General features: G+C 41.1%; 1 protein-coding gene across 1 annotated transcript; it reads right to left on the bottom strand.

Annotated features, from left to right (window-relative positions):
* Positions 1 to 51,625: 51,625 nt before the first annotated feature.
* WNK2 (WNK lysine deficient protein kinase 2) lies at positions 51,626 to 182,841 on the bottom strand. Its single transcript, XM_056851596.1, has 28 exons — positions 182,017 to 182,841; positions 137,180 to 137,352; positions 136,042 to 136,262; positions 133,332 to 133,489; positions 128,181 to 128,269; positions 127,536 to 127,755; positions 124,464 to 124,752; positions 118,598 to 118,794; positions 114,265 to 114,417; positions 112,930 to 113,121; positions 101,677 to 102,231; positions 97,458 to 97,751; positions 94,397 to 94,446; positions 93,133 to 93,298; positions 92,939 to 93,055; positions 90,663 to 90,830; positions 90,523 to 90,568; positions 88,639 to 88,755; positions 86,567 to 87,618; positions 83,924 to 83,996; positions 79,331 to 79,386; positions 78,519 to 79,162; positions 76,505 to 76,719; positions 72,647 to 72,862; positions 71,538 to 71,636; positions 64,919 to 64,963; positions 61,180 to 61,439; positions 51,626 to 51,976 (listed from the first exon to the last, which is right to left on the bottom strand). The coding sequence occupies exons 1-28, from the start codon at positions 182,839 to 182,841 to the stop codon at positions 51,626 to 51,628; spliced, it is 7,041 nt and encodes a 2,346-aa protein (XP_056707574.1).
* Between the last annotated feature and the right edge of the window lie 105,517 nt (positions 182,842 to 288,358).

Here is a 288,358-nt window from a genome sequence, read left to right as displayed (position 1 = left end):
CTTGTTCAGTGGGAGGGAAGGCGGTATGGTATAGCCCAGTCTTGTCAGACCTCAGAAGCTAAGCAGGGTCGGTACTTGGAAGGGACACCACCCCGGAAGGCTCTGCAGAGGAAGGCGCTGGCAAACCGCCTCTGCTTTTCACTTGCCTTGAGAGCCCATTGCTGGGGTTGCCATAAGTCGGCTGCGACTTGACAGCAGTTTACACACACATACATACACACACACACACGGTGCTTGCTCAGGCACACTAAAGGGTAGGAGGTCCCATGAAGCTTAATTCCCCTTCTTTTCTTTAAGCTGCTTTCTGCCAAACTCTGTTGTAAAACTAGTGTAACATAGTAGCTAAATGTTTGATCCACGATACTACTAATTCAAGCCTCACCTCAGCCACTAACTTATTAGGTAGCCTTAAGAAAGCCAGGTAACCGTCCTCTCAACTTCACAAGCAGACACAAATACACACACAACAATAGTGATAAAGATAAAATAATACTGGTTTCCCTTACCTAATTGTAATGTAAATAATCGGGAAAACTATAGGTTTCAAGTATGATTGTTACTGCCATATATTGCTTCTAGGATACTTGGACCATTAACACATGGTTGGTTTGTCTTGCACTTCTCACTGGAATGCAACGAATCTCCCTTGGCCGAATGCATGGTCATTTCCCTCTGTGCCGGCGTAGGCCAAGGGCTGGGCGGTGCCTGCAGTCCTCAGACGTGCGGGAGGTATTTAGCCCCTTTCGGAGCAGGCGACAAAGATTATGCTATCTACCAGGGTCAGAAGTCAGAGGCGTCGTCAAAGCAGGCAGGAGTCAATGGCTGGAAAGAGTAATCAGAGGCAGTAGCAGGAACACAGAGAAACTGCACGGTTGCTTCCGCAAAGTGAAAGCATGCCTGCACTGCCTTTATCAGTCAGTGCACTTCCAAGCTAGGCTTCATCCTGAAAAGTCTCAGCACCAGTTCTCTGTCTGTTTAGCCTCTCCAAGCGAGCACTCCTCCTTTTACCCTGCAAAACCACACGCTGCCGAGTCCTGATATGCCTATCAGGTTCAGGTGAGCTTGGAGGGCTGCCATTCTCAGCTTCTGCTGCAGGGGTTGGGGGAAGAGTAGCTTCTGTCTGCCCTTGTTCCATCTCTCTGCCTAGCTGTAGTTCCTGCGGAGTTGTTTCAGGCTCCTGTGCTACTGACTGCAATGGAGGTACTGAAGGCCCAGAGGCAACCTGTTCCTCCACTTCAGCTTCAGAGTCCTCTGAGTCCTCAGCTCCCAAGGCAGGGCCCATGACACCCTCCCGCGGGACCAACCCAGTCCCTTGTGCTACATTACAATGTTTTCCAATTCCTCTATTTTCCCAATTTAAAGTGAAAGTTCTTCTTCAACTCTGAGTGAGCTTGCATGGCTCCCCATTCTCCCTTTCTTCACAAGAGAGGCAGAAGCAGCATACCGGCCTACCAGTTACCGCCGCAGCTGCCGCTGTTGTTGGAGGAGGAGGCGAGGCGGAGGGTAGTGAGAAGCGGTGGCAGTGTACCGGCCTACTGTATGCTGCCGCAGCAGCAGCTGCCGCAGTTGGAGGAGAAGGCGAGGCAGAGGGCAGAGAGAGGCAGCGACAGCGGACCGCCCGCCACCGCAACAACCACCATGCAGTTAAGTCCCTCTCATGCGTCTAGTTTTCTGATTGTGCTTCAGAAAATTGTGAGACATGAGAGGGATAAACCAAGGACTCTGTGGCCATGCGTTAATGGTCTTGGACTCAGTCTCCAGAGAGGAGATATATCCCATAACTGAAAAGCAGTCACTGAGAATATCTCTCTACATGATGATTTGACAAATGGCTGATATGGTCTAAATGGCATTTACTTTATTTTCTATACACCAATAGCTCATAAAATTAAGATAGCCACAATGTATATATTTGACTAGGCTGTTTTTCACAACACTTGCTAACACACCTCATTATGGTTTGCAGTTATTAGAGTAACGTACGTGTGAGCTGATACCGAGGCATACAAACTATTTTTACAATCGCTGCTACTACTTTAGCCACCTTTTGACTAACAGGTTATCCTAGTATTAAAGGCATTTGAATTGCATTTGCCTTCACTTTGTTTTGCATATGTTTAAGGTTGCCAACCTCCAGGTACTGGATGAATTAGACAAAACAGAATAGTAGAAACTCACACACAATTCTATATCAAGGGCCAAGAATTATATCTGACCAAAATTTTTGTAAGAGCTTCTTTCTCTTCCACAAAGCAAGTCCAACCAATACGAGGCTACTTAGTAAACATGATTACATCACTTTGTTATGTAGCCATATTACAGGCCAACACATGATTACGATTGATGCCAGGGCTTCCTGAACTGGTTGTATGGGTGACTATGCCCAACCAGGAATGCGTTGACATAACTAAGAGTAAGCCAAGCTTATTCAAAGCAATGCTTCCTGCATAAGAAATTCCCCTTTTGTGGTGAAGCCTGAAAAATTGCCAGAGAGGAATGTCTTTTGACATTGATGAAAATGTCCACAAAAATGTCCCCCACACATAGCAGAAGATCATTGTTTGGACTAGAATTAAAGATACATTTAACATTCCTCAAAATTCACTCAAAGTCAATGTAGGGTTGCAGATATGTCAGGCTTCAGCAAATACACGGCGTTTCAGGTAATAGAACTCGAATCCAGGCAGAGCAGCGATTCAAAGATTTGTTCCGAAAGTCAATGATTTCAGTAAGGAGGCAAACAAGGCTGGAATACATGACTGGGATGGAGAAGATACATATATAAGACTGATACAATAGGGTTATAGGAACAAAGAGACAATGTAGTCGTTTCCTGCCAGTAACAACTTAAGTAAAACTGAAACAGAAACCATTAAGAGCAATCAGTGGAGGAGATGGCCGAGCTCCCGGCTTTGTGCGCGGGACCCGATATCAGATGGGAGATTTACACGGGCGGGTCCCCAATACAAATGTAAATCCCTGGCCGGAGTTTGTGTGCAAAATGGGGGGGGAGGAGTGCACGGAGAACCCCATCTTGTTTGCGGGGAAACCATCTTGTTTGGGACCGGAGCTGTCAGAAGCCCTATCTGACAAGATAACAGGAATAACAACATATTATTAGAATATCAAAGCAGCTGAAACAGAATAGAACCTGTATCTAATGAAGATCATGTATTAGGGTTGCTAGCTCCAGGTTGGGAAATACCTGGAGATTTTGGAGGTGGAGGGTTTGGAGGGTTTGGAGAGGAGAGGGACTTCAACGCCATAGAGTCCAATTGCCAAAGCAGCCATTTTCTCCAGGGGAACTGATCTCTGTTGCCAGGAGATCAGTTGTAATAGCAGGAATGTCCCGCCACCACTTGGAGGCTGGCAACTCTATGCTGAGCATGGGATCCATGTGGCATAAGGAACCAGTGCACGACACTGACTGAAAGCCCTAGATACTGTAAAATACCTGCCCTGCAATGCACAGATCTTAATTTTCTGCATCTTGGAAAATTACACAGTCTTGATCACCACACCACGAATACCATCTTGTGATGGCTTAAGGACATAACTGAGTACCTGTGTCGTTAGCCTGGTTCCATAAAATGCTTCGCAGTCAGTGAGAAAGAGGAAACAAGAACCTTGTGTTGAATCAAGAAAATTAATTCTGCTTTTCAGGTGAAGATTTAGGCATACGATACTGTACTTACTTGTCTGGCCCATTCAGCATTGACTAAGAGCTCATGACACATCTGGAAGGCAACAAGTGCTCTATCTCATACATGACATATTTAGTTACAATTATCCAAACTCACCCTGAGTAAGCTATGGATATAGATATATGGTGTGACTTATACTCAGAAGATTCCAATGTCAGAGGTTGCTGAATGATTCATCATATACCCTCCAACAAAAAGGTTGCTACAAAGAGGAATTTTCTGTTCTTGAAACTCCACAGTACTGACGAGTTGGGACTAAGAATATGAATCAAAATACAGATTCTTTGAAATAGTGGATTTGTATAGGGAAGCAGGGAACTGGTTTTGTTTTTTGTTTTTTTTGGCAAGATGGTCTTTTTCCCCTTGAAGGAGGTAATGTGTTACGGACAGAATTTGCGTGGAATTTTCGTTGAGTGGACACCTGGTTAACCTTTTGGCAGTCAACTGGTATTTCATGCCAGTCCCTGATGTTATGCCATCTGCCACTGGAACCTAGCATTTCATCCTTCTTCTGCTTAAGCAACATCACCAAATATTATGACTGCTAGCTTTTTAAGCAGGAAATATTATTAATGATGAAAATATTAATAATTATGATAATGTGTGATGATGTGTATGTGAACTGTCATAATTTGTGTGCTAACACAACAAACAGTGGAAGGCAATTCACATTCACACCCTGTAACTCAGGGGTCCCCAGTGTGGTACCTGTGGGAGCCAGGTTGCCCACCAGCACCTTTTCGAAACAAGCGTGTTTAGAAAGTAGGTGGAACTTGGTGCCCCAGTTTTGCCCCCACAAGGCTTCTGATTGGACATTGGAGATTTGATTGGCTGTGCAGGTTTTAAAAACACTGTTTGGCAGCAGCTGCCAACACAACACAAGGTTCTTCATTGTGTGATTGAAGGTGAACTGCAGCAGATATTTTGTGGCTGGCCCTGCCCCCTGCAGCAGCCATTCTGTGGCTGGCCCCGCCCCCTGCAGCAGATATTTTGTGGCAATCACTTTGTGTGGCTGCCCCATCACACTGTGTCAGAATTCCAGAAGTGCCCACAGGCACAAAAAGGTTGTGGACCCCTGCTGTAACTTATCTTGGAAACGATAAACTACTGTGGAGAGCTAATTGCCCATGAGTTAGGCTGACACTTTAAACATATTTATCCAGAAGTAAGTCCAATTGTCCTAAAGTGCAGAGAAGGCTGAAATTCTAGGCAAACTTACTTTGTGGTGCCAATGAAATACATTGGGTCTTGCTGAATATACCAGCAGTTTCTTTACAGCTGTTTTGCAGCCCTGACCTTCAGCAGGAGAAGGACTACTTCCTGTTGTAGCCAGTTCACTGTTTTCATATAAAGGGTTCAAGAGAAAATAGTTTGCTCAAAAAGAAAACAGAAACCTGCCTATCAACACAATCACTGTATGTTACATTTTTCTCTGAGCCCCACCTGGAGGTTGGCAATGAGGGAAACGATAAGTAGGTAATTTAAAAAAATTAGAAATAGCCATTCTCTTTTTCCTAATATAATCCAAAAAACCCTCATCTGGTAACTGGGGTGGTGGGACCTACCACTTGGCAACCTTGTCTCTTCTGTATTATGGCCTTGAGATGAATTAGGAGTCCCTGTGACTGTGATTTACCAATAAAAATGTGCTGGAGATCCATTCGTAGATCTTCCAGCATCTTGTTTGGTTTATCCAAAGTCTTTGAAGGCTTCTGGGAGAGTTCTGTGTCTTTTTGGTTTGGAGCAGTAAAGGAATAAAAGTGTTCAGTGCCAACTCCATCTTTTAAAATAGACTTACATGACAATCCTAAATAGGGTTACACTTTGAAGTCAGTTGAAGGGTGTAACTATGCTTAGGACTGCAGTGTATATCACCAATCAATCAATGATGGATTGAATTTTAATAACGTGGTGTTAGTTGTCATTACCAGCCACTGTGCATCTGGGCTCCAATGCCCACATTATGATAGGCAAACTTTTTACATGTAAAAGATGGTGCCCTCATCAACACCAAGCTGGTCCTGGGAGCCTTAATGCAAAACTCCAAGGAAATGTGAAAGAATGCCCAACAAGCATCTTAATGTCATTTGATATTTAAACAGGTTTAACTGCTGGACCCTATTGAAGTGTCTCCTCCTGCTGTTGGCATCTTCCTCACCTATAGGAGGTTGTTCCCCTGGGAGAGTCGGGAATGTTAGGGGAACTCTTACTTTTAGGGTGCCATTTTAAGCAGTTAAGCTGCTAGTTTTAATTATCTATTAATATGTATACATGTTAAATATATGTTGTTCGCTGCCCTGAGCTAAACTCCATTGGGAAAGGGAGGGATATAAATCGAATAACAATTACAAAAACCCTCTTGACTCCATTGTCTCTTTGAATGTGGTTCTCCACACTCCAAGAAAGCAGGACTAAAATAACTGCTTAGCTGTTACATAAATCTGGAGTTTTATAATGTGATTAAAAATGAAATGTTCTAAGTAATTTACCTTTGAACTGCTTGGTAACACTGCATAATTAACCAGAAAGCATCAGGAAGACACAGTTACTATATATTTACACAGGACTGAACCATGTGGTTATAGCATAATTACAGGGATTATATCAGTGTGGAAGAATGAGGGTACAGAGCCACAGAGTATTTTATTTTGTACTCTGTTACATCACTGGATCCAGCTAAGCATAACACAACACAGAACCCTGCGGCTGAGCACTGCCGTCTGCTGTAGGTAGCTACAAAAATGCTGAGGGATTCAAAGGCAATTCTTTATCAAGGTCCGTGAATCCAGGACTAATCAAGTTGCAAACATTTCTCTTGGAGACAAGGACGTTTCTATTTTGAACAGCAATCCAAGAAGGATATTAATAGCAACAAACAAGGTTTAAAAAGATGGTTGATTGGTGTTCAGTGGAATAGCAATTTCTGGGCCACAATCCTACAGAACACTTGGTTCATTTATGGTTGTTCCATTTCAATGAAGACATTATAGAGGTGTAAACTACCTGTGTGCTGCGGCATTTTCCATATGAGGAAAGGCTAAAGTATATAAGCATGGGGAAGAGAAATTGGATGGAGAGGACTTTTTCTACCTCAGTGCTAGAACTCAGGGGCATCCAAAGAAACTGATGGGCAGTGTACTGATAACAAATATGAAGTTTTTCTTTGCACAGCACATAATGTGTGGATTTCTCTGCAATGGAATGTGTTGATGGCCACTATGGTTTTTAAAGGGGCTAAGCAAACTGATGAAAGATAGGCCTATCGATGGCAATTATCCATAGGGTTGCCAGCTCTGGGTTGGGAAATACCTGGAGATTTTTGGGGGGCGGAGCCTGAGGAGGGCAGGGTTTGGGGAGGGGCTTCAATGCCAGAGAGTCCAATTGCCAAAGCGGCCATTTTCTTCAGGTGAACTGATCTCTATCAGCTGGAGACCAGTTGTAATCCTAGGAGATCTCCAGATGGTACCTGGAGGTCGGCAACCCTAATGATCCAGGATGGCTAAATTAATAATCCATATTCAGGGAAGAATACCTCTGAACAGCAGTTGCTAATCCATAGAGCAGGGAAAGTCAGTTGCCTTCATGTTCTGCATGTTCTGATTGGCCCCCTTGGAAAACAGGATGCTAGGCTAGATGGAGCCCCCTGACCTGGATGGCCCAGGCTAGCCTGATCTCGTCAGATCTCAGAAGCTAAGCAGAGTCAGCCCTGGTTAGTATTTGGATGGGAGACCACCAAGGAATACCGGGGTTGCTGTGCAGAGGAAGGCTCTGGCAAACCACCTCTGTTAGTCTCTTGCCATGAAAACCCCCAAAAGGGGTCACCATAAGTCAGCTGCAACCTGAAGGTACTTTACGCACACACACAGGCTAGATGGAACTTTGGTCTGGTTCAGCAGGGCTCATATTAGGTGTTTATGGATCCTACTTGCAGTCCAGTTCTGGGTAATCCATAAAATATATTATACTTGGGGAAATGACCTTTTGAAAGCCTCCTTCAGCCTCCTTTTTACAATTTTGCTGCTTTCTTTCCTTTTCTACTACAAAAATCAATGTTGCTGTTTGTCACAATTTATGGCTGGTCACCTTGAGGTAGATGTGTGATCAAAGCATGGTATAGTACTGATTATAAAGGTCAGCCACATGTTCAATATACAGTTACAGCATGGATCTGTCTTTGATGATAATACTATTAATTCATACGTACTCTTTCACAAGGCGTTGGTCAAATGCTTAAAAGAGATGCAAAAGTTCGTGCTGTGTATGCCTTCCCACACATTTCCTTTCTTGACAATTATTGGATGATGCTAAAATAAAAACCTTATTAAATTAAGAATCACAAGTCAACGGCTTTATTATTTCACAAAGGGACTTGTGAGCCAAAGATATACATCAGTGAGCTAATACTGAGCATTGTTTTCAAGATGTGAATTACAGAATATGGATCCTTGGGCAGAATCTTTTAGCTGTTGTTGAACTGAAAGTTAGTAAGGATGAACTGAATTCTGAAGGTGCCTCTCTTATGCTCAGTCCAGAATTTATTTTCATTGAGATGGCTGAGTCCTGGCACATTTGAAGAAATAAGTGTAAATAATACAGCGATAATCATTCCTTCTAAAAACTGAACTCCACAGAACGTAAAATCATTCCCTTTGGGGATTAAGGGAACAGAGGGTTTGTTTGTTTGTTTATTAGTTAATAAATAAATGCATATTCCAGCTCAGAAGGATGTTACTGTAATGTGCTCTAGATTAGGCTGTCCTTGAAGACAACCCAGAAACTGCAGCTGATTCAGAATGCAGCAGCCCAATTATTATCAGGGGCATATCTCATTGGCTGCCAGTTTGTTTCCAACCTAGCACCTATTTATAAAGAGCCATCTCCTCCCATAAATCCCTGTATGTACACTACAGTCCTGAGGCTGACATATACTAGCTCACTTAAGGTATCAACCAGAGCCTATTTCATTATAGTTCTCACTTTGTGGAATTTGCTCCCTCAGGAGGTGAAGGGGGTACCATTTTCAGAATTTTTCAGGCGGTGCTGCCAGCCATCTTATTTTACAGGGTTTTTAACTGAGTGTAGACTGCTGGCATATCTGGGGGGTGTCATTTTGGGGGGGGTTGTCATGTTTAAATTATGTGTAATCTGCCTTGAGCCACAAGAGAATATAGTATATAAAAATTCCAGTAGAATAAAATAAAGACTCCACAGATCTCATAGTCAGTTTCAGTTAGGCAACATTTAAATACATATTTTTTTAAATCAAATTAATTTTCCCTCCTGCAATTCATTTTATTTGTAAAATATAGTATGTGTTTCTTCTAAGCAAAAGTCAAGCTGAACGAGACAACATTTTGTGCTTGGCTTTTTCCCTTGCGGTCACCCCTCTGACGACTTTGGGTCTTTGTTTGGATTATGCATTAGGGCTGTTGAAAAAAAATTCGGTAAAATTCGGATTCGGCAAAATTTGGCCCGTTTTTATTCAAGAAATGCCGAAGTTCAAACTCCCCCGATTTGGATCCATGGAATTGGGCATGAAATTCAGAGTTTGCGAATAAATTCGGCCATTTAAAGCCATTAAAACCACATTCGCACCTTTCCGCTGCTCCGGGGGGAGGCATTTTTGGAGGTAGAGGTCCCAAACCTTCAGTGTAGCTTGAGGGGACCCTTCTTGCAAGAACCCCCAAGTTTTGTGAAGATTGGGTCAGGGGGTCCGAAGTTATGGGGCCCGGAAGGAGGTCCCCCTCTTGATCAGCCCATTGGAATTAATAGAATAGACCTTTTGGAGTTTGCAAATCATTGCAATTGCAACACGCGACCTTGAGAGTTTGCAAGCCATGGAAAGGAACAGAGGCACACTAGCTATGCATATGATATTAGCTAAGCAAACAGGAAGAAAGGTGCAGGAGAGTGGGGGAGTGGAATTTCTCCTTATGCAACATTTATTGTAATAAGCAATGAGGCTTGCAAAATGGTTGCAAAAGTAAGGCTGGCTTATTGTATGAATCAGTAGGAGCCGGACGGTTTATGGGAGAAAGGGGGAGAGATAAGCACTGGCTCAGCACGATTTGATGCCTTCCATACAAACAAACAAACCCCAAAGCACAACACATTACTGAGAATGACCAGTAAAAGTTTTGCAGACACAGGTCAAGGAGGTTTTCCAAAGCATGAAGAAGAAGGTGGAGGGAGGCACCCCCCTTTTATGCAACAACCCCCAAACAGAAACAAACCAAGGAGGAGGAGGCGCGCAGGTGCCAAGCGGAGGGAGACTCGCGCCGCACCGCCACACTCAACTCCGGGCGAGGGTGGCAACGGGCAAAAAACAAAAGCAGAACGCACACTCCCACAGAGGCGAGCAGGCACCCCCCCCAGCAGAAAAGGCAAAAGCCCCCCTTTGGCTTCCCCCCACCCACAGAATCTGCTTCCCCCCCCCACACACACAGAGAAGAAAAGGTGTAGAGAAAAAACCCCAAAATCAAACTGTGCAGATGTCTTCCAGCAGGAGCACGGAGAAATAAATCCAATCCTATTTCGGTAAGCAGCAGTAGCTCGGCCCAGTCAGGATCTCTCAGCAGCAGCAGCACCAAAATGGAAGGGAATGAATGCAGTTGGGACGGGAGTTTTTATACTCTTCTCCTGGCCATTTCAAAAGTGAGAATCCCTGCTCTGATTGGCCAGGAGAAGACCCAGCTTGGCCACCATTGGCCGCGGGAGAATGCTGCTAACTAACTGACGGTTATGCTGCTGATTTGGGGCCGCCAAATTTGCCCAAATTTATTTGGCATCTGCCTGAACTCACCAAATTCGGCTGGCCGTTTTCCCGCCTTTTTTGAATTCGGCTCCATCTTACCTAGAAACCGCCGAATCAGGGAAAATTCAGCTGTTTTTCTTATCGGATGGAACTGAATCGACAGCCCTATTATGCATGCTGTTTCTGAGCGTCAGAGGTTGCCTCGCTCTCCGCTGCCTTTTGCTCACGTTTTGCCCGTATTATCAGAGACCTGTTTTATCTTGAATTGGAAAACACTGGCAAAACACCGGGAAAGGCAGAGGGAGAACGAGGCAACCTCTGACAGTCAGAAATGGCATGCATAATCAAAACAAAGACCCAAAGTCGTTGGAGGAGTGACTGTGAGGGAAACAGCCAAGCATAAAAGGCCATTGAGAGTTCTGTGTGTGGAGCACCCAAGCATTTTCTACCAGACCTACCAGCTCTACCTTTGTCCTAATCATAATACCCTGTCTGTTGCTCACTGTTTAGTCAGTGTGTGAATGCTAGCTCACTCTCTTATGCCTTGCAAACAAGAGCAAATCACTCACACTAGTTAGTTACAGTATATAGCAGCTTTACAGTTTTCAAAGCACTAGAATTGCTCGATCTAGGAGAACGAAACTCTCCCAAGAAAAGTAACTGGGGGAAACTGTTGCATAAATGGAATAATGAAAGCCTTCTTCAAACTTGCAATGAATGTTTAAAAAAACCTCTTTAACATCTACATGAAAATGCTGGGTGAAGTTATCTGAAAATTTGGCCATATGCCGATGACACTCAGCTCTATCTCACATGTTCAGCTGACCCCAGGGAGGCTGTAGAACCCCTGAACTGTTGCCTGGAGGCAGTTTTGGAATGGACGCAGGCTAGTAAACAAGCTTAATCTCGACCGGACAGAAATGCTACTGGTGGGTGGAAGAATTAAGGACACTTCAATTGGTACAGAATGCTGCAGCCAGGATATTGACTGGAGTGGGTCATAGGACCATATCTCTCCAGTGTTGGCCCATCTACACTAGCTCTCAATTTGTTTCCAGGCACAATTCAAGGTGCTGGTCTTGACCTTCAGAGCCCTATACGGTTTGGAACCAACATACCTGAAGCACCTCCTACTCCTTTTTGAACCCACCTGATCACTACAGTCACCTGATCACTACAGTCATCTTCAGAGGCCCTGCCTTGGGTGCCCCCACCTTCAGAGGTTAGGCGGGTGGCAACATGGGAGAGGGCTTCTCAGTCATGGTACCAAAGTTCTGGAACTCCTTCCCAGGGAGCTTCATCTGTCCACTTCTTTTGACATGTTCTGCCAACAGAGGAAGATTCCTCCTTCCCGACCAATTGTCGTTTTTTATGTCTTTGTACATTTTCTAATTCACTTTAATTATGTGTGTTTGGGAGGGATGATTTTAACTAATGCCAGTCGTTTTCTTAACCGTTTTCCTTATAAGAACACCAATGTCTTAAATGATAAATAGATACATAATAGAATTCCATTAAAGAAATTGTGTTATCATAAGGAAAACAATTAATGAATGCATATCTCAGCTCAGATGCATCTGCACATAGAGCTCCCCGCTCCCAAGTACAGTATTCCTATGTTAATTTCCATGGGGCAGCTTGTAGCTTGATTTGTACTTACCTGATTTTCCATTGGACAGGGCAGCTGAAATATCTAGCAATTTTACATGATCATCAAAGCACACTGTCAACCTAGATTTGGCCAAATTAATTTTAGGACCATTGAATAGCTGTATCTGATATTTAAACATCCAGTAAAATAAGACTTTATTCATGTAGACTGAGATATCTTCCTCTTATAGTAAAGTTCAGCTCTTTAAAATGTTTTTTTTTTCTTAGAGGGTGAATGCTTAGTTGCACTTGGAAATGGAATAATTGAACTGATGCATTTGCCATCACCAAATATAAAATTGTAACACAGCATAGATTAGAACAGGCAGCAGGTTTCACTGAATAGGAAGGAAAGGCACACAACCTTCCTAGACAGAAGCTATGACTACTCAGCTTCCTAATAATTTTCTTTTTTTAAAAATATTTTTTTATTATTTTCCAAAATTATTCATCAAAATGTTTAACAATAACATATGTAGAATAAAAAATTGGACTTCCCCTGCTTCTCCCTCCATCCTACAATGAATTTGTAATCTCTTTTGCATAAATTTCTAATCCTAATCTCATTGTTAATATTCATTAAACACTTAAATATTGTATTTTCTATAACAGAACCAAAAAGAAAGAAAAAGAAGATAATTTAATTAATAATATCGCATAAAAAAGAGATTTAAAAAGGAAAGAAATATTAAATCTCCCTACTTAAAAATGGATTAGTATAGTAAAAAGCATATAATTATTTCTATTAAAAATTAATTAATTTGTAAATCCTCCATTTCTCCCTAACACTCATTTAATGTATAATATTTCTAGTAGATTAATATTTTATGTAATTCCATTTCCATTATAGCCAATGCTTTTAATCAGTTTCTTGTCAATCTTAACCAGCAGAAAAACCAGATTCTTTTAAATTAGTCCCTTTATCCTGAATTTCCAGTATTTCTTTCTTTTCCACATTAGCAGTAATTGATGGAGGGCATCCTTGGAGATTGTTGGTGAATTTTTTTCTGCAGATGGAGCGTAGTAGAACCATGTTGCATTATCTTCCATCCCAAATCCAAAAAAGGAGATCCTGACCAACCCAGTTTTTCTATTCCTCAAATCCTTCAAACAGCTGTTGTAAAATCCATCAGACATATCCAGGTAGCACAAGTCAAAATCGGTCACTTTGAAAAGATCATCAGAGAAATCCAGATGGTAAAAATCAAAATCAATCCCTTTCCAGTCCATTATTATCCAATGAATTGCTGCAGGTTGTTTTGTAAGATTCCCCGTGTCTTTTGCAGGATCCCTTTGTTCTTTGTCTCTCTTATCAGCCAGAAAGCCTTTTGGTGCCTCCTCTGATCTCATTGAGGTGAACAGGGCTTTTATTTCTTTAGTTTCCTCTAAGACGATGTCCAGTTTCTGAATAAGACCTTGAAATGAAGTGTTCATCAAATCCATGTATTGTTCCATCTGTTTAATCATATTTGCCATGAGTGCCATGATTGCACCTCCAAAGTTTCCTGTTAAAGCTCAGTTAGTGAAATCCAGGCAGATTCGAGAAGAGTAACGAGGAGGTACTGCAGGAATCAAAGTCATAAACCTTCCTTCTTTGTAGTCAGGAGCTTGGGAATCATTTACCGGTTACACACTGATATCAGACTTCCGATTCCGAGTTCTCTGACTTTCTCGCAATGATAAACTGTTTCCAGGAAGGACATGGCAGGAAGGTTTTATTTAATTAAAAAGACTGCACTTGAGTTGGGGGGGATTTCCACTCCTCCCTCCCCTTAGTACGTAATAGTTCCTGATTGGTAGTTGAGGCGTCTTTCAAAAATCTTAGATGTTATGTCTTCCCACTGATCAAATTGATAAGGTTCCTGCCGAGTTATCTGATCCTTTCTTGATTTTAAAGAGTCATTTAAGGATTGAGTGGGGAGATACAGATTCAACAGACAAGCTCAGCAATTTCCTGGGACTTCCAAATCCAGGTAAAACAAAAGAGTTCTTTCAAACTTACTCAGATTTTAGAAGAGCAGGTATATTTACTTGTATAGTTGCCAGATGTAGATAGATAGGGGGGAGTGAAGCCAATTAGTTCCAAAATTCCAAGAAGACGTCTTCGGCGATTTATTACTCCTTAGCGGGCGGAACTGCTACTGGGTCTCCAAGTCGTAAATCTCAGAGATTCCAGGAGTTAACCACACTACGAGGCTGCAGTAGATTTCCTGATACCTGTTCCACTATTTAGGAATCGGGGGTCACGTTAGCCCCCTTATTTACGACGTTCTTGGTTTCCCCTCCCGGAGCCCCGGGGGAGACGACTGCTTCACACCTCTGCCCTAGCGGAAGTCTTTCCTAATAATTTTCTTGTCCAGAGGGAACTGATTTATGTATGTTTTAAAGGGAGAAATAATACTTAATGGGAAAGACTAGTAATAAAACATGATAAACACAAAATTGTTGCACTAATCACCACTTTACATATTACATGTATTTGAGTGCCATAGTTAATTAGTATGGGGCAGTGGTTAGAATGTTGGTCAAAGGTCTTAGATGCTTTGGTTTAAATCCCCCACAAAGCTCACTGAGGTTACGAAATAAATAATAAAAGATTATCTGCACAAAGAACAATTTTAAATTGCAAAGCGTTATGTACAAAGCCATGAATATTGTTATTTTGTCTAATGGCGCAAGCCAGAGATTCCAGACATAGATCTAAAATAGGAAGGGGAATAGTGCAACCCTGTCTAGTACCCTTCTCAGGAGGGAATGGCATAGAAAATATGTCATTAGTACCCTGGATCTGGGAGATACATAAAAAATTTTTAACCCACTTCGAAAATCTGCAAGGAAAATCAAACTTAGTCAGTGTAGCAAAGATAAATTTCCGGTATATTTTGTCAAAAGCTTTTTCAGCAAGTGAGAGAATGGCAACTTGATAAGATCTCTTACTGTTTTAAAGCAATCAGATCAGTGGCCAGCCTAAGCCTATCAGAGCCTTGCCTACCTCGTATAAATCTTACCTGGTCTATGTGTACTGAAGTTCTAACAACCTTTTGAAGTAAGAATAGCAAGAATAGCAGTTAATATCTTAGCATCTACATTCATCAAAGAAATAGGTCAAAAATTTGCACACTGAATGTGGACTTTGCTAGGTTTTGGAAGCACAGTGATATAGGTATCATATAACAACAGCAATGAGCAGACTCAAAACTCTCATTATACAATTGGTCAAGTTTTGGAATTAAGAAATGTGAAAAGGTTTTATACCATTCAGTAGGCAACTCATCTGGTCCTGGAGATTTACCATTATTCATATTCATTATTTATTGCGCCCATGCGCAAAGGTTCCACAAGAATCTGTTGCTTAATAATATGCTTCCAAATCTGTTGCTTAATAATATGTTTCTGAATCTTTTCCTGAAAATTTGTTTACCTTTACTGTACAATTCAGAATACAACTTATAAAACTGAATTTATTTCAGTAGAGGCAGTAAGCATTGTATTCTGATCTTTGATCATAGGAATATAGGTGGGTTTTTTTTTTTTTTTTGCTGTCTTAAATGATATGTTTAATTTTACCTGGTCTCTCACCACTTTCCTAATATGAGTGGCACACACAAGGTAAAGCATATTCTGCTTTCAATGATAATATGTTATTTATTTCATAGTTAACCTTTTGCAGTTCCCAGTAAAGCTCTGGTATGGGAGATATAGCAAATTGACTTAATAGATACATCAATCTATTTCAATCTATCTTTCAAAGTTACTTCTTTCATTTTCCCAAGCTTTTTCTTATGATAAACATATACAATAATTCTCTCTTTAATAAAAGCTTTACAAGCCTCCCATTCAATAGCATGAGTACTACCTGTGCCTTGATTAATATTAAAATACTTTGATAACTCAGCCATCACCTGATTTTTTTAAAGTCTCATCATTAAGAAGAGAAACATTAAAATGCCCTAAACCAGGTGGTATAACCCAGTCTGGAAACCAAAGAACTAATGATATGGTGGTGTGGTGAAAAATAACAGTAATAGCTACATCACAGACAATAAGCAGGGGCATCAGAGAAGCTGAAACAAGAAAATAGTCTAACTGGAAATAATTATGACACACAGAAGCAATAAAAATATAATTTCTGTCCACTGGGTGCAATATATGTCAGGGATCAACCAAACCTAGTTTAGACATATAGGCTTTGAGTGTAGATTTTACCAATGAATAGTCTTTATGTGGGAGGTGCACTTTGATCCAAAGCTCTCTAGTATGTCCTTAAACTCTCCCCCACCAACAGGTAGTCATATGTAAAATTTACCAAGTGGGTGGAATGTTGATGAAACGTGCATGTAGAGTCCACATTTGGACCATACACATTAGTCACTACAATAATAGAATCAGAACTTTCCACTACCCAAAATGATAAAGCATCTATTTGGATCTGTAATCACTTGTTGAACCCGAAAACACACACACACTTGTATATCGATATAGAAACACATTTAGATCAATGAAATGTATCTTTAATGCATACCTTACCACTAATCCTTACACAATTCTTATCCTTTGCCATTATATGAGTTTCTTGTAAAAAAGCTACATAAGCTTTAAAATCTTTCAACTTGGAAATATGCTTGTTTTTATGCTTGTTGTAACCCCTTAGTTCCTTAACATTCCATGATATCACGCTGAACATAACACTTGAAAATAATATCTGATACACAATGCTAAATTTTCTTTAAAAGATCATAACAGAGTGTTTAATTCTTTGCAGGAAAGTCTCAAGGATATGGAGCAGCAGGGCATAGATCTTGTAGTCCAGTAAGAAACGATTCTGCAGTCACTAGCCTTGGTAGCGCACTCAAAAAATGGCAGGATATTTAATATAATAGTGCAGATTCATATATTTTGCTTTTGTAAATTAGTACTGTTGCATTGATACTTCTTTGATGTAATTGGATATAGCATGATCTGATTTTTATTAGCACCCTAACCAAGATCCTGTTTATGTCTTGCAAGGGAGGAGAAAAGTATGTGTGTGTGTAAAGTGCCTTCAAGTCGCAGCCGACTTATGGCGACCCCTTTAGGGGTTTTCATGGCAAGAGACTAACAGAGGTGGTTTGCCAGTGCCTTCCTCTGCACAGCAACCCTGGCATTCCTTGGTGGTCTCCCATCCAAATACTAACCAGGGCTGACCCTGCTTAGCTTCTGAGCTATGACGAGATCAGGCTAGCCTGGGCCATCCAGGTCAGGGAGAAAAGCTTAGGGGACAAGATAGAGCCTTGCCAAACACAAAGGGGTTGACTAGCAGTGTCCCATCGCCATCAGGTAAGCCGTGTACATGCAAGAAAATATATTTTAAAATATTTTAATTTTAAAAGGTATCTTGTTAAGCAGAGCTTCTTTCTGAAATGTTAAGTATTATTATTTGTGTTATGCATAACCTCCCTCCCTGACATTTTGTAATTTATTCCACTTCCCATGGCAGCTATTTTGTGGTTTGCTCTAGATTCTGTGGCAGCCATTTTGTGATTTCACCCACCACCATGTCAGAATTCCACAGGTTCAAAAAGTCTGGAGCCCTCTACTTGAAGAAGAAAAGGAATAGGGACAACGACCACACTGGAACGGTAGAAGGTAACTGGGATAATCCACTGAAGTTGGATGTCTGACTAAGACAGTTAATTTTTTCCTCTTCTGTAAGGAAATATGTTTGGAGCTTCCTGAACCATCAGATCCTGTCCAATCCTATGGAAAAGAATAGTTTGACATACAGTAACAGCCTAAGGTAATCAGCTGTCCCTTGGAACAAAACACTTGCTCATTCGTTCTTTGTAGCTTGCTGGCTGCCAGTGGACATTTGGGAAACTCCCTGCTTCCTTGTGCAGAAAAATGTCCAGGGGTAGAAATACAAAATTTCATTTTGTTTGGATGAGAGCACTGAAGATTGATGGAATCTATGTAATTTTTTTATTTACAGCTGCACAAGCAGATCTTACTAAAAGCAAGAAGACTCCCCAAACCAGAAAGAAAATCTGTTGATCCGGCATCAGCCTCCATTGCAGCTTTCTGTTAATTCCAGCTAAATTCTCTGCCTGTCTCTGTCTCCTCTCAAATACAAACTGCAGAAGTGTTTCTAAAGAGCTTCTCTTCCACCTCTCACTAGCTAGAAACAAAACCAATACAGAGGACACTTTATCTACCATGTGGCAAGTTTTATTTTTTAGCCTGTGGTCATTTAGCTCTCTGTGTATAACATTAAAAACATGGCATCACCTTTGTTCTGCCATATATTTAGGATTGCCAACCTCCAGGTTCTGAAGAAGTGAGCTGTGGCTCACGAAAGCTCATACCCTACCAGAAAATATTTTTGTTAGTCTTTAAGGTGCTCCTGGACTCTTGCTCTTTTCTACTACTGCAGACAGACTAACACGGCGACCCACTGTGAATTATCTTGAATGGGAAAGTATTCATCACAACAGTAGAGTTTCAAGGATAAAGTGTTCTGTTAAAGAGTTTTCCTTCTTGCTTTTGGGCAACTGTTTTCAGATTTCATAATACAAGCTGTTGTTTATGAACTCTGAAAGATTTAAATACCAGTTTTCATGACCCATTACTTTGTTTTGGTACAGTTTTCCTTTATGCATTACTGTTTACAAGTTGTCTTTTGTGATATGGAGAAATCAATCACTAATGTCTTAAGTTGTATTTCTTTGTGCGTTTTATAAACACACACACATTTGATTTTAGTGTGTAATGGAAACTTTTGCGTGAACTTTCTCTCCCTGTTTAATTTTGTAGAAGTACTTATACATGGGCACACAAGCACTGGAAGCATCATAAGAATGCATACAGAGAATATGCATGGATAATTTAAATTATACACAGTGGCTTGCTTTTCTCATCCTACTAAGTACACCTATAGATAAATAACTAACAAACAGTGACAAATTGCTGAAGAAATGTATGGAGGGACAGGCTGAATTCATATCTTAACAAATAGCAACAGAATTAGTTGGTACCTAGGAGTAGAGAAATAGCATCTACAAAATATTGCAGTGTCAGTCTTGGTCATCTGAACTGTGGAACTCATCAAACGGCAGAGAAACGTATCCCACAGGGTATTCAGCCTGATTTATATTCCATTCAAAAGACTAAAGAAAGATTCTTAGCAATCACGAAATATTACAGTTCTTAAGCTAAAACCCCTGGCTGCTCAATTGACCAGTGATAGGCCCGCTCACAGTAATCAAGACAGTCAAACACACACCAATGCAAAGGATGAGCAGTTAGCATACAACCTTTTTGGTTATCTGCCAAACACCATTGTGGAAATATCTGCTTTCAGTGATATGAGAGATGGAAAGCGTTATTGTCTTCATTCCTCAGCTTCTTTTCCCTTAGGCCATGGCCAGGCTTTTAAAGTAAATTCACAATTCTTATTCATGGCTATGTTAAAGAGAGATGAAGTTGATATTTTGTCATGCTAGAGAAAAATTACTTGGCAATTTCATAACTCTCCAACATTCCACAGATGGAAATAGTCCCTTGTATATTTATAATACCTCCTAATTCTCACCAAGGATTATTTACTCTGAAATAGCTTGTCATGCACTGACTTCTGGCAGAGTACATTAGAAAAAGGACCCAAACAGTTTCCTTTCTAAGAATGTTTACTCAAATCTCACAATGGGGATCTGGTAGTTGAAGGGCAACTAGCACATTCTAATAATGCTCCTATGCACACAGTAACATTTTTAAAAAAAGATAACCCCAAAATCTCCCTCAAAGGCAAACTGGACAATAATTTATCAGGGAGAGGTACCTTCCCCATCAATTACATTCTTATGCTCTTGCCCCAAGGAACAACCTGTGAGGTATGCTAGGTGGGGAGAGAAAGAGAAAGAGAGAGATTGGACTAAGGTCACCCATTCAGCATCATAAAGAATCATAGAATCATAGAGTTGGAAGCCTTCTAGTCCATACAAGCCTTCTAGTCCAACCCCCTGCTCAATGCAGAATCAGCTAAAGCATCCCTGGCGAGTGTTTGTCCAACCACCGCTTGAAGACTGCCAGTGAGAGGGAGCTCACCACCTCCCTAGGCAGCTGATTCCATGGCTGAATTACCCTCACTGTAAAAAAAATGTTTCCTAATGTCCAGCCATTACCTTTCTGCCCGTAATTTATACCCATTATTGTGAGTCCTGTCCTCTGCTGCCAACAGGAACAGTTCCCTGCCCTCCTCTAAGTGACAGCCCTTCAAATACTTAAAGAGAGCAATCATGCCCCCCATCAACCTCCTCTTCTCCAAAATGAACATTCCTAAGTCCCTCAGCCTTTTCTCATAGGGCTTGGTCTCCAGGCCTAATCTGTCTAACCACTATGCCACCACACTGGGTCTCTGAAAAAGAGGAACAGTTGTAGTGTAGTGTATGTAATTTCTGTGTTTATAGCACTTTGCAAGAAGTAAAACTAAAACAGATTTTCAAATTCCGCGAGTGGTTTCCTTCTGTGATTTCTCACATTTCAGTTTTCATGTTCTGAGAATCCTTGGAAACTTGGACATTCTTTGAATAGCAGAAGCATGGTAAGGAGGTTCGACACCTAATGTGGAATGTATAAAGTGCACCCAAGGCACTGTGAAAAGATGTGGGTTTGGTATGGCTGGTGCTGGGTACCAACTCGGCACTTATTATTACTGTGTGTGAGTGTGTGTGTGTATGTGATAAGAATGCCGTACTTTCTTCTTGTGTGGCCCCCACAAAGGCAAAAAGGTTGTTACTAAGGATGTAACTACATGATACACCCAACACATGTCAGTTCATAGTCAGATGTACATCAGCAGAACTCACCTTTAAAAAGTGCTCATTTGCTTGGCTCTGTGAAGGAGTTTCTGCTTTCCCACACTTCCTTCCCCACTGCTTTCTGTGGCAGAAAGGGCAGCAGCAGGGGGCGGGGAGCTTTTCATTCCTCTTCTCTAGTGCCATGGAAATCCTTTTTCTCTGGCTCCACATCTGACTCAACTTGTAAGGGCCCATCTACATGATACACCCAACATGGGCTGTGCCACAGGTGTGTAACTGGACAGTTACACACCTGTGGCACAGCCCATGTTGGGTGTATCATGTAGATGGGCCCTTACAAGTTGAGTTCATGCTGCTAGGGGTTTCTGCTCTATGGCTGAAAATACCAGAGTGTTTCCTCTAGGGTTGCCAACCTCCAGGTACTAGCTAGAGATCTCCTGCTATTACAACTGATCTGCAGCCGATAGAGATCAGTTCCCCTGGAGAACATGGCCACTTGGGCAATTGGACTCTATGGCATTGAAGTCCCTCCACTCCCCAAACCCCACCCTCCTCATGCTCCGCCCCCAAAATCTCCCGCCGGTGGCGAAGAGGGACCTGGCAACCCTAGACACACTGGCCTGTTGTAATTTGTACCAGTGCTGTGATGACTGTCTGGCTGCCCACCTGTATGATGGACATTGTGTGGTGGTGACATCATGCATTCCCTTCCTGGCCAACTGGGGGATGTCATTGGTGAATGGCTTCACAGTTGATTGTTGGTGGATTAGGGGTACCACCAAGGCAGATGGAACTTGTTTTGTGGCGGCTACACTAGCACTTACTTATACAACCATGGTTATATTTTTGAGTGTGCTGCTTGTTGGGTACAGAACTGCAGCTTTGTTATTATGTTAGTCCTGTTGTAGCACCTGGCAGTTCCATGGGACCACAGTGTTGCCCTTTTTATATGTTCTACCTTGAAAACTTTTCTGTACTATTTCCCACTCTCTTATTTTGTGCACCTTTGGGGAGCTTTGAAATTATAGTTAATCGAGGGAGACTGAACTTAGGGTCACTAATAGATTCAAGATGTAAACTGTCAGGTTCACAGTGTCTTTACGCTTGGTAAGAATAATATTTTGGCGGGTGATCACTGCTGCGTGAGTGCTTGCATAATTACCGAGAATAGTCACAGAAAGCTTCCATTCATGATGATGATTTCCTTCTGTTATTGAAGAGAAAAACTCTAATTTGAGTGTCTGTAGAGTCCTGTGGCTACAGCTAAGAAACAGGCATGCAACATGATGTGAGTCCACTCAAAATATTTGCAAGCAGCAAAAAATAAATAAAAATAAAGTGATTTATTTGATACTGGCGCAGTCCCCCATCCCCAAATGATATACAGGCTGGGAGTTACTTACCCCAAACTGAAAAATATTTTCAAACAAATCTGTTCAAAGAAACCAATCTGTTCAGTGACATACAGTGGATGGGGAAAGATCACATCATCAGACTGAATATTAAGCAGTGACATTTTCATATTGCTGTATTTTAAAGCCAGGTTTGGGGTGGTGAAAAATAACTAATTTAATAGTCTTGGCTGTAGAAATATTTTCAGTATCAGACATCAAATACCATAATTTGAAGAGCTTATCTAGCAAAATTAACTCAGCAAAGAACCAGTAACCATAGAGTTGCTAAATGCCTTGAGGAGGAAAAAGCCTTAGCCTTTTAATTATGTTTAATGGGATCTTATTTACCTCCATTCCATGAAAACCCTCAGTTGCCAGTTTTGCCACGTTAAGTCTCTGTTAAAGGGAAAGGGCTTTCTTCTTCAGGCCTTTTGGCAATCCTAGGTGACCAGCACTTTGGGGATAAAGTTTGCTTTCCCTTCACCCCTCTGTTGCAGATTCAAATGGTTAACTCAAATCAGTTTAGGAATTTCCTTTCTCCATTTCACCTCTTGTTGGGCCTTTCTCCTTTCTTAATTCAGACCTGGAGAAGATTTCTGTACTTGTCAGGGTTCTATAGAAGCAAAAAGTTACAATTACAGGAGAAGCTTCATCCAGTGGCAGTTTTCCTGTTATACATTTCTTAAATGTCCAGTGGGTTGAAGGCTACTATTAAAAGAATAGGAGCAAGGCTTATTTGCTTGTCCTTACTGCCCTTCATGTTCTGGGACCTTGTATACTGACTCAACTCCTGCATTTTTTAAAACTGCATAATTGATGGGCAGCCATGCTTTTCCTAGGATAGCGGCAATATGATGTGAAAAGATGCATCTGTCAGTTCTGTCTCTTCCAGCCAAGTTCTGCCTTTCATTCCATTGCGACTGATTTCCCCTTACTCCAGTTTATTGTGACCATGGTTTACTCAGCTACTGGTCTTTCCTCAACTCCATGTTTTCCTCAGCTACTGATCTTTCCTTCCACTAAGCTGGACTATCTTAAACATTTTAAGGTTGACAGTTTCCCTCAGCATAAAAATGTTTGTGAATATTCTATAGCGTGACTAACATTCCATGGCATCACATTTACTCAGCAAGTCACTTCAACAGATGAGCTGTTTTAATTATAATATAGTTATGTTATCCCTGAACCTTTTAAGGCTCCTTCCTTGCCCACACAGGCCTTTATTCTGAAGACAACCTTTGTGTGACAGGAAGGTAGCTATATAATCCCTGTTCAATTATTTTTAAATAGTTGCAAGGCCAGTTCAGCACTACTGCCTTATACATTGCTTAAATTCTTTTTACTGTGGGCCCCCTCCTACCTCTGTGAATGCAAGGGTTTTAGTGCCACAAATAAAGGACACACTGTGACAGAATCTTAGAATGAGTTGGCCTTACAGGCCTGTGTCTACCATTTCTGTCATACTGCTTGTTCTTTTTTGGCGATAATCACCTGAACGTAAATCTGGGGACATCTATGGAAAGATTCTGGAAAGGCATTTCATGTAGGGATCTACATTCAGAAATTGTTCATAATCTACAACAAAACACCTCTATTTTTTAGTACAGGTTTTATAACGTCTGATTTTTTTTTTTAAATGAAAGTTGGTAATCTTTGGAGATTTCTGGAAGTGATTATTCTAGAACCTTACACTCTGCTTTTCCCAATTGTGCTGAGGCAAGGGCAAAGGGAATGGTACCAAGGGAAAAATAATCTGACTAGACTGTCTTCCAGCCTGAAGAGAAAAATGTTCCTGTTGAACAGAATTTTACCCACTGGCATTTCTATCCAGAGTTTCCACTGTCCACCAGCCATTGAAGGATTTCTCAGTTCTGTAAGATATAAACAGAAGGGGGTTCCATTTACATACTGTTATGTTTTTGGTCGTGCTCTTGTTTCTGGAGCTGACACTGCTGTGCTTCCTTTCCTATTATGAACCAATGTTTTCTTTGTATTTTCTGTACGTAGATGGTTCAGATAGTGGGAGTGGGGTAGAGGCAGAGGCTACACGGATGCACGCCTGTGATCAGCAATGTGGCTCTAGGACAGAGAGGTTTGCCAGGGTGAGGGGGATAGAATACCCAGGAATTTCAGGCAGAAATATGTTTATCATTCAAAACCTGAACTGTACACATTCCCTCCTCACATCCCTAATGCCGTTAAGTTTGCTTAGAATTGCCCATGCTACTGGTCCCTCCTGCCTCCACCCAGCTGACTACATTTAGGGGAAAGGGCTTCCACGCAATCTTAAATGCCAACTTCTCTTTGATTAGAATTAAGGATTATCCATGTTCCAGAGGCGGGTCAGCCAGTAACCAGCCTATGCCATGTATTGTCACAGTGGAAGAGCTTATTTTAGAGCATCTTTCTTCCTGTGCACCTCTTTTCATGCTTCTGGTGTCTAGTGTAATAGCACAACATATACAGCGTGGAAAGCAGCCGGAGGTCTGCCCTCAGGTGTTTCATTCTGGCAGCCAAAGCAGCAAAACCAGAAGTTGAAACACCTCACTTTCAGGCAGGTCCTCCTGCCCATCTTTATCTGCTGATACTAATATTATATCTTGCATTTTGAAGGAGGGAAGCTTGAGAAGATGTTTCATTCATTGTGAGAGAACTGAGGTTAGGTGAAGAAATGTAAGATTCAAATGTGAAGAACAGAAAGTTTCATTGATGAAAGACACCGTGACCTGTATTTGGTAACCCTAAACCACCCCACGTTGCACATACCTCCTCTTGTACCTCCCATCAGGCTTGCAGGGGACCTGGACCATTCCTCCAGGTGTGTGAACTGGAAAGAGGCTCAACAGTTTGTGAGGCAGGCCACCAGCTCCAACAAGGAGGAGGCAAGAGCACCAGGTCACATGAACACATGAAGCTACTTTATACTGAATCAGATCCTTGGTCCATCAAAGTCAGTATTGTCTACTCAGGCCGGCAGTGGCTCTCCAGGGTCTCAGTTAGAGTTCTTTCACATCACCTGCTTGCCTAGTCCCTTTAACTGGAGATGCCGGGGATTGAACCAGGGACCTTCTGCATGCCAAGCAGATGATCTACCACTGAGCCACAGCCCCTCCCCATATCATTGCTGGTGTGGAGGTGCAGAGCAGAAAAAACAAACACAGAAGAGCTGGGTCCAGGGGTCTTCCTTTTGGCCTGGAGACTGGTTTTATTCATATCAGTTATTAAAGTATTACTACTACTTAGCCTTTCCTCCATCCATTTTACCCAGCGGGTAGTAAAGGAGGGTGACATTTGGTCACTGGGGTGGGGTAGTTAGGGTGAGATATTATTTTTGTTGTTGTTTTGTGTTCTGTTCTGATTAATCTGGTTGTTTTTTATTTTCTGTCTTTTTTGTTAGCTCTGAGGAGTTTGTTTTCTTGGGGGGTTTTTGATTATTTTTTTACCGTAATTCGTTTTTTTGGTTTGTTGGCTGTTCTGGTTGTCTTCACTTAGCAGGTTACATGTTTTGCACCTTTTTGTATAGTATTGATTTTAGATAACATCACATTTTTCATTGCTTAGGTTTGGATAAGTGAGTTCCCAATCAACCAATTGCAATGTGACATGAGCTTGCTTTAGGGCACATTCACACATGCTGAATAATGAACTTTCAATCCACTTTCAATTCACTTTAACAATTGTTTGCAAGTGGGTTTTGCAGTTTTGCACAGTAAAATCCAGCTGCAAAGTGCGTTGAAAGTGGATTGAAAGTGCATTATTCGGCATGTGCGAAAGCGCCCTTATATTTAAAAAATGCCCTTATTTCTCTGCAATGAGATTGGTGCAGCAGGTAGGCACCTCACTAGACAGACACTCTGGAAGGACTACTTTTACTTGTAGTTAATACATTTGGTTATAAAAGCCACTCCAGAAAAACAGCAGCCATTTTCACACCTTTTCCCACTATACAGAGAGGATGGATGAGGTCACCTTATTTAAGGGGATGTAAAATCTAACCCCTTTGTCCAATTCATTTGAAACTTGGAGAGTCTTTAGAAGAGAGGGCGGATTAGATTCCCTGATATTTTGATACCCTTTTGTGGAAAAACAACAACATCTATTCAGGAAAACTTGCCATGTTTCCTGCATGGAAAACAGTGGGCAGACCTCCGAAAACAGAAATGGAACCCAACAAGTTCATGATACAACTATATCATTTCTGAGAATTATTTGCACCTTCTCTTTGCACCACATGGAATTAACATAATATTTTCCCTGTGTTACAGATGCTTTGTCATTATATTTAGTAAGGTTTGGTTTTGGGGGTTGGTTATGTTGTTACTGTTTTCTTAGTACTCTTCTCTGTAAATGAATAAATTTAAATTTTAACAAAATTCCATTGCTCACCTACATTTTAGTTACTGAAGTTGGAGATTCCTAAATTGCACCTGTCTGCAAATCACTCCCTCCAACCTAGAAATTATACCCTAATACCAAGTACATAGATGTGTATGGTTACCATGTAGTGAGGGGAAAGCATTCTGATACTATGTACTGAGCCCTTGTTCAAGGCAGGAAGGGGTTAACTGACTCAACTCCAGCTGTGTTGCAGCTTCCTCTCCCCATTCCTTTCCAGCCAATATGGAAAAAAAATCTGTCTTCAACCTCCATGACAAGGACTATAGTATGGACTCCTCGTCATGAGGTGAAGAGGCCAAAGACTCATAGGAAGAGGCAGCTGGGCTCCTAACACCACTGCAGAAAGAAGCAGTTGAGACACCTCCAGGAACCTCCTTTGACTTGCAAGAGGAGCCCCAAGACTCTGAGTCAGCCTGCTCACCCTGGGATACACCCCAGCCTTCTAATTCAGACTTGGACCCTGCACCCTCCACCCAAGAGCCTACTGCTGGTCTCTCCACAATCAAGCTCTCAAGCCTCTCAAAGCCTGAACTACATCAGCCTTACCACAATACTCTTGACCGGACCTTTAAGTACAGGTAACCTGATCCTGGAGGGTAGGGCCCTGTATCTTCACCTCTTTGAAAGAATATTGAAGGTCTATTTTCTCCTTCAGCTAGAACAACATCGATGATAACACTGCTGGCTCCAACATCTCCCCGACAAAAAGGACTGTCGACTTAACAAGTAAAAACTGGGACTGTATAGGTGGGCCAGTCATAGGGTTGTCAACTTTGAGTTGAGAAATTCCTGGAGATTTGGGGAATGGAGCCTGGAGATGGCAGGATTTAGGGAGGAAGGGGAGCTCAGGGATGTGATGCCATACAATCCACCCTTCAAAGGGGGCATTTTCTCCATGGGAACTGATCGTTGTGACCTGGAGATTGGTTCCAATTCTGGGAGATCTCTAGGCCACACCTTGATTCTGGCAACCCTAGAGTCACCATGTCCCTGCCTAACCAAGTCACAGGGTATTTGTTGTGAGAATAAAATCAAGGTTGCCCACCTGTGCCCACTGACTTTATCTTCTGGGTAGAAAAGCAGGATAAAAACATAACAGAAATATATTAACGTGAACAATAAATCATTATAGTGCTGTAGCTGTAAATCATTTTGGCACAGTGGCAGATTAGGGGGGGAAAGTAGCAACCCTGTTTTAAGTAGCATAACTGCCACTATTGCCAGTCATATCAGACCACCTTCTCCCCACCCCAGTTTTGTAATTCAGACACCTGCCGTTGTCATGCAACTCAATTAAACCTTAGCAAAAACTAGGGATAACAGCAAGGCTGCCACAAAAAACACACAAAAAAAGTAGGACAATTGATTTGTAGTCAAGTTTAAATAATGAAGCCATTTCCCTGAGAAATAAAATGTGGTCTCTCTATCTCATTACGCTGCCAATAGTAGGATATTAAATTGCATTACCAGAGTTTTCATAAACACCCCAAGGCAGGAAAACTTGCTTTCTAATGATCACTTTGTACTCCCAGACATTTCACACGGACAAACGAGTTGTGTTAGGAGGAGACAGTCTCTTGTTGTCATTACTGCTGTCTATGGGCTTTCACGCTGGTATATGTGAGGGGCATTGACGGGGCGAGTCCTTACCCAGTGTATGTAGGAGCATAAAACAACAATACTGCCACTATCGGCACTGCTGATTATAGAGAGTGACTGGAATTTTTTTAGTGTGCACAATCCTTCTCATGCATACTTTCAGCTCTGCTGGCATGTTTGTATTGTACAATGCATACATTGATATAGCAATAAGTGAACATTTCATACTGAAGGTAGTTGATGCAATGGCTAGGATGCTATAACTTGGTGTAGATGAAAAACCAGGCCGAATTTCTTTCCCCTGTGTGTGTGTGTGTGCATTTCTGTGTCGGTCTCACACTGCGGCCTTCATGGGGAAATTTGTGTACAAGGATCTCACTGTTGTAATTGTTGTGACTGTCCGTACAATCTTATGTAGAGTTATGCCATTGATTTCAATGGGATTAGAATGGAGTAATATATAGGAACCTGTGTAGGATCCTACTGTATGGTAGTTAGGAAAAGTGCTGTACCACTGCAGTTGGCAATCTCTGTGTATACCTCTCCTGCTGCATTTATATATCTATAAGATCAACAGTGCCATCCTGAGCAAGGCTATACCCTTCTAGGCTCACTGACTTCAATGGATTTAGAATGGTGTAACTCTGCTTAAAATAGCACAGATCCCACCCCTTTTACAAAAACAGGAATGCTCAAACTGTACAAAAAAACCCCTCCTCTAATAACTAATAAAATTAACGAAGTGATAATTGCTGAATTAAATTGACAGAAAAGCCACAACCACCATAACTACAACCTCACCAGGAACGTAAAACTTAACATACTGGCAACAATAAAACCTTACTATAGTTTAAAAGCACTTACAAACCAAAGGCAACGTACCCATGAAAAAGGCTGTCATAAAGGCAACTAAGGGGGCTGGAGAAGGTATCCATTTTTGAAGTGCCCCCTCCCAAGAAGAGAATAATCTTTATAGACTTTTTAAAAATCCATCAATGAGAAGGCAAAGTGAGAATATGAAGGAGGGGAGTTCCAGCACTATGGGGGCCAGAGCAGTGAAGGTCCTATCCGATACATTCACCAACCTCATACTAAAGAAGACTGGAACGTGGGAAGGCCATCCCTAGAAGATGTTGAACTATGAAGGTTTTGGGTTCTCAGATAGCCTGACCTGATCCATTCTCAAGCACCTGCGTGGCCAAGGATGGGCTGTAGCTGGTCATTATGTGAATGTGACATTCCTGAAAAGAGCCAATCCCATTTTGAGCTTCTTCCTCTGTGAACTCCTTCATCATTGTGAGTCATATACTGCCTTTGTTGAATCATTGTTATTTATACTGAGTTATCTGTGTACTCACTGCTTTCCAGGGAGCAAAAGCAAAAAAGACAGATTGTTTCCAGAGAGAGATTAAAACTATCTCATTCAACCAGGCATTTGGTGTTTTAACTTTTTTTTTCTTGAGTGACTTAACCCAAATTTTAACTGAGGAGAAGAGAGACTGAAGAGGAATGGGAAGTACAATAATACCAAAGAATGAATGCAAACCTTGGTAAGTTTCCTTATAGTAGGGGAGAAATTTTAAGGAAGAGAAAAAGATCCATGTAGGTGCCTAAGGATAGTTCTTCTGACACACAGTGGGATGTGCACATGGAGTGAATGGATAAGTGATTGCCCAAGCTGACTGTAAGGCAAACTAGGTGAAACCCTTCACCACCCAAGTGAACCAAGTAGAGCACCGCATCAGCAAGGGAAGGAGGCAACAGAGATGGCTTGAAATTGCTTCCCAGATCAGGTCCAAGGGGCCAACAAATTAGAATTTTATGGAACCACACTCCATCCAGCCATTCCCAATGAAAGGTAATGCAAAGTGACTGCAGCTATAGAATCTATACAATATGAGCTAAAGAAGGATATTGACAGTGCAACGCTCAACAGAGTCATACTTCTCTAAGCCCTCTAACTTCCGTGGAGTTAGATGGGTGTAACTCTGCTGAGGATTGCTCTTTGACTTTCCAAGGCTGTGGTGCTAATTAAAAAAAAAGAATTATAAATCAAGTTATGATTGAATGACAAAATGGAGTAAATCAGCACAAAAACCGTAGACATCTGTAACATTTGGTATTTCATTGTCAGTCACTAACACTCTCTCAGCTGGTTGCAACAAGCTAAAAATGCCCTTTTCTGCATATCTCTGTGAGGTAAATACATAACAGTGCTGACCCAGAATTTCCACAGTAACTGTAGAAAGGAGCCTGATCAATCTTCTTTGAAATCATTGCTGGGAAAGGTTTTGTCAGTGGCGTGAAGACGGGACCTCATGAAATTACGGTATTTTTCCAGTGAAATTTGCTATATATAGATAAAGAAATGTTAAGATGAAATACATTGCCTGTTGAAACTTCTGATTAGCTAAGTCAAGCCTGGGCCTACTGGACTGTCTAATTAACAAGGCTGCATTGGATCTACTCCCCTCACTTGTTAGAAAATACTGTTTTCTGTTAAAAAGGAGGAAAATTATTCAAGCAAGCAACATACAAATGAATAGAGCTGATATAACTGTGATTTTAGAGTAACACTTCAGAGGCCTATGTATGTACCTAAGTGCTGTCAAGTTGAAACTGATTCATGGTGACCCCAGCAAGGGACTTTCAAAGCAAGTGAGAAGGAGAGGTAGTTTGCCATTGCCTTCCTCTGCAAGAGTCTTCTGTGGTGGTCTCCCATCCAAATACCAACCTAGCTTAGCTTCCAAGATTTGACAAGATCAGGCTATACCAAGCGGCCTTTCCTCCCCCTCAGAGGCATAATCTAGACTAAATGGGAAATGCAACCCATACATTCACAAGAAGCAATTGAGTGTACATAATTCGGGGTGGGGGGAGCAAAATGAGCTTTAGCTCTCCCTTTAAATGCAGATGACTTTGTTTTGGTCTTGATTCATAACTCACAGATTGAAGAACATGATTTCTAGAGAAGGTTGCCATTTGCAGGAACTCTCGGGTGTTTATTTTTGGTTTGAGGCCACTAAACAGAATTATTTACTGGGAATTTCTGAATGGGGTGGAATTTTAAAAAGGAGGCCATGGCATCATTACTGGGCATCCTGTTGCTGAGGCATGTGATGTCAGCATTGATTAGTACTCTGCAGCACCCAGGCATTCATGCACAGCCACATCATGCATTCAGATCACCACCCGCAGAACAACAAAGACCTTTCATGTCTGATTCTCAGTGGGACAGTCCCTGGTTTCCATTCTGAGTCTAGGATCCTGCAGTAATCAGGTGCAGGAGAGAGAGAATGGCTCCTGTTTATATTGCTATTTGTAACTGTGGCATCAAAGTTTTGGCAGTGGAACTAACAACCCCATTTTCATGCTACAGCTGCAGAGGAATCTGCCAAACACACTTACCTTAGCTTGTTAGGGAGAGAAATTAAAGAGGCAGGAAGTGGTTTTCTTTTTCAATTCACAGGCTGTGAGCAGCAGGGTTCCTCAGGGAGATGCAGCAGGCACTCAGCAATGCCTCTGAGGGCAGCTCATCGGATTCAAAAGCAGTTAGTGAGATCTAGACACTGTCAGATCCTTCCATCTCAAACCCTCCCCCCCACAAATCCAACCAGCAGATTCTGCCATCAGCACCGTAACACCCAAGCTGGCTCATGATACTTAGGGCAAGGAGCTCAGAAGAGCACTGTTCCAATTCAGCATTAGAATAAAGAGTAGATTCAAATGGATATCAGGTAGCCAAATCCCATATGATACACCTTTGTGCTTTCATAAAACCACCCATGTCCTTGGTCCAACAAAGGATTTAGCACTCATGCAATAGCTTTCAAAGTGATTCTCATTGCACATGCAAAGGTTTGTCCAAAGGATTATATTCTGCTTCTTCACAGCTAGTGCTTAGAGAGCTGAAGCTGGATTCCTGGTCAGATGGAAGTTATTGCTAGATTGCCTACAAGCAAATTTCATTGAACACCCATTCAGACATGCTTGCAATAAGGGTATTGGTGCCACAGATGTTTTTGTTATGTTTGGTACATCAGAATAACATGGATATTCTTCTGAAATATTAAAATTTGTGACCAATAATCTTTTGAAGTTTATTAAAGAAAGTCTCTCTCTCTCTCTGTGAGTGTGTGTCCTTCTGTACCAATGCAGAAAAATGTCTTCCTGTTTGAAAAGTTTGTCTTCCTGTTTGAAAATGTCTTCCTGTTTGAAGCATTTTGGCAAACCAGGACGTTAAGGATCCTTTCACAGCAACCATGTCTAATTTTCAACTCCACATTTTAATGTGTCATTAGCAAATAAACAAATCAATTTATTGGCTCTGATTGAAGTGATTTCTGAAGAATTTGAATGTTTTTTCCCCACAGTGAAAGAGCAAAAATATAGATTATTGCCAGAGTTATATAATAGAATAACAAGGGACAGGGATTATGGGGAATGACTGCTCATACAGATGTGTTATCGACTGACCACAGCATCAAGTGATGGTGTGATTCTGTAATATTCACAGCATCTGGCTTAAGAAAGAAAATATTCTTCAAAGGAGAGAGCTTACACATTTAGCCGAGTCATCAAGAGATCAAGTGATGAACATGCACACGAGAAACAGTTCTGTGGACTAGAGTGTTGATCCTTAACCTTAAGAAGTACCTCTAGCATTCCTGTTGTATTCTTTCATGTATTTACATTAAACGTCAATTATACTAGCAAATTCTTGATCAACCTGGGTTGCAAGCTCCAGGTTGGGAAATACCTAGAGATTTGGGGGGTGGAGCCTGAGGAGGTAGGGTTTGGGGGGAGGGACTTCAATGGGGTATTATGGCACCTTCCAAAGCGGCCATTTTCTCCAGGTAAATTGATCTCTGTAGCCTGGAGATCAGCTGTACTAGCAGGAGATCTCCAGCTACCACCTGGAGGTTGGCAAGCCTAGGATCGGCCAGCAGGAAGGGGGGTAGAATAATGAGTCTGTGTTCAAACAAATCTGTGACCGGAACAAACTTGCTGGCATTAAGCATGGAGAAATTAGTTGTGATGTTTGACAAGGGACTACAAACAAAGTTTGACCCTAAATGTCCCTACTTATCAGGGATAGTCACAATTTTCAATTGGGAAATTGGCTCCCTGATAAATCACTGTCCCTATTTTTGCCTTTGGGTACTTTCTAAATTTTTTGACAGTGTGAGGCACTAGATTGTTCTTCCCCAAATGAAATCTCAAAGCGTGACGAATATCTGATATTGAACTGTCAGTACATGCAGCTGAACTCTAAGGCACCAGAAATGGGCAGACTGCTGTTTGACAACTGCAGCTGCTGATATGTGCTCTGAACTGTTCATAACCTATTATACATCAATTATGGCATATCTTTAAAGGAAAGAGCAAACATGGACCTATTTACATTGCAGACTGGATCCACAGTTGGATTCAGTACAAGAACACGCAAGGTCTGAACAAGGATCCCTGATCTTTCCAGTTTTCTCCTCCCCAAACAGACATTTCCAACCTCAGGAAAGTTTATTCCAGTGTCACAGGACCAATGTGAACCTCATGGGCTGGGAGACTGCAGTGGGGAGATGGAAAGGGCAAGATGGCTCACTTATTCCTCTTCTGTCAGTGGAGCTGTGCTAATGCAAGAGGAAAGAGGGAGCAATTTCACTCCTCTTCCTCCTCTTCACTGCAGTCCACAAACCCACATGTCTATTACTTCAAATGGATCATGCAAGCCTGGGAATAAATTCTTCCAGGGTCAGAAATGGCTGCTTGGGAGAGGAGAGAGTTGGGAAGATCAGCAGCTGTCAGTTCCTTCCACTGATGGATTGTGGGATCTAACTGGAGTTGCCAGGCATGGACTTACCAGCTTCAGGGGCACTCAACGTTTACATAATGACATTGTTGGCAATGGATTCTTGTCACTCTATATAGACTTTTGCACAAATGCCTGAGTGTCCCTGGTATCCCCCAGCGATGTTCAGATGTCACTTCCTGGTACAAAGGGAATAACATGAGCACATCGGGATGCTTCTAACATTTCCCACCATTATTTCCCTACCGGCCAGCTGAGCAGCAGCAAGGAAATGCTCAATGGGGGCAGGTAGGGTTGCCAACCAATAGATCTCCTGCTAGTACAACTGATCTCCAGCCAATAGAGATCAGTTCCCCTGGAGAAAATGGCTGCTTTGGCAATTGGACTCTATGGCATCGAAGTCCCTCCCCTCCCCAAACTCCGCCCTCCTCAGGCTCCACCCCAAAAACCTCCGGCCAATGGTGAAAAGGGACCTGGCAACCCTAGGGGCAGGGGATTGTCTACCCCAACAGGAATGGCAAGTCTAGACCTATGTATGCAGTAGGCAGAGTAGAATTTTGAGCAGAGTGAAAGAGTGTGGGAAGATCAAGCAGTGATTACCTGGGACCCAAAGGGTAGAAAGCTACATGTCAAAAGACTGCATATTGGGAATGGATTCCCAAACTGGGACACCACTGCAGTGCTGTTGAAAGAAATTTGTTCCTGAAAATACTTAACAACAAAAGGAAAAGTTTAATGGCCTGTCAATATAAGTAAAGAGCTCGTAATCAAGCCACTGGCTCATACTTTTGACATTGTCTTGTCTGTTAACAGATGCTTCAGAAGCTATCTAATGGAGCTGTTGCTTTTAGATACCATATTTTGGGCCTTCTTGGACTTTAATTGCTTGAATTGAAGGTTCCAACATTTGCTTCCCCCCCGTTTTTTTTACTGTGAAATATATCCCAGGGGAGGTTTCTCTGCTGAGATATTCAGTGTAGTCCTAACATGAATTGTTGTTTTGGCCATTTATTTTTGAGGTGATTGGGTGGGGGTGGGGTGGGGAGTATTGGCTTTCTCTTGCTGATCCTCGAACAAGCTTGCAAAATGGTATATTTCATATAATGTGGCTGGCCCCTGTTTTTTCCAAAAGCATGCATGAACTCAGAAACCAAACATTTTGATTGGGTGCCTGCCATCAGCAGCACAGTGATAAGGAATGCAACTTGTCTGAAAAGCATCAGCTTTCTTTCAGCTTGTCAAAAGAGAGTTTTTAGAAGTCTTTGCAATTCCAGGAGTACATTTTGAGGGCAATCAAATGCTTGGCAAAATTTGGCCATGGTTACTAACAGCTAGGGTTATCAAGCAGAAGATGATGATTTGCAGGTTTTGATTTCTTTCCCCTTCCTCCATAAATGCTCATAAAGAATTCAGTATTCTAAAAGAAGGGCCTGAAAATAAACCACTGTTTTTAGTTTATGCACTCTACTCTATGAAAAAGAAAGCTTAGCAAACTCGCTGGCTTCGGATGGAACTCTGCAACCATGACAACAGGAAAGCATTACTGAATCACCATGACAAAGAGCTTCAGACAACTGCTGCTGCTACAAAAAAGCCAGATTTAGTTGATCAAAGTTTGGCACAAGTAGAAAAATAAAAATGGCAAAAATATATATTTTTTACTTTCGTTTTTACATTACAGGATGGTTACACGTTGGTCATGATCAACTAAAATAGCATGAAAATAACACTGTATTCTCATGACAGAATTATTTCCTTTCATAGTGAAAGATACCTATATCTGTATTTAGCTAGGCTCTTGTAAACAACCATATTTCCCAGTAATAGGGGACTGGGAACCTCACTGCAAAACAACTACAGCTTTATTATACACCTATTTATCATTTAAGAGTCTGTATAACTACTGTATATAAGATAAAAACAGACAAGAAAAGAGATTTTCCTCACTTTACAGCACCCACAGAAGCCTTGACAACAAGTCACAGTGAATGTACATACATGTACAGTGTTGTACACTCGATTGTTCTTTGTATTTGCCCTGAGTAATTCTCATATTATATTAAATGCTTGTACAACTCAACATGTGTTTTAAACTCCATGTTTATTCAGGTACTGGTCCCCAGTTTTATCCGTAAATGCACTTTCTCACAAACAGATGTATGCATATACAATCAGGATGTGCATGTATTCAATATAACATGTGAATAGAGCTAAGATCTACTCAGGTTTCTATTGTTTTTCTGCTCTGTGGTCTTGCAGCCCACGTGAATGAAATCAGCGTGAAAATAGGCAGTTCTTTGCAATTTTGTGGTCTTCCACCAGGCTTTGCTCCCTCACACCCACCTCCAGAATCCATCTAGGCAAATCTACTTTTTGTCCAGTGTCAATTGCATCTCTTCCTATAGGCTTTGCACTATGAGCCAAACTACTGACATATAGCAACTCTCACATCTGTCCCAAGAGACATGGTAGACTCTTCGAGGTTCTCTCTCTTCCCAAGCAGGTCCTAGTCAGGCAAAGCATATTGGTTAAAACATGGGGATAGCTATCTACAGTAGACATTTGGCAGAGCAATCACAGCAAATACATAAATCAGCTCAGCAATCACAGCAAATACATAAATCAGCAATCACAGCAAATACATAAATCAAACTATGCACTAAATAACCGGCATAGTGTTGGACACGGACCTAAAAGGTTGAATTTTCTGTCCGAATTCAGCTATGAGATCATTCTGTGGGGTTTTTGTTTGGAAAAATAACCATCTGTCAGCAATGACTGTCAGTCACAGTGAACCTGGTGTTACAGAAGAAGCTGATTTCATAAGGGTGTTGCAATTAGGGCTGTCGATTCGGTTCGGCCCAAAACGAAAAACAGCCGAATTTCCCCCGATTCGGCGGTTTTTAGTTCGGATGGAACCGAACTCAAAAAAGGCCTATGAAATAATTGCTCTTTATGCTAGAAGTTGGCTCTAGCATGACGTTTATTTAGGAGCCCCCTAACATAAATTAAACATATACATTCTGCCCACAATACACAGCCAGGCAGCTGTGGTTGTGTGTGGAAGGATAATGCCTGTAAAGTCCAGCGTACTGGTGGCAATCCCATGGCTACCACAGCATGTCCTGCCTAAACTAGAACTCAGTATAGCTGAGTTTCCCAGTAACAACCACTTGCTGCAGCCAAGACTGTGTAGACTCTGCAGCCTAAGCAGAAAGCAAGAGAGAGCAAAATGCATCAATGCCAGAAGTGTCTGCAGAATGAGTAATAAAAAAGATAACAGCCACCAGCCAGTCTGATGAAAACAAAATAATTTTAAAATACTTTGCAGACACTAATTACATGTTATGAAGAAAGGTATACAGGGAAGTCACAGCATTAGCATAAAAAAAGCATTGAGGATTTCGAGCAGAAAAGAAACAAGGGGGAAAGGCTTAACCCTTTCTGCACCCCACTTATCCATTCAAAAGTATCCCCTTCCCTCAATCTCTCCTGCTTGGGGATTCCAAATGCATGTTCATCTATTGAAGTTTGTGGGGAGATAGAAGAAAGCCAGAGGTGATCTGGGGGGCATCAAAAGAGAGGGGGGAAGAATTAAGCACCCTCCCTCAGCTGTTTTTTTTCACACGAAGTCCCCCAAAAGTTCCTCTTTCTAAACAAAAGAAAACCAAAACCAACAGATCTGGAAATCTGTAAGGGCTACATGATTAGCCTTTCAGTAAGACTGGAATGTGGTACAAGCTCCTCTGTAGTTTTACACAATTCAGTTCAGAAACCAAGTACATTTAAAGCTGCCTTGCTGTTTTGAAAAGTGCATTATTAAGTGTGATGTGTGAATTCAGTTTTACTACTATTCATTTAATTCATACCCTCAACAGTGGCATTTTCATAAAGTATATTACACAGGGAAAACAATGGAAGCAGCCTACTCCTTGCTATGTTCCTAAAGGTTGACCTGTTCTGTCCACAGTGATTCACTTACTCTCTTAGACTGTACTGGGTGATATTTATCTCAAGGGCAAAAAAGGATCACTTACAAAGAACATTTCCCCCCTCAACCTAAGCAAGTAAATAGTCATAAAAATACAGTTGTCATGGGTTACACACTTCTACACTGACCTTTCCCCATTGCTCAGAAGAGAAGTAAAAGATAAAATTAAAGACCATGAACCTTAGCTGGATTTCTTTCTATATCTGACTGATGAATAAAGGTTATGATGATGTCTGTTTTTCATAGACATGTAAATGACTCAACAGAATGGGTGAAAACCTTCTCCTCCAGCTACATGGATGTCTAAAAGTGTCTGACTATGGACAAACTGTGTAGAATTAAGTAAAGTTAATTAAGTATTGTTGTGGGGATTTGAAAGGTTTAGGTTAGATGCCTAAAGACCAGCATGAGAGACAGAAAATACTGCTTGTTGCCCTCCAAAGGATTTAAAAAAGAAGTTAAATTTAATATTTAAAAGTCTTGCTGTTGAAAATGTTGTCTGTCAGCCACAGACAAGACTTTCATTACTGTCAGACCGTGTGCCAGCTGAATCAACAACAGATTGTGAATCAGGTAATTTTATGCCTCTATTGTTTTTTTCCCCTAGTTAGACAATTACCTTCCATTTATCTTAGTCATCCAAGTTGAAAATAACAGGCTAAAAGAGATTCTCATTGAAAAATAGATGCTGTGCACCATTTTCTTGCATAAAGACCTGACAACTTACAGCTCTATTTAAAATGGTACAATAGTTAAAGAAAGCAGTAATGGCAGCCTCTGTGAATGCTGCAGTTGTGTTTTACTCTTCTTGTGTTGTGGATCGACTATATAACTACTCCATATTAACTACTGTTAATATCTGGGAAGAGCAAAGTGGGATCTTTAGTTTAACATCCCTGTTCAGCATTCCAAATTTAGATGCTCAACTGGTAATCAGAGTAACTAGAGAAGTGCTTATCTTTTTGTAATACAGTATCTCATTTGAGAACTGAGACACAGGCATGAAAGTTGGAGTCTAAGGCAGCATCTACACATCATTGGCTGTTGTGCTATTGATGTGCTATAGCAATAACAGAAGACAATCCAGTTTGTTCACACAGAAAAATCCAATTGCCAAGTATTGCTATAATACAACAGTAATGTAGTATCCATGAAAGAGCTAGAAAAGGGCAGCCATTAAAGAGCTAGAAAAGATTCTGAAGTGTAAGGATGTGTCACTGGCCACCAAGATTACGTTAATTCATGCCATTGTATTCCCTATTACTATGTATGGGTGTGAAAGCTGGACAATGGAGAAAGCTGACAGGAAGAAAGTAGACTCCTTTGAAATGTGGTGTTGGAGGAGAGTGTTACGGATACCGTGGACTGCCAAAAAACAACAACAAATCATTTGGTTATAGATCAAATCAAGCCTGAACTGACCCTAGAAGATAAAATGACTAAACTGAGGCTATCGTAGTTTGGTGACTTTATGAGAAGGCAAGAGTCACTAGAAAAGACAGTCATGCTAGGAAAAGCTGAGGGCTGCAGGAAAAGAGGAAGACCCAACAAGAGATGGATTGACTCAATAAAGGAAGTCACAGCCCTCAATTTGCAAGACCTGAGCAAGGCTGTCAAAGATAGGACATTTTGGAGGACATTGATTCATAGGGTCACCATGAGTCGGAAGCGACTTGACAGCACTTAACAAACACAATGTAGTATCCAACAATGTATGCTTGCAGCCTAAGTTCAAAACAACATTCTGCATTTCAAGTATAAACCCCAGGTCAATCCCCAAATCTGTTTTCAGGGTGTGTGTGTGTGTGTGAATAAAGCCATCATGTGAGAGTTTCCTTGAAGGCTGAGCTACTGGAATGACTGTGTATATTCAGGACACAATTTTATGTACATTCAAACACCACCTTGATCTGCAGCCATTTTCATGGAAATCAGAGAAGATCCAAAGTAGGTTGTAATGCAAGATTTGCAATGAGGCCTCTCGGACACTGCGCTTCTCTCATTATTCTGATCACCATTTGACAATCTGATTTTGTCTGATTGAAGTGTCATCATCAGTTATCAAATGGTTAGAAGTCACATATCAAACTTCTTAACCCCTTAGAGACCAGTAAAGTATGAAAACTACACTGGAGAGTGATGACAACTGAGCCTATTGCTACCCAGTTGAGACCTACCCAGTAGATTTTACTAATAAGAAATATTGGGCAAGATTCATCTTATTGAATTAGGAGTGGATGGAGTGGGTCATGCCCTGCCTTTTCCATCTCCAAGTAGCCTGCTTTTTGTCCCAAACATCTTCTCTGAATGTGGGAGAACCTTGCAAGCGAAATGTACCCCAGTACGAGATAGTGCAGTGATAAGGAGGGAATCAAATAAAATGGCAAACTGCTGGTGGCTTGCATTGGTGAAGGGGGAAGGGAGGATAAGGCTGCTCACAACAAAAGAAACTTTAAAAAGAAAAAAAACATGTCACTGGACTATATGAAATTCCAAGCCTGGGGTATATATGCGTATATATAGACCAGAGGTTCCCAAACCTTTTGAGTCATGGAACACTATTCAGGAGAGAAATTCGTTGCGGAGCACTAATTTTCATTTAGTACCTATATACTAAACCGAATGACAGTAGTATTTTTCTTTCCAATCTCTTCATGGAGCACTAGATGTTTCACGGAGCACCAAGTGCTCCGTGGAGCACCGTTTGGGAACCTCTGTCCAAGAGGATTACTGAAAAAGAACAACACTTGGGAATATTTAACAGCAACAAGATTGTGGCTGCCTTCGGGCACCATGGCAAACCTCTGTTCATCTGTAATGGGCATAACACTAGGCTTGTCCTCCTCTTACCTCCCCATTCACACAGAGCATAAAGGAAAGTTTCCTGGTTTGAGGTCTTGAACCAAGCTCCAGTTAGCCATAATACCTAAATGTGAAGGACTTGGGAAAATGGGAGTTTGTTTTGTCCATACAAAATGAGATTCTAATTTGAAATTGAAAGGGAGTTTCAGATCCTTGTTTGTGGGGTGGGAACGCCCATTTGCTTAGGTGAGTGCATGCAGACATCAGCAAAAGAGGCTGATTCAAGGCTTCCCAAACCCAGATGCCTTCTATCACTCTTCCCTTGCTGAGGTGAGATATTTGTTATGACATCTGAATACAGCCTCTCTCTTTCTCTCTCATGGGTAAAACCCACCTGGGGCACCATGTGTTGAAGTGCCCCCAGGAACAGCAGCTCATCCAGAGTAACTATCCCAGTGATGCCGGAATACTGTCAAGGTTCTGTTTATGAAGGCACTTATCTGCATATTGCAATAAAACACCAAACCAGTTAGCATCATTTGCAAAATTTGAAACGTAGGATGGAGAAGAACACTAAGGCATTCTTCTTTCTTTCTTTCTTTCTTTCTTTCTTTCTTTCTTTCTTTCTTTCTTTCTTTCTTTCTTTCTTTCTTTCTTTCTTTCTTTCTTTCTTTCTTTCTTTCTTTCTTTCTTTCTTTCTTATGCAAAGGTCACTTATGGCCCAGAGAGAGCTTTTAGACAATATTTTAAACTTGTTAGTTAAGTATAAAACAGTACTTGTTCCCAAACATTCAGGTGTGCAAATAGGCCTCCATCTCAGATTGGTGAAAAAAGATAAAGGCATTTCTGAGGAATGATTCCAGCTGCTAAATCTTTCATATAATGATGATGAAGTAAATTTAAATCTTAACTCCTAAGCGGGGGGGAAATGGAATCATTTAGGAAGAAAATAATTATAGTTTATTTCTTTTTTGCATAATGTTACAGTTTCCAACTATAAATTTAAAAAAGCTTAGAAAGAAGTTACAAAATTGAGTTGAGTGGACGAGAGGAGTCCAGAATTTCTCAGTCATGACATCATTTCACAGCTTCTTTCTCTTCCTCAGCTGAAGTATGATCTTGTGGTTGTCCCTATATCCGATCTTGGCCACATGTCATTTGGTGCTGCTCTCTTCCTCAAAATCTTAGGAGGGGGAGAAATCAAAATCAAAATCATGTATGATTACAGATCTGAATAGATTAAACGCAATGATTTCTTATCGCAATGCCCTGTTCCACGAGTATTTTATTTCCTTAACAATAGAAAACCAAACTCCACATAACAATCGTATCCATTTTTGCCATGCCTTTTAAAAAGCAAACCAGAGGCTCCCCTGCAAAGCCATTCAATTTGGGCATGACACTCACTATGCAAACAGAATTTTATTTTCTATCTGTCTTAGATAGAATGGATGATAACACCCCCCTCCCAAAAAACACTGATGGATGATAAATGGGCAGACAGTATCCTCAGGTGATATAGATGTATGCACATATGACAGGGTGGAGAAGAAGAGCAGACGGAGCTAGTTTAAAACAAAGAAATAAGTAGAACCCATGTATGAATTGCTCCAAGGGCTGAGAAGATGCATGCTGTATAATCAGGAGGAAGCTCCTGGAAGCCATAGGTTTAGCAATGCTGGTTTCTAACTTTGGACAAATTGGTAGTCTTTTGGTGGTAGGAGTGTTAATATGGGGCCAGAAAGAAATGACATAAATAGACAGATAATAACAATCTCATTTCCCTGACCCTCTTGAGAAAGAAAATATTTAACTGTGACTCTCAAGTAGAGTTAAACCCTTCCGACTTCAATAGACTGCAATAGATTTAGGAGGGTGTAACCCAGATTAGGACTGCATTGACAGATAATTAACTGCCAAGCAAGATACATATTATCCAAATGAGACATGTGAAGCTGCCTTATAATGAATCAGGCCACTGATCCATTGGGACCAGTATTGTCTATTCAAACTGGGAGCAGCTCTCCAGAGTCTCTGGCAGAGGTCTTTTATATCATCTTCTACCTGATTCTTTTAACTGAAGATGCCAAGACTTGAACTGTGGAACGTCTGCATGCCAAGCAGATGCCCTACCACTGACTCACAGCCCCCATTAGTCTTCTTCAATGAAAAACAATTCCATGTATTCCCCTTCATATCTGACGAAGGAAGCTTTGACTCTCTCGCAGACTTATACCCTGAAAATCTTGTTGGTCTTCAAGGTGCTACTGGACCTTTTTGGTCACATATTCCCTTAGCACACTACTTGTACTAACCAAAATACAGCACTGGTAGCACAATATTCTTTCATCAGACGTGGGGTGAGGAAATCACCACAGTTCAGGCAGGTAGCTTTCTTTCATCAGATAGGCACACTTGATATTGCCATATTGGTTGTTGGTTTTAATTTAAGGGAGAAGCATATCTGTAGCCTCTAAAGAGTATAAAACCACCATCATACAAATTTAACAGAGTTGTGTCTCTGCATGAGGAGTCTATTAAGGACATCTTGGTTTGGAGGACCATTGTCTGGCAAACCCTATACAAGCCTTCAGCCTGATAATGGTTATTGAATTGGACTTAATGTACTTCAAGTGCATACAGTGGTGATTTTTCACATGGCTGTGCAGTAACATCTGCACAGTAAGAAATGTGTGGGATCTAGCCCATATGACATTAGATGCAAGTGTCAAAATACTCTCAACATGCACACATAGTCAAAGCACAGATTAGCACAGAAGCAAACTATACTGTTTCCCACTGCCAAACCATGCTATACAACTTACAGGTATAATTATGAATTTCTACGTATCTAAAGAAACATTAATTGATTATTTTCAGTCTGTATCACTAAGACATGCATTTTGGTAATCAGATCTGCAAGCGTGTGCTTTGTGTGTGTGTGCGCATGCATATGCTATGTGCTAAGTAAGCATTTCAGTATATAGCAACAGACAGGACCTTCTACATTGTAAGATCTTCAGAGTGGTGGTCTGGAGAGAACCTAAAACACACTACAACCAAACAAGGTTTTTCTACTAATGTCAGGTATACAAATTGCCATCATGTTTCCCATTAAACGGTGCATGATACACATAAGCCTTCCCCCCTTGCAGCTCTTGAATTTCTTCTTGTGCCTGTGGTAGTATTTCCTAGCAATTGATTCATTTGCCATAAGCACATTAGTTCTATCCCACTGCTCAACCAGTACCAAAGTGGCCTATGGCAGTAAGCAAAATAAATCAGGTGATCAAGAAAAAAGTGTTTTCCTCTAGTATAGCAAACTCTCTGAATTATAAACCAATCTGGTTTGTTTGCTTGTGTGTACAGCATCTGAACGTAGGGTTTGTGCAGGTCTTCTGCTGGGAGGCACACAGGCATCAGCTTCAGCTGTAACACATACATTTTATGGGGCAAGGAGGGGGAGTGATGAACAGTTTTTCTCTTCATATGTTACACTTATGTACCTTTGCAGTCCTCTATAATGTTTAAATCCACACTGAGACATTATTAATTCTCAATGAAGTGGGGCATTATAATCAATATTCTTATTTTGCAGGGCAGGATTTTGTCCCCATGAGAGTCACTTGTACTGTGAATAAAAATAATATCTAGACATAATAAAGAGAGATGGAAGTCTTTTTTTTTAAAGTATAAATATTGAAAAATAAGCATTCACAACATTTTGGGAGGCAGGCAATGCAAGAGCTACAGGCCACTTATAAATCAAAATGCTTTTTATTTTCAATCACAACTTACATTTTAAAGGGTTTTTATGTTTGTTTTTACCTTTCATAGTTGCAGAGATGCATTTAAAAATGTTTGTGTGGGGATCAGGAACCAAGTGAAAAGAAATCCAAACGGAACTATTTTTTAGTTCAGCCTCACCAGTGCCAACTAGAAATCTGCAAGATACTCTGGGAAGAATTTCAGCCAAGGTATGGATAATTGAATGTTTCTGTGCCAAACTAGTGCTGTTGAGGTGTATTTGTGTGCAAAATATCTCTCAAAGTCCATCCCATTGTTTTCCCCCATCGGCTATTCAAATGTTTCTATAGCATATTTAAAATCGCACTATTTTATGATGACAATCAAGGGTCACACAGTGAATGCAATGATGCCATAAAACCTTGTTGCCAACAGATTTGACATGATGATGTGAAGAATCAAAATCAAAATGAGGACAATACGTCCAGCTGTGCTTTCTAAGGATAACATAGAGAATGGGATTGATGACACGATGTAAATGCCACTAGGGGTGTGTATTTGGATATGCTGAACCAAGAAAAAAAATTGGGGGAAACACCTTTGGCTATCCAAATGAAACTGAAAAGCCGAAAAATTTTCAGCATTTTTGGCTTTTCAGCTTTTTTGCAACTCATGTAAGGGCACCGAGGGGGGGGGGGTAGGATTCTAAAAAAAATTAAAGCCCATTCACGAGGCTGGCAACTGGGCTTTAAATTTTAACACTCCCCCTTTAAACTTATTTTGGCTGGTGCTCTGCTCGGCTTCCAGGTGGGTTCTGTGGTGCAGTTTTTTTGTATTTTTAGGGCCATGTGGGTGGGTGGCTCTGCTGGGGTTTTTTCCTGAGCTGTTTTTCTTGGGCCTTTTTTTGGGGGGGGGGCTTCCTTCACCCCTTCTATCTTTTGCTTGGAAACCCTTGTCTTCTTCTGATGTGGGATGGGGGGAAGACAGGCCAAATCCTTGCAAGTTCCAAGGGGCTGGTTGTCTTCTCCTGTTTGGTTATGTGGTTCTTGGTTGTTGTGGTTGTTCTTGCAGTTTAGTCAGTTGCAGAGGCTTTTTGCCATAAATACTGAAGCTAATCAAGATGGGTTTCTGCCTAACTTCCTTCTTTGCAGGGATGGGAAATGGGGAAAGGAGAGTCAGTGATGAAAGGCAGCCATAGCACCAAAGGTTCAACCTCTGATGTTGTGATGGTGTGCAAGACTACAGAGAGAGGAGAATCTGGATGCACACAACACCCCCTCCCTCTCACTTTCTGAGGCCATCCTTCCTTGGGAAAATGAAGGTATCTTTGTTGCCAGTGTGCCTGGGTTTGACTGGGCATCTGCACATTGGATTGGCTTGTGGCTTCATTTGGGCTGCAAAAATGCCCCCACACCATCAGCTACCTGACATTGTGTGGTTGGACATGGGTTCTGTTGGGCTTGCACTACCAGAGTGTGCCTGGGTTTTGCTGGGCACCTGCATGTTGGATTGGCTTGCGGCTTCATCTGGGCTGGCAAAAGTGCCTCCTGTTTTGATTTTCTTGGGTTGTGTTTGGTTTTTTGACATTAGTTCTTAGGCTTTGTGATTCATTGGTTTGTGGTCCTGCTGGATTGGTTTCTGGTTTGGTTCTGTTGCATTTGTGCTGGTTCTCATGGTAGGGCCTGGGAAAATGGTTTGCTCTAATTGCATTTAATGGGAGATCATTGGGCGGCTGGAGAGGCTATTTTTCAAGGTAGAGGCATCAAATTTGCAGCACATTTGCTGGTTACTCTCCTTAGAAGAACCCAAAAGTTTGATGACATTTGAGTCGGGGGTCCAATTCTATGGGGACTCAGTTTTCCTCTATTTGGGTGCCCATAGAATGGGACCCCCTGACCCAAACTTCACCAAACTTGGGGAGTACTTCTGAGGAGAGTAAACAGCAGCTGTGCTGCAAATTTGGTGCTTCTGCCTTGAAAAACAGGTCTCCCCAGAGCCATTGCAGCAAAATATTTTCTCAGCCCCCCTCCAATCGAAGTCAATGGAGGGAACTTTTTCTCCAGATTCTCAGGTGTGACATTGGCCCATTAAAGTCTATGGGAAATTTGTGCAGGGCTCTGGGGGGGCTGTTTTTCTGAAAAATTTCAGGTCCAATAAACCCAAATCTGAAAAATACTGAAATAAATGGTGCACAACCCTAGATGCCACAGAACCAATGACAAACCTCAGGCTATACACACAAAGATCCCAAGACTTGTGGAGACTTCTGTTCAAAAGGTTTCCCATCATTTTTACTTTCCCACTTCCTCCTCATACCTAACTCTTTGTGCAGATCTATTCCATTCCAATCAATCTTCTATTCATTGAACGTCTTGAAAATTAGCACTTAAAATGTAAGGGACTGATTCTGTGTACATAGATTTGCAAAGGAGCAATGGGATTAAGGTATTTTTCTCAATTCTGTATGTTTGTTTTATAATATTTTTGCTGTGAAGAAGAGGCATGTTATCTCTGCAGACATAGATTTTCAGTTTTGAGAACTGCAAAACCAAGCATCTGTGATAATATCTTCTAGATTGAAAAATTGCCCAAAATAATCTTACAGAAACCTCTGGAAGAGCATGACATTATGAATGGATTAATGAAATTCATTTACCAAAAAAATTAAACATTGCATGAATATACAGCCCCATGCTACAGAATTAAAAACTAATCCTTATTTCCTAATGAATAAACTTTGGACTATAATACATCTTAAACAGAAAACCATCTTTAGATAGATTTTTCCTCCAAAAGCATTTTAAAAAATCCAATTTAAATTTAAAATGTTTTTGTTAAAAAATCATTGATTTTATCCATCCTGATTTTTACCCCCCTTTGCAGGTGCTTATAAAATTGGTAGGAGTTCTACTGCCGCACTGAAGCTAAACTGTCAACAGGAAGCTCCTAACCAGCCCCACCTTCAGTTCTTTGGCATGGCAGCACAACTCCAGCTGGAGTTGTGCTGCCACACTGCAGCTAAACTGATGACAGAGGCAGCAGGAGACAGAGTCCAGAGAAGGGGCATCGTCATAGATTTCAGATCCGGACTACCGAAAGAAATCCATGCCACTGGCCTTCTCTGGACTTCGGAGAAGGGGGTGCGGCACGGAACTGAAACAAATCCATGCGGGCCTCCTTCTCCAGACTCTGGAAAAGGCAGGCAGGTGCGGATTTCTTTCAGAACTGTGCCGCCAGCCTTCTCTGGACTTTGGAGAAAAGATGTGGCATGGATCTGAAAGATCCCATGTTTTGGGTTTGGATTTTTTGGGGTTTGGGTTTATTAACCTGCAATTTTGTGGGAAATCTGGGTTTTCAGGATTTTTCAAAATTTTCCGGGTTTAATTAACCCGAAACCAAAAAATACCCCCCCAAAAATTGGTGCACACCCATACTGGAATTTACTCTTCAGGTGACTACCCTTGGTAACTGAGGCTATGTGGTGCTGAATCATGATGTGAAGCTTGGAGCATATCACAGTACCTCTGTTTAACTTATTAAGATTTAACTTAACTGTCTAAATAAGTAAGACACTTTAGAAATGGTTTCTCTCCATATGTTGTCATGATCTCAAAAATTAACCAACTGACAATTAATATTCCAAAGTCTATATGAAAGCTTAGGTCTAGAGATGTGAAAGAGTTGGAAAATACTAGAAAAACTGGAAAGGGGAAAATGTTTTCCACAAAAATTTTTCTTTTTCAATTTTCTAATGGAAAAATTGTGACTCAGGGGAAAAAAATCTTCTTATGAATGAAATGCATTTAAAGGCTGGGTTTTAAAATATTGTTTAACCTGTTGTTTGCGCCCTCAACATTTTTCCTTTCTAGTAACTACATGAGGCAATCTACAGCACTAGCTGGCTATAATTCCCATAAACTGTAGTTATGTACCACTCAATTTCTTTTGCCTGGTTCAGATTTATTTATTTATTGGTTGTGAAAGAAACTTGTCTACATTTGGAAATATATACATCAAGTTTTTTTTTTTTAAAGTTACCATGGAATAGTACAGAATTCTTTTAAATTTTATATTCTTTTAAATTTTTATATTCTCTTAAATTTAAGTTTCAGGATGGGATACGCTATAAAAAAACAAACAAAATCAACAACAACAACCCACCGTCCTTAAACCAAGTGTAGCAGTTGGCTTTTCTGTGAGGAATTCTTTTAGATTGGTTCTTGAGGGTTATCCGGGCTGTGTAACCGTGGTCTTGGTATTTTTCCACACAGCCCGGATAACCTACAAGAACCAATGAACTCTGACCGTGAAAGCCTTCGACAATATTTTAATTCTTTTAGAGTTCCTAAGACCCACAGCTACCAATCAAGCAGTATGGTTTGAATTTCATCTACATGCAAAGGATGATCCTCTGTGGTACCAAACTCACTTAACTAAAATGTAAAACTAAAACTAGTCCTTGGTTTCTTCATTCTTCCCCACCCTCACCCAGTATGACTGATATTCTCGTGACTGGAAATAGTCAGTTAAATATTTTATTGCTGGCCCCATTAAACCACCAAAGTAAAAAGGAAATAGTTCTTGAGTGGAGGTTGTTGTTGGGTGATAGTAAGTCTGTTCAGCGCAATTATTTTCTATTTCAAGTGGAAATGTCTATGCTGTAGCATTTAAAACACTGGTTTAAAATATTGGTGGTAATCAAACACTGTTGTCTGCTCACACGGTCTTTATCACTAGTCCTCTGAGAACCTGTAATCACAGAAATACTTTTCATGTACCTCAGTATTTTTAACTATAGACAGTAATGGCTGTAGTGCCTTTCTTTAGTAAATACTGTCAACAGGGTATTATACCATGTGATATACGTAGTGTTTCTGTAAAAGAAATGTGCACACAGCACCTATTAACTTCACAAATACTTCACACCTCAGCAGCTGAAACCCTGGTAAACTGGGAATCCAAGAAAATACCTGAAATGCATACGAAAATTTTGCCCATCTAATTGGGGACAAATGGTAATGCATCATCTTTAATAATTAGCTGAATTCTGAAACTCTGGGGAAGAGGGGTGGAAGCAAAGTGCTGTATTAATTTGGGTAACCAGACATACATGTAATATCTGAAAATCTTAGCAACACACTGGTTTGTTTGGGGGTTTTTTTTGCAGTTTTTCAAGCACAAAAATGTTTATTTTTCTTCTCTTTAATATATACAATCTCTTAGGGTGAAAGGGATAAGTGCCACTGACTGTCAGTATACAAAGGGATGAACTATACAACGGGCAATAGCAACAACTTGTAGGTTCAGTGCAAGCCAAGGTGGGAGCAGTGAGAACAGATTTTCCATATTTTGCTCATAAAGCATACATACATGAAATCTAAAATAAAGTCTCAAACAAAAGAAAAATGCATGTTACAGAGAACAGAAATCTCTTACTACATTTTGCCCAGGCAGAAGACTCTGCATCATGTTCTACAAAATTCAATTCTAACCGAATTGATGGAATATAAGCAAAATGGTACCAACAAAATATTTCAGACAGTCCTTTATGCTCAAAGTACAACAGAGCTACACAATTCACAGATCAACAGCTCTGCCTCTTTGGAAGACAGATTAAAATTATCATTGACAGAGAGAGAGAAAGCAGCAGCATGCCTTCATTTGTCTGTTGTCATGGTTTTGTCAATTGTGCCATTAAGTTTGTCACTTTTTTCACCAAAGTAAATTGAGACTTACCAGTCTGCAAATCAATCTTAGCAGTTACCTATCACCTTTAGAATTATAGGCGATGATATAATTCCTATGTGCAGTAAGGAAGACATTCCCTCCCCCAAAAGCACAAATCAGACACATTTCTACCTACGGTGAAAACTGAGTTAAAATATAAAAGGAGAGGGATCAAGTGTGGCTAAATGTCAAAACTACCCATTGCTCAGAATGGTCGAAGAGGGATGGTCGAAAAGAGAACTTCACATTTAATTCTGTTTCAGAAGACTGTAAGCACTTCAGTGACAAGTATTGTTCTGGACTAAGACCACTGATGGGATAAAGGCAGAGTACGTGCAAGGAAAGTTCTGTACTTCACACATTTCTTATAAGAACTTTGGGATTGGCTCTCCTATAATCAAGATTCTGATTAGGTTTATATCACATATGAAACATGCATGGAATTGTAATGCAACTTAATCTCACAAATCTATTCAGAATAGAAGAAAACTTACTGCTGAACACAAGGAGGGGAAACATCTGCCTGCCATTTTGCTATTTTACAGCAAAACATAAGTTTTCCCCCCAGAAAGACTGCATGACAAATTGCACTGCCCAAAGCTATTCCCTGCATACATAATATTCAACTTACTTTCAAGCTCCTATAAATACTCCTCTTAAAAAAATCAAGTTACTCATTGCATTACTTTTCATTCAAATGAAAGAAGACTTTTTGACCAGTAACTCTTCCTGTAAACATGGCAACCATCAGTTAGAATAAAAGCACTTACAAGAGAAACTAGAATAAAATTTCTTGAGTCTCAAATGTAAACTTTCAGTTATATATACATATATTTATATATTGCAAATTAAAAATTTAACCTCACACAAGCAGATTGTAAATATACACTTGTCTACTTTTTTTTTTTTTTTTACACCTTTCCAGATAAACTGAAAAGCCTGAATTCAAGGCACTATACTCCTGCCGGATTAATACAGTCATCTAACCATCGATTCAAGTAAATGTACTTTAAAGGTTGCAGTTTCAAACATCAGAACACAAAACAAAGTGTCTTCAGCAATGGCAGCGAAGCAAGTTTTGCCACAACAACAAAACTGTGTGAAATCTTTTCACAGTGATTGCCTGATGCAGCGCATGGCTGGGTGCATTAGTAGGCCTGAAACGGAGAACCAACAGGTAAACAGAAACCCCTTATGGGCTCAAACACTCAACACTCACAATCTGGAAATCATCCTCAGAAATCAGGAAGCAACAAAGCTAGGTTATTCTCAAGTGAGGGCCTGGTGGGCTGACAACAGGTTGCTGCCCTGGCCCTGGCAACAGAGGCAAGCCAGTTTTTTCAGGAGCTGGACAGCAGGCCGTGCTCTGGCCTCCCACAATTCCCGGCTGTGCTGTCAGGCCTGACCCATGCACTCCAAAAACCGGTGTAGGAAAAAGTCCTCCAAATTGACAAAGAGGCATCACAAAAGGTTTTACTGTGCCAGAAAGGGTAGTACCTGGCATAGGCACTGGTATAGATGGTGGAACTCCAGGAGTTAATGCAGCTGGCACTGGGCAAGACACTGGAACAAAGCACTTGTCCCCCATTCCTGTTCTGACTGAATTAACCTACAAAAACAAACATAAAAAGCACAGCTATTAAGCTCGTAGCCTCCTAACGGTGCAATAATATTGCTTTATAGCAAGGACCATTTGCAAATCAATGCTGTCATACTCCAGTTTAATCTGAGGGTATGTGCTGGTCTTGCTCCCCCCAGTGGTTGAGATTGTGAATGAGGTGGTACCATTAACAAATGCAGCTGTCTGCATGTGATTTACTGTTCTAATTCAAATCCCTCTAGATTCATTTGCATAGTAAGGGCTGAGTTCCCTGGTCACTCTACACTCCCAATTAATTTCAGTTAAATTTAACGCCACCACATAGCTATATTATTCTATATGTAGGGAGTTAGTGGTAATAAACAAACTGCATTCTTTCAAAACAAAACAAGGAAGTTCTGTCTCCTATCCCACCCCCTTTTGACATCAAGTAGGAAATTTTGATTGCCTATGCATATTGTAAGCAGTTTTCAGCTGAAGCCAGGCAGCCCATAATATGTTGGTCTGTAGACATGGAAACTTACACTATTTGTGCAACCCATTGTCCTTTAGCAATCTCCCCAGAGAAAGGTTGTAGACATTTGAACACACATACACAAAAGGGGTTACACCAAGCAGTTCAGCTTCATTGCTCATTGAAAATACCTAGACATTGCACAACTGGATGAGAGAGCAGGCAAGCTTTCTTTTCTGAACACCGAGAGCTGCTGACTTCCTGAGAATTATGTTCTTAATAATAGGCCCACTACCACAAGAGCAATTATTTCACAAGAGGGCTGTCTGGTCCCCGCATGGCAGGTTTTAATTTCACATATAATTTACAACTTCTGGCAGTGATTCTATTAAGTCAGCGCCTCCTCTTGAGTGGTGTTTCTTTTGGGCAAATCCCATGGTCTGCAAGATCAGGGCTGAACTGATATTGATTTGAATTACAGCCACGAAATTTAGTGAGACATTTTAAAGGTTAAAAAAATGTACACAAGTTGAAGTGAGACTGCCTAAGAAGTAAAACAAAACAAAACCCTGTTTTGCATATCTGGGGAATTCTGACCTCTAATATGTTGGCTGAAAAAGACCACTAAATAATTCTGGTTCCAAGAAAATCTTCTATCATTTTTTTAAAAAGTGGTGAAATGAACCACATTGTTAATAGCATTCACAAGAACAAGTTCCTTTGCAGCACTTTTTGTTCTTCATTCCATAATTAATTCCTGTGCTTAACAGAGGAAAGATGCAAGCATCATGGAATGCCCAATTGTATTGGGCACACTCACCCTACAGACTTGCAGTAGTTATGGCAGCAGAGCCAACGGTTTCCACCAGTTCTCCTGTGATGTTTGATTAACGCTCATAGAGCAGAGCTGGATAGCCTATACCAGTAGTGGTCACTTCTTTACTTTATTTTGCTGTTGTATTCTTCAGAGAATGGTCCAGGAACAGGAAGTTTATTTGGGGGGGGGAGGGGGCACAACCTGATCCCCTCACAGGTGGGTAGCTCTACAATAAAGTCAGTGCCAGCTATCAAGAAGGGATTCCCAGTTGTTGAGCACAGGCATCTGACAGTATGATGAATATTAGGGGAGGATGCTAAACACGAGGAACAAATATGTTTTAAAAAGGGATAATAATAATAGTCTTTTGCCCCTTCAGAACATTCCAGAGGTAGATGGTATCCAATTGTTTTTCTCAGCAACTGTTGGCTGAAGTATTGCATTCATCATAGTCCAAAAAGAAATGTAACACAACAGTGTAGACTGTCTCCAAGAGCTTTTGAAGATCTCTGACTCCAAGAGCTCTGTCTCCAAGAACTTTAAGTTGATTCCCATTGTCGTTGCTTTACAAGTGGCATGTTTTTACATCTGGCCAGCCATTCAGCATAAATAAAACTGCTTTATGGGCTAGATTTTATGGGCTATAAGATTGAAAATAAATAAATTTAGCTTAGGGTCCTCTAAATGATCATTGTTCGCCTACAATCATATATTTTTTGTGTCCCCACAGTGGCTCATAGCAACAGCCTAATTGAATTCTATTGTTTTACATATTAAACATTATCAAGAAAAAAACGAGGCTATCTTTCTTACATCTCCTGTTTGCCTGTGTGTGTGTGTAAAGTGCTGTCAAGTCGCACCCGACTTATGGCGACCCCTTTTGGGGGTTTTCATGGCAAGAGACTAACAGAGGTGGTTTGCCAGTGCCTTCCTCTGCATACAACCCTGGTATTCCTTGGTGGTCTCCCATCCAAATACTAACCAGGGCTGACCCTGCTTAGTTTCTGAGATCTGATGAGATCAGGCTAGCCTGGGCCATCCAGGTCAGGTGCTTACAAACTCTGTACTGGCCATCAATCCTGAATGGAAATGGAACTTATTTTTATGCTTAAGTAAGCTTATGTGTAAGTATACTTAAAGATCAGGTCTCATATAACCTTCATATTTGTTCTTGCTGACTCCCAATATCAGTCCTGAACAACAAACATACACACACATTCTTGCTCAGTAATGGCAACAGAGTGTCTCGCATTGATGGATTACAGTCCAGTATGTGGGAATTATGCATGAATCAGCATTTGCACATGAAATGTTTTGCTGGCCCAGGTGGGAAAGGTAATGCTATAAAGCTTAAGAGAAGGTAAAGGACATAGGCTGGATTTCGGACACTTCATTTCCACCCATTTGACTGTGGTCAATCAGAACTAGAGGTAATAAGAAAATTCATTGGTCAGTCAGCCATGGTGTTACGCTACCTGCCAATATACCAAACACTTCCTTCATCTCATACTAATTAATTTCCATGATTCTAACTCTCATGAGTAACTACAGTGAGGGAAAAAAGTATTTGATCCTCTGCTAAATTTGCCTGTTTGCCCTCTGATGAAGAAATGACCAGTCCATAATTTTAATGGTAGGTTTATTGTGGCTGTGAGAGACAGAATAACAACAGGAAAAACCCCAGAAACCCAGAAGACAAAAGTCAGAGATTGATGTGCATTATAATGAGTGAAATAAGTATTTGATCCCCTATCAACCATATTATGCTTTGGGGGTGTTTTTCTGCTAAGGGGACAGGACACCTTCACTTCATCGAAGGGACGATGGATGGGACCATGTATCGTCAAATCTTGGGTGAGCACCTCCTCCCCTCAGCCAGGGCATTGAAAATAGGTCAAGGATGGGTATTCCAGCATGACAATGACCCAAAACACACGGCCAAGGCAACAAAGGAGTGGCTCAAGAAGAAGCACATTAAGGTCCTGGAGTGGCCTAGCCAGTCTCCAGACCTTAATCCCATCGAAAATCTGTGGAGGGAGCTGAAGGTTCAAGTAGCTACACATCAGCCTCAAAATCTTACTGACTTGGAGAGGATCTGCAAAGAGGAGTGGGACAAAATACCTCCTGAGATGTGTGCAAACCTGGTGGCCACCTACAAGAAACATCTGACCTCTGTAATTGCCAACAAGGGTTTTGCCACCAAGTACTAAGTCATCTTTTGCAAAGGGATCAAATACTTATTTCACTCATTATAATGCACATCAATCTCTGACTTTTGTCTTCTGGGTTTCTCCTGTTGTTATTCTGTCTCTCACAGCTACAATAGACCTACCATTAAAATTATGCACTGGTTATTTCTTCATCAGAGGGCAAACGGGCAAATTCAGCAGGGGATCAAATACCTTTTCCCCTCACTGTAAACTGAACTTCAATCCCAGGACTAGATTGAGGTCACAGGAAAGGAGGAAAAAGTAGCAGGGAAAGGAAGAGAGTAGAATCTGCAGATGCACAGGAAAAGCAGCAGCAGACAAAGGTTAAGGGGATGGAGAAAGAAAGAAGCAGAATATGCCATAGAGGGGGCATGGAAGAAGGAGCAGAGTTAACTGTGAACAGGAGGGCCATCACTTGCTTCTCACTAAGCCATATACTATATTTATGGCTTTGTTTCCATTTATCAACAAGCTTTTTATCATGCTTTTCTCCTATACTGGGGGATCAAAGCTGCTTACAAAGTAAAATCCACATAAATAATAAAAATTAAAACAAAAACATGCAACACAACAGGCCTTCCCAGTCACACTTAACAGAGGTGATGAACAAGGACATTCTGAGCTGGTTCTGGTTCCACTGAAACAGCTCACATGGAGCCGCAGGTTAAAAACCAGGGATCATGAGCCTTTGGCTCTGGCTCATCACCTCACACCTCTTGCCAAAAAGAACAACTTTATCATGCTCATAAGGTCAACTGTTTTTAGAGCCAAACATCACATTTGTATCTATTAACTTTCTACTAAAACTCGACACATTTCCCCGATAGCTATAGGTAGTTTTCTCTTTAGGCATGAATGAAGAAGGAGGATTCTTTTGTCCCCATAAGCTTTGACTTTATCTCTGCTATCCAGTCACCTAGTTTGGAGTGTTTCTTTTGGAGATCTTCATGGTCCTCTTGGAATTCTTTTTATTTCTTTTCTTTTTTGGGGGGGCGGTATCGTTAGCAATGTCCTCTTTAGCATCTAAATTTATATATAGTTCACGGAGTGCTCGTTTGAACCTTCTTCCGGCTGTTTAATGACGCTGGGCACCCTTCTGTGCTTATTTCTGACTTTTCTAATATATGATACACAATTCATTAGAGCTCTATTTTTTAAATGATCCCCCAAGATTCCTGAAAGTATCTAATCCTCCTAACCAAAGTCCTACCAATATCTTAGATATTCTTCATCTTGGGACAGTGTGAAATTCAGTCTCAGACCCTTTTGTCATTGAGGGTTCCAGGGACCTATAGTAGTGGTCCATATGTCAATGACAGCCACTCCAGCTACAATTAATACCAAAAAAAAACCTCTTCCTGCATATCAAGTTCTCCTCTGTGTATATAGCAATATGAATTAAGCATAAACCATTTTTTCGTGCAAAATTCACCAAACCTTTCTTTGCATTTCTTCCAAATCTATTATTTCCTGTATAATTAGTTATAAAAATCCTCAAGACATTAAGGCTGTGATCCTGAAAGGGGGGGTTAAAGCCTTTAGGAGCCAGTGTGACCCCGCACCAGCATAGGTACCACCTTACCACGGAATAAAGTGGCACCTACACTGGTGAGGGGGCAAACCAGGCCAGTGCCTGGTAGCCATGCCGCTGTGGCATAGCCTCGCTCTTTTTAATGAGGGCATTTCCCCCTTTTCCTAATTTAAATGCTTTGTATTTTATTTTGGGTGGCTGGGAAGCCTCTGTGGAAGTGGCGTGGCCTAATTGCCCCCCTTCAGGATTGGGCTGCCCATCTCTAATGCTATGCATACTGACTTGGGAATAAGTACCATTAAAATAAGGAATACTTAGTTCTGAGTAAATATGCTTAGGATGAGATAGCAAATATGTTTAGATAGTTGTAATCAACGAAATTTAAGTGCTGAACAGATCCATTAACCACATTTCTGATCCAGCAAGAGAGACCTGTACATATATACAAGCTTCCACATGTCACTGATGCAGATCTGAATGCACATCTAGATACACCGTCCATCAACCTCACTATGCTTACTTGCGTCCTGCTACATTGACTGGATGCATCTTTTGTTGACAATGGGATGCAACACTTGCCTCCAGAGCCCCCGTTGTTACACATCACTACTGCTGACAGCCCATGAAGTCAGCTAGATCAGGATCCATAATAAAAGATCAGAGTCTATAATAAAGCAGTAATTATAGTACTGTTGTAACGTAATTTAATAAGTTTTCAGTATGTGATTCTTCTCTACTTTTGCCTTGATTTATATGATTCATGTGTCATGCTACAGTTGGTATGACCGTAAGAATATAATAGTAGCCATGGTGGATGACATCAATGGTCCATTTAGTCCAGCATCCTGCTTCATGCATATGTCTAAACCGATTTTAAATTCATCTAAATCAGTACCCCTTACTATATCCTGGGGCAGTGAATTCCACAAGTTTATAACTGGTAGAGTGCAACCCACCTTCTCTCTCATATGCTGAAGAAGACTATGAGGAATGGCCAATCCTACTTGATCCTTAAATTATTCACAAAAGCAACAGAAACAAAATGTTCACTGAAGCAAGTGCAGACTTTACTCCCTCCTATTTTTAATTCCTTTTCATCCTGCACCCACACAAAAATTCTTGCTTCCCAGCCAACTAGCTAGTCAAGCTCAAGCAGATGCATCATTCTACTTATTCCAGTATGTTTAACATATCACCTACTTGTCACTGAAACAAGACTGAACCCTACATGCTGACTTCAGCATTTCTTCCTAACTCAGTCTCTTTCCCTATCTCCTCTTCACACCTCTGACCAAATCATTGCAACACATGTCATAGGGGAAAAAAACATAATTAGTTGTACAATATACTGGCCACAACCTTTTAAAGATAATTTCTTCCATTTCAAGAGTTGTCATACACAGTATAAGGTAATATACTGTGTTAGGATATAGTTAAGATAGTATTAATGCAAAGTTTACTAATTATGGGGTGACAATGATATTACATATTTCAATTAAAACTATGTTCCATGCACATTTCATGATGTGTTAAAAAATTGATAAAATGGACAACCTTGTATTTGACTGACCAACATGAAAATAACAAATCTGTGTTGACCAATCATTTTTCAGGATTAAATAAAAAGGTAATGTTAGGTGGTGTACCATAGGAATTGTCCATGCTACAGACACAAATAAGCATGTTCCTAAGAAAGTAAAAGATGTGGTTTATATAGGGCACTAAGCTTTCATTAAGCAAATAAATCATGACAAAATAATTATTGTAAGCAACTGATCTAAGAGGAGATACCGGCTTTCTCCAGTATTATATATAAAGGTTTGTCTTAGAAGAAGGATGATGTTGAGAACAGTTCCTTTGAATAAAAATAACACAGGATGAACACTCTGTATATTGTATGGCAAAAAAGGGAAGGATACTACATTCATACTCAAACAGTATGCAACCACCTTTCATAATTAAAGGTTTGTTTGTGAATCATGTATACAATAAGAATTTACAAAATAGAATAATTTGGTACATAGCTTCTATGCTCTTTTCTTCTCTCAGGAAAGGCAACAAGTCTCTTCGGGCTTATAGAAGCTCAGCACCTATTTTTTATGAAAGTTCTGATTGCATCTCTTGATGCAGCTGCTTTCTCCAACTGGACAGAGGATTAAGGCTGTTTGATCCTACTTCCTGCATTTTACTGTCCAATTTAAAGGGGAGGAAAGAAAATAGATTGCTGAACCAGACTCTTCACTGCTTTGCAGGCCCTTTCAGCTCTAAATGTGCTTCTGGCATGGAGTAGCCCTTCAATTGCATATATTTTGGAGTGCAAAGATTATAACATAAGAAAATTTTAATCACCTATACAGTACTGGGAAAATATTCAAATTGTAGCTGGGAAGTGAGTACTGATTTGTAATAAATAATTATCCAACTAACCTAAAGTATATTAGAAAAACAATTTTGCAAGTAAGACACCTGCATGTAATCATTTGCACCCAGCAAGGTAACCTGCCTAGGAAATAAGACTTAAAATTCAGAAAATGTGTCATATTGCTAAGGCAACCACCCACACTTAATCCGATTCTTTCTCTTGCTGTCCTTTAAAATGAAGCTGAATCCAACTTCCACATGTGGAGCACAGCTTGAAGAAGGGATCTTAGCTGCTTTCCCCTTCTCTTTCCGGTTCCTCATGCCCCTGAAAAGAACTTCTCTAGAAGGATGGAGGACTCTTGGGAGCAATGTGGGATATGGTGCAGTTTGTCAAAAGGGAAAATTGTCAGAAATTCCTTCTTTTCTAGGGGAGGGCATTTCGAAAAATTTGATGCTTCCCACTGCAGTTGGCCCCTGCCGCATCCCATAGCTAAAGTTCCTTCCATGAACACCACTGCAATCTAACATTTTTAAAAATGTTGTCACAATCCTATGAAAACTGCTACCATCAAGCTTACATTTCAATAAAAACATATTGTGAAAAAAAATCAACTACAATACTAATAGAAAGTGCGTAGGTGTTACCAACCAATATTTAACATTTGTTTTTTTATGGGCAGACAGCTCCTGCATTTACATAGACGTATACCCAGTTCTTTTCTGAGTTCTGACTTTGTGCTTTTATTATTAAAACTATGTTTACTACTTTTTTAGTCTTTGTAGAAGGAAAGTAAAACAGCAGTAATTTAATATCGAATCCCAACGCCTAAGAAAACACCAAGAAACAAAATCTAGCCACACAGCCTGAATGAGCCAAGTGAAGTTTTATAAATGACATGTATAAAGTAATTCCCCTGTAGAATGGTGTTAGCTTCTATTTTCCAGTTGTCATCTCTACTTGCACCCTGATCCAGCATACCTAGCAAGCTATGCAGGGATATTTCAGAACACACACACAGTACTCTCTGTGGAAAGGAGCTGCCCCATTCTCTTCAGTGACAAAGGAGGATCTTCAATGCGTGAACATAGTTTTTGCTCCACATATACTATGTGTATATGGATCATTCATCATATTCATAGAAAATGGAGGCAGCCCCTGTGAACCCTGATAACTGTGGGTGTACATTATGGGGGGTGCATATTCTTATTTATCAACATGTATCCCATGTACCCTGATTGAAGATAACCAGAATGGGTGGTGGTGGTGGTGGCGGCGGCGGCGGCATGGTAGGAGATGACAGAGGATCCATCTTTCATTTTTACCACATTGGCATCTATTAATCAAGCTTCCTACCAGGAAATATGTGTCAATAATCTAAACATAAAATGAATACTTAGTTGCCACCTTTCCCTTTTAAAAGGCAGATCGTTGGCACAGCCTTTAGCGTAACCTGTAAGCTGTTGCCACCAAGCCTCTATTCCAGCAAAGGACTGGATGTAGATTTTAATAATGCATATAAAATAACAGGAAAGAAACTTCAGCAAAGTTGTTTAAAAATTTCATTAAGACCAGCAACATTTGATTACCAGCGAGCGTATTGCTGTGTATCAACTATTAAGTCACAATTCTTCATTTGTAAAAACTTTTATGCTGAAACATACATTGTCAAGATCAAGTCCAGGGAGACAAAAAGTATTAAGCTATTTTAGCAGTTATTGAAGTGAAATGGATATTTATATGGAGTGTGCTCTTTTAAGCTTAGGTCCTTCAAACACCAGCTCTGCAATGGCTTTCAGACACAAAGCAAAATGTAATGCTCTTCAAGGAGTGCCACTTACTCCACACATCTCATTCTGTGTCTGCGTCGGATTAGCTTTAGGCTCCATGTCTTGCCGTTTTTGGTTCTGCTTCAGTTGATTTAAGGATGGTTTAGCTTGTACAACTCCCACTGTTTTGCTTGTCCATTGATCCACCAGCTTGTGGAGATCATCCGTGAAAGTTCCTTTCTTGTTGTTACTATTGTTTGCTTGTACCTGTACCTGTAGTGTTGTTTGCGGTAGAGGGTCTGGACATGCTACCAGACTGTTTGTTGAGGATCCTAAGATATCACAGAAAGAGAAGAATCAGCTGAGCATCTCAATACTGGCACACTATATTTTTCTTTGCATTTCGTTCGCTCTTTCACAAAATTTCAAAACCCCAGCTACTGGTTTTCTTTCCAACTGCTTCTTCTGAAGAACAGTTTTGCTCCAAAAATGGTCTAAGATATTACACCTGCTGTTGTTTTGTTGATTAGATATATAAATACATTCATCTAATTAGGGGGAAACTTTTAAAAATTACATTGCAAGTGCACTGTTTTTATTAATCCCCCACAAAAGAAAATATTGGGCAAGGAATCTATACAAAATGGAACTTTAAAAATGGACAGAAAAATCCAGATATTCTTAAAATAGCAATGCTCGGTTGGCTGTGGTAAGTACTTGGACAGGAGATTACCAAGGAAGTCCAGGGTTGCTATGCAGAGGCAGGCAATGGCAAACCGCCTCTGTTTGTCTCTTGTCTTGAAAACCCTATGGGGTCACCATATGTTGGCTGTGACTTGATGGCACTTTACATACACTCATCATTAACATGGGCTAGGAGTCTTGTGGCTCCTTAAAATGACATATTTTTATTGCAGCATAAGCTTTTACAGACTACAGGTTACTTCCTCTGATATATGCAAGAAGCCTGCTTGCTTTGGAGAGGGTTACAGCTCAATGAAAGAGGGATCCTGGAGAAATGCTGACAGTCAGGTTAGACAATATTGGACTGACTTCACAAGACAGCTTCAGAAGCTTACTGCAGCAGATTAACAGAGCTGCCGCTCTGACATTTGCGATCTGTATGTATGTATATACCCAGGGAGTATGGCTCTCAGGGCTATATATTATATATCTACTCTGCAATCTCAGTACTGGCTTTAACATTTGAAGGCTGCAATTCTAAGAGCACATTCCTGCAAGTAAACCCATTGGCTGACCTAAGACTTACTTCTGAGTAGACCTGCTTAGGATTTCTGTTTTATGGTTTGGGAATTATACATTTCCCTGTGAGCTCCCCTATTCTCCCTAGAGTACTAGAAGGATTCCAGCTTTGTTTACTGCATTATTTATTATTTTATTTACTTTAAAACATTTCTATGCTGCCTCTCCACCCAAATAGGGTCCCCAAAGCAGTGAACATCAAACATTGAAAACATTTAAAATAAAAGTATACATACAATAATTCAATAAAAACTTATAAACACACATCACCAAAATCCAAGAAGGAGGTCAATATAGTTATTGGGAGTATGCCAAACAGAACAAAACAGTCTTCACCCACTGGCAGAAGACAACCATTGAGGGAGCCAGATGAAGCTCCCTGTGCAAGGAGTTCCAAAGTTTTGGCATAATGACTGAAAAGGCCCTTCTCGGGTTTCTTCCCATCTAGCCTCAGACAGCAGGGGCAACAGAAGTATAGTGTCCAGATCATGTGAAGTGATGGTATCGCTTTACTCTGCTCTAGTTAGACCTCACCTAGAGTATTGTGTTCAGTTTTGGCCACAATTACAGAAAGATGTAGACAAGCTGGAATATGTCCAGAAAAGGGCAACAAAGATGGTGAGGGGTCTGGAGACCAAGTCCTATGAGGAAAGGTTGAAGGAGCTGGGTATGTTTAGCCTGAAGAGGAGAGGGGGTATGATAACCATCTTCAAGTATTTGAAGGGCTGTCATGTAGAGGATGGTGCCTAGTTGTTTTCTGTTGCCCCAGAAGGTCGGACCAGAACCAACGGGTTGAAATTAAATCAAAAGAGTTTCCGTCTAGACATTAGGAAGAATTTTCTAACAGTTAGAGTGATTCCTCAGTGGAACAGGCTTCCTTGGGAGGTGGTATGCTCTCCTTCCCTGGAGGTTTTTAAGCAGGCTAGATGGCCATCTGTCAGCAATGCTCATTCTATGACCTTAGGCAGTTCATGAGAGGGAGGGCATCTTGGCCATCTTCGGGGCATGGAGTAGGGGTCACTGAGTGTGTGTGGGGGAGGTAGTTGTGAATTTCCTGCATTGTGCAGAGGGTTGGACTAGATGACCCTGGTGGTTCCTTCCAACTCTGATTCTATGATCTGAAGCAAGGGTTCCAAAGATGCCAAAGTAGTAGTGATGATGAGTATGAGACTCCAATTGCAAAATCAGTGCAGTGAAACTGTAATTTTTTTTTGCATGCTCAGTTCCACATCTATCTAAAGCTGGAGTCTGCATTTTTTTGTTCTTGCCATCAAAACAAAAACATTTAGGGAGGCATCCACATTCGTCTGATCCCAGTGAACTCCCAGGTGCTTCCATGAGTTCGAAATGCAGTTTAGGGAAGTTACATGACAGTTTAAGCATTTTATTTTATCTTTAAGGAAAAGTTTATGGAGAAATACTACACAGATATTGTATATAGTTTATTACTACTTAAGGTATCTCGGTCAAGGCATAGTCGAGCTACCTTAGATCTTGTATACAGGCTGCATATCTAACGTATCTAGTGTGGCTTGACAATGTCCTGACCAGGATAGCCCAGTTTAGCCTGATCTCATCAGATCTTGGAAGCTAAGCAGGGTCAGTCCTGGTTAGTAGTTGGACAGGAGACCACCAAGGGAGTCAAGGATGAACATTCCTTCCCATAAAAAACTCTATGGGGTTGCCACAAGTCGGCTGTGACTTGATGAGGGGGAAGAAAAAGAAAAACCTTGACTTAACACACTTATATTCTGAAGCTGGGACAACTGATGTTAAAGTAATTACTGAGAATATATTTTGCTCACATCAATAAAATCGATTTTCACCACAAACTGATATACAGATTCCAAAACTAGAGTTAGGGGAATATAAAAACATATTTTTTCCAATTTTTGCAAGAACATTTAACTGCCAAGTCAAAGACCAAGATTTGGAGCAAAAAAGTTCGTAGCTGTTGTTAAATGACATTATGATGAGCCAATGTACCAAAATCTTATTTCTGCTGCTGTGAATTTTCAGAGACAGTGAGCACAGCCACTAGTGCTTTTCTCTCTTAGCATAAGATACGCACACTTGCTCTTTAAAACTTTTGTGCTCAATTTATTCTCTTTGGAAAAATGAACCAGTGAAATGATGTGCTATTCTCAAGGATTAAATCTCAACAACTGTTCAGTAATTCAAACATCTCAATAGGTGTGAGAAAGTGTTAAGCTATATTAGTCAACCAGCAGCAAAACAGTAATATAAAGAAGCAGTGTTAATAAAATATTAGATAAACACACTCCCCAGCTTTGTCACACACAAACACACAGGTACACTCTGAAAAAGTACGGTGATCTTGCAACATACATGCATCTTAGAACATCACCAGCATGCAAATCTAGCAATAAGATATTGACTCTTAATTCATATGCAGCCTGTATTTAATGCGAGAATGGATGCAATGCCTATTGTTTATATAAACCATTAGATTATATTTAAAATAAAGCAGCCCATGCTTCGAAAGAAATATTAAAAAGCCAAAAAAAAGAGAGAGAGGGATAGTTACTACTACTGTGATCTTTGCCTAGACATAGTCGTTTCAGGGTGGACCCTACAAAGTAAAATGATACAAGACATACAAAGTTAGGCAAGACTAAAATAGGGGAAAGAAAAAAAGTCTGATGGAAAATCTTCGGAATTTTTAAACAATGAGAAGTAATCATTATGCAAGAAGGAACAGACAGAAAGTCAGCAGTTCAGCATGAAAAGAAGAAATAATTGGGCAGCTCAAAACCTGAATAAATGTGCTGCTATCAGAATAAATAATCTGCAGGGTTTTTTTTGGGGGGGGAGGGACCTTCAATAAATATTGAGATGTGTTTTAAAAATCATGCTACTTCAATATATTTTGATTCCTGTTTTATTTGTGTAGCTAACTGTATTGAACTATGATGATCTTGTTAGTAAATGAGTAACAATAATAATTTCAGGAACAAATTAGCTTAACTATCAAATATGTTGCTTGAAGAATTTCCCAAAAGCATATTTTATAAGTTGAAAAACATACATTAATTTGCATGCCTGAGGCCAGTTTTCAAGCTTAATTAATTGACAGGTATATGACCCAAACACCAAACACTGACCCTTCTATCTCTACAATATTTTCAACATGCATGATGACCCTCTTAGTTCTTTCACAATGGTTCAGATCTTCTTATTAAATTGGTCGGTCAGATGCCATGACAAATTAAGTGGCATACTTAGCATATGCCATCATATGTATTGATTAGTCACTTCTGATAAACAACATACAGCACATTCCTGAGCTGTGCCGCCTCCACACTGGTTTCCCAGCCACCGAAAATATTTTAAAAGCCTTTAAAAGACTTTTTGTCCCATAGAGAAGAGTGAGGCTGAGCCAGCAAAAAAGCTGGCGCAGCCTTGCTTTTCACTCTTCTCTCCGTCGGCGTACCCAGGATGAAAGGGAAGAGGAAGCTGCCTACAGGCAGCTCCTCCTCCCAGAACGCCTCCCGGAATACCGGCATGGGTCTTTACGCTGGTGGGATGTCGGCAGAAGGCCCTGTCGGTGTTCCAAGGTGGCGCTGCTACGGCAGCGACCGGCGACCAGGCCTCCACGCTGGCACTGGGGCCACTAACGCTGGCAGAAGTAGCCCGGGTGCCGGTGCAGGGCCCCCCAATGTCGGCACAGTGCCTTCCTAGCCTCCTAAGGGCTTTCACCCTCGAGGCTCAGGAATGAGCTGTTTTTCAGGTTTCATTCATAAATTCCATTTGTATCTTTGCTTAAAAACCAATTGTGAACAAAGAGTATAAGATTTGAATTTGAGTTTTTTTAATCCAAAGAACAAACAATATTTTGATGTAGGAAAAAAATCAGACTAAAATCTATCGTGCATGTGAATTACAGTGCAATCCTAAAAAACACTTTCTTGGGATTAAGCCCCTTTGAATAGACCTGAGTAGGGTTCTGAGTATGTCTGTTTAGGATTGCTGTCTTATTTTAGGATTGTTACTTCCTGATCCATCAGGATGCTAAACAAACCATGCAGGCATCACCTTACCACCCCCTGAAGCAGTTAATTAAAACCCCTCATTACTTTTTTCCCCTCAGTGATACAAAAATTGAACACCTTGAAGCAGTCCAAGCAAACAGGGATAGTAGATTCCATCTGCTTGTGTCTACAAACAAGAATTTTTGTCCATTGCCTGAAAAACTACAACCAGGCAATAGATTACAGCAAGTGCTATAAGGAAGTCTACAATGAAGCATGTCAGTTGATACGGCATGTAAAATGGGCCTACAAATGTCCCAGGGATACAATAAAAACAATATTCTTATTCTGTTTGCAAACCCTCTAAGGTTAATAAATATTCAGTTATTATCAAATAGCCGAAGGCTACCTAATAACAGAATCAATTTTGATAAACAAAGAGAACAACTTCCACATCAGTGACGTCACCCTTCACTCATCAAATCTCCTCTCCCGGAAAGAACAGATTTTTTAAAAAAATCATGTGAGGGAGTTATCATGTTTAAATACATCTTGTGTAGCGTAGATCAGATATCAAGTTTTCCACACAGTGATGGCTGTTTGGGAGGGATATTTTTGAATTTTGCTTAAGGTTGTTCCAAATGAGACTTAACACCGTGGACAGGAAACACCATCTTGTAGGCCTCTCTAACAAAAAGCAGATTACAAATGTCTCATATATTTTGAAGTAAATTACTACACAAATATTTTAGATTTGAAGCTTATGACTGAGAGGATATTAAACTGAGTCATCTTTAACAAAAAGCAAAAGCACTCTGATATTAGCAGATCTTTAAGTATCATCAAATAGCCAATGGCTACTCAAGCTCCTATTATGTTAGAAATTTTGCTAGATAAAATGGTACTACAATGTATTATCAGGGGTGAGGCTGTGGCTCAGTGGTAGAATAAGTGCTTTGCATGCAGAAGGTCCCAAGTTCAACCCTTGGTATTATCCATTTGAAAGGATCAGGTAATAGGTGATGTAAAGGACCTCTGCCTGGAGAAATGCTGCCAGTTGGAGTTGACAATACTGACCTTGACCTAGGATCTGACTTGGTATAAGGCAGCTTCAGGTGTTCATGTATACTTTTCTCCCACTTTAAAAGGCTGCTTATGAAACTCCTTGTGCACGGCATCTTATTCTTTTCAGATACATGTATCATCATAGAGAGCATGTTTACTTTCTCACTGGTTGGTCAGATATTAACCACTATTTTAACCCACTCAAAACCACTATTTAACCCACTCAGAAGCAAAGGATGATTTAGCACAGTACAAAGGCAACCAGTCAGCTCACACTTTGGAATAGAAATGAAATACTTAAATTTCCTAGGGGTTTGAACTTTTTTTTGGTAAAGATTAATATCCATATACAGAAAAGTTTCAGGGGTACAGATGTATGGAAGGTCCAGATAACATATATTGGTATTTGTAAATTTAAAAATAAAGGGGGGAAGCTGGCAGTGGGGTGGAACACTAGATAAAGGGATAGGAAACACTTGCCAGTGGAGAAGGGATCCAGCCTAAGATAACTTGAGACTTCAGGAAAAACAAAGCCCATGTAGCTTATGCTTTTAACACCAAATTGTCAGATATTGTAATGATTGCATCACTGTCTGGTGTGCTATAGGCAACAAAATGCGTTTTGATATGTTGTAATATGTTGTGAGTTAACCCAAGCCCAGCAATGCAGGGGAGGGGTGGGTATAAATCAAATAAATGAATAAGTACACTGGCCAAATGGCTTGAGAAACTGGACAGTTTTATGAAAGGATATATAAGATCAAATGCAACAACATCTGCCTGGGGGAAAAGTTTATGAAGAGATGGCAAAGTTTTCGTATTGTATACCCCTAGAATCAGCCCCCTTTACTAAGTTTTCAATCCAAATTAAAACATATTCAATTAACTTAGATTTTTCTTTACAACACAGTTCTCTCTCTCCTTTCCATCAAAATTCAGGGATGGACTAGAAGTGTTAGAGCAATGTTTGGAAATAATGGAGGTCCAGATGATGGTTTTAATAAAATGAAGGCTAATCCATACAGATGGAAGTGGGATGGGTAGGACTAAGGCCAATCTGTTAATGGGGGTTCTCCCAATATTTGGTTACATTCCCCTTGAAAGATCAGGTGAGCAGTTTGGGAATAATTCTAAGGTCAATGTTGTCTTTGGACAGTCAAGTGTCAGAAGTTGCCTAGAACACCTTTTACCAATTGAGGGTGGTTTGCCAACTGTGGTCTTTGCTGGAGAAATCTGACCAGAGGACACAATCACACATGCCTTAGTAGTATCCACACATTATGATCTTAATATGTTCTGTGTGGGGCTGCCATTGACGATGGTCCAGAAACTTCAGTTGGTCCAAACTGCAGCAGCTAGGGTACCACAGTGACCATATGAAGCTAAAGTTATACCTTACCTTGGCTTTCAGTCCATTTCCAGGCTCAATAAAAGGGGCTGTTATTGACCTTTAAAGCCTTAAATGGTTTAAGCTCAAGGTACCTGGACTACCACTGCTTTATCAACTAACCTGAAACCTAAGTTAGCCCTGACCAGGAAGCAGTCTTCTAGAACAAGCCTTAGCAGAGGTTCAGCTTGTGAGAACACAGGAGAAGACTTTATCAGCCTTTGCCCCCTAACTTTGGAATGAAATATAGCACAACTTTAATACCACACCAGGATAAAACGGAGGAGAGGAGAACAATGTAAGCTACTTTAGCTCCCCATTGAGAAAGGAACTAAAGCTGCAATACTGAAGGAGGGGGCTGAAGCTCTTTAGGAGCTGGCATGGCCTCATGCCAGCATAGGTGCCACCTTATCATGGAATAAAGGGGCACCTACACCAGCGCAGGGGTAAATCTGCTGGTGCCAGGAAGCCACACTGCTTTGCGGGGCTCCGCCGCCAGTGCTGCTTAGCCAGCAGCAAAATCCTGGAAACGAGAGCCCACGCTAGTGGGGGGGGGGGGGCGTTCCTGGGGGCGGAGCTGCCTTTAGGCAGCTTCCTAACCCCTGTGGACCCAGGAACGCCCCCTTGAGCTGTGGCATGGCTATGCCACATTTTTTGGTGGTGTAGCCTTGCTGGTTGTTATGGGGGCATTTTTCCTTTTTAACATTTTAAACTGCTTTTCTTTTATTTACAGTGGCCGGGAAGCCTCCATGGAGGCAGCGCGACTGCACCATGGATCTATACCCTTCCCCTTAGGAATGGGCTGCCCATTAAGTAAATAAACTTCTCCCTCAGGAGTTGATGCTTCCCTGCATTTGACGGCCTGCATTTTCTGGAGGGCCCTGGAGTCAGATCAATAAAGATGGAGTATCAGGAGGAATGGTATAACTGGAAAACTGATTTAAACTGAATTTTTACTGTTCTGTATCTTTTTTAGTTAAAAGGCAGTCTATAAGCTAACCAAACTATTTTGCTGAAAGTATTCTTATTTTAAAATCTTGCCACAATCACATCACCAAGCAGACAAGCACCAAGAATTGGAAGCCTTATATAAGTAGTTAAGCTAACTAATGTAAATAAAGGGAAAGTTTCACATAATAAACTTTATATGTCCACTGTTTACTTTTGTGCTTATTGCTATGGACCTAAAAAGGACAATGGCATTAGATGTAAATAGCCACAGATAAAGGAAACAATTCTGATACTTGTGGTACAGAAAAAGTGACAGTCACACCGACTGTAAATAAGAATTATATCCATAATTATACCCTAGCATATTATCTCTAGATTTAGAGATTAATATTAAAGTAATATAATGAGTAATACAATAAATATAATGAGTTCTATATTCTAAAACACATACCTATTAGTTCTCAACTCCCTTTGTAATTAGTGGATTTTGAAAATTAGAAAAGCATTATTTAAAAGCAAGAAGGATGTATTTTGAGTAGTCTTGTGCCTTTGATCTGTACCACCTCAATAATGATAAAAATGTATAGGTCTAATGGGAAAAGTTTGGTATAAATGAAAATGAACATTGAATTAGCTGAATGTTTAAGAGAACATTAACTCTATTTTTGGCACTGTATGTAAGCAAGCCCTAGATTATCTTATCAGTACAATATAATTGATAGAAAATATGCTTGGCACAAAGGATATCATTTTTTTAAAAGAATATCTATGAGGTTTCGTTGAACTGCCAATTAGAGTAATAATATAATTCAGAAAAAGTCTATTTATGATAAGTTTCACCACTGTTTGAAATCAACCTAGACATGATACCAATAATAATTTCTAGAATGTCATAACAAATTCTATTTTAAAATTTTTTAGTCTGTGCTTTGATGAACTGCTTGTTGACTTCATCTCTGAGGTCACATGAGGTCACAAGAAAAATAAACTGAGTAAAGTGCTCCAGCTAGGTGAGTTTAGAGTAAAAGCCATACTGCACTTTATAGCAGACTAACTAGACAAGTTTAATTTAACAAAGTTTGAACTAAGGCAAAGGGTACAATGGCGAGGGGAGGGATATTGCCTAGAAAACAGGATATTAACGAACTAGCAGGAGCATTTCTCAGCATTTCCACATGCAAGGGATAGGAGAAAAAACAATAAAAAATAAATAATAATAATGAGTGGATATAAACAGTACTGTATATTGTTTGAATACAGTCCTTGTGCGGATGTTATACCCTTCAGTGACCTTCTAGAATTGTATCAGCTTGCTACATGCATGTCTTCATAGTCCAAACATGTGTGAAAGAGACCATTCGTCTACAGAAGGTTGAATTTCTTTTTGATATCGCTGGAACCGGGACAGCAGACATGTATAATTGCCACATTGTAAATTAAAATAGTCACTTAAACGTAAAATCACATAAAAATACATCCAGGGTAAAGTTTACTATAAAGCTATAGAATAAATGATGAGATCTTCCACACATGCTTTTGGTACCCAGGCATGAGCCAAAAGCAGTGCACAAAAGCTTTCTGAATGAAACAAAACAAAATTAAAAATAAGGAGTGCCAATGATGATTAACTTCAAAAAAAAGGGGGGGAGAAATAAACTAGAAAAAAAGGGGCAATCCTGCTGAATATGTTAGATATATGTGAAAATGAGTTTTGAAAGGGGGGAATAAAAGAAAGATGGGTTGTGATAAAATACAAAAGAACAAATACAAACAGATGGACAAAGACACAGGTCCACTGAGGAATCTGGTACGAGGTTTGCTACTAGATTTATAGGTCACTCTCTCAGACGTTTGGTGGAAAACCGTCCAGCCTGCAAATGAATATAAAGGGAAGAAAACAAAGACACTTATAAAGTACAAATAGCTGAGATCAGTTGTCACCATCAGTCATATCAGCTTTGTTAGTTTATCATCCACATCCTTGCCAAAGTGGAGCAAGTTCATTGGCTATATGCAAAAGGATGCAAAAAACATACAGCAGAAGAAAATAGATACTTTATAGGATTAGTTTCGGATGACATGCAGAACTGAGTAAGGTATTTCTTTTTAATCATCATTACACTTCTGCAACAGATGTTGCTGTCCTATTATGATGAATCTTTGAAGCTATGCACCAAAAAGTATCAGCAACATAAGCTATACAAAACCATCTCTAAAATGCGACTTTCTTATGAAGCCAGAAGAGCAATATATGGAATAAAACTATCTTGCATGGTGGTGGCTTATCTGCTCACATATTTCATTTTTGTAGGCCACTACGGCATTATAAACAAAATTCTAGTCTCATCAGTGGCAAAGGATTTGAGCTAGAGTACGAACCAAGAGAAAGTCAGACAGTCTTTCCCAAATAGTAAACATCTTAAATCTGCCAAGGGTCCCTATTCTAATTTTTCCCAAGACATGTCATTCTCTGATCCTAAGCAATTCTTCTAGAATATGAATTTAAGATGTATAAAACTTTCCTCTTTATTAATACTGTGCTAACTTTCCTAATATTCATTTTCAAAAATGACCTTCTCAATTGCCCTCAGACCTGCAACTTTCTTTGACAACTTGCCAATATATCACTGGAATTCCCTGCATCATTTCTACAGCATCCTTTGCTGTTCTTACACATTTATGCTTTCAATGATTCTACAAAGCAGGTTAGTCTGGGAAACAGTGGAAATAGCCAATTTGCCTCATGACTGAGCAAATATCTGAACCTCCATCTCCCACAGATCCAAAGTTAACACTTGATCCTATTCCCTTTCAGTGTTGAACTGTTAAGTACTAATTTCAGTGTAGAATATGAATGATGGCCCTGAGAATATAGAATCACCTTGGCCAGAATTTCCATGGACATCACCTCCTTCAGTGGCTAATCCAGAACAGATGTCAGTGGACAACGAGGCCTTGACAGAGCAGGGCTGCTGTGTCTGAACTGACTTTCCAAGTATGGCTGATGTGGATGACGTTAGTGCAGTTGCTTCAGTAGAACCAGTCTGAGCGTTAGCATTTTCTTTAGCCAGTGTGTCTTTGCAGTCTGATACATTGCCTAAAAAGGACACACATAAAAATCACCACATGCCAATAACAAAAGATGAGGTGTAACTATCAGATCCACTTTCTAAAGCACTGGATGACATCAACAATTCCACAAAAGGTCCACTGCCAAAGTATACACACACAACAAACTGCAAACACCAAACCAGCTGTTCAGTATATGTACACATCAATGCCAATACGAAATGAAACCCAACACTAGCAAAAGCTTTTCAGTTTACAGCCTTACTGTACTTAGAGAGATTCAGCTGTCTGCCTCAACAAAGGGAGGATGAGATCCAAAGAGCTACTTTAGCCAATTATAAAAGACTTCTGGAATTTTTAAAATTTGTTTTTGAACAGTACATCTCCAGTTCTCCACACCATATATATAAAAAAACAACAGTTGCAGAACAGAAGCTCACTTTATTTTCCAATCATTACCTGAATGAGTACTTGTACAAGAAAGAAGGCTTATATAAAGGATAGATATAAAAGTGCACTTTGGTATGCTATGTAAGAGAACAGTCACAACAGCTCTCCAATGCTACTCTCTTGAGTAGGAAAATCAAGGATATTATTTCAGAAAAACTATGCAGTTGGAAGAAAGACAAACAGAATGACCCAAAATCCTGATACTGAAATGGATCATACACATAAATGCCAAGCAAAACCAATCTTCTTCTCTGTCCTCTCTAATTCTAATGTTTTCCAAAGTTTGTGTAGGAATTAATGGAGAATGGGAAATTGCAGTACTAAATTAATATAAATTTCACTATCTTTTATCCTTTTGGTGAACAAGGTATATTTTGATGCAATGACTATGCAGAAAAAGGAAGATTAAAAAGTATGACATGAAATTTACCCATTCCAGAAACAAGTTTCGAATTCAAGTGAATTCAAGAGCAAATAACACTTTCACAGAATTATCTAAGTAATCAATCTCTTCCCTTCAAGGAAGCATTCATGGCTGAACCCTCTTTTCACATACTGGGAAGAACTTTACAATGACTAGAATTTAGCCTGTGTTCTCAATTATCTAGGAATCATCCTCAGCCTGTTTTGCAATGTCTTACTGAATGTTCTTCATCTGCTGATATTTAGCAACCCCAAATGGACAAGTATGTTTCATTGGATACTATTTCCAACTCTCTACTGCACAGACAACTGTCAATATACTTCTGCTTTATCTTCCTATCTGATATATTTCTGCTTTATCTTCTGATCAAAAAAAATTGCTTCAATCTTGCCTCCCACTCCTCATTTTAATCATAACTTGTATCTTCTGTCACAGAATGACCTTGGTGACCATCTCCAAAGAAATCTAAGATTTTGGGTGACTTTGCTGTTAAAAATGTTAATGACCTTAGGAAGCTTAGAAGAGGGGATATTTTAACTGACCAAACCTTGCATGTGCATTTGAGCAATGGACTGATAGCTTGTTAAAGTCTTGTAGAACAGCAGAAAGTAGATAAGAGTGAATTACAAAGGATGGAAGTATGTTGGAACATAGCCATCCAAGCTGGTTATTTCAAGTCAAACATGGAAACAGAAGCCAATGAATACTTCCTGCATGACAATTCCTATATACAAGGCACAATCATGGTGAATTAGGAGTGGGGGCATGTATGCTCATGCATTTTGTAATGTGGGAAAATACAACAAATATCTATTTTGCTAGGATCAGATATCAGACTGTTTTGCTAGGATCAGACTATACCTATTTTGCTAGGATCAGATATCAGTCATCAGATATGACTTTTGGAAGTCAATGTATGCAGTGGATTGCAAAAAAATAAAAAGATCATCGTGGTAAAACACACATAAATATTATACATAATAGTGTATATCAGTATTCAGATCTAATTTCCAACACCCATGTATATTCCATTTAGAAAAAAACAACATATTGTATGTGAGGCAGCCTGATTTAAAATTAAAGATCCAAAAGAGTATACGACCATAAAATTATATCAATCAATTGAGTTTAATAGTTATTGCTTTCAACCCATAGAAAAGCATATTAAAATATTCACTTGTTTCATAGTAACCCTCTTTCCTTTCATGTTCTTTGAAAGATGGTTGGATCAAATAATCCTGATCAAAAATCCAATAACAATAGCTGCAAATGCTACAAAATCACGTTGAAGGCAAGACCTCAACCATAATTTAAACTGTTTCAACTTTACCTTACTTAGATCATCTTGTATCAGACAAACCACAGAACAGTTTTCCCCAAACACAGACCAAAAACTAACATTAAAATATAGGTTAAAGATTCTCTCTTCAACTGTTCTATCGTTTAAACGAAGATTTGTCAGAAGGAGGCATCTGATTCCCAAGGAAAGCATACATGCTAGGCCAGTCTGAGGGGTGGAAACAGCCTATGGAATATTCTAGGTGGCTGGCATTAATTGAAATAGCTCTTGCTGTATCCTAGGTAGGTTGGAGAAGGGACTGAAACCCTACTGCAGAATTCATTTTTGGAAACTTAAGATGTAAACAAATTCTATACATACAGTGCACAAATTCATTATATAAAACAAACTTATTTTGTGTTATTAATAAATAAAAAAGTAGACTCCTTTGAAATGTGGTGTTGGAGGAGAGTGTTACGGATACCATGGACTGCCCAAAAAAGAGATCAGTGGGTTATAGATCAAATCAAGCCTGAACTGACCCGATAAGCTAAAATCACTAAACTGAGGCTATCATATTTTGGTCACATTATGAGAAGGCAAGAGTCACTAGAAAAGACAGTCATGCTAGGAAAAGTTGAGGGCAGCAGGAAAAGAGGAAGACCCAACAAGAGATGGATTGACTCAATAAAAGAAGCCATAGCCCTCAATTTGCAAGATCTGAGCAAGGCTGTCAAAGATAGGACATTTTAGAAGACATTGATTCATAGGGTCACCATGAGTCGGAAGCGACTTGATGGCACTTAACACACACACGATGAATAAAAAACATTATAAATATGGGGAAACTGATTTACTGCCAGCTTCCTTGCCTCAGCATATGCCAAGCCATTATGAGAAACAAGGCCCCCTTTTCCTAGTAATGGCCCAATACGATGTGGTATGTCAAGGTGCGGCAAATATAGAGAAACTACTGAACCCTATGTGAAATATTCTGTCAGTGGACGGGGAGGCTGTCGGGTTGGGAGCACTGGGATGAACCGTGGTCTGCCTGTAAAAAAATTAAGCTATAAGGAGGGGGGGGGGGAGGCTAGAACTGGGATGAATTGTGCTATAACTCTAAAGAGTAAAGCTGTATACAGGTAGAAAAACACTGTTTTCCATTCAAGATACTGGCTTATATCCTGAAACATAAGAAGTCCTATTCTTTTCCTTTTTTCAAATGTTTGGATGCGCTACTGTGGTAGCATTGAATATGTTAATATTAGATGTGCGTATTAATTTAAATAATAAGAAAAACGTGTTAAGGCAATATAACTAAATCCACCCAATAGGTTTCCCTCTCTTTGTTTTTGGTCAAATAATGTAACTGTAAAAAACAAACAAAAAACAACTTCCCTTAGAAAATAATCGGCAGACATTTTTGGAATGTTCCTCAAACAAACAAAAAATTAAAGCAAAATGACAGCACTGGTGAAATTACCTATAGAAGAGAGTTTTATATCTGCTGAACGTACTTGTATGAGATGTTGTCGTTTTGAGCTGTTGAAGTACAGGGTTTAATAATTTTCCAGTTTTTAATTTATTCTTGCTGGTTCTTCTTCGACGGCCACTTGGTGGAGCAGAATGAAGGAATCCCACATTAGGTGGCAGGGGTTTTCCCAGACGCATGTACAGGGCTTCTATTTCTCTCTTTTGTTGAGTTTGCAGCTCAGCAATTTCTTTCAAATGTCTGAGAAACAAAAATGTTTAGTATACATCAATTTTATGTACTGGTTGAATCAATATATCTGAATTTGTAAGCAAGTATCTAATACGTGTGTGTGTGTATGTATATAATATAATATTCTTATTCTTATGCAGCCAATTGCTTGATGTAATTGATATATACCAAACTCTGGGTTAAACAGATTTTCCAACAGGGATTCAGTTATAAGGCATTGCCTGGGCTAAGCAGAATTCCTGAGCTATTGGTTTACTTTATACCAGTCTTTTAATTATGTGAAATCAGGACTATTTTGCACAAAAGCTCCCTTGTAGCACATTGTGACATCTATAAAAATAGTAAATTTTATCACTCCCAGATACAAAAACCTATACTATACATACCCATTTACAATTTTAAAAGGAAGGGCCTGTTTGTACTTGAAGAAAGTCAATTATTTAATAACAACCTATTGATTTAAGTTACTTAGAATGGTTCTGGAGCCAAGATTAGGACACAGTTCCTAAAGCAGTGGCCAGGATTTTTGTAATATTAACATAATATTCAGGATGAATACATTAACTGAATATTCTTCCTATGACATTTATTATCCAGAACTAATTCTCTGACTGAAATGGGAAAAAATCCATTTGTTTTACTACAAAACTGGTAAATCCAATACTAGATCGAGAAAATCCATTACCTGAGTCCATACTCAATGACTTCCTAACTCACTTGTATCATGAATGAATTCAGTCATAGTAAATATATGAAAGACCAGATGATCCAAACCAATATCCTCCTTATTTGTATGAAAGGTAGCCTGGCAATTCTGTATGTGTTGTACAAAGGAGAGTGCATTCCTTTGCAGTGCATTCCTGACCTGCACCGGCATCCAGGATGAAAGTCTTTAGGAGGCCAGGAAGGGCCTGTGCCGGTGTCCGCCCCCGCCCCCCAACGTCCAGGCAATTAATTCCGGCTTGTGGCCACAACTCCGGTGGGAAGGCCTGAATGCCGGTTGCCAGGTGCTGCCATGGCAGCGCTGCCCCAGGATGCCGACAGGGCCTTCCAGCAGCATCTGAACGCCAGCAAAGGCCACGCCGGTGTTCCGGGAGGCATTCCCAGGGCGTAACAGTGTCCCGGGAGGCGTTCCCGGGGCATTCCAGCACCAGCCTGGGGGCAGGGCCACCTTTAGGCAGTCTCCAAAGCCCTTTCGGGCCAGGAAGGCCCCTTTTTATTTTTGGTGAGGTGGCATGAGGGTTGCACAGATTTTTTGCATGACCGAAACCTCTTTTGGAGGCAGCGCGGCTGCGTTGCCTCCTAAGCCCGGCGCAGGCATTCCGCTCAGGAATGCACTGTTGGTCACTTAAACTATATATGACACAGAAAGTGTGGGATTATTTTAGGGTGAAGACAACAGCTTCATTCATCTCAGATCACATCACACCAGGACTAGTGGTAATTCTCCCCCCACCCCCCAGAGATTTATCACTTCAGATTGTGTGTATTGGCTCTCAGGATTGAATGTTCCCCTGACATCTTATTTTCTACGCGCAGGGAATGTTTTTAAATGGAGGAGCATTCAATCATGTGAATCCCCGTTTATACATGAATGAAAAGGCAAAGTTGTACAACCCAAACACAGTCTTCTACTTTAGAGAAGGAACATTTACATGCTTATAAAATCTTACCATTCCCACTTGTGATAAATGTGCATATACGGAGGAGAGAAAATGCATAAACCCTGTAAAAAGGCAGCTAGGAATGCTGCCTAAACATAAATGGGGAAAAAAGATCCCTCTCACTCTGATTTCAACGAAACATACTTTTCTCGGAGGTTCTGTAATTCTTTCTTCATGTCCGCGTCTTCAAACTCTGAGTCATTGTCACTGCTTACATATGATGACTGTGAGTGGAAAGAAGTTATGTTGATAGTTGGGATTTTTGTTCCATGGCCATTAGGGGAATCAAGGCCTTGTGAACTTGACTTTCCAGACTTTTGCAGTAAAGATGAAGCCTTTTTCATATAGTCATTTCCTGCACTACTGCTCTGAGGTGACTGTGGAGGAGCAGCTGGTTTTCTCTGAAGAGACTCATCTCCAGTATCACTAGAATCATGACCACAAAGGACATCAATAGAGGATGCTGTCTGCAATCGCCGAAAAGATGTCTTTGTATCAGGACTAGAAGGCTGATCATCCAGATAAACATCTGGAGGTGCAGAGTACCTCAAGAAATGCAAGGATGGTAAAGTCAACTCATCCTGTGTGCTGATCACTGAAAATCTCCCAATAGTTTTTGCTGGTGTACTGTTATGTATTTCAGCCTGATTTCCATGAAAGCTTGAGTCTACAGAATTATCTCTTTGAGATTTAGTTCTCTCCTCTTCAAGTAATGTTACCACTTTCGCCTTCTCATTCATTTTACAAGCTACTTTCTGGTCATTTAGATTTGGTGATGAAAGAGTAACCTAAAATAAGAAAATAAAGTCAGTATCTAGAGACTATGATTCCAACGACCAAAGCATCTGTTCTGATAAAAGTTAACAGTGACCTCTATAAGCGCGACCTGCTTGAAGAATAAGATACATATATAGAAACAAAAAATAGTAAAGCAATAAATTGTAAATTTGCAATACCTGAGGGAGTCCTGTTGTTAGGGCGACAGAATTTGAAGTAATGTATGCAGCTTGGCCTGTTTGATCAATTGGAAACAAAATTACATATGCATCTGGTAATACAGATTTTATAACAAAGCAACAGTTAACATAATTAACCTTCACTTCACAAAATCGTATATGGACTCTTTACAAGTTACAATCCTGGTATCCTAGGTGCATAGACGACAACAGTTGACATCTATATGAGTTAAATGTAAATTAAGATGGCAAATGCAAGTCCTGAAATGTTTAAAGTGCTGAGAAGTATTCAGTTATTCAGTGCAATGACCTGTGCTTGAATGAAAAGAGGGTAACATTTATCTGTCCTCTGGTGCATGATCTGTCCTCCCAGCCTGATGAATGTCCACACACTGGTGTCTTACAGTGTCATTCTAAAATCATTTTCCTGATAATAAGCCCTATTGAATAGATGTTTAGGATTCTGAGTAAACCTATTTAGGCTTGCTTTCTTACTTGCACAGAGGCTATGCCTGAATGATCCAAAATGTGCACACTTAAATGTACAATAAATTCCCAGATTTTACAGGGATATCCATTATTTATTTATTTTTTACATACAACATGTAAAACTCCAGGGGTCTGAAATAGGCTACACAATTTTCATGGACAAGGCTGTTCACAATCCTATTCCTGGTTGTCAGACTTTATCTGAATCAACTCTTTGCAAAATCATATACTAATATTGACTTTTATTATTTCACATCAAATTACTTTCAATTTTTAATATGCAATTTTAGATAAATAAGCATGCCTGTTTTGCAATTCTTTTCTCTGAAGAGAAAGGACATGAGTCTCTGGGTGCATACTTCAGATGGTTATATAACTTGCACATCCCCACACCCATTAGCAGTGGTAAGAAGGGAGTGGGATTTGTATTTCTGTAAAACACTTTTGCATTTGAAAAACTAAATCACATACCCTCTAAAAGAACAAGAACACAAAATACAGCACAACTGTACTTCTATGTTTTCTCCTACAAGGTGGATTTACAACAGAAAAGAGGCAAAAGGGGGGGGGAGTAAAATCCCTCTCCCCAACAACATTGCCCTGTTTATATTTGGGTTTCCTCCAGCTGTTTTTTAAAATAAAATTAAAGACAAAGGGAAATCCTGAGGCTGCCCTAACCGGAGTCAGTGGAGCTTTTTCAGGTTGTAAAGGGGCATTTATCTCAAGCCCTGAAAGATGTTGACCCAGAAAACATACAATCCTGCTCTGATTCCTTTGCAATGCATTTTGCAGATAAAATTGCTTGCATCTGCCATGACTTAGACACCACAGTTGGGCTGGTTCAATCTCAGGATGTTATTATAGCGCAATCTAATCTTAGTTATATGGATGACTTTCAGTTGAGGAGGTGTGATGAAGTAGAAAAGGTACATCAAAGTATGTTCAACTACTTTGAAAGAGGCAGTTGTGAGATCCCTCCTAAAGAAGGCATCCCAGCACCTCAATGATCTAAACTACCGTTCAGTGGCTAATATTCCATTCTTGAGCAAGGTGCTTGAGTAGGTGGCTACACAGCTTCAGGTGGTCTTGGAGGAGATGGATTCAGGCCTGGCTTTGGTATGGAAATGGCCTTGATCACCCTGATTGATGACCTTTTATGAGACACTGACAGGGGGAGTCCCTGTTGACTCTCTTGGACCTTTCAGCAGCTTTTGATACCATCAACCATGTATCCTTCAGGAAAGGCTGGCTGGGCTGCAGGGGCCCATCTTATTCCCCATGCTATTTAACATCTACATGAAACTTCTGGGAGAAGTCATCCAGGATTTGCAGTAAGGTGCTTCCAACATGCAGATGACACCCACCTCTATTTTTCTTTAACAGCTAAGCCAGGTGGGTCTGTGAAAGTCCTAAACAGGTACCTGGAGAAAGTAATGGGATGGATAAGAGTTGATAAACTGAAGCTCAACCCTGATAAGACTGAGATGCTGTTGGTCAATGAAGAAGCTGCTTGGGGACTGCAGAGTCAGCCTTTCCTGGAAGGGGACTGCACTCCCCTGAACAAGCAGGTGTGTAACTTGGGGGTGCTACTAGAGCCTGGCCTATGGTTGGAGACTCAGGCCTGCATGGTTGCAGTGCTTCTTAACAGCTCCAGATGGTTTGTCAACTACAGCTGTTTCTCAAAAAGTATGATCTGGCCACAGTGACCCATGCTCTGACCACATCCTAGTTAGATTACTGTAATATAGTCTGTGTGGGGCTGCCTTTGAGAATGGTTCAGAAACTTCCATTGATCCAAAATGCAGTGGCCAGGCTACTGTCAGGGGTTCATTACTGGTATTGTATCACCTCTGTGCTGAAAGCTGCAATGGCTACCCATTTCCCTCTGGGCACAACTCAAAGTGCTGGTTCTTACCTTTATGGCTCTAAATGGCTTGGAGCAGGGTACCTGAAAGACCGTCTCTTCCCATACTTTCCAGCCCACCAGTTAAGATATGCCTATCAAGCCCTGCTCTCCATGTTCCACCCTTTAGAGGTGAGGTGGGTAGCAACAAGAGGCAGGGCATTTTCTGTTATGATCGCCCACCTTGGGAATGCCCTTCTTCTTGAGCCTCATCTGGCACCTATTTTATTTACTTTTAGGCAACAGGCTAAAACACAGCTTTTAACCCAGGCTTTTAATTAGTGGTTTTGTCTTAGCGGCTTTTTAATGGTCTGCTCTGGTTTATTGACAATTTTTATGCTGCTTATGTCTAATGGCTTTTAATGGTATGTTTTTATACTGTGGTTTTCAACTGTAAGCCAGCTTGAAGAGGACTCTGAAGAGGCAGCCTAGAAATATTCTAAATTAATAAAATCCGCTCACATATCTTCCTCATCTTATCTGTATGCCTCATAAGAATTTACCAGAAACTGCCTATACATTTCATCTTTTATCTTGTTCTTATAACAGAATGAAACTGGAAACCATTTTTAAAACATGATTGTAATTCTTTGAAAGAAACATTATTTTAGAACATTTTATTTTACAGATGAAATTTCATATAAGGTTTGGGCTTGCCAAGAAAAACTCTGAGGGGGGAGATAAAACTGATGGAGCTTGTGCAGCATCTGTTATTTGTAGCATCTATTACAGAAAGGTCTGGAGAGGCAGAAAGGACAATATAGGGTGTGAAAATCTTCAACTCTGGATACAGCACCATTATTATTATTTATTAAAGCAGCAATGAATGAAAACCAAAGGGTTCCGAAGGGGTGTATGATAGTCACCTGAGAATGGTAAGACTTAATATAATTTGGCAGTTAAACTATACCACAAGAAAGCTGTCCCATCACAAATATTCTTCAGAATGAATGGACTATTCCATTTTTATAATTCAGAGTGTGGATTATATGATTCAAACACTCTAGAAACTATTTTAATAACTGTAAAATATTAAAAATGAATACTTCCAGCTACCTAAGGTTATACCAAAATTTGAATTTATTTCTTCAGAGGCACAAAATGTTTAAAATTAACACAACTTTCCAACATATTCCAAGTGAATTATGGTGAAAAAACTATTTTAAAAAATTGGGTGGGTGCAGTACCCAACAAATGTAAAATTAAAAAAAAAAAATCTTCCCAGTATGAAGTTTACTAAGCATTTGTTCAACAACAGTATCTTTCAAACTGTGGATGGGAAGCTGTTTTCAGTATGCTGAACTTCCAGATTTTTCAAAAATTAATTCAGTAGCTAAAAGGTCTGGTTTATATTTCAATAGAGTATATGTGCATAAAATCCTATGCATTCAGGCCCAAATCATACAAACATTTAGCCTATCATGTGTTGTTAGGGTAATAACAGGATAGTATTGCCCAAACAAAACTCAAATGTGCCATGATTTTCAGCTTATAATTAAAATTTAAGGTTATCATATTTTTGTATGCATTTATTCACCTACTGTGTGTGTGTATGTATGTGCCATTAAGTCACAATGGACTTATGGCGACCCCAGCAAGGGGTTTTCAAGGAAAGTGAGAAACAGAGGCAGTTTGCCATTGCCTTCCTTGGCTGAATGTTCCTTGGTGGTCCCCCATCTAAGTATCAACCCTACTTAGCTTCCGAGAGCTGATGAGATTGGGCTAAACCACACCATTCCACATATTCATGTATTAAAGTATGACATTTAGGATTCTGCTAAAGCTGCCATATTATGCATTAGAAGCTGATAACATTGTAACCACTCATTGTGTGACTCCTAGATCTCCTAAAGACAAGAGCTAGGAAACAACATCACATAGTGTTGCCAACCTCCAGGTACTAGCTGGAGATATCCTGCTATTACAACTGATCTCCCTGCTATTACAACTGATCTCCAGCTGGTAGAGATCAGTTCACCTGGAGAAAATGGCCACTTTGGCAACTGGACTTTATGGCATTGAAGTCCCTCCCCTCCCCAAACTCCGCCCTCCTCAGGCTCCACCCCAAAAACCTCCCACCAGTGACAAAGAAGGATCTGCCAGTCCTAACATTACAACTGGTGCCCATCTGTGATGTCTGCTGGTCAGAAAGATACCTATTTAGCATGAACAAACATCAAACTTCTTCCACGTTTTGTTACCTGCTCTGCTTGTGGACCCATGACTTTTTTCTGAAGGATGGATGCTGGTGCAAATATCTTCTGATTTTTTCCCCTTTAGGCCAAAGGACCAAAATATTAGTTAACTTTTCAAACACATCATACAGAAAGTTTGACCTTATTTTATGTTTTATTCTATAATAAAAGAACTATGTATTAGTAAAGTGCCACTTTTACTATAAGTCCTGATTTTTCACAGATAGTAGAAGCTGCCCTATTCAACGTGGTTTAACACAATCTTTTTTAGAAATAAATATTATATAAAAATATAGAGAGATTTGCAGAAGAACTGCAATAGAAATCTGCAAATTTCACACTAATTGAGTCCCCGGTTTCAGGGAATTGGGAATTATTTACAGAATTTTCCTCCAGGTTTGGCCTACACTCTAGTATGTGCCTGAAAAACAAAGGTAAGCATTTCATGCCATGGTGGCCAATGCAAGTACCACACAGAGCTGGTAATATTCCTGATTATAACATGGATAATGGATTGGATACTCTGTCTCAACTCCCTCCCTTTGCTGGTGTGAATTTCCTTCGCTATTCCACTGTTGACCTTACTTATGGACAAGAACACCATTTCAGATTTTTGGGTGTGGGAGAAGGAATGGAGACAAGTAGAGATGTAAAATTTCTGGATTCTGAAGCCATGGGGGATGTTTGTGAGTAGGGTTTTTAAGATAACAGGAAATGCAGGTAAAAACGGAAATGCATGTAATATTTACTTTCCTATCAAGCCTAAACTTATTTTGCTGCTTTAACAACATAAAACACATAATTCAGAATTTAGTTAACATATACAATAGTAGTTATTGGCATATTTATGGAATTTAAAAACATAAATACCGTAGCTTTTTACAAGCAACTCTACAAATATGCCCAATATTTGACAGAGAGCTGAAAACTATTTCACCCTATACTGCCTTAGCACATGTATCTTAAGGTTTGTCCATTGATAAGTAGGAAAAAATAAACATTAACATAAGAAAACAAATTTCATAGGGATTTATTTCATAGCTTCCCAAATGTCCCTTTTTTCATCAGAAAAACTGAAAAAAGTCTTCTGACTTTTTCATGCTGTATATTTTGAATGAGTAATACTTTGACTTAAAAAGCATTTAACTCACTCCATACAGAAAAAATTGGGGGGAAATTCTCAGAAAGAACATTAAAAAAAATAGCTTTCCCCAAAATGCCTTAGCATCACAGGAAAGATGGTTAGAGTGGGGCAAGATGAGTTTTTATTGGGGTGGAAGTCCAAGATTTACCATGGGTATTTATTTGTTTAAGCATAAGGGATATATATGTAGTATATATACCTCAGCAATAATCATATGTAGATTGAAACAAATATGCCCTCACCAAATGGCACCCCTGATTTTGATCTGTACCAGTCACAGCAAGGGGTCATCTCTTTACTCATGAGACTAAATACAGAAAAGAACACTTCCCATTTACACCAATAACTGAAAATAATGTATTTCACTTTGTGAGACAGAGCACAACATGTAACAAGATGGCAACAATCCAATCTGTACTTGACTCTTGGATTCTCAGCTCTGACAAAGTTCTGCCTGGAAGCAGTTTGGCAATGTGTGAGGACTTAAAAAGCTGAAACCTATTCCTGACACAATGGAGGTGCTTATGTTGGAGGAAAGGTCTGACCCAGGAACTGGGATGTCTCCTGTTCTGGATGGTGTTGCACTTACCCTAGAGGAGCAGTTTCATAGCTTGGGATATGCTGCTGGACCCAGGCCTCCCGTTGGATAAGCAGGGCAGCCGCGGGGGCCAGGGGTACCTTTCTGCGGCTTTGGATGGCGAGCTAACTGCAGCCCTTTCTTGGCAGAAAAGATCTTGCCACTGTGATGCATGCCCAGGTAACAACTAGATTAGATTACTGCAATGTGTTCTATGTGGGCTTGCCCTTGAAGAGTTTTTGGAAGCTATATGTGGTATAGAATGCTGCAGTTAGAGTTCTGGCTGGCATGGGTCATAGGGATCACATCACTCCAGTCTTTTTCCACCTACGCCGGCTCCCAATTTGTTTCCAGGCCCAATTAAAGGTGATGCTATTGACCTTTGAAGCCCTATATGGTTTAGGGCCAGCATACCTTAAGGACCGCCTACTCCCATATGAACAGACCCAACCTCAATGATCATCTTCAGGGACTATACTTCAGGTGCCTTCATCATCTGAGGCTAGACAGGAGAAAGGATCTTTTCAGTTGTGGTGCCAAAACTCTGAAACTCCCTCCCCAGAGATATTCATCTGTCTCCCTCTATAGCTGTCTTCTGCCAGCTGGTGAAGACTTTTTTTGGGTCAGTGACTCTCACTGGACTTCCTTCCTGTTTGTGTGTTGTTGTGTTTATGTTTATTTAATTGGTTTTTAATATCTGATATTTTTAATCTGCATTTGAAATACTGTTTTGATTGTTTGCCACCTTGGGGGCTCTAAAATCAAGGTGGAAAAGCAACGTACAAATGTTTTAAATAAATAAAATAAATAATGTTCACTATCTGCAATGTCTTTAAAAAAGAGCCCTCCAGACACATCAGCTACTGCAAAGTTTACAAGTAAAGGGAGCATAAACAAGCTAACTTGCCAGAACAGGAGAAAAAGGTACTTCAGAAGTTGCACTGGGTGTAGATTGGTCCTCAGCATTAACATCTGTGCCAGTGCTTGGGACTTTACAACTTAGTTCTTTCAAATCCAGGACAAGCGTGGACAAAGGTGCCAGATTAAATTCACCATCCCCCTGGTCCAAAGGGACAAAGCTGTCCGGCGTTGCTGCTGATGCAGAAGATGTTGGAACATACTCTTGGTAGAGAAGGTTACGAAGTTTCTCATCCAAACTTTTTATTGTGTTGTCAGCAAAATCAACCCTAGGTGGTCCTTCACCATCTGACTCCACTGCACAGGGTGGTTGGGGTGCATTGCCAGCAAGGCCAGTGGATGGAACAGACTGAGCTTGGGTTGGCATTATGTGCGGCTGGGATGCCACTACTGAACCATGGGGAGGGCTTGAAAGCTGTGTCGCTGCTACAATCAGAGGCTCAGGAACAGCCGACATAGGAATCATCTGGCCTCCGAAAGAATGCTGAATTAGACTAGCCTGACTGCCGTCTGACAAATGGGGGATTTGTGTCGGAGGCTGTTGTTCCAAAATAGTAGCATCAGAGACAACAGAGAGTGGGCAGACTTCTGCTGCCTGTGCAGGAATGGGCTGAATCAGTTTTGGCAGGCCAGCAGTGCAACGTTCAGCCTCTGCATCAGGGACACTGGTATTTGCATCTATTCGCTGGAGTGCCTGCATGGGGGGATTTATAGGAAGCTGAACATCAAAATGATCCTCAGCTGAAGTTGCGGTGTGGGAAGGACTGCTAGGCTGACTGCGTAAAGCAGACCGTAGCGGAGGGCATTCTGCTTGGCCTATATTTTCAGCAGCCTGTTCTAGAGCAAATGGAGCTGTTGCCGGGAGAGATGCTGCTGATGTTTCTGCCTGGCTCTGTGACAGGGAAGATGACACAGCAGCAGAGACTTGTGTCAGAGGAGGAGGCGGTGTTCCCCTGGGGCTTTCATAGGCACTCCTTTGACTGCAAAGCTGGTGATGAGCTATATTGTTCTGTTTGTCTGTCACTGTAGAGCTTTGCTGCTGATCATCCAACTGCTCTGGTTCTACAACGAGAGAGAGAGAGAGAGAGAGAGAGAACTCTGAATTCAGAGAATGGCACTTTTCTCTGTGAGATCTAGCTATTGAGAGATATATATTGAACAGAAATACATAGAAGAAATGTCTCCGCAGAAAGATTCTATCCATTATTGTAGCTGACATCCTCTTTGAATTTGAAAACAATTATAAATAAGGCAGGCTGTGATCCTTCTCCCAAAAAATCAAAAGAATGCTCATGTTTTGGTTTCTATCTACTGTATATGTCCAACTGAAATGCGATCCTAAAGAAAGACCATTTTCACTGACGGTGACAGCTTCATCTAGCAATTTCTAATGGGAAATGTATTGCACTTTATTCGCTATTAGCCAGTAATCATGCACTGCCCCATTTCAGCCACCTGGAAAATCGAGATTAATAATAAGGTGCTCTCAGTGTTACATGGGTCTCTAAAATTCATTTAGGTAGCAAAGACTCCATTAGTTTTACATCTGTAAAACAAAAAGGGATCAATTTCACTATCCATAAATGTGTATTCTTTGGAGCAAGGTTTCTTCACTAGTTTGACTCACATTAGTTCTCACACTAGTTTCCCGTAGCTTTTCCAAACATCCTAAATAACAGATTACTTTAATGTCCTTTAGTTGCTATTTTTGATAACTATTTTTTTTTTTGCTATTTTAAAGCTAGGGGAAGGAGACATATTTCTAGATGCCTTGCCTGCCCTCTTACTTCTGTAGGTATTGACTGTAGCCTGACAGATGCTTAATGAAACACGCCCAATATCCTGAATATATTTGCATATACTTTGACTGGTAAGGCGTTTAGTTTTAAAGGAACTCTTACTGTATCTTTTATCTTCCTCTCAAGTGTTCCTTTCTAAAAAAATAAGTTGAGAACAGATTTTTTTGATGTGCAGACACTATTCTTTTTTGTGCAAAACACCCTTGAGCTATTTGGTGAAGAAGGGCAAAATATTAAAAACCTATTATCTGACCTTAATAAATCTTATAGAGATCACAAGTACCTGGAGCTTCAGCCTGTTCTGTAGTTTGGGGAACAGGCGGAGAGATTTCCGGTATTTCAGCAGCAGGATTTTCCACAACCGGGCAAATAATAAACCAACGTTTTCCTGTATGTAGAACTATTTATGAAAGATAAGCACACAAACAAAAAGGTTAAATTTTTCAATATTCTGCAACAATATACTCTTATTCCATTTAGATTAGCTGCTTTTGCCTTTTTAATGGAGCTAATGAAAATTAAAACCTACTGTTGGAGAAGAATTTTGGAAACATGAGTACATTTCCTGTTCCAGTTTATAAATTCCTAAGCCATTACAACCCCGCTCCCTACTTCAATCATAATGATAGGGCAACAGACCTTTCATCTGTCAATTCCCTTCTCCCCCCTCCCCTTTCATACTTTCATTGTGTCTGTAGAATGTGTGATGGTAGAAATAGCAGCTGGAATTAAAAACGAGTACAGTTTGTTCTTGTTAACATGAATTCTGGGATGTGTAGTTCTCAATGTTTTTCTTGGCTGCTATGCACCCTAAAATTAAGCCAAGGGCTGTTTTAGCAATCTATAACAACATCTGAAAAGGCTTGAAGCCTGCAATACTGACTCTAGGAAAGATAATCTTTTCCCCCCTTCCTGACTCATTTATTGAGATTAATTTTTTAAAGCTATCATTCCTATAGTTGTTATTGATATTGGATAGCTGTAAAATGAAGCATTTGTTGCAGATGCCTGGAAACCTAGAGAGAAGTACAGCTTCTGCAAGCCCTATCAGCCACAATGTTTAAGGAGAAAGAGAAAGACAAGTGACAGAGGAAAGCCCTGGTGAGTCTCTACCAGAATGTGTCTTTCCTATCTTTGGAAAATGCTTGGGGGGGGGCAGATGTGTGGGTTTTGTAAATCCTTGTTTGGGGGCTTCTTAGAGGTACCTGGTTGGCCACTGTGTGAACCGACTGCTGGACTTGATGGGCTTTGGTCTGATCAAGCAGGGCTTTTCTTATGTTCTTATCCCTGATTAAAACAATTATTCCTGTTATACATGCAACTTACTCCTACTTATTTATTATTAAGTTCAGTGTTCCTTGCAGCTTAGTATCAGGTAAGTGTGCACAGGATCATGGTCTCTGTGAATGAAACATGCATATAGGCATCTGTACTTTACGTGGTTTAGGACCAACTACAAAGCCACATCCAGCTTTTCAAAGATTTATTATGAGATTGTTATTTTATTAGATTAATACCCTGCCCTCTTTCCTGGTCAAGGCCGTGCTCAGAGCAGCTAACAATCATTAAGAACAATCCAACACACATTGCCTAAAAATTCAATACAACAAAGCAAAATTAAGAATCAATACAATTTATCAGTAAAACCAATTAAACCAATTGGCACACATTAATAGTACACAAGGCCACAGTGTGTCAGGGGGAAAGGCAATCAGGATTATTTTCTGGCAATGGTGGTAGACCAAACAGAGTCATACTCTTTAAGTCCTTGGATGTCAGTGGTCTGATTATGGCTAATTTTGCAAGTGCACATGCACACACACATTTCTTTTCAGAAGAAAAACATCTCTCAGAGATCAAAGGGCAAGCCAGAGTGTGTGTTCAAACACAATAAAAAAACTGATCTGCCTGTTAGGAAAATCCCAAAGAAGTTCCTGTGCTGTTATCTGAAATGGCAAGAACAATGCACTTTCATTTCCAATATATAAATTGTTTACCACTGTATCCATTGTACCAATAGTAGATGGAAGACTGTTGCCCTTTTAGCACTAAAGAAGTTTAAATCTTTGGATCTATATTTCTTCCAGTGGTTACTGGCTGGGTTGATAGATTATTCATTTTACAGGTTGTGATGACACTGCACATACTTTATGGGAAATATTTTTACCATTCTGTTGATACACTGGCATTCTTGCTTGGGATTGCCGATTTTCCTAGTTAAAACAAAAGAGACTGTTAGTACTCTAGTCAACATGTACATTAGAAATATTTCTGTCACTTCTTCAAAGAACTCCTCAAAATCAATACCTCATTGATTTCCAGCCTGAATGCATCTTGCTGTGGGCTCGTTCCCTGGTCAGAGCTTCGTTCTCCTTCTGTATCTTCACTAAGCATATCTTCTGCTTTGTCAATGATTTCTTTTAGTTGCTCAATAAATATTTCTTTCTCAGTTGGTAATATAAACTCATTTTCTACCTACGTGAATATGTAAAAATATTTTAAATTAAAAACCTGCAGTCTCTATGTCTCTGATTCATAGTTCCTTCATGGTTTCAGTTAATTGTAATACCTATTCGTCCCCTTTAAATAACATTCAGTTGAAGAGTTAAAACGTTTTATATCTTTAAAATAGAGTTTGTCTTACCACCAACTTGAGTCTGACAGCATAATCCAGGGGTGGGGAACCTTTTCCCTGCCAAGGGCCATTTGCACATTTATAACATCATTCGGGGGCCATAACCAGGTGTAGATCTTCCAGCGGGGGGGGGGGAGGCTAGGGTTGCCAGGTCTCCAGCCACCACCTGGAGGTTGGCAACCCCAGGGGAGGCCACGCAGAGAAGGCCTGGAGGGCACCCCTGCTCCCCCTTTCCTCCTCCCCCCCAGGCGGGAGGGCAGCCAGCAGTGGCCCTGAGCAAACGAGGCACCAGGGGGGCGCAGCCCGCAGCCAATCCGCAGGGAAGGGAGGGAGGGAGGAAAGAAAACAGAGAAAGGAAAAGGGAGGGAGAGGAAAAGAGAGAGAAAGGGAGAAAGAAATGGAGGGAGGGGGAGAAAGAAAAGGACGGAGGGAGACAGACAAAGAGACAGAAAAAGAGGGAAAGGAGAGTGAGAGAAAAAAAGAAAGAAAAGCCTTCCCCCCACACACACACCCGCGCACACCAGCCCCACGCAACCAGGCCCCAGCCTCCACGCCTCCCCCCCACACACACACACACACGGCCCCGGAGCTCCCGAGGGCCACGGAAAATGTCCTCGGGGGCCGCATACGGCCCCCGGGCCTGAGGTTCCCCATCCCTGGCGTAATCCAAGGGGGAGGGTAGTTTCGCCGTGGCTGGCGACAGCACAGCCAGGCCGCCTCCTGATTGGGTTGCTGCGCCAAGGCAAGCAAGCCACACAGGAAAATCCCCTCAAACCCCTTGGAATTGCTGTATGCAGTTCCATGGGGCTACGCCACCATTTTTGCTGGCGTTAGTTCATGCCAGCAAAAATGGGCATTCCTGGGGCAAAAGGGCTTAAGACTAAAGTCAGCCTCACCCCCAGGAATGCCCTCTTTGGTGCAAGCGTGAGCCCCAGTGTTGGAGGAGTGCTGCTGCTGAGGCTGTGCTGTCACTCATGCCTCGTGCTGCTGCACCACTTCCCAGTGCGGGTGTAAGTGGCCTGGCGCCGGTGTTACTGCCCATTTGGATGGCGCAAGTGGCACTTATGCCAGCACAGGGGTCACGCCGCTTCCAAAGGCCTTTGCCCCGCTTAGGATTATATTTAGGATTGCTTGCAACAAATTTATCTTTTTAAATACTATTTATTTAGGTAATAATAGCAATAACAGTAATAACACACTAAAATAATTTTATGTAAGATTATATGTAGATATATACATTAATATCTACATATATATGAAATTGCACTATAGGGGGCCTGTATACCCCAACTTGTACTGAAAAAACTGCCCATTCCTTTTTAATTGTTGGTAGCATTGACTGGGGATCTTACAATTCTAGGGAAAAGTATTAATTCAGATACAAAACATTACAGTATATAAGGCTCCGTTAAAACAATTTTATCTTTCAATTTTGTGTGTGTGTGCAAGTCTACTTGACATCGTTCACAGCTATTGTAACAACAGAGGTCCCCTGATGAAGATGAAAAAGAATACTCCGCTGCATAATAAGCCTTTCAGAATATGCAAGAAAGGACTTGGGTCATTAGGAACTTTCAGCTTGCCCTGCTTTTGCTTGAGAATTTAACCACAATAGACAATAGAATAAAACCTGTGATCTTCTGGAACTAGATGTACAGTTGCAATTCATGGCTATTGGTTTGTTGAAAGGTCAGTGTGGTTTTTGACTTTCTACAGGCAAGCCACAGTAGTAGTTCATTCACAGGGACTTGAGTAAACATATTCTCTAGCACAAACTTGGAATATTCAAAAACAGTCTACCAAACAAAAATTAATCTGCACCTCAACAATTCCCTTCCAGATGAGCAGAAAATGTGTTTGCTTATGTATTTATGTGAAGATGACAGATGTGTTAATTCAGTTTACTCTTAGTGGTATTTTAAAAGTCCCAAGCCAAGTAAGGTCTTACCATGTAAGTAGCAATTTCTTCAGGAGCATCACCATCTAAATCAAACTTAAATGTGACCATTTTGTGATTGTGCGTTTCAAGCTGACATTCCACCATCTTATCCCCTGTGTTGCATACCTACAAAAAGAACCAATAATTATTTATAATATTATCAAAGGGATAAATCAATCCAGGATAAAAGACAGTTGACTTACATTTAAAATTGTCAGTTTTGGCTTGTTGGTCTTCTCCTGCCGTGAACGAGTACGCATTGATTTCTTGTGTTTCTTTGAAGGTTTGACCTCTTGCTTTCCACTTCCACTTGTTCCTTCAAAACTGTCACTCATCTCTTTACCAGAAGCAACATCAGCACTCATATAACTTTGCGGCACAGAGTGAAAAAAGACATACACATCAAGACAAGGCAAATGGCACTAGCATAGTGCAGCCCTATTTTAAAAGCACTTATTTGTTTTATTTTATTGCACATTTACCCCACCCTTCCCAGCCCGAAGGCCAGGCTCAGGGTGGCTCACAAACAGAATTACACTAAAAACAATAAAATATTAAAATACAATTTAAAATACACTTTAAAATAGCCTAAACCATTTCAGTAATAGGGCAATAATGCCCCCGACGGTGCTAGAATAAAAAATAACTGTCTGCAGTTGGGCAATTAGATGTAATCACCTTCAAGGTGATATAAGTAGGGGCTCATTAGTGCACTTATTCATGAACTCTTTGAAGCAGGACCCACTTCTAAACTTATTGTAAATATTGAAATCACTTTCAAATTTATTCCATGGTACTTCCTCCCTCCTCATGATAAAACACAGGAAACTTACATCAGTTAGCACTAAACATGTTTGTATTTTATTTCTTATGTTCAGTGTTTATAAATATATTGTTAATGAACAGCAGACTGTATTTCTGGCTAATCCAAAGTGCAGAGGCAAACCCAAATTTGCTACCAAGACTCCCACAGTCCTTATGCCCAGCTCAACCTGTCGTTTCTGGCAAGCCACCTGTGTGAAAGTTGCAGCCTACTTTGGGCTTGCAATTCACAGTTTGCATCCTGCCTTACCATTGCATTGGAACAGAAGTGCCATGATGAATGAAATAAAAAAAATCCACTAGAAGCTCCATTTTTAACTATCATGGCCATTGCTGGACCTATTTTTTGATTGATTTGTCTAAACTTAGTACTTCATTAAATTTATTAAGAGCCTATTGTCAAGCAATACTTACATGACATTGGCCCCATGTCATGAAATCAACCACAAATAGTTATAGCCTGCACTAGAAGCAAGAATAGTCCTGATCCTCAAAGCATTGCCAGTCCCCAAGGCATGTGCCATGGAGGCCGGAATGCATATCTTTGAACCTACTTTGAACAACAGACGTTTTGTGTAGATGTGGAAATTGTTCTCCAGGGTCCAAGGCAGGAATGCGACTATAAAATAGAAATAGAATTGATACCTTTCACAGCTTTGGGGTAGTGTTTGCTGCTTCTCCAGCACTGCATGCTCCTAAAACATAAAGAAAGAACCATAATAGAGATGTATTGCAAGATTAACATCTGTGTACCAAATAAATGGAACATTTTGTACATGCCAGGGGCACAAATGAGAAAAAGCCGCTTGTAACTCCCATTTATATGTTATAAATAAGTGTTAAGCATTTGCTTAAATTGCCCATTGAAATAAATTGCATGTAAAATATATGGCAAGCTCATGTAGATTTTAAATTAATTTTAAATTTAAATTTTTAATTTGGAGAGTATTCTGAAGGAAAAACTTTTAATAATGTATTAACTCTTTCATAGTTGTGGTGGTTTCTAGAATTTTGTACAGCCATTATTTCAAAGTCTGTATCAAACACTGACTTCATCTCCTGGCATTATTATTTTTTTTTATTTAACTGTTCTGACATTTTAACCACACTTCAAAAAAATATTATTATATTTCATCTTTACATGCAAATACCAACATACATGTCCATAGCTTGCTCATTAGAATTTATTTGCAAACTCTTACATCATTTAAAGTAATATAGGCAAATGATGTGGTAACAGCCTGCCCTTCAGTTGGATATCAGATAGATGACACCGTTTGCTAAATTATGTATGATAGTGCTGTTCAATAGTTAGTTATCCATGCATTAGTAGATGGTAATGAATTTGGTCCCTTCAAACAATCATGAGCATTATAATTTATATTGTTCATACAAAAATATGCACACATCAGATCCCAAATTAATATGGCAATCCATGCATTTAGACTGGTGTAGCTTTGCATAGGATTTCATTATAAACAGGACTATTAAAAAGTGAGTAAAAGGAACAACAAAAGATGCCTGAATTTCCTGTTCCAATGCCTTATAAATTTTAGTGATGCTATTTAATGGGATTTATAGAACATTTCCTACATCTTCCAATACCAACTAAAAAGTATTTTTCCCCATAATGGTAATCTGCCAGACTTTCAACAAAGAGTCATTCAAATTTACAATTATTCTGTCCTTTCAATGCATAGCATATATGTTTTAGCTTCTACAAGAAAATAAATCAGAAACACACTTTTTCTCAGTGATCTGTGAAAAATATCAATAAACAACTTTATAAATATCAATAAACAACTTTATAAACAAATCCTCAGTAAGTTACAATGATCAGCCAGACTTACCAAACATACAACATTACAAGCACATATCCAGCAACCATATACATTAACCTTATTTAGTTTTTCTGGAGCCATCATATATCATTAGTAAGTTAAAGAATGAGAAATCTTCTGATATTTGTGGCACATTCATAATCTGAAAATCCATACTCCTTACGCAATTCCACTGTCGCTTTTAGTAAATAAACCTGCATTAATTCTAACATTACAGTATGCCAGTTACAATATACCTGTCAACACCTTTTTTTTGACCTCCTTATAACAAAAATGTTTCTAGTTTGGAAACATTGCTCACTTTATAATAGGTGTTGAAACATCCCAGTTTGAACATCTCTTCCCACTGAGGAAAATACTGAGGGGAAAATTTGGGATCTCTCCTCTTGACATTCTCGTAACTAAGGGCTTAATATTTATTATTCTCCTTTTGTTGAAGAAGTTTCAATGTACATATAAACACACACAAAATATCTATTACATTTTTATATGTCTTACTTCCAGGGAATTCAAGTTATATATATACCTTTCATGTCTTTCCATTTTTTCTTATAACATCACTGCCGGGTAGGTTTAGTTGACAGTGATTGGCCCAAGGTTACCTTATTCATTTCATGACTGAAGATGGATGAGATTTTTTTAGTTTACATGTTATCTTTTAGTATGGTTCTAACAACTACTCTACAATGGCTCACTTATTAAGATGTAAACCGCTCATTAAATTCATCATAGAGTTGAACTAACTTGAATGGGAAAACACCCAGAACTATAAGGTTTTTCCCATAAATTGAGATGGAATAAATGTATTACATAAAATCTTCCTTCTATCAGATCATAACAGACTTTCTGTGGTAGCCAGATACCTTGCAATTGTGTTTTTAATGACAAAACATACAAATAAAATCTAGTGCCCTTACTTCTACTTGCAATATAGAGAAGAAAAAATGAAATGGGAAAAGACTGCCTGGTAAGCCAGGGATTGATTTACCCCAGTCCAATTTGAATAAAACATGAGGCCAGATGGGCTGCAAGTCAAAAGTCTTCCAATGGGAAAGCTGGAGGAAGTGTCTCTCTCATATGGCAGTGTCTCTCTCATATGGCAGATTTTTGCTGCCTGTACTTTATATTCATTGGCTCCCTCTTTCCCCTGCTTATATAACTAATTACACATACATATCCACATCCAGATTACATAGTTTCTGCACAGAAACTAATTTTTACATATGTGAAAAACCCTGTATAACACAGTGTGGACCCAATACAATATCCAATAGGCAAGTTACACATGAGGAACTTTGTACCCCCAAAGCATACAGAAGACTACTTATAGTACTGTGTACTCAGCTGTTCATGCTGTTCTCTAGATCAGGCTGACACTGTGCTAAATTATCTTTTGGCTTCTACAGCAGACCTCCCCCCCCCCCCCGCCACTCTCAGCAAACTGCTAGGCATCTTTTCTCTGAAGCCATTGCCCCAGTTGAGCAGATCATGTATTGGCAGTCAGTAAGCAATACCCATAGGGCTAGGTATTAGCCAAAGGCCTACAAAACCTCATTTTTAAAGTACATATGACTGGGTGTTAATATTACATCACTGAAGAGGAAAACTAAAACAAACAACAAGTTTGATTGTTGAAAGGAAGGCACTTAGAAGGTTGTGATAAGAATAAATGTGAGAAGTTGAAATTCTGGATGATTCAGAATTACTTGAACTAAATGTACATGAGATACAATTATTACAGATTCACAAAACATTAACTAGGTTTCAGAGACACTGCTACAATATTAAAGAAATAGCACCAGATCGCCAACTTTCCCTTAGTTAACAGAAGCAATGATTAGTTATTAAGAAACAAATTGTTCTACCTCTTGAGAAGATTCTGGTATAACTGGGCATAGAGCTGGACCCTGGGCCAGTGGCTGATTATTATCTGGCTGAGATTGCAGATAACCAGTAGACTGGAGAGGCAGACCATGATCTATAGGCATTGCTGCATTAGCTGTAGCAAGGAAGTTTTGTGCAAGACCTTCTGGACCAATGCAGGGAGGCAATGATTCAGGCTGTAATTGTAAAGGTGGAGACATAATTGCAGAAGGCTGCAGAGGCAATGCAGGCACCTGGGCTCCAGAATCCACAGCATATTGAAGGTGTCCAATGATCTGTTGTAACATAGACTCCTGTTATTAAAATGATTCTGTTAAGATATTAATTACTCATATGATTATGGTGATAACATTTTTTAAAACCCATCTTGTTAATGAAAGCCCTCACAGTACACTCTAATGAAACAATATTTCAGTGCTGTTTGTGTTTAGAAGAGCAGGAAGGCCAAATTCACACATGTAATGATTATCTTGGGGGCTTGAAATGCAACTATGGGCTGCAAGCTATTCATGTGCAACACCTCAGCATGGCAAACAGTGCTGTGGTGTACTGTACAAACTACTAGATCTACATGGCAGGTTGGCTTACTCTCTGAAATAACACCTATCTATCATTGGAGGGGCTGTGGCTCAATGGTAGAGCACCTGTTTGGCATGTAGAAGGTTCCCGGTTCAATCCCCAACATACCCAATGAAAAAGGATCCGGTAACAAATGATGTGAAAGACCTCTGTCTGAGACCCGGGAGAGCCTCTGCCAGTGACAGTAGACAATACTGACCTTGATACACCAATGGTGTGATTCAGTATGAGGCAGTTTCATGCATTCAGCAAATAGTTAATGATTTTTTGTACATGTATTCTACAGCCCACACATCTAAACCTTATGTGTGTGGTAAATAATTTCCTTACCACTTGGCAGGATGACAGAGGTGACATCATACAGAAGAGACAGATTACTCTGGAATAGTTAGGTTGTAGAAATGCACTAAATTTAGTTGCATTTCAAACCCACACATCAATCATTGTTTCCGTGAATTTGGACCAAGAAGGAATTAGATAAATTTACAATGTGTAAATGCTAAAGGTGGAATCTTTTATAAAATAAAATTTTTGTGTTACAATTAATCACAAATGTTTTACACCTCCACACATTGTCCATGCCATAATTCTCTGCATTGATCTGGAGTTTATATGATATCCTTTTGAAGATCATAATAACCCAATGCTGCTGAGACAGACAGCTGCATTCTAAAGGGCTGTCCCAGTCATATAACCCTCAAGATTGATAGGGAGTTGGAACAGAACTTTGAGAATGGCAGTTAGAAATCTGACAATTAAGAACTGACAATTGACTGATTAACAGGCAGAGCTTGCAAACAGCTGTGTGAGCTGTAAACTGTCTTGTGGAGGATTCTCCTCAGGAGTGAAAAAGAACACATTTTGGGTTTCTGGATCAGGACAGGATCCATAATCAGTTATCTAGGGAAAATAACTCTAAGGTTTATACAGTGATTCCTAAAAGTTAAGCGGGAAATGTCTTTTGTGAATCGAGTAATCCCAGGACATTTTCAGAGAGAAACTGGGGAAGTGTTAATGTTCCTAACTCCTACAACTAAAGAACTACTTTGAAAAAGAAGATTCAGTGCATTCCTAAGGAGAGTTACTCCAGTCTAAGCCCATTGAAATGAACAGGCTTAGACTGGAGTAACTCTCTTTAGGAATGACCTGTAAGTTTAAGAATGTGTAAAAGAAGCTTAAGTTTAAGAAATAACCAGAGACTGCCAAGAGAAAACACCCTCAGTAGAAAATAAAGATTTAAACACTTGTACATGAACCACCATGATACATTTGGAAGTATAACATATCACTGGAACTTAACCATCTCAAACTTTTCAGTTCTGTTATTCTATTACAATCTACATTTTCTGTTATGAAGGCTTGCTAACCTGACTTTTAAATCTCACAAGTAAAACTATTTTAAGTTGTATTTCAAAAAGCCTCTTGAGTGCCAAATATTTCTGACCATCTTATTATTCAAATAAGTCCCAGCATCATAGGTGCCTACTTCACAAAGTTCATGTTGAAGAATGCTTAATGGTCTGTAATATGGCTTCAAATCAAAAGAATGCTTTACATTCTAAGACTTGGGTTCTGCCTTCCCTACATTTCAATCAATTTGCACCCATATGTCCTCCCCTCCAATTACAGGAGTCATTTCTCCATGAAGGTTGGGAGTGAATGTTGGAACCTATATAACTACAGAAAAAGACTCAAAGTGTCTGTGTTAAAGGAAGATCCACTAGCAACTCTTTTTTAATAGTGTGCTACCTCGAACAACCTACAGATTTCAAAAAAAGATTTCATCCACAATGCAATAACCTAGACACATCATTATCCATTTCTCCTTGGGTCAAGAATCTAGAAGTATGCATATTATTTAAAATATTGATTAAAGCTTTACCTGAAGGGAAGGTGAAGCAGGGATGGGATGCAGAAGGCAGACAGAAATAGGAGGCAGCAACAAAAAAAAGTGTAGAAAACAAAGAGAGTCACTTTTAGTACTGTTAATAGTTTTGTTTTGTGTGTTTTGTGTGTGTGTTGCACCTAGAAAAAATCAGATATTATAAAATAGAAAAAGGCTGTATTCTCAGAAATTTGCAGAAAATAGCATTAGATTTTAAAAAACTTAAACTTCAGCCATTTTAAGTAATGTTTTCAGTGCTACAAAAATACTACCAGGATATAATAAAGGCATTTTTAAAAATACATCTTTGCAGGGATTGTGTTTGCAGAGCAGTCTGATACAAAGGCTTTTTTACAACTTCTGCCCAATGAAAAATTAAAAATATTTGGTTTTCTAAAATCTATTTAAAAACATTATAGTTAACGCAGCAAATGATTATTTTTCAATTTGGAGAAAACAACTAACTTGGCTAGAGGCACATCAGGAAGTCTATTTTTCAACTGCTCTGCCAGTTCATAAAAGGACAATATAATATGGTTTAAAAAAAAACAAAAAACCTTCCAGGTAATGCTTTTCATAGGGAGAAATTCTAGGCAGGTCTACTGAGAAGTCAGTCTCATTTTACTCAGTGGGGCTTACTCCCAGTAAAGTGTTCTTAGGACTGCAGTTATAATATACCACAGGTCTCCTTCAAGAAAATAAACCATGAATCTACATCACAGAGATATTTCACTGTTTATTTGACATGCTTAGAGAACTAAAGGGATTGCAGCAACTACATGGAAACCAATGGAAATAATATCATTGGTTCAATGGAGGTTAGGCTGGGATTCAGATAAGAGCACTTCCTTTGCAAACAATATCTTTGTACCAAATATATGGCTGATGACAGAAATCTAGATACAGTAAAGACAGAGATACAGAAAAATAGGTTGAAATGGAATGTTATGAATTTTAAGGTGAACAACATGATATAATGCCACGGCTTCTTATAAAAATTCCCATTTTTAGCAAGCCATTCTTGAGCAGTCTTCATATAGTCTATTTCTGCTCAAATCATACTGTTTCATTACTGAATCCCTGTGCATATTCATTTGTAAATATTAAAATGGTCCCTTCCCCCAAATCTGTAACTATACCAATATAGGATGTACTCATTACTATTATGTAAAAACCCTCACTAATTTAGTAATTATTTATTGTAAGAATTTATTCCTTGTTGAACTCTACATTAAAATATTTGTGTACGTATAAATAATTGTACTTGCTTAATTAAAACTCTTTCATTTGATAGTGTATAAATATCACATAAGAAGCCATTGGACTATGTCGCTTACTTATTTTTTGTAGTTAAATTTGCAATGTTTTGCTTCACATTGCTTGGAAAATGTTTATTTTCCAAGTTTTAGTTTTCTAGTCTTAAACTCCATTGGCCTTAAAAAAAAAAATAAAGCAAAAAAAAAAAAAAAACCGGTTGGAATAATACCACTTGGAGTAATAATCCTGTATAAATATCACATAAGAAGCCATTGGACTATTTCACTTATTTTGTAGTTAAATTTGCAATGGTTTACTTCACATTTGAGGAATATGTTTATTTTCCAAGTTTTATTTTTCTAGTCTTAAACTCCATAGGGCATTAAAAGAATGAAGTAAAAAAAAAAGTTGGAGTAATACCACTTGGAGTAATAATCCTGAATTCTAGAACCACAACAATCCAATGTCAAACAGATTACCTGATTACCAGCCCCAGATGCAGACATAGTCTGTTCTGAAGGATGAATTATGCTTGGCTGAAGTGACTGAGGAAGTGGAGGCAGCTGCTGCTGCTGCTGTTGCTGTGAAACTGCTTGCATGTTCTGAGTGTGATGGGGAGAAGGAAGAACTTCGTTCTGAATTATCTGCTGGAGAGTAGCCTGGTATATTTGCTGTTGGGATAGCTGGGCTACCGCATGATGTGTTGGCAAAGCTGACACTCCTGGGGGAGCGACAGCAAGTAATGGTATTGGAGCAGATGGCATATTTGGCACAATTGTTTGGCAGGGCAAGACTAAGGAAGCCACAGTAGAACAAGGGAGGTTGACTGCTTGCATGGGGAGGGCAGGAGAACTGGACGCCAGCGGCAGAGAAGGGTTCATGGGGAGGCCAGGTAAAATCACAGTTGAAGGGAAATACTGAGAAGGAGCAGGCACAGGGGGCATATTTGCAGCAGGAATATCAGACAGGTTTGGAGGGTGGGTGTCAACGCCTGCCAGAGGAGTAACTGCAGGAATGACAGGAAACTGAGGAATCTGAAAAAAAATATAATATTATATGAGTTGCAAGTGTTAATGGATGGCACTGAGTTAATTTCATTTGTCCTGTTAGCACGGCGAGAATGATGAACTGTGACTTCCATCCACTTTTATGAACCTGTATAAAAGCAAGCAGTCTTGTTTTAAAACAGCTAAGTACTGTAGATCGCTTCAAACCAACTGCATGTTTTAAAATCTGAGAACTTGAAAATCATTGTAAAGGAATGTCACTAATCATGCATTAATCATACATTAATAATAATTCATTCTAGGTACCTGAATTTAAGACGTTTTAGATACATGTTTCACGCATCTATCAGAAGCAGGTTGCAGCTCAAGCCCCAGATCAAGCATTCTGTAAGCTCTTCATGGGCACATGGAGCTCCTATGTGACCAAGCTACCATTCAATTCAGTGAAGTTCCATGTAAGCAAAAGGATGCCCATGCAGGCCTACCCCTCTCCATTACTTGTACATGCAGTAGCACTGTGCCCACATTCAAAGTTGCAAATTTTGCTTACATGCAGTTCGGTGTTTGCCACACATTGATTTAATGCCATGTTTCTCAAACCTGAGGTAGGGACAAGTTTGCAAGTTGTACTGGTAGCAGGCTCATAAATGGTTATTTATCAGCTTCATTTATAGCCCACCTTTCTTGCTGATATACAAGGTGGATTACAGAAGCATTGGAAGAAAAGAGGGTGGTTGCAATGGAGGCCCAGTTACTCAGGTTGGAGATAAGGTTGCTAACTCCAGGTTGAGAAATTCTTGGAGATTTGGGACAGTGCTTGGGGAAGATAGGGAGCTCAGTGGGTATGATGCCATAGAGTTCACCTCCAAAGCTGCCATTTGTAATTCTAGGAGAATTTCAGGCCCCACCTGGAGGTTGGCCACCCTAGTTGGAGTGATATACTGTGGGAAAGAGAGGGGTATATGGAGAGATGGGGAGTGAAGAAGGCAGCCTCTGAAGATCCAAGCAACGGAGAAGTTGGAGAACACTGCAAGCATATCCAAGAAAGTGGGACATGATTTCATAAAAGTTTGAGAAACACTGAAGTAATGTAACAAGCCTCATTAATGACTTCAGTACATGCCCAGTACATGTCACTGGAAAAGACAGTCATGCTAGTAAAGGTTGAGGGCAGTGGGAAAAGAGGAAGACCCAACAAGAGATGGATTGACTCAATAAAGGAAGCCCCAGCCTTCAATTTGCAAGATCTGAGCAAGGCTGTCAAAGACAGGACATTTGGGAGGACTTTCATTCATAGGGTCGCCATGAGTCGGAAGCGACTTGACGGCACTTAACACACACACACATGCCCCTGGAGACACTATATACAAAACAGTTACAGAAACCAAGTATCAACTTATTCATACTAGTTATCACACTCTTTACAAGAATACAGATATGCGTGACAGTGTTCAGTATTCAAACAACTTTTAGCAAATCCTCATTTAATGAATATATCTCCATATTATATACTGAATACTTTTCTGCTGAATACGTTTCTACAGACGTTTCTACTAAAGATATCAATTCTGTCATAATGCATACATCTGAATATTCAGCATCAAGAATTTTTAAGTTCTGACACCTATTTACCTCATTTAATGTACACATTTAAGTACTACATATAAACATGGCACTACAATACAATAAATCAAACTTTGTTGTAAAGAAATCTTGCACTACAGAATAAAGCCGTAGTCCCCAAAGTGATGTTATATCCTTGAACAACAGCAAATGCTACAAGAGATTAACCAGAATATAGAGGTTGTTGCTTGAGTCATCACTTGTGGTGACTAACAGTTGCTTGTAGGCAAGAAACAGATCTCTCATCCAGTATTCACTTGCACATTGAATGCTCCAGGGTCTGCAGCAGCTTTTTGGCTTATCAAAGCCCTGACAGAACTAGGCCTCTACTATTGCACGTTCCATCTTTCTCCCAGTCTTTCCAGTCTCCTTCCACAACAGCCAATCACCGCAGCTAAGCAACAGAACTCTTTCAGGATGAGCAGTGAGAGGTAGGGTTTTCCCACACATTATTATTGTTGGTTGTGTGTCCCTACTGCGTTAGATTTCCCCCCTCCCTCTTTTTCACATGTGTTTTGCTCCCACTATTGGTCGCTTTGATCTTTCCTAGCTGTTTCTCTGGGGTTTTTTTTACAAACATGCCACAGTAGGGGCATACAACCAATGCAGTAACGTGCAGAAAAACCTTAAGGTTGGGGATTGAACATAAACTTTCAGATAGCCAGTTACACAGCATTTCAGGAGGCCAGACTTGTTAAGGAAGAGGAGAATGTGCTCTATGATCCAATATAAACTTAAGGAATAAGCAGGATTGCCATGCAACCGGCAGGAGTCCCAGCGGGAGAAATAGTAAGGTGCTATTAGTGATGATTACTTTTGGGAGGAGGGGGAAGGAAGTGACATCAGTCCTCTCTAGGAATTGCTAGAAACTCTATGATAAAACCATGGGGTTTCCAGCAATCCTTAGAGAGGATTGACATCACTTCTGGGTTTTTTCTGGAAGTGACCTCATGCCGTCCCCTAGGGCAATTTACCGTATATACCCGTGTATAAGCCGACCCGCAAATAAGCCGAGGTGCCTAATTTCTCCCCCAAAATGGGGAAAAATTAGGCACCCGCGTATAAGCCGAGGGTCGGCTTATAACCCCTCCCCCTTCCCACCCGCAGGCTTACCTGGGCTCCCAGCAGCAAGTGGCGCGGGTCTGGCAGTGGTGCGGCCCGGCAGGGGCAGCCTCCCTGCAGCCGCAGGGGGCCGCCCCAGGCCTCCCCGGCTGGCAAGAAGTGGCGGCGCGGCCCGGCAGGGGCCGGGGCAGCCTCCCTGCAGCCGCAGGGGGCCTCCCCGGCCGGCGAGAAGCGGCAGCGCGGCTCGGCGCTGCCCGGGGCAGCCTCCCTGCAGCAGCAGGGGCCTCCCCAGCCCGTGAGAAGCGGTGGCGCATCCCGGCGCGGCCCGGGGCAGCCTCCCTGCAGCCGCAGGGGGCCTCCCCGGCCGGCGAGAAGCGGCGGGTCAGCCCGGCGCGGCCCGGGGCAGCCTCCCTGCAGCCGCAGGGGGCCTCCCCGGCCGGCGAGAAGCGGCGGCGCGGCCCGGCGGGGGCCGGGGCAGCCTCCCTGCAATGGTTAGCACATTACCTTTGTTACTTTTTGCAGGACAATGATTCAGCTCAAACCCAACCCCTTTCTGACTATATATTACTCTTCCTACACACTTGACACTGAGAGACACTGTCCTTCAGTGTTACTCCTCTGAAGATGCCGGCCACAGCTGCTGGCGAAACGTCAGGAAAGAAAATACCAAGACCACGGTTACACAGCCCGGATAACCTACGAGAACCAATCACGTTCCTTTGTTTGGATTTGTCTGCCTGCCTTTCTGTACTTAGGGTTTATGTATTGTTTTGCTTCTTCCTACGACTAGATTCTCTTTCCCCTGTACTGAACTTTGGTTCCTTTTTCATTTTCTTCTGGAAATGCACACATGCAAAAAACAAATGTTTTGGTAAAACCTTAAATAGTATTAGTACAATCTTATGAAGTTAGACTAGAGTAAGTCTATATAGAGGTTTCCTGTAAAACATGTAAGCAGTGGGGCCAAGAGGTCCTCTAATTTCTATAACAATAAATCAGTATTTAGGCACTACAAAACTCTTATTTTTGTTTAACTTGGCTATCGTGACAAAAATATAGTGCCCCCCCACCAAACTGTAGCCATCTAGTGGTTAAAAAAATACTGCCTTCAGAGCTGACTGTAATGGCATTGGCAGCCCAAGCATATGCATGTTTGGCAAAAAATAAACCCAACTAAGTATAACCTTTCCTTTTATCCCTTAGAAGCTCCTTGATCAATTGATCTTGAGCAGCATAAGTAACTAAGTATAACGGTACTTATTTGGTTTGCAAATGGCACAGGATTGCAGCCTAAATCTGTGTAGATTAAAACTGAATGCAAGAATAATCCATGTGGTTGGGTGGGCTGATACAGATACAGATTGATTGTTATGTAGAACTCGGCAGAGTATGCATGTTATTCCAATCCTGCAGTCACTCCATTGGTTACTGATTAATTTCTGGGTTCAGTTCAAAATCCTTCCTGGCCTAAAGCCCCTCTCCTAGTATGTTTCATTGCAACAGCTTCTTTTATCCCAGTGAAGCCTTCTGAAGGCGCCACCCTGTGAAGCAACAGTTGCCCATATTCAAGCATTTTCTGTTGTGGCCCCCACCTGGTAGAATGGGGATAGGAAGGCTGTCATCCTCTTATCATTTCACAAGATGCATAAAATGGAATTGTTCAGGAGGGAATTTTACAGAATAAAGCTGTGGTTGCTATATGTGGAATTTTAGGCAGTTTTCATCAATCTGCTCATTGTATATATTATACTGTTTTATCTCATTGTTCTGCAATCTAGCTTTATTGCACAGTTTGCTGCATGTATTACACAGTTCTATTAAATGCATTAATATTGTTTTGGAGCTTTGCTTTCTAATTTATATAATCCATCTTTATTCCAGTGTTGGTTGTACGTGCCATAATCTACTGCATTGTTTTTAGTTAAAGCAGGGGTGGGGAACCTCTGGCCCACGAGCCATTTACGGCCCGTGGGATCATTTTATCCGGCCCGCAACCCATCTGCAGAGGGCCCCCTGCTCAGCCCCTCCCTGCTTCAACCCCCAGCAGGTGCATGCTTCCCGCGTGGCTGCCAAGGGCCCCCTGCACAGCCCCTCCCCGCTTGAACCCCCGGCTGGCTGGTGTGCATGGTTCCCACGCAGCGGCCGAGATCCCCCGGCACGGCCCCTCCCCGTTGAACCCCCGGTTGGCTGGTGCACACGGTTCCTGCGGGGCGGCCGAGAGCCCCCTGCGTGGCCCCTCCCCACTTCAAACCCCAGCTGGCTGGAATGCACGCTTCCTGTGTGGCCGCCAAGGGCCCCCTGCATGGCCCCTCCCCGCTTGAACCCCCGGCCGGCACGTGCTTCCCGCGCAGCCGCCAAGAGCCTCCTGAATGGCCCCTCTCCACTTGAACCCCGAGCTGGCTGGCGCGCATGCTTCCCGCGTGGCTGCCAAGGGCCCCCTGCATAGCCCCTCCCCGCTTGAACCCCCAGCTGGCGCACGCTTCCCGCATGGCCGCCAAGAGCCCCCTGCACAGCCCCTCCCCGCTTGATTCCCCAGCTGGTGGGCCCAAACGAGGTCAGTGGCAGAGCATCTGCTTTTCAGAATTTGTGGCTCAGTGGCAGAGCATCTATTTGAGAGGGGGTGTGGATCAGAGTTAGAGCATCTGCTTGAGAGGGGCTGAGGATCAGAGTGAGAGCATCTGCTTGAGAAGGGCTGAGGATCAGGGGTAAAGCATCTGCTTGAGAGGGGGTGTGGATCAGAGTTAGAGCATCTGCTTGAGAGGGGCTGAGGATCAGAGTTAGAGCATCTGCTTGAGAGGGGCTGTGGCTCAGGGGCAGAGCATCTGCTTGAGAGGGGCTGAGGATCACAGTTAGAGCATCTGCTTGAAAGGGGCTGAAGATCAGAGTTAGAGCATCTGCTTGAGAGGGGGTGTGGATCAGAGTTAGAGCATCTGCTTGAGAGGGGGTGTGGATCAGAGTTAGAGCATCTGCTTGAGAGGGGCTGAGGATCAGAGTTAGAGCATCTGTTTGAGAGGGGCTGAGGATCAGAGTTAGAGCATCTGCTTGAGAGGGGGTGTGGTTCAGAGTTAGACCATCTGCTTGAGAGGGGCTGAGGATCAGAGTTAGAACATCTGCTTGAGAGGGGCTGAGGATCAGAGTTAGAGCATCTGCTTGAGAGGAGCTGAGGATCAGAGTTAGAGCATCTGCTTGTGAGGGGCCGAGGATCAGGGGTAGAGCATCTGTTTGAGAGGGGGTGTGGATCAGAGTTGGAGCATCTGCTTGAGAGGGGCTGAGGATCAGAGTTAGAGCATCTGCTTGAGAGGGGCTGAGGATCAGAGTTAGAGCATCTGCTTGAGAGGGGCTGAGGATCAGGGGTAGAGCATCTGCTTGAGAGGAGCTGAGGATCAGAGTTAGAGCATCTGCTTGAGAGGGGCTGAGGATCAGAGTTAGAGCATCTGCTTGAGAGGGGCTGTGGCTCAGGGGCAGAGCATCTGCTTGAGAGGGGCTGAGGATCAGAGCATCTGCTTGAGAGGGGCTGTGGCTCTTGGGTAGAGCATCTGCTTGAGAGGGGCTGTGGCTCAGGGGTAGAGCATCTGCTTGAGAGGGGCTGTGGCTCAGGGGTAGTGCATCTGCTTGAGAGGGGCTATGGCTCAGGGGTAGAGCATCTGCTTGGCAGGGGCTGTGGTTCAGGGGTAGAGCATCTGCTTGAGAGGGGCTGTGGCTCAGGGGTAGAGCATCTGCTTGGCAGGGGCTGTGGCTTAGTGGCAGAGCATCTGCTTGGCATGCCGAAGGTCCCAGGTACAAGATGGACTACCAAATGTGCAGCATCTCTCTCTGTGTACTCTGTGCCCCTCCCCAATCTGGACCCTTCCAAGTTCAATCCACGGCATTGCTGGCTCGGGCAAGAAATGAACAGAGGTGAGTTGTCATTGCCTTTCTCTGCATAGCGACCCTGGTATTCCTTGGTGGTCTCCTATCCAAGTATTAACTAGGGCCGACCTTGCTTAGCTTTTGAGATCTGATGAGAGCAGGCTGGGCTGGGCCATCCAAGTCAAGTTCCAGGCAGCATGTAAAATTTCTCAATAAAAAAAGTGTTCTTCATAGTTTCTCTGGGCCAAAATGGGTAGGCTGCCAATAGGTTAAGATCCTAGACATCTGCAGGACAAACCTACTGACACTTTCCAATGAATAAGCCCCGCTGACTGGACTTGAGTAGGCTTTAGAATAGACCTGCATAAGATTGCATTGCTAATCACTTTTTGTTTTTTATATATATAAATTATATATATATATAAATTTTGTATGGCCCCCAAATGATGTTCAAGATATCCAAATGGCCCTTGGCAAAAAAAAGGTTCCCCACCCCTGAGTTAAAGGCTGAGTATAAATGAAGTAAGTAAATAAATGAACAATTTACATGTTACATTGTGGAGTTCTAAAAATTAGGGACAGTACAATAAATTGTTGATGATGGGTATTTGTAATTCTTGTGTCTGTGCCTAAGCTATCAGGAAAAAAATGTTACTACTGCCACCATTTGTCCTGTCCTTGAATTGTGCTGAAAATATGGGGCTTAACAATGTTGAAAAGAAATGGTATGTCAGCAGGATGGGTTCTTTTGCAGGATTTCCTAGGGCTATAGTTTTTGTTGTTTAGAAAGAGCTGAGCCACTGCTAAGGTCTGTGAGTATCAGAACTTTTAAAGGAGTGTGTGCTGGTACTTATAAGATAAAGAGGTAGTTATTGCCATCTTTGGCTATCACTGCAGTTGGTTGTCTCCTGAACAGCAAGGGAGCTGCTGTTGCTGCCTTCACCATCTTGACCCTATCAGTGTTTGAAATGAATGATAAGCTGAAATCCCCACTCTGGTGTATACTTCTCCTTCCCTAGCACCCTTGCTGAGATTTCTTCCTGTGGGAGTGACTTTAAGGGTACCTGATAACCACTACATTCACAAGACAACTGAGTAACAGGTGGAAAGCATATACAAACTTTATAAAGTAAGTACAGTCCATACATCTAAGGGGGTAGAAGAAATAAATATACTTACACCTGCTTGCCCTGCCCTCACCTCGTACACACATTCATCATAACCTGTGAAAGAACCTTTGCATGTATAGCCTCTATATACATATGCTCTCTTACGCAGGGCACTCAGCCATACATTTGGAACCTATGTACGCACAATACATATCTTCAGGTTATGCTATGATGCATGTGGGCATATGGTGACACAAACAGGCATGACTGCACAACCCCCATATATGTTACACACTTTGTAATGTGTGTAGAATCACATTAATTCTTTGAGATTTTTGAGAGAGTATCATAGCTTGGGTTTGGCAAAGTTCCCAGATTTTCATGTTTTTTTCTTTATATCTGAATAAATGAATGAGCATTAAATTAATGGGAAAGTATCTGTCCAGGGATATAAATTGGGGCTCCAGCCAACAGGACTAACAGAAAGAAGTTAACCCTTTGAACCTTTAGTTGTAATAAAACAGTACATTCCTTTAAAAATTGTCCTAAAAGCCTAACCCTTTCCTTCTTGGTTCCATTTCTACTTTAAATTTTTTGAAAAGAGTATCAACTTCTAGAGGGATAGTTCTGTTTGTCTGTTTCAAAAGGACAGAAAGGAGTCATATGGCACCTCTGACTAATAGATTTACCGGTATTGAGTCATAAGCACTTGTGGGCTAGATCGTGATTCCAGACTTCTAAAATCCTAATGTGTTGATTATTGAAAGTCCTATTTTGCTGCTTGTACTGGCTCACTATCAGGGCCAGTTCCAGGTTTTTGTAGGCTCTAGGCAAGAGACTAGAACTGGGCTCCCTTTCCCACTTTGTTGGGAAGAAAGAAAGGGTATAAATGAAGTAAATAAACAAATATCTCAAAAGAACCCTGAGAGGTAGGTTAGAAAAAGCTGTAGTAACTTGATCAAGATTCCACAGTAAGCCTAGATTAAGGCAGTGATGAAATTTTTAAAACCTAGCCTTAAAGGTCCATGTTTAACACTATCATCTGAAGAAGTGAGCTGTGACTCATGAAAGCTTATACCCTGCCAGAAATTTTGTTAGTCTTTAAGATGCTACTGGACTCTTGCTCTTTTCTACTACTATCATCAAGTGGTTCTCACTATTCTCTTTTCAACTCTAATATAGCACATGCAGTAAGTAAACCAGTGCAAAAGCTGGTATTTAATGGACAGTGTTTTGTTACAACATGGAAAAAGACTGTTTTCACTGTCATTCTGTTCACTTAGAATGTAAGAATTATATCTCATGGGCCATGCTAGTTCATTAAAAAGAAGCAATAGCAAGATGCCCTATTTATTATGACTAAAACCCATGGCTGGATTTTGAATTTTATTTTAAAAATTAATTTCCTCAGGATTTAATCACAGATCTGCAATTTAAAATTACTTCAGAATGTAATCTCAGATTTTGGTGCAATGTGTCAAAAATAAAAATCTTAGTCTTTTTTGTGCAAAAATCTTTGAACTTCACCAAGAAATCTCAGCTCTTTGTCAGCTTTTCAGTATTGGCAGAGGTATATAGAAAGAGGTATCTGAATCCCTGATCTTTGTAAGCACAGACTGAATATGCCAGAGAAGAATGACAGTCCCAGAATGGAATGACAGCCTCTGGGTGTAGGAGAAGTGTTTTGTGCATTGAATGACAATCTGGGAGTATCAGAAGTGTTCTGAGACTAGAACATCAGGTCCCAGAGTGGAATGATGGTTCTTGAGAGTAGCAGAAGTCTTCTGGGACTGGAATGACAAGTCCGAGGGTGGAATGATGGCCTGTGATTGAAATCAGTGATCTGTACCTGTAATCACAAACCTTACAGTGGAATGGAAATAGATTTCTGCTACTCTCACAGACAATCATTCCACTCTGGGGGCTGTCATCCCACTCCCCAATCACTTCTGCTACTGTAGGGGCCATCATTCTACTCTGGCACCTGTCATTCTAGTCCCAGAACACTTCTCCTACTTTCAGGGGCCATCATTCTAATCTGGGGGCTGTCATTCCAGTCCCAGAACCCTCATGCTGCTGCCAGGGACCATCATTCCACCCTGCGGGCAATCATTCCAGTCCCAGAGCAGTCTATCTGGGCCCAGGGACTTCATTGACCATCCATTCCGCATTTTCATGGCAACTTTTTTGTGCTGTAATGTATTTCAATGGAGCTCATGCAAGTCAACTGGGATTCCTGGCTCCCATTATATCCTGTCCTTCATTTTAGTACATCCTGCAACAAATACACCAAACCCTCCCAAGCACTTAGGAGCAAACTCTGTGTGCACACAGCAGACTGCGAGGGGAAAGCAAGGGAGAGGGGAAGTAGGAGGGAGGGGTAGAGGGGAGTGGGAAGGAGGCAACCATCCCCACCTTCAGCTGATTCCTTCAGACTCCCTCCTCCTTCACACTGTGTATGGGCCCTCTGGCTGATTTCATTGTTCAGCAAGTGACCACCTAAGCCTATTTGTGACACCGGCTGTGCTCACTATGTGTAATCCGCCTTGAGTCCCTGTGAGAAAGGCAGACTATAAATAACATATATAAAAAATAAAAAATATTGTCAGATATATGAAAAACCTGTGTGCGTGAGTATGATGTATATAATTTGCCATCTGAGGTCATACTTCAAGCATCTGACAAAGTACACTCTAATTTACAATAGTTTATGCCATAATAAATAAGTCTTTAAGGTGCTACAATACTCTTTTTTGGTTTTGCATCAACTTGCTGTGTTTTAGAAAATAAATACTATAAATATTCTTACCTCTGTCACTCATGCCTTGTCAATATTTGTGTAACCTCTCAAGCTTTAATGTTACCGCTTTTAACAAAATAAACATGCTTAGTTTATTTTAAGTACTAATATGAAAAAATATCACTTTTATACATTTTTGGAGCTTTAACAAATTAAAAATTCACAGAAGCTAGGTAAGAACCACAAAGACTATCATATCATCTGTTAGCAATGAAGTGCTACCAATCTGAAATATTTTGCAACAAAGTGAATCATATTCTTTGAATTCTCAGGTTACCTTACCTGGCCAGGTTGGACCTGCTGAAGTGGCTGCACAGGGGGGATCTGTAGAGGGGCAAGTGATGCACTGGTAGCGGCCACCTGAGAAGTCGGAGTTTGATACTGAGGCAACAGATGAGGCGCAGGCTGCTGCACTGCACAAATGGGCTGGTTGGCTAGGACCTGCTGTAGAGGAGCTGGAGGTGGGATGGTCTGCTGATAAAGAAAAGGAACTCACGTAAGTACCCACCCTAAGAGCTCCTGGCATCTCAGGGCAATCTAATAATGAGGCCAATATGTGCCAGCAAGATGCACAATAAAAAGCCCTTTTTCAAGGTACTGGAAGACTCATAACACCAGCTTGACAAAATATTTATTTATTTATTTATTTTATTAAATTTGTAACCCGCTCTCCCCAGCAAAAGCTGGGCTCAGGGCGACTCACATAAATCCAAATTACATCATAAAACACAATAAAACTGTTAATAAAGCCAGCATTGATGGAAAGAAACCATAGCTGGCCTCTACCATAGGCCTGGTGGAATAGCTCTGTCTTGCAGGCCCTGCGGAAATCCCTAAGGTCCCGCAGGGCCCTGGTCTCCGGAGAGAAAAGAAAATATAGTGGCAACACACTGAAAAAATGATGTCAGGTCTACAACTCCACCTTCACTCTTTGAAAAGATAGTGTCTGCATCAATGTGGCAGAGGTGGCTATGTGTGCGAGAAAGTTGTAGTTCTAAGCATACAGCACATACAACTTTTCCACAGAGCCAGGGAAAGAAAAGGGAGGAAGGAAGGGAGGAAGGAAGGGAGGGAGGAAGGAAGGAAGGAAGGAAGGAAGGAAGGAAGGAAGGAAGGAAGGAAGGAAGGAAGAAGAGCGGCAATGGGGCTCTTTATGACAGCAAACAGTCACCTTTGCTTTCCAATCCTTGTGGGGTTTTTTCACCATTTGCATTCATCTCAGAATACAGGTGATCTGGCACTTGCTTCACCAGCAGTAAAGGTGAGCAGAATGCATGCATGAGAAAAGGACAGAGCTCCATGATCAGAAAACTGAGAGGTCTGATGGCAGTAGTGAGGTGAGTTCCCTCCCCCAGATCAGAGAAGCTAAATTCAAGAACTGAAGAAAGAAACCTAGAAGGCTTAAGAAGAAAAGAAAGGCTGAAACTCCCAGTCTCCCTAAATACACGTTAGATCATTCAGCTCTTATGAACAGGAATTTGTTTCAAACAGTAACTTGTTTCTCGGAAGGTCCCCCCACCTAGCTCATTTGTTATAATGCACCAGCAAGCCTGAATCACAAGCTAAATGCTTCAATAATAATTCAGTATCTTCCCCTAAAGGCAGAGAAGTTCTCACCTGCTGGCTTGCTAACACAGGCTGAGGTTGTCTCATCTGTGCAGGGGCAACTGTGGTGGAATGGACAGCAGGGAATGGGATTGCTGGTTCTTGATAATGTTGTGGTCGCTGAGATACAACAGCAGATGGAGCCTGAACCACTGGAAGTCCAGGCTGAAGGAAAGAAAAACCATTAGTTTACAAAAACTGTGTTGTATAAACATTCTCAACTATAAGGAACAGCAAGTTCTGTTCAGAGGATTGTTCCTCCAAAGGCAATATTATAGCTATTCAAGAAGTGAGACTCGCTGATTAATAGAGCAGTTTGGATTTATGGAGTGGATCTTTCACTATGGTAAGTAACAACAACAAACATATTTGTTTTGCCATCCTAGCATGTGGGAAGTATAGAATATCCCAAGAAAACAAGCACAGGGTTATGACTGTGGGGATTGAGAGAAGCAGCTGGAGACTTCAAAACTTGAGCTGCAATCCTGTGGAAATACTGACTATACTCAAAGGTGACCCCAGGAAACAATGATACACATCTCATACACATATGCCCTGGGGCTGCCATCTGTAAACACAGCAATTGTTTTCCTCAGACACTTTGTACTTTGATTCATAATTGAGCATCCAAAAGAATCTGGCAGCCCACAGCTGGAAGCCATCCTACGCACTTGGGTTGTTGTTTTTTAAGCTTACATTCATGCAACCTCCCAACAACTCAGTTCACAGGCACTGTGAAGACCACTGTGTGCAATCCTGCCATTTAGAGCATTAGAAGCAAACATCACAATGGTCTTATGGGTATGACAGGAAGGGATCTTGTTTTATTTATTTTTAAATGACTAAGATGCTTTCAGCCCACCATGTCCTTTCCTGCAGTTCACAACAGCATTGTATTAAAACATAATAATGTAAATAATAAACACATAAAACAAAATCACTAGCAGTAAAACCAGATGTAGAAAAACCAAACCTTTCATGCATATTACAAGCATGAGAACCAGTGCACTGTAGTAATTAGAGTTCTAGGCTAGGAGCAGGAGGAGGTATAAATCTTATTGGATGATCTTGGGCTAGTCATTGTCTCTCAGCATAACCTAGCTTCCAGGGTTGTTGTAAAAATAAAATGAAGGAGAACCATGCATAACACCCTGAGCCTCTTGAAGACAGGCAGGGGGGAAATGCACTAAACAGATATATTTTGATTCCCCCTTACCACTTAGCTTGCAGGTGTAGGAAGCATCCAGGAAGCATCATATTATGTTAGTGGGCAATGATAGAAGGGCTACCAAAGAATGGAGGAAGGCAAAACTGAGGCATACACACACACATACAACCACACACACTGACACTGTCACTATCTGCAACTTCTGATGGTGAGATTGTGAGAAGTAGGAAATCTGTTTGTTTTGATTTATTTATTTTAAAATGTATGCTACTTTTCTTCCAACAAGGCAATGAACAGTCAGTAAAACAACATTTCAAATATAATATAATCAGTATAACACAAAATAAAGAACAGCTTCAGGCATGGCAGCCAAAGTGCCACAGGACAGGGCAGAAGAAGAGAACAACCCTGACCCAAAAGCCTGGTTTGCAAAGACAACAGAGAAGACATCAAGCAGCGCTCTTATAAACAGGCACCACTGAACTTATCACTACCTTTCTAAGCTGAGAAGGTAGAGGCTGTTAGAGGAGGGCCTCTGACAACAACCTCAGCAGGCAGACAAGTTCACAACTATGAGGTAGCAGACTTTCAGTACTGCATTATACTACACTAGGTCCATTTATTTCTAGGGTAGGTGAGATTTCGTCCAAAAAGGCAGAGAGTAGAAAAGTGGTAGATAAGACTGTCAACAGATAGGCTGGTGGGAGAACAAATGTCAAAGTCTGCACTATGGTCTTATTTATCCCTTTCCCTCCACAGTGCTTAATTTTTAGAATGAGGAGTACCTGGAGTTCAACCCTATGTATAAACCCTTTCCCTTATCAAAGTTGCATGGCATGGTGTGAAAAAGTTGTGGTGAGGGATAAACCACTCTGTATAGCCCCGTGGCGCAGAGTGGTAAGATGCAGTACTGCAGTCAAAAGCTCTGCTCACGACCTGAGTTTGATCCCAACGGAAGTCAGTTTCAGGTAGCCGGCTCAAGGTTGACTCAGCCTTCCATCCTTCCGAGGTCGGTAAAATGAGGACCCAGCTTGCTGGGGGTAAAGGGAAGATGACTGGGGAAGCCACTGGCAAACCACCCCATCAACAAAGTCTGCCTAGTAAACGTCGGGATGTGATGTCACCCCATGGGTCAGGAATGACTCGGTGCTTGCACAGGGGACCTTTACCTTTATATAGTCTTATCCAGGTGCTGCCAAGAGTCCAAATATACCAACCTTTGAGCAGAGAGTTACGGAACGCATTATCCCAATCCCACACCAGATTCAGAGGTTGGCCTTTGATGCCATAAACAAGCATTTGTTTAATTGCTTTTTTAATCAGCGGACCACGCAAATGAAAGAGCTTTACAGACACTAAAATTCCCTCCAAGAACAACAATATATAGGTGCAGAAAAGATAAGTGCAGAAAAGATAACAGTAAGATATAATTTTAACAAATAACCAAGATTAGTGCTCTTTTCTATAAGAAAAATTGAATCTACTGCTACTGAACTTTTTTTTGGGCCACTAAAACCATGCACTCACAGACTGATAATGCATTAGGGATATAAAAGCCTGAATATGTAAATATTTTTATGTGTTCTGGATAAAAAAATTTTTTAAAAAAAAAATAGATACATGTACTATTAAATCAGTCTGGTTGACTACAAAATAGTATTTTGCAGAAAATGAGGAATATTGTGCCAAAATGAAGGAAAAAACATCTGAAAACTGTGAGATGCTGGATGGGGGGAAATGGTAAGGGAGAAACAAAACTTTTCAAGACATTTTGCTATAAAAAATTAATCATAAATCTTGCTGGTACTTTTCTATTGAAGTGATTCATTTATTGAATTAGTATTTAAATGTGGCAATAAGATCTTAGTATGCAGTCTCAATGTATCCACTGATGATTAAGAAAAAAAATTAAATGATTCAGTACAATTATTGCTGGAAGGAATAGAAATTAAGCAAAATATGCATTTTACTACTTAGAATAAAATCAATAAGGATACAATTGGCTTTGATGCACACAGCTGCAAGGCTGAATTGTTTAACTCAACCAAATCTCCAGAGATATTGAGCATGGAAAAGCAGAAAACTAAGGCTTATGTGGTAGTAATATTTATATGCTGAATTTTTGCTACAGAGAGAAACTGATATAAGCACAAGAGTTCTTCTTTGTTCCTGGGTTAAGAAAGGAGATAGGCCAAGCGCTCCTGACAACTGGGTTTAATGAGCAGTAACTCAGTAGAATTTGAAAACTTCTGCAATCCAAGTTGCTGCAGTTTGCTCAAATATTTTTCTTTGTCCTGCAATGATTTTGTGTTTGGTCCCAACAGTTCTACTGGAAAAGGTGTTACATTTGGTGTCAAAGCCACTGCTGAATCACTATGGCAACAGCAGTTACAAGAACTGCTGTGCTTCACAAGTGACAAATACTGGTTAGTATAAAGAGCAGTGTACCCTGGTCACCTCAGAAGAGGAAACATACAAGGCCTGTGGCAGCTATATCATTGGAAAGACCTAAAGGTTTATGTTCAACTGCTTGCAATTCTTCTTCCAATGACAGCTCCATTAATTTTTCTTGGCCGAGGTAATTGTAATACGAACATAAGAGCAAGTGTGAATGCTTCGCCAGGTACTGGCTATTAGATTTTGGAGCTTCGACATCAGAATTGCTTCTACTCCTGTGTGAAATATTACACCCAAGGAAAGAACCACAAAGGCACTGAACAGATACTTGGCCTTTAGCACAGCTGGGAGAAACAGCTGACCTCCAAGGTTCTTGTACAAATGAAGGAACAATAGTATGTGGCTATAAACAGCAAGAAAGCACAACAAATAAAATAATAATGCATGATTATGTGTATGAATTTTCATCAAGACTCAGAAAAACCAATAAACTTGTTGGGTTGAATCTAATGTAACGTTACTATTTTCCTTGTTACACCGGAAGAAACAGTTTTTTTAAATTGTAAGCTGCCTTCAGCAGGACTCTGGTGAGGCAGCATAGAAATATTCTAAACAAATAAATATACATACACATTTGAATGATACCACTTCAGGTACACTATTAATACTAGGAATAAGTAAACACTCATTTATCTGGAATCCAAAACAGATTTACTTTTTAAAAGGTCATATGTGAGGATTCAGGAGTGCTAAATATTTCAGATGAATCATTATACTTACTACTGGAGGCTGCTGGTAGGGTCCCAGCTGCTGAAGACCAGGCGGCAATGCCTGGCTTTCACTGAGAGGTGGGCTGTAAACCCTCTGAATAGCAGGAGGTATTGCATCGGGCATAGATGAGTAGATTACGCTTTGCTGGCTGCTCTGGGAGTCTGAATACACGGTGGATCCCTGACCGCTGTCAAATGTGCTATCAGCTGAAAAATGATTTTTAAAGTTATCACAGTCATAATGTAATAGACAGGTATTTAAATGCTGCTCTTCTTCTATTTTAATCCTATCTCTTGGCTAAAAGCTTCCAAAGATGGCAGACAACATCAGCAGCAACAACAACAAAAACCATCAAAACATCATACACACACACAAATAAATAATTCATGTCAAAGAATGGATGAATGAGAATTTTTTAGCCTGACACCCCAAACTGAGAAACCTGGAGGTTCCCAGTGGATATCTGTGTGGAGGACATTTTATAATTAAGGCGTCATGGTAGCAAATACCAACAGCAACCGAAATCCAAAATAGGTCCCAGAAATAAACTCCAATCCCTAAATTTCACAGTGGATTTACCATCAAACCTGCAACACTGCAGTAAAGCTATTGTTGATTCCCTCAGAAAGATAACGAGAAACATTACAACTAATAACACTAGGTAAAATAATACCTAGGAATACTAGGGATTAATAACCTGTCTAAGAGACTGCGGAAGCATTCCTAGGCAGGTCTATTCAAAAGAAGGCCCCTTTTTAGTCAATGAGGATTACTCCCAGGGAGTATTCTTATGACTGCAGCCTGAGCTACCAAATAGGAATTCAGCTCTTCAAATCTTGCCTATGTACTTACTATTGGCCTTAGGCAAACCACTTTTTCTTGATAGCCCATACAGAGAGAGCCAATGTGTCATAGTGGTTAGAGTATTGGTCTAGGATCTAGGAGACCCAGGTTTGAATCCTCACTTTGCCATGGAAGCTTGCTGGGTCACCTTCAGCCAATTATACACTCTCAGTCTAGTCTATCTCTTTGAACTGGATCAAACTATGTCTATTTTTGGTTCAGTTTAAAAGGGAAAGCTCCGAGTAATGCAAAGAATAAGCATGTTTAAATATGGGGGTTTCCCGCTGTTCACGAAGGGAAATGTGGAAGCAGCCCTTAACAGGAAAAGAAAGTGGGACGAAGCACAGGCAAAAAAAGGGTTAAGAACACGATTTCCACCCACCTTTCTGCACTCTAAACTAGCCCATCTTTCCCCTTCATGGGAATTCAACAGGACCAGTATTCAAGCAGACTAACAGTGCCATCCTCAGCAGAGGTACACCATTCTAAGTTTGTTGACTTCAGTGGACTTACAAGGCTATAACTCTGTTACGAGAGCACTGCGATTGTGCCATTGTAATGTTATCTAGTAAGATTTACAGTGGAGCTTTTTAAAGCAGATATTCATAGATCCATTCCAAAGCCATGTTCATGCTGAGACTGCCAGTCCTTTTCTACAAAGGTCAATGCTCTGAATGAGCATGGGGGATTTGTTAATCTGAGTATAGCATTCCATTGCTCATAAGAAAAAGTGAGGAAGCTCCTACATGGGCATTTCAGGGCCACCAGGATGCAGCTGTCAGCCATGTTAGCTGATGATATTACTTCAGTTTATTAATGTCTTATAATGATGCAACTCTGACTGTAGATACTGGTGTCAGAGAGGACACGATACAAAAAAAAAGGTCACAGAAATAATTTTAGTGTTATGTGCTGTCTTAGTAGATACAGTACTTAGTTCAGTTGCTTATTAGTTATTTCAGACTAGTTATTTCATACATTATTTCATACTAGTTATTGCTGAAAATTAAATTAAGAATTAAAGTTGAAATTACATTGACACTTTTATCACACTGAAGCCTAATGTAAGTAGGGTTGCCAGTTTTGAGTTTGGAATTCTCTAGAGATTTTAGGAGTGGAGCCTGAGGAAGGCAGGGGTTGGGGAGGGATGTTATTGGGGTATAATGCTATAGAGTCCACTTTCCAAAGCGGCCATTTTCTCCAGGTGATCTGATCTCGGTCACCTGGAGATTAGTTGTAATAGCAGGAAATCTCCAGCCACCATCTGGAGGCTGGCAACCCTAAATGTAAGTAATGGACAATTGCCTTGGAACGGACTGGCTGTACTAACCATTATATAAATGCTCTAGTTCTTTATATACCTCCCCAAAAGACGTTAACTCTAAAGCAAGTAGGAAAATGAAATGGCATAATACCATCGCACATTTTGACCCACAATATTGTTTCTAATTTGGAGAACAATTTTGCAATTTTGTAACTGACTTATGATAAAGAAAATGTCTAATTGAGCTGATGGAAGAGAGGCATCTTCATCAAAGGGAAAGAAAGGTTATATATAATATTTATTTTATTCACATCTGCCTTTCCCACTGAGACTCAAAACAGATTACATGGTGTAAGTCAAATACAATCAACAGGATGGACCATCCAGTGAACAGTGCAATAGGGTTTGGACTCCAGGAACCTGAAGACAAACAGAAAACTAAAACAGAGCTGAAACAATCTAATCTTCTAGGAACCAAAAATAGTTGAGCATAGGCTTTATAAATATATTTCTAATTTAACAGTCTCACTCCTAGATATCACAGGCTCAAACCAAACATAACCCACAAACAATAAATTTATCAGGTTCCAATTAATTTTCCTTCTATATTTAGAAGAAAATTAAACAAAAGTCATCTCCATCTTGTCTATATCTTAGAGTAAACCCTGAATATTTAGTAATGCATAGAAGTTTATTGCACAGGTAAATTTAATCTCATTACAGAAAGCATTTGCAACCGCAAAGGGGGGAAAAGTGTAACTATACAAAGCTAAAGCAGCAGTTGGAAGCCAAGCTTCAGTTTTTATGGCTCATCGTGTTGTACAGAGACACTAAATTATTAATCTACATTTCTGCCCTCTTTGAATATCACAGGCAGCATAAAGGAAATTATTCATAGGGCTTTTAGCTAGAAAAATACTGTGCAAGTATTCAAACTGTATTCAATACTTATGCTGCTGGATAGCAAGTATAGCAAGAAAATATGAATTTATTTTAAACATGTATTTATATTCCATAAAATACAAAAATAAAATATCCCTGAAGTATTAGTAGAACAAAATTAATATTTTATAGGTAGAAATTTTAACTAGCTAAGTGCCAAAAAAGTACATAAAGTTCACGGAGTTGTATTTGTCAGACTATTAGCCAACAGTTGATTTAAATATGTACTACTAAAAATGACAGAAATTTAGTATTATCTAATATTCTTCAGCCTAGAAATATCACCCAGTCAAACACATTTTGGTTCTATCCAGACACAGGATTGCCAGGCCAAGCCTACTGTCTGGAAGGAGGGTCAGTGGTGGAATATTGGGGGGAGGGGCAGCACAAGTGCGATGATGTCACTTCTGGGGGAAATTTGGGACAGGGTAGCTCTAAGAATCACTAGAAACTCTATATGTTTATCATAGAGAGACAGCATGGTGTAGTGGTTAAAGTGTCAGACTAGGACCCGGGAAATCCAGGTATGAATCTCCACTTGTGCTACGCAAGCTTGATGGGTGACCTTGGGCCAATCACACACCCTCAGCCTAACCTACCTCACAGTTAGAGTTGCCAGCTCTGGGTTGGGAAATATCTGGAGATTTTGGGGTGGAACCTGGGGAGGGCAGATTTGGAGAGGGGCAGGATCTCAGCAGGCTATAATGTAGGGTTGCCAGCTCCAGGAGATTTTGGGGGTGTAGCATGAGGAGGGCAGGGTTTGGAGAGGGGGGAGCGACTTCAATGCCACAGAGTCCACCCTCCAAAGCAGCCATTTTCTCCAGGGGAACTGATCTTGGTCATCTGGAGATCAAATGTAATAGCAGGAGATCTCCAGGTGCTACCTGCAGGATGGCAACCCTACTCACAGGGTTGTTTTGAGGATAAAATGGAAGAGGGGAGAATTATGTAAGCAGCTTTGGGTCCCTGTTGAGGTGAAAGGCAGGATATAAAGTAAATAAGTAAATAAGTTTCACAAACCAGATGTAGACAACAAACCAGTTGCTTCGAAAGCACCAACTGATCTGCTATTTACCTTCATTCCTGCCATAGGCAAAATCCACAGTTTCTATATTGACCCCCCCCCTTGCATTGCTCAGCCGCTTGCAAAGTCTCACTACATAAGCAGCTCACCTTCTATTTGCTGGCCGCAAAAAACAGGCAGGAAAAAGGCAGAGAAGCCTATAATAGCTCAGCCTTCCTCCACGCTGTTAAGGCTCATCAGTCACCCTGCCCCTTTCTGTCTAGTTCCTTCACTATTTACTCTGAAACAAAAAAACTAATGTTCACAGCATTCATCTCTCCTTTTTCTTTCTTGCCATTCCCATGTATCTCTTAACCTTATTTTATTTCAGAAATGAAATGTTAAAACCCTGGGGGGGGGGGGCTGAGTCACTTGCTTACATGCTCCCTCTTGGAATATAAATGGGAGTCAAGAGCTCACATTATGGAAAGAAAGGTGCCTTGTGAAAAGCCATTTGAGGTGTCTTATAAAAGTCATTTTAAAATGTCGTGAGGCCTGATCCTGGTCAGGCCCACAGCATGATGTTCGTTTCCCACTTTTCAAGTAAAACAGTTATTGGGAGGGGGCAGCTGTTTTGGCACTTGATAATGTGTGGGAAGAAGAAAGGGTGCCTCAGCTTGCTACACTGTGGGCTAATCAGGATCAGGCACTTGCAGCAGTTTAAAATGACTTCAAAATGGAGGCAGCATCCTTGTGGTGTCCACAAAGATGCTGTCACATCCAGTTTGGCGCTGCAGGAATATTTATACTGGGGAAAAAAAAGAGATTTCCAAGTATAGACACAATGAGAAACCATAGTTAGTGATAGGAGAAGCTGTGGCTTAGCATCCAAGTGTAGTATCGTTGGCTATTCCAAATAACCAATCCCAATATTTTTCCCCACCGCATTATCTGTGAATGTGTCCACAGATTTGCCAGCACAGCGATGTAACTCTAAAAGGTTTTACATTAGACTTCCTACATTCTTCCTGATCAACATTGTTCCTGAGCCTTCCCTGTGGCTGCTCCACCCAAGAACAAATTAAGAAGACCTCATTTCTCCCACAATTCCACAAGCAGTCCAAAGCAGAACTTATTAGAAGACCCTTTGGAGTTTTTTCACAGCATCTGTAGACTGGTTGTCAAGGCCTGGGATACCTTACAGATGTCATTTACAAGCTGTTTTGATGCAGTTTTAAATAGATTTGATGTAACTTTTAAACTTTCTGTGTTTTATGTTTTTAAATCTGTTGTCTTGACCTGGATTGGCCAGGCTAGCCCCAACTTGTCAGATCTAAGATGCTATCAGAGCTGGCCCTGGTTAGTACTTGAATGAAAGACCACCAAGGAAGTCCAGGTAGCTATGCAAAGGCTGACAATCTCAAACTACATCTGAATGTCTCTTGCCTTGAAAACCATATAGGATTGCAGTAAGTCAGCTATGCCTTGATGGCATTTTCTACCACCCAAATCTGTTACCTACCTTGGGTCCTAGTCACCCGTGACAAAGGCAGGCTTATAAGAGCTGTTTGACAGTAGAATCAGCTACCTAGGGATGTGGTGAGCTCCCCCTCAATGGCGGTCTTTAAGCAGAGGCTGTACAAGTACTTGTCAGGGATGCTCTAGGCTGATCCTGCATTAAGCAGGGGGTTGGACTAGATGGCCTGTATGGCCCCTTCCAACTCTATGATTCTATAAATGATTTGAATGAATGAATGAATGAACTCTCATTTACTTGGGCAATTATAAATATTGACAGGAAGCAACACAAGTACAAGACTTACATGCAAGTGAAGTAACGCTTGTGGGTAGATTTTGCTGAGAAAGGTGCTGGTCAGCTTCAGGTTCTTCTGGTTCTGACAGGATGTGATGACCAGTGTGTGAAAGGTACGTAACCTGAACCTGTTGTGCTTGTGTGGCCTTCTGTTTTTCTAAACACTCAGAATCCCGACGATCCTCTGATTGCAATATCGGCCAGATCCTATCTCGTCTCCACAGTATTAATGCTACTCTATCACGTATTGACTTCGCAACTATTTTGACATCGCTCTCATGAAAAAATCCAGCATCAACCTGAAAGAAAAGTGATTAAATAGATGTTCAAGTATGAATCCATGTTATATATGAATGCGTATATACATGTGCATCTATCAGATTCTTTTTTAGAAGTTTAGAATGGGTTTGAAATAATATTTACAGGATACAACAAACATTGACAAATAATGAATTTTTATATAAATTCTTATTTTATGTTTTCTCCAGACTCATGATAAATGTTCAGGCCAAAACCACTCTACCAGGTAACAAAATTGTAACTGCCTCTCCCTACAAATCCTACATCCAAAGCAGAGGAAAGTAATCCCAATGGTCCATCACTAAAATAGGTTTGTATCAATCTGGGTTGGAATCTGTGTTTTCTCAATCTCTGCTACCACATCAGAAAAGTAGAAAAGAATTGGTGAAAATTGCCTCCCTTCTGAAGACTTAAGTGCTAATGTCTTTAGAACTTCACGGCTGATACATGTGAGTAAATACATAAATTGGTCCCACTTCAAAAAGTTTGGTAATCCCTGACCTAAGGACATGAAGGTTGCCTGAGTGCTTTTCTTCTATAAACTTGGCCATTGCACAGAAACGTCATGGTGTATTTCATGGTCTTTTGATCTTTCTGTGCAATGACTGTAGTGGAAGCCGCTAGAGAAAAGTCTTGAAAAACATTTCATACAAAGGTGCTAGTCTTTTTTCTTCATGTACACTTCCAGCTATATTTGAATGTGGCCAATGTTTCTAGAATTTATTCTCTGTTAACTGGCTGGGAGACTGAAGCTTAAAAGCTCAGCTCTTAGAAGATTCTTCTAACACTGCAGTAACATTATGCCAGACCCAAGCATCTCCTAATGTAAATTCTTTGATTAGGCCATGTTACATATCAACTGAATGTTACCAACAGAACGGAATGTTGTTGTTTTTTTCATATGCATATGAAGAAAATAAATGTGTTGGGGATATATTTTAGCGGGCAAAGCAACAGCAGTGCTTTGTCATTACCATTAGAAACCAGGTTCAATAGTACTGACAAAAAATCGAACTGAATCCAGTTGTCATTTTCTGATGGTGCAAGGGTACTTGTCTGGTGGAGGAAGAGTGCAATTTGGGGGATTCTGTCAGCCACTGCAGAGCCCCAAATCACATCTCAGGGACAGAATTTTGGACGGTGTGGTGGACTATAGCAGGTGGCTGGAGACAGAAAAAATCTGTTCCTCAGGTGGAGCTCTTTTTGCAGATTGCTGGATGCAACCCACATAGTTTAAGGGCCCAACTAGATAATCCTGTGTCCACAGGAATGGCCTGGGGATGCCACCACCATTTTACCACTGGAATCCCCTCAATTTACAAACACTGTGGGAGCCCAATCCTGTTTGTGACCATGATGTGGTGGCTCTTGTCTTCCTCCCCACCTCCCCATGACAAGGGCTCTTGTCTTCCTCCCCACCTCAGTTTTCAAGAACCCAAACACCCTGGGGTTTGGATACTGAAAAACTACATGGGGGGTCAGAGGAGCCCCCCCTCTCCCCATGCTGTAGTTCCAACCAGGACTGAGCCCCAATGCCATTTGTAAAGTGAGGGAATCCAAGCAGTAAAATGGTGACAATGTCCCCAAGGACACCCTATCATTTAGTTGACCCTAAGAAACTTAGAACATCCAGATAAAAAGTTAGTCACTCAGGCAGGGTGGTGTCTTATATTACTTTTTCCAATATAATAAGCTTGCTTTGAATATCCATGATGGAAGAAAGGCAGGACATGAATGTAATTCTTAAATATTGAAAGCAGAAAATACATTTATACTGCTTTTCATATATTTTAGAAGGCACACAATTCTTCTTACATTGGCATTACTACATAACATGTGACTAAGCCATTACTGTTATTATTGGACTGAAATTTATGTCCCCCACCCCTCTTAACAAGATTTTGAAAAACCTGAGGTGGTAATTTTATGAACCCTGGGTGGAGGAGGGCAGAGTGGGGGATCAAGATATATTCATCTTATAAATACAGATACAAATACATTTAAAATACAAATCAGCATGACAAAAGTTTGTACTAAAGACATGTCTGATAAGGACAAGCACCAAACCTTACATATCTTTATTTGGATATCTCACTTTTACTACATGGAAAAAAGAGAAATCTACACATTTGATCCTGGCTTTTGACATAGTTTAGAAGGTAACTCATCAAAGTTATGAAGCCATCACACTAGATTCAGATGCCTTCATAAACTTATACCACATTCAGATAAGCTATCTTCTGATTTTAAAAGAGACAAAATTTAAATATATAAAGCACAATAGGTTGGATCCCGTGCAAAAACTTCACTGATGGAAAAAAAACTTCCATCAGCAGAGTGTGGCTTTCCTGCTTTCCTGTTCCTGTTGTATCTCAAAGTTCTCACCGCAGTATTGCTTCTAGGAGAAAGAGGACTTCCAAGTACAGCATGAGGAAGGTAGTCAGAGGTTTCCCACGGGAGAGGGAACTGGTAAAAATCCACCTCCCCATTTGATCAGCAGAAATTTCAGCTGGATCCAACCTAAATTAGCTGAACCTCGAAGTATGCCTTTCTAAGTCCATTTACCTCAATGGATTGAAAAGGGTGCAACTGTGCTTAAGAGTTCAATTGACTTAGAAGGGTGTAACTCTGCTTAGAATTTCACTGTTAATTTTTTTACTTTAGATTTCCAAAGTAACCTATGATTAATCCTTTGAATGAAATGTACTTTACCAGATTGGCTCCTGGTTTCTTTTTAGATTTATGTACAACTTATCTATCTGTCTGGAGAAGTTTATTTTACCATTTCTTGTGCAACATCATCAGGAGTTTCCTTCTCCAGATCAAAAGTAAACTCAATGGCTCCATTATCTTTGGGTTTTCCTTTCAGCTTCTTAGGATCTTCTACCCAGAGTCTTAAGGCAATAGAGGATTTCCTACCATCGTCTTCTTCTGCAAGTTCCACTCTTACCCCAGTATCTTCAGCAAAAAAGGCATGGCTTAGTAAATCTTTAATTTCATATCTACAAAGGGGGGAATTGCATAAATTAAAGAAATGCAAGCTTTAAGATGAGTTCTCGTACATATCTTGTAAACAGACAGAGTGGCCTTTATAGGGTATATGTCTTACATGATCACTCCTGCAAAAACAAAACAAAAGGATCTTAACAAATAACATGAAAAGGAAAAGGTACATATTTACAACAGTACAGTTTCCTATGCTCCTTCAGTAATCCTTTCACCGTTCAGTAGTTAGTGATTCTCTATTGGAATCTGTGCTCTCTGATGTTCTGAGCAACAATATCAAACCTGGATCTGAAATATTTACACCATCATTCCTCAAAGATGTTAACCAAAGCAGATCCTCTCCTGCTCCTGTTACTTTAAAATGTGCTCTCTTTATCATATAAAGTTTTAAATATAAAAGAATTTGTCACTTGAAACAAACCTTTCTTCTTTGTTTTTGCAAATACACTCTCCAATTATCTCCTTAATTTCAGGATCAGTAACTTTATCAAAACTTGCTGGCTTGACACCCTGAAAATAAATATACAAAACAATAAACTTCTCTTACAGGTTTTTCCTTAAACATGACCACTTAGAAATAGTTCTGTGATAATTACAATTATCCAGTTAGTGATCCAATTAGCCAACCTACAGCCCATTCCTGAGGGGAAGGGCTGAGCCAGTGGCTGGAGGCAGCGCTGCCACGCTGCCTCCCAAGGAGGATTCAGCCCCCCCCCCCCGAAGCCAGAAAGCTGCCTTTCTTTCCAGCCCCAGGGAATGGCTCCATATCACTCCATGGGGTTACGCGCCACCTAAAAAGGTGGCATAACAGTAAGGGCAAAGGGGGTGTTCCTGGCCTGAAGGGGGTTAGGAAGCTGCCTAAGGGCAGCTCTGCCCCTGGAATGCCCCCAGGACGCCGCTGCACAATGTGCACCATCAGGACACCAACGGGAGGCCAAACTGGCATCCCAGGGCCGTGCTTGTGGTGAGGGTGCCACTGCAAGTGACACGGATGCTGGCACGGGCCCTTGCTCGCCTTCTAAGACCTTTCGGCCTCACAGCTCAGGAATGGGCTGCTGGTATCCTGAAAAAGAAGAAAATCTTAGTCCTTTTGCACACATGTAACCCATTCATTTGCAGTATAATTTGCATCTTACAGTAGTTCAGGTTCTATGTCTGTATGTTTCAGTTCTGTTTTCAGTGACCAACACATTTCAACACATTTTTGCTACTCATCCTAACCAGCAGCAAAATTATACTCTGAACAATCCGACTTTGATTTTAGGTGCTTCGTGGGTGGTTCTCCCGTAGTATGTGAACTGATCCATCTCCTGAATTATATTGTTATATAGACAGCACCACCATACTAGTGAGTATAATCTTCCATTATCTTATTTTCTTATCTTCCATTACTTTATTTCAAAGAATCTCTGGAGTAGATACATTCATCAGAATTACCAACTGGACCATTAATCTTGTATTCTGCTTCCCACCCAATAACAATTTTTAAAACTGTAATCTTTTTTGCAGTTTTGTAGGGTATACATTTGGGAATGTTTTGGCCAAAACATCAGGAATCTCATCAGCTCAGGACTTCAAAAGGTACATGAATTTAAAATAGGACTGCACATTTTAACCAATTTAATTGGTAAATTAATCAACTAAATCTTTAGCGGGGCCAACCCTAATTGGTAGGTAGGCTTGCTACCTGTTCCTTATTTCAAGTAATTTTTCCGTATTTATTTCAGAAATACTCATGGAAAATAAAAGATGTGACAAACATGCAAACAGCAACTTTAATTTAATTGTAGTATGATAGTCCTTTCTAACGAAGTACTGGCATACAACAGAACCAGTAATATTCTGACAGATGTAAAAAATCATTTTCTTATGGTCTCACAATGTATTCCTTATTTTGGAGCTCTTCAGGTGGCAAGAATTGGAAAGAATCAGAATTACTGTCACAGTATTGAGAGGAGGGCTATTTTGGCCTGTGTGTTACTGTAACCATGACTGAAAATAAAATAGTTTCTTTAGCTGCCTCTATTTGATATGCAACCCGATCTTCTATGTATTTTCTTGGCAGCAAGCCTCACTTTGGTCAATGGAACTTACTACTAAGAGAGTGTGCATAGTATTGCAACATAGTTTTTCAAATCCCATGCCCCTCCACCCCCCAAAAAACTGGTTCTGGTCAAACTTCTTTTGCGATAGAGACCAATATGAACAATTCAGTTCACTTGTTATTCTCCTTTTTTTCATCAGTAATTCTGCAAACTACCTAACAGATCAACTGGATATTTTCCTAATTCTCTGAAGACAAATTAACCATAACATATCAATGTCCACTTATAAATTGGCTCATGTACTTATTATGGTTTGTTTATTCTACTGATTCTAGCACTATATTCCATAGATTTGTTTTGCTTCTCTAATAACCAACTTAGATTTTTGCTGAGATTTCATTTCTTTTTCATTCTTTTCATTTGGGAAAGAATTCCAATTTATAAAGGAAACCTTCCTGCCTCTTCTTCAACATGCTCTCAGATGTTTGTGTGTTACGTGCCATCTGACTATTTCATAGCTTGTTTAAAAAGCTAAAAGGATCCTGCAAAAATTTAACCTGTATTTGGGGGGGGGGGATGTAAGTAAGAGTATGCTACATGGATTTCATGTAGAGCATTAATCTAAAAGTCCCTGTGGCCTTTTACAGTGAGATCCCTCTTAAAAGTGCTTAAGTGTTTCTTTGATTTCTCAGAGAAGGAAGTACAGTAGGATAATTCCTATAAGCTAGGAACCAAACATCTTTTGTTCTGACATGACTTCTGGTTAAAGCTCATGGTCTGTCACACAAGAACTATGCCAGGGAAAAGGTTAGCATCCTTTGAGGATCTAACAGTAATCAAGTATTGCTGTGAACTTTCTTGTACCTTTCATTTGGATAAAATACATTTATTTTCAAACCAAAATTTAAAAAAATAGCAAGTAAGAAAAGTAGATTCCTCCTTTTTTTTTTTTTTGCCAGCAAGTCAAAGCTGACATGGTGACCCCATAGGGTTTTCAAGACAAGAGACGTTCAGCGCTGGTTTGTCATTGCATGCTTCCACAGTCATGACCCAGGTATTCCCTGGAGGTCTCCCATCCAAATACTAACCAGGGTCAAGGCTGAGATTCTGTGACTGGCCCAAGGTCACCCAGCAAGCTTCCATGGCACAAGTGGGGATCTGAACCTGGGTTTCCCAGGGCCGGGTCTGATACCTTAACCACTACACCAACCTGGCTGTATATTCCTTCTAGCAAGACATAATGTTTTCCTTATTGAATTCTATGTTTTTATACTTCCATCAAGCAGTCATCTATTCTAAGCATTTGATTTTATATAAAGTCTTGTTTCACCACTATTTTGAATTCATCAGTCCTCAGTCAACTGTGGTCCTCAGTCAGCTATTATTATAGCTGACAAAAGAGTTCAGGAAACCACACAGAAGGTATTTTGGTGAAAAGGTGGGATAGAATTATGAGATCGAAAGTGGAAACAAGTGTGAAATATTTAAAATCTAATAATGGATTAGAGAACAATGGTTTCTTGTGAAAATGGGCTTTTGTGCATGTACAACATGATCTGTGAAATAAGACCTGGTGCCCTGTGCATTCTCACTGTACCCTGTATGTAAGCAAGGCACACATCTGCATAAACAGCTTTGATAACCAAGCTAGAGGAATGCATACCATATCACATGTCTTTTACTGGACAATCTGACTTTACCATACATCTACATTTCTTCATCAAAAGAATATTCAATTCTATACCCAGACTTTAGAGCATTAATTTTTCCACTGTGGACAGACTAAAAACACAGTTATTTGAAGTGCTGAAAGCATTCTTTGTTTCATGCAGATTTAATCACTTAATGAAAGAGATCCATTCTAGGCTTCTTACAAAGAACATTAATAGAAATCTGGGCTGACCGTAAGGACATAGTGTTGACAAAACATATTCAACAGGGAAAATATTTTGCTGTATGAAAGAGAAACAGTAATTATAATTATTAGTATTTACATAGTGTTTTCCCTAATAGCCCCAAGCATTTACATAAAACGTCTCAGTAATCCTTTAAATAGCTCTGTAAGTCAAGCAAATATTATTATTGTCATATTACTGATCTGATTGAGTGTATACTGATGTTATATATCAAACAAGTTAACCGTCTTCAAACTTTCTGAAAGGGCCAAACTAGACACAATGGAAGGATCCAATAATTCACATCTAAATCAGGGAGGGGGGAGGACTCTTTTTAACAAAATAGAACATGGACATGAAGGGAGCTGAATTGTGCTCTTCTCCTACCTCACCTTACTATGGTCTACTGCATTCAGCACTATTCTTCCAGCTTGATTTCAGGTAGTGATTGGTCATTATGGCCACTGGGGAAAATCCTCATGGGCCAATAGCCTAGGTGGTCTCTCCTGAGTTCCTTCCTAAGACTGTTCCTGCATGGTCGGTAAGGTGATGAGGACACTTAGGCTGAAAACTGGAAGGCAAAGGCCGGCAGAACAGTGCCCAATTTTGCTGTGTCTTTTTGAATATGAAAGACTTTATTGGCATTAAAAGGGAAATCGTCCAGTGAAGTTTACAATAAAATCATGATATAAAGGCATGAAGATATCATACGATAAAGTTTACTATAAAATCATTATTATAAGAACAAACAAATCCCACTAAACTGGTTACTTGGTTATTCCATCTTATTGACTTAACCGTTATATGGTGCAGGGTAACAATCACGTTCTCTAATTACAAGCTGAAAAAAACTTGCCACCAAGTCAATAGTTATTGGATCCTGCATGGTCATAAGGTGGGACACCTTTGATTTGGTAGGTAACCATTCCCTATCAGCAAGTAACGGGTCTATGAGATTAGAACGGCCTCTGTTGTAGAGCGGACACTTAAGGAGGATATGTAAAATTGTTTCTTTGTCGTCCTCCCCACATGAGCAGACCCTAGTTGTGTCTTTTCATTCCCTGTCTGTGCCTGGTACTTCAGCTTATCCCTGTCCAACTGGCCCTATCAGCAATCACTACCAGCTGCACCAACTGAGAGTGATAGCTGACGAGACCATAAAAATGACTGTGGTTCCATAAAGTCTACTATTATAACCAGACAGTCATTTTAAGTTGGTCATTGCAATGCTTTTTCCTGCAGAGAAATAGTATGGGTGTGATCCATAATGGAACGGATCTTTCATGCCTCCTCCTTTTGGCTACAGGCCCAATCCTCCCCAAAAGCCACTCCTAAACTTTGGGTGGCTCTTGGGTCTCTCCATGTGCTGCTTATAGAAGGGATTCAGAATGTTCAAAAGTATACATTGCCACTGTGTATAAAATTCACCTTCAAGAAAATTTATTAAGGAATTTTTTTGCTTACTGTATGCAATTTAAATGAAATGTGTCATTACAATGTAGAGTAGTGAGAAAAAGACATTAGATTATTAAAAACTTTCTTCAACAATATTTGTATTATATAAAAATATTTAAACCATTAACCCAAAAAGAAATAATAGAAGGAGAAAGTCTGTATGCAGAAATAACTTACACAGGTTACTTTTCTATAAATTTGAGCAGCATTCTGGCATTCTGAATATGGATATTCTGAGGTAGCCATTTCCAACATACACATTCCAAAAGCATATACATCCACAGATTCATCATAGTGCTCTTCATACATTTCTGGAGCCATAAATTCTGGAGTACCTAAGCAAACAAACAAAACAAAGACATTGGCTTAGGAAACTGACTTGTAACGATGACCAAAGGCCTCTGATTTCATGTTCACAAATATTTTGAAAAGACAGAAGCTAGAAGGGCAAATCTGAATGGCAGAAATATGAAAGCAACAGAAAGCTTTGCAATTTAGGTTTTAGTTAACCGAACAGGGAGATTCTGTTTGATCCAACAACTTGCTTCCACACATATAAAACACTTTCCATGCAACTTGAGAATCGAACTTTTTGGTCACGACAACAACATCGTGGAGTTCTCTACTCTGAAATATTTATCTGTATCCTTCCATCACTGTTTTTCACCACTGGATGAAGACTTTTTCATTTTGTTTGGCATTCCCTTAATGATATCTCCTTCCTGCCCTATATTCTAATTGCTGATTTCAATGCATTTTTGTGTGATTTTAACTGGTTTTATGATGGCTTTATACTGTTCTACATTTAATGCTTGCCATCTCGGTAGCCCTGTTTGAGCCAAAAAGCAGAACATAAATTTTGTAAATAAATAAACATTTTATTCACTCTATTTGTTACATTTGTATCTTGCCCCTGCTCCAAAGAGCTCATCTTTATTAACAACAATCCTGTGAGGTATATTAACAGAGATTTTATTTATTTTATTATGTATATCTGGGACATGATTCTTCAGCACCCCTAGTACAGTTGGTGCTTGTAATTTCCCAAATGCATGATTAAATTTTCATTTGCCCCTCTCTGGCTTAAAGGACATGCAAGTTTCATTTGATAATTTTTTAGTCCTGCCTTTACTCCCAGGAAAAATGTAGCCCTACCTAAGCCCACAGCCATTCAGATGGTATGAGAAGAATTAGAACAGAAACTCCATCTGTAGACAAGAAATTTCTAGCGACTCAAATTACTTTAGTTCCTCATGTTTAACTTGAGAGAATGTCAAGCCCAATTACAGCAAATCAAAAGAGTGTATGTTTACAAAAGGAATTATAAAGGAATAAGAAAAACAGGTTACATAGTTACTATATCCAATCTCAATCCTACAGATACTGCAGTACATTAATCCCTATGACTGAAACAGTTAAATCTTGATTATAACATTCTGAAACACCATGCCCCACCTCCCGCCCCCATGATAAGTGAGCTGAAGAAGTACTAAACGGATGTATTCATTTACTGACATACACCTGAGTCATTGTGAAAAGCCTGAAGATATTATTCTAACTACTTCTTCAAAACGTTTGTGTGCAGATTATTTACAATCCCTGCATAATTTTCCTTTATGTAGGAAGCAGCAAAGCCACAAAGGGAAGAGAAATCACATTAGTACAGAAGAAATCCTATTCAAAGAGATCATAAGGGATTGGTAATTCAACACAACAGTCTTGTAAAATAGGCAGTTATAGAACAATACACTTTTCTTTGGAAGCATGCTGCCTGTCAACAATAGTTAAGTGTCTATAAAGTGTCCAGGACACTGCAACACAAAGAATATTAGGCAAACTGTAAAACATGACGCAAATTGGGTTTAACACATGGAAAGATCTCGATAAGTGAGGTTGATTGTACTTTAATGACATAGGGACTGAAGTATACAGGGGTATCCCCTGGAACAAAAGAATTTGCAGCTGTCAGATGACAGAACCAGAATCAGTTGAGCATATCCTTTTGTACTGTCCCCTGTATCATAAACAACGTCTAGAATTAATCAATCCTCACATTACACCCTTAAAAAACTTAACACACAATGGCATCAAATTTTTATTAGAGGATAAGACACCTGCTGTCACCGAACATGTGGCAGAGTTTCTGATGATTGTCATCAAAAATAAAAATAAGAGGGTAAAGAATAAATAAACAATTTAAAACCAACCGAGGTAATTTGTAGGCACTGGGCAACATCAACTGGAAGGGTGCTGGTGTTCGCTGCAGTTCATATCCGCTGGCTGGATGAATGTATCATTATGGTTTTTAGATTGAAGTGTTTTAACTTGATGGCTGAGTTTTGGTCAGTTGTTGTTTGTGAATCCTTGCGGGTGCCTGTATTTATGCTCCCTTGTTGCTATTTTACTATGCCAATAAAGGTGTCTGAATCTGGCTGAAGTGGCTATTCATGCAACTTTCCCCAAAATAGAAATTATATGTGTTCACTCATAAAATACACCTTAAAAGATAACATTTCTCTTTATGCATAACTCTAAAAAAAGAGATAAGAAAAATTAAGAAATTAATAATCCTGACAGACAGGCAAAGCCAAACTTCTGGGTTGGATACGGAGGTGAGAAGTCGCGTGGGCTTGTTCCATGCCTTGCAAAGACCTGCAGGGATCCACAGTTAATATGATCTAACTCCACAGTTTTTAGATGAAGTTAGGCAAAGATTTCCTTTACTCCAACAAACATTCTACTAAAATGGTAATATGTTCAGGTTTTAAAATTCTATTGTTGATTCATCCATGTCACAGTATTTTCTAGACAAAAAAAACCCTAGAAATTTTAAGGCAAACAATTCTTATATAACACACAGAGAAGAATACCTATGAAATAGACTTACCTATTACACTTTTGGCAAACGAAGCTCTTTTGAGAGTTGCCAGACCCAAGTCACCGATCTTCACAGAGCCAGTTGGTCCAGTAATAAAAATATTGTCACATTTTAAGTCTCTGTGAATGATTGGTGGAGTTCTGGTGTGCAGAAAAAGTAGACCCTTCAGGATTTGCCGGCACCAGCTACGAAGGACTTTTGGTTTCATCACTTTAAATCTCTTCAAATAACTGAAGTAGAAACATAGCAGACAGAATAAATGCTATGTTGGGTATTACAGGCAAAAGACAATGGTCTGAGAACACATACTTAAAGAACCATCTGTTTCGATAAACCCGTCCATCATTTAAGATAATCTTGGACAGCCCTTCTCTGCATGCCCACGCACCTTTTGAAGCGAGTTGGATAACTATCAGGGATAGAGTCTTCTTTCTGATAGCCCCTTGTTTCTGGAATGGTGCTCCTGTAGACATTCCCTAGCAACTAGCCTGTGTAATTTCAAAGCCAGGTGAAAATGGTTTTGCTTTCCAAGGCTTCTCGTTTTCTAGTTGTTGTTTTTTGTCTCTGTAAACTGATTGTTTAACTGTGTCTTGACATTCTAACTTGGCATCAAACATGATACCAAAATTCAACAATTGCAATGCAGATCTGTACATTTGAAATATTCAGAGGTGTGTTCATCTCTCTATGCACTCAGGTAAAATATGCAGCATATTCTCAAAGAACAATAAAAAGTTTTTTCTATCTATGCTACTTAACACTTAGTTGTTAATTCAGATTAATAAAATATATCTACTATTTTTATTAAGCTAAACTGTTTTCTCCATGCTATCTCAGTAAAGCATTATTTTACTGTGGCTTCATAGCAAACTCTATGAAAGATGAACTCCTAGCTTCAAAGTGTCATGTACAGAACAAGAAGGGAGAGGAAATAAGGACAGGACTGCTAGTAGTTACATAACACAACAACAAACTATGAGATAAAGGCAATGAAATTCTCCCTGCAGCCCAATCAAGTTCAAAGCCAAGCAGACAAGTTTATTAGAGTGACAGAGGGCTTTAATTCATACTAATGGATAAAGCAAGCAATTTGTCTTAATACATTTTATGATTAAGTTGGACTTTACCATTTGTCCACTAAACTTACGTTTTCAGAGTTCCAGAGGTCATCAATTCTGTAACCAGCACAATGCATTTCTTTCCCTTTAAACATGATTCCCAAAAGTCATAAAACCTAACTATGTTTGGGTGCTGAAGACCTTTCAACATCTCTGCTTCTTCTTTAAACCTCTGCCTTTCTGCTTTTGTCAGCTTTCTATCCTGCAATTTAAAAGATATTCTTTGTTAGCAACTAACTGGATAAAATCGGCCTCAACCCAAAGATGCCACCAAAAAAACAGAAGACAGGCAATATTGCTTGTGCAAGGGGCAAGCTAGGAGTAAAATCAACACCTTCATCCCTCTACAACCCACAAAACACACTTCAAAGAATGCCCAGTTTCCCTGAAACTAGTTTTTTAAAGCACAAAGAGGCCATGGATGAGGATGAATTGGCAACACATCTGTGACTGAGCATAAAGTGCCTTCTGCTTGAACAGCAGAATCTTTGGCCTTATAAAATTATCTTCACTATCTTTATGGTAATTACTACAATTTCAAATAGGATTACTACAAGCCCTCTAGTTTGATACAAGAACAAAGATTAAAATAATAAAAGACACATCAAAAGAAATTTTATTTCTAATCTTATCCTAATCAGCACAACACAGTTACGTGTAAACTAGTCAAAAGCAAAGGCTTGTCTCATAATGAAACAAACATCTCAGCATAGATGTATAGAGCAATTTCACAATTGGCATAATGATACATGATTAAACTCAGCAAACAGATTTACTCCTGAGAACTTGGCTTCATGAGGGTCTACCTCCAAATAATGTGTCACTGTGAGTGCATATCTATTCTCTTCATGCTTCCACCTATAACTTTCAGTTCAAAATCTCTGCACTAGATAATTTTAGACATCTGTACATCTGCCCACCATCAAGAGTGCTTCAGTTCCAGGGATGAAGAAGAGTGAGCCAAGAGACCCTCACAGAGGTCACCCATCTTAGTCCAAGCCAGAGGCAATGATGACAAAGGGCATAAACTTGTAAGCTGCTTCCTTCTGCAGCACTGCTGAACTAGGTCTAAGCCAAGCGGTCATCCTAAACAGAGTTACACCCTTCTAAGCCAATAGGGCTAAACAAGTGGGGGCCCGTGAAACTCAAGGGGGAGGAATGCCATCTCCCCTTTTGGGGGGGGGGTTCCCCCAGCTGCACCCTGACAGCCACCACCCCAGAGAGCCATGCCCAGACATCCCTGGAGCGAACCAAGGCATTTTCCATGGTGGCAGCGCAGCCCAGGGGCTGCTCTCTCTGCGACAGGGTCTGCCTCTACCTGGCAGCCAGTGCTGCGGGGCCCAGCTTTCTGCAGCAGCTGTCCATAGAGCTGCCCAAGGCAGCTGCTGCAGCATTGGCAGTGCAGCCCAGCAGCTGCTCCCAGCATCTGCTGTCTGGCCTGGTGGCCAACCCCGGCCTGGCGGCAGCCGGACCAACAATGTGCTGCTGTGGCGGTGCAGCCCAGGAGCCAATCCCAGTGTCTCCCGCCACTGCCTTGCATGGTGGCTGATCCCATTTCTCGGCAGCAGCCACCACCATTTTGAACGAGCATTGTCTGCACATGTGCAGGCAATACTCTTTCAAATATCAGGTGGATTTTAAAAACCCACTTTTAAGAAAGTTTCAGATTTTTCTGCAGACCTAGGAGATCCCCTAAGTCTTCAGAAGAACCTGTTAGGATGAGTGTGCCCCGATCTGCAGCAGCAGCAATACTAATAAAGATCAGCTAAAATAAAACTCAACTGAAAGTACAACTTCTTCTCTTAAGGCATTTCAGAGTTTCCATTCTCAAACCACAGTGGATCAACACAAGCATCAAAAGCATCAAACTATGTTGCATGCATATATGATAATTAAAACTAATGAGAAAAAGTTAGCATATAAATTTTCCTGATTTTTTTCCTCAAACTTGCAAGTTTCACAACTTTAACCTTTCCCCACATGTCCCAAGATCAAACAATTCATTTTAATATGTGAACTGCACATGATAATGTCTTGTGCTTGTGTTAAGGAAGTGCCTTGATACTGATTGGCTGAGCTTGCACAGACCTTTTATGAACATTCATTTATTCAAGAAACAAAGCTGATGTCTGTAGTGTTTTCAGTCCTGAGATGAAACAGTGCTTCACCCCACAGGTTAACATTGTAAAATTCAATTTTGGTGGAAAATGCCCCCTGTGTACTTTGGTTGTAATTAAAGGTTAACTTGAACCTGCTGCTCTGGGAAGGAACAGCTGTTGTGAAGTTAGTCTTTCCAGTTTGGGTGGTTGAGATGTCAGCTGATTACCCAGCTGCATGATAAAAAGGAAAATCTCCCTAAGGGGTAGCTGAATATCAACTACACAATGAAGAACCTTAGAAGCTTCTATTATCAGAAACTACTAGACCCATGGGAAATTCTAGCAGGTAAAATAAAAAAAATATGTAAAAGGGAAATGGGAGAGGCTTGGGGAAGCTCCAAAAGAAGCAAGCCCATTAAGAAGATGCTGATTAGAACAGTAGATACTGTGAATGGGGAAATGAATACATGACTATGAGTTACAAGTATTAAAAATCTGGCATTCCATGTTAGGTTGCAAGCATTTCCTTTTTAGCAGATTATGGGGTTAGGGGTAAAAATATGCTTTTTAGAACAATATTAAATGGGTCTATTCCAAATCTTACTCAGGTCTATTCAATTGCCCTTACTCCTGGGAAAGTGTTCTCAGGATTGCACTATTTATTCTGAACTTTATTTTCTGCCTATGCTTAGTTGCTATAAATATAAATTGTGCTCAAATACCTTTTTCCTTGTGTTATCAGTAACTATCATGCATTAAGGAAAGTAACTATCATGCATTCTCCTGTCTTCATACCTGCAGTCACTTCACTTGATCTATGATGAACCAAGAGTTAAGTGGAAGAGGAGGATACCCTTTCTGGATAAGGAATTGCCAAAATAAGCTTGAGTTTCAGGACTCATGAATAAATTGGGGTAAAAGGGCAAGGAAAAGCTTTGAGGAGCTACATTTTAAAAAGCTTACTGCTCCAAGTTTTCCCAACAGAAAAAGCAGTTGGTTGCTAATGGGCTCTTTTTTTGTTAGGTGAGGGGAAAGAACAATAGGAGGAAAAGTTTCCTCAATGAGATCAGGTAACTTGGGTCCTTGATCAGTCTGGTGCTTTCCTGACCTTTGACCTGGGCAAAACAAGGAATGTTTAGCTATTGTTTTACCAGCCTGGTTTTGGCCGGGGAGAACAGTGGAAATAATATAAATACCTAAATAAAATACCGCTACCCCAATTCTGCGTGGAAGTTTTCCATTTTGTCATGACTGAAGTTTCACAGAGTGCTACAGAAAAGAGTAGCTTGAGGATGGTTGAGAAGCGGGAAACAGTTTTAAGAGGCAGGGAAGCTAAAGGGCAGGAAGCTCAGAGTCAGTAACCAGAAAAAAAACGCACATGAAAAATGCCCACATGAAAATTGCTCACAGAAAAAAACCTACGGTCATAAAAGCCCACACGGAAAAATACTCACATTTGAATACTTAATATTGTTTATTTATTTTGTTTTTAAAAAATTACAACCATGACATAATTTTTCCAACCCATAACATAACTTTTACAATTATTAACATTAACAATTACTTAATATAAAAATAACAAGAGCAGAAAGAACCATATTTTATTATTTCCAAATCATGAAAAACACTATTTGTACTGGTATGATAATACCTGATAATTATTCATTTCTTACATTTCACATTAATTTTATTCACACTTATGTTAGTCTCTTATTTGTTATTTAACTATATACTTTATTCCTTTACAGTGATTATTTGACATGAAAATAAAGCTATTTCACTTTATAGTTCTTCTGGCTTCTTGAAAACTCCACTGTTAGCACTACAAAAAAATAAAAAACCTCATAATGTACATTTAAAAGAAACAGCAATAAAATAGTTGTGTAATAATTGTGCAAGTCAGTAGTGTGCCCGTGCAACTCAGACTTGAGGCAAATGCTGAAGTAGGCCTCTGGCACACCTCCCTGCCAACCCCCTGACCCCCGTCCAAAGTCCTCATCTGGAGGCCTGGTCTACTGCCATAAAAGCCTCTTGGTAGACCTGGCCTACGGCTGAGTCCCATCGGGAATCCAGGTCTACCCATTGGCTTCCATGTGTCTCCGGAGGTCAGGTCTACCGCCAAGAAAGCCAATGGGTAGACTTGGCCTCTGGAGGGGGACTTGTTTTTCCCTCTCGGAGGCCGGGTCTACCTATTGCAACCACTGGGTAGACCTGGCCTCCGGAGGCCCATAGAAGTCAATTAATAGACCTGGCCTCCATGGGGGGATGGGGGTGGGGGGGTGGAGTAAGCCCGATCAAGACACATTTATGTTGTATCCGGCTCTCCTCACAAATGAGTGTGTCCTACACACACTTCAGCAATTCTCCAAAAACTACAGGGGCTGAAAAGCTCCAAACATATTGTGAATACAGAAATTTTTCTACTTTGAGTATTTTTCCGTGTGGGCTTCTTTCTGTGTGGGCCTTTTTCCGTGTGGGCTTTTTTCCGTGTGGGCTTTTTTCTTGTGTGCATTTATGACCGTGGGTTTTTTTCTGTGGGCAATGTTCATGTGGGCTTATTTCATGTGTGTTTTTTTCATAGAACCCTCAGAGTCATGGTGGCTGAAAGAAGTGCTAACCAGGTAATGTTTTGAGAAACACAACAAAGATGGAATCATAGAGTAAAAGACTTGAAGAAACTATCAAGAGAAAGGAGGCAGATGGGGACAAATTAGGTAAAGTGGCTCTGAAGAATCCTTACAAAAGTTAACAACCTCAAAAGGAACTTCTGCTATTTTTGGCTTCCAGTATTGTGACCAGACTTCCCTAAGTAGGCAACAAGGGCCATAAAGCAGATATGGCTAGGGCCAAGGCAGAATTTCATATGTTGGTTTGCACTAGACAGAAAATGCTTTGACTGCAGGCTTCTAGACTTAACTAATACTTCATGTATTCATAATATATGGTCTAATGTTAAAGCATTTATCAATCTAGTCTGGATCAAGTCAAAGTCATCTGATTGAATAGAATAGTTTTCATTACAGAGATGACACTGAGAGAACCAGTGTTAAAAGAGGAACTAAATCTAATATACTGGAAACAGACATGGTAAGAAACAAAATACTTTTATAATCTCTTGGGTTCTTTGGCAGAACCAACAAGACATTTGCTTGATATTCTAGATAGCTGGGTTCAAAGCAACAGTTAAGTTCAACAGTATATTGATAGCTGGACCATTTATCTGACTAAAAAAAAAAAGTTCAGCCCTACATATTTTTACACAAATCCAGTTATCTCCTCCCCACTTAGTTTCTTAATCATTGAGGTGATACCTTTGGATCAGTATTTATCCTAACATCACCTCACTCTGCCTTCTAAGATAAAAATCCTATTAACAGGTAGAATTGTATAAGAGATATTTTAAGACCTTTGAATGATCAATAAAAAACACTAATGGAAACATCTCATTATCTTAGCACCAGTATATTTTACATTGTGCAAAATGACTATTCAGCAATGTGTTGTATTTCTTAGAAAGAGATACTGGCATTCTGATTTCAAAATACTTCATATTACCTGTTGTGCAAAACATCTGTAAGATAAGGGCTCTTCAAATTGCTCAAAATGTGCCTCCAATGTTGTATCAATGGGTTTTGGATTTTTTTTATTTGCATACTGTAAGCCTGGACTGAAACTTGGTATACTTTATAATTTTGCCTTTGAGGAGAAGAAGTGCCTATTTACCACTCAGAGACCATTAAGCCACTGAGCATTTCAGGGTTTTTTTCAGGGTGGCACCAGGGTTGCTGTGCAGTATTTTAGCTTACTATAGCTTTCATCGAGAAGGATCAGAACAGAAACTCACGCCAGGGTTGCCAAGAGCAACAATGGCAATCTTCTCAATCAGGACAGCTGTTTGCTTTTGGGGGTACATATCCATTATTATGAGTCAAGGCTAGATTGCTGTCATTTGTGTGCACAGAACCATTATTCATGACAAAATGTCATCAACCACAGTGAGTGCAGACAGTAATGAGGCTCTCCCACTGCTCTTGTTTCAGATAACATGCACATTCTGACAATACTTCAGAGCCCCATGCATACTGGAAAGTCTGAAAGAGCCCTTCTAGCCCCTTAACTCCCCCCCACACACACACACACACACATTGCTTAGTTTCTTTAAAACCATGTAGATTAGGGGTGTTGAACTCATTTGTTACAAGGGCCGGATACGACATAAATGTCACTTGGCAGGCCCATGTGACCATGAAATTTAATGCCAGGTACTGGAGATACAAACTTTATTGAAGACACAGGCAAAGCCAATTAATGATATTATTTTTTATTTTTTTACTTAAAACACCAACATGCTTAAAACAATAACACTCTTACAGTATTTTATTTTATTTAACAGTCTTTGATAATTGACACCTTGGGACTGGGAGAGGTGGCTGCCTTGGCTGGTGAGCCTGCAGTGGACTTGACAACCCAGAATGGGGGGGGGGGCTGGCTCGGGGGCCAGATAAAAGCCCTCAAGTGGCTGGATCCTGCCCAGGCCTTATGACTGACACCCATGATGCAGATTAAATCAATTCCCTTCACATTAGTCAGAAGAGAATCTGACCCAACACCTCCTTGAATGAGAGGAGAAAGCATGGAAGTAGCAATGTTCTAGCGACTTGTCCTTTAGTATATGATGCCATATCGTTTACCCTCATTTTTTCTTAAAGGTAAACATACCGCTCAAAATAACAGCAGGTTTTACTGTAAACAGGAGCCCCGTGGCGCAGAGTGTTAAGCTGCAGTACTGCAGTCAAAAGCTCTGCTCACGACCTGAGTTCGATCCCAACGGAAGTCGGTTCCAGATAGCCGGCTCAAGGTTGACTCAGCCTTCCATCCTTCCGAGGTCGGTCAAATGAGTACTCAGCTTGCTGGGGGTAAAGGGAAGATGACTGGGGAAGGCACTGGCAAACCACCCCGCAAACAAAGTCTGCCTTGGAAACGTCGGGATGTGACGTCACCCCATGGGTCAGGAATGACCCGGTGCTTGCACAGGGAACCTTTACCTTACCTTTACTTTACTGTAAACAGATTTTATAATAAATTATAATAATGAAAGAAACCGTAAAAGAAGAAGACCAGCAGGACATATGCACTGTAAATACCTCTCCCATTCCTCCACATAAAAATGTTCTTCATAAAAAAATTCCATTTATTTACCAAAGTTATACAAAAACAATGACCAAATAGTGAAGTCCTACCGTTAATATTTAGGAGCCATAATTATAAGTAACCACCAACACTATCAGAGGGGTGAGTGGCAAAGCAAATAAAATGCTGTTTCAAGTTGTGATGTTTCAGTCATAGGATAGCTAACTTCTGGACTAAGGTTTGCAAAGGTTCATGTACAGATTGTGTAAACACCCCAAGGGGGAACTCACTTAACATGCCAATTGCAAGGCTTTTAAATAGGGATTAATAGTTCAACTCCTGTGTGACATGAAACAACTCCACCTAGTTGTGGTTTTTAACTATGAGGCTCACTAGAAAGAGCAAGCCAACATAACCACAAAAAATAAGCCAACATCACCACAAACTCTAACCTTTGTTAGAGTTATCCGGTCAAACAGCCAGGATAACCTACAAGAACCAATCTAACCTTTGTGTTTGCAATATGTACTCACAAACCAAACATCAAACATTTTACACGGTTAAAGGCTATAAGGTACAAACATTAGGATGTTTTACATTTGTAATCTAAGAAATGTTATGCTGCCAATTAGAATAAATCAAAGTTACAGTTAATATCACTAATATATACAATTTATGCTTCTGCATGCCAAGCGAATCCTTTGTTCACTGACTAGCTGAAGGAATGATCCGGGAAAGAGCTGAAAGTTTTGCACAAGAATTACATTCTGTAAGCTCAAATATTAGAATTCAAAAAGATTACAAGATGTAAGCATTTTAGTGAACTATCTTCATTATATTTGCAATCACTTCCAAGGGAAGAGCTGAATACGACACTGAAAGAAAATATAATTCAGGAACAATGGAATGGGCTGGAGCCTTCTGAAAAGGAAAATATTGAGCAGGATGCTGGGAAGCAGAACTGGCAACAGGTGCTACATGCATTTTGTCCATTTAGCTAAAACCAGAGTTGGACAGTGATTATGCTCCATGAATTCTGGGTTCAAATCCCTACAACTAGCAGTGCAATCCTAAGAACACCTGCCAGCCACCAGGTAGTGGCTAGAGATCTCCCAGAATTGCAACTGATCTCCAGGCTACAGAGGTCAGTTCCCCTGGACAAAATGGCTCCTTTGAGGGACCCTGATGAGGTCCCTCCCCCCGAAACTCTGCCCCCCCCCCAAGCTCCACTCCCAAAATCTCCAGGAATTTTCCAGCCCAGAGCTGGCATGCAGCTATCCTGAAAGAAATCGCCACTGAATGTACTTAAGTAGGTTTCTGAATGAACCTTTTTAGAACTATTCTCTTTCTCTAGGTAACCTTTGTACAATTGTACTCTTTAACCCTAACTTATTTTACAAGTTTGTGGAGAGGATGAATGGGTTTGGGCACCACATATACCTAACTGAGCTCCCTGGAGGAAGGATAGGATAAAAACCTTAAAAATTTAAACATATGTCTTCAGTCAAGTTATAATCAAAAATAGGGTATTTAAGTGAATTTGGCTCAGCTCGATGGCAGTTCTAACATCCATTACTTCATAGTATTTCATCCAATATCTTATCATTAGAAGATTAACAGCTTGCCCAGCATTCACTCCTGATTAAAGCAGAACAGATGGACAAAGGGATAAATCCATTCTAAACCATGCTGGTGGCTGCAGCATCAGCCTAAGGTTTCTGTTTTAGCTCACTGGTAAATGCTTCTTTGGGAAGTTTTCACAAAGATCTTTTTGCTCTTCTCAAAACGGTTCCAGATTCACCTTTTCAGATTATTGCTCATCAAGTATCCAGCTCTATATGTAGCTCCTTCTTTGCTGTGCAAGTTTTAAATGCAAACATATGCTTATATCACCAATTTCTCATTGTCAATTTAAGTTCCTTCTGCCCAAATTCCCCAAGGTGGTATGTAGGATTGAGAGGAGAAATTTTAGTATAAACAGGACTTAATACACCGTGAGCATGAAGCGATTACCAAATTCACGGCTACTTTTCTCCCCCAGAAGTATTTCTTCATGTATTCACAAATCCACATACTAGGCCGAAGAATTTAGCAATGTGAATCAATCCTCAATACTTTCCCTATGTTTATGAGATGTCTGGGGACAATTCATAAATTGCTCTATTACCATGATTTATCAAATCACTGTACAAGTCAGACTGAGTTTTCATACCTACTCGTATGTTTAACCTCTCTTCATTTTATGGCCTTAAAATGCTTTAGATTTGTACTGGGGCTTCATAAAAGTATAAAGGGAGGAAAAATACTTGTAAAATATGAACAAAAAATGTCATGTACACATTGCTACATTTTCCATATCCTTTTAAGGCAAATAGGAAGGGCTTCAGCTTCTTCTAGTTTTGTTTTTATCTTTACTGGGATATAAAGTCTTGGCTCTGAGAGAGTCCCCATATAATTTCTTTTAAAATAAATGAAAGCCTAAGGCAGAGAGGCAATGCGTCTAAAATAAATGTTAACCTTCAAAAGTTCAACAATGTTTCAGGATAGCATCAGAGAAAAATCACTTCAGTTAAATAAAGAAAAAAATCAGCAAGTTGCTTACTTCAGACTTCTTTTTAAAGATAAATGGTAAGGACTGCAACTTCTCTCTCAATGCATATTAAAACAGGAACAGAGATATCAACCTGTGTGTATGTTTTTGTATCACACCAGGGGCAGACTGGAGCACTAAAAGAGCCCTGGGGGAAAAACCTTCATGGTGGCCACAGGTCAAAGTGCAGAGCCGAGCAGTCCACAGGTCGAAGGGTGGAGCCTTGCAGGGCACAGAACTGTAAGGTGTTCAGTGGTGGCAGGAACTGGGAGAGTTGCATTTCTTTCTGTGTGGAATGAAAAGTGGGATGTTCATCCCACTCTGTCTCCAAGGTGTTCAGGCCAGCTTACATGGTTTTCACCTCCCTTGTCTTATTCTCACAACAACCTTGTGAGGTAGGTTGGGCTGAGACAAAGAGCAGCTGGCTCAGGGTTACTCAGTAAACCTCATATCCAAGTGAGGATCGGTGCCTGAGTCTCTCACTTCCTATTCCAATATTATAACCACTACATCACATTGACTGTCAGATATTTTAGATGAGGATAGAGACAGTGGGCGAAAATGCATGGTCGCTTTAGCCTCCTTTAGTCCCTGTTTCAGCCAGGATTTAGCCAGGATCGAATGCACGTTCGGCGAAATGCATGCGTTCGATCCTGGCTGAAATGGAATAAAGGAGGCTAAAGCGCCCATGCATTTTCGCCCCACATTGTTTGCTTGACACCACCTAGAGTGTGGTGAGATGACAGCTAGCTAACTTGCAAAAGGCAAGACCAGGTGATGAAATTTATCTATAAAACTCAAATATAATTGACGGGGAACCCCCCCCCCCCACTAGGAGTCCTTTCCTTCTTCTCCTGCCATGTTAGCATAACCTCTACACTCTTTTGTTGGCTGCGGTTGCTAAATGTTGACAGAAAGCACACTGTGTGTGTGTTAAGTGCCGTCAAGTCGCTTCCGACTTATGGCGACCCTATGAATGAAAGTCCTCCAACATGTCCTATCTTTGACAGCCTTGCTCAGATCTTGCAAATTGAGGGCTGTGGCTTCCTTTATTGAGTCCAACCATCTCTTGTTGGGTCTTCCTCTTTTCCTGCTGCCCTCAACTTTTCCTAGCATGACTGTTTTTTTCCTGTGACTCTTGTCATCTCATGATGTGACCAAAATAAGATAGCCTCAGTTTAGTCATTTTAGCTTCTAGGGTCAGTTCAGGCTTGATTTGATCTAAAACCCACTGATTTGTTTTTTTGGCAGTCCACGGTATCCGTAACACTCTCCTCAAACACTACATATATTCATAAACATTATTAGTATGCTGAATACAAACTCAAGATCCAGGTACAACTGATGTCTGAGACCCCCCTCCCTTTAAAATTGTAATTCTTTCCCTTCTGTCCCACATCATATATGCTTTCTGCCTGCCCTCTATACTGACTGAGCTTCCTCCTGATCCACAGTACGTTACTTATGGTTAACAGCACCAGCTTTGCACCTGTGTGTGCCTGAGAGCTTGGAGATGCCACCTTGTTCTTGTGACAATGCCAGCTATATCACTCACTTCAGATGGCATCTGTTCTCTGCTTCTCCTGGCTATGGGGGGAGGGGAAGGAGCAGGCTTGGCCGTACCCAGGCAAAGTCTTTCCTGTCAAAGCAGCAGGGATACTGCTACATGCTGCAGAGTGAACTGGCACACAAACAAGTGTCCATCGCTTTAGCTGGCTGGCTAGCTGGTTCTCCCTCCAGGTTCCAGTTCTCAGTCCTGCCAGCCTTCACCTTAGCCATGTCCCTCAGTCCAGTCAGAGCTACCCAGCCCCAAACTGAAGCTTTCCAGATCAAGTGGGCATGCTCTTCCCAGACAAATGCCCCCCATAGGTGCTGATCCAGTTTGAGCTCTGGCACTTGCAATCACTGGCTACAAACAGGGCTGCAACTTAATAGCTGGCAGGCAACAAACTGAGACCGGGAGGTCTTCCTAGCTACACATCTCTGGAACTGTGCTTGGAAAGGTGAGGGCCTTTGCATTTGTACAGAAAGCTTTTCTGTCTCCCTTGCCATTGTTGCTTGCTGCTGCTTGCAAACGTGGGCTGGAATAGCTTCTTTAAAAGAGAGGTTTCTCTGGTTTTCTACCCTGCAGCCTCTCACACCATTGTAAGGGCTCCTGATCCTCATGGCCCTTCTTTACTATTGTTGTCCCTCTTGCTGCACCCATTCCCCAACACCAGCTGTCCTATGGATGTTGGAAGATGCATGCCCAGCATGTTGAGGAAGATCCAACTGCGCGAGAATTTTCCAGCAGCAATCCTATCTCCAGCATATCAACCTATGTGTGCTTACATGAGAGTAATCTCCAGTGAAATAAATGGGATTTACTTCTGAGCAGGCCTTTTAAATATTGCATTGTAAAGGTTTTCACTGAATGGGCTACAGTTGTGCTGCTGCATGGGATCAATGGCTCCCCTCCCCAGGATAAGGGGTGCAGTGGTCCAAGTGGCCACTCAGGGCAGAAGCCTACCAGGTAAGTTCCTGGTAACTTCAATGCCCAATCTTCCCCTGCAGCAAAGCCTTATGAGTCAATTGACATCAACTGGTATAACTATTACGGATGGTTTGTATTATTAATTTCTTTCAGAGAAACACAAATTTTACCCATCAATTTCATGTACATTTCTGATTAAAATTAAGACTGTTTGATTTATAACACACCCATGTTTATTCTTGTTGAAATGAACATAATGAAGTGCCAACACTGAGATGCTGTCAATCATATTACAATACAGAAGTGCTGTCATAAGCTGAGAAAGCAGAAAACTACCTTTACTGAAGACACCTTGATGACAAAAGGAGAAAGAAGGCAGAAGAGGTCACCTGGAAAGAACCTTATACCTAGGCTGAAAAGATTCTATTTTAGATGATGCAGTACCTGCCCTTAATCTTGTTCTATTCTGAATCATGTTTTTAAAAAAATCTTACTGAATGCACCAAACATGACTGTGGTTCACCACTTCCTCATATACAATGCCTGTTCTCAATTTCATGACATACGCTTACTTATGCAATGAGGTTCCCCACCTAAGACAAATGAAGAACAATAAATGAGCCAAATACTGTGGCTTGGCTCTCTTGTCTATTTTGTCCATTTTGGCAGGCTGACTCAATATTTATTGGTTCTGCATAAACTTTGCACGTGCATGTTGGCTAAATCAATGGTGGTCAGGTACGGATTACAAATACTTTTCTAAGTCAGTCACCTTCCCCAATCTGTTCACCCAGTGTTTCTTTGGATGTTCTTTGTGGTGGGTGAGAAGGTACTGTTTTGTCTGTCTGACATTCCTGCCTTGTCCATCTTGCCTCCTTGCCTGATTCCCAAAGTCAAATGTGTTTCTGTTTGGCCATATTAGCTGGATTTACATTTTCTAAACACTGCCATGTGGCAACTGTAATACAGTCCAGTCAGTTCGAAGCACATGCCAGCATGATGACACTGACCGTGCAGGTGCAAAAGCAGCATATACACTCCAGCATAGCTGGCTTTAAATGATACACGATCTGCCCATGAGGATCTTGAGGGATACATAACCAAAGTAAACTGACGGCATGCATCAGCAGTAGCAACCTGGCTGAATACTGCCACTGCATAGATGCAAAACTACCCAAAATACTGTTCATTTTAAACTGAGAGAAAATTCTTGAGATGATATAGGGGTACAGTTCAACATAAGAACAAGTTCAAACCTCAGTCACATATTCTGCAAAGTTCGCAGTATCCTGGGCAAAACTGGTTAGCACAGCACAGAAGAGTGTTGACAACTCCCTGCTAAAGCTACATAGATATCATAACATTTGGCGAAGAAGCAGCATTATACCGAAAAGTATCTAGCAAAGGTGTATATCTTGATCATAGCAATAAAAACCTGCCATTTGTCATTCTGGATGTAGAAATGATTGTATAGTTTATTTTGGCAGTCAACAGCAAATAAGCTGTCATCTGTTTTAACAAAGAACCCTGAATCTGATAGAGCTGTTTATTCAACCCCACTCCCTTTCTATTCAGTTTATACGTTTCTGGTATGCTTTCCACAAGCTTTCTTTTAATAGTATGTATTCTAATAGTGTTTCTTTCTCCCTCTGTTTGCTTGGAAATGTTCCCTATCTATCAAGGAGCACCTCTTTTACAATAAAATCTGTGTTGCACTCAGAAAGGCACAGTTTATCTTACCTGTTCTGACCCAGATTTGAACCCCACATAGAACTTCAGTGTGCTAACAGAGACTAATGCCACCCCTGATAACTTCCATATGACTCACCTCGCCTTTCTACTGTCCCAAACCATTTTCTCACACACTGCCAGAAAATGTGAATTCTAGTAATGGTGCTAGGAGTAACTAACACTTTAAGACCAGTAGATAAGCACTTTCTGCAGCAGGATCGTTGCTATCTGAAGATGTCAGGATCTCTTTGGGAAGGCCTTTTTGACCACTGCTCCCCACCAGATGTGGATTCCATCCCCAGGAGGTGAGGTAGTCAGCATCTTATTTATTTACAACATTTATGTCACCTCTTCAGAGACTAGCTTGAGGTGGCTCATATCTTTACAGACCTACTAGAATAGCCTGAACATTTTACTATTGAAGGTCCTTGAATGACTCAACTAGCCGTTGGTGATTGCTGCACACTATCATTGTTTTGTATTATAGAAAACTGTTTTAATTTTGGCTTTATTGTATTTTGATTTTTGCAAGCCACTTTGGAAACCTTCAGGAAGAAAGGTAGCACAGAAGTCAGTTAAATAAAGCTTCCCATGAGGTAGTAGTCTGCCTCGGATGCAGTAAAAGGAGAGCCAAATATGTCTGAGAGCCAGTGCGGTGTAGTGGTTAAGGTGTCGGACTTGGACCTGGGAAATCCAGGTTCAAATCCCCACTCACGCCATGGAAGCCTGCTGGGTAACCGTGGGCCGGTCACACACTCTCAGCCCTGACCCAGGCGAGTATTTGGATGGGAGACCTCCAAGGAATATAGGGGTTGTAACGCGGAGGTAGGCAATGGCAAACAACCTCTGAATGTCTCTTGCCTTGAAAAACCTACGTAGTTGCCATAAGTCAGCTATGACTCGATGGCCAAAACAGTCTGGTTTTCCCCCTAAACTATTTATTAGAATAGACTCAATAAAGGAAGCCACAGCCTTCAATTTGCAAGATCTGAGCAAGGCTGTCAAAGATAGGACATTTTGGAGGACTTTTATTCATAGGGTCGCCATGAGTCGGAAGCGACTTGACGGCACTTAACACACACACATTTATTAGAATAACCAGAGAACATTTACAAGCATCACTTCAACATAGTTTTCTACACTGAGTCATAATTCCTACAAACTGGGTATAAGTACTTTTTTTTCATTTTCAGTTAATTTTAATTCTAAACAACTGCATTTGTTTTTGTTATTGCCTCCATTCTTTTCTTTTCTTTTCTTATTCCATCCCTCTTCCCACTTGCTGTGCCAACCAGTTTGGTGCTGATAGCCAGGGATGGGGATCCTGATGGCTCTGCCAGGGTGTCGGCACTGAAACCAAGATTTTTTCCTTCTCCAACCAGATACCTTTGCCTGTCAGTCATCCTCAGCCTTCATTTGTCCAGAGTGCACCAAGGCACAGTGCCTTCAAAGCATCAGAGAGTGTCTGAAGAATAGGGGGATGGGGGGACCCAAAGCTCTCAACCCATACTAACCCTTTGCCTGGCAGCTGAGCAGTGGCGGTACCAGCCCAGTAAAAGAGAAGTGGAGCCCTCCACATTAATCTTTTCCTCTTACCTCCATGAATGCTAAATCAAACAGCAACGGGCAGGAATTTATTTATTAACTATCTTTATTTATAGTTTGCCTTTCTCACTGGGACCCAAGGCAGATTACAAGTATGATAAAGACTTTCCGTCAATCAGTGTGCAGATTACAAGATATGATAACATTTGAATCTAACAGCAAAGATTCCTGGTAAAACAAAATAACGCAGTTGGGCTGAGACTGTTGAACCGGGGAGGGGGGGGAGAGAAGAAAAAATAAAAAAGCAGAAGGCATGCAAATCTTTCTGTTTAATGCAACAAGACAATCAGAGTAGTGCTAATCAATGGATACCATTTTTAAATTCAGATAACTTATAATAACAATATTAACAGAACTGTCCATGTTTTATTATTTAGTTAATATACAAATATTTATCCTTATTAAAACTATCAACAAAGATGAGTGCCAATATCTTACACAAAATGCTTCCTAGCAGCAAATATTTCTCCCTCTGTGAAAATTCCTTTGGAATATTAAAAAAAAACTTTAAAAACCTGCAAATCTGTCCTTTAAAAGAATCATTGACAGTTTAAAAGCTAAAACCAATATTGTATTTTGAGATTTCACATCCCTAGAACTCCAGTGCAGCCAGTTACATCACTTAATCCCATCAAATACAATAATCTAAAGCATATATAATTAGGACTGTTATTTAAGGCTACAGCTGGTAGCTTTCAACAGGACTTAAGCACACACAAGAAATGTTACCGCCTCCTCCATATTTATTACCAAAACTAAGTACAGCACCAGAACAGAGCCACCTTCAAGAAATAGGGAAACTCTCAGTAACATGTTTCCCACTATATAGAAAAATTAGCTATGGGAACTCTGGACATAACAGCTTGTTCTCCCACAAAGGATGAAAGAAATTAATGGGACAGCAGCAAAGCAAACAATAAATCACTGTTGAAGTAAATCTTCATTTGCTTTCCACTCTTGCCCTGCTTCAGTTTTGATAAGCCATTAGGTAAGGTCTTCTCCGCTATTATCCCTGTGTTTCCTTTCTATAGTCTCCCCAATATAACTATATGCTTCTCCACTCTTGATTTCTCTTCACTGGCTGCCTTTCCTTTTCCATGCTCACACTCAATGTAATTCTGAAAATACTTCCAAATATATTCTCCACTTCCAGCTCATCTTTCATCTGCGATTTCAGTATTTTGTCGTACCATTTCTTCTTTTCTTTATTCCATGCACCTTATTTATACAGCTCTTTACTAGCAAGTACTTGGTCAGTGATTTTCTTTGTCATTAATTTTTCAAAAATGTCATGATACATTTATTAAACATCTTATTTAATTAGTTTTTGCCTATCCTTCCTCTAGGCTTTAGTCTGGTTTTATTTTTGTTCTGGTTTTATTTTTTTATGCTAAAATATACTACAAGTCCCGATTGACATGGTCTTTTTACATGTTTTGTACAGTACCTAATTTTAGGGGCTTCACATATACAAATAAGAAGCATCTTTTCTCAATTTCTTATTAATTGACAAAGATTATTCTTAACAAAGGGGAGAGCTTGTTAACTAGTTATTCACCATTGCTGCAGTTCATTTGTCTGACTGTGAGCCCTTGTTTATTCTTCTTATACTCTTACGTGGATTTTTTCTTTTGATTCATTTATGCACATGGCACATTTATGTATACATTGCACAGACAGAGAAGGCACAGAACAGGAACAAATGTGCCAGTCAGGTGGTAATCAAGATGCCTAGTTGAAAGTAAATTGGCTGTCAAGTAGGTCAGTTTCACAGCTAGACTGTAGAAAAGTTGCAATGTACTGTGATAGAGTTTTCCTCTGACAAAAATAAAGCACTGGCTCCCTAATAAGCTACCAGGATGAAGTGCAGAATGGCACCAGCTGTTTGAAGTATGTTCAAATCAGAACAAACAGCTAACAGGGCCAATAATTAATTAGGCACATTATTAACCTTTTGGACTCACACCTTGAGATGGTGGAGGGGAGTTGTGTGTGTCAGAGAAGCTGAGAAAAATACTTTAAGGGGCCTAGACACTGTCAAGAGGCTAAACTCCTAGCAAAGTCACTCAAGGATAGGCGTTGAATGGGGAGTTGAGGGAAGGTAGTTGTGAATTTCCTGCATTGTGCAGGGGGGTAGACTAGATGACCCGGTGTTCCCTTCCACCTCTATGATTCTAAGGTGGGATGGTCACAGCTGAGACACCAGACTAAGATGTGTCCACCCCCTTCAGCAGAAGGGAACAGTCAGTTCTAATGGTGATGGGGGTAGAGGAATCCTCGAAGGGTAGCTACTGGGCAGCAGCAGTAGTGGAAGTTATCACAACAGCAGTGAGACTTCAGCTAACCCCAGTTAGTACTGTGTAGAAGAAGATAATGGCAAACCACTGCTGATTATCTCATACCTGATGAAGGATGGTTAGGCATATTGAATGATCAACATGGAAATACACTAACTGAACAAAACAAAATAAAAGCAAGATGGCAACAATACATTGAAGTAGTACAAAGAAGAGATGAAATGATGACAGAGTCCCTCCAAGAAGAAACTTTCAAAGAAGAACCTAAAGATTTAGAAAGTAAAGTGAATGCTGCACTGAGAGCAACTGGGAGAACAAATCACCAGTAGTTGGGATATCAATAGAGCTATTTCAAGCCACAAAAACAAAGTCCATCAAAACATTAACAAGAATATGCCAACAAATATGGTAAACAAAACAATGGCCCACTGACTGGAAACACTCAATCTACATTCTAATTCCGAAATAAAGGAGACATCAAAGACTGCAGCTTCTATTGGACCATTACATTTACTTCTCATGTGAGTAAAGTAATGCTCAAAATGATACAACAAAGACTGTTACCATATATGGAGTGAGAAATGCCAGGTGTTCAAGCTGGATTCAGAATGGAAGACACACTAGACATCACATTGTAAATGTACACTGGTTACAGGAGCATATGAGAGAATTTCAGAAGAAAATCAACGTGTGCTTCACAGATTACAGCAAACGTTTTGACTGTGTGGATCATGAAAAGTTATGGTTGGCTTTAAAAGAAATGGGTGTGCCATAACATTTTTTTTAATGCTCAATCTATACTATGGACCTGACACTACTATTAGGACAGAATATGGAGAGACAGCATAGTTTACATTTGGCAAAGGTGCAGACAAGAATGTTTTTTGTCTCCCTCTCTCTTCCATCTATATGCAGAACTGATAATAAGAAAAGTTAGATTAGATTTAGATGAAGGTGAATGGAACATTGGTGGAAGGAACATTAATAGTGTGAGATATACAGATACCATATTACTGGCACAAAACAGTGAAGGCTTGAACGACCACTGATGAAGGGTTAAAGCAGAAAGTGCCCAAACATGGTTACAGCTTAACATCAAGAAGACAAAAGTAATGACTACTGGAAGAATTCACAAGTTTAAGGTTGACAATGAAGAAATTGAAATTGAAGGTTTTCTATTCCTTGGTTCCATCAGCAACCAAAATGGAAACTGTAGCCAAGAAATCAAAAGAAGATTGAGACTGAGAAGTGCAGCCATGAAGGAGCTGGAAAGGATCCTTAAGAAGAAGAGATGGTTTTTATATGCCGACTTTCTCTACCACTTAAGGAAGAATCAAACTGGCTTACAATCATCTTCCCTTCCCCTCCCCACAACAGACACCCTGTGAGGTAGGTGAGGCTGAGAGAGGCCCAAGGTCACCCAGCTGGTTTTTTGTGTAGGAGTGGGGAAATCAATCCAGTTCACCAGATTAGCCTCCACCGCTCTTGTGGAGGAGTGTGGAATCACACCTGGTTCTCCAGATCAGAGTCCACAGCTCCAAACCACATCTCATGCATTCACACATGAGATGAGTTGACTCAGTCAAGAAAGCCATGTAGACCTGAGCAAAGGTGTTGCAATAGGACATTTTGAAGGTCATTAATTCATAGGGTCGCCATAAATCAGAAGCAACTTGATGGCATTTCACACACCCATTAACCTTTAATTTGGTTCTTTTTTACATACTTAGTAACAAATTCTCGTCTCAGAAAATATATACTTAGTAACAAAAAACACATACTTAGAAACTTACATACTTAGTAACAAATTCTCATGTCAGATTTTGCAGATGTGAAATGTCTGAGTCTATACAAGCAACTGATGGAGCTCTAAAAGGTCACAGTGAGAGTACCAACACTTGAAACAAAGACATGAACACTGAACATTGATGTTCAAAATATAACTTAAATACCATTCACCTAACTTCTGTGACTGTTTATGGTTAACATAAATAGCAGCATATAAAACATGTACTTATTTGGCTTTACCATCAGACTTCACAGATAATGAAAAAAATTAAAGCTGCTGCTGACAGCAAATTACCCTCCAGAGAAATATAGTGCTGGAATGATTTATGCATTTGTTAAACACTACCATGCTCACTCTTTGATTACACAAAACAGAGACACAGAAGCCCATTTTTGGTTGAAGAAACATTGTCAAGGTTCAATGGTCTAAATTTGTCATTGTGACAACCAAGCATTCTACAGATTTTTTTTTTTTTGGGGGGGGGACTGACACCCCATCAAGCCAATATTCTTAAAAACAGAAGTGTTTAGAAGAAAAATCAGGGGTGATGGGCAGGACAGAAACTAGGGAATCAAAACTGCAATCCTACTCCAGGTTCAGCCTATAGGTTTAGCCTAGAATAACTCTGTATAGGATTGTATTTCTGTCTCATGAAAAGTTATGCTGAAATTAACTTAGTCTTAAAGATGCCACTCAATTTCTGTTTTACTTTTGCTACAACAGACTAACACTGCTACTCTTTTGAAAGTATAGGATTGCATTACAAGTCATGCAATACAATCTCTCTACAACAGTGGTACTCAATTGGTGGCCACATCCACATCTGTCAACCAAAAGATCCACATTTACATCCATCCATCCCTGGCAGAAGGCATGCATCTCAGGGAGGCTTCAGGTTACTTGTTCCTCAGGCAGCAGTACTTTCAAAATGAGAACCACTTGCCAACCACAAGCTCTACCACTTTCCTGAAACTTGAAGCAGGAGCCAAATTGTGGAACAATGTTCAGTAGAGCCATATTTTTTCCTATTTACTAGTATCACAGCTCTACCATGTTAGTTTGATGGTTGTGGCACACACATCAGAAGTTGTGAGGTGGTTTTTCAGCATGTATATATTAAACCCAGCATGTATTATTAAAACATCATCCACCATGGAACAGGATGATAGAAACGTCACAGAGAATGGCTAGCTTTCTCACATAAACTGTGTTTTATCCCCAGGTGGGAGACTGACAAAATCTAACACAGTGATGGAGGCACAGCAGCAATTCACTTGCAATTGCCAAGAAGAACCAGCCAAGTGAAAAGCTCCTCCAAGGGAAGATCAGTCTTTCTGAAGAGGGCCTGTTTCTCCCAGCCTTGCTACATGAAGAGAACAGCAGCAGTCAGTACATACAGGAATGGGAAGAAGTACTGATGGTACACACACTGTAATACCTTCTCCTCTCACCACAACTGATTTATTTTATAATATTAATTAATTTATCATTTACTTAGATGATTTGTATATTGCCCTCCAGAACCTACTCAAGGCTGCTCACATCTAAAACAATCATAGAATCAGAGTTGGAAGGAACCAGGGTCATCTAGACTAACCTCCTGCACAATGCAAGAAATTCACAACTACCTTCCCCCCCATACCTCCCACTGACCCTAAGTTTACCATGTCCCTCTTCACCACCAGTGGGAGGTTTTTGAGGTGGAGACTGAGGAAGACAAGGTTTGGGGAGGGGAGAGGATTTCAAAGCCATAGAGTCCAATTGCCAAAGCGGCCATTTTCTCCAGGTGAACTGATCTCTATCGGCTGGAGATCAGTTGTAATAGCGAGAGATCTCCAGCTAGTACCTAGAAGTTGAACAAAAAATTGCAATTGTGCTGTAATAGTGCAGCTAAACCAAAAAACAAAACAAAAAAAAATCTTGGTCATAGTGTTGGGTTTTTTTGGTTTAGTACCTAGAGGTTGGAAACCCTAAGTGACCCTTACTCCATGACCAGAAGATGGCCCAAACACAAAAACCCTCCAGAATCCCTCGCCAATCTGGCCTGAAGGAAAATTGCTTCCTGACCCCAAAGTAGCAATCAGAATTTCCCTGGGCATGTAAAAGAGGGCCACAAGAGTCAAACCCTGATGCAACCCTTCCTACCCTCCCTCTCATGATCTGCCTACGTTCACAATAACATGAAATGAGCCAATAAAGCTAAACAATACAATAAAGGAAGTCAATTTGTTTTTTAAAAAATGACAAACTAATAAAAACAGGCCACTAAAAACATTCTGGGGTATAAAACAAACTGAGCGATCTAAAATGACACTGATCAACAGTCCTTGGGCTTGGGGTAGACTATAAAACAGCTTTTAAAGAAGATAAAAAACCCATGCTTAAAAGCCTGTAAAGAGTGGAGATTGAGACTAGGAAGAGCAGCCATGAAGGAGCTAGAAAAGATTCTTAAGTGTAAGAATGTATCATGGACAACTAAGATCAAGGTATTCATGCCATAGTATTCCCTATTACTATGTATGGGTGTGAAATTTGGACAATGAAGGAAACTGACAGGACGAAAGTTAATTCCTTTGAAATGTGGTGTTGTAGGAGAGTATTACAGATACCATGGACTGCTAAAAAGACAAACATGGGTTCTAGATCAAATCAATTCTGAACTCTCCTTAGATGCTAAAAAGACTAAACTGAGGCTATCACACTTTGGTCATATTATGAGAAGAAAGTGTCACTGGAAAAGACAATAATGCTAGGAAAAGTTGAAGGCAGCAGAAAAAGGGCAAGATCCAACATGAGATGGATTGACTCTATAAAGGAAGTCACAGTCCTCAGTTTGCAAGACCTGAGCAAGGCTGTCAAAGATAGGACATCTTGTAGGACACTGACTCATTGGGTCGCCATGAGTCGGAAGTGACTTGGCGGCACTTACACACTCAACATTCATCACATTAAACAAAGATGTTGGCAAAAAGTATTTAAATCAATATAAACTTTGTCAAGGTTCTGTTAATAGTTCAAACATCTTTGGGTAAGTGTATGGTCACAATTCTAATAACAAAATGGGTTTTACTTCTGAGTATACTTGCTTCAGATTGCTCCAAATATGAAATATTTCTTCTGTCATATGTATATGCGTTTGTTTAAAAAATGTCTATCCCAACCATCAGATCAAAGGCTTGCAACACAGACTAATATAAAAATAGCAATACAGTAATAAAACCCACAGCAAACAATAAGTATAACCAATCAGCAGCAAGACCAGTTAAAACACTTTAATACAGCATTAAAAAGAAGAGCATACTGAAAGTGGTGCGGCCAAATTAAAACCATTAAACAGCAGACAATAACAATTAAACAAACATGAGACCAAATTTAAATAATTAAGGCAAGCACAAAAATATATACTTAGGTTGAAATCTTACAGGAACACTTCACAGCAAGTAAGCCCCACGGCTTACCACCTCATAAAGTCCTCTCTCTGGTAGCCACCAACCTGACTTCTGAAGGTAGGAGCATCTGGACAAAATCCTCAGATGATGATCTGATTATGTATACTGGCCCCAGGCCTTTAAGGCTTTACAAATTAAGAGCACTACTTTGAATTGTGCCCAGAAACAAACTATGAAGCAATTAAGTTCTTGTATACAAGAAAAATATACTCTCTATTATCTGTTGTAATTCTGGCTGGCGTATTTTAAATCAACTGACATTTCTGAAGACTGCCTAGAGGCAGCTCCCCAAATAAAAGCACTGTGGTAGTTAAAGAAGTGTTCCTTACTTGATACATGCAGGTTTCAGGGCTGGGCAGTAATAAGCCTTGAAAAAAAATCTCATTTGAAAAACCACTATATACACTGGATTTTGGGTTTAGGATTAAAGCTATCAAAGCAATCTACTCAACAGTTTCAACAGATTTTAACAGTCCACAAGCATTTATCCCTATATGAAGGTGAAACATGGGTTCAGGCCAGAGCATTTGACAGAAATGAAGAACAATTAGAAGATAATACATGGAAACAGGTTTTTTCCACATTGCTTGACTGCAGAAGAGATGATTCGCTGTTGCTCTGCAAGGTTACCAGTAGGGATTAATGAAATACTGCATTAAGGAATGACAGGTTTTAATCCTTTACTTGACAGCAGTGCCGTACTGTGATTATTACCTGCATGTTGTGAATCACATCTAGTTATTCACCCATAAAAGGAATTTTTTTCTTTCATGCTAGCCATTCACCTTGACATAATGAGTCAATGTTTTAATTTAGAAGGTTCTATGTCAGATTTTAAAATGCTACTGCTCTTCTTCGGCATTGATCACTACTTTTACGTTTTGGCTATAGCAGCAAGAATAGATGCAGTCATCATTTACCTTTGGTAGGTTGTGTTTCAGAATTAAATGTTCACGGTAACCTTCATTGCCAGCTGCATAGCATTTCAGCTGTGCTTTTGTCTCCATCTGGCCCGCAGGTACAAGGGAGGCTGTGGCTAGAGACATGAGCCCTTAGGCACAAGGCAAAGAGAAAGAGCCACAGGGCTCTTAGCCCAAGGTTTGCAGTATTAGGGTCTCCAATAGTCACAGAATCTGTTCAGGATGCATTTTTGCATGGGGGGGGGGATCATGTCAATTGTTTCAATTATACTCTTAACTTTGGTAATTTTTGTAAACTGTTTTGGATCCCTGAGGAGAAAAGTAACATAGAAATGTAATAATAAATGCATACATGCATTCCTTATACAGATGTTTTTGAGGGGTGGGGTTGGCTGGAAAGTGCCATCAAGTCACAGCCAATTTATGGCCACCCCATAAGGTTTTCAAGGCAAGAGACCAACAGAGATGGTTTGCCATTTCCTGCCTCTGTGTAGCAGTCCCAGATTTCCTTCATGGTCTCCTATCCAAGTATTAACCCCAGCTGACCCTGCTTAGCTTCTGAGATCAGGCTAGCCTGGTCCATCCAGGTCAGGTCACAGTTGTTGTTTTTAGGTATTAATGATAGACAATGCTTTGGTCATCCTGGGAAAAAAAAGACCTTAAGAAAGAAGGTTTAATACACATTATTTCATATTTAACATTATACACACTAGGAATCTTTTAAAATAAATTGCATCAAAGTAACTATAGAATTTAATATTTCTCATTAGCAAAACAGTAACAGCCTCATATGCTCAAGTGAACATTAATGTTTAGGAATTATGTATTAAACTAAAGTAATAATTCAAGAAAGAATACAAATTGTAACATGGTAAAAACCTCTTTAAATAAAGAAGTTACAAAGCCAACAAACCACTTTCTATTTCCCTCTTAATTTTAGTATGGATACTATTCAGCATTCTGTTTCAGTGTTGTTCTTTTGCATCCAATGTGGCTATTGTTGTGCAATTTACATTTACCATGTCACTGCCTGTATTTTTTTTATTTCCAAGTTAGGGACTTTCATTTTTGTGCAAAGTTAAATTATAATGAGAGCAATTTGTTGATTTGTAACTTTATTTTGTGAAGTTTTACACGTGTATATTACAAATTGTATTATTTTATAAACTAATCATTTTTTAACTGAATGTCTTGTATTTTGTAGAATTGAGATTGTTGGCTGAAACCAAATACCAATTCAAAGCCCACCAGAGCTCTGGAATTCACCCCTCTCCTGTGAGCATGGTCATCCATACCCCCAAAATCAATCCAATCCTTTTGACAGCCCCAGATGTCCACCTAAGATCCCAGAAACTCCCCAGTCTTTTGGAAGAAGACAGATATCTATCTGAATCATATAGTTGACTGATTTTTTTTTTACTGTGCCTTGGATCAAGCTTTGACTGATTGCCTCAGGTTGCCTCAGGTTGCCAAGGAGGAAGGGCTTTGAGTGCTGGACCCAGAAGTAATGATCAAGCATTGGGTATTTGCGAGTGATTTCTGAAGTGGGTAAAGAGGAAAACTATGTAAACCGCTTTGGGTCCCACTGGGGAGAAAGTGGAGTATAAATTAAAGAAATATTCTGCAAGGTGGTGGGCACTAGATCAGTGCTGAATTTTGTCACTTAGTTGTGGGATTAGTTTTGTCAGTTGTGTATACATTATGTTTGGTAATACATGATGACTGAAGGTGGGAGAAAAGATGACTGTGGGTTGGGCTACGGATTTGTTAGGGTTTCCTGCTACTGATGCCACTTTATCAATAAATCATGCAGGAAGGGAGTCTGCAGCATTGTCTGGTTGTAATTGTTAGGATCATTTAAGTTTGATCTCTTCTAATTACGTTGACAGAGTGCTTCAGGAAGTGAAGGCCACCACCAGCAGTTTAGATCCCTGCACGATTATTGTAATCTCATGAGGAAGTAATAAAGTCTCCATTATTGATGACTATGAATGCATCTCTGGTAAATGGGGTTTGTTTCTAAAAGAGAAGCTGTTAGAAAACATCTTCACTGAAGAAGGAAGCTTAGCCAATTATAATCTTGTGTCCTGTTTGCATTTTGAGGGGCAGGCCACTGAGCAGGTTGTGGTAGAACTATTCAAGGATTATGTAGCTAACACATCCACCTTTGACCCTTCTTGTTGGCCACTGAAGATCTGATCATCTATGCAGATTAAAACTACATTGTTTCATTGGCAGCTACCACCACAGTGTTTGGTTTATTGTTTCTCAGCCCTCTTTCCCAGTGTATATTTAAATTACCTGTGATGGATAGGAGGCTGTCCTGCTCCTGAAGGGAAAACAGCCACTCACCTGAGCCTATGAGAGTGCTGCTCCGGCATCCAATCACCTTTCAAAGGATGAATGGAATGCTGGAGAAAAGCACAGGAGGGAGGAGTTGAGATCCACCTCTTGAAGAGTGCAGTGATTTTGAGTCCGCATCAGCAAAAGAGCAGACAGTTTGAAGGTTAGCTCTACCTGGTAGCATTGCAGAGTGGTGTAACTCTACCTCTGGGAGAGATTAAAGTACCTGACTATTAAACCCTTCTCTGGTAATGATCAGACCTTGTACCACTCTTGGGACAGGGGAGGCTGGTGGGGGTGGAACCCTGTGTGTGAAAGGATCCAACCTAGTGACTAGCGAGTAAAAGCCTATTTGTTCCTCAAAGAATTAAAGAGAATTGAAACCACACACTGAATCCATAATGCTTAAATTTATGTGCCTCAGCCATGTTTCTCCTTTGACAATCTGGAGACCTGTCCTGCTGATTGTTAAAAAACAACCTGTGAATAAATAAATCTTCGTTATTTACTCACAACTCCTGCCTCAGTGATCTCCATGTTCTACTTGCTTGCTACAAAATTTACCTCATGGCAGCAAACCAAAAGCCTTTATACTTGCTACCTTAAGAACATCTTGTAACTGAGAGGTTTATTCATTTTAAAATAAACCTAGTTCACAAAAATAATAAGAGGTTCTGTGGGTCCCCTCTTCTTCCCTGCACTTGCACTTCCTCCTGTGGTGGCCATTTTGTGGAGGCACCCATCACCATGTGTCAGAATCCCAAAGGTGCCCACAGACTCAAAAAGGTTGGGGGCTTCTTCTGTAGATCATAAAATATGCTCCTGAAGCAAATGGAGTTAGATTTGGGACTTGGTAGGACAGTGTTAAAGTGGTTTGATTCTTTCCTAATGGAATTAGTTCAAGCTATGGAAATTCAAGGGGAGTTGGGGCTCTCATCATGTCTTATAACAGGGATCCCCAACCTTTTTGAGCCTGCAGGCACATTTGGCATTCTGAAACAGCATGGTGGGCACATCAACTAAAGGGCTGTCACAGCAGGCAGAGCCAGCCACAAACTGATTGCCACAGCTTAATTCAGTAATATAGTGTAGATTCTTGTGCTGTGCTGGCAGCTCCTACCAAAGCAATATCTGCACAGCCAATCAAATCTCCTATAATCAATCAGAAGCCTTGTTAGGCAAAAGCCCTACCTGGCTCCACCCACTTCCTAAAAACACTTGGTAGGTGCCAGAAAAGTTGTTGGTAGACGCCGTGCCACCCACAGACGTCATGTGGGAGACCTCTATCATATAATATTTATCTGAGACTCCTTAATGAGATTGTCTGTAGGTTATTATAGAGCATGGTAACAGAATTAATACTGATCTGGATGAGCACAAAAAGGTATACTATACATACCATGAGAAACAATAATGAAACTTCAAAAACAACAAAACCAATCACTCTTATTGACTATTGCTATCCTGAGCAGCAAATGAAGAAAGTATTCTTGAGGAAGGCAGAAATGTAACTGAGTAATGATTTTGTGATGTCTGGTGTTCCCTAAGAGGATTGCCATGTATTTAACTCTGGCACTACTTTATCAAGGGAAGTAGCTCAAAAGGTGAAACATACATATTGAATAAACTGCATTAATAACCCCTCTAAAATGATGTTTATAAGATGCAAAATAGATCAGAAATTTAATAGTTTTGTAGATTGGAATTTTGGCAGGTGATTCTTGTCACTCAAGTACAAGAAAGGGAAAGATGGACATTATTTTCCTTTCTGCTCAGCAGGTAGCAGAGTAACCAGAAGCCAACTTCCTGTTGGAATATGCAAGGCTGTCATATTAGCTGTGACAGGCAGACTTAGATGGAAGGGATCTGTCAACCATAGGCTGATGTAATGGCCTGGAAAGCCCTTAGGAGGCCTGATTATACTGGCCAGATCCAGTTGAAGCCAGAGGCTGAGGTGTGGTGTTGCACCTGGAAAGTGACTAAGCATGTACTGCTAATCAATGCCTGGTGATGGCATTGTATATAAGTGTAAGACTCTGTGAGTCTGTGTAGGGAGTTAAGGTGGAGAGAGTGTGTATATAGCACTGTAAATAAACAATTGCATTTCTATAAGCTCTAGTGGTTCTGGTGGTCATTCCTGGACGTTGGCACAATTCGCCAGCTCTCGCGTCACTTCCTACAGCTCAGAAGACAGGATGAATTAATGTTGTTATATTAAAAGAGGAGCTGAAGATATTTCAGATGCTTATTAATTCTGAGCAAAAATAGGGAAACTTTCTGCAAACCATACAAATCTATCCCCCAACACACACACATTCAGCAATTTTAACAAGCCTTTGTAAAATGTTGTAAACCTGTTCTCAAGGAATAGGTGTCTGTATTTGGGAGTAGGCTTTCCTTCACATTAGGATGCCAAATATGCCTCCTGAAAGAAATTAAGCACATAAGAACAACACTTGCATTCAGATGTAAGTTTGAATGCATAACCAAATGTGGATGTCTATACTGCATCATTTTCAATGCAACGTGATTTTGCATATGCATCCCAATGAGGGGCAGTATCAACATACTTGCTTCTTCTTCTGTTGATAAAAATAGAGCCGATCAAGGGAACGTGGGCTGCAAATAAACTTAAAAATGTAAAAGTGGAATCAAACCCCAGGGAGGAGGATCGAGAATACTTTTGTGCTCATCAAAATGGCAGCTTTCAAAGCAAAAAATCAATATAACAGATTTAACACATCAGTATCTTCAGCAGCAGAAACATACTAGATTAAGCTTTTAGAAGAATCACACCAAGACATATCAAAATACTTCCAGCAGATGAACTCTATGAAGTATAACAAGGAAAATGCTAATACACTGGACAGGATTATCCTCAAAAGACCCAACCTAAATTCCAGAATAAATCTCTAGTCCCTATTTATTGTTGAAACTGTAAAGTATCCTGGCTGTTGCAAAGGAGGTAGGAAGTAGGAGTACAAATACACTCACACACTCCACAGTCTTGTGGTTATGTAGACAGACTTCGCCTTTTACCAGTAACCATTCTACATAAATTCAGTGCTGTTACAAAGCACAATGAAATCAGTGTCAAAACATTTCCTATATAAGGAGCAGCCAATGATGGCATGTTCACAAACTAAATCAGAAATGAGAACAATGGACTGTATTTTGTTTTTGACATTTTACCTCCCACACAAACCCCGTTTTAATTGAGTTGAGAAACTCAAATCTTTATCCCTCAGTTCCCAATGGGACTGTTCATACTTTAATAACATCAGCTGAATTATTACCTTCTTGATATCCATCTCTAATTTGATGGCAATAATAAAACTAACAAGGGACCCATCCACTCAAAAAGAGTTTCACACTACCGAATTGTTGTTTTCTTTAAAAACCTTTGTACATTTTCTCACAAGTTTACATTGACCCTGCAGACTTGTCAATACTTAATGCAAGCAAGGAATAATGCTATTTTATTTTAGTACTGTAGCTACTAGAGGCTAAATGGCTAGTTTATATTAGTAAAAGACAGGGAATATTTATTATCGCAATATGAAGTAGGAAGAGTGATTCACAAAACATGTAAACAGACATGTATTTATCTGTGTTCATGTATTTACCTGTGTTTAATCAGCTTTAAATTATACTATTGGCTTTTGCAAATTAGTCATAACAAAACACAATCTTGGCTAGCAGCCCCCATACCATGCAGACAAACCTATCTGACACCTCATTGACAAAGAGTTCTTTCTGAAGTGGATGGAATTTATTCTTCTCCATAATTAAGATCTATCTATTCCTGCCTACTCCTGCATAGTTTAGCTGTTTCTTGCTCTCACACCAAAAACATGTACTCTAATAGCCTAAAACAAAATCCATGTGGGTTTTTTTTTAATTCTGATCTACCACAACAGAACAGTGTGCATGCTGATAAGTTCTCCAGAACTTTCGATTAGGTGGTGTGTTTTTAAAGGGGGATTGGGAGATGTTCCACACCATTATCTTGAGGCCTTCTCCCCTCCTGGTTTGGAAAGTCCTAATTTAAGGCAATGGAATAAAATGTGAAATTGGCATCAGGCACCCTTGGCATTCTGGGAAGAAGGTAAAAATAAACCTCATCCTTCATCCCAATGCTCCCAAGTCTGTAGTACACTTCAAAGAGGGGTAGAGAAAAAGGTGTCACGTTTCTAGCTTGAAACATCATCCCAGCCCCTCTTTTAACATTAATTCAGATAAAGCATTATGGCAAACTGGGAAGCTTGCTTACTCTCTGTGGTCATTTTGGTTGGCCTTAATAAATGTTACTATATGGATTTAGCTTTTCAATTTTTCTTTAGACTAGCATGGTTACTTAAAATGTCTATTGGATATCCTAGTAAATTTTTTACTTCTTAACTGAAGCCACATTTTATTTTGTTCCATAACCAGTAGTCCTTTGTGCATGTTTCAGTGTATGCACATTACAAAGATTTCTACTACTAAGCTACAGCTAGCAGAACCTTCTCAGTGTAGGGTGCTCTTTCCATTTAGGGTAAAAGAAAGCAGGTACACCCCTGTGCATGGAGCTAGGGATTGCGTTTCTGAAAACAAGTAGGTTTCTTCGAACCCAAGTGGTTAATTAGCTCCATTTGTTAGATCTAAAGCATATTATTTCTAGCCCCCTGTGCTACAAAAAAATCTGAATCAGGCATATAGAAACACAATACTCATGAACTATAGAGCATTTCCAGTATAAAGTCATACCTTCTGTTCTTAGCCAATCATAATGCAAGACATTGCTGAGACAGCATAACATGAATAAACCAATTTATCTACCAAAAAATTGCAGATGGTAGCAAGGATCATTACGATTCTGTGAGCATAAACTGCCTTAGTATTTCATGAACGCTATATTTTAGTATCACTCTGTAGGAGGGTGGTGACTCAGATTTTTAAAAAACTTTGATTTTATTATATTACAATAGTGTGCACAATAGAGCACAGAGAGCTTGCTCAACCCTCTTTGGGGTATTTTCCCACAAAGTATGCAGAGTACTTAAATCTGTTAACTTTTCCCAAGTATAGGAGAGCCTATATGATGGCCCAATTGAATTCTCTGCCATCACCTGAGTTGAAGGGCAGATTTAGTAAAGTTCTATTTTCAATAGGATCTGCCCTTGTGGGTCTGGCAGTATAGGTACAATGTCACTTGTTTTTTCACTGTCCATTATTTGAGGTTGATAAAGACTGGTTGAGTCATTTGATAATAGAAAGAACTCACCCTACCTGAATTTTTTAAATAACAAATTGGAGATGGTAAAGATTGCAATATATATACATATACACACACACACACATATATATAGGCTGCCTATTTTAAAGGATAAGGGGAATATATTAAATATTTTAGCCGTTGTGCTTTAGTGTGGTCCTGCTTAAGATTCGAGCAGAATCATTAAAGAAAGAATCACTGTGTAAGAGAAGAGATCTCTTAACAAATGTGAAAACACTTTCATCACGCCCCTATTTAGTTACTCACAAGTCCCAGTTGCAAGTGCCAATTTTACTTTTCTATGCTTTCCTGTATTTTAGGAAACTCACCCAAAAAAATTCCAGTATCATAAAGACTGCAAATGTGCTTCTATCCATTCATTATTAGTAAATTGCACATCAAATTTTACGTATTTACTTCATTAATATCCCTCTTCCCCCCAATGCGGACCCAAAGCAGTACACATCATTCTCCTCTCCTCCATCTTATCCTCACAACAAACTTATGAGGTAGGTTAGATTGTGTTACTGGTCCAAGCATGCTTCCATGACAGAGGGGGATACAGACCATTCCTGAGGCATGCCAGTGGGCGTGCCCAAAGCCCTTAGGAGGCCGATGAAGGCCTCTGCCGGCGCAGGGCCCCATAAAGCCAGCGTGAGTGGCCCAATCGCCGGCGTTCAGGGCCAGATGCTGGTCTCCAGCCGCCGCGGCAGCGCTGGGCCCAGACGCCGCCGCAGCCTCCCACTGGCACAGGCCATGGCAGCGAGCCGGGAGGCATTCTGGCGCTGGCCGGGGCCAATGTTTTGGCTCAGGAATGCCCCTATGAGGGTTGCACGGGCTTTTTGCGCTGGGTAGAGGTTTTGGCAGTGCCGAAACCTCCTTAGGAGGCAACACCACTGGATTGCCTCCTAAGCCCGGCGCAGGCTTTCCTCTCAGGAATGTGCTGTTAGATCCTAGTCTGACACTCTAACCACAACACCACAATGGCTTTTGAGCAGTAGAAATATGTGAATGTTTTTCTTCACATTCACTGAAGAAAGCTTGAAATTATTTTATGTGTTTACAAAAATGGAGCAGATAACATACATTCCAAGTAGCTTAATTATCAGGCAGCAATTGCACGGGTTACTGTTTCTATATAATAGTTTTTAATGGTACAAACAACATTCAGTTTTGAAATTGATCTTTCATTTCCTAATATATAAGATAGTTTGCTCCCTCAGAATTAATAGAACACACTAGGATATATACATGTTTAGATCTCTACATATAAGAAGATGTCAGCATCAGATGAAAGTGTTACAGCCTTCCAGTAATTAGGGAAGCCACATCAACTACTTTTCATCACTGTAAACATTAAGCACACACTGACTTCATTTCTCCCTATCTCCAATGGTTGAAAAAAGACATGCAGTGTCTTTAATAGCCTTCAACTTTTCCTAGCATGATTGTCTTTTCCGGTTATTCTTGTCTTCTCATAATGTGAAGAAAGTATGATAGCCTTAGTTTAGTCATTTTAACTTCTAGGGACAGTTCTGGCTTGATTTAATCTAGAAACTTCTTGTTTGTTTTTTAGACTGTCCACAGTATCTTTAACACTCTCCTCCAACACCACATTTCAAAGGAAACAACTTTCTTACAGCTTTCTTCATTGTCCAGCTTTCACATCCACACATAGTAATAGGGAATGCTATGGCATGAATTAACTTGATCTTGGTTGCCAGTGACACATCCTTAGATTAGACTCAAGATTTTTTTTTCTAGTTCCTTCATGGCTGCCCTTCCCAGTCTCAATCTTCTTCTGATTTCTTGGTTGCAGTCTCCCTTTTGGTTGATGAGGAGCCAAGGAATAGAAAGTCTTAAACAATTTCAATTTCCTCATTGTCCACCTTACAGTTGAGTAATTCTCCAGTAGTCATTACTTTTGTCTTCTTGATGTTCAGTTGTAGTCCCGCTTTGACACTTTCTCTTTTAACTTCCAGCAGTAGTCATTTCAATTTTTGCTGTTTTCTGCTAGTAATGTAATATCATCTCAAACTGTTAATGTTCCTCCACCCAATTATCACTCCACCTTCATTTAAATCTAATCCAGTTTTCCTTATGACACATTCTGCATACAGATAGAAGACATAGGGAGATAAAATACATCCTCGTGTAACACCTTTGTCAACTAGAAACCATTCTGTTTCTCCATATTCTGTCCTAACAGTAGCCTCTTGTCCAGGGTACAGGTTGTGCATCAAAACAATCAGATACTGTGGCACACCCATTTCCTTTAAAACCAACCATAGCTTTTTGTGATCCACACAGTCAAAAACATTACTTGCTTGAGAAATAGTTGCTGAAAACTTTGACGTCTCCTGTTTTGATGAACTTGAATGTAAATTGGCCATTTTCAGACTGTGGGACATTGTTTTGTTTTCCATATTTGTTGGCATATTCTGTGGCTTGGAATAGCTCTATTGATATCCCATCTGCTCCTGGTGATTTGTTTCTCCCAGCTGCTCTCTGTGCAGCTTTTATTTATTTAATTACATTTCTACCCTGCCCTCCTAAGCCAAATGCCGGGCTCAGGGTGGCTCACAAGAACACCACATATGATAAAAACAGAGTAAAAACATTAAAACTATGGTTAAAACAGCCCAATACAATTCTAATAAATAAGGGCAAAGATGCCCAATGGCGCCAAAAGAATATCCGGCTGCAGCCAGGTGAGCAGATGGACAAAACCCCAAGATGGTGTAAAACAAGAGGGGAAGGTCAGCAGTGTGTGTGTGGGGGGGGGGGTTAGAGAGGCAATTATTTATAGGGAGAACCATAGCTGGCCTCAACCATAAACCCAGCAGAATAGTTTCGTCTTGCAGGCCCTGTTGAAATCTTGAAGATCCTGCAGGGCCCTGATCTCACTGGGGAGACTATTCCACCAGGCAGGGACCAGGGCAGAGAAAGCACTTCACTTTCTAAAACTGTAGGTTCTTCAAAAGATTCTTCTTGGAAGGAATCTTTCATCCTTTCATCTCTTCTGTATAGTTCTTCAATGTATTGTTCCCACTTTTTATTTACTTTGTCCTGTTCCATGTATTTGATTCAGAAGTGCATCTGAGAAATGTGTTATGCATTTAACTCCTGCAATACAATGGCAAAGCTTTTGTATAACAAAGTCTCTGACTCGTCTTGTTTCATTTCTGTTTCAGGTTCTCCTATCTGAAAGAAACTAGTCAACTGTGGAAACACTCATAAAAAACATCAAGAATGAAATTTACATGAATGAGCTGACAAACTTGCTTCAATTCACCTAGCTCTTCACTTTTTTGGGGAATCGATAAAAAGCTAAATTTAAAAGTGAGCAAAGTTTAGGACACATGTTCCTAGAAAAAGATACAAAATTATATTAATATTTTCAAGGATACATTGTCCTCAGTGCTGTATGTTTGCTATGACTCCGCAAGAATACAGAATGTGATCACTGGGTACAGAGTGCAGCATCTCAGCTATGGAAAGCTGATATTCTAAGCCTTTATAGTTTCCAAGATAGAATTGTGTGTCAATACCTACTGAAATTGTAGAAGCTTAGACAAGATTTCTTATTGGGGAGGTACCTGAGTACCCTGCATAACTCTTTACCGCTCTCTTAACAAAACTAACAGAACCAGAATAACAGTGGCATCCTAAACAGATTTACACCACTTCTTAAAGTGCGTTTAAGAAGGGTGTAAGTCTGCTTAGAATGGCACTGTAAATCATGAAAAAATAAATTATCCTTGATTTATATAGATCACAGAATGCAATTTTAATGGTATGACAGTTAGATAAGCCTGAGTACAGAATTTTATTTTGTAGGTATGGATTATACATAGCACTTATTATAGAAATTCAGGAAAACTAGTTTTTCTGTACAATAACTATGAGACATATGCTTACTGTAATGTTTGACTGCATTCCCTAATTTACCATAAACACTAGCATTAAGACATGTTTACAATATTCAAGGATCATTTTTTATTGTTTTTACTAAAATCAGGATTTTCTTCTGTTACTGCAAGACAAACGTGGTACACAAGGAGATTGAGATCCCTAAGACTGGGTTAATATATAAACAATAGCATGATTAATATATGGGTTATTATATAAACAACCACAAGATTTATTTATTTACAGGTTAGTTTTAAAGGAACAAACCAGTAGCACAAATCTCCAGGTAAACAATGTAGAAACATGGCTGAGGCACAAAAATTTAAACTGGTTATGACTTCAGGGAATAGTTAGACTTTTCTACAATGCTTTCAGGCACAAACAGACTTTTATTGACCAGCCATCCTCTCTCACACACAGGATTCCACCCACACCAGCCTGCCCTTTCCCAAGAGTCAGACTAAACTGTACAAGGTCTGCTCATCCCAGAGACAGGCCTAACAATCGAGCACTCTCTTCTCTCCCAGAGAGCCAGCTAAACCTCTCTGCCACACTGCCCTTCACTCTGTCTGCTCTTTTTCCTGAGCCAGACCCGAGCTGAAACTGCTCTCTCCCTGAGGCAGAACTCAACTCCTCTTTCTCCTCTGTTCCCTCCAACATCATCCCTCTTCTTGAAGTTGATTGGGTGCTGGAGCAGCACTCCTAGAGGCTCATCTGAGTGGCTGATTTTCCCTTCAGAGGCTAGACAACCTCCTGTCCATCACAACACTGACTCTAAATACTACTTCCTTACCTAAACACCATTTTTACCATAATTTTACCATTGATAATCTTCTTTTCAGATTTTATTTTTTCTCTATTTGCCAGGCTCTGAAACAGGAGGCACATTTATAATTATTGATTTAATGAAAGCTGAAGAATTTAAACTTTATTCATAACAATAATAATAAGTATTATACTAACAAGCTCAGTATTGTCTACTCTGACTGGCAGCAGCTCTCCAGGGTTTCAGATAGAGGTCTTTCACATCACCAATTACCTTACCCCTTTCACAAGAGATGCCAGGGATTGAACCTAGGACAATCTGCACGAAAAGCAGATGTTTTGCCACAAAACCATGGTGGCAGACCTATGTAGAAAAACCATTTTACATTCTTAAAGTAGTAAACAAAATTTCAGTTTGATATGTAAGGAAGTATCTCGTTTTTCAGTATGACCCAAAACTGCTGACCTTTTTTCTCACCAGAGTGGGGTAGAGTTCCCTCCCCCCATGGCTTCCATCAGCAGAGGAGGTAAGAGTGATTTTCAATTTCCTCTACCTCATCTGCTAATGCCCACTTTCCTCTCACTTTGTTTGTGATGGCCCCTCGATTTCCATGAGCAGAACTTTAGGGTCTCAGTGAGCAGGAATTGGAGGGAGAGGCAGGCAGGAATATCCCATTCTATCAGCTTCATGACACTCATGATTTCTTGGATAAGTGCAAGCATTTCCCAAATTTGTATACACCTAGTTAAGCTAATGTTTATTTTCAGTGGTAAAGGTATTTCACTTTGGCTGGATCATGCCTTATTACAAAGCAGGAAGTCCATGCTTTGTCTTGAGTTGATCAAAGGAGCTGGCACCATATCCATGCTCCATTGCAGCAAATTTAAACAGAGAGGTTGCACAGAGAGCAACCAACCCTAAAAACTGGGCCACCTGCCCATTTTCCAAATGTTGTAAAGCTATACATATTTCATTCTCCACATTACTCATCTGGCATCTGCTTCTTTTTATTAAGATTTGACTTCAATAATTTGTACTAAGAAAAGAAATAGTCCACAGCTCTTTTAAAATTGCTGAAACTGTAGCTTTCATATACTTAGAAGTCACTCACAAGTCAATAGAACTAAATAATACATTTAATAATACAGCTCTAACAATTTAAGATACATTAACTGCATTGCTCAAGAAACTAGGTCATATATCATCAAGACACTATTGCTATACCAACAGCTGTAACAAATAATTAGGAATCCTGGCCCATCTCAAAGTCCTACTAGGTTCCAAATCCATAACAGAAATAATTGCTAATATACACTAGCAGTCAAAAATGTGTCGATTAGTTCAAATCAATATGCTGTTGTACACATCCAAGGCACCTTTGCAGTTTAGGTTCCCTGACCCAGGGTTCCTTGCTTCTTTCAGTTCCTTTGACTATTAAAAAATCCATCACAGGTTCTACCTTGACCCTACTCCTCTATTTTCCCCCTTACTCCCTTCCCCCTTACTCCTCTATTTTTCCATCTCTTCTCCTTCCCAACGTTCTCTTTAATTCCTACCACTTTGCCCACTGCCTTTTTTATTCTATCCCATCTCTGAGCTTCCTGTCTTCAGCTCCCCTACTTCTTCAATGTAAATGTTTTTAATGCTGAAATATTTCAGTGTTTGCTGCTTTGGGTACTGACCCAGTTTGGGTGGAGAGGTGACATGGAAATGTTTAATAAATAATCAAGGGTCAAAAATGAAGTGGAAGCCAGTGACGTTGGATCAGAACTGATATAATTTGATCAACTAAAGGCATGTGGCAAAGACTTGACTTAATTTTAATTAATTTGTACATGGATTGGACATCAATATTGTATGTACTTATTTTAGAATTTTTACACTTCTTTTAAAAAGACTCAAGGTGGGATATCCGTAGCCATTCCAAGAACCAGTTCGGTAGATGGGAAGAATGAAAATATGTAAGTAAATGAATAAATATGAATGAATACATGAATGAATATTCCATGTTTATACACAAAAATGGGATATAAATGTAGCAACAGGCATCACCCCAACCTGCTATTTTCCAACCTTTCAAGAGTACGGAATGAATATGCCTAAACAAAAAAAAATTCTCTGAGATAATGGTCTGGATTCTATAAACCAGAAGATTATGGTGCTCGTGGAAGTGGCTTTCCCTTAACTTTCCCTCTGTGACCCACAGAAAAGGCCATGCTGAAGGGTCAAGTAAACCTCATGGAGGAAAGGCGTGTGGCAGCTGCAGTGAAGCAGGATAAGGTGTTGTCTCTCCTCCTCCATTTGGGGGCAATTGATTCATAGGATTCAACGCATTAAGCTTTTGCTTTATTCCAGTTGGATACTATGTGTGTGTCATAGTGCTCTTCTATTCCCATTTAAGTCAACAGGCTTAGAAGGGTATAGCACTGCTTACAATTACACTGTAGTCTGAACCAATACTCTGAATTGGGACTATGTATCTTGTTTGTTTGGTGTTGGTTTGGGTTTCACTATTAATATAAGAACATAAGAAAGGCCCTGCTGGATCAGACCAAGGCCCATCAAGTCCAGCAGTCTGTTCACACAGTGGCCAACCAGGTGCCTTTAGGAAGCCACAAACAAGACATTATTAATTTTTGGTTCAGTTCATGTCCATCACAAGAAATATGATAGAGTATTAGAACTTTTGAAAAATCAACTTTTAGAACACTTTTTTTCAAAAATGCTATATACCATATCCCCCCCCAAAAAATGCCAGACTTCTGTCCACAAAAGAAATGTAGCCATGTTATCACTGACTAGCCAACCAAAGTGGAAAATATTGCAGCAATGGCCAACTGAAGAAAAATGACTGCTATAATTTATGAAGGGGTGAATTACAGAAACAGAAATCCTACCCCTTATCTTCAGCAGTCAGTACATACATGGAAAGCAGGACATCACTGCTTCCCTCACATTGCAATAATCCCCAGTGCTTAAAGCAAGAGAAAAATAGAGTTTATTTTGTTTCACATTAGACCATACTCCCCTTAGCCTGTGGTCCATTCACCATATTTAGTTATATGCCGTGTATGCAATCTGCTAACAATCTTGAATTATATATTCACATTAGAAATCATTAATCAGTTATCAATTATTCAAAAATGAAATAATATAGACTAAGCCAAACATATTAATAAACTAAAAATTGCATATGTTCTTGTAATGTAGTGATGTGAACTTTCCTACTATTCAGAAAATCCTTTTAGGGAAAAAGTTGTTAACTTAATCTTTGTTAATCTTCCATCTTGTTTTCCAAAACCAGCTCAGTATGTTTTCAAACCTCCATGCTTACTTTAAAAGTAAAAAAAAAAAGAGCTGTTTCGTTAAATAAGAGTTATTGTTATTTTAAAGAGTCCAAAGACAAACATCTGGAACAAAACTAAACTCAGTGCGCAATAATCTCCATTGAACTGATGCAAGAGTCATTCTAGTAGGCAATAAAAATGAACACCATGCTATCTGATTCTATCCTTAATTCTCAACATTCCTTCAAGAAATGTTTTATATCTTATTAAAGCAGAAAATACAGAACAAAGAGATTTTTCTTTTTTGATAGCGTCCTCACAACAATTGATTTCAAAGGAACTTTCCATTACTTGCAACTCAGCAAGGACTGAGTTCCTTTACTTGAAACTGACATATTACCACTTCATTTCATTACGGTACATATTGGCTTTACTCTTCATGCTCACATCAATCACTTTACCAAAATGGTGCTATCATTAAACATGCGTACTTACAACTAATTAGAGCCCCTGCACTATATTTAATGCATCTTCTCACTACCTAAAAAAATACAGTGCAATTATACACATCTGAGCAGTTACAGAACTCTGCATTTTAATCTCCATAGGCACTAGAGACCAGAATGATTATGTTATAGGATCCAAAACAGAAGCTGTACTTGGTGGAGGACAGAATATGACTGTAGTTGTGCCTTTGGCTCCAATATGGAAGGCAGTATTTTCCAGGGAGTTTGCAGTATTTCCATCTCTCCTCCTCTCCCCTACCAGCACACAAATCTTTGTCAAAGAAGGCAGTCATAATGCTGCAGCAGTTTATCTAGAAACTTTAAATGCACCTAAGTCTTGCCTATATGACTAGAACAATAGCCGAAACTCTTAAAATCTCAAATCTCTGACATAGACCTTTGGCACGTTGTCACCACCGCTTCCAGTTTTGTTGATCCCCAAGCTCTTATAGTTCTCCCCCATCTCCAGTCTGCCAGCTCTTCATGCCCAAACACCCTGATTTTTTCCTGTGACCAGACAGAAGTGTGCTAACAATTATTGGTACCGCTGTTGCACGTGTGTTTCAAAATGCATCCCTCTGCAAATTCCAAGGACAGCAAGCATTGATAGCTGAGTACCAGCAAAGAAACAAAGCAGTGGGGAAAGGAATTCCTGGCAACGGACCCCATAATTTGAAAACAGAACTTCTCAGACACATGAATACTTCAGTCAATTATTTATTTAGGAAATCTGAACACACCTTTCTCCCAACAAGGAACTCAAAGCAGGTTACAATGATATGTAAAACCAGAAATTGTACATCTATAGTCTTGGACCACTGCAGAATAGATTCCTGTATGCCAAGCTTAGCTCATGAAACCTTGCAGTACACCAAGTATCTCTCTACCATTTGGATTCATCTGCCACTATGGAGATTGACTACAAACAAAGCCATTGAAAATGGAGGAATTCCAGGGCCCTGGTATTCCTAGGCACCAATGGACCTGGCTGATTTATTTGAGTGAGCCAGCGTGGTATAGTAGTTAGGAGCTGTAGACGCTAATCTGAAGAACCGGGTTTGATTCCCCACTCCTCCACATGAACGGCAGTCTCTAATCTGGTGAACTGGGTTGGTTTTGCCGCTCTGGTTTAGCCAGCTGGGTGACCTTGGGCTAGTCACAGTTCTCTTAGAGCTCTCTCAGCCCCACCTACCTTACAAGGTGTCTGTTGTAGGGAGAGGAAGGGAAAGATATTGTAAACCGGTTTGATTCTCCTTAAAAAGTAGAAAAAACTGGCATATAAAAACCAACTCTTCTTGTTTTCAATTTGTTTTCATTTGTCATTTTAGCAAAGTCTGATTGGCATGAGGGGAGGCACAGAGGGAAGCATGGTGGTGGCTGTTATTTGCTACATTGTTATATCAACCTTCCTCCACAGAGTTTAGAGCCTCATCCTGTGTAATAAGAAAGAGTAGCAACACAGGCAGGTTTCTGTGGTAGTTGTCACCCCCCACCCCAAATGAAATAGCTTCCTATATGGAACAGAAGGGAAGTCAGCATGAATATTTTTTAAAGAACTGGCAACAGAGCATGTTCTTCTACCAAGAAAAAGCCTAAAACAGTTTGCAAGAAACATAGAATGTTCCAGCTATTCTAAATAAAGATACAAATGCCAGCCAAAGGGAGAGAGTACAGCTCTGTGCTTTGAAAAAATCACACTGAACATGCCACTGAGATTACATAACTCAAATATACATGGAACACCATCTTGCTTCTTTCAAACGGATCCTTGGAAATGTATTCTGACACAATGAATTCAAGCCCTGCTTTTGTCCAAACTACTTTTCATTAGTTAACAGAAAATTGAAAGCCACTTCACAAACTGCATTTCTTCAGGTACATGTATGATATACATATGCTTAGTAGAAAACAAGGATTGTGCATCCCTTTACCTATTGGCTGCACTTAACCAGGGAGCCAACTTCCCTATAGCTTGCTTTCATCCAATTCCTATATCCATATATATTGTAAACACTAGCAAAGCCAAAGATTACATGGTCTCTTGCCAACCAGTATCACCTGGCCTGATATGTGGGTGTCATTTGTATCCACATTATCCACCACACATGTGGTTCTGAAATACACAGGTGGTAAACCAGATGAAAATATGAAGTTTCTTTATACCAACACAGATTATTGGTTCATCTAGCCCTGAGAGTTCTGTAGCTCTCCAACGACTCAAGCAGATGTTTTTCACAGCAGTCCAACAGTTCCAAGCCTAAACATTATTTTAGGGAAAATCAATTCCCTTCACACATCATTTTTATGCAATGATTCTAACCAGTACAAAATTACAGTTGTAAATAATCCAATATTCCAAAAGACAGCATTTTATCCCTTTCAATGATTTAAACATCTTAGAAAGGCTGGTATATTTGGAAAGATTTTCATCTTAAGTGTTTAAACATCTAGTTTCCAAACAGAAGTTAACCACAGTCGTTGAGATCAAAGGCTTTTATGAAAATTTAAGCAGAAGAGAACTGTTTTAAACATTCAATTAGTCAAAAGACAGAAACAGAATGAAGCAGTATTTTTCATAATGGATGGAAGTACACAGTGAAGCCCCACTATGATCTGTATTCAGACAGGTGCTATTTAATTATTATATATTAATATATTGCAGCATACTGCAGCATTTTAAAACACTAATCCAGTATTTGACTTATTGGAAGGATTTTTTAAAAATTGAGCTATTTAAATTTGTGATTTATACCATGTATTAACACTATGATCAGTTCTAGTTACCCCATTCCATAGAAGGGAATATCATAGAACTGTAGGAAGTATGTACAAAGCAACCAAATTAAATTTTTTGAAAAACAAATGTTTTTATGAAGTAGACAACGTAATGACTATCTCCAGCCAGCTTGTAGTCTTGTAACTTGAATACTTGCTAAATTGAATTAGACAGGTATAATTGCATCTCCCTTTCAAGCATAACCAAAGAACTGATTCAGGACGTAGCTTTCCTTCCACAATACCATCTGCTTCTATTACAAACTGATGTGCTAGGTCTGCTGTTATTCTCTAGTTCCTTCCAAGGCCTTCAACATGACTGCAGCTTAATTTACCTAATTCTAATGATGCAGCATATCACACTTTTGGCTCTGTGGGCCTGTGTAAACTGCAATAGAATTCAGGATTTAAAAAACCCTGTATAGATTCTTTCTGGTTCAAAGAATAAAACCCTACCAGCACTGGATTTATAAGTTAGCATTATAAGTCTACTGTGTGACAAGAAAACAGCATACAATAAATAAGACAAATATACATCCAGTCATCACCCTATCACACTGGAATGAAAAGGATGTACTATTTGTTGCCTGCAAACTTTGCAAAGGTATTTGAAGCATCTATCCTGTCCATTAGTCATTGCTCTAGGCATCATGAGTACTAATTCTACATTTTGATAATAGTGGCTGCACAAATCCAAAGGCAAACACCTGGACGGATTCATACTATGGCATTTAATGTAAAATGCCTAAAATTATCTATGCAACAAAACCCAAGCACGCAAAAGGAACAGTAGTGGATTTTTTAAAAAGTCTTAAAAGTTTTTTTTGTCATTTGAGCACGGGCTAATTAAAACTGGGTCTATTGTAAATAAAAACAGACCCAGGGGACTCTTCCAATCAGTGGACTTAGAAGGGTGTAAACTCTCTTCAGGATTGCACTGTTGAAAAAGAATGTGAGGGACAGAAAATCCCTTATCAACCCTTGCTCATACAGTTTATATAACATTTAACTAAACAAATAGCCTTCATCTCATGACTACGAAACTTTAAAAATAGGGCATTCAGACAGAGAATAAACAGATAAACTATGCAAGAGTAAACAGGTTAATTCCCTTTATAAATCATATAACAAACCTTTTTTAAAAAGGAAGATGTCTAATAAAGTTTTTTCATTTACTTGGACCCTTTACATAGAGCAAAAGGTTATAAAGTTTCAGTTTCCCAATACATTTGGGATGTTTTAAAAAGTTTTGTCACTAAACTAAGGCTGGAATTCTAAATGCTCTTAGTAGGGGGTAAATTATACTCAATTCAATGTATCTAAATAAACATACACCAGATCGCACTGCCTATGTAGCATGTTCTATCGCTGAAATAAGGTGATCTGCCATTGTAAAAATAAAGGAAGAGATGGATGCTACATACCTTAAATACTAACAAATATATGAGATCAAGGATTATTTTTCAAAATAAAATAACTGTTTTGCAATTAACTGCAATGTTATTCTGGAAAAAAACTGTTATTTCTAGTCAAAGCAATTCCAAAGTACAAGACAGAGACAACCACTAAAAAAATGGACACAATCTGAACCTGTGGGATTCCTCTATGATATTTACTTAGCATAGCCACAGTATGGACACTTTATTCCCCCCCCCCTTTTCAATTGTAAAACATCATTGTTTTACACCTCCAGCATGTTCTCTGTGGTACGGGCCAGGACTGAGAGGGTTAATCGTAGGGGGAGTGAGTATGCATATGATGGGGGGGGGAAGGGTGGGAGCCAATGAAAATACTGAGCTATAGTTAGGCCGGGTAAGATAAGCTATGGTGAGTATTACAAAGCTTTTATAGCTGACAGATGCACTTTGTCCTTAGCTGCCAGGACATTTAAGCAGGGCCACCCCCACAACATCCAAAGAGTTGCTGAAGCAGCTTACCTGAAGTTCACACCAAGCCACTTCCACCCAAGTCTCCGTGTCTAACCCTTTGTAGACTGTTTTGAAAGACCCTCTTCCAAGCTCTATGTCAAACTTTAAAAACCTGCCGTCGGGGGAGGTGGCCACAGCTTTCATGTCGGCCTCCTCCTCTTCCTCCTCAGCCTCCTCTCTCTTAGACTTGCTCTGTTCTTTGGAGGGCTCCGGCACCTCTTTCTTCTCCGCATCCTTGCTGTCCTCCTTCTCCGGGCCGCGGGCCGGGAGGGCTTCAGGGACCTCGGCCTGCGGGACGGCCTCTTTCCCCGGCCCCTTCTCTTCCACTACCGGCTGGCCGGCCTTGACCCTCTCGGCGATGATCCTCCTGGTTTTGGAGAGGAGGAGGATCTTCTTCTGCTGTTGCTGCTGCTGTTCTGGCTCGGCGGGCTCGAAGGTGGGCTCCTCCTGGTCGGAGTCGACCACGCTCCTCCGCAGGAAGCGCTGGTGGACCAGTTTGGGATCCTTGGCGTAAGGCAGGCGGGGGAGAGGGGCCGGGGCCGCGGCTCTGCCTCCTTTCGGCATCGCGGCAGGGTCCTTGTCCGCCCGGCCGCCGCCGCCGCCGCTCGGCCCATCAATATTCATGCCCTTCCCAGCCGCAGGAGCCGGAGCGACAGGGGCCGCTGCAGCCGCCCCAGCAGCTGCAGCCTCGCCGCCTCCGCTCGCCCTCCGCGGAGGGGCCCGTCTGGCATTGCCCCCACTTTCCATGACAGCCGAGCCTGGAGAAGACGGTGCTGGTGGTGGTGCCGCCGCCGGCGATGCGGTCCTCCTTGCGAGGGGCTCATCACGGTCCATCCTGGGGCGGGAACTCGGCCGAGTCACCTGCCGGGCGGAAGGGAAAGGGAAAGCGCTTACGGAGGCTGACACCGCCCGGCTGGGAGCGCGGCGGCGGCGGCGACCACCTGCAGCAGGAGGAGGAGGGCCGCCCCGCCGCCGCCGCTTTCCAAACTCGCCTCCCAAGCATGCCTTCCAGGGGCGGAGCGTTGAAAGAAAAGGCCCTCTCCCTCCCCAGCTCAGCTCAACCCATGAACGCATGAAGCTGCCTTCTACTGCATATCACAGACTCTTCTGCATATCACACCTAATCCCATCAAGCCTGCTATTCACATTTACATACTGTTCCTCTACTTAAAGACCGATGGATTCACATTCTAGCTGTATCTGAAGAAGTGAGCTGTGGCTCCCGAAAGCTCATACCCTACCAGAAAATATTTTTGTTCGTCTTTAAGGTGCTACTGGACTCTTGCCCTTTTTGACTTCTACTGAACCAGACCCTTGGTCCATCGAAGTCACTATTGGCCGTTTACGTATGGGAGGTTTTGCCTTGGATTTGCCGCTCTCTCGATGCGCGTTTGCCCCATCCAAATTCTCAAAACTCAACAGTAAGCCCCCCACGCAGAGTTTTAATGAGATAAAGGTGCCTCAAGAGAGCGGCAAATCCTCCCCTACATAAATGGCCATTGTCTACTTAGGCCGGCAGCGGCTCTCCAGGGTCTCAGGGAGAGGTCTTCCCCTCCGAAAGACCGACTTGCCTCGTCCCTTTTAACTGGAGAGGCCGGGGATTGAACCTGGGACCTCCTGCCTGCCACGCAGAGTCTCTACCGCTGAGCCACGGCCCCTCCCCGAGCAGCCCCTAGCAGGGAATTGAAGCGGGTACCTCCAACGGCAACGGCGGGGGCCACCCGCCGCCTCCCCCCTCCGCGCCCCCGAAGAACCCGGGGGCCCTCCTTACCCCGAGCCCGTCTCCTCCTCCGTCGCCTCCAGGCGAGCCGCCGCCTTCCGCCCCGAAGCCCTTCCTTCCAGCAGCCGAGCGCCTTCCCCGCAGCCCCCCCCCCCCCGCCGCGCGCTGCAAGGTCCCCCGGCGGGGTGGCTGGGCTCCTCCCCCCCCCCCGTCCCTCCCTGCCTGCAGGTCCCCGGCACGCGCCGGCCTCGCCGCCCGGGGCTCCCGCCTCCTCCCCCCCCGCCCCCTTCGGCCGTACTGCAGCTCCTCAATGGCAAAAGCCAGACGGAGGCGGGGGGGGGGGGCAGGCGCAGCTCCCCGCACCGGGAGAAGGGGTGTGCCGGGCGGCTGCGCTGGCCCCCCGGCCCGAGGCTCCCCGGCGGAGATCCCCGCGGCCGGGGCCCGCCTGGCGCGCGATGGAGGCAGCCGCAGCGAGGGAGGCGAGGGGCCGCGTCCCTTTCTGCCCCGAGGGGCGGCCGCCGAGCAGCTGCCCAAAGCCGCCGCGGCAAGGGCGGCGGCCGGACCCCGCGGGGGGGACGCGGGCGAGCAGCGTTGCTCAGGCGCGCAGTGGAGCCGCCTCGCCTGCAGCCCGGGGTGGGAGGAGACGGCGCCCGGGCCGCGGACAGCCGCGGCTACTTACGCGAAGGCGAGGAGGAGGAGGAGGCGCCCATCTTCAGAGCCGCTGAGGAAGGGTGGGGGTGGTAAAGCAGCAGGGCGACTCTTCCGTCTCCCAGCATGTAGGCTCGCCCTTCCCCCCCCCCCCCCGCTCCACCACGCAGGCCGGCTCTGCAGCCCCCGCCTCCCCACGGCCCCGCCACAGAACCGCTCCGTCCGTAGGTCCGTCCGTCAGCCCCACCGGGCCCCTCTTCCCTCAGCAGCGCCGGCCGCGCGCATTGTCCAAAAGGCGAGCGCAGGATAGCACGGGCGGGGGGAGGAGGAGGGAGAGTCCCCCCTCCGGCAAAGAGCGCCCCTTCTTTCTTCCTTCCTTCCTTCCCGCCCGCGCCGCCGCCTCGTCCCCTCCCGCGCCCTTGGAGCTGGCCCGCCGCCCCTCTTCGCCCCCTCGGCGCTTTTGTCAATGGCAAGCGCCCTCTCCTCGGTGCCCCATTTAACTGACAGGCCGGGAGCCACGGGCGTCCGCGAGCAGCCAATGAGAGGGGGCTGGGGGAGGGCCCCCCCCCCAGAGATCCGCCCCGTGTCGCCGGGGGATGGGGAGAGCGGCGGTTCCCCCGCCTCGACTGCAGACAACGCGCCCCCCCCCCGCTCCGATTTGGCCCACCCCCGCTCGTGCGCTTTATGCCAGTCCAGTGTTGAGCCTTACGGTGGCTCTGCTCGCTTTTCTTCTCCTTATCGGTATGGTGATGATAAGCTTGGGCCAATGTTTGCGCATGCCCTCTATTTAAACCGCAGCCTATTCTGACCCTTGCCCTTCCCTAGAATAAAGGTGTGTGGGGGGGGGGGGTAATGCTGGAGCCGCCTGAGATTACTGAGACTCGTCGGAAGCGTTCAAGGAACAGGTCAAAATAGCACGACTGGAAGGATGCTAGCGTGTCTCGAGGCAAAGTATATGTGGGATGGGGTGGGGGAGCGAGAAAGAGAGCAAATGAGGGCACGTCACAGGAAGCCTTTTTGCTCTTCTGAAGGCAGCTGTAACCTGCTGCGAGGTCTCTACTGTCTGATGCAAGCAAGCATCGGCTCTCCTCTGGGGACATTGTTAGGCTGCACCTTATTTACAGTCTCCTTGGCAGAACCTTTTCTTCCTAATAAATCTTTTAAAACCACCTGCAGCTTCTCCGGAATTTTTTTTTTTTTAATCTGCACTTGGTTGGTTACACGTGGAGTGAAAAAATGAATAGGCACCCAATGACTGTTCTTGTATGACAGGTTTTGTGTTTGTGCGTGTGTGAGAGAGAGTGCAGGGACACCCATCCACCTGAGGGAAAACAGCTTTCCAGTAGGCCTATTTTGCTATGCCTGGAGGGAGACCACCTCTCCACTCAGTAATAGGGTTAATTAATGTAAACAACTGAAGACCCTACAATAGCTCACTCAGTGATTGATTCATATGCTTTTGGGGAGGAGGAGGCTTCCTACCTCAGCGGTTTCAAGGGTGAATGCAGAAGGTCAGCATAGATTTTGGAGACTACAGGAGAAACCTGTAACCTGCACAATAAGGAACGTATTGAATGGGATTGCTCTACAGTAAACAAACTATGGAGTGAAACCCAAGATCAATGTGTAATCCTCACATTCTACAGCAAGCCTCCCTCAGTACTGGTGGGTTCAACAAAAAGCCTGATTCTATTCATATCGTTGTTGTCGTGATTGTGATCATAGCTTTGGGTGCCATCTGTTTGGCAAAGAAACCAAAATATATGTGTTTAAAATAGACCAAAATAATTAACAATAATGACAACTATATGTGAGCCAATCTGTTTAAAATTAGGATTGAGACAGATACTGTTCCTGGGGAAAGACCCTAAGTGAAGATTTTTGTTTGGAAAGTAAAATAAAATAAAGGTAATATTCCATTGAGCATGTAATATTAATATATCTATTTCTCAATGTGGCCCCATCTGTGGATATGTCTGTAGATTAGGGCTGTGGACAGACAAGACAGATCTTTCCACAAACCTGAGGAAAGCACCAGGCTTGCAGAAAAAAATTGAAATATTAAAAAAACACATTGGGGGTTAACAACCCCAAATAATAAAAGGAGTACATGTAGCTTTAAGAAATAGATGCCTTCAGTGACCGTTGCTAGGCAACCATAACATTACTACCAGCCTTTGAGCCTTGCTTTCTGTCGGAAAATGTTCTGAGTCCTTTCCAAGGGTGTTTTGGCCTTTGAGGATGGATTCATTGGGGCCAGGCAAAGCAGTAACCCCCAGGTGACCTGCATGTCTTACCAAGGCCCAGCTGGTAGCTACTGTTCAACAGCAGCCACTCCACAAAAGCCAGTGTAGAGTTTTAGACCTGGGAGCCCCAAGTTTGAATCCCCACTCTGCCATGCAAACTGGGTCACCTTGAGCCAGTCTCACTCAGCCTGAACTGCCAGATAAATGGTAGGTTGGTGAGTGGGTGGGAAGGAAAAGAGGAAGCAGGGATATGGGTGTTGCCAGGAAGAGGTAAAAAGGAAATACTGTGGGAAGGAGATATAGGGGAAAGTGTATTACCTCTCCCACATGCACTTGCTGGAGTCCCACTGCACAACTGAGCACAGGTTAGTCGGCACCATGCAGCTTGGCCAGAGTTTGTCCAGGAAAATGATGTTGCAGTAGAGAAGGAGGGTAAGCTGAAGATGGGGGGAAATAAAGGTGGGTTTGCTGATGGGTGGGAATGAGAGAAGGAAGCATTAAAAGGGGAGAGGCTACAAGGGTTTCAGGGAAGGGAAAACTAAAGAGGAAATAGTGGGGAAGGGGAATGAGATGCCCTCTGCAAGTCCTTGCAGGTTCCCCTGCAGTTGTAATTTCTAAAGTTGAAGACTATTACCCCAGACAATCATAGTAATATATACCTATACATGTATACACAACTTTTTTTTAAAAATGAAGAACTTCAAACACAAACAGATGGTTATAGTAGAATTGTCTGCAAATGCTAAGAGTTTATTTTTAAAGAAATAGCATTGATGCATTTGATCATGATAAATTCAGTGTTAATCAATACACTGGCAAGTTAAGGACCAAACATTAATAAGAATTTGTTGATTTGTTTGGACTGTTCAAGAAATATAGATTGTTTAAAAGTTAGGAAATGAAAACAAAAATGTTACGAATGTGTGTTAGACATTAATGACTGTCCTCAACCAGTTTATCCATAAGTATTCCCACTTACCTGTATTAACATTCACTGTTTATGAATGCACTAAGAAATATGAAAGGGAAGGGAAAGTAATACAGGAAGCTATGACTTCTTCTCCTGCAAAAAGGTGTTTCAAATTTCCCCTTTCACTGGGAACTTAAATGAGGAAACCCACAGGAAGGGTTTCTGAATATTTAAGTTAGAATATCTTTGACTTCAACAGCAACCTCTTCCTTCTTCTCAAAATCTGTTTACAAGCACTGACACTGCTATTTGGTTGGTCCTAATAACAGGTATTGTGTGGACTATGTTCTGGTTTTTGGTATTTTACTTTTGGTCTGGCACAGATGCTGAGAACTTGTTTCTACAAGCAACGTGGAAATTATGTAATATTTAGGCCACACTTCCGTACCTGCCCCTATTTGGTGAGTATCTTGCTAGTTCAACTGAGGGAATGCAATTCTGAACCTGCTTAGGTCATCTTCACTGACAAACTTGTTCACATTTCTTGAAGCGGCATTAAAGCTTTTTCTTACATCTGTTGTAACTTCTTCAGAATGAAAGACATTTCATAATCTGACCATTTATCTATTTGGCTTCAACAAATTTCGTTTTAATATACAAATGTACATTTTGTAATGTACAAAAAGTTGCAGTTAGAAAGCAAAACTCTTGTCAGTGCAATCCCAAACAGAAGTAGGGTTGCCAACCTCCAGATACTAGCTGGAGATCTCCTGCTATTACAACTGATCTCCAGCCAATAGAGATCAGTTCCCCTGGAGAAAATGGCTGCTTTGGCAATTGGACTCTATGGCATTGAAGTCCTTCATCTCTCCAAACCCTGCCCTCCTCAGGCTCTGCCCCAAAAACCTCCTGCTGGTGGCGAAGAGGGAGCTATCAGCCCTAAACAGAAGTATACCGGCCCAAGCTCATTGATGTCAATGAATGTATTGATTTAGGTCTGTATTTTGCATAGGATTGTGTATATATTAGCTGTACAAAAACTTTCTTACATACAATAAATAAAAGCCACAGGTAAAGATGCCTGTCCCTGTGTATTTCCTTTTCTGTGTATTTCAATAGCATCACCCTGGAACTTTCCCCCTCAACATGCTGCTTTGTGAGAAGGGGATCAATAGTAGAGAAGTGGTGGGAGAAGAGATCATTTCACCCATTCCCTTTCTGCTATTGTCTTGCTCCAAATTCCTGCCACCTTCCCCCCATGGGATTTTAACTGCATTTTCCCAATTAAGGAAAGGGTTAAGCACCCTCCAGCCCACCATTTCTCTCCTCTCAATGGCTTTTCTTTTTGAAGAAGTATTGGGACTGGTAGCTGTATTTCAGTGATGACCCTTTCATGTGCCCCCCCACCTCAGCCATTTCATATAGTGTGGTGCAGATGGTAAGATAATGGATAGGGGTGGACAGGTTTGCCAGAAAGCCAATGGGACAAGGGGAATTGACTAATCATTCAGTGCTAGGTAAATCCCCCCCCCCCGTGCTAGATGGTGCAGAAAAGCGGAGCTGATGCTGTGGAAAAGGTAGGCAGGGAATGCTTTTTCTGAGTATGTGTTACGGAACCTTCTGTTGCTGAATATCTCATGGCTTGTTTAGCCTGTTGCAGTAAGCCAAATGGGACTGTGAGAAGAAGAGGGGGGGTTGCCCATAAAGGTAGCATCCAGAATACGGCGGGGGGGGGGAAGAGGTGTTAAGAATAAAGAAACAAATGTTTTACTTTTTAAAGTTCCCACTTCAAAGAACACAACATTCTCTTCATAAAAGGAAATAATGGAAAAAAACAGGTGTGTATGTGTGTGTGTGTATGAGAATAAAGTGGAGGGAGGAATGTCTTCTTCCATGTATGTCTTGAGCTCACTGAAGAAAGTTGGAATGAAAAGGTAATCAAAAAGTGATTTTCAGACATCCATATGTTCACTAAATATGCTAGGAGGTAGTGGAATTGGGTCTGCTGCCCAAGTAAAATTGAGCTATCTGCCAAATGTCTGAAATGAGTGCGTGGTGCATAAAAATATGGGTGCATAATCTTCTCCATGTGATGGGGAACACAGGGCCTGATTGCATGTTGCAGGGTGTGCCTGCATGCATACTTGACATGCATAGGGGCTCAAAGCAGACGTTGGGCTATATGTGCAGATTCATGGAGTAGAGTGAGCTGGGAGTGGCAGTATCACTTCCTTCAGGGAACACACAGTATGAAGAGGGCCAAACTGGATTATCATGTTTAACCAGTTGCAATTCTGTGGTCCTTCATAATTTCAGTACCCCAGAACGATTCTCTAATCTGAAAGTGAATGATGTTTCAGATACCTTCTAGTCTTGAAACGCCGGTTCTAAAATACTCTGTTCATATTTCTATTTTCCACAGGAACTAGAAACAGCTTATGTAAGAAGCTAAAATTATTTTTAAATAATATTACTCCTTGCTAAAATTAATTTCAGTCTGAAGGATGAATCATACAATATTACGTATAGAATTCCTCACTGAAGAGCTTGCTTTATGCTATTATACATCACAGGGAAGTGCTTGAGTTTCTCTTAACCACCAACTCTTCCCTGCAAATGCCTCCCCAACCCCTGGCTGTTCTTATTTTTTTCCAAAACAGGCTTCTGAAACCAAAAGCAAGCCTGGCTAGGAGGGAAACAGACTCTGGGCATCCTTTACAGTGGATATTATATATCAAGACTCTGATGAGTATTCTCTCTAAGCATGCCCCCTCCACTTCTGTATTATCCTAGCAAACACGGGCTGGGAAAGATATTTAAAAGTGTAATTCTCCTCTAGACCAATGGAAGAGGTAAGACATTTTCAAACATTTCAGTGGTTTCTATTACTTCTTCTCTTTCTGTAATTTGATTGATCTAATCCAACCAAATGGCATTTGCTTTCTTTTCAATAGAATCTCTTTGCTGATTCATATCCATGTAACCACTTTAAGCCCCAGATTTTCCTAAGAAGGCATATTGCCAGGCCTCATGCTATATTTGTGCTGTTGTTGTTGTTTTAAACACTTTGCAACTATCTCTGCTAGATACAGACAGTATAGGGGAGTTTAAGGTGGCATTGTTGATTTGCTTGTTATGTTTCTCTCTTGTTCTTCAGAAGAAACAATTGTTTCCTGATGCATAAGATAAACAGCCTCCTTCCCCTCACCACAACCCCAGACTTACAAACTAAAAAGACAAAACACACAAGGGAAGAAGAATGCAAGGAGAGTGTAGGGATTAAGAACAGTCTGTAGTCACAATTTGTATGTACATATCACACTTTTTTTCCTGTTCCCGCTATCATCTTTGGTTAAATCGTATTCATTTTAGTATTCATGTTTGGTTTTGCAGGGCTTCAAAATGCCTCAAAACAAAAGATTGTAGCAAGACTAAAGAAATTAGTGGGAAAAGTAGAAACAATGGTGATCCAATAATAACACCTGCAACTTTTACAATTTACAACTTTTACAAGCTTTTTCAGTCTCACCTAATTCCCCTCCTTTCTGCAGTTCCCATCACACATTGCTTTCATCCATAAAGGTTCCATGATCCCCCAGCATAGCCTCTTTGGTAGTCAAAGGACACCCCCTCCTCTCTTTTTCAGCAGCAGAAAAACTGGTTGAGTTTGACTTGGTGTTTGTTGGAGGGAAAGAAAACCAAACCCCTTTTGATACTTCCCCTCCGGTGGCTAAAGTTGCCAACTCTAGGTTGGGAAATTCCTGGAGATTTGAAGGTAGAGCTAGGGAGGGCAGGGCTTGGGGACCTCAGTGAGGTATAAAGCCATACAGTCCATCCTCCAAAGCAACTGAGCTCTATCAACTGGAGAGGAATGGTAATTTCAGAACTCCAGGCCCAACCTGAAAGTTGGCAAACCTACCTTGGCCTATTTTTCTGTTTGGGTTCCTACATCCAGCAACCTTTTCTTTATACACTACTAGACAGAGCAGAATGACTTCAGGTGTAGGACAAAATCTTACTTAGGATGACACTGCAAGGAGCTAACAGAAAATCATTTTTCTTAAAGATTTGTAAAAGGATCAGTTGTTAGACACCACATAAACAAACCATAAGAGCATGTCAGATAAGAAAATAATAAGGGAAAATATATCCAGATAAACCAATCTAGACTGTTTTCTGTCCTGGCAGGGGCAGACAATAAAATACATTCTTTTAGCAGTCAAGGAATCTTATCAAATATTTCTTCTTGTTTTTTTTCTATGGTTTTGCAAACATTGCTAGATTGACTCTTGCTCTTTGGCCCTCTGGTTCCTCTTGTTTATATAGCTTAGGTCTGCTGCTCTCTCCCATATCTCAACAAATCAGTGAGGACATCGCTAAATTTCAACTCTCAATTTTTTTGTTCTACGTTTAGTTTTCTGAACCTTCAAGAGACGTTCAGTTTGGTTTCTGTTTCCTAAACTGAAGTTTCTGTCTGAAATGGTTTATAAATACACGTGTTTCTCTAATGCAACCAGAACCTCTATGCAACATAACCACAACAAAATGGTGGAAACATGTCTATTAATTCAGTTTTTCTCGAGTTAGGGTTGCCAGGTCCTCCCTGCCCACCGGTGGGGGGGGGAAGGGTTGGGGGTAGGGTTGCCAGATCCAGGTAGAGTTGCCAGGTCCCTCTTTGCCATCGGTGGGAGGTTTTTGGGGTGGAGCCTGAGGAGGGCGGGGTTTGGGGAGGGGAGGGACTTCAATGCCATAGAGTCCAATTGCCAAAGCGGCCATTTTCTCCAGGGGAACTGATCTTTATCAGCTGGAGATCAGTTGTAACAGCAGGATCTCTAGTACCTGGAGGTTGGCAACCCTAGTACCTGGAGCTAATACCTGGAGGAGCTAGTACATGGAGGTTGGCAACCCTAGATCCAGGTTAGGAAACTCCCGGAGATTTGGAGGTGGAGCTTGGGGAGGACAGAGGCTTCAGTGGGGTACAAGGCCTAGAGTCCACCCTCCAAAGCACCTATTTTTTCCAGGGGAATTGATTTCTGTAGTCTGGAGATGAGTTGTAATTCCAGGGGATCCCCAGGTCCTACCTGGAGGCTGGCATCCCTGTTCCAGTCAATTGGGAAATATTGCTTGAAGAAAAAAACACAGAGACATGGTACAGCTACTTAGAGTCAGCAATTCAGCCTCAAATCATTAGTCTTGTTAGAAGAAAATACTGTGTGAACTCCATCGAAATTGTTAAGGGTTTACATGTGTTTGGTGTGCGGTCTATGAAATAAAGGTGAAGGTAATCACAAGTAAGCTGTTTAGTTGAACAGAAGTATAAAAGTGCTAGAAGGCCAAAATACAAACTTCAAGAGTCAATAATACAAATACATATAATCTTAATATGATGCATATAAAACATTATCAAAATGTAAACATATACAAAGATGTTGAGTATCAATTGTGAGATAATCATAAGAACAAACAAGAATATCAACTATGGGGATAATAAATATACTAAAATGTAAATACATGTACAATAATGTTGGGTGTTAATTGTGAGACTGTCAGTTATAGGAATAATTAACAGACAGAATGCCAGCCAAAATCTTTTCCAGTCAAAATGCTTCCTGAACAATGGAACCAAGAATCATTATTTATGAGCACAACCTTAGAAAACATTAAACAAAAGCGAAATATCAAAGTAGATCAACCCAGATTATTTTTAGAAACTGAAATAAACACTCTAAGAAAACACATGAAGAACATGAGAATGTGGATTTACTCAAGATTTAATAACATTAGAATTACTTATTCGAAGACCTATCTTGAAATTAAATCAAGCTCTTTGCAATTACCATGTCATTTCTAATATTAGTAACATATTAGCTTTTATTATTTTTCCTTCCCACATTAATGCTTACGTGCCTGATGTCCTTCCAAACATTTTTTTTTTCCTGGTCATTCAAGGAAGTTAGTTAGCAAAAATTTTTATATATTTTGTTTTTTGGCATGAAAACCTGGCCAGGGCGCACCTTGAAAGTCAAATCACAACTGTGAAACATCATTGTTTACAACGACCAGTGGAGATCTGCAGCACACGCCATGACACAAACACTCCCACTCTCTTGACAAGAGAGGGAGAGGAATTGCATTGTAAATAACACTTGGGATTGCAGAAGGAGGTGATATTCATTGCAATCTGCAGCGTGATCCCTTCCCTCTCTCAAAATGCTTGCCGATTCAGGTCTAGGGATCCTGCTGTAGATTTACTGCCTTTAAAATTTCGCCCAAAGAAATTAACATGTTTGTCTTTGTGTGCCCTCCCCCTAAGGTAAAGGTAAAGGTAAAGGTCCCTTGTGCAAGCACCGGGTCATTCCTGACCCATGGGGAGACGTCACATCTCGACGTTTTCTAGGCAGACTTTGTTTTGCGGGGTGGTTTGCCAGTGCCTTCCCCAGTCATTTTCCCTTTACCCCCAGCAAGCTGGGTACTCATTTGACCGACCTCGGAAGGATGGAAGGCTGAGTCAACCTTGAGCCGGCTACCTGAAACTGACTTCTGTCAGGATCGAACTCAGGTCGTGAGCAGAGCTTTTGACTGCAGTACTGCAGCTTAACACTCTGCGCCACGGGGCCCTCCCCCTAAAGATCACCAAACTGGGGGTCCTTTTCACAGGAGGTGTAAGATCTTGCAAAACACTCATGTTAGCTCAGCCCTAGTTATGGCTCCGATCATTCAAATGCAAGCAATATTCATACCATTAATCACAGGGGTGGTCATTCATCTTTGTCATCTTTGTTTTGTGTATATCATAGCTAACTTTTTTAGACCAATGTTTCTGTGTATTAGAGTAAAATATCCTGGAATAGGAAAAAAGTGCCATCTCACAGGGTTTTGTGAAGGCCAGCAAAGAAGGCAACCTTCTAACTTCCTCTGGAAGGCCATTCCAAAGGACTGGTGCCATGACGGCGAATGTCCATGAATGGGCTGAGGCAGTTCTCACCAAGAGAGCCAGTGTGGTATAGTGGTTAAGAGTGGTGGTTTGGAGCAGTGGATTCTAATCTGCAGAACCGGGTTTGATTCCCCACTCCTCGACATGAGCAGTGGACACTATTCTGGTGAACCGGGTTGGTTTCCTCATTGCTATGCATGAATCCAGCTGGGTGACCTTGGGCTAGTCACAGCTCTCTTAGAGGTCTCTCAGCCCCATTTACAGGGTGTCTGTTGTGGGGAGGGGAAGGGAAGGTGATTGTAAGAATTTTCTTTCCTGACGTTTCGCCAACAACTGTGGCAGGCATCTTCAGAGTAGTAACACTGAAGGACAGTGTCTCTCAGTGTCAAGGGTGTAGGAAGAGTAATATATAGTCAGAAAGGGGTTGGGTTTGAGCTGAGTATTGTCCTGCAAAAGTATTGTCCTGTAAGTATCAAGATAATGTGCTAATGAGGGTATGGTATGTTAATATGGAACCATTGTATCCTGAAGTGATCTGTTAATGTGTGTAATCCAAAGCTAATCTGTATGGCTATTGTTGAATGTTGTCTTTGTCTGGAGGTTTTTCAGGGCAGGAAGCCAAGCCCTGAAAAACCTCCAGACAAAGACAACATTCAACAATAGCCATACAGATTAGCTTTGGATTACACACATTAACAGATCACTTCAGGATACAATGGTTCCATATTAACATACCATACCCTCATTAGCACATTATCTTGATACTTACAGGACAATACTTACAGGATACTTACAGGACAATACTTTTGCAGGACAATACTCAGCTCAAACCCAACCCCTTTCTGACTATATATTACTCTTCCTACACCCTTGACACTGAGAGACACTGTCCTTCAGTGTTACTACTCTGAAGATGCCTGCCACAGTTGTTGGCGAAACGTCAGGAAAGAAAATTCCAAGACCACGGTTACACAGCCCGGATAACCTACAAGAACCAATGAACTCTGACCGTGAAAGCCTTCGACAATATTTTGATTGTAAGAAGGTTGATTCTCCCTTAAGTGGTAGAGAAAGTCGGCATATAAAAACCAGCTCTTCTTCTTCAGGCTGCCTGATGACACTATTAACAAAAATGCATGCATTTGCTTGTTGGTGCTTCTAATAATATCTGAAACTAGACAGGCAGACCAATCCTAAGCATCTTGTTTAGGATCCTAAACACAATCCTAAGAACCCTGAATTCAATAAGAAATATTCCCAAATAAGGGCAGAACTAGGCAGCATTGTGGAGTGGTTAACATATTGGACTAGGTTCCTGGAGATGCAGGATCATATCCTCAGTCCACCATGGAAGTTCACTGAGTAACTTTGGGCCAGTCACTCTCTCTCAGTCCAACTTATCTCAAAGGTAGGCTTCCAGTTTGTCCGGGCTGCCTGCCGCCCCTCAGCTGGTCGGTGGGCGGAAGCAGGCCACCGGAGGGGGGGGAGTGATCAGTGTATGCAGCACGATGACATCACTTCTAGGTTTATCCCAGAAGCACCGGCATTGCAACGGGGATACTCTGGCATTCCCACCCCCAAAACTCTATGGGAGTAAACCCAGAAGTGGCATCATTGCACCGTACGTGCAGCTCGCCACCCCCAGTCCCGCCTCCAGGAAGCTCCCGCCAGTGGCAAGGGGGGACCGGGCAACCCTACTCAAAGCTTTGTTTTTTTTTTGTTAGGATAAAATGAGGAAGGGAGAACAATATTGTCAACCACTGTGGGTCCAATTTGGGAAAATATATGGAATATAAATATCTACAAAAAGAAAGTAAATCAAAATTATGCATAATCATACCTTTTTATTTTTAGGGAATATGTATTGCAGCCACTGGACCCAGACTGTAAAGGGAAAAACTAGAGTGTGAAAAGAGGGACTTCTTAACCATTTTCCAAGTGAGAACTGGCCCCACTAACCTGCTTTTTACCCCCTAGGGAAAACTTACAGCTACCCATCAATTTCCCCCAATAGGGGTACAAGTAACTTGGTTGGTGTGATTTTTGAACAGCCTTGGAGGGAAAGGTTAGAAATAGGATACCCATAACTTACTGCACTATTTTTGTCCTGTAAAAATCACAGTCCCAGTAGCTGAAATGCATGAAGATGAAAAACATCCGTAAAAATAATAATGAAACCACATATAACTTGTAGTTTAGCACTCAGCAAGCACAGTATTGAAGCTTTAGAATTCCTGTCAACAGTGGGATACAAATAATTATTTTATGCTGCTTCAACTACTGATTTTATATTGTACTATAGGATTTCAGAGCAGAGATATTTCAAACTTTGCAAAAAAAATGCTATGATATTGAAAATCATAGCTGCCTCAGGTGCACAAAGCTGAGGGGTGGAGAAAAAATATATAAAATATGCATCTACTATCCGAAGCCGCCATGCCATTAAGAAAAGGGGGCATTTCTATAAATTCAAATTGAACCAACCAAGCAGGGGCAATTGGTCCATTAGGGCAGAGGCGGATCTACTATGAAGCTAATGAAGCTTAAGCTTCAGGGCCCCTAATCCCAAAGTAGTGGCAACTTTTTTTAATGTGCAACTAATGAAGCAACTTTTTTTAATGTGAATTTCTCAACAAAATCAATGGATTGGTTCTTGTAGGTTATCCGGGCTGTGTAACCGTGGTCTTGGAATTTTCTTTCCTGTCGTTTCGCCAGCAACTGTGGCAGGCATCTTCAGAGTAGTAACACTGAAGGACAGTGTCTCTCAGTGTCAAGGGTGTAGGAAGAGTAATATATAGTCAGAAAGGGGTTGGGTTTGAGCTGAGTCATTGTCCTGCAAAAGTAATGTTCTAATCATTGTCCTGTAAGTATCAAGATAATGTGCTAATGAGGGTATGGTATGTTAATATGGAACCATTGTATCCTGAAGTGATCTGTTAATGTGTGTAATCCAAAGCTAATCTGCATGGCTATTGTTGAATGTTGTCTTTCGAGGTTTTCAGAACAGGAAGCCAAGCCTTATTCATTCTTAAACTCTCCTCTTTTCTGTTAAAGTTGTGCTGATGTTTATGAATTTCAATGGCTTCTCTGTGCAATCATTAGCACATTATCTTGATACTTACAGGACAATGATTAGCACATTACTTTTGCAGGACAATACTCAGCTCAAACCCAACCCCTTTCTGACTATATATTACTCTTCCTACACCCTTGACACTAAGAGACACTGTCCTTCAGTGTTACTACTCTGAAGATGCCTGCCACAGTTGCTGGCGAAACGTCAGGAAAGAAAATTCCAAGACCACGGTTACACAGCCCGGATAACCTACAAGAACCAATGAACTCTGACCGTGAAAGCCCATTTTCAAGAACTCCATCCCACCACCCTGTTCTCCACCATTTGGGCCTCAAGGTCCTTGCAAGGGCAGCAAGGCCCTTTGGACCTTGCTGGATGTTGCCCTGTTGTTGCTGGTTACGAAGGGGGCCCCATAACAGTTTAAGCTTCAGGGCCCCAAAAATGTAGGTCCGCCACTGCATTAGGGGGAAAGAGGCAGTGCCCCATCAGGCTCAGCTCCTTTCTCCTTGCCTCCTTGCCTCCTTTACGATAAAACTAAAGTAAAACAAAAGCCTTACTGAATTTATTACCAGTCCAGGGCTTGCAGGCTGTCAGCTCCCTCCTCAATCAAACTGAGTTTTCGTGCCTGCTTGTTCCTCCCTGCACTCAAGCTAGTGGGCTTCCCCCACCCCTTCTTGTTGAATCCACTGGTTCTTTTCTGGGTCAAAGCCCATGTGCAACACTATAGAAAGAGGGTAAAGCATAAGAAAACAAGGAAAGAATCACAGGCTTGGTCATTGGATTCTTATGGAATTTATTGACCACTCAGACACTCACAAGGGTAGCAAAACCCGCTGCTCAACACTTTATCTAGGAATATGGTGAGGGAAGTTGTTTTTGTTTTATTGTTCTTCTGTAACCAAGGATGTGTGTGTATCCCATTATATAATTATGTTCCCACCAGATATAGTACACAAGGGGCTGCAATCCTAGGCACACTTACTTCTTAGTAATACCCACTGTGCTCAGTAGGACATGTGAGGCTGTAACATGCTTAGGACTGCACTGCAAATCTCTTTAGTAAAAATGTGAAGGCCCAGAAAAAAACCAGAAAAATTCAGGGGGAAACTAGCAGTTCCCCCCACCCGAGCCCCCTTTTCCATTTTGGGAGGTACTGAATGGGGGTACTGAAAAAAACTCCTGTGAAATATTTTCTCATTTAGAATGGGTAAAATATTTTCAAAGACAATGTGGGCATGCTGTAGACATATACTTATCTTAAATCCAAGATGCATTTCTGCACCTACAAGATTACCTAATGTTCATGAGTGGAGCATGCAGGACTTTCCTTGCTTCTTGGGAGATAAAGAATAAGGCCAAGGCGGATGGTGCCAAATAGGTAAAAATATTTTTAATTACTCAGTTAAGATTCTCTGTGTGTTTCCACTGTTTCTCCTGCAGGGGTTTTTTAAAGAAGAGTATCAAAAGTCAAAAACCTTTAATGGCATAAAAAGAGCATGTTAAAATAGTACAATACTTATCAAGTTCAATATAAAACAATAGTAGAGTTCCACTATAGGCACCAAAGAACACAAGCAATTGGCACAGCTATTACTTGTCAGTATTAAAATCAGTAGCTAAATTTTTTGCCAAATATTCGGCAACTGCTTCTGTAGAGTTGGGGGACTTATCCACTAGTAATAGTTGGGTAGTCCTATTCGCTGGGCCAGGGAGATTCATGATGATTGGATCTATGAAACGATTTCTTAAACCAGAGAAAAAAGGGCAAATCAGTAAGATGTGAGTTATGGAGTCGGGTTCAAGGTGGCAAAATTTACATAATCTGTCTCTAAACAGGATATTGTGGAATCTCCCGGAGAGAACTGCTGAGGGAAAGATAGGAAATCTGGCAAGCATAAAAGCCCACTGATGAAGGGGATTAGTGAGGTTTTGTATGTAGGGGACACCTCCGGACATATAAGTCATCAGTCCGTGGAAACAGGGGGAACATGTCACAGTGGGGCCTGCATTTGTGATCTGTTTTTCAGTGTCCCTAATTCTTTGCCAGATGGTGAAGAAAATTTGAGACTCACCACAATTATTTAGTGAGTCTAAATTAATTCCTAAGGAATTAATTTTTTGCCGAATGAATTGGTACCATGAGGAGACGTAGGAATCCCTTAGCATGTCATGCAGTAATGTGGAAAGATCAAAACGGAAGTGAATACGGAGCCACAGCTTAAAGGTGGCGGTCCAGGCTCTTGTAGACAGAAGGTGGAGGCCAAGCTCTTTACAAAGAGTGTAGAGATTAATCATGTTGGGCAACCCCAATGTTCGTCGTAGGAAAGAAGCCAAACTGTGGTCGACATCCAAGGTAAGAGCCTGGATCCAAACGGGGATACCGTATAATAATTGAGTAGAAACTTTCGATGAGTAGATATGAATAGCTGCAGGGATAAACTGATGTCCTTCTTGGTAGTGGAATTGTGTCACCGCTTGGGATTGGCTTCTTGCTGCAATAATAGCTGCTTTCCGGTGGTGCGACCAATTGAGATTGTGGTGAAAAAGAAGGCCAGGGTATCTAAAAGACTTAACTTGTTCGACTGGGTTGCCATCAATTTTCCATGTTTGGCCCTTCCAGGTTTTAGAAAAGATCATAATCTTAGATTTCTCAGAGTTAATGATTAAGTCATTCTATGAGCAGAAGACGGAAAAGGCGGATAAAAGCCATTGAAGGCCAATTCTAGTTATGGATAGGAGAACAGCATCGTCCGTGTATAGCAGGAGGGGGACTGGAGAGGAATTCATCTGGGTGCAAGATTTTCAGATGTGGATAAATGGGATGGTAAATCCGACATAAACAGATTAAATAGGGCTGGGGCAAGTAAGCAGCCCTGCTTCACTCCTTTAGAGACGGGGAATTTCTCAGACAATTGGCCGCTTTTATCCAGCCTAATTCGGCAAGTGTTCCCCGAGTGGAGTTTCCGTATCAAGAACAGTAAGCGTTGGTCCATCCCTAGTCTAGCAAGTTTATCCCATAGAAGGTTTCTGTTAATAGAGTCAAAGGCCCCACGGAGATCAATGAAAGCTGAGTAGAGTTTGCCCTTCATATGAGTGGAGTACTTTTCCGCCAGAAAGGAAAGAACAATGGCATGGTCCATGGAAGAGTGGCCGTGACAGAACCCGACTTGTGCTTTACCCGGCAGATTATTTTTGTGCATCCACTCTTTTAGGCGTCTTAGCAGATGCTTTGAATTTAGTTTCCCCATAGTTGATAGCAGACTTATAGGACGATAGTTACCAGGGACAGTAGCGTCTCCTTTTTAAAAAATTGAGACTATGATAGAATTTAGCCAAGATTCCGGAAGTATCCCAAAATTATCAATGAAGGTGAAAAGGTGGGCTAACAGTTCAGCCCACCATGAAGCGTATAAGATCAGTAGCTATACTCTTCTTTGAAAAACCACTGCAAGACTAACAGATTCCCCTGAAGAAGCCTCTTGGGTGAAACGCGGAAGGAATTTTAACTGAGTACCCTGACCTGACAACCCTAACATGGTATCATGTATGTTCATGGTTCCACACTGCCCGCGCTCTTTCACTCTCTCCACTCTTTATGAGAATAGTGGTTGGTTGCTTTGTGGCATTGGAGGAAGTCTGAAAGAGAAATGGTTAAGATCATTCAAGTCATCAGTGATAGGTGGCTCGTGTTAATGTTCCTGGTTATCTGGCACTAAGAAGACTCCCCTGTTGTGGGGAGGGAAAGGAAAGGTGATTGTAAGCTGGTTTGAGACTCCTTTAAGGTAGAGATAATTAGGGTGTAAAAACCAAGTCTTCTTCTCTTCTTCTTCTGTTTAATTCTAATATCATTGAAAGAGAAAAAAGTGCAACTGTAAAAAATAATCATACCTGATGTAGTTTAATGATATATTTTTAAGTAAGCTACATACTCATTTATGCATTAGTTGATTAGGTATGCAAATCTCATAACTAAAATAAATGTGTTATTATTATTATTGCTTCTTGTTACTTGTGTATTTACCATTTTACCATTATAACTACCATGAACATATTGGCGGAGGCTATTTTATATTCTTGCCTCGGGTGCAATATTAGCTAGTTACAACTCAGTTTAAACTTATCATGTTTGCATTGCCATTTTGGTTATAGTTCAATTCCTTTCATAATAGCTTGTAAGTAAAATTGATAATTAGCTTGTAAGTAAAAAATGAACAGCTTTATTTAGTAGATTTGCATCTGCATAGTGGCAGCATTCAACATGCTGCTACATGATCCAACTTTATGGCTTGTTTGAATTGCTTCTACCCCAGGCTCATCATGAACAGGTCACACACCATTTAAAATCAAATATGTCTGACCTGTGACTGCCAATCCCTTTTAGAGGGGCATTTAGCTGTTTAAAAAATTGCCACGAGGGCCCAATCTGAAATGGCATCCGGCGATCGTGTTCCACCAGTGCCTTTTCAAGTGCTGAAACAACCATGTGTGTGTGTGTGTTGTTTTGACACTTGAAAAGGCACAGTGGAACTAGATCACCTTGTGCCACTGTCACATGGACCCAATCAGAATTAGGCCCTCACAGCAATTTTAAATGGCTAGATTTTCCTCTAAAATGGCAGCGCCACGGGTTGGACTTGTGGCTGCCCTAGCATGTAGTTTGGCTGTCATTATTCATCATGCTAGTGCATGCTCAGAATTGAGAGGATGGCTCTATAGTTACCATGCAATACTGCGAGAAAGCTTAAATCCAATTAATACAAACAGACATGGCTGTGGTCAGACACGGAGGTAAAATGTACAAGAAAGACATGCAGCTTCCCCACAAGAGAACCAAGAAAGCTAAGAAAACCTCCTTTTATGGGCATTTAAATTTCATGTGCTAGATAAACAGATTGGAGAGAAAAGTCCCACTGAATTAGCCAACATGCACGCACAAAGCTTTTGTGATCCAAATGAACAGAGAGACAAGCTATATAATGTCCTCTCCTAGAAGAATTGAAATAACTCTTTCTAAAACTTATTTTTTAAACATATAATAAAGATGATGGATGAGGATGGAGCAGGAACGTGCATGTATGAAATATTTTAAATCCTGTTCCAAACATCTGAAAAATAACCAAGTACTTTTCAAGGTCCCTGCCCATAATTTGTGAACAAATTGCAATGAAGGATGAGGCCTGGCTCTGTGATAGAGCATCTGCTTGGCTTGCAGGAAGTCCAAGATTCAGTCTCTGGCACCTCCAGTTAAAGGGTGATGTAGTAAGTGATGTGAAAGGCCTGTACATGAGACTCTGGAGACCCATGGTCAGTCAGAGTAGACAGTACTGACAATACAATGGAAGAGGGAGGAGCAGGAGTTTAGTTGGAGTCCTAGAGTATCACATCGGCATCACACTGGCGTTGTGATGTCACTTCTGCGTATTCACTGGAAGTGATGTCATGCCACTTTTGGAACATGTTTTACCCTGCTGGCCTTTGGTGGGCTGGCGGACAATGGATAGGAGGCTGGGAGGTCTTCCACTGAAGCTGGAGGCCATGGGCAAAAACGCACAGTCGCTTTAGCCTCCTTTATTCCCTGCTTCAGCCAGGATTCAGCCAGGATCAAACGCACGTTCGGTGAAACGCATGTGTTCGATCCTGGATGAATCCTGGCTGAAACAGGGAATAAAGGAGGCTAAAGCGACCGTGCGTTTTCGCCCCATGTCTCTTTATTGATAGACCAATAGTCTGAATCATTACAAGGCAGCTTCATGTGTTCAGTGGGAACTAGTGATCAACCATCCCTGTTCCTGACAGAGTCTGACAGTTTGCTTACTTTTAAAAAGCACTTAAACACTGTGGATGAATTGTTATCTGGTACTGAAACGAATGTTACCCTTCCCTGGCTTCCATGATGACAGGCCTAGTATCTCTGAACACTAGGATTATATTTTATAGATCCATTAACCAAGAAATGTTATGGTAAATATGGAATGAAGAATTTGTTAAGTATTAAGCTTTCTGATTGGCAGTCCACAGAACTCAGCAGAGACAGAAATATTTTCTTTTTGTCACACTAAAAAAAAACATCTGGAAGTTGATGGTTTTTCTCATGACATGAAGTCTCTAACCAGCTAAAATGTTATCTTTTCTCATTCATCTGTTGACTGGCCAGATAAAATTACATGAAGCAAAGCTAAACACATAACAAAAGGCAAAGTATTATGCTCAGATTGAAATCATTGTGGAAAACAATGCAAGCTATTTTTCTTATTTGGGTATGTTACTTGACTAAATATCTGTCAATGACACAAATGTCCCTACCCCAGGAAACTAAAGCTATTCCAATATTGTCAGGGGAAAGTTGAGACAAATGCTTTTTAATATGACATTTCCATAGCAACACATGTTTCCTGCTTGTAGTTTATGCAAACTTTGGTGATCATTGGTTCTCGTAGGTTATCCGGGCTGTGTAACCGTGGTCTTGGTATTTTCTTTCCTGACGTTTCGCCAGCAGCTGTGGCCGGCATCTTCAGAGGATGCCGGCCACAGCTGCTGGCGAAACGTCAGGAAAGAAAATACCAAGACCACGGTTACACAGCCCGGATAACCTACGAGAACCAATGAACTCTGACTGTGAAAGCCTTCGACAATATTTTGGGGATCATGCCAATGTTATATGAAAAAATATATATTTCAAGGCATAGTTAGTGCAATTTATTTCTCTAAGTCTGCTTTCACCGCATAGAGAACAGTGGGCTTCCTCTGGATATGCTTCACATTTTGATCTTTTGTCTTTCTAACCAAGATCTTGAAATGAAACATTGTACACACCTTTCTTAGCAGGTGTTCACTATACTGCAAGTGCTTCTTGCTCCTTTAACACTTTGCACTTAGCCTGGGGATGCTGCTGGACCTGGGCCTCTTCTTGGATAAACTGGCGGTAGTGCTGGGCGGGGTGCCTTTCAGCTAGGGTTGCCAGGTCCCTCTTCGCAACTGGAGGGAGGTTTTTGGGGTGGAGCCTGAGGAGGGCAAGTTTTCGGGAGGGACTTCAATGCCATAGAGTCCAATTGCCAAAGCGGCCATTTTCTCCACATGAACTGATCTCTATCAGCTGGAGATCAGTTGTAATAGCAGGAGATCTCCAGGTAGTACCTGGAGGTTGGCAAACCTGCTTTCAGCAGCTGTTCCTAGGCAGGAAAGATGTTTCCACTGTGGTACATGCCTTGGTAACATCTAGTTTAGATTACTTTAATGCACTTTATATGGGGTTGCCCTTGAAGGATGTCCAGAAGCTACAGCTGGTATAGAATTAGGGTTCCCAGGTCCCTCTTGGCAACCGGCGGGAGGTTTTAGGGGCGGAACCTGAGAGGGCGGGTTTTGGGGAGGAGAGGGACTTTGATGCCATAGAGTCCAGTTGCCCAAGCGGCGATTTTCTCCAGGTGAACGGAGCTCTATCTGCTGGAGATCAGTTGTAATAGCAGGAGATCTCCTGCTACTATCTGGCAGTTGGCAACCCTATAGAATGCTGTGGCCAGAATGCTGACTGCAGTGGGTCATAAGGGCCATATCACTCCAATCTCTGCGTGGGCTCCCAATTTGCTTCCAGGCACAATTCAAAATGCTGGTATTGACCTTTAAAGCCCTATAGGACGTGGGGCCAACACGTGTTGTTTAGCATTCCCTCACTAACTCTTGTTAGCCCTCCTCCATGTTTATGTGTTTTTATGTGTTTGTGTTGTTTATGTGTTTATATTATGTTTTCTTTTAAATATTTTATAAACATTTGTATTTTAAGTGTTTTTAAATGTCTGTAATATTTTAATTTTTTTGGTTTGATGTTTTAATGTTCTCTTCCTTGAAGACTCTGAATTGGGTGGAAAGGCAGCATAGAAATGTTTTAAATAAATAAATTAAAATAAATGCTTTCCATAGAAGGATTATTACTTTTTTTTGTATCTTGGGTAGCTGATGTTTTGGGGGCTGCTTGCTTATCTTTACTGCTAGGTTAACCTGTATATTTACATATAACATAGGCCACTTAGGACTTTGTCTTTCAAAGAAATTAATAAATACACTTTTATACATACACACTGAACAATAGTTCCTCCAGGGAGCTCAAAATGGCATATATGGTTTGAGCATGTAAATTATCTGTCATGTTCACTGTGACTGAAAACTCTTTTAGAAGCATGTAACTTGTGTTTAGGCTGCCACTATTTGTATGTGAACTCGGGCGGGGAAAGAGCACATGACTTGTGGTTATGGAAGTTATGCCCCATATTGTGGTTTGTTGAGCGACCTCTCTTTTGTTTTGTGCTGGGCAAAGTACATATTACTGTAGAAGTGTGCTCAGATGAACTCAAGAAAATTAGAACAAAAGTACAAGATGTTAACCTGTATTGCGAGAAATGAAAATGAAATCAGTGATCATAATGAAGCTGTTGTTGATGGATCTGAATCTGCAGAACCAGACTTTTCCAATACACTTCACAAAGAACAGTGGGAACATTCATGAGCGAAGGGGGTTCATGGAAGAGGAACAAGGTCATGCATTCTCATGAACAAAAGTGAAACTTTGTCAAGCCAGTTTCCTCTTGGCCTAGGGGTTGGACGAAGAAAATCCAGAATGGATTGGTGGCATTTCTTAAAGCACAAAGACTATTATTACATGACAATGAAACATGAAAGGCATTGGTTCTTGTAGGTTATCCGGGCTGTGTAACCGTGGTCTTGGTATTTTCTTTCCTGACGTTTCGCCAGCAGCTGTGGATAACCTACAAGAACCAATGAACTCTGACCGTGAAAGCCTTCGACAATATTATGAAAGGCATTGATTGCATTATCAAGAGAGCCCCAGAAGGCAGACAGAGAACACAAGCTGGTCTCCACATTGGTATCCTGTTCTGTAAGAATGTATGGGCAGATGGAGACCAACTGTCCTATAATCCTTCTGAAAGAGGAGAACAGTAAAGGTTACATGAGGGAGCATTAAGCAATTTCTGAGTATTGACCATACCTACATGCAGAAAATGTGTTTTGCATATTTTCATATTTTATTTAGAAAAAAATATGTTGCCTCTCCAGTGAACTTGCCTGAGGCAGCTTACAGGGTAACATGTAATAAAAAATTAAAAGTTTTTTACTTAAAATCCAAAATTAAAAAACCCAGACAGAGCATAAAAATTGAGATCATCAAGCAGCTTAAAATAACAGATTGAAAGCACACTACAAAATTGAATTAAAAGATCAACCCGTAATTAAAAACCGGAGTGAACAGAAATATTTTGGCCTTGCATCTAAAAGAAATATAGGCACCAGGTGAACCACAAAGGGAATGGTATTATACAAGTGAGGTGCCACTACTGGAAAAGCCCTATCTCTGGTTGCTGCCCCCCTTGCCTGTGAAGGTGGGTACGGAGAGCAGGGCTTGAGGCAGATCTTATCTTTCTGCACTGTTTTCAAGGGTAGCCCCATGTAGAGCACATTACAATGAGCACATTGCAGAAGGGTCTGCCAAGATCCCCCACCCCCAACATCACTGCTGTCAGCGGCTTGGCCAGCACTACTCTGGGTGGGTCCACCAAAGTTTTCCTCCCACATCACCACTCTTAGCGGCTCATCCAGCACATCTCCGGTGGGCCCACCAAGATTCCACCCCCCCCCAAATTGCCACTCTCAGCAGCTTGCCTGGCAGAGCACCAGGTGGGCCCATTGAGGTCCCCCACCCAATATCGCTGCTCTGAATGGCTGTGCTGCACTTGGGAAACAGATATATAGATGATGGTGATAATGATGATGAGATCAAATTGGAGTCACCCAACCCAGGATCCTTGTGATTAATTCTAATATTGGTACTTCTGTATGCAGAGTAGACATCATCTAGCTAGCAGAATGAATTTGGCTGCAAAAGCAGAGCTTTTAAATTTCCTGGCTTTTCTGATATTAATAACTTGATTGGTATGCTGAAACATTTGGTTTCCTCACCCTGAATATCCTTGCTAAATAAATAAAAGATTCGTTAAAATGGGAGTGCATTTGATGCTGCTATTCAATGGCTATCACATTTTAGCTCTATGAATGCCTGAATGTGGGTTATTCGCGACAATATTCTTAGTAAATGTAGTTTTATTATGTTCCAAAGTTCATTAAACTCAGTGGAATGTACAGAATTCTAAACCGTAAGAAAGGTTAACAGCACTTGAAAGCCAACAGATACCCATGGAACATTCAGATATTATTGCAGAAAACTTAAAATCAGTGTAAAACTGGAGTGAAAAAAGAATCCAAACCTCCAGAGAATTACACAAAACTACCGAGAAAGTGATCATGTAGCTCTTATTGCATAGTTTTGTATGCTATCTTATTCCCCAGCACCGTTGATAATTGCAGCCCAGCAAGAGTGTGAATTTTGAAAAATTTCAATGTGGAGGAGGCAATTGTCTGAAGAGAAAATTATCACCCCCCTGAATAGTTTCTGAGGACACATAATTCTTATGAAGATATCATTGTTCGTTCACTTTGCTCTTTAACTGTGCTACATTGTCTTCTTCCAAAAGATAGTAGTTTATTTCATGGGTTTCCTCTTTGTTCATGGATTTATGAAGCAAAGATAGATAGGATTTACCCTCCTTCAGATGGAAACTAAAAGCAGTGCTTCCTAAACATCTCGAGGATGGGATTCATTAGATGGAGTCACACCCTGATCTGGAAACCAATCTTCCTTAGCTCCTTCTGCTTTAACTACTTCTCGAAGTATGGAGATGCACACATAACCTATCTATGAGGGACCATCTCTCCCAGAGTGAACTCATGCACCAAGTTTATTCATTGCAGCAATGTTTGACTGCTATGCCTTTCACTAGGACAAGAAAATAACAAAAAATCAACCCACACAAGCTTTTTCAGTGACATCCTTCTTGCTTGGTCTTCCTGAGGAGGTAAGGAGGATATCTTTGCTTCAGAAAAACTTGCAAGACATCATCATCATCATCATCATCCAGGAGGGCTATATAGCCAAAGCTAAATATGGAATATAGTATAATAGATGGACCCCTTCTGGATGCACACCTTAACATGGTGAGGGGGTTTGTGTGTGTCAGGGAAGCTGAGAGCAATACCGTAAGGGGTCTAGACTCTATCAAGAGACTAAACTCCTAACAGAGTCACTCAAGATGGAATGGTCACAGCTGAGGCACCAGATGAAAATGCATCCAACCCCTTAAGGGATCAATGGCCACATCCGCAAAAGAGAACAGGCAGTTCCAATGGGGATGGGGGCACAGGAATCCCTGAAGGTTAGCTACTGGGCAGCAGCAGTAGTGGAAGGTGACACTGGCGGAGGATCTTTCATAGACAACGGCAGTGCCACTACAGCTAACCCTGGTTAGTACTGCACAGAAGAAGGCACTTCTGACCAACCTTTACCTTGAAAACCCTATGATGAGACAATCCAAAATGAAAAAAGATATAGTGCTGGAAGATGGGACCCCCAGGTTGGATGGCACTCAATCTGCTACTGGGGCAGAACAGAGGACAAGTACGAGTAGCGCTGTTCTTAATTATGCCATTGGACTAAAGCTGAAAGGACGTTCAGTGGTTGACATGAATAGATGCAAAAGGAAAGTCCGAAGCTGTTCGACACATATAATAGGAACATGGAATGGGAGAAGCATGAATCAGGGTAAGCTTGAAATTGTTAAACAAGAAATGGAACGTATGGACATTTCAGTCCTGGGAGTAAGTGAATTAAAGTGGACTGGATTAGGACATTTTCAATCAGAAAATTACAAAGTGTTTTATTCAGGGAATGACAAAAAGAGAAGAAATTGAGTTTCTTTAAGAGTGAGGCAAGATGTAGCAAAGGCATTCAGGAGCTATAATGCAAAGTCTGACCAAATAATATCAATCAGACTTCAGGGAAAGCCTATCAACATAAGCATCATTCAAGTTTATGCCCCAACTACAGATGCTGATGAGGAAGAAATTGAAAGGAAGAAATTGATCACACACCTAAACAAGATGTGCTGATAATCATAGGTGATTGGAACGCAAAAGTAGGAAACAAAGCAGAATCAAATGTTGTTGGCAGATTTGGGCTAGGAGCACGGAATGAAGCAAGAGAACGCCTCGTAGAATTCTGTGAAGACAACAATCTGTTCATTGCAAACACATGTTTCAGGCAACCAAATAGACGATTGTATACATGGACATCACCAGATGGCCAGTATAGACATCAAATAGATTATATAATTGGAAGCAGAAGATGGAGGCCAAAACAAGACCAGGAGCCGACTGTGGTACAGATCATGAATTGTTAATATCCAAAATCAAGATAAAGCTTAAGAAAAACACCAAAACATTCATAGCACCAAAATACAATCTAAGCAATATTCCGGAAGAGTTTAAAGACCATGTAAGGGACAGATTTGCATTACTGAGTTCAAGTGAATGTAAACCTGAAGAACTTTGGGGGGTAACTAGAGATATTATCAAGGAAGAATGTGCAAAGACAATTCCTGTAGCCAAAAGAACAGAAAAACCTCGATGGATGTCTGAGGAAACTCTTAAAATTGCCAGAGATAGACGAGAAGCAAAAGTAGAAGGTGACAGAAATAGAATCAAAAGTCTAAGTGCAACGTTCCAGCGACTCGCACGTAGAGACAAAGAGACCTATTATAATAACCAGTGTAAAGAAATAGAAGAGAATAACAAAAAAGGAAGAACAAGAGATCTGTTCCACAAGATCCAAGAAATCAAAGGGAAATTTAAAGCACGGTTAGGCATGCTGAAAGATCAGCATGGAAATACATTAACTGAACAGAACAAAATAAAGAAAAGGTGGTAACAATACACTGAAGAACTATACAGAAGAGATGAAAGGATAAAAGATTCGTTCCAAGAAGAATCTTTTGAAGAAGCACCTACAGTTTTAGAAAGTGAAGTGAAAGCTGCATTGAGAGCAATCGGGAGAAACAAATCACCAGGAGCAGATGGGATATCAATAGAGCTATTCCAAGCCACAGAAACGGAGTCCATCAAAATCGTGACAAGAATATGCCAACAGATATGGGAAACAAAACAATGGCCCACAGACTGGAAACGATCCATTTACATTCCAATTCCCAAGAAAGGAGACATCAAAGGTTGCAGCAACTATCGGACCATCGCATTAATTTCTCATGCAAGTAAAGTGATGCTCAAAATCTTACAGCAAAGGCTGTTACCATATATGGAATGAGAAATGCCTGATGTTCAAGCTGGTTTCAGAAAAGGGAGAGGCACTAGAGATCATATTGCAGATATACGCTGCTTACTGGAGCATACGAGAGAAGTTCAGAAGAAAATCAGTTTGGTTTTCATAGATTACAGCAAAGCTTTTGACTGTGTGGATCATGAAAAGCTATGGCTGGTTTTAAAGGAAATGGGTGTGCCACTACATCTGATCGTTTTGATGCGCAACCTGTACTCTGGTCAAGAGGCCACAGTTAGAACAGAATATGGAGAAACGGAATGGTTTCCAATTGGCAAAGGTGTCAGACAAGGATGTATTTTATCTCCCTATCTCTTCAATCTATACGCAGAACATATAATTAGGAAAGCTGGATTAGATTTAGATGAAGGTGGAGTGAAAATTGGAGGGAGGAACATTAATAATTTGAGATATGCTGATGACACTACATTATTGGCAGAAAATAGTGAAGATTTGAAACGACTACTGCTGAAAGTTAAAAGAGAAAGTGCCAAAGCAGGACTACAGCTGAACATCAAGAAAACAAAAGTAATGACTACAGGAGAATTACACAACTTTAAGGTTGACAATGAGGAAATTGAAATGGTTCAAGACTTTCTATTCCTTGGCTCCACCATCAACCAAAAGGGAGACTGCAGCCAAGAAATCAGAAGGAGATTGAGACTGGGAAGGGCAGCCATGAAGGAGCTAGAAAAGATTTCGAAGTCCCTTCCCGGGACTCCCGGGAAAGCAAGCGGTGGGAGTTTAAACTGCTGTGCGCTGCCTGCCCAGGCAGTGTGGAGCGGTTTAAAGACCCCCCACCTGGTTTCCTGGGACTCCCAGGAAACCGGGCGGGGTGGCCTTTAAATGCGAGAAAAGGCCGGTTCGGCAAATGTCGAACCTGTCGAATTTATCCGGCGATCACCGGAATGCGCCCAATTCAACGCGTCCTTTTCCCTCCTTTTTTGAATTCGGTTCTATCCGAACTGAAAACCCCCGAATCGGAGGAAATTCGGCTTTGTTCGGTTCGGACAAACAAATCGACAGCCCTACTTAGCACACACACACATAATAGTTGGAATTTTTCTGATAGTATTTCATATGTATTTTATTTGAACCATACTGTGATTTTATATTTATATATATCTTATGGTTTATTTTCTGGTTCCCCAGCTTGGGTAACTAACAGTTACCTAAACACAGTGACATCCTTGTAAGCCCATCGACTTCAATGGACTTAGAAAGGTGAAACTCTGTTTAGGATGGCACTAATTCTTGCAGAATTCAAAATATTTATATATCTCCTTTCTTCACTTCAGTAAACCCTAGGCAGTTTATAAAGCAGAATTAAAAAAACAGACAGCCCAATAAAATCTCTACCAATATAAAAGGGGACAATAAGCATTGACTTCATATTATAGCAGCCCATCCTTGTGGCTGATTGAGTATTTCAAAATTCCAGTGATATGGATGCATAGATCCTATAATGTAATGTACATTAAAACAACCACCTCACCAGGTAAATTTGTGGAAAACACCCAGCCATTTCAGACTCACTTTTTTTCTGTTTAGAATCTAAAGTAATAGGCACATTGTGTTGTGCTGATATCCTCTGGCAATTTTCACCCAGCATGTTGCATTTAGATTTTAAATGGGACTTGTAGGTAATAGGAAATACTAATAGAAAATCCTAATTAAAATACCAGAAATATTTTACTGATCCAACCTCTGACTATAATTTCCTGTAATGTACTTACTTAATTAGGCCTCTAGAAACATTTTGTAGCAGCTGTTTCACCACCATGAGCAATATTGTTTATATAGATCTGTGAAAGATATATAAAAAGTAACGTCTTCTCTCTTGACACTCATTCTTGCTGTACATTGTGTACTCTAGTCATGATACAACAGATCTGAAAGGCGTGCATAACATTTTACAACTTTACAATAATCAGAACCAGAAAATAACTGAGTTCATGTGATTATTTTAATGAGCAGTCTTCATAGTTTATCATGATTCCAACTTTCTCCAGGTATATTTTTCCTGTAATGGCCTACCAATTAACAGGCCTGCCTGCCACCCCTCAGTGGGCAAAAGCAGGCCAGCTGAAGGGAGTGATCCGAGTATGGGGAAGTACGCCGCAATAAAGCTTATTTCGGGTTTACCCCAAATGACAGGGATGCTCTAGTATGCTTCTAAAAAAACCTCTATGGAAACCATATAGTTTTTGGAGGGATATGCTAGAGCATCCTTGTCACTTTTGGGTTTACCCAAGAAGCTCCCCCCACTACAAGGACGCTCCCGCCAATGGTAAGTGGTGATTGGGCAACCCTAATGTAGATAGATTTTTCGCAGTCCTCCATGGCTTTGTGGATTATATGTTCCCTTCCCATCCCTGATTTTTGCTGCTTCAGCACTGGTTGAGTTGCTGGTACCAGTGCTTGGTCAACTGTCCTTATCTCCCAGGCAACACCACACTCCTGCCTTATGCCAGCAAATTCAGCATCCCTATCTCCAGAAGCAGCACATTTTAAAAAGCTTGTATTCATATTCCAGCTGTGAAACATACCTGCAAAACTTACAAAATCATTCAGTGATTCTTCACAACAACTTAGAGCGGCACTCTAGAACGAAACTAAACATATCATCGAAACATGGAGGTACATACAGTCATACATGCAATAAAAATACACATAAGACCGATCAAGGAAAAAGACTCTCACCAAGTCCCTCCCCTCTTTAAACTCCGCCCTTTTCAGACTACACCCCAAAAATCCCCAGGTATTTCCCAACCCAGAGCTGGCAACCCTATCCCTACACTATTTATGAACTAGGTGTTATAATCAGACCATGGTTTCATTTTACTTACTAGCAATCAATGATTACCAAAGAGCATCTGGCTGTCTTCAACCAGGGCTGGAGCCTTCTCTGCTCTGGCCCCTGCCTGGTGGAATGCTATACCCAGCGAAATTTGGGCCCTGTGGGATTTAAAGCATTTCTGCAGGGCCTATAAAACTGCACTGTTCAACCAGGCATATAGTTGAGGACAGTGAGGGTTTTCCATCTAGCTGGCCTCCCTTCCTCCGCCTCGTCCCTCCTCTGTGATACCCCCTGCAAACTGGCATAAGTATTATTGCTACCTTGTAGTATTTTTTTTTAATATAAATTTTATTGGGTTTTATACTAGAAATTTTCCATTGCATTAAACAACATCTATGACAATATAAAGTTTCAATTCTAACCTAAAGTTGTTATAATTCCATAACATATAATAAAGAAAAAAAAAAGAAATGGAAAATTTTTGACTTCCCCTTCACCTCTATCTTCCTCTTAATAAAAAGTTCATCCCGTCGTAATTAATCTAATCTTAATAAACTATCAATACCATATATAAAAAAAAACCATAATCTGTTAGTAAATATAATTATGCTTATTCATTATAGAAAAGACCAAAAATAATCCTCTGGATCAGATTAGAAAATATTCTTCCATTCTTCCCAATTTTAACTCATATTCACAATAATGCATCCACGCCCCCCATTCCCCCAGAAACCGAACGTCATTTTCTTCATTTAGAATAGCTGTGAGTTTTGCCATTTCTGCCACTTCAAACATTTTAACAATCCAGTCTTTTTTCTCAGGAATTTCTAACCCTTTCCATTTCGCTGCATAAAGCAGTCTCGCAGCTGTTGTGGCATAAATCAAAAAGGTTCTTTGTGTTGATAAGTCGTCTGGAATCATACTCAATAACATCATTTCTGGTGTTTTGGGTATATTCTTTTGTAGTATTAGTCTCAATTCATTATAGATCATGTCCCAAAAGTCTTTAGCTTTGTCACAGGTCCACCACATGTGATAAAAGGAACCAATTTCTTTGTTACATTTCCAACAGATAGGGGACATTGTTTTATAAATCTTTGCAATTTTCTTAGGTGTTAAATACCATCTATACATCATTTTATAAATGTTTTCTCGCACTGACTGTGCTTTTATTCCTTTTAAATCTTTGGACCATAGTCGTTCCCATTTATTTAAAGCAATATCATGTCCCACATTTTGAGCCCAATCAATCATAGTTGGCTTAATCGTATCCTGCTCACAATATATTGTTAAAAGGAGATTATACATTTTAGAAATCAGTTTTGTATTATTATCTAGTAAAATCCTTTGAAAAGAAGATTTTTCTTTGGAAAAACCTTTTTTAGCATCTTGTACAAAAACTGATTTAATTTGGTAGTATTGGAGCCATTGTAAATCATCCTTAACAAGTTTAAAGTCTTTTAGTGAGCATTTCTTTCCGTCCCAATTAATTAAATCTTGATAAGTAATAAATGTGTCTGGTCTAAGTGGGCGCAATGTTAGCATTTCTTGAGGCGATATCCACATCGGTGTTTCTGGTTCCAAGATGTGTTTATATCTCATCCAGATACGAAATAAAGAGGACCTGATTATATGATTACGAAATGTTGCTTGTAACTTAATTTTATCATACCACAAATAGCCATGCCATCCACTTAAGTTATTATAACCTTCCAAGTCTAGCAAACGTATATTTGACAAATTCATCCAGTCTTTTAGCCATACTAAAGCTACCGCTTCAGCGTAGAGTTGAAAATTAGGCAGTGCTAAACCTCCTCTAGTTTTTAGATCCACCAAATATTTATAAGCAGTCCTTGGTTTTTTCCCTTGCCAGATGAAGTTTGAAATGTCTTTCCTCCAAGTATCAAAATATTTAGTGTGTGATATTATTGGCAAATTTTGGAATAAGAAGAGCATCCTTGGTAAGACATTCATTTGAATCGTTGAAATACGTCCCATTAGTGACAATTTTTTATTTGACCATATAATCATATCAGTTTTAATCTTACCCCATAACTTGAGGTAATTGTTGGTTATCAAATCTTTATTCTTTGCAGTAATCCAAATTCCCAGGTATTTAACTTTGTTGGCTTTCTCCCAACCAGTATATGATATAAATTCCTGTTGCTGTGTTTCCGGTAGATTTTTAAATATTATCTTTGTTTTTTCTTGATTCACTTTAAAGCCTGATATTTTCCCAAAATCGTCCAAAGTCTCCCGAAGTATATTCATTGACTGTGTTGGGTTCTCCAAAATTAACAGTAGGTCATCCGCGAATGCTCTCAACTTAAATTCATGTTTTTTAATTCTTAACCCGCGGATGTCCTCCATACTTCTTAGTTTCACACATAGCGGTTCCAACACCAACAAAAATAAAAGTGGAGACAAGGGACATCCCTGTCTGGTCCCTTTCGTGATTTGGCAATTATCTGACATTGATTCATTAACCAAAATTTTAGCCTGTTGGGAGGTATAAATAGCCGATATACCTTTCTGAAAACGATCTCCAAAATTCAATTTATCCAAAATCCGTTTCAAAAAGTTCCAGGAGACCATATCAAAGGCTTTTTCTGCATCCAAAAATACAAAAGCCGCAGTTTGTTGGATATTCTGGTCATAATATTCCAGTGAGTCTAGTAAAATTCTCACATTGTCTTTTATTTGCCTTCCTGGTATGAAACCTGCTTGGTCTTCGTGTATAAGATCCTTAATGAATTGTTTTATCCTACATGCCAAAACTGAAGCAAAAATTTTGTAATCCACATTTAACAGCGATATAGGTCTATAATTGGATGTTTTTTCTGGATCTCTTCCTTCTTTAGGTATCAATGATATAAATGCATGTGACCAAGTCTCCGGGGATGTTCCCTCATCCAAAATTGCATTGTAAAGTAAGCCAAAAAATCCAACTAAATTGTCACTAAATGTTCTGTAAAATAGTGCAGTAATTCCATCTGGTCCAGGTGTTTTATCCGTTTTTTGTCTCAGTATTGCTTCTTGTATTTCTTCCCTTGTTACTGGAGCTTCAATACATTCTCTCTGGGTCATTGACAAAGCTTTCATCTGTATTGAGTTTAGAAATTTTTCTATTTTCTGTTTTGGAATATTTTCTTTCTGATATAACTTAGAATAAAATGAAACAAATTCTTTCTGAATTTCTGAAGTTGAATAGACTGGTCCTTTAACAGTTTGGATTTTTGTTATAACCTTTTTTTGGAATGCGTCCTTCAATTGTGTTGCTAAAAGTTTTCCTGGTTTATTTGCATATTCAAAATACTTTTGTTTAGCAAGTTTCAAGTTTTTATTCATTTCCTCCATTATTATCAAATTTAATTGATGTTTAGATGCAGAAATCTTTATTTGAATTTCTCTTTTCTCCTCTTCCTGTGTTACCGTTACCAATTTCTGTTCCAAATTTTGTAAATTCCAAAGTAAATTGTTTGTAAATTGTAATTGAGTCTTCTTCCAAGCCGAATGTTTCTGTATCATAAAGCCTCTCAGAACAGCTTTGAATGCATCCCAAACTGTATTTAAAGAAGTTTCCCCATTAAGATTAATTTCAAAAAAGTCTTTCATTAAAACCTGTAATTCCTTATGTATCTTGTTGTCTTTTAGAAGTTTATCATTCATTCGCCATCTAAATGCTTGTTTATTGTTCCAATCAAAAGTAACAGGATTATGATCAGAAAAAGTTTTGGGTAAAATATGGATTTTACGTAACTGAGTGAAAATTGATTTACTGGCCCATATCATATCGATTCTGGAGTGTGAATCGTGTCTCGCTGAATAAAAAGTGTATTCTTTAGCAGTTGTATTCATTGTTCTCCAAATGTCTTGTAGTTCTAATTCTGAAGCCATAGTAAAGAAAGTTTTAGGTAAGCATCCGTCATTGATGTCTTTTGCTTTTGATTTTTTGTCCAATGATGGGAGAATAACTCCATTGAAATCGCCCATCAATAAGATTTGATCTTTTGCGTGTTGGGCTATCAAATCATGTAGATTTTCATAGAAGGATTTTTTCCCTTCATTAGGTGCATAAATTCCAACCACTATTGTCCTTTGTCCCAATATTTTAGTTCTAATAATTACAATTCTTCCTTCATTATCTTTGTATAATAGTTCTGGACAAAGACTGGGGTGGGCATAAATTACCACTCCCTTTGTTTTAGTTTTAGCTGAGGTAATAAATGCTTGTCCAAGCATCTGTTTCTCCAAATATTTTTTATGCTTTGAAGCTATGTGAGTCTCTTGTAGACAAATTAGGGAGTATTTATATTTCTGTAGATATTTGAAAATTCTAGCCCTTTTAGTTTTCTCATTCAGTCCATTTACATTCCAAGAAATTGCTTTTGCCATAATGTAGTATTTTTAACAGAGTAAAAAGTCTATAATTTGGTACCTCCTTCTGCACCTTGTGCCTCTTCTTCTTCCTCTTCTTCTTCCTCCTTCTCCCCAGATAGTTCTTTAAGGTCCATTTTATACTTTCTCAGAAATTTCCCCACATCAGCTTGAGATAGAATTGTCGTTTTCACTTCCTTGTAGGTAAAAGCCAAACCTTGTGGCATGATCCAACGGTATTTGATACCATTAGCTTTCAATGTAGACACAAAACCTTTGTAGTTGTTCCTCTGTGAAAGTAGATGCCTTGGAATATCCTTCAGTAATATGAGAGGGGAATCTCCTGCTGACACTGGATTTTCATAGTGAATCTTCATAATCTTATCTTTAACTCTAGTGTCATAAAACACTATCATCAAATCTCTTGGCTTAGATCTCCTCATTCTAGCAGGTAATGGTATCCTGTATACTCTGTTAATGGCTTGTTTTAATTCTTGTTCATCTATCTGAAATAAGTAGGCCAAATTTGGTAGTGCAGTTTCTTTATTGTCTCCCATCATGTCTGGAAAGTTGCGTATACGAAGGTTAGTCTCTCTCACTCTCATCTCCATCATTGCCATTTGATTTTTTGCCGCCATCTGGTCAGTTTGTATTGTTTCAATCTGTTTTTCTTGACTTGTTAATTTTTTCTTTGTATCCTTATGCTCATCCATCACTTTCTTAATTGATGCATCCATCGCTTGCATATCTGTCTTCATGACAGTCATTTGAGTTTTTACTTCTTTCAAGTCTCCTGTAACCACATCCAACTTCTGATTAATAGCTTGGGATGCTTGACCAAGATTTGTCATCATAGAAGTCAACTGTGCCATCTGTGTAGACATCTGTTCAAACTGTTTATTTGTTACCTCTGTTTGTTTAGTTAGCATGTCCTGTAATTTTTTTTCCATGGTTGAGGTTTGTAGTGATTCCCTTAGTTTAGTATAGGCAGGGCTGTGTAGTGAGCCAGAGCGGGGTCGAGTTCCCGACATTTACATTCAAAAGAAGCTGGTAAAATACATGTCCACAGACAGGGCCTTTAAAGTACTAATTAAAAGATAATGATTCAAACATCAGCCTTATAATTTTTTCGGGTTGAAAAGAGTCGAAATTAGCTCTAAAATTGCGTTTTAAAGTTTTGAAATACCAGTGAGTTTTTTCGGTCGCTCTAGGTCGGGCTGATCAGGAAGTATACAGGAAGTTGCTAGTGCCGTGGACCTTCTACCGCCTCTTCTCGATGGTTGTTCCTTCAGGAATGATTTCAGAGTAACTCGAGTGCAACGCGTAATCAGTCCTACGACTACTTCCTGTTGTTTTAGTTCCGATGATAGAGAGGGTGTTATAGAGGGTCTTCCGTTCCAGGCACTCCCTTGCTGCAAACGTGGCAGGGTATTCTTTTCGCCGGAAAATCAGGAAGAAAAATCACCCTCCCCTTCCCTTGGACCCATTGGTGATAATTCTTGTCAATCAAAAGGTATCCTTCCGACTCTTTATTATGATTTAGGCTGATCGGATTGATAAGGCTCCTGTCGCTAATCCCGATGGCTAACTCAGATCAAACTTTTTCAGTTCGGATTAAGGAGGAGTGGGGGTCCCAGAAATATTCTTATCAGCCCCCCGTCTGTTCAAGTTTCCAGTAGGTAGACGAAGAGTTCTTTTGTACTCACTTGGGTGTCAAGAGGTGAGGTTCTTTTCTTTATGTAGTCTTTATGTTGGTATTAAGGTGGTGGAGGGTGGAGCTTGATGCCTAAGTTGTGTTTTGGCGATGTCCTTCCCTAGTGCCCTCGCAGGACCGGCGTCCAGGACTCCGAGGGGCTTAAAAAAGCCCCCTCAGAGTACCTAGGAGGTCAAACCGCGTTTGCGGGCTGCAGGGAGTTCCTGCTTTCCAACCCACTTGCAAGGGTCGGATTGGGGTATCTATGTACCCCAGAAGTAACGCAAACTTGGATTTCTCCCAGGACGGCCTGGGGAAATGGAGTGCTCTCCCCAGCAGCACCACCGGAAGTCGCTACCTTGTAGTATTTTTTTTTCCCCAGATATACTGTGCTGCTAAAGTGAAGGAGCCTGGTTTGATTATTGTAAATTAGGGCTGTCAATTCGGTTCGGCCCGAACTGAAAATCAGCCGAATTTCCCCTGATTCGGTGGTTTTTAGTTCGGGAGGAACCGAACTCAAAACTGGCGGGCAACCGGGGGGGCCGAATTCAGCGAGTTCGGGAGTTCGCGAATAAATTCGGCAAATTCAGCTGTCAGTAAGCAGCATAACCGTCAGTAAGCAGCATTCTCCTCCCCCGGCCAATCGGTGGCCAAGCTGGGTCTTCTTCTGGCCAATCAGTCAGGATTGAGTACTGGAGGAATCAGCTGATGTGCGGCCCGGCCAGGGAGAGAGAGAGAGAGAGCGAAATCCTCGTGTGTGTGTGGGGGGGTGCTTGTGCACATTCGCTCCTTTCTGTGGCTGCAGGGGGCGTATTTTTTGGGGTACAGACACAAAACTTTCAGTGGAGCTTCAGATGAAGCTTCTTAAGATACCCCCCAAGTTTTGTAAACATTGGGTCAGGGGGTCCCGAGATATGGGCTCCCCCCTTTTCTTTCCATGGCTGCAGGGGGCACATTTTTGGGGGTACAGATCCCAAACTTTGAGCAGAGTTTCAGACCAGTGTTCTTAAGATACCCCCAAGTTTTGTAAACATTGGGTCAGGGGGTCTCGAGATATGGGCTCTCCCCCTTTTCCCTCCATCCCTTTTTCCATTTATGTGGCTGCAGGGGGTGCTTTTTTGGGGATATAGCCCCCAAACTTTTAGCATAGCTTCAGTCAATTATTCTTAAGATACTACCCAAGTTTTGTAAAGATGGGTTCAGTGGGGGCAGAAATATCGCCTCCCCCCTTTTCTCTTTCCATGGCTGCAGGGGGCGCATTTTTGGGGGTGCAGATCCCAAACTTTGAGCGGAGTTTCAGACCAGTGTTGTTAAGATACCCCCCAAGTTTTGTGAACATTGGGTCAGGGGGTCCCGAGATATGGGCTTTCCCCTTTCCCCTTTCCCCTTTCCCCTTTTTGGATGAATGGGTCAGCCGATCCTGTGCATCTTCTCCAGAGAAAACCTCCCGTGCCTAATTGGAATCATCTTGGATTACAAGTCCTCTTCAGCCCCTCTTGATGGAACAGAAGACAGCCACAGTAAGACCCCTTTGGGGGCTTTAATCTATAATTTTTCTCCTGTGTATGTGTGTGTGTGGGGGGGAAAGCAGAGTCTGTGTGTGTGGGGGAAGGGAGCAGTTTCTGTGGGTGGGGGGGAAGCCAAAGGGGGCTTTCGTCGGTTCTGCCTGGGGTGTGTCTCTCGCTCCCTGGTTTGAGGGGGGAGGTTTCAGTTGTGTGTCTTCTGGTTTTTCCCTGTTGCAAAGGTGTTGTTTTACAAGTTGAGTTGCTTTGCAAACTGTTGTCGGGGCTGGGAGCTTTGTGCGTGGGCGGCAAGCTCTGCTGAGAGATGCACATTAAGGGTGGGGGGACCCCTTTCAGGGCCCATATCTCAGCCCCCCTGACCCAATCTTTACAAAACCTGGGGAGTCTTTCAATATATGTCCTTTGAAGCTCTGCTGAAAGTTTGGGACCTCTAAGCTCAAAAATGCCCCCCCAGAGCCGCGGAAAGGCGCAATTGTGTTTTTAATGGCTTTATTCGGCCGAATTTTTTTTCCGAACTTTGAATTCCCGCCGAATTGAACGGATCCGAAGTGGGGGAGTTCAGACTTGGGCACGTACCGAACCCAGAAGGGCCAAATTCGGCCGAATCCGAACTGTACCGAATTTTTTTTTTGACATCCCTATTGTAAATGCGATATAATTTATGGATTAATTTTAAAATTGTTTTGAAAGGTTGTGAGCCATTCTGAGCCTGGCCTTGGCCTATACATCTAATAGTAATAGTAATAATAATAATAATGGCAGAGATTGAACTCATTTAGCTTTACGGATTGGGATGCAGTATGTCCTTGGTTCCTGTCCCCAGTTACCATGCCAGGTAACCTGAGAATAAGAATAGAATTCATTTATTCAGTTCGTATTCTTATCACAGATATGTCCACAATGATCCTTCACATCACCAAGTCCTGCTCTGTTTTTATGTCCACTGCCAATTAATGAAAAAATGGCAAAGTATCCATTCATTACAATATGAGTGAGACTGAAAGACTGTAGTAACTTTCATTCTTCAGTATGATATCTGATACACAGATAAACAGGATTCTTCATTATTTGAGGAAATGAATACATCCCTTCTGGGACTAAAGAGGATCATTCTTTTGAGTGAAAAAAATTCAGTAGCATAGACAGATACTGAAGGTCATTTGGTATGCTTGATCAGAAGAGCTAGCAGACCCTTCTTATGTCAATGCAGGTGGCCATGAACCTAACATTGTATAGCAGCTGTAGTTCCTTGGAGCAGAGTTATCCTCAGACAGTGTTTCTTGGAGCATGCCTTCCACAATAATAATCCCAGCGGATTTGCTGTGTCAGTCTGTTTCAGCAAAAATAAACGGGAGTTCTATTGGTGTTCTGAAGACTAGCAACATTGAATTCTGGCATAATCGTTCATGAACTAGAGTCCACATTTTCAAATGTCCTACACAAAAGCTCTAAGAAAAGACACAAAAAATAAGGGAAGAAACCTCTGAATGACAAGAACAAGGACTACAGTGTACCAGAGGTCTAAAAATAATTACGAGGCATCAAAAATACCAAAAGGTGTTTATTTAATTTAAAAATTGCAAAATGTAATATAAAGGATTGTTATGATTATTATTCAAAGGATTAATATTATAATACTCACACAGATCGACCTTTGGGTAGGAGCCATAGTGATTGCTCTTTGAAGTTACACCGCACTGTATACTATGAGCTTGCTCTTTATTTTCTAGCTTCCAAATTAACCAGTGCAAGGTCATTCATGACTGATGAAGATTCAGACATTGGAACAGGAACTTAGCCAGCATCCTGTTATCACTGTTGTGTGCTCTTTTCCATCTTATAAACTGTATTATAGAATTGCCATATTGAAGTTGTACATGATATATGTATTGAAATTGTTATTTGCTATATTTATAGGGTTGCCAGGACCCTCTTCGCCACCAGCGGGAGGTATTTGGGGCAGAGCCTGAGGAGGGCGGGGTTTGGGGGAGGGGAGGGACTTCAGTGCCATAGAATCCAATTGCCAAAGCGACCATTTTCTCCAGGTGAACTGATCTCTATCAGCTGGAGATCAGTTGTAATAGCAGATCTCTAGCTAGTACCTGGAGGTTGGCAACCCTATATATTTGGCACGTAAAGGTATACATAACTGAAAAGCAAGCAGCTAACCAACAAATAGAAAAGTGAATACTGAAAATGTCAAAATTGGTAAACAATGCCAATGAAACAAAAAGAGTATATTAATGGAATTCTGGTACAGGGTTCCACAAACAACAGTAAGGTCTGCATAGAAAATACCAAGAATGAATTAATTCATGAAACCAAGAATTTGTGAGGGTACAAAAGGAAAGCTTTCATTTAAATAAAAATGTTGAACTATATAACTTCTGTGATTTAAATTATGTATGTTATATCATGTTTTTTATTATTATTTTTAAAAAGTTTTATTAAGCAGTAATTGAGCTGATTTATGATACAATTCCACTGAAAAGAATTTGGCTTTCTCTGGTGCTGTTTCCCCTAATGCACATACTGATACAAAGCCAAGATCCTGGACATTAAGAAATGATACCTATCTTTTTTTTCCTAATTTGAAAATAGCACATGAATACAGGTTTCCAAGTTTATGTGAAACCAAGCCATCAATATTTATCAGGGATGTGACCCCAGGGCTGGTGAGGTAAAAGGAAACCTATCATTGTATATTGAATGAGAGATCAGTGGTTTGTGAATGCATCATCCTCAGACAGCCTAGGCAGCAGCCATTGATTATTTCAAATGTTGTGCACAGAATTTATTATTTGCTGGGTATGGAAGTAGATCCCTTCCTGGAGAGACCAAAAAAAATATATGTCCCTTTGCTCTCAAAGGAAAGGAGTGAGTGACCTTTCACAAATTGCCATGGAGGGAGGAAAAAACCCTGTCAGGCTCTTGTTCTGGAAACACAACACAGGCTTAGCTCTGTGTCAATGAAATTATCCATAGGCCTGAAGCTGAGAATATCTGTGTTTGCACACTGAAGAACTAAGAGAACAAATCCTCTCAGTGTCACAGGGTAAAAATGTATTATTGCACTGGTGTCTAGAGACCATGGCGATTCCCAGATTATGCAATATTACAGGACAGTTCATTGCTTTTTTTTTTTATGAACTGGCTTTCAAGGACCAAACTTATGTGAAAGGAAGCAATATGCAATTATATACAAAAGCGTCTAGGGTTGCCAGGTCCCCCATGGCCACTGGCGGGGGATGGGGAGGTAGGGCTACCAGATCCAGGTTGGGGAAAATTGAGTTCATATATTATTATCATCTATACATAATATATTTATACGTTTTCCCCCCTTTTGACACCTTTTTAATGCAATATAACGCAAGGATTATTAGTAATTTATATATATATCATTTCAACAACCTCCTTTTCTGCTCCCCATTTTTAAAGAAAAATAGTAGTATGTTTTCCATTTGTCTTGAAATTCTTTGATTGGCCTGATATAGTTCATTAATTTTGCAACTACTGCATATTCAGCTTGTTTGCTTTTCCAGTCCTCCCAGCATGGACACTCTTCTGCTTTCCAATGTGTTGCAAATATATTCCAATGTGTTGCAAATATACCATTATCATATATCGAAACAATTCTTCAAAGATTTTTGGTATATTTTTGGCAGAATACCCAAAAGCATGCTCTTGGCTTCCATTGCAAATTGTATATTTAAAATTTTCTGGATTTTGGCATGTATTTCTTTTAAAAAATTGTCTTTTTACACACCCACCACTAATATTAAAGGGTGCCATCCACCTCTTTGCATTTCCAACATTTCTTTTTATAGTTCTTATCCATATTCTCGATGTCCTTTGGAGTAATATACCACGATAAAATATCTTTTACCAATTTTCTCTTAATTACTAGCTGTAAATTTATGTCTCTCATTCATAAGGTTTCCCACTGTTGGAGAGATATCGCTTCCTCAATGTTTTGCATCCATCTAACCATACATGTTTTAACTTGTTCTGTTTCTGTGTCAAATTGAAGTAATAGCTTACAAATTCATCCTAATAAATGTTCTTTTTGCTGTGTTATCACCTTTTCGAATTATGTCAACTTTATTATTAGGGTTTGCAACTGCCAGGTAGTAGCAGGAGATCTCCTGCTAATGCAACTGATCTCCAGCTGATAGAGATCTGTTCGCCTGGAGAAAATGGCCGCTTTGGCAATTGAACTCTATGACATTGAAGTCCCTCCCCTCCTCAAACCCCGCCCTCCTCAGGCTCCACCCCAAAAATCTCCCACCGGTGGTGAAGAGGGACCTGGCAACCCTATTTATTATGTTTCTTGCTCTGTGAATGTCCTTTTTAAATCTTGAAACTAGTTGAAAATATTGTGGCCACTGTACTTTTTTGCAAAAAAATATACAGGTTTAAAAGTCTTGATTTTTTAAAATATGCACTGCTTATGGTTTCAGTTATGTCAGAATCTGCTAATGTGTTGGGCGTGAATGGGAACCAGTTTGATTATTGAGCTATACCATGCCACTTTCCTTCCTACCCAGAATGCCCATATGAATTAAAAGAGCTATTGTTAGCCTCTGGAAATTTACCACCAAGCTAGTGTGAGAAACAGATAATTCTGAAGAGTGGATGCTATCATAACAGAAACTATCCAATGCTTTTTAACCATGGACCGCAGTCTAGATAACAAGCCTGTACTGACAGCCGATCTAGACGTTATGTTGTTTTCTCTTTCCCATCAGCAGTTGCTGAAAAATAATTTCTAAAACACCACAGAGTCCAGATTTGGATCAGGACGACCATGCAGGGGGAAAAGGAGATTAACCCCTCCAGTTCCTTTTTCCTAGCCTGAAACAGCCCTGGGATACCAACAGGGCGGAGGGGGGGGAGGGAAATGGGTCAAATAACACCCCCTGATACTTTTCAGGGGAAATGGTGCAGTAGGGGGAAGCTGAATGCCATTCTCCTCCCCATGCCATGGTCCTGAATCTTATCTGAATCAGTTCCCAGCTGCTGCTGTCTGACTAAGGAGGTGAGAGTATAATCAGGAACCCTTGACAACTTGTTTTTAAAAAGTCTAGTTTGGCCCTCTCTGTGTGTGTTAAGTGCCGTCAAGTCGCTTCCGACTCATGGCGACCCTATGAATGAAAGTCCTCCAAAATGTCCTATCTCTGACAACCTTGCTCAGATCCTGCAAATTCAAGGCTGTGGCTTCCTTTATTGAGTCAATCCATCTCTTGTTGGGTCTTCCTCTTTTCCTGCTGCCCTCAACTTTTCCTAGCATGACTGTCTTTTCCAGTGACTCTTGTCATCTCATGACGTGACCAAAATACAATAGCCTCAGTTTAGTCATTTTAGCCTCCAGGGTCAGTTCAGGCTTGATTTGATCTATAAACCACTGATTTGTTGTTGTTGTTTTTTGGCAGTCCATGGAATCCGTAACACTCTCCTCCAACACCACATTTCAAAGGAATCTATTTTCTTCCTATCAGCTTTTTTCACTGTCCAGCTTTCACACCCATACATAGTAATAGGGAATACGATGGCATGAATTTAATCTAGTCTTGGTGGCCAGTGACACATCCTTACACTTCAAAATCTTTTCTAGCTCCTTCATGGCTGCCCTTCCCAATCTCAATCTCCTTCTGATTTCTTGGCTGCAGTCTCCCTTTTGGTTGATGGTGGAGCCAAGGAATAGAAAGTCTTGAACCATTTCAATTTCCTCATTGTCAACCTTAAAGTTGTGTAATTCTCCTGTAGTCATTACTTTTGTTTTCTTGATGTTCAGCTGTAGTCCTGTTTTGGCACTTTCTCTTTTAACTTTCAGCAGTAGTCGTTTCAAATCTTCACTATTTTCTGCCAATAATGTAGTGTCATCAGCATATCTCAAATTATTAATGTTCCTCCCTCCAATTTTCACTCCACCTTCATCTAAATCTAATCCAGCTTTCCTAATTATATGTTCTGCATATAGATTGAAGAGATAGGGAGATAAAATACATCCTTGTCTGACACCTTTGCCAATTGGAAACCATTCCGTTTCTCCATATTCTGTTCTAACTGTGGCCTCTTGTCCAGAGTACAGGTTGCGCATCAAAACGATCAGATGTAGTGGCACACCCATTTCCTTTAAAACCAGCCATAGCTTTTCATGATCCACACAGTCAAAAGCTTTGCTGTAATCTATGAAACACAAGCTGATTTTCTTCTGAACTTCTCTCGTATGCTCCAGTAAGCAGCGTATATCTGCAATATGATCTCTAGTGCCTCTTCCTTTTCTGAAACCAGCTTGAACATCAGGCATTTCTCGTTCCATATATGGTAACAGCCTTTGCTGTAAGATTTTGAGCATCACTTTACTTGCATGAGAAATTAATGCGATGGTCCGATAGTTGCTGCAACCTTTGATGTCTCCTTTCTTGGGAATTGGAATGTAAATGGATCGTTTCCAGTCTGTGGGCCATTGTTTTGTTTCCCATATCTGTTGGCATATTCTTGTCACGATTTTGATGGACTCCGTTTCTGTGGCTTGGAATAGCTCTATTGATATCCCATCTGCTCCTGGTGATTTGTTTCTCCCGATTGCTCTCAATGCAGCTTTCACTTCACTTTCTAAAACTGTAGGTGCTTCTTCAAAAGATTCTTCTTGGAACGAATCTTTTATCCTTTCATCTCTTCTGTATAGTTCTTCAGTGTATTGTTACCACCTTTTCTTTATTTTGTTCTGTTCAGTTAATGTATTTCCATGCTGATCTTTCAGCATGCCTAACCGTGCTTTAAATTTCCCTTTGATTTCTTGGATCTTGTGGAACAGATCTCTTGTTCTTCCTTTTTTGTTATTCTCTTCTATTTCTTTACACAGGTTATTATAATAGGTCTCTTTGTCTCTACGTGCGAGTCGCTGGAACGTTGCACTTAGACTTTTGATTCTATTTCTGTCACCTTCTACTTTTGCTTCTTGTCTATCTCTGGCAATTTTAAGAGTTTCCTCAGACATCCATCGAGGTTTTTCTGTTCTTTTGGCTACAGGAATTGTCTTTGCACATTCTTCCTTGATAATATCTCTAGTTTCTACTCATAGTTCTTCAGGTTTACATTCACTTGAACTCAGTAATGCAAATCTGTTCCTTACATGGTCTTTAAACTCTTCCGGAATATTGCTTAGATTGTATTTTGGTGCTATGAATGTTTTGGTGTTTTTCTTAAGCTTTATCTTGATTTTGGATATTAACAATTCATGATCTGTACCACAGTCGGCTCCTGGTCTTGTTTTGGCCGAGAGAATAGAGCTTCTCCATTTTCTGCTTCCAATTATATAATTTATTTGATTTCTATACTGGCTATCTGGTGATGTCCATGTATACAATCGTCTATTTGGTTGCCTTTAAAAAAAGTCTAGTTTGGCCCTCAGCTAACCTTGGGTTTTTTATGCATGGCTGTTTCCTCGCGGTCACCCCGCCGACAACTTTGGGACTTTGTTTTATGTTTGTATTTTCCGGCCGTGAGAGGTCACTTCACTCTCCTCACACACTTCCACACGTTTTCTGGATTCATGTTTAGCCAGCAACCAGAAAACGGGGAAAACGCGCAGAAACTGCAGGGGAGCCGGCCGACCTCTTACAGTCGGAAAATGCATGCATAATCAAAACAAAGCCCTGAAGTAGTAGCGGCCGCAAGGAACAGCCATGCATTGATGGCTTCAGAGTAGTATGGGAAACTTAGCAGACCTTGGGAAATAGTTATTTGAGAAATTTTGATGACCAAGAATGAGGAATGACAAAAGAAACTTGAGGCTGGGAGGTATGTCCTTTCTCAATTTGTGACAATATTTTCTCTGCACTACTTGACGCTGTTCAATCCAGTCAAATAGTAAAGATCTCAACCAGAGTTTTGCATTAGTCATACAGGCTTACATTAGCTCAAAAATCTAAGGCAAGTCTGATGGTACTATGCGTAAACTGGCACCTTTCTGAAGATAAAAGTGAGGAGAAGAAACCGCAGATTTCTCATAACTTTTGATGCTCATTGAGTAGATTTTTTAAGATGAAGTTTTATACCTCTACAGGAAGAAAAGCAGGTAGCAGTCATTTGTACTTTGGGCGAAAACGCATGGTCGCTTTAGCCTCCTTTATTCCCTGTTTCAGCCAGGATTCAGCCAGGATCGAATGCATGCGTTTCACCAAACGTGCGTTCGATCCTGGCTGAATCCTGGCTGAAACGGAATAAAGGAGGCTAAAGCGACCATGCGTTTTCACCCTTAATGGCTGTAAACAAACTGATCTGGCACTTTCTAAGGCCCCCTTTGTTTTCTTCAGTTGGAACTTTCCCTTAAGTACTGTTCTAAATAAGGGCACACTGCCGAAGTACTGAATCTCCCTGATTATACCCTGAAAGGTAGTTAAGGCCGCCAGGTCATGAATCAGTAAAGTTTTTCATGGCAGAAGGAACTGAGGTTTTACAATTATTTGGGGGCAGATTCTGCAAATACGGCAAAGAACATTCATTGCTGCATTTCAAAACAGGGCTTCAATGCTTCCAAAAGCATTTTAATAGCAGTGTCTCATACAGGATGAAACAACACTGGGAAGTTGTTTACAATGGCAACAAAGACCTATCATCAACTGTACAACAATGAATATCGTACAGCAAAAGCTGTTATTCTTGGCATTTTTGCTCTCCAGCTATAATGTGGCTTTCCATATGCTAGTACACTTGCATTCTGGTTCAATGACCTTCTGACCTATAAGAACAGTGGACATGAGATACCCCCTCCCCACACATGTAACTTTGATCTCTGTTTCTGCTGAGCATGAACCCTGTTTGTGACCATATGTGAATCAACAAGCTAGCAGTTTTCCAAACCACAACCAAAAGCCCATTGCAAAGGCATTGAAGTATAGCGATTCATGTGTTTGACTGGGAAGACCTAGGTTCAAAACTCTGCTCAGTCACAAACCTTACTGAGTGATCCTGGGCCAGTCACAGTGTCTCAGCCTCATCTACTTCACAGGGTTGTTGTGAAGATAAAATGGAGGAGTAAAGAACAGCACAAGCCTTGGAGGAAGAGTGAGATTTCTAAAAATATGATATTAAATCCTTGTTTCTGATTATGGTTTGGTGGGTAAGCCCTAATTTTAGTTAGGCTATTAAGCTTAGTGCTATAACAAACTGGATGGAGGTGGAAACCACAGACAACAAGGGAGGAATAGGTGCAGCTCTTCTATTTCTAATTCTAGAGAATTTTTTATAGAATACAAAATATCTAAAAGAAGGCATTTTCTTAGGATAGATCTAACAGTAGCCTTCAACAATGATTAATTGCATCTGATATAATCATTAATGAAGTTTTCAGTCTATGTATAGTGAGCAACAATGCAATTGAAAATGTACATATCTGATGTCAGCCATAAAAGCATAGCAATATATCAGTGAATTTGGTCAGCATCTGTTTAGTGTCCAAAGCTAGGCCTTTTTCTTCCCATTGTCTGTTCTTATAGCAAGAAGAATTAGAATCTAGTAACACACATACAGCGAAAGCAAATATTACTATCAAATAAATACAGGATATTGAAATATCACTGCTTATCCAGAAAACTATCTGGAAACCTCTCTAGCAAAGGAATGTGGTTTGCTTTATTGCTGGTTTGATGGCTTAGATAATATGTTGACAGAGAAGTATGCACTGTCGGTATTGCTTTTATAGCTTGCTGATATCTTTCCAGGGTAGCTTTTTATTAGACGTGAACAATGCACACACACACACACACACACACAGTTCTAGCCTCCAGCTGCAAAGAAAAACAAAGCATAGCCTGCAGTAGAAACAATCTGGATGACAAGCCACAATTGAACTCCTACTGGTGATGTTCAAATACATCATAATGCCTTCTCCAGTGCCTTTTTTGTGTTTCATAGAAGAGAGTCAGTGCACATCCATTTCAGAGATATCACTCCAGACTGAAAGCGTGGGTGCTTTTCCTCTCAGTGCAGTAAAAATACTGAAGTCAGTGAAGAAATCCATTCAGACTCGTAGTAGATAAAGAACAGGACCAGGCTCAGAAAAGACCAGGCTCAGGGCAGGTAGGGTTGCTGGCCTCCAGGTGGTGGCAGGAGATCTCCTGTTATGGCCACTTTGGCAATTGGACTCAATGGCATTGAAGTCCCTTCCCTCTCCAAACCCCGCCCTCCTCAGGCTCCGCCCCAAAAACCTCCCGCCAGTGGAGAAGAGGGACCTGGCAACCCTAGGGCAGGGATGCAGGTCACTTGTAGCAATGCCTAGCAGCTACACCCACATATGCTCTAGCAAAATAGATAGTGTTCCTCTTCAAAGTATCAGGTCAAGGAGTAGCTGTGTTCATCGGTGGTAGTGATAGTAGTACAAAATTTGAGCACAGTAGCACCTTAAAGACCAACACAATTTTCCAGGATATAAGCTGTCCTGGATCTCTGAAATATGACACAGGAATCACTGTAACAATGGCTGCTGTCTGCAGAACTACAGCCTGCTGTGGTCCATGTTGCGAATGGGTGAGCCAGCATCACCGGCTGGCCAAGGCAGGGTGTCCAGGAATTTTACCTTTTGTTATGCGGCCAACTAGGCTGCTCTGCCTCTTTGCACATGAAAGGGAACTGAACTGTACTTGCAGGAGGGGAGCCGGGGAAAGTGTTCCTACTTGCTGACACAGCCAAACATCAAAGGGAGAAGAGTGTTGTCTTTTGTTTGTGCATCCAGCATAAAGAGAAATTGGCGCTGGGGGAGAGAGGGTAAACACAGTCACCTGCGAGGACTTCAGATCTTTTATTGTTTTGAGCTAAAGCATATTGGATAGTTAGGAGTCAAAAGTTGCTGATGGGGCAAGGGGACAGGGAAGCTATGTAACTGAAATTGCCCAGGGCCCACTGGTGCTCTTCAGAATTTCCTAAGTGTTACTATACAGTTACGTGTATCAGGAGTAACATTAGCAGATTTATAGGCCAGTTTTGAGTATGTTTTCCTAGAAGTAAGTCCCAGGGCAGAGTGGTTAACTGTTTAGTGCTTATGGAAGATTTTTATGCATGCTGTTTCCCCAGTGGCTCTATCAAACTAGGAAAACAACATGGTTTAAAAGGCATTTTGTGTAGCTGTTAGATGTTAGTGTGTCAGATTAGTGAGGCCTGGCCTTAGTCACTGTGCCATGAATAGGGTTGCCAACCTCCAGGTATTAGCTGGAGATCTCCTACTATTACAACTGATCTCCCACCGATAGAGATCAGTTCCCCTGGAGAAAATGGCCACTTTGGCCATTGGACTCTATAGTATCAATCAATCAATTCATTTACAGTCAAAGACCAGCAAAATCTGAGATAATACCAAAAACATGTTAAAACTATCAAGTATTATTACTACAATAAAATGATAAATCCCTGGTATTGAAGTCCACCCCCTCCCCAAACCCTGCCCTCCTCAGGCTCTGCCCCAAAAACCTTCTGCCGGTTACGAAAAGGGACCTGGCAACCCTAGCCATGAAGCTCACCAGCCAGAGACCAGGGGGGCAGGGACATGGGAGACAGCTGTCAGCAATAGCAATGACATTATACCTCTCTAGGAATCACTGGAAACTCTCTGATAACTTGATGGCGGAAAACAAGAGGTGAGGGCAGTCTGGCAACCCTGACAGCTCATTCACTCTTTCCTTCTCATCCTGACCTACCTTACAGGGCTATGTGAAGAATTCTGTGAAGAAAGTCCAGGATAAAAATGGAACAAGAAAATCTGTAGATACATCACACTGAGTTTGTAAAATGGACAACACAATTTTGCTTTGTATACTGACTTCGCACTAAATAATTGTGCATCTTACTGCCACACAGCATGCCAAACTATAAATTGTTTGACTTTTAAAGGCATCAGTTATGAGCCTGGTCTTTCCCTAGATTCTCTGCTATCCTTTGTCTATAATATGCTGATGTTTTATGTCATAACAAAGAGTTTTGTGTTAGATATTTATGGGTAGAAACATGAGTACATTAGTTCTAGAGCAGGCTTTTTTCACAAAGCTAAGGAATCACTGGAAGTTCATTTTATGGTAACTTATGTGGAATACAAGCAGGCCTCTTAGACATTAATGAGTTTCCTAAATTAATTATGCAATGTGCAACAGTCTCTCCTTTCAGAGGTTTTAAATCGGATACTCACTAACTGCCCATGGATCTCACATTCTTTGTGAACAAAAATGCAAGGCTTCCCTATTTTATTACATTCATAATGATTTCCTTTTAAAACTAATTTGTATTAACATTTTTTTTTTAAAAGAAAGTCTTAAAGCCCAAATCTATTCACGTTTGCTTGGAAATGTCCCACTGAACTGAAAGGGAGTGTCTCCACGTAAGGGCCAAACCACACATAATGCTGGAACATTTTAGCTGCAGAAACCAGACCTAGGAGACAGTTTCTGGAGGGGCTGCAACACTGAGAAGTATGCTTTAATTCCCCCCCCCCCGCATTGTTTTCCCAATTGGAAATGATTCCTATGGACTATTATAATATTGGTACTTGTTTTATTCCCCTGTGTACAGCTTAAAGCAACAGTGTGCGTGTGTGTGTGTGTGTGTGTATGAACATTCCCTTCCCTAGCATCATAGCCCCATCCATTTTGTCCTCTTCCCCACTACTATTTTTTGCAGCAAAATGCACATCCCATAGGGTTGCCAGGTCCCTCTTCACAACTGGCGGAATGTTTTTGGGGCGGAGCCTGAGGAGGGCAGGAGTTGGTGAGGGGAGGGACTTCAATGCCATTGAGTCCAATTGCCAAAGCGGCCATTTTCTCCAGGGGAACTGATCTCTATCAGCTGGAGATCAGTTGTAATAGCAGGAGATCTCCAGATAGTACCTGGAGGTTGGCAACCTTAACACCACATGTGGTTTGGCCTTTATATGTTTGCAAAGATTTACAATCTCACAGGGAAACCCTTTGTTTTGTGTGCTTTTCTGCCCTGGCTTGTTCTGTTTGTTATTGGATTGTCTTGTTTTCAAATGGCTTTTTATTTATTCACATTCCTTGTTTTATTGACTTTCTTGGCATGGTTTTTTTATTGGTTTGTTTTTGTGTTTTGGTTGGTTTTCTTTTATTATTATTTTGGTTCTGAGCTGCCTAGAGCAGGTCTGGTGAAGCAGCATATAACTTTTCTGAATAAATAAATCTTAAGCAGAGTTACACCTTTCTAAGTCTACTGACTTCAATGGACTTGGAAGGGGGCAACTCTGCTTAGGGTATGCTGTCAGTCACTCTGGTGGGCCTTTGTCCAGCATGCATTCCCTAGCATCCACTAGGTGGTTTCCAGATGAAATGTGTTGAGAAAATACACAGAAAACTAGAGCTATTTTAGGTAAGCCCAAGGGCCTAGTAAGATTCTTATGTCTTTTGTTTTTTAGCAGCAGCACCCCGACACCCACATAACAAACTGCTTTTGAAGGTCTTGCTCAATTGTTTCCCATTTACCCACCTGGGGCAAAGAATTGCCAGTCCCCAGCCCCACTTTCCCACCCCCCAAGAAATTAAGGAGTTGGATAAAAAGTGGCCTCCACTTAGTAATAATCTAAGAATTCCCCCTAGGTTCTATGGTAAGAAATAGGGACTAGGGAAGTTTGCCTAGAATGTTACCTGTAAGTGAGATCACATCTTCCCCTAAATTCCGCTGTCCATAAGCACTGCTCCCAAAGTCTCCTGGCATTTGCTGAGGCATTGTTGATAACCCTACCTGTGAGGTACATTAGACTGAGAGAGAGTGGCCAAGATCACCCTGCAAGCTTCCCTGGCAGTGTTACCCAAAGTGTGGGGCTAGTAAAATGTGCAGAGTGCCTTCCTTGCACGTGGAGGTCAGACACATGGCTCGAGAACAATGAACTAATTTGGGATCAAGCTATCTAGTATATACCTGAGTCCCAATTTGGGTCTGCACTCCAGGAGAATGAAAGAGGAAATAGCTCTTAAGTAAGAAAAATCTTTCCCTACCAAGATTCAGAATGGAAAATGAAAGGCAGGAGTAGCAAAATGAGACAGTAAAGCAGTTGTATACAATAAAACGTTTGGATAAGCCTACCTGCTATTGTCTTATTTGGGGAGAAACCTGGTAGGAAAGGGAACTGGCTAGTGAACCAGGGGTGTTTGGGGGAAGAGGTTTAAAGGTTCATCACTCATCCATTGAAACTTTTCATTTCTTTGGGCTACAGGAATAGTCTTTGTGCATTCTTTCATGATAATATCTCTGGTTTCCACACTTAGTTCTTCCAGTTCATGCTCACTTGAACTTAGTAATGTAAATCTGTTCTCCTTGTGGTCTTTAAACTCTTCAGGAATGTTGTTTTGATTGTATTTTGGCAATACAAGAGCCAGTGTGGTGTAGTGGTTAAGAGTGATGGAGTAGCATAGATGTCTCTTGCACAAATGCTCTATGTTTTCCACTGGCAATAAGATATGGCCTTTCCATAATCACACCATTTCAGTGGAAATAAACTGGTTCTTCCTTCACTTCAGTTTCCCTCCTGTGCTCTCAGTCACCATAGGATGTGGCAAAGGGAGACATTCTGCAGAAGTAGCTCAAATCAATGAATCCTCTGTGAGTAAGAAATTAGGATGTATGCTTTACTAGTCACATTTTCTGCATTCTTCTTTATCTGTCACCCTAAAAAATTCTTGTTTTGTGAGTAGCATCTTCTGAAAACTTTGCAATATTTACCACAGGTAAATATTTACCACAGGTTAAAAAAAACCTGTATCAAAGTATTATATTATATTGAAAGCACACTGGTAATTATAATATCTACTGGTCGCTTGTCTACCCTGAGGTGAGGTGATGGTGGGTTTTTTTTTTGGCTAGCTCACTGCTGTTTGATGCATTGAAATTAGTGCATGATTTATCTCTAAACTGGAGTTCTTTTTCAAAGTGCCAGTGTGCAAAGCTCTGATGCATTTGCTTTTATCTATATTTCTGCAGGGTTGGCCCTGATTAGCACTTGGACCGGAGACCACCAAGGAATACCAGGGTTGCGACACAAAAGCAGGCAATGGCAAATCACCTCTGAACGTCTCTTACCTTTCAACCCCTACAGGGTTGCCACAAGTCAGCTGCGAATTGTTGGCAAAAAATAAAAAAAATCTGCAGCTACTATATTTTGCTCAGTTCATGAGGCTAATGAGTAACTAGTCTCTAAAGGGAGTTCATCTGAACCACCCTATGTTTGCCATAAAACATGCTCAGACATTTATTACAATTGGAATGAATTTGAATCTATTTATAGCTAAGCGAACTGGTCTGGAGAGCGCATCAAACAACACAAGAAACCCTCTTTAAAATTACTGAAGCACATTTTGTTGGGTCATATATAGCAAATGTGTAGCACTTTTATTATATTCATATAATAGTTGCGATCTTCGAAACTGGTATTTCTAGTTGTCCCTTTAATTGCACTTTGAGATGCAGCGATTATTAGGTGATAATCTTTAGTTCCATACCAATCAAAGCTTAAGATGCCCATTTCTGCACATTAAATTGCTATTAAAGGGAGAGGGTTTTCCCACCTCTGGGCAGTGGTAATCTTACGGTGCTTTCACACATGCCAAATAATGTGCTTCCAATCTACTTCAATGCACTTTGCAGCTGGATTTTACTGTGTGAAATGGCAAAATACACTTGCAAATGATTGTTAAAGTGCATCAAAGTGGATTGGAAGGGCATTATTCAGCATATGTGAAAGCTCTTGTTCATAGCTGTCATAATGCAGTGCTTCCTCAGCTCCTACTCACTAACATTTCACCTGTACATGAGATTTATCAGTGATATTTTCATCATTTATGCAGGGGTATTTACTTCACAGTCCCTGCTGGACTGCTTCAAGGCTTCTTTTGCATTATTCATGATTTTACTGACCTTCAGACATGACTTCGCTCTTTCCCCGCAGTTCTAGGATCTTGTATTAAAATGAATTTAAATACTGCTTTGAGGCAAGAGCAATGCAAACGCCCCCTATTTCCATGCATAGCTCTTAACTTCGGGGGTTCTTTCCTCCACGCCCATTTTGGCTTCTCCCTCCCACATGTCTGTCCCTCCCATCCAACCCCTTCCCTCAAAGCAAAGAACAAAAGAGGGAGTTAAACCTTCATGAAATGTGCAGGAAGACACTGAAGAAGGCTGCAGAGATTGGAAGGTAGCTCCCCACAGGGAGATATTGAAGAAAGGGGAGGAATACCCAGTAAAAGGGGAGGAATACCCAGTAAAAGTACACGCAGTTGCTTCAAGAGCTGACCCACCCCCTCCAAGTAAAGTACAACAAGGCTGCGTTTTCAGTGGGAGGGACTCAGAAGCTCTGTGATTCACTAATTAATCACAAGGTACTCCTGGAATTGGGGGGGGGATCCCTCATGCATACGATGTTTGAGAATTCAGAGCAGAAAACTGTGCAGCAAACCAAACACAAATTTCCCCTGCATAAATGACCATTAACACATGGGAAGGAAGTTCTCAGGAGATTCTATCCACCAGAACCTTTCTCCCACCATTTACCTGAGTTTGAATCAGTCCACACAAGCAACCCATTGTCTGGACACCAGTGCATGACTATGTTACCAACTGACCTGGATAAAAATGTCCTCCCCTTTTATAAGAAGCTTAATGAATGGAAATAGGCAAGTAAATGGAAATGCCATGAAGGTAAATAACATCACCTGATAAATAATGTGTTAAGCTGCAGTACTGCAGTCAAAAGCTCTGCTCACAACCTTAGTTCGATCGTGACGGAAGTCGGTTTCAGGTAGCCGGCTCAAGGTTGACTCAGCCTTCCATCCTTCCGAGGTCGGTAAAATGAGGACCCAGCTTGCTGGGGGTAAAGGGAAGATGACTGGGGAAGGCACTGGCAAACCACCCCGTAAACAAAGTCTGCCTTGGAAACATCGGGATGTGACGTCACCCCATGGGTCAGGAATGACGCAGTGCTTGCACAGGGGACCTTTACCTAAACCTTTATTACATCAAACCTTTATTAAAGACTTGAAACGACTACTGCTGAAAGTTAAAGGAGAAAGTGCCAAAGCAGGACTACAGCTGAACATCAATGAGACAAAAGTAATTACTGGAAAATTACTCAATAATGAATACAGACCTTAAAGAGATAACAAACCACCACTATTGTTCACCCACTGCTCTGCACTCAAACCAGTACACTGCATTTAATCTCATCCTTCCTTCCTCTAATGAGCTCAGTTGAGATACACGCTTCTTCTTTCCACTTTTAATCCTCATAACAAGACTGTGAGATAGGTGAGGCTGAGAGAGAGAGTGGGTGACCAAGGTCTGCATTTTTCTTGATTAAGTTTGAATTTTACACAATTACATTTCACTCTGGACTTCCTGCATTTCATGGCCCCTTGCCCCTGTCTTTTTTTAATACCTCCCGCATAAAATGAGAATCTACCTGAAGAACTAGGCACTAGTGCATGACAGCTTAAAAAGGTAAAGGTGCAAGCACTGGGTCATTTCTGACCCATGGGGTGATGTCACATCCCGATGTTTATTAGGCAGACTTTGTTTATGGGGTGGTTTGCCAGTGCCTTCCCCAGTCATCTTCCCTTTACCCCCAGCAAGCTGGGTACTCATTTTACCGACCTCAGAAGGATGGAAGGCTGAGTCAACCTTGAGCTGGCGACCTGAAATCAACCCTCCGTTGGGATCGAACTCAGGTCGTGAGCAGAGCTTGGACTGCAGTACGGCAGCTTACCACTCTGCACCATGGGGCTCCTGAATAACAGCTTAGACAGGAATAATTTTTTGTTGATCTTTAAGGTGTCACAAGACTCCTATTTATATGAAAACTTTGTGGAACATATCAGAGAGAGCAGCTGTGGTGTAGGGGCTACAGTGTCATACCAGGATGTTGATGGCCCAAACAACAAATCCACTTTGTTCCACTACACTTTTGGCCAGTCACTCTCTCTGAGGCTAAGATGCCTCGCAGTGCTGTAGCCAGGGTAATACGGAAGAGGCAGAAACACATATGCTAATCTGAGCTCCTTGGAGGCAGGAAGGGATAAATGGAGGTTGGGAAAGCATGATTTTGTAAAGGATAATTGAAAAATTTTTAGAACAGCAGTCACAAGTGCAGCGTTTGTCATTCTTCATACAGAACAGAAGCAATGTGTTTTTGCATTGCTCCATGAAGACTGCAACGTTCTTAATGTATAGTTTCTTCTTCTGCCATTTTCTAATCACAGAGACTTTGTAATCCTCTTCAAGCAGCAAATTCTTTAGAATCTATCCTTTCTTTTGGCCTTCCCTCATTCTTTATTCTCTAACATAACTTTTTTCTCTCCTGCCTGTGACTGCAACCTGCCCTATTTTTTCTCTACCTGTGACTCCACAGCCTGCTCTTTCACCCTATCTGCTCTGGTCTCTTTGCATCAGCATAGGGCGATTGCTTAAGCAGGTGGTGTTGCCATAAAACCTTCAGCTGCCTTGCGACTCCAAAGCAAAAGAACAGGTTGAGAGCACTTCTTTGGAAGGAAGTATCCCCACCTACTGACTTGGCTATTCCCAATGAGAGATGGTTTTGTGATTCAGGGCAGTGCTTGGAGAAAGTAGGAATGAGCATAGAGAAAGAGATATTAGTATAACATATGTTTCTTGGTTTCAATTCAATTTGGGAAATTCTACCAGAAAACAAAAAAAGTTTACATAATATGGTGAAAGGGGCCAGTGATCAATAGTGCAATTTGTATTTTGGTACTGGTCACTGACATGCATGCTAATGCTATGCCTATATCTGAACACATGAAACTGCCTTATACTGAATCATACCTTTGGTCCATCAAAGTCTGTATTGTCTACTCAAACCGGCAGCAGCTCTCCAGGGTCTCAGGTAGAGGTCTTTCACATCACCTACGAGAGCCAGCGTGGTGTAGTGGTTAACAGCGGTGGTTTGGAGCGGTGGACTCTAATCTAGAGAAGCAGGTTTGATTCCCCACTCCTCCACATGAGCGGGGGATGCTAATCTGGCCAACCAGGTTTGTTTCCCCTACACATAAGGCCAGCTGGGTGACCTTGGGCTAGTCACAGTTCTCTTAGAGCTCTCTCAGCTCCACCTACCTCACAGGGTGTCTGTTGTGGGGAGAGGAATGGAAAGTGATGATTGTAAGCCGGTTTGAATCTCCCGTAAGTGGTATAGAAAGTGGCATATAAAAACCAACTCTTCTTCTTCTACTTTCCTAGTCCCTTTAACTGGAGATGCCGGGGGTTGAACCTGGTACCTTCAGCATGCCATGCAGATGCTGTACCACTGAGCCACAGCCCCTCCCCTAATGTTCCTCCACCTCTTCTTTCTTTCGCTTCAGCTACATCTTCCATCCCCGTTTTCATTTCCCCGTATTTATCTTTTTCATCTTGCATTAGTTCTCCTTTCAATACATATTCTGCTTGCCTTATAAATGGCATTTTAAAAACAGCTGCTCCAGCACTATTACACTTCAGCTGGAACATCATATGACTGAATAGTCCACTTTTTTAAACCCTCCACACATTAAAAAAAATGTCAGGGAGAAGGGTCCTAATCCAGCCAATCTCACTGTACTAGTTTGGTATGTGTTGGGAGACTGCCAGGTAATCTTTCATGTGCACACCACAATGATACAATGACTCTTGTGGACCTACCACCTCAACTCCCTTTTCTGTGATGTGGGCTTCATCCCTGCTGTCTCCTATCCTTAAATCTCTCTTCTGTTTCCTTTACTTCTCTCTTGAAACTAGGCTGGCCAGGTCCTTGCTAATGTGGGCAAACTCCCAGCAAGTTTGGCCACTGCCCATTGCTCCCCAGCTGGTCAGTGGGTGGAAATGGGCCGGCCAAATGGGAAGGGTACCAATCGTTATCACCGTGTGATGACATAACTTCTGGAACAAGCTGGAAGTGCCAGGGCGATGCTCTAGCATTTGCCCAAAAAGTTTTTGGTGACTGCTAGAGCATTGCCCCAGCATGATGCTGGCACTTCCAGGTCACACTGGAAGTGATGTCATCGTGCAGCAGAGATCACTGCCCCCCCCTAAGTAAGAACCTACCTCCCCTCATCTCCCACCAGTTGCCAGGCAACCCTACTTTAAACTCACCCAAATCTGACAAAGCGAGCTCTAATCTACGCAGATTTATGATGGAATAGCATCTGGTTTATCTGTAAAATGCCACAAGACTCCTGTCTATTTTTGCTGCAGCTGACTAACATGGCTCACCCTCTGCCAATATCATCTATCTTTTGTAACACTGTGGCAGAGCCTACCGGCATCTCCAGCTTCTGTCCCCCCAAATCCGTTGAAAAGGTGCCCTGTGTTCTGCATCCTCCCATTGCTGATCTCCAGCTCTCTTCTTGATTCTCTAATCTAGTTTCCCCTATTCAACTTCAATGACAGAGCATTTATAAAGGTTCCCATTGAATATTTCCTGGCTGCATTTAAGGACCTCCCCGCACTGTTCGTTCTTCTTGTCATGTTTCAGCCATTGCCACTATCCCATCATTTAATCTGCACTTTCTGGTCTTCCTTTATCAAGAGCCTTCACAGCCCTAAAAAGAAAAGGGGAAAGTGAAAGCCAGCACTGACTAGAGATAGCAAAGAAATAACTTGGTCAAGGCACAACTGTTAATGAGAACTGTGATCAGTTTTTAATCAACTATTTAATAGCTTCCTGTTAAAGGTAGAAAAGATGCAAACGACAACAGGGAAATGGAATTTAACAAGATTAAATTAAAGTTTAAGTACATATTTTCCTGGCTAAAGTAAAGGGGTTATTATGACGCTGATGGCAGGAGAGCAAAAACCCTTGAGAGACCGATTTGCTACTGAACTCAAACGTGCTGGCCTTGGCTAAGGAAATCCCAGATTCAAATAACTTCACCTGGTCCAAATAACTCACTGGGTGGGCCAAGGGCCTGCCACAGTTTTCCAGCGTAATCTAACCTCCCGGGTTTATTGGGAGGGTGCAATGGAAGAACTCTCTATCTGCTGCTTGCAGAAAGGGCAGGATACAAATGCCCCACCTACAGCCGAAGGTTGAAAGGAGCATGTGTGCACCGTCTGTATTTCCTCAGAGCTTCTTCTGGGTGTTATTTTGTAAGCAGCTGCTTCCCACAGAACACCCAAACTGTTTTTATTTGGATTATGATGCATTTTTAGCAAGTATTTATGACTATGGGGGAGGGTGTGAGGTAAGGGTGACTTTTGTATGGGTGCTGCAACAATATTAAAGGTTTGGTTTATTAAACCTCACTCCAAATTTTTAAAGATAGTTTGGTACAAGACTTGTGGAAAGGGGAAACTGGAGGGGGAGAAATGGCACAGGTAGCATTTCTTTTTAAATTCGGGTGAGTTTAGAAAGCTGTTCCAGGGAGACAGATGCTAAGAAGGAAACTTTCAAAAAAACGTTCACGGTGTTATCCAAGTGGCACATACATGCAACTCTGAATTGCAGCCAACAAACTAAGCTCTGGTAATGACACAACTCTAAATTTAGCATCAATCATAAGGGATGTGAATAAATATTACAGCGGATATTAATTAAACTTGGCCATACTGCTTCCTGCTTATGTCATGGCATATGATCAATTGGTTATATTATATGCATGAAAAGAAGTTTGCTATCTTTTGGTCATGCTGGAGATAACAAGGACTGAACCTGGGACATTCTGCATGCAAAGCAGATGTATTGCCACAGAACAATGGCCTCACTTTTCTTATTGGGACAAATTTATTCTACCAACCATTGTTTCCCCATTACTTTAGTGTGCCTGAGCTTCAGGGAAACATGGTGGTTTGTTGTGAATGGATGGAAAAGATATGACTGTCATCTCTTCAAGGTCAGCCCAACTGAGTTACTGCCACTGAACAATTTCTTATGATTCCAGCAGGCCTGAATATGTATGTATGTGTTTGTGCTTGCATATACATACATGTATACACATGATAGCATGATTGGGGGGTGGGAAGAGAAAACATATTTTTATCCACAAACCCTTGATCCAACTCCTTAAGGCAAAGTTGGAGGGGACACAGGAACAGAGGTATGGGTTTTTATGTCCTATTCATGGTACTAGTGGCAGCACCAAACCTAACAGCATCAAATATTAGCTGTGAATAATTGCACCTCCAGGACAGGGCAGGAAAGGGCATTTCACTTTACCTATTGCATGTATATTGAAATGTATATTGAAAGTGTTTGGATACAGAAGTGTCTGGAGATAGCCTCGGCACTCCTGTACTTACCAGAGGTGAAGAGGAGAGGGCCAGCTGGAACAGCCTGCCTGCACACAGCAGCATTTGGCCCCTCCCCTGTCCGTCAACACAGCAGGGCAGTCTACCCTCCAGGTGGCAGGCCCACTGAAGCAGGGCCTGCCCAAAAGGCCTGTGGCATGCCCAGCCCAGCTGGGGCAGGTAGAGAGGAACAGCTGGCACATGGGATGGGTATGAACCAGCACCATCTGGCTGGGGGGAGCCAGGACAGCCATTTAAAGGAGGTGGAAGGAAAGGCAGGAGGCCAGCCTAGCCACACCTAATTGGTAATAGCTCCCGCTAATCAACCAGGAGGGTGGGGCAACCCTCAGACAGGGAGGAAGAAGGTGGGCATATCCCAGGAAGTCTCCCTCATAAGGGCCAGGAACTCAGACCTGGGAGGACAGGGTGCCCTCCTGCTTGCTAAGTGGCTACAGTGGAGGGCACTAGAAAGAGAGGAGGAAGATTTAGGGCATTGTTAATCCCTTCCCCCTCTCTAATATGAGGCCTGTTAAGGGACTCTCAAAGGTGTGTGTTGGTCCCACCCAATCTTGATGGTATGGCTAGATAGTCACAAGAAGATATTGGCCTAAGAAGTCCTTCATGGTCAATGCAACATAACAATTACTGTGATGATCAGCATAACTTTAAAGCAGAAGAGCCAGTGTGGTTTAGTGGTTAGCACGACCTGTGATACTCAGGTTCAGGTACTTCAGCTACTCTGCATTGTCTTGTAACTAGCCTGACAGCTGATGACAAGGTGCAAAAAAGAGCAACCAAAATGATCAGAGGATTAGAGCAACTGCCCTATGAGGAGCAGTTAAAACGCTTAGGGCTGTTTAGCTTGGAAAGAAGGCGGTTAAGGGGAGACGTGATAGAGGTCTATAAAATTATGCATGGTATATGGAGAGAGTGAACAGGGAGAAGCTTTTCTCCCTCTTTCATAATACTAGAATTTGGGGTCATCTGCTGAAGCTAGAGGGTGAGAGATTCAAAACAGATAAAAGGAAGTATCTCTTCACACAACACATAGTTAAATTGTGGAACTCCCTGCCCCAGGATGTGGTGATGGCTGCCAACTTGTATGGCTTTAAGAAGGGAGTGAACATGTTCATGGAGGAGAGGGCTATTCATGGCTACTAGTAAAAATGGATACTAGTCATGATGCAATCCTGTTCTCTCCAGGATCAAAGGAGCATGCCTATTCTATTAGATGCTTTGGAACAAAGTTAGGACAATGCTACTGCAGTTGTCTTCTTGTTTGTGGGCTTCCTAGAGGCACCTGGTTGGCCACTGTGTGAACAGATCTTTGATGGGCCTTGGTCAATCCAGCATGGCTTTTCTTATGTTCTTATGACACCGTGCAGATTTTTTAAAAAGTTATTTGACTCACAGCAACCCCACAAGGATCTGTGCTGAATGACTAGGTAGACTGCTGTTGGCCTTATCCATTACCTCTCACCTTCCCCCCCCTCCTTCTCAGAAGCTGGTCAGACTGTTTTGGTCCTGGGTGTCCATTGCTACTAGGAAATGGAGAAAAAAACCATCCTCCTGCAAGCCAGCTGGCTTGCTTTTGCCCGAGGAGCCACCATTGCAAGACAAAGAAGACTTTCCTTCTTCCACGTAAGCTGGTGGGGTCGTTCTCACCTGGGTCCTGCTGCTGGGAACGGGGGAAGAAAACCTTCACTCTGCTCTGCAAGGTGGTCTGGGCTGCTGCCATTGCAAAGGACAAGAGAGAAGTCTTTATTTCTCCAGTGCAAGCTGGCCTGCTGTCTCCCTGGCTGCTGCTGCGGATGGAAGAAGAGCCTTTCTATTGGATTGCTAGCTTGGTTGGAGTGGGGGTGGGGAGAGAAAAGCCAGTGGCAAGGAGGGAGCTGGAAGCTAGCAGAGGTATGAAGGAAGCCATGAGCTGAACCTTCTTTCTTCTCTTTTTCTTCCCCACCACTGTTGGGATTCCCCTTCTCCCACCTTAGGCTTTCATATGGGATTGTTCTCCTTTCCCCCACATGCCTGCAGCAGCCATGTTGTTGCTGGCTCTGCCTCCTGCAGCAGCCATTTTGTGGCAGTGCCCGCAAAAAACCCAGTAGTGCCCACAGGCTCAAAAAGGTCAGGGACCCCTGCTCTCAACTGATCTGGCCAGAAAGTGAAAGTTTAGCTTAGTGAATGTTAAAGAATCCCCCTAGTGGAGGTTTGTAAATCTGCAGCATTACACTTAGGACCAGCAATCCAGGATGCTTTTATGTGCTACCTTGCCTTGCTTTTTAACCACGTACTGTACAAAAAGCAAAAAGGAAAAATAAGAGACTATTTTCTGTGCAGATAAACTTCAAGAGCTTTTCCAGTGCTAAGAAAATACAAAGTATTATCCTGTGTGGCTTGTGGCCAGAGCTGGGCAGTTTAACCCATTACTCTCCCTTTTAATCTTTTAGTTTAAAAATGCCTTCCCCCCGCCCCCTGCAGCAGCTGCAAAACCTCCTTGGAGGTGCCGTGCTGCTGTGGGCATCCTGTTCCTGGCCGATATATATATATATATATATATATATATATATATATATATATATATATATATATATATATATATATATATATATATATATATATATATGGAGCTACAGCAACCAGTTTATTTTTAAGATGGTTCTTTTTGGACTTGATCAAACCAGCAGGGCCAAATATCCCTTTTAAGAAAAGATTAATCACTGCTTCTTTTCATTTCATTCCTTGCTATTTAATGAATTATTAATCTTAATAATAGAGGATACAAAAGACTCTTGGCAGCTTTCACTGGAAGGTGTCACATTTCTAAGATATCCCTGGTATTGTAAAAAAAAGGTAGCTTCTGGCAATAACTTTTGCTTGAAGTAAAAAAAAAACTAATCTCAAACTGTAGCAAGAAAAAAGAGAAAGGTCTAGTTATATTTATTGATCTATTGATTTAGTTAGAATTTATGCTACCTCTTCAAGAACCTGCCCAAAGCGGCTTACAATTGTTTTTTTTAAAAAGAAAAGAAATAAAACATTAATCCAGCGTTAAAACCCAGCCCAGCATAAAAACATAGACCATAAGGACAGAGCACTGACTGCTTAAAATAAGTTTCTAGGCTAAAATACTATTGAAAGACCAACCCCTTAATTAAAAACCTCGATGGACAGAAATGTTTTAGCATGGCACCTAAAAAAGAGTGGCATAGGTGACAGGAAAGCCTCAAGGGGGAGGGCATCCCACAAGCGAGGTGACACTACTGAAAAAGCCCTCTGTGGTTGCTACCCACCTCACCTCTGAAGGTGGGGGCACAGAGACAGGGCTTATGAGTAGGGTCGCCAGGTCCCTCTTTGCCATCAGTGGGAGGTTTTTGGGGTGGAGCCTGAGGAAGGAGGGGTTTGGGGAGGGGAAGGACTTCAATGCCATAGAGTCCAATTGCCAAAGTGGCCATTTTCTCCAGCTGAACTGATCTCTATTGGCTAGAGATCAGTTGTAATAGCAGGAGATTGCCTGTCACTACCTGGAGGTTATACAGCTACTATGGCTATACAATCATATAAGGAAGTATAAATTTTATATAATCAATCACAAACAAAGTGCATTATTTCCAAGAATTACTTTTATATATGTCTTTTTTTCTCAGTTCACAAAAATTAAATCACAATTCTAGTTATTGTCGAAGGCTTTCACGGTCAGAGTTCATTGGTTCTTGTAGGTTATCCGGGCTGTATAACCGTGGTCTTGGAATTTTCTTTCCTGACGTTTCGCCAGCAACTGTGGCAGGCATCTTCAGAGGATTAACACTGAAGGACAGTGTCTCTCAGTGTCAAGTGCGTAGGAAGAGTAATATATAGTCAGAAAGGGGTTGGGTTTGAGCTGAGTACTGTCCTGCAAAAGTAATTTGCTAATCATTGTCCGATTAGCACATTACTTTTGCCGGACAGTACTCAGCTCAAACCCAACCCATTTCTGACTATATATTACTCTTCCTACACACTTGACACTGAGAGACACTGTCCTTCAGTGTTAATCCTCTGAAGATGCCTGCCACAGTTGCTGGCGAAACGTCAGGAAAGAAAATTCCAAGACCACAGTTATACAGCCCGGATAACCTACAAGAACCACAATTCTAGTATTCATCAATGCTGCCCAAAATACATACACATTCAACTTATTTATACAAATTTCTTGAAAAATGTGGAATAAGTCCAAAATAGTCCATAAAGTGTGCAAGGGGTGGAACAGGCTCCCAGTGAGAAATCCTGTTTCCCAATCTTCGTCAGCCACCCATGACACTGTTATATATATGTTTTCCACTTCATTTTCATTTCTTTTGAATGGTAGCTGCCGTATTATAAAGAGCAAAAGCTTCTATATTTTCTTGTCAAGTTTATCTGACAATAATTTAGTTGTCCCATAGGATCACACTGCGGTCTCTGACAAGCTTCCTTTCAGACCCATCGTGTTCATTCTCTGGTACTGGTTCTGAAATGGCAACTAGATGAAGATGACAAAGCAAAGAATCATCTTGAAGATGAAACAATTAAAAAAACCCACACACATCCTATCCAATGTCTTGTCCAGTAAATTCAAAAGTGGCATGGCAGGAAGACAACAGTTCAATCATTGCATTACAAGGGATGAAGAGGGCAGGGTATGGGATAAGGGAATAACCTCCCCTAGTGGTATATTGACATTTCAATATAATGCATGCACAAAAAAATTTTAAAAAGAAAAGGGGGTTGGGGGTGTGACTCTATTGATGATGGTCGCCAATGACAACAGTGCCCTGATTATTTAAGGCACATCTGGAAGAAATAAACTGACACCACAACTGAGAGAGAGGGCATATGTGCAAAAGGGTTGCGCACCAAATGATTCCAATGCTTATATGTCGACTGCTAAGAAAACCAGGAATAAGTCAAGCATGTGGAATACTCCTTAACGAACCATGTTCAGTTATGTTGAAGAAGGAATTTACTTGATTGATTCAACTTTTACCCCGCATCTTTCTCCTCTTTTTTGCTGAGTCAATTCTAGTCTAAACAAGTATATCTGATCCAGCCCTCTCTTCACTTATTCTTCTGAGTTTCTTCAGAAAGCAATAATTATCAGCGGCAAAATGACATAATAGATGAGAATGCCAAAAGCACTTTCTGCCTGTGAAGGATGCAGAGTGTGCATTCTATGTGACAGCTTTTCAAGATTCAGAGAATTGGCATAAAAGAGAATTCACCCTATGAACACACAATGTTTTCATTTGAGCTCTAATGATCTAACTAAGGATTATCTGGAAGAAAATCCGATTGTGTTGAACCCTTCAGGCACCAAGCCAATTAATCAGGTTTATGTGCATTCACTTATTCCCCTTCATAGACTGGTTTCTTTTTTTAGTAATTGTGGAAAATGATTATCGTGATGATGTTTGTGTTCTGCACCATGTTAGGAATTCTGCAAGCACTGAGGTACCACATGCTTTTAAAAAGTAGATACAAACATGCCCTTACAATGCCTAAAATTCTTTTTTTCTTAAATGTGTTAGTTTTTGAATGTGTATGCCAACATGCATTTTCAGGTAATGACAGTACACCACTAGAAAGCTACCTCACCCATGATTTTGGTAATGGTCTTACTGCTACTCAAAACTATACATTGTTGCATGAATGTCTGTCACTGTACTTATGCACTTACTTCATTTAATCTATCATTCTTGCTGAAACTCAAGGAAGACTAAACAGTTGAAAAGCTGCAACTGAAGCAGTATAAATACATTCAACCAAAAATGTGATAAAACTGGATCACAAAATTCAAGAACAAAGTACTAAAACTGTATAATACATACAATAAAACAGTATAGTACACACAATAACCATTTCAACAAGGCTGTAAGTCAAAATTACAGAACGATGCAATAAAAAACAGTATAAGTAGAATTACTATCCTCCTCACAGGGCCTGGAGCGGTCAGTTCCCCTGAAGAAATGGCAGCTTCAGATAGGGTTGCCAGATCCCTTTCGCCACTGGTGGGAGGTTTTGGGGTGGAGCCTGAGGAGGGCGGGGTTTGGGGAGGGGAGAGACTTCAATGCCATAGAGTCCAATTGGCAAAGCAGCCATTTTCTCCAGGTGAACTGATCTCTACCGGCTGGAGATCAGTTGTAATAGCAGGAGATCTCCAGCTAGTACCTGGAGGTTGGCAACCCTAGCTTTGGAGGGCATAAAATTGCATGCCTGTTCATGTCCCTCCCCAAACTCAGCTCTTTCCATGTGTGGCAATCGACTTATAGTGACCCTGTAGGGTTTTCAAAGCAAGATACATTCAGAAATGGTTTGCCATTTCCTGACTCTGCGCAGCAATGCTGGGCTTCCTTGGTGGTCTCCCATCCAAGCACTAACCAGGGCTGACCCTGCTTTGCTTCCAAGATCTGACAAGTTTGGGCTCGCCTGGGCCATCCAGGTCAGAGCCCTCCCCAGCCCTCCCACTTCCAAATTTTCAGGAATTTCCCCACCTGGAGTTGGCAACCCTAAGTATAATATGTACTGTAATATGTATTATAATATGTCTAATATGTACAATGACCAAAGCAATGAAAAGTGCCTAACATTTCAAAGTCCCTACTCAATAACAGAACTCAATTGCTGTGGAAAGGATCAGCACAAAAAAACTCTGATCCCCCTGACAAAGCTTACGGTATACAGTGAAACGTGCAGGGGCTTTACATGACAATAAATCTGTCACCTGTCATCTTTTTTTCCTTTATTGATTTGCTGGCATGTTGCTAGGTGTAGCCCTATTTTTCTTTTCTCCTTTTAACATTTCAAAGACATTAACTATAATCCCATTCCGTTTATAAAATTGCCCTCCTGAACAATTCCATTTCACATATTCTGTGGAATGAAAAAACTTTCTCACCTCATCTGGCTGGCTATTTCACTAGGTGGGAGCCACAACAGAGAATGCTTGCTGTTGATCTTACCCATCAGCAATTTGACACCCTCAGAAGGCTTTGTTCAGCAGCAGCAGCAGAAGACGACGATGAAGAAGAAGAGTTGGTTTTTATATGTCAACTTTCTCTACTGCTTAAGAAAGAAACAAACCAGCTTACAATCACCTTCCCTTCCCCTTCCCGGCCACAACAGACATCCTGTGAGGTAGGTGGGGCTGAGAGAGTATGACTTGCCCAAGGTCACCCAGCTGGCTTCATGTGTAGGAGCAGGGAAACAAATCCAGTTCACCAGATTAGCCTCCGCCGCTCACGTGTAGGAGTGGGGAATCAAACCTGGTTCTCCAGAACACTGTCCACCGCTCTTAACCACTACACCACGCTGGCTCTCAAGTGAAGCTGCTGTAGTGGAGCATATTGGGAGAGAAGGTCCTGCAGATGTGTGTTTCCTGGGCCATGAAGGGTTTTATAGGTGACAACCAGTACATTGACTATAACCTAGAAACTAATTGGTAACCAATAGAGTGACTGCAGAGAAGTAATGGGTATATTCCCACCTAGTTCCTGAAAGTAATCAAGCTGAGGTGTTATGTAACAGCTGGAGTTTCTGAGTTGCCTTCAGGGGCAGACCCATGTAGAATGTATGACAATGCCTTGAGGGTTCCATAGCATGGATCCACATGGCCAGATCAACCAGGTCAAGGTAGCTGAAGATGGAAGAAAGAAACATTGTTTTTCAGCTAAATTAACTTGCTTCTCCAGCAGTAATGCTGGGTCCAGTATCACTTCTAGGCTCTTAACTGAGTCAACAATAGTCAGCTGAACCCTATCAGGGCCAATAGGCATTGAAATCTGGAGATTTCACGCCTTATGACAACCTAAATGTATTACTAAATTGTCTGGGGAGAGGGTTCATTTACTTCCGTTGTTTAATGCCCTGAAAGGAGAATGCCGCTAATAGTCAGCTGGCTGCTTGTATAGACAGATCTACCAGGCATGGAACTTATTCAGGATATCAGGAACCCTTAGGACTGCTAAAATGCCCAGAGAAATAAAACTGGCTGTTGTTTATTTTCATGTTTTGATGTTAAGATGTGTGTGTGCGTGTAAAGTGTTGTCAAGTCGCAGCCAACTTATGGCAACCCCTTATGGGATTTTCAAAGCAAGAGACTAACAGAGGTGGTTTGCCAGTGGTTTCCCCTGCATAACAACCCTGGTATTCCTTTGGTATTCCAGCCAAATACTAACCAGGATTGACCCTACTTAGCTTTTGAGATCTGACAAGATCAGGCAATACCATCTTGCCTTCCCTCCCATACGTTTAGCTAGGAATGCCTGAAATGCTCATAACATCTACCTGGGGAGACAGTGATGTGCTGGATGGGGAGGGAGGCAAGAGTAGGGAGAGATGAGGGCTGTACTAGAGACACTGGATGCAAATGGAGCCTCTGCAACACTGCCAGCAGCCATTCATGGGCTTGCCATAGTCCACTGAGTGGAGACTTGGCTTGGCAGTCTGAGCAAAGTGATCAGGCATGATGCTGCATGGTGTAGTGGTTAAGAGCCAGCGTGGTTTGGAGTGGTGGACTCTAATCTGGAGAATCGGGTTTGATTCCCCACTCCTCCACATGAGTGGTGGACTCTAATCTGGTGAACCGGGTTGGTTTCCCCACTCCTACACATGAAGCCTGCTGAGTGATCTTGGGCTAGCCACAGTTCTCTCCGAACTCTCTCAGCTCCACCTACCTCTCAGGGTGTCTGTTGTGGGGAGGGAAAGGTAATTGTAAGCTGGTTTGATTCTTCCTTAAATGGTAAAAAACAATTCTTCTTCTAGTGTGTGGGGGTTGTCTATCCTTGTTGTCTTCCCATTTTAAAACAACTACTCCAATTAACATTGAGACAAACGTAAAAATAAAACGTCTAAGTAACCAAAACCCCTCTCAATTAGTTAGTTTAAAAGCAAGCCAAGGGAATTTAGCAACATCACATTTTATAGATCTCCTCAAAACTGGCTTAACCATGATACAGACCAAATGTTATGGTGGGGAAAGTCTGTTTTATTGTTTGTTTAGATTTTTTTTAATGTTGTAAGTATCCAAAGCATCATGAATTGTGGACACTATGCATCATGTTCACATTTGCTTGGCATGTACAGTAAATAACACATAGAAGCAATGATCATGTAAAAGAACCCATACACATTTAAAACATACAAAGACGATGCCCATGTTAACATTAGGGGATACCTCTGTTCAATAAATTAGATGTCATGCTGTAACAAAAAGTGTGTCACACTCAAAAGTGTGTAAAGAAACAGGTTTTTAAAAATAAAACCTGTTTCAATCTGGGACCAGTTACTCTGTCATCAGTCGGCTTAGACCAAACCTTATACATATCAAACCATCTCATGAAAGAAATCCATTTTTCTCATGCTGGGACAATTTTTTGCCAGGTATTACATTCAATTGCCTGAAATAATAAGACGCTGTCTCATATGGTAGACTGACTCCAATTAACTGACTAAGGCCATGTTGACAAAGCTAGCTTTCCAGAGGCTCCCACAAATTGTAGTTCTATCCCAAAAGATAAAAAAATGACAAATCCTTTCTTCCGTATATGTTTAGTTAATATCTGCTGCTGAAAGGAGGAAAAATGTTTCAGGAGGGTAGAAAGCCTACCAAATCAAAGTATTCAACATATTAATCTATTTTAGAAGGTCCCGTGAGAGTCATAAATACGTTCAAGAGGCTTCTGAAGATTCACCAGCTACATTGCTCTGTCCCAGGAAGTTTCACCTTTCATTTTAAGAAACAAATATCTAGTCCTCAGTTCCTTACAGATATAGTAACATCAGTGGAGATAATAGTCTACTCAGCAGCTCAATAAAAAGTAAACCTACCCTAGCTTTCCATTAGTAATACATGTTAATTTATTACTATTCAATAAAATCAAATAATATTCATTACAACCTGTATTTAAATTATGATTGTTATTCATTTCCCCCCTTCAGCCACTACAGCAGAATATAGGATCAGTAATCCTTACAATAGCTGGGTCAGGCCAGTAACATTATCCCCATGTTTAAGTTAGAGAATTGAGATTGACAGATTGTGACATACTTAAGATGACCTAGCTGAGATTTGAAGAGATAATATCTGTTCTAGAAAAATTCATTGCAATCTGTTCAAATGCTTCCCAGCTAAAAATGGAGGCAGAATCTCAATTAAGTTATGAATTATTCAGACATCTTGTCCTTAAGCCCATACCACCCTCCTAGTCACACAGGACATCCCAAGGGCAACAAAATCCCTAGTCTGAGTAGCTTTAATAATATTAAAATATGTTCCTTTGTATGGGAGACTTGCATGTAAGGCTTAGTAAAGGTAAAGGTCCCCTGTGCAAGCACCGGGTTATTCCTGACCCATGGGGTGATCACATCCCAATGTTTACTAGGCACTGGCAGACTTTGTTTACAGGGTGGTTTGCCAGTGCCTTCCCTAGTTATCTTCCCTTTACACCCAGCAAGCTGGGTACTCATTTTACCGACCTTGGAAGTATGGAAGGCTGAGTTGACCTTGAGCCGGCTACCTGAAACCAACTTCCGTTAGGATCGAATTCAGGTCGTGAGTAGAGCTTGGACTGCAGTACTGCAGCTTACCACTCTGCGCCACTGGGCTCCCTAAAGCTTAGTACCACAACAATAAACTTGATAAGAAAAACACAATCATTCTTACCAGTCACTCACCTAGGACATACAGCTACTTTTGGTTCCAGGACCACCAAGAGAAGGAACCAGTGGGGTAAAATTCAGGGGGCTCTGGCTATCCTGAGCCCATGGAGTCGGGCAAATAATTCAGTTTGTTTCCATTGGAAGTTTGAGTTGGCTCTTGGTAGTATGAGGGAGAACATTCCTTGAAAGATTTTAAAGCGCTATACAAATGTTAAGAGTTATTAATTCCAACTCAGTTCCTTTGTTCCTGGAAACTGAGACAAGGCTGGCACAGGAAAGGCTTAGAGTAAAATGACTGAAAAATTGTGTTCATCCTAAAGCAGTGTTATATGACCAATGTAAATTGCCGATAGGTTAGCAAGGCACCAAACTTTATTTCTGAAGGGTTTAGTCAGGAGAACTTACTTTATTGGCACGGGATAAAACACTGATGAATTTGATGATCTTTTTTACCAGAACCTCATGTCCAGAAATGCTATTCTCAGAGGGATTTTCTTTGGTGTTTGTTGCTGAGATTGCTAGAAAAACAGATCACGATTGCTTACATGATATCTGTTTCATTTCCTTTGGACAAAAAGATGAAGGGGGGAAAAATGGCTTTTCAGAACTGTTGTTTCTTTAAGATTCCAGTCTTTGTTTTCTGCTTTCTGAGTTAATTCATACTTGCTTTGCCAATGCTAATATTGATTAATGATGCTTCTAGGGGGCCAGGAAACCAAAACAAACAGTTTCTCCTGCTACATAGTTTACCTCTGTGCAACATCTCAAAACCAATAGCCTACTTTGTCACTCCAGTATTTTATTTTAATGGAAGAATACAGCAAAATAAACAAATAAAGGTTGGGGTAAGTACACCCTTTAAAACAGACATTTGAAGAGTAAGGACCATAGAATAAAAGCAACACGGAACTCTCAGTAGACATTCAAAATAAAGGTTAAATGCTATCTTTTACAGAAACTGAGAATAAAATTACCTCAGTAAAATTACCTATTTATCAATGCTTTCAGGTCAAACATGGGGGCACAGAATATAAGACCTTGTGGCTATTTTAAATCTTTAGATAAATTTGATAAGTTACTTGAGCCAGCGTGGTGTAGTGGTTAAGAGCGACAGACTGATCTGGAGAACCAGGTTCGATTCCCCACTCCTCAGCATGAAGCCTGCTGGCCAGTAACGTTACTCTCAGAACTCTCTCAGCCTACATGGGGGCAGGCAAGGGCAAAACCACCTCCGAACATCTCTTGCCTGGAAAACCCTATGGGGTCACCGTAGGTCAGCTGTGACTTGACAGCACGCACAGCTGTGACTTGACGCACACTGGAACATCCAGGTAAAATGAAAGGCCTTTTGGCCAAAGAGTATTCTAATACGATACACTGGGATTATGAAATAAATGACAGCAACATTTATCTGAAGATATTCCCACTGACAGATGTTAAAAATGACTTAGGGATGTATGCGCTTTCCTGCTCTAATCAGCAGCAGAGCTTCTCATGCTTTGTTCAGATAAGCACTTAATTACCTGAATGTTCAGTATTACAGTGCATTCCTGAGGCTGGGGTCTGAATTGCCTTAGGAGGCGACGTGACTTTTACGGCGGCGTCCGTGCCACTTGCACCATGCAAACTGGCACATATGCTGTCGTAGCGCCACTTGCACTAGCTCCCTAGCACTGCCGCGGCAGCACGGCCCTCGGACACCAGCTCAGCCTCCTGTCGGCATCCTGTCAGCGCAAGTCCTCACGCCAACGTCCCAGGAGGCGTTCCTGGGGTGTTCTGGGGGGCGGGGCTGCTGTTAGGCAGCCGCCTAACCCCTTCCAGGCTGGGAGTGCCCCCTTACACTTCAGCAGTGCCGTGCCAAGTTTTTGCTGGCACAGCATCCCTTTTCTCTATGGGCTTGCCCCCCTTTTAATTTTCCATTTCAAAAATGGCCCTTTGCCCCCCTGCAGCATGCGCAAAACCTTCCTCCACAATGTCCCCGGCTGCGGCAGGGCTCAGGAGCTGTTAGTAAAGTAAAAGCAACAGGGCTAGAAAAGAAGCCCAAAGTAGTTGTGTGAACTGATTTTTACAAGACAAGAGTGATCATAACAACACAGGATTGAACAACAGATCAGATAATTCAATAGCTAGTGTTCAATTTTAAAAAAGATCTTATTGGTTGTTTCTCTTGAGTCACATTCATTGAATCAGTGTCCTACGTTAGAGACAGAGAACTCACAGGACCGAGCTACAATGGTGGCAGAATGATTTTACAGCATGACTGTAGGAAATCTTATATTGTTTTATGTCAAGCTACATAGAAATCAGCTTTATTCCACTTCCAAGTGAGTCATATTCTGACATATCAATTTTCTTGTTCTCTAGAGGAAGTTTTATAGGAAGCACAAATGGTACACCTGAACGGATAGTGCTGTATGACTATGGCTTAACCCAGCAAACCAAAGACATAAAAAGGCATCACACTGAAAACTGATTTTAGACATACTAAATTAACAGATGATGGCTACACATCAAAGATGCAATCCAGCAAAGGTTGGTTATGAGTCATGACCAATTTCCCTTACCCTAATTGAGCTGGGAGCCAAACACACAAGATAATTGGCTTCCATAGCCCCGGGAGAATGAAACACGGCAAGAGCAAAACACCGCAAGCATCCCCAGCCAAATCCAGCAGCAAAGGCTGTACACTTGGGTAACCTTTCACGTGTTCATACCTATCAGCCATTTAGGAGCAGGACTGAAACAGCCGGTCACCTTATTTGATGAGCCAGGACTGCACCAGGGTGGAGCCAACAGGTGCATTGTCCCACCAAAAGCAGTGATTTGGGTCACCTACATTTTTAAAGGTTTTAAAATTTGTAAAATAAGAACGTTTTTGGCTTTAGCAAACCACAGTAGCGTTCTCTTCCCAGTGATAGCATTCACATTTCCACCCATCTGACTCTCACAGTTCTGTCCAGTTGAGGCTGCTTATGGCTCAAGGTGGACTTTTAAATATTTCTTTCACTTTTACTCTGCTTAATCGATCCTGGGAGGAGGGGAAATCCGCCTTTAGATACTCGGACTGTGAAAATAGCCATGCTGAAGTTTACAAGGTGACCTCTGGAAATCGTTATGTATTATTAACTGTTCATTATGGATAAGAAAAAGTGGCTGGATTTAAAAGTAACTGTTATTCCTTAGCTAATATTTCTAATTATGTACATAGACACTTATTCACAAGATACAGAAATGTATAGTAGTAATGGTGAAATCATTGTTTGCCACTCATTTCTTTGAAACCCAGTCTGAATGGGACTTACCCATTGCAATGGATTTAAGTTCCATTGATTTGATGTAAATTAGTCACAATTATGTTCTACTATCATGAAATACTTCAAAATCAGCATTGTATGTTTAAAAATATCACATGGTATCAAGTTACCCAGTGGTTGCTGGTGAGCGTGGCCCTAATGAGTCTTCCCTCAAAGGCCAAAAGACCTCTGGAAAGGGTCCTACCCCGTCTCTTTGCCTTTCCCTGACAGAAACCAAGGCTGTCAATACTGTGGTTGCCTAGCAATGGCCACTGGGGGCTGGCAATACTACTGTGGCTGCCTAACAACAGCCACTGGGAGCTTTTCTTAAGTTCGTTGAAAGAGATGTCTTTTCTGCCGTGGCTCCAGTCCCTGGATGTAAAAATCCATAGATGGGGCCACAAGGAGAATTAGATATATTGTAGCTTTCTAGGTTAAACACATTTCTGCTGCAATTTGCTCACAAGCTTTCTTCAGTTCAGATTTACAGAGTCGAGCAAGAAAGGCAACTGTAGAGCTAATTTGTGCTTTTGCCTAGCAACTGGACTTTTTGGTGCCTGATACTCTAGAGAATGACAATTTCATTACCAACAATGATAACAAATGTCCTTCTTCTTAGCCTTCCTTTTTAATTTTTTCCCTCGCTGTTACAGATGAATGTGGTGGAAATGAAAGGCAGTCAATTCTCATAAGAAACATCACAGGAAGTCTATCAAATGTTTTAATTGCTGCTGTGTTAGCTAGCAGTGCCACACTGACCTATTACCGGTACTCTAAGTTGTCAACCATTTCAAACACCGTTCAGTACTGTGCTGTTTTTATTACACTTTATTAGGTCAAAATAAATCACTGCAATACTAATCATCCAGAGTAACACATATTTCTAAGCCATATGCAGTTAGAGACCAAATTTTACAAGTGCACTATTCAGATTGTACATTTTCTGGAATTGTGGATGTAGTGGCCAGATTTGCAGATGATACCAAATTATTCAGGATGGCAAAAACCAAAGCCAGTTTTGAAGAGCACTCTTCACAGATTCATGGTGCTGAGGGGGAAATCAGTCACTACATATTCCTCCAATCCAGTGATAATCACTCCTTGTCTCAAGGAGAGTTACAGTCACAATTTCGATTCACCAGAAGAACTATATGACCACTGTATGCCCTGGAAACCACTCCCAGCAAACACACACACAATAATATAAGATATAATTATCAATATTAAATATATAATTATAACCTTTTTAGTTCCCAGAGGACCACTACTGTCAAACCATAGCCGGCGTTTGTGTATTTTGAGTGAAAGGAAGGGCTTTCCTCTCTGCCTTTGCACTCTCTCCTCAGCATGAAGCACACACAAAGAGGAAAGAGTGATATTTCCAAGCACCCAGAAGAGATAAAGCTGATTATGAAGAAAGGGGAGTAAAACCACTATGGCTCCCATGACCAGCCTGCTCTTTTCCTGAATGATTTCTGCAATGATGATGGTTATACTCACCGTTCTCTGAGACCAGCTTGATCCCCTTCTGGCAGCTTCCCGGGTGATGGGATGACAGTGCAGAGGCTGAGGAGAAGGGTGGGAATTCTTGGAGAGGGTGGCTTGTTTACTTTCATCCTTGGCACGAGGCCCATAGAAGAAGGCTTGCAAGCTTACCTGTCCTCCAATCCCTCTGGCGGCAACTGTTTCAAAATGGGAACCACCTGCCAACCATGAGTTCACCAGGCAATGGCCTTGCCCACTTTCCTGAAACATGTAGCAATGCCACATTGGGGAACAGTGTTCAAGAAGAGTCACAGATTGCATGTCAAAGACCCACATGTGGGTCCCAAGCCACTGAGTGAGCATCAGTGCTCCAATCTGTCTCTGTCATTCCCTCCCATGCCTCTTAGGCTACCTCATGAGACTCCACAATGGGGGAGAGGGCAAGGAGAAGATACCTACAATAATAATTTCTAAGGATTACAATCCTATTCCATTATAAAGATGATCTCCTGGACTATTCCATCTAGAGCTGCCAGCCTTCAGGTGGAACCTGGGGATCCCTTGGAATTACACCTCATCTCCAGACTACAAAGATCAGTTCCCCTGGAGGCAATGGATGCTTTGGAGGGCAGACCCTATGGCATTGTACCCCACTGAGGTCCCTGTCCTCCCCAGGCTCTATCCCCAAATCGCAAGAAGTTTCCAAACCTGGATCTAGTAGCCCTACTCCCCCCACCCATTGCCCACTGATTAATAATTTTATTGTTGTTAGCAAGATACTTTTTATTTAATTTTATTTTTTCGTTATACTGCTGGCAGTTTGGATTGGTGTGTAGGGTTAAAATTCTCATTCAGTATTTGGTATTTTATTTTCCTGAATTATATGTGTATGGAGGTCTCATGCCCTGACTTGGATGGCCTAGGCTAGCCTGATCTCATCAGATCTCAGAAGCTAAGCAGGGTCAGCCCTGGTTAGTATTTGGATGGGAGTCCAAGGTATACCAGGGTTGCTGTGCAGAGGAAGGCACTGGCAAACCACCTCTGTTAGCCTCTTGCCATGAAAACCCCAAAAGGGGTCGCCATAAGTCGACTGCGACTCGAAGGCACTTTACACACACATGGAGGTCTCATATCTGGAGGGTTTGCATATTCAACTGGTATTTTAAAACCTTTTTCCTGGATCAGTTTTATGTAGGGTGTTTTTTTTTGCTATCTGGTTTTTGGTTTGGATTTTTTTGTAAAGGTTTGGTGCTTATGGTGGTTGCTCCACTCTGAAGGAGTGATTGTTGTTTTGGGAAGAGTTTTTCTTTGTTTCTGTTGTTTGTGCTGGGCTTTTGTTTGCTGGTGGAAGTTTGTGGGTCCTCTTGTGATGGGAATAGAATGTTGCTGTGATAGATCAGACCAACGTTTTAAGTATGGCATTTGCCCCCATAAGAAACAATGGAGTCCAAGATGGCTGGGGACACCTTGTTCAGCATTCCATAAAGTCAGACCCCTTGGTCCAATTTCCTTCCAACTTGGGGGAGGGGGTTAGGAGAGAGGGTGTCTTTGTTCCTTGCAAATTTGGTGGCATTTGCTCTAAAAACACCCACTACGGACTCCCAGAAGTTTTCCTTACTCCCCATAGAAAACAGTGGACTCATAAATTCAGAAATTTTAAGGAAACACCTCTGAAAATAAACCCAAGCCAAGCAGCATTACAGATAGAATATCCATTATTCGGACATCCCATACCTGGAGTGAACTGAAAACTGGACCCTTCAAGCCAGCATGCAGGCAGATCCGTACTGCCTGCTTTCTATGTTTTCTCTCACCTAAAAAATTAAAATAAAATACAGTGTACGCTGTACCATAGGTGGAGACGAAAGCCTGCCATTGATAGTTTGTTGTTTGTTGTACCAGCTGTTAAACAAGAACAACAAGTATTCTGCTGAGATAGTTACACCTTTGCTTTATAATGGCTCAATGTAAATACAATTATTAAAAATATTGTTTAAAATTACATTCAGGCTACATGTATAAAGTGTATATAAAACATAAATGAATTTGGGCCCCATACCCAAGATATCTGATTATGTACATGCAAAAATCCTAAAATATTCCAATATACGAAAAGACCCAAAATATGGATCACTTCCGGTCCCAAGCAGTCTGGATAAGGGATACTCAACCTGTACCACCATCTTGTCAGAATTCAGTTTCAACTTTTCCACCCTTAACCATTTAACCACAATAGTAAGGCACTGGTTTAGGATCCCTATAGCAACATCAGGTGATTTGGACAAAGAAATATAGAACTGGGTGTCATTAGCATGACTACCTATTCCAGATCCACCCTGACCTGGATGGCCCAGGCTAGCCTGATCTCATCATATCTTAGAAGCTAAGCAGGGTCAGCCCTGGTTAGTAGTTGGATGGGACACCACCAAGGAATACCAGGGAGACCACCAAGGAATACCAGGGTTACTATGTAGACTAGAGGAAGGCAATGGCAAACCACCTGTTAGTCTCTTGCCTTAAAAGCTGTACTGGGTTGCTATAAGCTGGCTTTGATTTGACGGCACTACACACACACATTCCATATCCACAAATGATTTCTCCTGAGGGCTTTATGTAGAGACTGAACAGCATGGGGGGTAGGATTGAGCCCTGAGGAACCCCACAAGACAAGTCCCACATTAGTGACAGATAGCCTCCAACAGCAGTTCTGTGATACCTGCTCATAAGGAATGGTCTAAACCAGTTCCAGACAGAATGCATAATCCTTATTTCTACCTCAAGAAGACGGCATGGTCCACAGTGTCAATCACTGTTGATAGATCCAGTAAGAGTAACAGAGAGGTGTCTTGGGGAAAAAATCTATGCTGAAGACTGTAAAACAAAAATTGTGCCTTTTTCATGATCACTGCATATCATCAGCAGGATTTCAGTGGTTAAATTCTATTCTGAAATGTAATAAAAAGGCACTTTTTACAACAAAGAAGTTATATTACTTTTACCTACTTGTATTACTTCTACCCACTCACAGCCATCTACTGAGTTGCTTTAATCATCAATAATGCCTGTCAAGACCTCTTTCTTCATCTTGAGCAAATTTATTCCACACAATTTTTTTTGTTACTGTCATTCTTCCTTCTAATCCTGTGTGCCTTTTGGATCTGCTTATGAACCTGGATAATACTGAGATCATTTCTTGAACAGATTCCACAGATTGTACAGGTGCAAAAAGAACAGATGCCAAAAACAAGCATTTTATCCCATATTGACTATTTTATCCTATATTAGTCATTTCAAGAATATCTCTGACTGCAGAGGCACAAGGATGGGCTGAAGGCAAGTGATTCCATGCTTTATTCAAGATCTGATGATGCAAACAGCCATGATCTCGGGGGAGGGGGCGGTTCTACTGCCTCTTTTCCAGCAGATGAGATTGTTTCAGTTCTTCAAGTGGGCAAAAGCAAATGTAAAATTGCAACAATCAAGTGGCTGCTGTTCAAGTGCGCAGCTGGTCAGCATGGTACTGTGCTTGAGACAAACGTTGCTGGAGAATATTGAGGCTATCCTAGTTGCTTGGCATGTAATTGTGGAACTCTGAACAAGGTATGGGCACCAGCGATCATGTCCCCAGCAAAGTGCTTTAGCATTTCTCCATTTGACAGCTCTTTGATTTCGGTAGTATCAGATTTATGGTGCAGTTGAACTTGCATTTTGCAGTTTGAGCACTGGAGTCTTTGCCACCCTCTCAATAGCCTTGCAGTTTTTATATCTGACTTACCAAACTCAATGGTAAAATGACCTGGCAGGGTCAATGCCTAGGTTTCAGTTCAGTTCTTGTTGCAGAACATGCATACTCCTCCAATACCTTGTGTCTTGCTCTTGGTTTTCTGTACTTATAAAAGCAAGCTGCAGTACAGTCCTATTCTGTAGTTGCATTTTTTAGAGGCTCTAATATTTATCTCAAACACAACTTTTGCCCGTGTTCATGTTGGGAATTATGTAAATCTCATACAATATGAGTGCTGTGGGCAGTAAATAAAAGTGGACAGCTACACTGCATAAGGCTACAATATTGGTTCTGGCTGAGTTTTATGCTTCTCTTTCTGTCAAAAAGCAGACGTGCTTGTCTTTCATGAGAATGTGAAAGTTAGTTTATGTAGCACTCAGTTAGACTCGGCAGCCTGAATATGATATATGGGTTGGCAGTGACATTTGCCTTCCCTGACTGAGAAGGCTTTGATTCTCCTTTCTGGTACAATAAGTCCTTTTTCATGGTTCGTATGAAAATACACTTATTGATGCCTCAATTAAAAACAAACAGACATGTGATATGCTGCTTGGCAATAAAAGGGGGGATTATGAAACCATTGTTTTGAAATTGTAGTGGCCCACAGTGCAATGCTAAGCAAATTTACACCCTTCTAAATCTGTTGAAGTCAATGGGCTTTGAAGAGTGTAACTTTGCTTAGGTTTGCACTGCCGACGACCTCTGAAGCTATCTGCATGAAAATTTGCTTTTCCATTTTTATCCACTGTTTATTATCCTTACCCGCACAAACACATTTGTAAGCAACAGAGGAGTCTGTTTTCCTCAGCTAACAAAGCACGCGCACAAAAGTTAGGACAAAAACATGTGCATGCAGACTGCCACAGCATTGTTCGCCCTCTGCAGATAACACAGCTGCGGAGCTGGCTACAAAGGATTATGAAGTAGTTAGCACATTGGAGACAAAATTCACGAAACAACAGAGTCGCCCAAACAATGATAAGCCAAACACAGGCACTAGAAAGATACAGTGCGCAAGCATGATCATATTGCCATAAAAAGAGGACAATGATCTAGAGGATATGCAGTCCTTTCTCTCCCCCTATTCCCCCAGAAGGAACTCTCACACCAGAGGCTCCAAGAAACTGCATGGTGAAATGTGGTGTGGGTTATTGTCTTTAATGTGGAACTGTATCACTTGATTAGCATCCCGGTAGCCCCTATTAATTTTTAAAAGAGTACATCTACACCTCTAAAAATGAAGAGGAGTACCAGTAGCCATAGTGACAGCAGCAGTTTTTTGTATCATTTGTATCTGACCTTTTAGATCTAAAGTTCTCACAACAGCATTTTTTAAACCTTTTAAAATCTATTCTGTTCACAACCTAAAACTATAGAACAAACAATGAGCAAGAGCTAATTTCAGTTTCACCATGATGGAATTCTACCTTAATGCCTCTTTTTCGCTGGGTATTAGACGGCTTTGAGGTTGACCAAGTCAAGGAGTTTGTTTACCTTGATATTCTTTTTCCCCATAACCTAAATTGGAATGCCCATCAAAAAGCAGTGTCCAACAAAATTAAACCTGGGGTTGGTGCTATTGTCAACTTTTCCCCCACCAAAGGTGGCAAATATATTCCAGGGGCTATTCAGGTTTTCAATCTAAAAATTATTCCAATTATTCTTTTTGGTGTTGCCATCTGGATAACTGTTGTCAATGAATCTATAGATCGTCCATTGCTTCAGTTTTTACGAAAACTCCTAAATGCCCCTCAATGTGTTTCTGGTGTTACCCTTCACTCCGAGTTTGGCCAAATGTCACTTGAAGCTAGGGCATGGTTGGCTGCCTTTAAGCTACAACTTAAGCTGCACTTTAGCACTGAGGGGCTCCTAGCTTCTCTGAAGCATGACCCTTTTAAATCTTCATGGCAAAAAATCTTAGATGAAAAATTGTCATTGTTGGGCTTCTTGCAGGATATGTTATTAGATCTTGGGAAAACTGAAGCTTTCACCAAACTTAAAAAGCGCATTAAAGAGCTTGATTATAACAGCGCTACTTTTCGTGTTTGCCGCATTTGTTCATCCCAGTTCTTTGGAATACCACCACCACGTGGTTTGCCTGCTTATACTTATTATTTGACAACTCCTCGTCCTAGAGCCTTCTGTTTAGCTAGACTGAATGCTAACCCCTCTATGGTTATGCAGGGCAGGATTTTGAATATACCATATCCAGACAGGACCTGTCCTTGCTGTTCTGGCTCTATCGATTCATTAGCTCATGCCCTCTTGAAATGCCACTTTTACGAGGAACTTGGATCACATTATATCTCTCCCCTTTTAACATATAAATCTAATCCCTCTGTGTCTGACTTTTTTACTAAGTGACAGGGATCCCAAGGCTACATTGTCAGTGGCAAGATTTGTTTCAGTCCTTATATTCCTCAAACATTAGATATATGCTGCTCAAGATCAATGGATCAAGGAGCTTCTAAGGGATAAAGGAAAGGAATTCTACCATTATGATGAAGCTTGCATTTGGTATGCCTACTCAATATTCACATTGTGTGCAGTGTGAATATTTATTACGCCTACAAAATACAAGTTTGATCACAAAGACAGAATGTGGTTGTGGAATTCTGCAACCCTAAATGTGCTAGATAAACAAAATGTAAGTTGTACGTCGTGAATGCAATTTTGTTGAATCTGATTCAACATTATGAATGCTAGGAATTTTGTGTTCCTGTGGCAATTCACTTCAGCACTATTCTCATGGTTGCAGAGGGAGAAAACACAACATATAGGTCAGTTGTGCATGGCTGGTTTGTTTTGCAATTCTCCTGCGAATGTCCCAATTCTCTGCGGGGATTATGCATGATGGTCCCCTCTCTCAGGGGAATGTCCCAATTCTCTGCGGGGATTATGCATGATGGTCCCCTCTCTGTTTGACTACTGCAAACAGACTAACACGGCTACCCACTGTGAATTACCCTCTCTCAGGGGTCATCTTGCTTCTGTTCTGCGATTTCCCCGGGTTTTTAATCCTTGTTTTATCCTGAAAATAAGTTTACTTCTGAGCTTATCTTGGATGTGAGTAGGTGCATAGTTCAGATGCGGGTCGATCTTCCCATGTTACAACATGCCCCCATTCTCCTATCCTCTCCTCCAACTCCTTTTTCAGCCAGCCTTCAGTCATCCCCTCCGCAATGCCCCAGGAAGCCGTATCTGAGAAGGAGACGGAGGCGGCTATCGTCTACCCCTTCTCTGTGCCCCCTCGCCACATTTTTGAATTTTTCTGTGGTTCAATGGAATACGGATATATCATCATATCATCCAAGAAACTATTAAAAATTGCAGAGAGAGCCAGCAGAGGCTAAAATCGTACGCCCGGGTGATGACTTACTCACGGGGGGAGGAGTGAGTGCACAATCCTAGGCTCCGCTGGCTCTCTCTGCGATTTTTCATAATATTCTCCCCTTTCCTTTTGTGCAATTCATAGGGATGAAGAACTTGCCTGTCTATTCTAGTCAGTTTCAGCAGTGTGTGTACAAAGGAAAAGCTCCCCCCTTTTACTCTTGTGGATGCAATTCTGTACTCCGTATTGGGTTATGAAATGGCCACTCATGGTGGGGAGAGGGGCGGGATAATATTTTTGTCAGAGTCAGCACTACTGCCAATGACAATGCAGCGTTTAAAGGGGTGGGGACTCAGGCACTTCCTGATTTCTCCTTGTGATTATGCTCTGCTCATGAGACTGCCCAGGACTTTCTTAACTACAAGCAAAACCATTCATAAGGTTGTTCAGTCTTGGGATATAAAAGTGTGTGACAAGAGAGGGGCAAACCAGGGACGTGCTAACCATGCATAAATGGCCATAGAGTGGTTTCTGCTGGAAGCTTAGGTCTGGATCCTAAAGAGCACAAGGGAAGCTCCACATGGGCAGCGGACCTTCTGAGACCTTGTTCTAACTGCAGAATGCTGTCAAACCATTGCAAAACTGAGTGATCTTTAAGTCTACTTTCTAATGCATTACCAGGATCTTCACTCAATAAACAGGATGGAAGCTCCACTGCAAGAACTTAAGGGCCTATTTCAATTTCTGGCCTTAGAAGGTAGTGATTAATCAGGCTTATCCAAGTTGCATAATTTATTGCTGCTTTAACAAAGAAGATGTATTTTTGGAAGAACAATTGGGATTCTAGAGTAACATGAAAAAAATCATTATTTTTTTTCTTTTACTTTGAATATTTCCCTTTTAAGGCCTCTGAAGGCAAATCTCTGAACTTGCCTCTGTAGGCCAGTATAATAAGGCCATCTCATGCTTTCAATGAGAACTCTGTTTTATGCACATTTTTCAACTGATCGAGCTCCAGTTCATTAAAGAACTCACAGAAGGCAGGGTTTTCCTTTTTTTTTTTGGCTTCCATGTTTTTTCCTGATATGAGAAACAGATACACTGACTTCTTGTTTCACCACCGCTACAGTCTCTTGATCACAGAAGCGGTGTAGAAGGATATCAGATGATTCCTCTATCAAAGCCGTTATTGTGCTTTTCAGTGTAATACATTTGAAGTCAGTGGCCAGTAGACCCAGTGGTAAAGACAGCCCTGTGCAATACCTCCAGGCCCTTGTCTTCTGCCTTCAAAGCAGGTTAGCAGAGCTTTGTTTTGTAACTAGACCTTGATAGGTAAAATTATCTGTAAATTTAAAAAAGCACATCTGGGAGAAAAGTTCTAGCCTAGCCCTTTGCATGTTGCACTAGCTTTCCAGTTATAAGATAAATATTGTGTGGAAAAGTTGAAACCCCTCACCTGTAACATGATGGAGTACAGTCTATTCTACCATCTCAGCACACTATTACCTTGTGACCACCATCTTAGTCTGCAGCATATCTATCTCAAACATATATGCCCTCTGTTCCTGGGCTGATTCCAAGCAAATTGCACTACACAGTCCCACAGAATCGCTGGCAATACTTCTGGGAATGCTGTGCCACAATTCGTGCATTGCATGTGCCTAGGAGACAGGGTTGCACAGTGCTTCAGAGGCACCAAACATGTTGGCACCTGGTTGCTTGTGCAACCCTTTCTTGGCACAGCCTTCTCCTAGAGGTTGCCCTACTCCATCTTTACATGCTGCCGCATTCTTAATCCTGATTTAACCTACTTTGGGCCAGGTATTTATTTCTTAAAGGTTTTATAATATTAACTGTAGAAACAAGTCTGAAACACCTAATTAAATTACCCATACCAATCACCTTTATCAGCTGATCTTAAATGCTATCAAAAATGTTAAGTATGTCAAAGGAACATAGCACATTCTCAGATCTGCTACTTTACTTCTCAGTGGTTGGGTTCTTGTGCCTATTCAAATCTTGTGCTAATCTCTTTATTATACGTTTCATCAATTTCACAAGTGGAGACAAAACAGGTGATCTTGATAAGCAGGGATTTTTAAAACTCAAACCCAATGCATGGCCAGAACGCTTAATAGAGTCAATGAGCCTGCAAGGGTGTAATTGCTTAGGATTGCACTGTAAGCGCTTTACCAAACCTTTGGGCTCTTTTTTTTTTCTTTTTTAGAAGCAGTTCCCCATAGCTGCTATGGGGCTGTAGGAAACCTGAGCTGAATCCAGGGAACCAGGGCAAGCAGGTGCTCTTTTAGACTTGGCAATACCTTTCTGAACTTAGGGAATGCATTTCATCTGGATGTCAATTAGTGTGGCGTTATTTAAATAGCTTCCAAAGTTCCTCTAGGGATGCAAGCTTCTTTGGGTCTTCATTGCAGACAAAGAAAGAGTATAAATGAAGTAAATAAATATCAATATAGCCGAAGGTGGTGTACGGTTAAAAAGTGGGTGAGTGGGAGGAGAGAAAGAAGCAGGGAGAGGTATGAATATGGGGTTTGCCAGAAGGAGAGAAAGAGAAAATAGTGTGAGGAAGGGAATTCAGAGGAAAGTGAAGTGCTCCCTGCATTTTCTTGCATGCAACTTGGCCCAGTGGCCACCACTGCAGAACTGGGTCATCGTTTTCCTGAGTAGAGACTACAAGGCAGAAGGAAGGAGGAAATACTGAAGAGGGGGCAGACAGAGGTGGTTGACTGGTGGGGGAAGAAAGAAGGAAGCAGGAAAAGGGCAGAGGCTATGGGGGCTTCCAGAGAAGGGGAAGAGGAAATAGTGGGGGAGGGTTAAAAGAGTACTTGTGGGTCTCCAGCTCGTGCTTATCTATTGATTGTAATAGACCGTATTGTAAAAAAAAAAAGTTAATTATATGTTCAGAGTATCAAGGGACACAAAAGGAGGCCAATATTGCAAATACATCTGTATCATTGCTGTTATGCTTTATATATAGCGCAGCACAATAAATCAATGGAAAAAGAGCTAACTTTTCATATAATCATAGATGTGCAAAAAAAAAATCTAGGTCCAGGTTAATAAAACTGGAATGATTGATATGACCACATACTAGTTGTGCCAGTTTTCATATGGATCAGGCTCAAAGAGTATCCTCATTCATTCATTTGCATTGGGATTATATTCAAACAGCATAGCTATTCTGGAGTAAACCACTCTAAAACAAGCATAATGCTGCATCGACATTGCATTGTGCTCAAGTTGCATAGATCATCATTCAAGCTGCTGCATAAGGAGGTTGCTGCAAGTTTCATCCTCTCCCTGCACTAACTCTGCCAGCACTGCAGTCAAGTCTCTTGTATCTCTCAGGGGCTGCAAGGAAGAGCTGGCACCCTCATAGTCCAGTGATGGACTGTAGAAAGTCCATCACAGGGCTCTGAAAGGCTTGTGAAGTTCTTATATCGCTTCCACAATCCCCCGCTCATTTAATTAATAATAGCAATCCAGATGAGCTAGAGGGCGCTATGTTCTTTGAGCTAGAAAGACAGAAGACGTTTACAAAAAGGTGCTGTTGAAAGAGAGTACACTTTAAAAATAAACTCAAATGGTAAATTCATTTCTTATTCTAGGGGACTAATTCCATAGTTTCAGGCATCAAAAAAAGTCCCATAAAGACCTATTTGGCAATAAAACTGGGACAGTCTTAGCAAAGAGTTAGAAAAGGATAGATGATTCTAAACTACTTGATTCTTCACAAATACTGAAGCCCGTAACGTCTGAAAAACTTAGTGATAACTGCATAGACCTGATCAGCGCATAAAAATATTTAGGCTTTTCATCTTTGTGTTAAGCCTTATTTTTGTTAACTTAAAAAAAATCTAAACAAAACAATTAATGACCAGAGAGGGGCAGTAGTGCAGCTATAGAGGACTAGATATTTTGAGAGCAATTGTGGTTAGAGATGAAGACTAGAGATGTCTGAGTTCAAATCCCCACTCAGCCATAAAACTTGCTGGGTAGCTTTGGGCCAGTCAGTCTCTCAACCTAACCTACCTTGCTGGACTGTTGTAAGGCTAAAATGAAGAGAGGTAATGCTATGTAATCTGGCTGTGCCCCTTGGAGGAAAGGTGAAATAAAATAATGTAAATAGATAAAAAATAAAATGTTTTATTACAGAGACTCAAGGTGGATTACACATAGTGAGTCAGTACAATCAACAAAATGGGACATTCAATAACCAATGAATCAGGACACTAGACCAGCCTTTCTTTGTAAACTCTCTAGAACACTGGTTCCCAACCAGGGGTCCGTGGTCCCCCAGGGGTCCACAAGAACTAAACCAGGGGTCAGCGAAACAAAGTTATAAACCCATAATAAATTAATATTTACGTGGGTGGCATGGCGGTGGCTCGTGGGCGCAGAGCGCGGCGGCGTGCGGTGGTGACTTGCGGGAGTGGCGCGCAACAAGTACGGAACATGCGGGGGCGGGAAGGCCGGGGGAGGGTGCAAGCGAGCCTCACACAACCACACACAATAGGAGAAACACTCGTCAAACCTTGTTTGATGATAGCTGTCGAAGAGGTTTTAGGGATGGAAGCCAAAAAGAAAATTCAAGAAATATCTCTATCGAACAACACGGTAAAAGCTTGAATTGAAATTATGTCAAATGACATCGAGGAGCAGCTTGTTTCAAAAATAAAAAATTCACCATGTTTCGCTTTGCAGTGTGATGAATCGACAGACGTTTCTAATTGCAGTCAGTTGCTTGTATTTGTCCGCTTTTTAGATGACAACAACACTATTAAAGAGGAATTATTGATTTCGCAGAAACTGGAAACGACGTCAAAAGGTATTGACGTAATGAATATAATAGCGGAGTATTTTGAGAAACATAGCATTATGTGGGGAAAGCTTGCCGGCTTCTGTATGGATGGCGCTCCAGCCATGTTAGGATCCTTCAGCAATAACAACTCATTGTATCATACATCGTCAGGCGTTAGCTTCCAAGACTCTTCCTAAAAGCCTTGTTAATACCATGGAAATGGCCATAAAAGTGGTCAATGTTATTAAAAGCAGCGCCTTAAATACACGCCTTTTTAAAAAACTGCACTGAAATGGACTCCGATCATGAGACTCTTCTTTTCCACACCAAAGTTCATTGGCTATCGAAAGGCAATATGCTGGGAAGGTTATTTGAACTAAGAAAAGAGGTTGAGCTGTTTCTAGCCGAGAAGAAAATTAAAGATTTACTAGAGCTGTTTTCTGATTCAAAAAGTCAGATGCATTTGGCTTATCTTGTGGATATTTTCTTAGATTTGAATAAACTAAACTTACAGTTGCAAGGTTCTGGAAACATAAATTTAGCAGGTGTGGGAAACATTTTTATGTTTGAAGATAAACTGATTGCCTTTATTTGCAAACTTCAATTATGGGTAGGCGAAAACAATTATTCTGCGTTTGTGACATTAAAAGCACTGGTCAATGATAGTAAAGATGACATGATCACCGCAAATATACAAGACAACATCAGAAGTCATCTGCAAATGCTGGTCGATAAATTCCACCGTTACTTCCCAGAATATAACCAGACAGAATCAAAAGATACCCAAAAGCTGATTCGCAATCCTTTTTGGTATTGCTGTTGAAGAGGTTGCAGAAGAAATCCAGGAAGAGCTCATTGAATTCCAAAATGATAGGCACTGTAAGGATGCGTTTGAATCAGTTTCTCTTGAAGAGTTCTGGTGTAAAAAAGCAATTTCATATCCTACAGTTCGGGGATTCGCCTTGCGATAACTTATGCTCTTCTCCACAACTTATTTATGCGAACAAGGGTTTTCTGCTTTGCTTATAATTAAGAACATGACAAGAAATCGATTGGAAGCAAGTGATGATATTCGTGTAGCTCTGAGCAACAGTATTAGCCCCAGAATTGCCCAGCTTGTAAAAAGGATGCAAGCTCAAAAATCACATTGATTTACAATTAAAAGTTCTCTATTATAAAAAATATATTCAAATATTATTCTAAGTTTAATGTTTAACTAACAGTTATGATTAAAGTTTATTTTCAAATTCTCTGAATTTTTATTTTGAACCTTGGGGTCCCTGCACCAAACAAAAAAGTCCTAGTGGTCCCTGGTCAAAAAAAGGTTGGGAACCACTGCTCTAGAATGATTTTATAGCTAAGACAGAATCCTCCATTTCAGTGGGAGAACCTACTAATGGTTGGCTTCCGAATGATTAAGCTCAATTTTTCCTTTAGTTCAATTTGAACGTTTCTTATCATTTGTGAATGTGGCAATCATTCCTCTTTTTGAAAAAAAGTTTCTTGCTTTCTTTTTCTTTTTGCATTTGTGTTTATACAGCCAGCTGTAAAAGTATATTTGCTTCCACTATGCTCTGCCTTTAAGTAGACAATTAAAAAGGCACAACATATCTCTAGTGCTGTCTCTCATCTAAAGGAAACTAACGATGCAATCCCCTTGCAAAGTTACTCCAATTTAAACCCAGTGGGCCTAGACTGGAGTAACTGCATAAAATTGCATTGTAAATCCTGCAGTGTTACCCCTGAGCCTCGCTGCTCAGGGAAATGGGGAGTAATTATACATCTCTAACAATCAGTGCCAAAATAACATGCCATTCTCTCCCCATCTGTCTCATCATCAGGTGACAGAAACCAGAGCAGAAAACATGCAGATATGAGATTACTGTAACGTGGGTCATTATTGGAACAAGGCACTATAAATCCATTTCATTTTAAATCCATTTTACTTACATGTAAGTAAATCTGCCATTCATACCTTTGAGGCAAAGGGCTGCATTTTAGGCTGTGTCGCAACAGAGTTGAGATCTACCTACCACCTTTGCCACCATTAACTGGGGAGGTGCAAACATCTCTGTGTTTAGTATCCTCATTGTTCCTGTAGGACTATCCTCAATATATGGGGCTTCTCTTGACATATATGTCGGGCACTTTATTGGTTTTATTGGTTTATTGCTGTAGAAGATATTTAGCAAAAACTTGCCCTTTTCTGAATTCTAGCCCCACTGCTCTCTGACACAGCATTATTCTTCCCTCCCTTTGTCATATTTTGTTGGCACGAAACCGTCATTGGCAGGATTTTGAGAGGTCTTTTCTTTGAAACTAATGAAGACTTAGAAGAGCATACTCCACCTCTCTTTTCAAAGAGAGACTATGTTTCCACTGATAATTTAGTTCCAAAACCTTGCCTCCCTGTGTTATGGTGGTGGAGCATCGTTAGTGTTGTCAAATGGCTTATTTTGCAGGCATTCCTTCATCTAGACAAATGTAGTGCAATCAAAAGACTTGTGGGGAAAGATGGCTATTTTTATATATGCACTATCAAGGTGATGACCCCGACAGAAACATGTTACTGATTAAAGGAGAGCCAGCCCAGGGGAGGCAGAGAGTGGTGAGGCAAGCACTGTTTGCAAAGATGCAAGTTCACACAAGGACAACTTTCCTGGGGTAATGGCTGCTTTTTTCTCTCTCTCTGCATTATAGTGTCCTGTTAAATAAATCAAAAAGAGAATGTCGCAAAAATGAAATCTCTCTATCCACCAGCTACACCACACACATCTCAGGCTGCAATCAGAAGAACACTTTCTTGAGAGTAAGCCTTATTGAATAAAATGAAACTCCTTCTGAGTAGACCTGCTTCTTATTGTGGAGTCAGTGTTGGGCAGTACTATAGATGGGTTATATACCTAGCTGAGAAAACATAACATTTTTCCCTTTCTGCATAAATGGTAAAGTGGCTATAGCTGGCATTGAGTCAAAGCAAGCTGAAAGGTTAATTACTCTGTGGGTTGATGGGAAAGGGATCAAGGGAAATCAAGGGTTCCCCTGTTCTCTTTCAGCTGGAGCAGCCCTCCTCAGAAGAGAAATGCTCTCTGCTAGACAATTATAGCAGGAATGGTCATGTAGATCCTAAATATTTGGAAAAACATTAGCATAACTTGTTCCCTTCCTCTTACCATTTCATGACAATTGTAGAAGCCAGGGTCATCCTGAAAAACACACAATTGTTACTCTGAATTCTCAATATAGGGGAACAAATACGAACGGCATCCGCTAACATTCTCTACTGTTTGAGCAACTTTCTGATCTGGCTAAGACATGCTAAAAGAGTGTTTGTGTGATGAAGAAATGAGTGTCGCCCTTCTCCCTCACGCAAATGACAAGGGTCATATGAGCATTTCCCTCACTTATGATGGCAGTGTTAAGTGAAGGAGTAGGAGGATCATCTTACCAGCTGTTTAACATCTTTGCTGGGATTGGTCTATTCCTATCAGTTTCAGGTACCCTATAAAGCTCTGGGATAGCCAAAGGTGTGAGCCGCTAGCCCTTTGGCTCTTAGCTGGTGTCTTCAAACAAATTGGCCAATGACCCCAACAACTATATCTTGGGTGTGTCCTGTTTATTTGCTTGTCTACTGGTTTTAGTGTACTGCAAGCCACTTTGGGTCCATCCAGGGAGAAAAGTGGCTTATGTATAAATAAATAAACAGTCCAACTAAGCAGATGCCCCGACTTGCATGATTTTTCCCTTTCAAAATAAGGTAAAAGGTAATGGTCCCCCGTGCAAGCACCAGGTCATTCTTGACCCATGGGGAGACGTCACATCCCGATGATTTCTAGGCATACTTTGTTTGCGGGGTGGTTTGCCAGTGCCTTCCCCAGTCATCTTCTCTTTACCCCCAGCAAGCTGGGTACTCATTTCACCGACCTTGGAAGGATGGAAGGCTGAGTTAACCTTGAGCCGGCTACCTGAAACCGACTTCCGTCAGGATCGAACTCAGGTCGTGAGCAGAGCTTTTGACTGCAGTACTGCAGCTTTAACACTCCGCGCCACGGGGCTCTTTTCAAAATAAGGAGATCCTGCAAATCACACACCCCTATAATATGAGCCATGTCCAACTGTGATACATTATGATATTTTGAATGTCGGGAAAGGATGCCTACTCCTCCAATACAAAGAAATTCTTAGTGATCAAATACAAGCCTGAGCCTATCTGATATTAGTCACCTATTTATTACTGTCACCCTACAAAGCTTATGAAACTATAATTATGTTGGTATTCAATTAGACTCTATGCACTATGAGCACAATATCACTTGCAGAATGGAAGCTTTCCACCTCCCCTTTGCAACTGAAGCCTGCTTGTGCTTGCCAAAATCCTGTTCCTGAGGACAGGTGGACCCTTAGGCTTCATGTCTTGCACCAGTCTACAGTGGAAGGAGGAATTGACAAAACCGCTCACTTGTGTGAGTGGAACAAAGCATAGTATCTAACCCTTTGTCATTTTTTTCAGAGATGACCAAAACACTCAAGCATTTGCTTAAGAACAGAAGAGGTGCCTTGCTGTATCAGACCAATGGTGCACCTAGTAGGGCTGTTGAATTAAAAAAAATTCTGTATAGTTCGGATTCGGCTGAATTCGGCCCGTTTAGATTCGGGATATGCCGAAGTCTGAACTCCCCCGCTTCGGGTCCGTGCAATTCGGCGGGAATTCAAAGTTCGGGAAAAAAATTCGGCCGAATAAAGCCATTAAAAACACAACCGCGCCTTTCCACGGCTCTGGGGGGGCATTTTGGGGGGTAAAGGTCCCAAACTTTCAGAGGAGCTTCAAAGGACACTTCTTGAAAGACCCCCCAAGTTTTGTAAAGGTTGGGTCAGGGGGGGCTGAGATATGGGCCCCGAAAGGGGTCCCCCCCACCCTTAATATGTATCTCCGAGCAGAGCTTGCCGCCCACGCACAAAGCTCCCAGCCCCGACAAACAGCTGAGAGCAAGGGCGGGGCAGGTGTGAAAAAATTTGCAAAGCAATACAACTGCAAAGCAACACAAGCACGCAATGCAACACCTTTGCAACAGTGCAAAGCAACACCTGACACCTGGGAGTTTGCAAACCATGGAAAGGGACAGAGGCAGCTAGCTATGCATAATGAGCAGGAAGGGGTGGAATTTCTCCTTTTGCATTGGACTTGGGACCAGGCAGATGCATTCTTTAAGTCACCATTTGAAAACCAGTTTTGAACAAGCATCAAAATAACCTAACTGATCTTATGAATGAGGGAAAACCTGAAGACACAAAATTGAAGCCCCCCCCCTCAAACCAGGGAGAGAGAGACTGGAGGGGGAACACACACCCCAGGCAGAACCGGCAAAAGCCCCCTTTGGCTCCCCCCCACCCAAAGAAACTGCTCCCTCCCCCCACACACACAGACTCTGCTTCCCCCACACACACACACACAGAAAGGAAAAATTATAGATTAAAGCCCCCAAAGGGGTCTTACTGTGGCTGTCTTCTGTTCCATCAGGAGGGGCTGGGAGGCTGGGTAATCCAATATGATTCCATTTGTATCCAATATGAGATCCATATGTATGCATCTCTCGAGGGTGATCCATTCATCCCAATAGGGAAAAGGGGAAAGCCCATATCTTGGGCCCCCCTGACCCAATGTTTACAAAACTTGGGTGGTCTCTTAAGAAGCCTTGTCTGAAGCTCCGCTGAAAGTTTGGGGTCGGCACACCCAAAAATGTGCCCCCTGCAGCCACGGAAAGAGAAAAGGGAGGAGCCGATATTTCTGCCCCCACTGAACCCATCTTTACAAAACTTGGGTGGTCTCTTAAGAAGGATTGTCTGAAGCTATGCTGAAAGTTTGGGGGCTGCACCCCCAAAAAAGCGCCCCCTGCAGCCACGGAAATGGAAAAGGGGGGAGAGGAAAAAGGGGTGGAGCCCATATCTCGGGGGGCCCTGACCCAATGTTTACAAAACTTGGGGAGTCTCTTAAGAAGGCTCATCTGAAGCTCCATTGAAAGTTTGGGGTCTGTACCACCAAAAATGCGCCCCCTGCAGCCATGGAAAGAAAAAAGGGGGGAGCCCATATCTCGGGACCCCCTGACCCAATGTTTACAAAACTTGGGTGGTCTCTTAAGAAGCCTTGTCTGAATCTCTGCTGAAAGTTTGGGGTCTGTACCCTCAAAAATGCACCCCCTGCAGCCACGGAAAGGAGTGAATGTGCACAAGCACCCCCCCACACACACACACAGGAGGATTTCCCTCTCTCTCTCTCTCTCTCCCCGGCCGGGCCACACATCAGCTGATTCCTCCAGTATTCAATCCTGACTGATATGCCAGAAGGAGACCCAGCTTGGCCACCGATTGGCCGGGGGAGGAGAATGCTGCTTACTGACGGTTATGCTGCTTACTGACGCCCTGAATTTGCCGGATTTATTCGTGAACTCCCGAACTCTCTGAATTCGGCTCCCCGGTTGCCCGCCAGTTTTGAGTTCGGTTCGTCCCAAACTAAAAACCGCCGAATCAAGGGAAATTCGGCTGATTTTCAGTTCGGGCCGAACCGAATCAACAGCCCTAGCATCTAGTCCAGCGTCCTGTTTCACACAGCGGCCAACCAGTTACCCTGGAGGGAAAACAGGGCACAGAGGCTGAGGCCTTCGCCTGCTGCTGCCTCCCAGCACTAGTTTTCAGAGGTCTGCTGCCTCTCAATATGGAGGCTCCCTTCAGTCGCCATGGCTAGTAGTCGCTGGTGGACCTCTCCCCCATGAATCAGCTAACCCCCCTTTAAAACTACCTATGTGACAATCACTCCCTCCCCTAGCATGGAATTCCAGTTTAATTTCTTACTAAGTAAAGAAGTATTTCCATTTGCCCGTTCTGAACCTATTTCCTAAGAATTTCATTGAGTGCCCCCAAGTTCTAATATTATGGGTGAGGGGCAGAATGCTCCCTCTGTCCACTTTCTCCACCCCATGTAAAATTTTATAAACCTCTATCATGTTACCAGCCCCCGTAGTCATCTTTTCTCTACGCTGGAACACTGGGCTTTTTTGAACCAGGTTTTTGCTCCCACCTGGCTTCTTAACTACATCTTTTCCTCCTCCCTTACACTCATCGCCGCAAAGGTGGTCTCAAAAACTCCCTTGCTACTTATTGTGAACACTGTGAGCACTCTCATATTTTGTTTAGCAGGTAGCTTCAGTATGTCATTGTTTACACAGGATGTTAACTTCAACTTCCAGTTCTGTCTCACTATATATGGATGGGACAGGACTTTTGGCTTCGCAGAAGTTTCAGCAACAGCAGGAAACCATATCAGCAAAAAAAGAAGAAGGAAGGGAAAGTGTGTTAAGCAAGACAGCTTGGTCTTTGCTGCATAGAGCATTCCTCCTAGTCTAATTCCACCTCCCCTAATACTAAATAAAGCCACGTGGCCAGAGTATGATGGGAAAGCCATTTAAGCAACTTGTATACATAATGTTAGGACCCTGAAGACACATGACAGTATCTTTTAAGAAATGAATAGCTTTAATAAGTAAGGAAAGGAGGTCAAAGTCCTGAAAAAACAGCAGCTATTACTAACACCAAGCGTTTGGTTTATACCCTTTGTTCCCATGTGAATCAATATGCTCCTCTACCTTCTCTGTGTATTTTTTGTGCTTTGCTTCTCTTTTGCATGAACGGAGGGCATCCATTTTTCCTAGTGAGAGACAGAATGCTGTAGCTCTGCTGAGTTTGTCTAACGTAATGTGCGCAGTTGCTTGGAACCGCCAGCTTGCATAACATGTTTTGTAACAGCCACCTATGCCGTCTTTCAATAACACCCTTTTTATTTTGGGAATCTCACTTTTTCCAACCACAAACAATGCTGATTTTAAAAAATCAATTAGTAAATAAAAAGAAATATGCAACTTGGATGATTAAAGAATGTATTTAGTACAGTGCAGAAATTACTTTTAGTACCTTCCCACCAAGTTCTTTCATAATTACTGTTTGCTTAATTGGTGTCTTTTTTCCTACCCCAGTTTCTTTCATAATACAGGACAATAAGATGAATTCTGAAATAATTGCTCTGTTACCATCAGTTTTACTATTCTTGCATCCATATGAAACATATGAAAGATAAACACAAACCATCATCTGTAATGATCATCCATGCACCTTCTTCATACATGGCACCTTTTTCATTCAATTACTAGTTAGAATTGCCAATTCTGCAACTCACATGGTCAAGGAAGGATGACCACCTGCAATTCCTGCATACAATTATCATGTTATCCCTACATAAAGGCGCTTTGCAAGTAGGAAAACTGTAATGTGTGAAGCATAGGGTTGCCAGGTCCCTCTTCACTACCCACAGGAGGTTTTTGGGGCAGAGCATGAGGAGGGTGGGATTTGGGGAGGGGAGGGACTTCAATGCCATAGTCCAATTGCCAAAGCGGCTATTTTCTCCAGGTGAACTGATCTCTATTGGCTGGAGATCTCCAGCTAGTACCTGGAGGTTGGCAACCATAGTGAAGCAGCTTATCAGCCATTCTGTTGCCACAATAAAAGCCCAGACTCCAAAGATCTGTACATATGCTCCCAAGTGATTGTATGCGCCTTAGACTTCATTTCCTTTCCCAACAATAAGTTTTGATACTCAGTCTAATGCTGCTCTGGAGGGCTGCCCACTTTTAAGGACAACTTTATGGGCCACATAGGAAAAGGAGCTTTGAAAACTCCCATGTGGGAAGTGTCCAAAGAGCCCTGTAGTAATTTAACACTGATTATGGCACAAGTAGCCCAGTTCATCAAATGCATGACAAGAATTAGAACAGCAATGCATTTGTACAGTGGCAACAAAACCACACTAACAAGTACTAGTGCTGATTATGTTTAGATCACGTACTGTTCTCTTGCCTCAAGATACGTTCATGATATTTCTTTTATTCTTAGCCAGTCTACTTAGCTTGGTGTTTTCTCTTCACTTCAGTGTATATACATCTGAACGCACCACAGCTCCAGACCACTTCCTGCATCTCATAAAGCATGTCAATAGAAGATAACAGTGTGCGCCATAAGACCCACTAACTGGCCGGCAATCCTAAAATAGTCTATCCATCCTTTACCGCAACATCCTTTTACTCTCCCACACTTGGCTTAGTGAGAAGGCTGGCCTCACTTAAGGAAACTAAATCATATGTGATAAGCCTACACACAGTTCTTGTGATGTTATAAAGACTATATACCCTTTTCCTAAACAAAGCAAGCGACCCATAGTGCCATAATCCTTTGTCACTTCATTGCAACTTTTCCCTATGATTGTGTCACTATTCCCATTATTGACTGTTCCAACAAGTGGTTTGTAAATATTTTATTACACAAAATACAAGGACCTTTCTTTATTGCTAGAGATTAAGTATCGAATAAAAGGAAGCATTTTACTTGCTCAAAGTTACATTATTTTATTTAAGATGTTCTTGACTGGATAAAATGGTGCATTGCACAGAATGACCGAACAGGCTAAGATCATGAGGATGTGCTTTTCCTCGTGTTATGATGAACTACTAAATGAGCCATTCTCTCTTAACTTTTTGTATTCAGGAATTCATACCTCAATATAAAACTCATGCAAGAGTGTAGGGTGTATGGATGTAGAATTCTCTTGTTTAAAATATTTATAGCCTGCTTCATAACAAAAATTCTTGAACTAAGGTCAGACCATATGAGACACTAAAAGATCTGTGAACCATCCATTTTAAACTGGAAAAAGCAGCCATGAAAAAACCCCTCCGGTTCAGATTGGGGCCACAGTGCAGAGGAGAGGGGTTAAAATGCATCTAATTCTACATGCACAAATCCTCAACTCTTATTGTGCAGCAAATATTTTATTCTGGTCTATTTGCTTGATCATAAAAACTAAAGTGAAAATCAGTCCTCTGATTTAATTGAAATACTGGCTCCCTTAATTTTTTTTTCTTTTTTAAGCTACTGGACAAAAACAGCAGATTAATACACTTGTTTTGTATGTGACTACAAAATCCATGGCTGCCTAGGAAAGCTCCAAAATAAAACAGAATCAAGAGGCACCTTAAAAAGCCGCTTGATTTTTGTTTTATTTTGCTGTAATAGACAAACATGGCTACCCCTTTGAAAATACTATAATGCCAGGAAAGTTCCAGTGTACTACAAGGAACAAGTTCTGTAGCTGAAGGCTCTTCCCTTCTCTCCTCCTCTCCGCCTCTGGTGGTGCTTTACGTTATGGTTTTATTGGTGGTATGGTTACCTGATGCATTTTTATTGCTGCTATGACTGACAGAGCCATTTTCTATCAGAGTATTGTTGACAACTTTATTGTAATGTTAAGACTGTTTTAATCTTACATGATTGTAAGCAGCTCTGAGCCCAACCTAGTCGGGAAGAGCAGCCTAAAAATCCAATAAAGAAATAACGAAATAAGGACCCATGGCTGACCTTACTAATATTAGACTTATAATTTTACAAACCTTAAAGTGGGTGGGAACAGCCTAGCATCTGTTCAACAGCCTAATTGATATATCCTGCATAAATTAAACATATAAGGGGCTTTTCTGTGTCACTATCATGCTGAAGTTGGGCCTCACTGATTTTAATGGAGTTTACTTCTAAGTCGATGGGAAGTTGCCAGATAAAACAAGTAGATCCCTCTCCCAGGGAACGCTGCCAGCAAAACAGCATCTCAACCCTACCTTACTTTCTGGCCCCCTACATGGGGCTGAGTGAGCATCATTTGAAGAAAAAGCTATTTTTTCCCCTGGAGCCTTATTTTTGAATCACTCTAAACGCAGCTTCTGGGACTGAGCCTGCCCTCTGCTGGCTGAGCCCCTCCACTGAGCAACAGACCTTTCCTCTTGCCTGGCTTTTGTCCGAGCATGCCGTAGGGGAGCCTGAGCAGGGGAGGAGAAGTTGAGCCACCTGAGCCCCCCCACCAAGGCTGACTTCTCACTTGCATGGGTTTCTCTGGCCTAACCACTGCTGAAGGGAAGATATCCCAAGGACTTAATACAGCAATAATACAACATCGCAGATCACCTTTCCTAGAGTACTCTGAAAAATAACAAGGAATTTCCACTCATTTGCCCCATCAGTAATATCATCTCCTAGTCCCAGCAGTTTAGGAGACAGCCAGCATGGTGTACTGGTTAAAGAGTGGTTGACTCTAATCTGGAGAATCGGGATTGATTCCCCACTCCTCCACATGAGCGGCAGAGGCTAATAGGGTGAACTGGATTTGTTTCCCCACTCCTACACCTGAAGCCAGCTGGGTGACCTTGGGCTAGTCACAGTTCTCTCTTAACTCTCTCAGCCTCACCTACTTCACAAGGTGTCTGTTGTAGGGAGAGAAAGGGAAGGAGATTGTAAGTCAGTTTGATTCTCCTTAAAAGGTAGAAAAAAATCAGCATATAAAAATTAACTCTTCTTCTTCGCTAGGGAGAGAGTCCGGACCCACAACCAAAGAACTTGGCAGGCCCTTTCTATTGGTGTAGATCGTATCAGTCTTACAGAGGTATAGAAAATTGCCCAGTGACCTTTGCAGTTATGCATGCATCATAACCCACCCTTGCAGAGTCTAGTCTACATGATACACTCATGAAGATATTTCTGTTTTCATGTGAAATTTATTCAATTTACCTTGCACCCTCAAGTAACATCAAGATACAGTACTGTAACGTCCTCTATCGTCCCCTTGAAGTCAATTCAGAGTCTTCCGTTTGTATAGAACGCCACAGCTTTGTTATTATTGGGAATAAGGTATAGTATGCATATAAATTAAGTAAATAAATAAAAAGTATAAAGGGGTGGTCCATTAGTAGTAGTTGTTGTTTTTTAAAATATATCCCAGTCTCAAGGCTTTTACCATTCATCCTGGGTTTAATAATCCTCTATCTAATCACACTGGTAATGCAATACTCAGATTAACTTTATTTGAAACAGTAACTAGTTATAATAAAACCAAGTTGATCATGCAGAACAGAAAAACTAAGCAAACATACAGCTTCTCTGGTACAGCAGCTTATACTAGACTCCTTTATTCAGGCAACACTTTCTTCTTTCTTTTCTCAACCAACTGACCTATCAATTCCTGGGACTGACTCTGCTAATGGCCTAGCCCCCTCCCCAGACCAATTATCTCCTTCACATAGACCAATCCAATAATGTATCCAACATTACCAAGCCTAAGGGAATTCTGTAACCAACGTCACCAAGAGGAATATTGAGTTGTTTTCCCTCCCTCTCCCCAACTGTCAGTCCAGCCATGCAGTATTTCTTTCACTCAAATAAAAACTTTCTTTACCATCCCCCCATAAAGTGCCATTCTAAATACACTTTTATGACAGTAAACCCCACTGAGTAGACTTCTGACATTGTGATCCTATGCAGCTACTCCAGTCTGAGCCCATTGAAATGAAAGGGCTTAGACTGGAGTAACTCCCTTTAGGATTGCACAGATAAAAACAAACGAACATATGGCAAAACGAACAGTAGCATCTGATTCAACAATGACTTATTCGGTCACAGTATGGGTCTCTGCATTCCACCATTTTGGGATGGGAGAGGTACTTGCCAATCAGGGAAGAAGACTTTCACATCAATTTAGTATATGTGCTGCCGAAGGGAGCACGAGATTTTCACATCTTTCTTTTGGCACAGCCTAACTGCTCAAGAAGCAGTACTGACCAGGCAAAAAGAACGTTTTTAGAATGCGCTATCTCACCTATGAGTGGGAATAAGAGATGACCTGTTATTTCCTAACAGGAAAAAAGCGGAACCTTGCAAAGCCAATGTAGCAATGGAAGAGGTGGAGAAAGCCAGAAAAATTATAGTAAGTACTGGACATTTTTCCCCTTCACTTGTTATGTTGTATTCATGTCTGGCCACTAATAAGTAACCAGACTGCTAGAGACTGGAAATTTCCAAATGAGGGGCGGAGGGGGGAGACACCTCTACTTCATTTGAAGGCTGCATTTCACACATCAGCAAATAAATGAAGCACTGAGAAGAGGAAACATAGTTCTAGAAATAGTAGGAAGACTGAACGTATATTTAGCTCACATTTATGAGCATGTCTCTGAGTAACCTGAGAACTTAGTTTTTGTCAGGATCCCAACATAACAAGGCATTTTATTATTATTAGCTCATGGCAGGGTTTTGCATTTTATTTTTACAACAACCTTGTGAGATGGGGTAGGCTGAAAAAGTGTGACTTGCTCAGTGAACTTCACCTTGAGCAGGGGATCAAGCCCTGGCCCAAGTTAACGCTGGCTTTCTGAAACATGCTTGCTGCAGTCCTTTGCAGAGTTGCTCCAGTCTAAGCCCAGCCATTTCAGTGGGTTCAGACTGGAGTAACTCTGCCCAGGGTTGCAGTGATCAGTGTGTCAAACTAGGATCCGGACAACCATGTTTAAATCCCCAGTGTGCTATGCAAGCTCCCTTGGTGACCTTGGGCTTGTCACTTGTCAGCCTAACCTACCAACATGGTCAACTAGATTCTAGTCCTCTAGCACCTTAGAGATAAGCTTTGGAGAGCCAAAGACCCCTTCATCAGATAAGCGTTGACTCTCCAGAGCTCCCCAAAAATCTTGTTGGTCTCCAAGGTGCTAATGGACCCAAATCTAGCTGTTCCACTAGACCAGAAGTTCCCAAACTGTGCTCCAAGGAGCACTTGGTGCTCTGCAAAGCATCTCCTAGTGCTCCGTGAAGAGATTGGAAAGAAAAATACTACTGTCATTCAGTTTAGCATATAGGTGCTAGGTGAAAATTAGTGCTCCGTGTCATATTTCTCTCCTGAAAGTGCTCCATGACTCAAAGTTTGGGAACCTCTGCACTAGAGCAACAGGGCTACCTTCTGAAACTACCAACACGGTGGTTGTTCTGAGGATAACATGAATGAGGGAGGAATGATGTAGACTGCTTTGGGTCCCCACCAGGGTGCAAATCATGGCATAAATATCTAAATACATGAGAAGAGTTCTGTATAATCCAAAAGTTTGCACAATGCGTTGTGAACTTTGGGTATATTGCTGTACCGACTTTGTACATGTATCCTTCACCAGTAGAAGGTTAGATTTGTAAAGGCACTTTCACACATGCCAAATAATGCACTTTCAATCCACTTTAACGATTGTTTGCAAGTGGATTTTGCCCTTTCACACAGTAAAATCCAGCTTCAATGTGCATTGAAAGTGCATTATTCGGCATGTGTGAAAGCGCCCCCAGTGGGAGAAATACACCAGATCCAGCCGTTGCTTCCACTCCCCGCCCTTGGCCCAACTGAAGCCGGCCTCCTCCCGCAGTGTTTGCTTTAAGACTTCTCCATCATTAAAAAGGTAATGGTAGTCTCCTGTGCAAGCACTGGGTCACTCCTGACCCATGGGGTGACGTCACATCCCAACATTTACTAGGCAGACTTTGGCTGTTACCGCACTAGGTATTCCCAGGGATGTATCAAGAGTTTGGAAATGTTGTAAAAAACATTGCTTTAAAAGGGTTTTTGGATACCACGGCTTATAAACGGTTGGAAGACGTCTTCACAGCTAAAGGGGCCAAACAAAGTGCGAACAGTATTTTTTTATAACGTTTTCAAACTCTGAATACATCAGTGGGAATACACAGAAAGTGCAAACAGTATTTTTTATAACGTTTCCAAACTCTGAATACATCAGTGGGAATACACAGAAAGTGTGAACAGTATTTTATTATAACGTTTTCAAACATTGAATACATCGGTGGGAATACATAGAAAGTGCGAACAGTATTTTATTATAACGTTTCCAAACTTTGAATACATCGGTGGGAATACATAGAAAGTGCAAACAGTATTTTTTATAACGTTTCCAAACTTTGAATACATCGGTGGGAATACATAGAAAGTGCAAACAGTATTTTTTATAACGTTTCCAAACTCTGAATACATCGGTGGGAATACACAGAAAGTGTGAACAGTATTTTATTATAACGTTTTCAAACATTGAATACATCGGTGGTGTCAGGCTGCTATCTCGGTTTCGTTATTGCCTCTGTCTCTGTGCTGTATTGTCTGCCCCCCAAGGTCGCATGCCTAAGCCTGGGAACTCAGCTCCTGGGAAACTGTATTCCTGTGTGTAATCTCCCGCCTTTCCTGCCTTATAATATCTCCCAGCTAGTGAGCCTTTCATAGCTGTCATTTTATTCGTTTGCGCTGTATGCCTATTTGATCAGTAAAAGCCATCTGTTTGGACTCTATATGACTTTGTGGTGATTTCTGGTTCTGTGGGCCAAGGGCTGACATTATGACAGCTATCTCATCTTCACCGTTCTCCTAGCCAGGCTGGAGCCCAGGGGGGTTCGCCTGCCACTTGGATGGGAGCTGTGCAGCTCTCCAAGTGATCTACTACCCTGGAGCCCTTCTCAGAGGACCCTACTCTGTTACAGGACTTAATCGCTGAACTTTTCCGGACGACCCGAGAGGTTTGCCGCTTGAGGGGACTGGTACACGCGCAGTGGCAATCTCTTACAGGACGTCTCTGGATGTTAACATCGGAGGATACTGATGCTCGTTTAGATCTTCAGGACTTGGATCAATTACTGGACGATGCCCGATTGGCGACTGAGGATTTACAAATATTAACTGGACTTTTGGATAATCTTATTTCTCGACAAACTCTTTCTACCATGGCGGGAGCCCCGCCGGAGGGTTTTTCCCTGATCCCGGATGCGGCCAGCTGCCAGGCTGAGGCCAAGCGAGTCGCTATTAGCACCGCTCTTCTCCTTGTGGAATGTACAAAGGACACCCCGGTAGCCACCTTGGCTCAAGTTTTGACCCCGACGTTTGGAGCCGAGGCATCCGCACTGGCGGTTCGAGTACAACCTCTGCTGGGCGGGGAACCTGACCCCATACTCTTGCTCCTCGAGACAGAACTTTTGCCGCGCATTACGGCAGAGGCTGCCCTAAGACTTGAGAACGCCAAAGTTCTTGCGGATCAGCAAGCCGCCGAAGCGGCTAGGGTCGCAAGAGAGAGAGAGGCGGCGGAAGCAGCCAGGGCGGCTGCAGCAAGGAATCAGGCGAACGTGGACACGCGCCCCAAGGACTATGTACTGGGACTATCAGGTCTAACTTTTTCCCCGGCGTTTGTCCCGTCGCGTGCGACCCAACGCGCACGCCGTTTGGCTGACCGACGTCGAGACTCAGATGAGTCTGAAGACGAGGATTTATATGGGGATAGCTCTCAATGGGCCACGAGCTTCCGAACCAGTAAGCCTCATCTTACTGGTGGCCCAAGTGAGGAGGTTCATCTTTTACGAGCCCAGAATCGGGAGCTCTCCGACCGTGTTGATCAACTCCAAGAAGTAATGGAACTTATGCTTCACGAGAACAGGCAATTACAACAAACCCTGATAGCTCAGAGACAGCCCGTTCCGATACCGGGTCAGGGGGTACCCGTACAACCACCCGCTAATGTGCCTGCTCCACCCTTACCTCCTGGAGCTCCTGTTGCTCCTCCGCCCGGACCACCCGTGCAACCACCTGCTAATGTGCCTGCTCCACCCTTGCCTCCTGGAGCTCCTGTTGCTCCTCCGCCCGGACCACCCGTGCAACCGGGTCAGCCCGCGCCCGGCCCTTGGAAGCAACTCAAATTGAGGACTACGTATGACGGATCTCTTGAGACTTTGCCTTGTTTCTTGCATCAAGTGGACAGTTATATGCGAGAACAAGGTCAACTTTTCCCCACGGAAGATAGCCGGGTGCGGTACGTAGCTTCCCTCCTGACAGGCAAAGCGGCTGACTGGATGGTCCTCCAGTTTGACACCCGCTCTCGTGCGATTCGTTCCCTCAACAACTTCATGACTGCCCTGAGAAGGAGGTTTGAGGACCCCTTCCTGGGAGAAAGAGCCAAAACGGAACTCTTACAATTAAAACAAGGCTCTGCTACAGTTCGGGAATTTGCCGATGAATTTCAGCGACTGGCAAGTAAAATTGTAGGTTGGCCCGAGACCACCCTAATCCATCATTTCAGGGAAGCCTTGCATCCTGACATTCTGAACTGGTCTTACATGCGGGGCGATCCCGATACCCTCGAAGGCTGGATCCTATTAGCCGAGGAAGTGGAAAGCCGTCGCCGCTTTATTTCTCTCGTCCGTCAAAAGCACAAGGAGAAGGGCACCCAAAAGCCTCAACCCAAGGCACCACTGCTCGTCCCACGAAATCCCCCACGTCCGCTCCAGGAACGTGAAGCCCGATTTCAGAGGGGTGCCTGTCTTACATGCGGAGAAATGGGCCACTTTGCAGCCGTTTGCCCACGCCGCCAGGAATTATTTCGTCCCAGCACGACAACCCGCGCCCGAGGTCGTCCACCACGCAGAGGCACCGCGGCCACCCGCAGCGCAGCTCCGGGAAGGCCCACACCCTCTGCACTCCATGCCGGGGACCCAGCCTCCCTGCCTGCTTCCAACGACCCCGCCGGGTCTCGGATTACAAGTGCCCCATTGGGGGACAGCTTTCCCTCTTCGGATGAGGAAAACCCTTGGATTTCTCCAGCCTTAAACCTG

Source organism: Euleptes europaea, chromosome 1 (genome assembly GCF_029931775.1).
Source record: "Euleptes europaea isolate rEulEur1 chromosome 1, rEulEur1.hap1, whole genome shotgun sequence".
Taxonomy (NCBI): Eukaryota; Metazoa; Chordata; class Lepidosauria; order Squamata; family Sphaerodactylidae; genus Euleptes; species Euleptes europaea.
Note: the sequence above shows the minus strand (reverse complement) of the source record. Positions and strands in the feature narration are given on the sequence as shown.

Excerpts from the sequence above, each read along its gene's own strand:
- WNK2 (XM_056851596.1), bottom strand. The coding sequence starts at position 182,841 with ATGGACCGTGATGAGCCCCTCGCAAGGAGGACCGCATCGCCGGCGGCG. Across the intron at positions 118,795-124,463 it reads AAGCGTTACTTCACTTGCAT|CTGATAGCACATTTGACAGC; the intron begins GTAAGTCTTGTA and ends ATCATTTTTCAG. Across the intron at positions 88,756-90,522 it reads GCCAGTGTATCAACAGAATG|TTCTACATACAGGAAAACGT; the intron begins GTAAAAATATTT and ends TTTCATAAATAG.